Raw genomic sequence first — 226319 nt, 5'->3', positions numbered from 1 at the left:
TAGAGTCAGAAACGACTAGCACACATGTGCGGGGGAACTTTTACCTTTACCTTTATGTAGGTAGTCCTCAACTTATGACTGGTTACTTAGCGGCCATTCCAAGTTACAATGGACCCCACAAAAACTATCCCAAAGGTCCTTTTCCCCAAAGGCGACTGGGCTTTCTTGGTTTATTGTTTGAAAATGTTTCACTTTTTCGTTGACCAGTTCGGAGACCCCTACAATAAAACATGGACCGTCAATGGAAGGTTCAGGCATTTGATCAGCTTCTGTTCACCGCAGGAGAGAAGTTTTCATGTTACCAGCTAAAGTTGGTCCATGTAGTGATTGATAACTGTTGAGCTGTCAGTAGGGAAAACATTTCTCACGTAGTTGAGGAGAACAAATGGAGATGAATAACTTGTTGAAGGGCCAGCCTCCCAACATAACGTTCTGATGAAACAAGAGTAAGAAACTAATAGCTGCAGAAAAAAAAATTCAACCATCATGATTTCTGTACATGATTTTGAGTTTAAAACTAACTCATTGGCTTGAAACAGTGGACTCAGCTGAAACTCTGACCAATCCTAATGCATGTTTAATTGGACTGCAGTTTTTATTATCTTGGATTCCCAGTGCCTTTTAAACACACTTTGCCTGACCCTGTGTTTGTTTTGTTCTGGAAACCGCATGAGAAACCTGAGAACCTTTGCAACCTCTGAACAGCCCCACAAGCTAGCGAAATGAAATGTCTGTGGTATCCAGTTCCCTCTTTCTATAGACAGGAAGGTTATCTTAGGACAACTACTTATAAAAGAACAACTAAGTTGCCACAAGCACACACCTGTCAAAGTTGGAGGGACTGGAAATCTACTTCAGATGCAGTTTCTTCTTTGAAAAATTGCCGTGTATCATCATAACCAGTTACATCAGAAACTCTCTTTTCAGCTATTTTAGATACAGGTAATCCTCGACTTAGGATCACAAGTGAGCCCAAGATTTTTGCTGCTAGACAAGGCAGTTGTTAAGAGAGTTTAGCCCCATTTTGCAATCCTTTTTTTTTTGCCACATTTTGCAATCCTTTTTTTGCCACAGTTGTGAAGGTTTAACTACTTAACAACTCCAATTGTTAAGTAAATCATGCGGTCATTAAACAAATCTGGCTTCCCCCATTGACTTTGCTTGTTGGAAGGTTACAAATTGGGAGGTTACAAATGGTGATCACATGACCATGTGCAACTGGCATAAGTACATGCCAGTTGTCAAGTACCCAAATTTTGATCACATGACCAGGGGAATGTTACAACGATTGTAAATGTGAAAACCTGTCATAATTCACTTTTTCCAGTGCTGTTGTAACTTTGAACAGTCACTAAACAAATGAATGTTAGCTTGAGGACTAATGTGTTTCCCTGAAAATAAGACCCAATCTTATATATATTTTTGCCTCCAAAAGAGGCACCAGATCTTATTTTGGGAGGATCTCTTACCTGTTTACCTGCCGCCACCAGGCCTCCCACGCCCCGACACCTGTTGCACCGCTGCCCGAGTTCTTCTGTGGGCACTTGCGGATGCTCATGGCTGGATGCCACGTGGCGCATTGCACCGGTGCTGCCGCTCGTGGCAGGAGGCTGCAAGGCAGGTTGCGCCGGTGCCGTCACTCGCTCATGCTCTGACACAACACGCCACGCGGCCTTCTGTTTCTTGTCTGAACTTGTAGTTTGGTAAACATTTTCCAAATCTTTTTAAAAGTAGAAAAGTCCGAGGAGTTCAGTTATTAAGAATTCTAAGTTAAAGTGCCTTGACATAGACTTCTCAATTTCACTTTGTAAACTATCAATGCCTGAACGTTATGATGCTGTGGAGCAAAACCTTAATGAGACGCTTATTTTGTGGGGACGTGTCTAGAAACGCAAGGTTTAAGAGAGAATGTGTTAGAAAGAAGATTTGGTAAGATTTGTAAATGGGGAACAAGAAAACACAGGTTTGTGGATGAGCAGATGCAAGAATGGACAAGTTCTGTCTTTTTAACTTGGCTGTTTGAGAGGGAGAAGGTTGAGCCAGATCTTCCATGCCTCCTTAAAGTTAAAGCCAGCTTAGTCTAATGGTTAAGGTGCCACATTAGGAGCAGGGAAATTTGAGTTCTGGGCTTGTGTTGTTGTTGTTGTTCGTTGCGAAGTTGTGTCCGACCCATCGCGACCCTATGGACAACGTTCCTTCAGGCCTTCCTGTCCTCTACCATCTTCTGGACTCCCTTTAAGCTCACGCCTACTCCATCCAGCCATCTCATTCTCTGTCTTCCCCTTCTTCTCTTGCCCTCAATCTTTCCCAGCATTAGGCTCTTCTCCAGTGAGTCCTTCCTTCTCATTAGGTGGCCAAAGTGAGTTTTAGCTCCAGGATCTGGCCTTCTAAAGACGAGTCAGGGTTGATCTCCTCTAGGACTGACCGGTTTGATCGCCTTGCAGTCCAAGGGACTCGCAGGAGTCTTCTCCAGCACCAGAGTTCAAAAGCCTCAATTCTTTGGTGCTCAGCCTTTCTTATGGTCCAACTTTCACAGCCATACATTGCAACTGGGAAGACCATAGCCTTGACTATACGCACTTTTGTTGACAGCGTGATGTCTCTGCTTTTTAGTGTGCTGTCTAGATTTGCCATGGCTTTCTTCCCCAGGAGCAAGCGTCTTTTAATTTCTTGGCTACTGTCCCCATCTGCAGTGATCTTGGAGCCCAGGAAAATAAAATCTGTCACTACCTCCATTTCTTCCCCATCTATTTGCCAGGAATTGAGAGGGCCGGATGCCATGATCTTGGTTTTCTTAATGTTTAGTTTCAACCCAACTTTTGCACTCTCCTTCTTCACTCGCAACAAGAGACTCTTCAGTTCCTCTTCACTTTCTGCCATTAGAGTGTTAGAATATTAAATTTAGTAGCTGGTCTTGTGTTAGAATATTAAATTTAGTAGCTGGAACAGCAAAGTGTACAATAGGCCATTACACACAGTTGTAGTTGATGAGTTAGAAACTGCTGACACATAGAGGAGGCAATCTATGCTGTGATTGGTGGCTGTGGGTGTAAAGGGGGAGTTTCCCTTTTTCCCGCTTTTTTCTTCTGTACGCTTTGCATACCTCAGAATGTTCATGTATTCCTGACTATCTTGTCTGCTGTAAATATAAATGTTATATTTACAGCAAAAAATAAATACATTTATTTTTGTAAAACTACATGTTCGTGTCAGTAGTCTCTGACTTTTTGTGGACAGCTGCTGTGCAATTCCATGACATCTTGCTTTAGGCATGAAACTAGCTTTGGGACAGTCACTTTCTCTCAGTCATAGGAAGAAAGCAATGGCAAACCATTTCCAAAATGTGGTCAAGAAAACTGCAGGGACTTGTCTAGGCCAGGGGTAGGCAACCTCGGCTCTTTTATGACTCATGGACTTTAACTCCCAGAATTCCTGAGTCAGCTATGCTGACTCAGGAATTCTGGGAGTTGAAGTCCATGAGTCATAAAAGTGCCGAGGTTGCCTACCCCTGGTCTAGGCAGTTGCCAGGAATCAAGACTGATGTGAATCCAGATGATGATAATGTTCTTTAGCTTGGTTCCTGGTACGTTTGTAGAAATATTCTATTTTTTTTACCACCAATACAGAAAAGGTTTTCCATTGCCTCTTTCAAAGATATTTTTCCACCATTCCAATCCAGCCTATGGTTTTGTTCCCCCCCCCCACACACACACTATCTATGACAGAAGACTTTTTCTTGGAAAGTGGTAGGGGAAGAAATGTGTGGCATGTATTTGCCCAGTATGACTAGTAGACCAACCTGTACTCTTCTTGAGTTGGCCACCCTCAGCAGTGATTTATCCATGGTTTAATGATAGTCTATCGTGACAATCGTGCAAGTCCGATTGGGCTGTCCCTGGGGGAAACAAAATCTGGAAATTATTGTTGGGGCCAAAGATAAGAGTTGGGCTACATTTCAAGTACAGGTTTAGCATAATGCCTGTTTTGAAAGATCTATACTGATTGGTTGTTGGTTACTGGCAAAAATTAAGGTGCTGGCGTTATGCTTTAAAGTCTCAAAGGGGCTGCTTGTCCTGTTAACAAAGTTGACCAGTAGTTTTGGTCAATCATTCTGAAGATGCCCCACAGTCACAGATCCATCTTTCTGGCACATGGATGGGGGTTCTCATGCATTACTCCTAGACAATGGAATATATTTATTCAACTTTGTGTTTAGGAAATCTGCAAAGATACCTCATTCTCAACAAATGTTGTTTATATCCTTGTTAGCGTGGATTTTTTTAAACTTTTTGATTCACATATTGTCGGGTGCTTTGCATATTTGCCAAGCAGAAAGGCAGGTGTAAATCAAATGCACTTAATAAATACTATGTACCAACAACCAGGTTTGACCCTGTATGACTCCCAAGCAGGAAAAGATGGCCAGATACTGCCACCTACTGTGTGACCTGCTAGAGCATGCTGGCTCTTAAATGCACACCGCAGTCCATTAAAAGGCTCCTTTGACCTGGCAAATCTTCTCCAGCTGGGTTAACTTTGTGGGCGAAAGCTCTCATCAGCTCCCTCACCAAATTTTCTCTGTACTCTACATCCTTTGTTCAGTTACCTTGAAATGGCCTCTGATACCTTATCGCTGTAGGTTAATAAATGCTTTTTTCTGATGCTGTTAAACCTATGTGCAGCAAATATTTTGGATCCCTGAATACATAAAAAAATATATGAACTGCATTGACTACCAAGCTTCTACAGATATGTCTTCCCAGTTGCCTCTTTGACATGGTCCTCTGAAAAAACCTTAGTAAACAAGATAATAAATTGTAAAATGGGATGGGGTCTTTTTTCCCTGTTAGCTTCTTGTTTCCAGATAGGACAATAATACCCATCAGACATGAAGTTTTATTGAAAGTTTATATATTATAAAAACAATAAAGACAGAAGGGAGGAAGGAAGGAAGGAAGGAAGGAAGGAAGGAAGGAAGGAAGGAAATATTTCTTTTTATTAAAATTCTAGGAAAAGGATTTTGATTAGTCACAAGGAAAAGTTTCCTATAAATCCAAGAGAATAAATGTCAGACACATATGGGATCTCCAGTGAAACTGTCTTTCTCCCACTAAGATTGCTTCCCTAACAATGTGTGTTGGTTCTTAAATTTGTTTTCAGGTTGGTACATTCAGGACCCGGGAAGGGGTCTCCACAGTCTGGGGTAGATTTGTCCTTTGCCACTCGAACGGGCACACAACAAGGGATTGAGAGCCATCTTTTCAAAACCGAGACTAGCAGAGACCTTTCACTGTGGACCCGGAGCCTAGTTCAAGGTTGCCACAACGCAACTGAACTCTCTGTGGAAGTCACAACAGGTAAATCAACTGCACAGAAGCTTCTTGGCAATCAATTTCTCCCAGAGCAGGATGAATCTTGGTAGACGGACCTCCCTGGCTTCTGCCAGTGGCAAGAAAGAGACCTCGTCAATAAACTAGATGGTGTTGAAAGGACTCTTTTGCAGTTTGGAAAGACTGGTTAAAGAGCAAAATCAACGCCATCCAACATCTATTGCTCACATTAGATGGCAGATCTTTTAAGAATGCTAGTCTGGACTGTTGTTTTGTTTAAATCCTTTGATCAATGGTCTGGGCTCAGAATTGCACTTTAAAAGATATAAAGAAGAAGAGGGAGGGAGGGAGGAGAAAAGACTAAAGTCAACAACAGTTGTTTCTTTTTTCCTGGAGATTAAAACAATTCAGGCAGCCTGATAAGAGAGACATTGAGGAGAAATTGAGAGCAGAGCAATTGGCCTAGTCCAGGGGTAGGCAAGCTCGGCTCTTTTATGACTCATGGACTTCAACTCCCAGAATTCCTGTGGGGATCGTGTTTTCTAATAAACAGCTGGCTCAGGAATTCTGGGAGTTGAAGTCCATGAGTCATAAAAGAGCCGAGCTTGCCTACCCCTGGCCTAGTCCTAGTCCCTTTCTCTCTACCTCTGTAGTGGCCTAGTCAGAGAACCGAGGTGAGTTTTATTGGTTCAAGGCCACAAAAAGAGTCAGAGGGAGTTCTGTAGGGTGGATTGAATGTCCATCTGTGACATGACACTTCATTACAGAGCTTACAAGTTGGCTTGAGGCAGTCAGTACCTCAGCCTCCTCACAAGTTGGTCCTTTTGAGATGACATAGGATCAAATGAGGACAAGAACACTCACTCCTGTGTCAAGGAAAGGCAGGATGTAAATGTAGTGTTAAGGGACGCGGTGGCTCAGTGGGTTAGGACGCTGAGCTTGTCGATCGGATGGTCGGCAGTTTGGCGGGTCGAATTCCGAGTGCCGCGTAACAGAGTGAGCGCCTGTTACTCGTCCCAGCTTCTGCCAACCTAGCAGTTTGAAAGCACGTAAAAATGCAAGTAGAAAAATAGGAACCACTGCGGTGGGAAGGTAACAGCGTTCCGTGCGCCTTTGGCGTCTAGTCATGCCGCTACATGACCACGGAGACGTCCTCGGATGTCCTTCGGCTTTGAAACGGAGATGAGCACCGGCCCCTAGAGTTGGAAATGACTAGCATGCATGTGCGGGGGAACCTTTACCTTTTACCTAAATGTAATGTTTATCAATAAATCCTTGGCTATCACAAGAGCTGTCTTGGCATCTAGAAATTTTGAAAAGCAAGATCAATTGCTAAACTTCTCTTATTCGCTGAAAGTTTACACTTTACTCCATGTCCTTGACTGTAGTAGTTTCCCAAAGGTTGAGAAACCTGATTCAGGGATCTTACAAGATACACAACTCCCTTTTTAATTAAACACAGACAGCAATTGTTATTACACTGTGGATCCTACCACTTTTTAATGCTGCACGGTCAGCTGTGCTGAAACCTTTGTGCTATATTAACCTCATTGTTACAATCATTGGAACTTCTTTCCAATTAGCAGGGAACTCATTAGCATTCCTATTAATCCCCAAGCTACTACCAACATCAGAGTGGCCTCATAATCTTTTATTAGCACTATCATTCTTCTAAAGTGCCATAAATCCTGTTTGTTCCTGTTTCCTTCTTCAGCTTGCATGTATAAAAACCAGGAGTGCCGTTTGACCATCCATTATGACCATGGATTTTCCCTCACAACTGAACCCCAAGTTGGTGCCTTTCCCAAAACCATCTTCCAGCATCCCTACGAGAAGCTAAAATCATCTTCAGATGATGGGATTCGGATGCTCTATTTGGACTTTGGAGGAAAGGAAGGTGAAATTGTAAGTGTGCTGGGATTATTTGTTTTGCAACATAGCTGGGGATGAAGATTGTTATTATTTGTAGCATCTGATCCCAAAGGTGTTTTTTCAAGACTTTCTTGTTTTTCTCTGAAGATGTTTGGGACAACTGTGACCTGGATGACTGAGAATCTCCATAGACATGTGGCATCTGATTATTAGAAAACACGATCCCCACAGATTAGCTGTTCTGTGAAGCAGCAGGAAAAGCACATTTCATGGCAGCATTCCTAGTCATTAATGAATGATCCCTTGAATGGTTAAAATTATTATCCATGGATATTCTCTGCAGTATAAAACAAAAGAATTCTCTCCATCACATAGACAACTCCATAATTACAAAAAAAAAGTCTGACCCTACTGATCTGGAGGCACTCTATAGAGCTTGGAAAAGGCTGATGAGCATCATCTACTCCTTGAATCATATTTTGCAGTCCTACCTCTTTCCAAGGGAACATTTCTTTCGGTGAAAGGCATTTCACATATGGAAACCCTACATACAGACAGGAATACGCTTTCCTGTTCCTTAAATTCACAACTAGAATTGAGTGTAAAATTATCTTTCTTTTCATGGTCTCTGAATTCAGTTGGATTTTGGATAGACAGCCTGCTCCCCATTGTCCCCATCAGCAAACAGAATAAAATGCTAGATTGGTTCTCCCTCACATCTCGTCTCTTGATTTCCTAATATAGTCCCATGAATATAGTCACAGTAGAATTACAATTGTAATCATATATCAGCCCTACACATAGACCAGATTAGGTCAGGAGTACTTTTACTGAAACAGATATAGTAATTGAATTTTGTAAGTTTGAATGTGCTCTCCTTTATCTAGGGAGGGGCTTGTTTGAGTCTTTTTTTTTAATTCCATTTATATCCCGCCCTTCTCTGAAGACTCAGGTTAGACAAGTTATTTTCTTGGGCTAGGACTCAAGGCTTACTTATCTGGCAACTGCCTTGATAGTGACTCTTCTTTCTGTCTTTTAAGATCATTCCTGATGTAACATGCCTGAATTATGCTATTAAATAATCTATTGTGGCCTCAAAATGCTGTTACAGTGGTACCTTGGTACTTGGCTTTAATTTGTTCTGGGCGGTGCGACAGGTACTAAAAAGGATGAGTCCCAAACAAACCATGTGACGTATCACGTCAGCCTTTGTTTCTGCTGAGAAGAACTTTCTATCTGTCCCTTTTCCTATGACAACGACCTTTTGAGCATGGCCAACTTCCTGTCCGCTCTTTGTGGCCACCCACCTCCTTTTGCAGCATCCTTCCCAGCATGGCTGACTTCCTGTCTGTTCCCCACACCTGTTCCCCTCTTCCTATAACAGTGCGTTGAGTAGTAAACAAAGACAGAGTACTGGGACAACATTTTCACATCAAAATGCATCGAGAACCAAATTTGATGAGTTTTGAAGCAGTCAAGTACCAAGGTGTCACTGTATTTGCCAAAGCTTCAGGCATAATGCTGAGAAATTCATAGTGCTATATTTCAACTAAAATATTTGGTGGCTTGGGCAACAAATTCTGGACCCAGTCCAGAATTAAGCACACACAATAACTCCTTGTCTCTGTTTTCCGATTTCAGCAACTGGACCTTCATTCCTGTCCAAAGCCGATCGTATTCATCATTCATTCATTCCTTTTTGCCAAGATTACAAGACTTGGATTGGTAGCATAAATTGTCTTGTCATTGGCAAGAACAAAAAATGATTTTTTTTAAAAAAAGGAACTATTCAAGTCCAAATCTCCCAACACGTTGTCAACACTGGGAGCTACTAGGAGAACATATAAACTCTTCCGCAGATGACCTGAAGTTCAAATGGGGAGAGGGCAAAGTCGATGTTTTGATCAAATATAATAATCAGGGCTCTGAAGAATAAAAGTCATAATATTTGCTTCAACTAAAACATGTTACAAGGGAAACGACGGTGATTGCTCTGAATAAAGCCAAAATTGAGTGATTAAGAAGTCAGAGATGAATGCTGTATGATAGCATTTTGGATTCATAAGTGTGCCTCTATGTATGTTTTTAGAGCAGTATGTTCCATCTTGGGTTTTGAGAATGTCTGGGCTTCCCTAGAAGATTCAGCAATTTTTCAATGAAAAGACTTGGTGAGGGTAGAGTAGCTTCTGTGAATGCTAAGTTTTTCCCTTCTCCCCTTCATCATTTTCCCCCTAACCCTTTAAAATGCACTCTCTATTTACCTCTAAGTAGATCAGGCTGTTTTTGTAAACAGGTAACATATTCTAAATCCTTTGCAAGGTGCAGAGAAACAGCACCTTGGATAGAAGGTGGATAGAAATCCTACAGAGCAGGAAATCTGAAAACCACTGGAAAGTAAAGCTAAGTAGATAGTTACCATCAAAATCAGGATTTTTAAAACGAACCCTATGTGCTACATAGTTTCTCGCCAAACTATCAGTTCTCAAAAAGCACAAAAAACTTATCCGTGTACAGACTAGTAGTTTGCTTGTCAAGAGAAGGGGTGAATTTGCAGTCCACTCTATCCTTTTTCTAATAAGGAGCACAATCAATTTGTGTAACTCACACGGTCAGGGCTCAAGTTGCTGTACACCACGGCTTCCCAGCCTTGGCAACTTGAAGACGCATGGACTTCAACTTCCCGAATTTCCTTGGGCTGGGGAATTCTGAAGTCCACATATCTTAAAGATACCAAGTTTGGGAAACTCTGCTGTAGGCAGACTGAGTTTGCTGACTTTTATCAAACTAGCCATAAAAAGGAACTCTTGAGTGGACAAACTTGGAGCAACATCTTAGAAATATCTTTAGATAACATACTTCATAGACACAGGATACTTTTGAGAATTTGTTGAAAAAACAAGGCAAATTCAAGTGATAAAATCCAAATGATGTAAGCTTTATAAGATTGCAGTTGTTCAGTTAACAGTTATAAACTTGTGAAGGTGGGGAGGGAGGTGGAATCTGGTATGCATCATACATTTTAAAACATTACAGTGGAAGTACAGTAAAAGCAATGGAAACGATAAACACCTTGAAAAGAGGAAATGCATTTCAGAGTGGTCCAGAGTGGCTGAACTGTAGTTCATATGTGATGTTGTCAGTGGAATTTTGGTTCGTGCATTTTGTGGCTTGTAATTCTCTTGCCCTGTCCACAAACCCTTTTGTAACATTTGGCTGTAGACCCGTCTAAAGCAAAGGAGACGTTTTTGTGATGAAGAAGAAGGCAGAAGCAGCCTCCAGGAGACAGAGGAAGATGCTGAAGAAATATGGATAGAAGGGATACAGAGGCACTGCCCATGAAGCCTGAGTAATTTAGGACAGAAGCCATAGCAATCAGCTGTGTGGAAAAAACCAGGAACAAGGCGAAGAAGAGGAACATCAACCTCATCTAGGAGATCCATACAAAACACCTAATGCAGAGAGGAAGCAAGGAGTGGCTATTAAAGCTCAGAAAACAGGTTCAAGTTGGCGAGTGCGCTGTCCTTTATTAATCACTCAGATCCAACTTGCAAAAATCAGAGCAACATCATGGGGTATCTTTTCCACCGATGTTCTGGAGACCTCACCTAAGTAGGGAAGAGAACCTTCTGCACCTTCCAAGGTCTTTCCCCTTTTCTCGTGGCTCTACATCAAGGAGGAGAGAAATAAATTATGTGTCATCTAGACTTTCCCCTACCACCCATACTCAGCATATTCTACCAAGGAAAGGAGATAACGGTCATTTTCCAAGATTTTCATCAACTGCTCTTAACAATGTTTAGCTAGAAGAACCCAAAGCTGATCAAGTCTAACTAGTTGAGATCTTTAAAATTTTGTGTTGTGGCAGTTAACGGGCATCTGAATGTTGTGGTCTGTAGTTTGGGAGCTCTGAAACTTGGCGTAGGCTGAATCTTAGCAGCAGGGCCTCATCCTGGTGACTGGCATTCACTGAATTAAATCCAAGGCATTAGGGAGCTTTTATTTTTTCTGTCTTGTTTTAGAGAACAAGGGCAATCAATCGCAGCAGCAACAGCCTGAACTGCTGTTCAAGTGTCATTTTAACCTTGTTTTCATCTTTTTAAAGTTGCACTCAACTTGATAGATGCATCCATGTACTCTTTTTGGCTGCAATATGGACATGCCGTACAGATAGTCCTCAGCTTATGATCAGGGCTACACATGGCCCTGTTCTGAAGTTCTAATGGCCTTTTCCCCCAGTCACGTGACTGCATTTCAGGCACTTGGCAGTTAAGCCATAATTAAGGCTATTTGCAGCATCCCATGGTTCATGAGAATGTTTTTGCTGAAAACTGGCATTTACTTCATTTTTAGCAAAACTGGCCCTTAGCAAACTTCACGACATCTGCGGTCATTTAACAACTGCCAGAAAAGTTATAAAATTGAGTCGGTCCAGTGCGTGACCCGCTTTCCCATCATCATAACTTACAATTATGATGGCCAGGCTCCATTACGGTCATAAGTCAAGGAGTATCTGTACGGTTGTCTTTATGAAATGCTTTCACCCAATCTGATCTCCAGCTATAGAGCTTTATTTGTGGTTTTTCCACCCAGGTACAAGCCAAGTCCTCTTCTGCTTAGCTTCTTAATAACCTGCTAAATGATTGTCAGATATATTAAACTTTAAAAAAATAATTTCTATATCAAAAGGCCAAAAAAAATAAAAAAAAATACTTGCAATATGGATGCCCAGAGACACAAATTAACTTCAGTTGTGGTTTTTTTTATTCATGGGCCATAGTAAATGAGGAAGTTTTTAGGGTTGCTTAGATATATGTGGTCAATTGGGGAAATGCCCCTGAATTCTCAACCTGAATCCATATTTCCACGCTACCTACAGATTACAAATGAAATTTTGTATGAGGATTAAAAAAAATGGAAGCTAAGTGTAAATATATAAATTATGCTTGCTTTCAACTGCATTTGGAAAAAATTCTCTGCAGCATTACATCCTCCTTGAAGTAATTAATCTAAGGTTTCATATAATTTGATTAGAATAAATAGGATTCATAAAGGCTGATGTGTTAATTCTTAAATGCGATTAAGGTAATCTTGGGGAATATTTGAAACAAGGTTGGAAATTAAAAAAAACCCCAAGATTGGGCTAACCATAACTAAGATTTTACACCTGCAGAAGCCTACATTATCTCTATATGCCCATTTTGTGCCTAAGCTTCCCTATATATATATATATACACACACACAGAGGTCTCTCTAAAATAAATATATTTTTACTGATATGAAATTTCCATTGGTTTGTGTCTGTCAGTGAAAGAATGACGTACAAAATTTGTGATTTAAACGGCATTTTGTGGGGGGGGGAAATCAACCCTTTCCAATGTAGCAGGATTTTCAAGTTCCTTCCATGGCAGTATTTATTATTGTGAATGAGCAAAAGCCAGAGTATCAAGTAGAATATTGTGTATTTTAGGAAAAGTTCATGCATATGTAAATTCTATTGTACTGCTACTTTCAATATCTAACAACCCCATTAGAATAATATATCTGCTTTGTATATAATCAGGATTAATTCATTAGTTATGTATTGTACGGTGCTCAAATCACATGAAGAAGCGAACAACTAATTTGCAAAAAGAAATATATATTTATAGTCAAATACAGATTTTGAACGACTCTAGATGCGGTTACTTTAGATGGGGTTGACAGAATGAATTCAATGGAACTACCCCAGATTTATAAGAATTTAATCTACAATATTTATATTTTCAAGAGGGAGAAAAAAAGACTATATTTAATAAAGTGTCACTTATTGGATTTTTTTTGTGAGGTGATAATTTATTTGACAAGAAGAAAGTCAGATTTTTGCTCAGGTTTTTTTTTTACAATTTTTACAACTAAAAATTGTAAAAAAAAACAGTGAAGTACTGATTTCACAGAATGGGAATAATTATTCGAGGTAAGTTCTCTTACTAAACCACTATTGTTCGGTAGTTAAGTTCACTGAAAGGAGTATCAACTTCATGGCATTTCACACAAATATATTACGGCAATGGTTCTCAACCTGTGGTCCATGGACCACTGGGGGGCGTCTCAATATCTTTGCGGGGTCTACTAAGGCTTGAAGAAATGTTATGATTTAAATCAGGGGTGTCAAACTGTCGGCTCATGGGCCAGACGCATCATCCGGAAGCTGCGCCCACCCCATTGCCAGCAATGGCAAAACCGTCCCGATACATTGCGCGACGTCACGAGTTTGACATGTCTGATTTAAATCTTGAGTCTTGGGGGTCCATGGCCACGAAAGGTATTTAAAGGGGGTCTGTGGTGAAGAAAAGGTTGAGAACCACTGTATTACAGTATTAAGTTTGAGAACAACGGGCTGCAATCAACTTAGCAAGTGGATTTCTCTCCAACCTTCTGGGATCTTTATTCATACCCATAAAAATGAAATCTGCTATGAACATCCAGCATTTAAAGAAGGGCCTTCAGATTGTAGAATTAAAAATGGTCAAAGAATGCAAAGATCTGAATCTACAAATTCAAGGATGGCAAAACATCCTGATCCATTTGAACAGAAGACAAGTCAGATGGAATGAGAGGTAGATTACAATTCAGGGCAAGAACTGAATTTAAATACTTAGTGTTTTGAGTTATTCTACCTTTTTCCCCTAAAATCTTGACAAAGTTGCTCATCTTTTAATCTGGATAATTTTATTGTCTTGCAAAGTGAGTGAGTTGGAACTTGCAACAACTCAAAGTAGTTTTTCCTGACAGTCATGGTATTTTCCTAGAATTTCATGTGTCCCCCACCTTTAAAACAAATGAAATGCCTGATTTTAAAAAGTACTTGTTAAGCAATACTTAAGTTTATTTAAACAGACTGTTGTCTAATTTAATCAAGCATTCTGCATATTTGAATATAATAAAGAATTTATGTTTACAGAGCTAAGCGACTTTAAAATCATGCAGACAGGAAAGATGGCTTAAGGAATGCTTTTTATTCCAGTAAAAACTTTTTACAACACAAATAACTTCAAGTTTAATTTTATTATCTCAGAGGCATCGTATGGCAGATACTACCAATCTTTAGGCACATCTACCAACAAGGCATTTTAAGTTGTTCTCTGTGCTGCACTTGCATATGTCACTTCTCCTTGTTTTTTTTCTAAAACCCAATCAATGACCTGTAAATAAGCACCAGAAAATGTAATTAAAAATAGAAATACCTGTATACTGTAAAACAAACACTTAAGGCTTATTGCATCCTAAAGTTCAAGAACATATATTAGATGTTGAAATAGTTCTTCCTAATTGGTGGCCTTTCTAAAGGAAAAAAAAACCTTGTAACCCCTAAAATAAGCAATTCTTCTGCTAGGCAATGAACAAGGACTGTGTAGTGCTACTCAGATGCCTCCCACAAATCATCATTAAAGGGATGAGTCAGCCCTCTTTCAGATTCAACCAGCTTGCGGCAGTTTGAGATTAGCTAACCTAATTCATAAAGCCAAACTTTGATAAATGATCGAAGCCAATTCTAAGGAGCAATTACTTGTAACACAGACCAGACAACCGTTACGTACCTGTTGAACATTGCTGTTAGCAGCTTTTTTCATTTCATCCAGAAGACCTCGAGATGTTTTCAAATCCTAAATATGAAATATATTACTTTCAAAATGTACTGGTTTATTAATCAAAACCTTTAAGATTGCAAGGAAGAATAATGTTCTTATCAATAACACTACCTTCTCACATTTTCAATAGTAAATAGCTGTATAGGTGTCTTAATTTAGAAATTCTGCAGACCAACAAGAAAACCCATTTATCATTGTAGTTTAGTCTTGTCAACTAAGTTTCCTTACCTTTTTTTGTTTGCATCAGAATCTTTAGTCTCCTACATTGTTATGTAGTTCAATTCCCAAATGTTTACATCCAACCATAAAGTCATATCAGAAGGGATGTTGTTACATACTTGTGTAAAATCAGGAGTTGCAAACTTAAATATGCAGCAACAGGATATGCACCACATCCAGAGAAAAACTGCCACATTGTGGAATGGTTGCACCCATAGGCAGAAGACTGGTACAAGTAATCCTCGACATACAACCGTAATTATATTTTTATTCTCCCTTTAAGCCATCCATCAAAAACCTATTATTCCACAACTTGATCATCTGGTATTTTGTGCATGGAAAGAGAACATTTGAGTACCTTTAAGTAACACTTGGATATTTCAAATAAACGTTGACTGCATGTTGTGAAGCACTTGTGGTCTCTAGCAATGCCATGCTTCTCAAGAATACTCATCACTACGTCCTTCAGCATCTTGGGAAGAAAAAATAGGTCTATTTTAATTTCAAGAGCCAGTCTCAACAGATCAAAGGCACCAATTACTGTAACCGTTAATATATTCTAGGTTGAAAACTGCAGATCAACCTCTTGAGTTGCCAGCATGCCAGAGAAGGCCTTTTGGTGGTATCGTGATGTCACCAGAAAAATTCCGCTTGGAGAAAGGGGTGACTAGGATTGCTTTGCCTTATGGAGGCTTGCTTCCATTCCCAGCCTTAAAATTAGCCCAATTTCCAACAGGGGGGGGGAGGAATCGCAAATGAAAATTAGCCAGTATAATTTCAGGATACAGGTAATCCATGACTTTACAATCATCCCCTTAGCACTCATTCCAAGTTAAAGTGGCACTGAAAAAAGTGACTTATAAGCGGTCCTTGTACTTAACAACAATCACAACATCCCAAGTCACATGATCAAAATTTGTGCATTGGCAACTGACATGTATTTACAACAGTTGCAGTGTCCCAGAATCACAAGATCACTATTTCTGCAACCTTCCCAGCTGGACTCCAACAAGTAAAGTTAATGGAGGTGGCCAAATTTATTTAATCACACAATTTGTTTAACAACTGTGGTGATTCGCTTACCAACTGTGCAAAAGGTTGTAAAACTGGGCATGATTCATTTAACAATCTCCTTTCTTAGCAATGGAAATTCTGACCCCAATTGAGGTTGAAAGTCAATGACCCATGGATTAGGTTGTTCACCATTATAGTGAACCCTGAATCAGGACTTACAATCAAACACCAATTGATAAAGTATCACTGACAAACATATTTGGGATTTTTGTAAGTTTGCAAACATGCATTTGTTCAATTATATTCACATTCTAAGTGTCATCCTAAAATTGTTTTCAATGCCAAGAAGAAAAACTCTTCTATAAAGTGAGCCTAAGGTAAATTAATTAACAATGTATTGATTCCTTTTCTTGAAGATGAAAACAGATTCACAGGAATATGAATAAAAGATTCATTTTGATCATTCAAGAACATAATTGAGTGGACTTTGTTCACCATCTTTTTGACTTAATTATTTAAAGCTACATCATAGATTAATTTGGCAACTTTTAAGACATGACTGGGGACTTCTGGGAGTTGAAGTCCACATGTGTTAAAGTTGCTAAGTTTGGGAAACACTATGTGACAGTCTTCTGTACATAAATTATTCCTAATTTAGGGAGAAAACATTTTCTCAAGAAGCATTTGAGATTCAAATTTATGAAGTGGTCCTAAATGTTTGCATTCTGTCATGGGGCAGTATCTGCTCTCCATATAGCTCAAGGATTTCCAGGTGAAATTTGCTGGATTTATGATTCAAAAAACCCCATCAAGCTATCACATTGCTTAGGCAAAGCAAAAACAGCTGGAAATGAAAGTATATACATTATCTTGAAACATTCTTTACCCGTGTATGCTTCTGAGATCTTGATTCCTTCCTGGGCTTTGGTGTCTCTGACTCATTACAGTTCTGGCTTGCTGAACTGCTCCTGGAAGTTACTTTGTCCACCCAATTCTGAGAAGATTTGACAACCACGAAGGGCAGAGAGGCTGAAGCCTTCAAGCACTGCTTTGGGACAACTGCTTGGCGACCCCTGCTGATCCTGCTCGCCTGGGACAAGACAGAATCTGTACTTTCAGACTGCAGTAATCTGAAACAAGAGTAATGTACCTTTTAAAAGAAAATGTATTTATGCTGGCTTGGATTTATTTTGAAAATATCACAGTATTGACATCTATCAAAATTATCAGCCTGAAAGCAAAATTAAAATATTATGAGCCATCAAATCACTGTCAACTCTTAGTGGCCACATTAAATAAGATTTTCTCCATGACCAGTTGTCCCCAACCTGGTCTCCAGATGAAGATATACCTATTTTGACATATGACACAAATAACTAAATGGAACCACCCTTGAGCAGGCTACCCTCGGCTAGCATTGTGCAAGATTTTTCGATTTCCTAATAGGGATTAGGAAAATGCCACTTACTTCAATATAAGACATGTTACACTAGGTTATAGCTGAAAAAAAATGATAGGAAAGAAGAAAAACATTGCATAACAGCTACGTTAAGCAGTGGTTAAGAAAGGAAAGAAATGAAATTCAGTCCTAGAATAGAATAGAGCTGGAAGGGACCTTGGAGGTCTTCTAGTCCAGCCCCCTGCTCAAGCAGGAGAACCTATACCGTCTCAGACGGGTGAATGTCCAGTCTCTAATACCTCAGTTCTATTTATTTTTATATAGTGTATTACCTTTTGTTGGAACAAAAGCTCTCTAGATCTTTCGATCTCCGTTTTAGCTTAGATGTCTCCATTTGGAGTTCCCTTTGTGAATGTTCCCCATCAGGGACACTTCCAGGCTCGGACAAAACTGCCGGAGATGGCAGGGGACTCAAGACACAGGGCACAGGGCAAGACTCCTTCGTGCAGGTGGTCTGAGTTTCAAAACGGATAAGCCGAGATTGAAGTTCAGCAAACTCCCCGTCTCTTTCCAAAGATCTTCTGTTGTCAAGGCAGTATCTAATAGTCAACATTAAAAACAGTTTTGGAATCACCAGTATAGCAGAAAGTCTGGGCTTCTGAAATGAAGAAAAACTTTATCCCCTTGTTGCCATATAGGAATATCTTTCTTGTTTCTCTTACTCAAATCCCTGTGGAACATCCTGCCACTGGAGGTGAAATCCACCCCCATTCTTCTAGCCTTCCGGAAGGATCTTAAAACATGGTCCTGCCAGTTGGCCTTAGGCTACAGGTAATTGGTGGAGTGATAGAGAAGATACCATTCTCAATCCATGCAAGCCCTTGTGTGTTTTTTTAGCCTGGATTTAATTTTGGGAATTTTAAATTGTTTTCATATTTTTCATTGTTTTATAGTTATATTTTTACTGCATTGTAAGCCACCCGGAGCCGCTTTGGATAGCAAGATGGGCAGCATATAAATTTAATAATAAACAAATAAATAAAGACAGTAAGTAATTACTATGAACTTTTCTTTTTTTAGAAGGAAGCTAATTGTTTGCTGTGAAACAGAATAAATAAACTCACGGATCATCTATGCATTTCATAACATGTCAAATCTCAGTTCACATTTTAGACAACTGTAAAAAAATCATTTTTACTTTGAAATAGTAATTTTCTGCTAGCCATAAAGAGTAGGTAGAATAGGATCTGGATCTCAAGCTGAAATCTATGAAGCTAAGCAGATAAACTTTGGACTAGCCATGGTCTTACAGGACTCTCAATCATGAAGTGATTCCAATTCAATAACCTTCATTCTTTAATGTTTAAAAGAGCTGTGTTGGCACAGTGGTTAGTGCAGTATTGCAGACTAACTCTGCTCATTGCCAGGAGTTCGATCCTGACCAACATAAGTTTGACTCAGCCTTCCATCCTTCGGTAAAATGATGACCCAGATTGTTGGGGGCAAGATGCTGACTCTGTAACACTCGTAAAGAAGTGATATATGAAGTCTATATGAAGTGATATACAGTATAAGTCTAAGTGCTATTGCTAAAAGAAGGCAAATATACAAAGCTTCCAATGAGTCAATGCACTTCCTACTGTGGATGGCACCATTTATTTGCTTAAAACAGTTTCATATTGCCCTTCCATTCTCACCTGCATTTCTGAGCAGTTGAACCACCATAAATAATACAAACAAAAAGATCAATACAATCAAATATATTGGCAATCTGTATGAGTCGATCCCTCTGCTACCTGACCAGAGATTCAAGCCCTTGAATTTGGATAAAATCATATGTGTACCTAAAAAAGACTGAGTCATAAAAATAAACTGTCATTTCCCATACTGGCTGAGCATGCTGGGGGTGGTTGTCTCCAAAGGCCAACATACCTGAAGGCAAAATGATGAGGCTAAAGGGAAAGAAACCTATTCAAGGAACTAAATACAAAATGGAGATAGAATCCCAGTTCCAAAAATAAAAGCATGCTTTTGAATTCTTCATGTTCTGTTTCACTATCTATTTGTCAGAAAAGGGTTGGAAACTTGACAACAAAGCTGAAACTATAATATATAATTAAGTTTTGTTGTCAAGTTTTAAGGATGGTACAGTGGTTAGAATGCAATGTTGCAGGCAAACTCTGCCCACAGCAGAGTTCGATACACACACACACACACACACACAGAGAGAGAGAGAGAGAGAGAGAGAGAGACGCCTGTATGAAATACAGATATCTCTATGACGCTGTGACACCGGAGCGTAAATAAACCAAAATCAATATGAAAAGGCACCCTATTTTTAAAGTCCACAATAAATGCCTATGTTTTCCTTTTTCCTCCTCTTTTAACTCCCTTTCCTTGACTCTCCTGAGAAAGGAGAGCAACTTTAAAACATCCAGCTACCAAAGCAGTTGCTCTAAAACATTCCAAAGTGTTTGGAGGGGGGAAGAAAACATTTGATTTGAGGGCGAGCCTCTTTATGCCTCTTGATGTTTGGTTTAGAAGTTTAAGAAGAGTAAGGGACCTGCCAGGTTGCTTTTTCCCACTTCTCTTTTGACATTAAAAAGCATTAAATTCAAATAAACAAGGTTAATTGCTCTACTTTCAACTGAAAACATTGTCAGAACATATTTGGTATTTGCCTTTATAAAAGCGTGCATTCAAATCAAGACATTACTTTTTGATTTCAAGCATTAAATATCCAAATGTGAAAAGAACTGGTAGATATTGTTATATTAAGGTTTAAATATTTTCTAAAACTTGATTTGTGCTGAGTGAGAAGGCTGAGAAAACAATTCACAGTATTCTGAGGGAACTTACTCAAGACCATGATAATGGCAGCCAGCAGCTTTTTCAAACGGTAAAGCTCTCAATTTTCGAGGTGTCAGTTCAGGTGTCAAAAAAGCACTGTCACTACAAAAAGTAATAATAATAGAGAATTCACCTGAAATTAAAGTTATTGCTTCTTTATAGGCAAAAAAATACATTTTAACAATAGGAATGGGAACAGTTTCATTAGCAGCATACTTTGAAAACTCATCTGATTTGCTGTCTGCTTATATTAATGTGTATTTCTCTCATTTATATACCATCAGAATCCAATGACTCCTGGAAGGTTTACAACCATAAAAATATATAGAAGCCAGGAGGCTGTGAGTTCTAGTCCTGCCTCAGTTATGAAAGCCAGCTGGGTGATCTTGGGACAAGTATTCTCTCTCAGCCCAACTCACCTCACAGGGTTGTAGTGGGGAAAATAGGAGGAAGGAATATTATGCTTTCATTTCCTTGAGCCATTTATAAAAATAATAAAGGCAGGATATAAACATATAAAGATGAAAAATACAATAAAAATAAAATGGCCGTGGTAATTACAAGAATCAAACACAATGCTCCAATATAAGCAAACACAGCCTTGAAAGACCCTTTGCAAGAACTCCATTTTGACCACATAGAGCCTCGAGGGGAAGCTTAGGGCATGACATCTCACGCCAAGTTGACATCCTATGATGGAGGCCTCCAAAGCACCCTCACCTGACAAATTGGTTGGGTTCGATCTCTGAGCTTTGCGATTTGGCTGCAAATGCTTCATCTCCATTTGGGGGGACATGTTCAGTGTGCTTTGAATTGTGCTCGTCTGTCAGAGCACTGGCCTTTAAATTGGTGTGGGTGTTGTTTGACTAGATGTTTCTTAGTCATGGTTGGTTTCGGGTTGTTTGATTGGCTGGTTGTTGTTGCTGGGCCATGGCCCTTGGTGTTTAAATATTGTCTGTGGTGTTTGTTCATTGTTTCGGCTTGTTTGTTTGGATGACTGTTGTTGTTGAGATGTGGTCTGCTTTCTTGTGGGGGGTTGTGATTTTTGCTGTGGTGGGGTGCCTGTTTGTTCGTTTTAAATGCTGCCTTCGGGATTGTGGTTGAAGTAGTTCCTTCACTCTCAGCAGTTGGTAGAACAAACAAGCACCCCACCACAGCAAAAATCACAATCCCCGCACAAGAAAGCAGACCATGTCCTGACAACAGCCAGCAAAAACAACCCAAAATCAGACCCGAAACCAGACCATGACTCAGAGGCAACCAAATGAACAAACACCATTTGCATTACACAGACAATACTTAAACATCAAGGACCATGGCCCAGCAACAACAACCAGCCAATCAAACAGCCCGAAACCAGACCATGACTCAGAAACATCCAGACAACACCCACACCAATTTACATCACACAAAAAGGTAAAGGCCAGTGCTCTGACAGTGGAGCACAATTCAAAGCGCACTGAACGTGTCCCGCCCCCAATGAAGAGGAAACGTTTGCAGCCAAATCGCCAAACTCGGAGATCAAACTTACAGCCCAACTACCAACCGGAGCTACTAATATTCAAACAAATTGGTCCTACTTTGGGGAGAAGGTCCTGTAAGTACTCAGCAGGCAAATGTTTAGGCTTTGAAGCAAAACAACACTGAATTGTACCCAGAAGCTTACTGGGAACCAAAGCAACATCTGCACCTTAACTGTGATATGGCTATATCCAGACAACGTCCAAATTTGTTTTTAAAAACCTAATTTGACCAACAACCGTGGATGACAGTCCCAAATACTAAACAAGGGCTAACATTGTTTAGGGTTGGTGGCAATCTGTTCGCCGGGCTTGCTGTTTAGCTTCCAAACATTTTGTCACAAGGCTAGGTAACATCTTCAGCGGGACTTCGGTTGAAGCGTCTTGGTTCAGTTCTTCTTCGCTTTTATTGATTTCATGTGGTGATGTGGCCGGTGGGTCATGTGACTGGCTGCTCATGCCATGAGACTGATTGGTGATGCTGTGTGAAGGTTACCAAGTGAAGAGGTGGTCAGTGCCATGGTTGGTTGGTTGGTCGCTCAATTAATATGGCTCCTTATGAGTTCGTAGGCTGGCTCCAAATCAATACATTTGTTGATGGATCCGTTGGTAGAATACCAGATTTTGATGAATTTGTGTGCCTGAAGTGTGCTGACATGGCCAATGATTTTTGTTCAAGATGCTTCAACCAAAGTCCCGCTGAGGATGTCACCTAGCCTGGTGACAAAATGTTCTAAACAGCAAGCCCGGAGAACAGACCACCCCCCAACGTCTACCACCCTAGCTACAAATATTTTCTATTATTTCTAACATTGTTTACTTTCCAAAATTGGTCAAAGTTGATTAACTGCTGTCACTTTTTGAACTAATCTGGTTCTAATCTCCCGCCCCGTGATGATTTCAGTAATAATGACAAGGGCTCCACAATCACACAGTGCTAGCTGTGAAATAAGGTAAGTGACATACTGTAGATGTAATTATTAGATTTTTATCCCTTAATTGCTTTATGTCTTTACTACTGTATAAATACTCATATGGATAACTCAAGGCAGCAAATATGCCTTCCTCCTTCCTATTTAATCATCATCATAATCATAATAGTAAAGTTGGAAGGGACCTTGGAGGTCATCCAGTCCAACCCCCTGCTCAGGCAGGAAACCCTATACCATTTCGGACAAATGGCTATCTGGTCTCTTCTTAAAAACTTCCAGTGTTGGAGCACCCACAATTTCTGGAGGCAAATTGTTCCCCTGATTAATTGTTCTGACTGTCAGGAAATTTCTCCTCAGTTCTAGGTTGCTTCTCTCCTTGATTAGTTTCCATCCGTTGCTTCTTGTGATGCCTGTGGACGCTTTGGAGAATAGCTCGACTCCCTCTATTTTGATGTTGTACTTCACTATTACGCTGTTGTACTCCTGAACCCAATTCCTTGTGAAATTTCTAAGTCATCTAGAAATTCTAGATTTCATACATTACTAATTCTATATAGCTCTCCATTAGAATAGTAACATAAAATGCCCAATCATCAAATATACATTCTATCTGTAGAATCAAGTAGCAGAATTCTGTTTGTCTTGGTATTTTGATGCTTTCTAAAAGTACAGTTTATACATATGCTATCACTGGTTAATCAAAACAGGATAACTTGGCTGACATTCCAAAAACGGCATTCATTACCCATTCACAAAAAAGATCTGGCTTCAATTAGACAGTATGAATGACATCCTCCCCCTCAATTTTCTAGATTAGTTCCTAAAAGTAATTATACTTTATCATAATGTAAATTTTCAAACTATGATTAGCTTTAATCCTGTGAGCAGATGGCCTGAAATTCTGTTGTCAATGTGAGAGGAAACACTATTAGTTGTGAACAATAACATGACAAGGAACCTGTGGGAAGGAGGGAGGGAGGAAAGGAGGAAGGAAGGAAGGAAGGAAGGAAGGAAGGAAGGAAGGAAGGAAGGAAGGAAGGAAGGAAGGAAGGAAGGAAGGAAAGAAGGAAGGAAGGAAGGAAGGAAGGGCCCTCATTTCCAGTGCTCCAAATCAGGTTTAAGAATTCTCTGAAGGAATCCCGTTAACAGTTTTCATTATAATCTCATCAAGCTTATACCCATATTTTAGTGTGGGTTCAAAGGTTTCTGTTATAATGCAGGATAAAACAAAGCTCATTTTAATACTTCATTCTGAAAATCTCAGCAAGGGTACTGCTGCTATGTCCTTCTGAGCACACAGAAAATTGGAGTTTGCAGGTGACTCTCGGACTTCAAATATGGGTATTATAACCAGTGTCTATTAAATTATTAGAGGTGCTTCACGAGACCACACTGTTGGAAAATTGTGAATTTGCAACATCAGTATCGACGTGTGAACGCTCCCAGCAGAATTTACGTTCCAACAGAATAACTAGAATTTGTAGCTACTTAAGATTCTCAACTGAGTCAACTGCATGTGCGGTTGCATCTTCAAGAGGAGGGTTTTACTCCACCTTTTTGGAATGTGTAAGGGCTGCAGATCTCCAACTGGCAATCCTTCTGCAGTGAAGTATTTAAGCATCTCTCTAGCATCAAGTAACGCTGAGTCCTTCTGGCCATTTTTATGGCCCAACAGCTGTTCAGAAACTCTACGAGGAAAATAAAATCCATGAGCGGAAAGCTACATTCACATGACAGCTACACGCTCATAGGCGTAAATGTTTAATGTTACCTTGTTCTTTGCTTAATCTTTTCAGAATTTTCCAAGTTCTGTAGAACATTTCTTTCAGGCCACTTCAAAGGATTCGAGTCTTTTAGCTTTGGTTCTGAGAAGGGTTGGGACAGTGGGTGAGAGGAAGGGCAAGAAGACAAGGCAAGCATTATATCCACTGCAAAATCTATGGACTTTTGTCTTCCATTTTAATTCCAACACAGCTAACAATGTGCTAGCTTCCCAGTTGGTGTATTTAGACGTTTTGTGGACCAAAATTGGAAAATTTCTATCCAGCTTCAATAAAATAATGTACAACTCTCTTACTTTTGGCAACAATTTAAGTTCCTATTGTCAACATACTATAACAGCAAGTATTATTAGCTTCAATTATACTTTGTGATGGCAACAAAAATGAACAGTGAAACATATAAGACAATTCTAAAGAGACCAAAGTCTTGCCCTGTGCCCGTCATTTTTCTTACAATCTTCCTTCTCACAATCGTGGTCAGGAATACAGTCCTCGACATACAACCACAACTGAGCCCCAAAGTTCTGTTGTTAAGTGAGTTTTGCCCCATTTTATGACCTTTCTTGCCATAGTTGTTAAGTGAATCATTGCAGTCAATTAGTTAGTAACCAGGTTTTTAAGTGAATCTAGCTTCCCCATTGATTTTGCTTGGCAGAGGATGCAAAAGGGGATCCCACATGACTCTGGAACACAGCAACCGTCCTAAGTATGAACCAGTTGCCAAGCATCCGAATTTTGGCACACATGGGTCATGGGGATGCTGCAAAGGTCATAACTGTGAAAACCGTCACTTTTTTCAGTGCCATTATAACCTCAAATGGTCATTAAATGAACTATTCTAAGTCGAGGACCACCGGTACCAGTGATCTTATCCACTAATACCTTAACCATATTACCTGCTACCAAAAAGGTGCCCTCCCAAGTCCTCCATTAATCAATCTCGAAGTTCAAACACCTCCCATTTCTCTACAACATTCTGCATTATGAATACTCATTTACTAAAACAATGTAACATAGGCAAAGTATTGATCCTAATCATTCTAATTAAGTGACAAAATGACACCTACCATAAATTGCTGCTTCATCTCTAGTTTTAATATTTGCTCCTGGACAAATAGTACTTGGATGGCTAACCTTCCATAATTCAAAAAAACGTTCCCTGGTATAGGCAAATAGATTTTTCAGTTCATTCTTTAAAGCTACAGGTAGGTGCCCAGCAAATGTTTGTCTCTCTGCAAAACAGAAAACAAACAAAACAAAAAAAAATTAGGGATCACTGATATGCTGTTATTAACCCAGGATGTATAATCATGCTAATTCACTAAACTAAATTACTGCATCCTGCTGTTATCAAAAAAATAGGGCAATGAATATAATCCCTTTATAAGCTCATGGAGAAATGCTTCTGCAATTTGCTACACATACACACAAACACGTCATTTAAGCAGGCATTCATAAAACGTTTTTTCAAGGTATACTCTCTTTTTCCAGTTTTCCTGATTTACTGAATGAGTTTAGAAGAGCCAAGCAAACATTACAGATTGGAAAATGGAAGGCATCACTCAAGAATTCTCAAAGTGAATTGACTGGGACTGCCATAGCCCCTAAAATAAGAAAGCCCATTCTTATTTTCAAAAGGGTATCCTCTACATTAGGATACCCTGACTGGTATGTTTTTGTTGTTTTCTATCCATTATTCTGTGGCAAGTGTACCATTACTTACTCAGGCAGTGATTCAAAATCAGTGTTTGGAACTGAGCCAGTTTCTTCTCTCTTTGTAAAATCTCTTCTCCATAAAAATGCGGGAAAACTTTGAGAAACTCTTCAAAGAAAACTGTGTTGATAGAGAAGGGGTGATTTTTTTTAAAAAAACGATCAAATTGCATCAAATGCTAAAATTGAGCCAAATAAATGACTCGAGAGAGAGCAAATACTGGACTATAAATCAAGGAAATCAAATTCAAGGTAATCTCTAGTCATAGAACGTCATTGGGTGTCTTTGTACATGGCAGAATGTACCATGTACATTTTCTTGAGAAGCAGGATATAAATAGTCCTCAGCTTACAACTAGTCAATTAGCAGCAGTTATGACAGACCCAAATGCTACTTATTTGTAGCATTTGTTTCCATGTTCTGACATCAGGCTGTACCCTCCCCTCAGCAACTGACCTGCAATTACAGCTGTTTGCAGCATCCCACGGTCACATGACCATGATTTAAGTCGGTTTTGCTGGAAACCAACATTTACTTCTGGTTTCTCATAAAACCCAGTCTGATGGCTTTACTTAATGTCTTACAACCATAACAGCCAGGTTCAATTAAGGCCAAGGACTATCTGTATTATGCTTTGTGTGGAAACTGGATTCGTTAACTCAAAAGTATCTGTGGCTTTAAAAAGGCAATTTTGGCAATTGTAATAGCTATAATTCAGTGGTATAGCACATATTTTGCATGTACACGGGGCTGGAAAAAGTCCTTGAGATCTTGGACAGCCAATGCTAATTGGTATCAATAGTATCAAGCTAGATGGACCTACAGTCTTATGTTTTCAAAGCAAGCAGGCAAGTGTGTTTTCTTTATACAAATTGTAAACAAACTAAAAAGGGGAGGTGGTCTGGAATAAAACTCTGACAATGTCTAGTAAACCCTTGGTGAAGACCCAGGGTGAAGACTAACATTCTTGGAGAACAAAGTGAAGGAACAAATCTAACCAATGACCAGACAGTCCAGTCAATAGTGCATCAAGATCTTTCTTAATGTCAAATAAGACTCTGGTAACAGAGTTGTACTCGCATTTTGATATTTGGTTAAAGAAGATAATAGATATGGCTATTCATGACCAATGCATTTAATTCATAGATCTGATTAGTTTTCTGAAGACTAATTTCAAATAATTACCATTTTACAAAAAAGGATGTATTCCACTTATAACTTTTCCCTCCTGGAATGAAAATTACATATTTGTGCCTCTTAGTTCAACCACAAAAGGTATACCTGCTTCTATTTCTTCTTTTGCTGTCATCAGCTTTCCTATAGTTTCTGCAAGAGTGACAGAACCATTGATCTGATTGGCCGAATAGATTATTGTTGCTTTACATCCTCCATGGCCATTGCCTTGTACCAAGAAATAATAATTGCAAGTTTCTCCTTTAAGTTCAACTTCTGGAACTAAAGAGAAATACATCTTAACATTTACAACAATTAAAAGTGTTCTGTTTGTAAAAAAGGTAAAGGTAAAGGTTCCCCCGCACATGCGTGCTAGTCGTTTCCGACTCTAGGGGCCGGTGCTCATCTCCGTTTCAAAGCCGAAGAGCCAGCGCTTGTCCGAGGACGTCTCCGTGGTCATGTGGCCGGCATGACTAGACGCCAAAGGCGCACGGAACGCTGTTACCTTCCCACCGGAGTGGTCCCTATTTTTCTACTTGCATTTTTACGTGCTTTCGAACTGCTAGGTTGGCAGAAGCTGGGACGAGTAACAGGCGCTCACTCTGTTACGCGGCACTCGGGATTCGACCCGCCAAACTGCCGACCTTCTGATCGACAAGCTCAGCGTCCTAACCCACTGAGCCACCGCGTCCCTCTTCTGTTTGTAAACACATACCAAAAACCTAGATGAAATCAGCATGAATGCTAGACTTCAAGTAGCTAGGATTCCTGATTTCAGTAGTAAGTTATCTAAAGCTCAAGCTACATATTGTTTTTTTTTAAAAAAAAACATTTCTTTACAGTTAGCATCACTCTTTTCCAACCTTAGAGAAAGCAGAGACCCAAGCTTTACAACTTTTCTGCTGACCATACTAGAAGTCAAAGTAGAGGAGGTCAGTCAATGTCTTTCTTAATCACAGTTTTCTGTACCACCCAAGCATTCTTTATCTTTTATCAATTTGGTGAAATGGGGGAAACAGCATATTGTGGAAACAATACAACTTTACTTACCGCTGAGACCTTTGTGCTTTTCAGCTATGCATTCCTTCCATTTTTTTGTACTTAGCTGGCTGGGCACAGGATTCAACATACGGCTTATACTGCAAGGCAAGGCAAATAAAGCTCCCACCTGCAGATTAAGCACATATAAACTGGATTACAAATAAATCTTCTCGGATACTGATATATATAAAATGTCTCGTGCATAAGCAGAGGGAGACAGATGACTGATTAAGAAATACAGTAAAGAGACAGACAGGCAGATTAGATACAGACAGACAGACAGACAGACATGTCTATGGAGTTTCTCAGTCATCCATATCCGCTTGCGCTATTCAGGTGACCCTCTCAGGGCACAGATAAACCTCCAAATGGCCTCAACCACTCTCAGAAAGAGTGCTAACTGTTGTGACTCAGGGCCAGCCGGTGGGTCCGGCAGCCGGCTCAGATGTATCGGATGACTCAGATGAGGGGGAGGAGGAGGGTGTGGAAGACGAACCGGCTGATGATGGCTTGGAGGCTTCGCAGAGCCCTCAGCCGGGGCCCTCTTCTCAGCTGCGTGAGCCCGATAGTGCGGAGGATGATGACCCACAGCTGGCCCTGTTCAAGGACGCCCGACGCAGGAGGCAGTCGAGCAGGAACAAACAAAGAAAGGCTGTGGGACTCCTCGGGAGGAGGCACAGGGAGACCACGCCCTGAACTCTAAATAAAAGGAGTGTTTGGGGAGGGGCTGGTTGCTGAAAGCAACCCTTCCGCTTGAGGATTCAAGTTCCTGTGTTTCTTGTTCTGTTGTTTTGCTTGTGAATTAAACTTGGCAGACGCTTTGCAGCCTCAGACGCTCTCCAGTCTCTACTGCTTGAACAGGGGTTTGCCTTATTACAAGGCCGGTAGTTGGCTGGTTCAGAACACTAACGATCAGATGACTGCAAGGAATATACTGTATTTTCTGGCGTATAAGACTACTTTTTAACCCATGAAAATCTTCTCAAAAGTCAGGGGTCGTCTTATACGCCGGGTGCTGAAAATTTAGGGACAGGGCTGGCTGGAAAACCTGGAGCAGATCTCCCATTTAGTCTGCGCAGGGAAAGCAGGACCAATTGGAGAAGAAGCTGCAGTCTGTGATTTTTTACAGGGTTTATAGGGTTTCCTGCCTTAGCAGGGAGTTGGACTAGATGACCTCCAAGGTCCCCTCCAACTCATTATTATTATTATTATTATTATTATTATTATTATTATTATTATTATTATTATTATTATATTATTAAATCCACTTGCACTGTTTTATGTTTACATGTTTGATGACAAACAGCCTTATGTTTATAAGTGACAGTTTTCCTACTAAGCACCTGCATGTCATAAGCATTTGAATTAAAATTACCATATTAAAATCAAATCTGATGTTTTTTAATTTTTATTTAGTGTGCGTTGGAAGAGGGGTAGTCTTATACGGCGAGTATAGCCCAAACCCTATAATTTAACAGGAAATGTAGGGGGTCGTCTTATACGCCCAGTCGTCTTATACGCCGGAAAATACGGTAAATCTTCCCCTTCTCCACCCTTCGGTCAGGATGGAAGAAGCTTCTCGGATGAGAAGCGAAACGTCTTCAAGGAAAAAACAAAGTCCAGTTGCCTTTTGAAAAGCACCTTTGTGACAGAGACCAACCAGGCTCCTCTAGAGCTAACACTGCATCAGATGATGTCAGCCCCACTAGACAGACCACATCAGGCAACCAATGCCATACAAAGACTAGAACTCTACTTTATTGAGGTAGGCTCAATAACAAGATCTTCCAAGGCTAATTTTTATTTACCGGTATTATTTATTTTATTTTATTAATGGGACTTATATCCCGCCCTATCTCCCGAAGGACTCAGGGCGGCTAACAACAACAAAAATTAAAGGTCTCTGTACAGTAAATTAAAATTAAAAATTGAAATAATTTTGCTATATATCTTCCCCCAGTAAATCAGGGAGTTCTTTTCCCAAGCTGTTTCCAAATATACTGCTCAAAAAAATAAAGGGAACACAAGATAAGACATCCTACTATTAAATACAGTACATTGTGTTGTTTAAGTGTTCCCTTTATTTTTTTGAGCAGTATATTATCTTGTTTCTCTGGAGGGTTTCAGCCTCTTTTGCTTAGTACGTGGTTCTTGCATGTGTTCAGAAAGATCATCTTCCTTACTCTCCACAGCTACCTTTAGTCAGGACACGAAAATGATGTCCTCAGGAACTGTAACCAAGAAAGATGCGTACTCTAACTCTACATTCCTTCACATCCTAATTTGTTAAGGTAGGAAGGGTGTTAACTTGAAGCCTATAGCTGAACACTATCAATATCTCAGTTGATAGTATTGATCCGACCAAATCAGAAGGCAGTTGCTGGGATTCAAGATCAAAATCCTTGTGGGAAAGAAGTGATTATCCTTCTAAGAGACTCCAAAACAACTATTGTTAAACTGATTGTTTTAATTTAAGTCAATATAGTCAGCCGTCAGATTCACGCTAGAAGCAAGAGTTCTTTCAGGGAATACATGTAAATTACTTTTAACTAACTTTCATTCTGCCAAAAGTGAATTTTAATAAAAAGCCATCATCTACCTTTCCATGTAGAGAAGAAAGCTGATCCCACAATAGTAGAGACTTCTTCTCGGCATCGGTTCTAGCCAAAGTCCTAGACGAAGTTTAAGAATCATGCCCTCACAGCTACAAAGTGCAAAAGTCAATACAGGTAGTCCTCAACTTATGATCACAATTAAGCCCAAAATTTCTGTCGCTAAGTGAGGCATATTTTAAGTGAGTTTTGCCCCATCTTGCTGTTAAGTGAATTACTGCAGTCGTTAAGTTAGTAACAAGGTTGTTAAGTGAATCTGGCTTCCCCATTGACTTTGCTTGTCAGAAAGTCGCAAAAAGGGATGACACGACACCGGACACTACAATTGTCATAAATGAGAGTCAATTGTCAAGCACGTGACCATGGGGATGCTGCAACGCTCATGAAGTGTGAAAAATGCTTGTAAGTTACTTTTTTCAGTGCCGTTGTAACTTCGATTACTTATATACAAATATAGAACAATAACCCTCAATACTGGTGAGATGATTACATAGTCTAAGAGTATTCCTGGGTGTTGCAGAATGTAACAAACAGGACCAATAAGAAACATTTTTTCCAATCCAAGGCTATATGGAAACTAATCAAGAAGAAAACCAACCTAGTACTAAGGAGAAATTTCCTGATAATTAGAAAATTAATTAGTGGAACAATTTGCCTGCAAAAGTTGTGGGTGCTCCATCACTGGAGGTTTATAAGAAGAGATTGGACAGCCATTTGGATTGAAATGGTATAGGGCAGGGGTAGGCAACCTCGGCTCTTTTATGACTCATGGACTTCAACTCCCAGAATTCCTGAGTCAGCTATGCTGAGTCAGGAATTCTGGGAGTTGAAGTCCATGAGTCATAAAAGAGCCGAGGTTGCCTACCCCTGGTATAGCGTCTCCTGCTTGAGCAAGGGCTTGGACTAGAAGACCTCCAAGGTCCCTCCCAACTTTGATATTCTGTTATTCTATATTACTATTCGACTTTGACAAGGTCCAGGACTGTACAGTGCTATGTACTTTGAGAATGAACCCACTGCATTCAGTGGAAGTGTCTTCCACATTGATAGAATGAATGATTGCCTCTGTAAAACCTAAAGCAATGCTAGCAATAGTTGTACCATTCATTAAAACTGTCATTCCTGACAGTGCATATTTACGAGAGTAGTTTACTTGCTCTAAAGATTTCCTGTTTCTGACATTCCCAGTCTCCAGGGACATAAAAACTCCTAAATCAAACCAAATGACATCTGCTATAAAAGGATACAGCTCAAACTGGAGATTTGACACTAAGCATGCAGGCAGGTGAGTCAACAGCACCATCTGTACAAATTTTAAAGCAGGACCGTAATAATGGAACACCTGAAAGAAAATTAAAAGGTGATTTGGATGGTGTATTCCAGCACACACTATCAAAACTTGTTTTGGGGGAAAAATAAGAAATTCTGCAGATAGGACCTTTCTATTTTTCCATTCCTTGTACACCTCCAAAAATTTCAAAGTTGAGAGATTCAGCAAAGGTGATGTCTGCCACAACGAAGCAAAATTGATAATGATCAAAAAAATAAACAATGTAAATTGGGTTTAATTGGAAAAACAGAGTCCATTCCTTATTTGTCCTAGCAAGCAAACTCTATGAGAAAGTAGCAATATTGACCTGAATCACAAAAGAATGCAAATGACCAGCTGTCTGCAAGGAGTATAAATCCTTCCATTACCCACCATCCAGTCAGAACTGAAGAAGCTTCTTGGATGAGAAGCAAAACTTCTTCAAAGAAAAACAAGAAAGTCCAGTTGCCTCGTGAAAAAGTACACCCTTGAGACTGACCTGAATTATTTCAACAGTTGATCCTTTTTTAAACTTTTCTTTTTGTTAGGTTACCTTATTCTTAGATTCTATATTTTTAGGGCAGCCAACCTAGCTATTTTCCTTGCATGTCCCAGTGTGCATTTATGGTGACATGGAGCGTATAGGGTCTCCTGTTTGAGAAAGGAGTTGGACTAGCCCTAAATGGCATGGGTCCGGGTTATTTACGGGAGCACCTTTTGCCGGCGTTAACTTCCCATCGCCCTGTGCGCTCCCACAGAGAGGGCCTCCTCAGGGTGCCGTCGGTCAGGGAATGTCGACTGACGGCCCCCAGGGGGAGAGCATTCTCTGTGGGCGCGCCTGCCCTCTGGAATCAGCTTCCGGTTGAGCTCCGGATGGCTCCCGACCTTCGCTCTTTCCGCCGCGACCTGAAGACTTGGCTATTTGAACTTGCCGGCCTGGACTGGGATTTTAGATTTTAAATTTTAAAAACTTTAAATTTTAGTATGTGTTTATTGTTTAGGGCTATTTGATTTAATCTCATTTTAATTTTTATACATTATGTGTTGTTTATAGTGTTTTAATTGCCCTGTACACCGCCCCGAGTCCTTCGGAGAGGGGCGGTGTATAAATCCAAATAAATTAATAAATAAAATAAATAGAAGGCAATAAATGCACAATGAAAAACAAGCATTAAGGGATAAACTAACTTGCTTTCTCTTTCTCTTTCTCTTTCTCTCTCTCTTTCCTTCCTTCCTTCCTTCCTTCCTTCCTTCCTTCCTTCCTTCCTTCCTTCCTTCCTTCCTTCCTTCCTTTCACTGGATATCAAAGATGAGGCTTCAGGAGAGAAATGGTCTCACCACCAGGTCTCAGAAATAGGCTAGGATGTCCCAAAGGTGCATTTTCAAAAGGCAACTGGACTTGTTAATGAAGACGTTAACCATCAGATCACTGCAAAGAATATAAATCCTTCCATCCTCCACCATTCAGTCAGAACTGGAGAAGCTTCTTGAATGAGAAGTGAAACTTCTTCAAGGAAAAAAAAAGTCCAGATGCCTTTTGAAAAAGCACCTTTGGGACAAGCATGACCTGGAAGATTGAGAATCTCCATAGATATTAGGCTAAGATGCAATTGCAGAGAAGGGGACCAATTGCTCCCAGCTACGTTCTGCACAAGGCAAAAGAAAAATGCTTTAATTTCCCTGGCAGACAGAAACATCTGTCATCTGAAGCCGACAAGCCAGAAATTCCACATTCCTGATAATAAAATTTTGAGCACCTTCCTTTCATTTAAAACCTCATGTGGTCATATCAAACAGTCTATCGGTTACTATGTGTTCAAACTCAGTTTTCTTAAAATGAAATCTGATATGTGTTTTGCCCTGATTATCCTAGTAAAAAACCAAAGAGAATTACAGATTATTCCATCTATATTGAGTCTATACTAAGACAGTTTTCCACAAGTTTTAAGTGTGCATATATATATCCTTAAAAACCTCAGGAAATGCAAAATTTGTTACTTAAATTTGAGTTGAGATTCTCTTCTTTTTTTCTTGAATTGTAGTTACTCCTGGAGAACAACGGAACTAGATTTCCAAAACAGGGTAATGACACTGGGAAATACATTTTTGATTTCCAAAATCACTATGCCTCTACATATATGCATTTTATTTACTTAACCATAAAAAGCTAGATTTTAAAATGTTTTCTTTTTTCTGGATGAATATGGTTTTTCAAGTTTTTTTTAAAAAAGTAATATTCTATTTTATGGCACAGTTGGGCCTAGATTTATCCATTTTCTAAAATGCTAAGAACTGCAAATCAGACAGACCAAATGCATTAATTACCTCTGGAGAACGAATACTGCTATACTTTGACTTTTTATTTTCATCAGCAGCAGAGAAAGTATTTGAGCAGAAGTGGCTGAATGGCCTTCCAGATGCAGTGCCTTTTATACAGAAGTCTGGAAATGTAATTTCAGGTCCAAACTGGAAAAAAAAGGAAAGTATAACTATAAAGCTCTTAAGTATTACCTACCTCCACCCCCACCCCCTATTTTTAAGATTTCTTGGCTATTATATAACATGAGACATTAAAATGCAGCCAGTGGAATTTATTTATTTATTTATTTATTTATTTATTAGTTTTTATAAACCGCCCTTCTCCCGAGGGACTCGGGGCGGTGTACAGAGGAAGGAAGGTATACAGACCGAACAATAAAATAATAAGAAACACTAATAACACAAACTGGGACCCCAATTAACGTTATCATGCCAGGCCAGCCTGCTGGAATAGGAAAGTTTTTAAGTCGCGACGGAAGGTACGGAGGTCAGGGGCCATCCGGATTTCGGTTGGTAAGGTGTTCCAGAGGGCTGGCGCACCCACTGAGAATGCTCTCCCCCTGGGGGCCATTAGCCGACATTCCTTGAGCGGTGGCACCCTGAGGAGGCCCTCTCTGTGGGAGCGCACAGGACGGTGGGGTGCTGACATCGGCAGAAGGTGCTCCCGTAGGTAGTCCGGACCCATGCCATGTAGGGCTTTGAATGTCATTGTTAGCACCTTGAACTTCACACGGAAGGCAACCGGAAGCCAGTGCAGCGCACGGAGGAGAGGTGTGATATGGGAGTATCGGGAGGCTCCCAAGAGTGTCCGTGCCGCCGCACTTTGCACCAGTTGAAGCTTCCGAGTGGATCTCAAGGGCAGCCCCATGTAGAGAGCGTTACAATAGTCTAGGCGAGATGTCACAAGGGCATGGGTGACTGTACGTAAGGAATCCAGGTCCAGATAAGGCCGTAGTTGGCGAACTAGCCGAACCCGGGAGAAGGCCCCCTTGGTCACAGCTCCAATGTGGTCTTCCAGGGAGAGCTGCGAGTCTAGGACACCCAGGTTGCGGGCCCTATCAACAGGGGGAAGTAACTTGTCCCCAATGTTAAGCAGTGGGACGTTCTGAATCTCCTGGCTTGCCGGTACGTACAGCCATTCAGTCTTGTCCGGGTTCAGTTGAAGCCTGTTTCTCCCCATCCATTCCCGGACCGCTTTCAGGCAGCGGGACATCACGTCTAGGGCATCACTGATATTGTTAGGAGTTGAGATAAAAAGCTGGGTGTCATCAGCATACTGATGGTACCCTACTCCAAAACTGCGAATGATCTCACCCAGCGGTTTCATGTAGATGTTGAACAGGAGAGGCGAGATGACCGACCCCTGGGTCCAAAAATGCGTATTTAAAATATAAGCTACATTTTTAAAGTTAGCCCAATCATTTTGTTCTGTAGGTTCTCAAGTACATTGACCCCCAATAATGTCTCATATCCCCCCAGATGATAGAACACGGCCTTCTAATACTATTTCCTTTTTCTTTTGTGCACAATATTCTGAGCTCACCATATATTTTTTTTAACTCTTCCTTTCACTCTTTCCAGCCTTTCATCCATGTTGAAATAGACAGAATAGCTCGATAGCGCAATGGATGGCATATAAATTTAATAAATAACTTTCTCAGATCTGCAAACTGTGCTGGATAGAACAAGTAATTCATATTATAGAATTATTCCATTCATGAAAGGGGTTCTTATCCAGTGCAGTTATTTATTGAGCCTCTTCAATCTTAATGAGCCTTTTGCTGACAGAAAGTGATCTTTATTTCAACCTCTGGAGTTTTTAAGTTGTCCCAAGCAGGAGTGAGAAGATAAAAAAAAAGGCTTCTCTCAAAGGTGTAGTCCCATGACTGAAGCTCATGCTCCTGGCAAAGGTTTCTTCAGCTAGAACCCAAGCCTAAGCTTAGAGCAACATGGAGTTCTCTAATACCCCGCATTCAATAAAAATAACAGGTAGATAAAATATGTCCACATATAAATCCAGTGTGCATTTTTCAGCCACTTAATATGCCCTTATTCTTCCAAGAAAATTTCATACCAATACCTTTTGTTCCCATATTTGAATCTTTCCTCTCCACAATTCCCTTGAATCAATGCTGTCTTTTAAGTTTTCAGGAGCTAATATATCAGCAGAAAGATATTCTGCAAATTTTTGCCAAGTACTGTAAGAAGAAAGCAGGTATAAGTTGTGCACATTTCGCTTTGCCACTTTCAAGGTTAATGTGTCATACAACTTTTAGGACACCAAATATGATATCTACAGTATTACAAAAATCAGCTATGGAATGTCATTTGTCATTTTGTAAAGTATTTGGATCTTACTCATATCATTATCTATTTTACCCTGTTAGATTTGTATCTCACTTTCCTTTAAGACAGCATGCCCCTTCTCAATGTAAGGTAAATTGGGCTGGGTGATTGGCAAAGAGATGGATAACTAGCCCAAAGTTGTCCTGTGAATTTCAACAGCTTAGGACACCAAAATGTGGCTATGTGATTGTGTGGTGCTGAGTGGTGGGAGCTATCATAACTTTGAATCTGAAATGTAAGTATTTTTCTTGAGGTCCACCATAACTTCAAACAGTCCCTAGGCGACTGGTCATTAAGGATTACATGTGCTATCCTAAAATGACACCAGTAACCCTCCTTTTCTCAATTATCTTATCTGAAGAATTTAAATGCCACTACTCACGTGTTGCTTTTGTTTGCTACAATAGTGATCTTTGCTGCATGCCATTCCCTTAGGTGTTTTAGAGCACCAATGACAGGTAAACAGTCTTTTAACTGAGGGGCCTCTGCTTCTGAAGACTGGAGAATAACATCAACCATTGCTTTTCCTGCAGAAGCAAATGTCATAGGAATAAAAGAAGTCATGACATTTCAGTCTTTGCTTTTTTATAGGAGCAGGAAACTGAACACTGAACATTGGACTCTGTTTTTCAACCCCGTCAGATTGAATTGGCCAGGCAGATGCGATGGAAAATGCAATAGGTGCTCCCTCAACCAGGCCTTATACATGTAAGGCTTTATAACTAATAAGAAGCACTTGAATCATATCCAGAAGCCAACTTGCAATCAGGACAGTTCCCAAGTAGAGGTGTTTACCAAAGCATACTTTTCAATGCCCAGGCTGCTTGTTCTGGATCAGAAGCTTCCAGGTCAAGGGCAGCTCCATAATTCAACAACCGATACACATAGAGCCAATCTGGCATAGTGACTAAGGTGCCGGACTAGAAACTGGAAGGCTGAGTTCTAGTCCTCCCTTAGGCTCAGAAGCTGGCTGGGTGACTTTGGACCAGTCCCTCACTTTCAGCGCAACCCACCTCGCAGAGTTGTGGCTGTGAAGAGCATAGAAGTAGAGCATGAGGTGTATATATACTGCATGAGGTATACAAAATCACATAAGCAAAATCAATAGAAGAGAATATTTGTACCTCAGGGCTGAATGGCAGGATCATTGGTACGCTCTGAGCTTGGTTGTTTTCTTGCAGGCGTTTCGTTACCAAACTAGGTAACATCATCAGTGCTTAGGACGTAGCTAAGGTAATATAGTCTGGTAATGAAACGTCTGCAAGAAAACCACCAAGTTCAGAGAACACCAAGAATCCCAGAGACAAAATCCTTTCCTTTACTGCTAATTACATTGTCGCCTTTGGTATGGGGTGTGTTTTATTCCTTCATTTTGTTTTAAGCAAAACTGCATGCTATTAAATAATTTTTCCTAGCAAGGGGATCCTCCCAGATTTTTGCTTTATAATTTATAATTGTCTGTAAGGTGTCCCTGTGTGCTAAGCTATGTACCAGAGCATTATTATAAGCAGAAGACAGACTAACTGCCTCAAAGGTGCTTTGAGAAGCAAAATGATTTTGTCACAAAGATACTTTGTTTCTATGGCATTACCAGGAGCAGGAAGTTTATCTGCTAAAAGATGTATGCTCTCCGCAGATTCTTCATATAGACTGAAATATAAGAATGAAAAATATTAAAAAAATATTCTCATTCAAGAATAATGAGAATAATTATCCAATACAAGTATCAAAATTATGAAGCGCTGTATTTAAATATGGAAAAAGAGAAAAAATGATTTACTTCAGAAGAATTGCATGCCATCAAAGTTTTGGTTAATGAATTTATCAGCGTCAACAATTTCTTGCTAAATCAGCTATTCTACTGCCACTCCAAGTAAGAATTCTTACTTTCCCCTATATATTCAAAGACCATTCCAAAGTTCACAAACTGCACTCGCAGATATATTTCTAACATGTTACTATACAAAATAGATGAACTTACTCAGTGAGTGATCCTGATTCCCAACTATTATCTTCTTCCTCAACATTTTGATCAGCAAGATATTCTTTAATATTTCTTCGAATAGAGCTCTTACTTTGTTCTATCTCTTCATCAAAACTGATGTCCTCCCAGTCGATACTGCAAAACTATTCAATTTAAAGAAAATTCTATAAGGGTTGAAAAAACTGGAACTAATGTTTGGGGTAATTATACATGTCCAGTGTCTCACCTGGGAAAACCCACATATTGACTGAACTGCAAAATACCATTCTTTCACATATGGAATCCCAGTAAGAGAACATGCTAAAAGGAGAAGTAATATACACATTAGAATGAATTTTAGAAAGTTTAAAATGCAGGCCTCATTTTCTTCAGGAAAACATTCTGCATGACATGCCATGATTCCAATAGCTCTTAAGAATTAAAATAGCATACAAGGAAATAAAGCAATCCTTTCTCTAGAAAGGTAAAACCAATACAGTGGTAGCAAAGCCAATGTGCTATTTTGAATAAATGCAGTAATTAACTGTGCTTTCTTTCCTCCCCATCACTCACAAAAAAGTTAGCTGGTTGTTTTTCTGTCAGTGTTTGATTTTTTTTAAAAAAAACACATTGTATATGACAAATACATTTGCCTGCATTGTAGGGAGAAAGCTAGTGGTTTTATTTATTAAGCTATTTATGATGGAAGGTACTCCAGATTTCCATGAGGGAGGGGGGTAAATTCCAGAGGAGCTAGTGATAGTTTGGGTGGGAGAAAAGGGGTGAAGACAGCTCCTCCCTAATAGTTCTCAGAGTATATGCTTTAGGCAAGTTTGCTTTAGTTTGGCAAGATGGATGTCAGGCTCCAAAAACCAAGAAAGACACTTTGTGATTCTTCCGAGCATATTTCTTTATTGTTCCTCTCCTTTGCCCTCTATAGCAAACGATGAGATATTTCAGCAAGTTCAAAAGCAGCAAAGTTTGCAGGCACTGACTCCTTCTATGTCCTCAGCAGTTTGAGTTCACCCACTGTGCTAGGCAAAATGTAGCTTGCTGTAGAAGAGCTTTGCTTACCTGGGAAAGTTTCAAATGTGGCCTTTTGAGAGGGATTGCAATTTATTTCTAGCAAGTTATAAATATTTTCAGCTGTCAAACCTGGAAAACATAATTGAGTTTATTGGAAAAAAATCACGAAAACAAAGCTGCACAGTCTATTTATCCAAGTACAAAATCTCAGTTTACAAACTCCACTGGCAACTCTAGCAAATAGGTAAAAATAAATTAGTTTAAAGCTTGGTGTTTTTTTGCATCTGGGTTTGTGTAGAATCTGGGTTTGAGTCCAAGATCTTGGGTGTTTCTGAGAAACCCTGCTGGCAATCCTGCTCAACGGTGTACGCATCCCACTGTCGAGACTACTGTCTTGGAGAACAAAGTACATAAAATAAGTTTGTCAGGACTTAGCTCTCCCTACAAGATAGATGGGGCTACATTACTTTAACCTGAGTCTGCTTTGGGTTAAAAGAAACATTAGCTGACTAAGTCAATAAACTTTTTAAATAGACTTCCTTAAAACAACCCTCTCCTCCTCCCCCCTCCCCCCCATCACACACCCCATGACCTAGTTCACTATGAAGTAGGAACAGGACTAGTGGTTTAAACAGGAGAAAAAGCCAAGTAGGGAAAAAAGAACCAGATCTCTTTAACTATCAAATAATTAATCCTGCCAACATTTTTTTTTGGGGGGGGGATTTCAAGTTCCATAGGCAGCACAAATCTTTATTCCAAACATCCCTTCATAGTTACCCACTGGTACTTGCAATACAGAAGTACCCAAGGGTACATTAAAAAAAAAATATCTCTCCGCTCAGTGAAAGATTATACACTTATTTTTCCAGTTTTCTGGTTGGAGGGGGGATAACCTGCCTTTCTAGGTTATCCTGCAATAACCCAAGACATCTAGGAAGGCAGCCTAGTGCAGGGGTAGGCAACCTCGGCTCTTTTATGACTCATGGACGTCAACTCCCAGAATTCCTGAGTCAGCATAGCCTGGCCTAGTGGAAAGGCTCTCATAAACAGACAGCAGATTCCTAGGAATTGAAGAGGGAAAGGACAGAGGCTGCCCTACCAATCCCACAGGCCCGGCTAGGTAGCAGCACTAATCCATCCTCTCCAAAAAAAAACACAAAAAAAAACCCAAGCTATCGGATGGGAGACCACCAGGAGATGCCAGTATAGGCAGAGAAAGCAAATCTCCCAAGAGGTCAAAGTTATCGTGTCTTTGATAAGAGTGAAGGAGGGAGCCATCCGGCCTCAGCGCAAGACCTTTCCCTCGAAACGGCACCTGAAAGGCTTCCAGGACCGGTCTGGCCGCGCCGGAGTCGCCAGCTGAGGAAGAGCAGATAGCGGTCCATGGCTGTCGCCGCCGACGCCGGTTAAACCTCCCGCGCCGCCCCTGCGAGACTTCCCGCCTCGGCTGACCCGCCCCTTCCGCTTCTGAGGAAGGGGACCGCTCTCGCCTCTCGTCTCCGTGGCCCAGGCGATTCGCCGTTTCCGGTCGCGCCGTGGAAACCATGGCGAGCTTCACCAAGGCTGCGCAGGTACGAGTGACTTGGCCCGGCTCCCTCGGGCGGGGGAGATCTTTCTCGGGCAGGGTGGAAGTCCGCCTCGGAAGGGGTGGAAGAAGGCGCCATAGGGATTGGGAAAGGTTGAGAGGACGGGCCAGCCAGCCTTGGAGGCTTCCTCCGCGGCGAGATATCTCTCCGCTCTCGCTTAAGGGTCTAGGAGTAAAGAGTAATGGGTGGCCGGATGGTTTCCAGACACGTGAGGCTCCGGAGGGAGTTTTTAGGTGGCTTAAAGTGATGTTTTCTCAACCTTAGCCGCTCTAAAAGGAGTGGACTCCAACTCCCAGAATTCCCCAACTAACATGGCAGGCTGGGGAATTCTGGGAGTTGAAGTCCGCATCTCTTAAAAGCTGAGGTTGAGCAACACTGGCTTAAAGCAATGAAATGGACTCTTTGTAGCTGGAATAAGTGGCTCACGACTTTGGAAGCAACAAATATAAATTAATGATGCAACCAATAAATATTTATCATCATTATCATTATCATTATTGCTAGCCAATGGCTGAGCTTTCACATATACCGAATCTTGGAAAGGTGGATGATGTGAGTATTTTGTTAGTCCTTTAGAGGTTTCCAGATCATTGCTGTTCTTGCTGCAGACTCCAGAGTCATAGGTTATAAATTTAATAAATTATTATTATTATTACTATTATTGCTGCAGTACTACTTAAGGGCCACTGATATCAGGCACACCTATTATCTACTAAGGAAAGATATAGGATTGATCTTTCACAAAGTTAAGTCCATTTGTCTTCAGTTATACAGGTAGAATTAGCATTGGATCTGGTATTGGATTGGCAAATATCTTTTTTTTTTGCATCCAAGGTAGTATGTTGCCATTTATTTTACACATCTACTATTTCTTTAAGCAATGGGCTACATTTGCTCGAACCTGGTACCTTTTAGATGGATGGATGCAACCGCCAGGAAAACTTGCAGCCATTGCAAGTGTCCGACTGGAGGGAAAGCATAAGCCGATATACCATGCGCTGAGTAAGTTTTGTTTGGGATTGAAACAAATGTACTACGTCAGTACTGATTTATTTTCCTGTTCTAAATTAGGGAGAGAGAGGGAATAAACACAGCTGAAACTTGATCTACTAGTATCTGGAGATTTGCAGTAATTCATTTTACTCCACTGTAATAACAAAGTGAGTTATTGAGATATTGCTTACACTGTGGTTTAATTCTTGACAACAGTGAGTAGGTGGTTTGTTGAATATATAGTAATAATTACAAGTAATGGAATCTGAAAGCATTCCTGATGCCAAAATTATTGTGTTTATTTTCAAAATAATATTTTCAGGATTATAATATTCTTTTGAGATTTCGGGCAAGATCACACATAATATCTGGGCTGAAATAATATATGCCTGATCCCATTAAGGTGGGCTCCAGATTTAATTGGATTTTAGCATCAACTAATGATCTATTTTTTATTATTAAATTTATTTGCTGACCATCATGGTTCAAAGTAACTCAGAGCAATATGATAAAATATACAAATATAGAAACAATATGCAAATATTACAATTTACCTGGTCACTTAAGACTTTTGAGATGTTCCCAAGGACATCTAGCAAGCTTTTTCTGAGGTATTTCATGACTGTCTTGTTTAATTTTGTATTTGAATGGTTTTAATTTTGTATGGCTCATTTTACTATATTCAGGTTCTTGATTATTTTTAATGGAAAGCCTACTAAACTTTAGCATACACATATATAGAGGGCCAAGCATGATTTGCAGGTAATGGTGTTGGTAAACTGAAACACTTTTTTTAATCTTCAGATATTTTTAGATCAAAATTCAACCCCATATAGGTGCCTCTAAGACTGAGTAATTTCTGATGATACATTGCACATCACATTGCAGTGGCTTTATTTGCTAACCATTTGATTTATTTTCAGATGCATTAATGGACTCCATTAAAATGAATGTTTCAAAGGGTTTGGATTTATATCATTCTCTGTTGGAGCCACTTAATGTTACGAATGAAGGCGAATATACAGTACATGTCCCAGGATAATGCTGCAGGATTCACTCTGTGCCAGTCAACGGGACAAGAGATTTTTGTCTTTGAGCTTTTGGACTAGAGAGAAGTTCCCTGAAGATGGGCTGGACAAAACCTCTGGTCTCGATGACTGACACAGATGTTGTTATATATAATCCAACCTTTTGATCAGAGGCAATCTTATTAACTGAGAAATATTTTTTAAAAATGATTAGGTGACCTTGGGGATCATGTCGTCATTATTAACACAAGGCATATTGCTTTTTCTGGAAACAAATGGGAGCAGAAGGTATATTCATCGCATACTGGGTAAGTTTCCATAATCCTACATCTATAAAATGAATGTTTCCAAAAGATAACATAATTGTAAATTACTTTGACATTGCTTTTATAATTTCCAAGTACATGAGTTTCTACTTCTAACAACCACTCATTCAGCGATCGTTTGAAAGTACACTGAACAAGTTGCGCTGAACAAGTTGTTGTTATGACTAGTCCTCATACTTGTGTCTACTGCAGCATCCCTGTGCCCATGTGATTGTGATCTGGGTGCCTAGCACCCAACTTGCAGCTACAATATTGCAGTGTCCCGTGACCACAATTTGCAACTTTCCCACTGGCTTCTGAAAGCAAAGTCAGTGGGGAAGCTAGCAGGAAATCACAAGTTGTGAGGTTCTTGTTTAACGACGGCAACTGAGGCTGTTGGAACTGCCATAGGTAAGCAGCATATTTACATGTTTTTTTACTATGTTACTAATGATAGAGTTTCTGGTCATAGTAAGCATTGTTAAGCAAGGACTATATGAATTCAATGCTAGATTGTGAACTTAACAGTTATTGTTGTGTCAATCTCAAGGCAGCCTGCCAGCACTAAATAAATACATAAGATGGTACTGGATAAGGAATGGAAGAAGAGGCTTAAACAGTCCACAAAATCTGGAAGAATATAGCTCAAAGTAGATAGGCTGAGGACATTGTTTTCCAAGCTCTCTTTTTATTGACCACATTCCTATGCACGTTCACTTTTGCCTATTGCTAAATGAACTTTGGTGCCATTTTGCATTGCAGATACCCTGGTGGCTTCCGGCAACTTACAGCTGCTCAGCTACATAAAAAAGATCCAACAGCAGTAAGTGCTAATGTTTTCTCCATCTGTGTCTCTAAATCATTTGCTGACCTTCTCTGCATATGTTTCTGTCAGTTTTCCTAGAAGGACATTCTGTAAACAATTCACCTGTCTTATAGTTCCATTTCTATCCCCATATATTTGTCTATTTATTCCTTCCTGCCACTGACAGTTTTTCGATCCACTCACTAAGCCATATCTCTGTTGATGCATAGTACTGCTGCTGAATATTTGAACGGCCATGTTGTTTATGTTGTTAAAATTAGTCTAGTTAAATAATACAGGATTGTGAAAGTTTGGTAGCGGTGATGCTGGGATATCTATTCATGGTAATGTCTGGAACATAAGTTCCATTTCTCCCTGTTAACTTCTTTCTATAATTTTATTTTCCCTTTCCCAGGTCTGGCTACGTAGCATGCTTGAGGTTAACTTCATTTGTAACTTTTTATAGTGGTTGTTTGTTTCTTCAGGAAACTTTCTGTCTGATCTCCCCACAAGACCTTCTCACCTTTTTGAATTCTGATCTCTGTGCATTCCTTCATTTTGCCTGATACTCAACAGCTCTTCTTCATTGCTATTGAGCTGTATTCTATTTTGCCCTGATCATCTTTTTTAATTTCAAGTATCCTGGTTTTAGCCAAAAAAAAAAAATTTCTGATGTTTTTCTACTCTGTGATGATGCATATTTGGCTTTGATCTTAATACTGGTCCTTGATGCTCAACCCAAGTACGCTTGGGAAAGAGCAGCAAAATCACCAAAAGAATTGCATACATATTTCGCATTTATGGCAGGAGCAAAAAAACAGGCATAAAAGTATGACATTGTGATGAATAAAAAAAATTCAACTCCAAGGATGCTGGAAAACAAAATGAGTTTTATTAAAGCTTTTGCAAAAGAGGTGGAACTCTTGGTAATGGCAAATCTCAGAGTCCACACCTGAAGCAATTTTTGCATAGGTTTTTATACCCTGTCCCATACATCACGCCACATCCTTCCAAAGTGAGTCCAGTTGATAGGGCCACCTGGACACATGCTTTCCAACCGCCTAGCAACCATTACAGTTACCAAACCCTCCAATTATTAGAGCAAATGCCCTTTTGTTTCTAAGTCCCAAAAATAAATAAATAAATAAATAAATCTTATCTTCATTCCCTTTTCTGTAACATCCTGCTAACTCGGGGTATAGCCTTATCTACAAGGTGAACTGTTACCCAAGATGGATAATTGCAATTATAAAAGATTTATGTTGTCCCTTGTTTTTCTATAAGAATGCCTGCTTTGTATCTAGAAGCTATGTGTGTAACAGAGTTCATGCTTCGGTTAAACATGGCTGCACTTTGGTTCTTAGTTATACTAACTCTAAGCAGTTTTTATAAAGAATAAGCCTTATATAAAATGAATTCATAAGCTATATGTTATTCTACAATAGTGTGCACTATTCTAAAAGTATCCTTTAAGTCAGTATATGTATTTCCTCTCTATTCCTTCATCTTATATGTCCTTTTCTAAATGTATCTTAGGTAAGTGCCTCTATATGCCTATTCCTTGAACAGAATTGGAAAATTACAGCATGTACATTTCTCACAACATGACTAGCTGATGTGAGATACATTCCCTAAAGTTTCACTGACTAATATTTTATAATATATTTTATAGTATATAGCCACCCAGAGTCGTTGGATGCGTGACAGGCAACAAATAAATTTTCTAAATAAATACATAAATATTTACTTTGTGGCTTATTTGAAATGAATTAATGTAGATAATGAGCTTTATTAATCATGTTTGTTTCTTGATTGTATTCCTTTTTACCTAATGGACATTTCATGTAGTTTCTTTGACATGAGTTTAGAAATTACTTATCCTACCCTCTAGGATTTGTTCAGGCCGAATCTCTCCTGCAGCCCTGCTATGTTCAGGTTGCCACCATTAACCAGGTTTGACCCTCCGAAGTTTAAAGCTCACCAAGATCAATCAGATACTACAAACCTATCGGGTTGGACCAAAGTATATTGATCTAAATAAGTTAACTTTGATGCTAGTACACATGGCTCTTGTGCTATAATTCAGATCTCATTATTTTGTATAGTTAATTTACAATTAAGTAGGTTATTACTGCCATCGTAGGCAAAATTCAAAAAAGGCTACTTGATTTCTATTAACTTTAGAAGATGTATTATAAAGGAGCATATCTTCTTTTCTAGCCAGCTACTCTCTTGATATTTTGGTGTTATTATTTTATTTTATTATTTTAATTCCATTTATATCCCGCCCTTCTCCGAAGACTCAGGGCGGCTTACAAGCTTTAGCAGTAGCCTTCATTCTATGTATATGCCTGCTTATTAGGGCTTTCACACACACCCCAAGCAGCATTATTACAAAGTCAGCTTAATTGCCCCCAACAATCTGGGTCCTCATTTTACCTACTTCGGAAGGATGGAAGGCTGAGTCAACCTTGAGCCTGGTGGGATGCGAACCTGCACTAATTGCAGGCAGCTGGTGTTACTTAAGGAGGCATTAGCCCACTGCTCCACCAAGGTTATTAGTTGAGTTGCTACCATCATGCAGTGTGTTGAAAATTTCATAATGATGGCTTGTAGAAAGAAGTTAAAACATTACTTTTTTGGTTAACATCGTCCTATATTTAACTTTCAGTTTTACAGGTAGTCCTCACTGAGTGACCACAACTGGGACTGTCAAATCCTTTGCTATGGGACATAGTAACTAAATGAAGCATCACATGACCTCAACAGACCTGTCACTTCCCATTCAGTCATTAAAGCAGCCACTGTAGGTCATTAAGCAAGGCATCCTATGACTACAACTTGCAATTTTATTGCCAGCTTCTCCGTTGATTCTGCTTGTCAGAAGCCATTTATGGAGCATACACATCACATGACATTGGGACCATTGTACATGCCTGCCAGTTGCAAAATGCTCAGGAGTCGATCATAGTGACCACAGGAATGCTGAGATGGTCATAAATGCAAAGACTGGTCCTAAAGTTACTTTTTCAGCATAGTTATAACTTCGAACAGTCACTTAACAGGGTAGTCGTTAAGCAAGATGAATAGAATAGATGAATAGAGCTAGAAGGGACCTTGGAGGTCTTCTAGTCCAGCCTCCTGCTTGAGCAGGAGAACCTACACCAGGGGTCTTCAAACTTGGCCCTTTTATGACTTGTGGACTTCAACTCCCAGAATTCCTCAGCCAGGCATGCTGGCTGAGGAATTCTGGGAGTTGAAGTCCACAAGTCATAAAAGGGCCAAGTTTGAAGACCCCTGACCTACACCTTTTCAGACTAGTGACTGTCTGATCTAACTATTTTTCCTGAATGTTATGGTTGTTGAACATCAGAGGGCAGCATAAACCAGTAAGACATTAATTTTGCGGACATTCGCTTAATTGGCAAGTTCCTATAAACCAAATTTTATTGTGAACAAAGTTCTATGAAACCTTATAGGCAGTGAGTTCAGAGTGAATCCTTCCAGATTAATTGAGTAAGATGAAAGAATTTTAACTGGAACCTGATGGTTATGGAGCAGCATTTCACTCATTTCAGATGTACAGTTTCTCACGTCAGTAGCTGAACTAGAATGTGTAGTGTCTGCTCTTTTTATAATTTTGTAACATGGCTCTTCAATCAAGAAAATACACATTCACCTAGTCCTAGAGTGAGGATTGCAAAACAAAACCTTAATATTATGGTGGAAGAGGAAAGCATATAAAGAATCTGCTAGCAAAATATGTATATTAGTCAAAACATAAAAATGAAAAAAAAACATGCACTAATATTGTCTTTCCCTGTTTTATATGCATAAGCATAATTTGCGATCAAAATAGACCTGTTTTAGAGTTTAAATGTGCTGCCCGCATCTCGCAGGTGGGACTTTGCTCGTTTGTGCGGAACGGTTGCTGGCACGCCGTGGCCCAGTACTGGTCCACAGACCGGGGGTTGGGGACCCCTGCCTTACAGAATTGGTCTTGGGAGTTTTAATTTACAGGGGCAGTCCTTGATGTACAATCACGACTGAGCCCAAAACGTGCCCCACTATACCACCTTCCTTGCCACAGTTGTTAAGTGAATCACTGCAGTTTTAAGTTAGTAACACAATTGCTAAGTGAATCTGGTTTCCCCATTGACTTGGCTTGTCACAAGGTCCAGAAAAGGTGGTCACACGGCCCCTGCTCACTGCAGCCGTCATAAATATGAGTCAGTGGCCAAGGTCTGATTTTTTTTTATCGTGATCATGGGGATGGTAGAACGGTCGTAAATGTGAAAAGCAGTCATACACTTTTTCCAGTGCTGTTATAGCTTCAAACGGTCACTGGATGAACTGTTGTAAGTTGAGGACTACCTGTATTTAAAGCCCACCTTTATTATTTCCATAAACAACTCCAGGTGTCAAACATACCTAATACTTGGTAGTATGGATTAGAAGGATTATACTTTGGAGGTGGGTGGGTGGGGGTGTCCATAGCCCTCTTGTGTAATGCTGGTTTACACACTTGAGGAAAGAGAAAGCATCTCAATTTCTTTGAAGCAGCTAAAGCATCTGGTCCAAACTGAGCTGTCCAAAGATGCTTGAGTTGATTAATTTAATTTAATTTAATTTTATTGAATTTATATACCGCCCTTTCCCGAAGGACTCAGGGCGGTTTACAGGGTATAATTTTTAAAACATTAATACAAAAATTAAGACCAATTTAAAAAAGATTAAACTAAGTCTTGGTGGAGCAGTGGGCTAATGCCTCCTTAAGTAACACCAGCTGCCTGCAAATTAGTGCAGGTTCGAGTCCCACCAGGCTCAAGGTTGACTCAGCCTTCCATCCTTCCCAGGTAGGTAAAATGAGGACCCAGATTGTTGGGGGCAATTAAGCTGACTTTGTAATAATGCCGCTTGGGGTGTGTGTGAAAGCCCTAATAAGCAGGCATATACATAGAATGAAGGCTACTGCTAAGCTTGTAAGCCGCCCTGAGTCTTCGGAGAAGGGCGGGATATAAATGGAATTAAAATAAATAAATAAAATAAATAAGTCCCTGCAACATGTAAAACCCCAGTTAAAACCCCAATTAAAACTCAGCCTGAGCCGGAAAGCTCGAAGAGCCAGGTCTTCAGGTCTCGGCGGAATGATCAAAGGTCGGGGGCAGTCCTAAGCTCCGCAGGCAGCTGGTTCCAGAGGGCAGGCGCCCCCACAGAGAAGGCCCTACCCCTGGGTGTCATCCGCCGGCATTCTTTGACCGGCGGCACCCTGAGAAGACCCTCCCTGTGGGAGCGCACAGGACGAAGGGAGCTTGATGCCGGCAGCAGGTGTTCCCTCAGATATCCCGGACCCAAGCCATTTAGGGCTTTATAGGTCATCACCAGCACCTTGAATATGATTACATTGCCACTCTTCTGAATCAGGCAAGCAAACTTTTATCTTAAGTCCAGGTACACCCTTAAAATAATCATTACCGAGTAGTTCATTCACCTGCTTTTTTTTTGGAAGCAAAGGAGATTTGACGCTAGGCTATCAGGCACTTTGGATTCAGTTCCAAAAGAGGTGCTTCTGACCTTACGAAAAGCATGTTTGCACCTCTTAAAAATCACCGTATCTTTTCCTAAAATTGTGCAGCTATGTTCCTCAGCTTCACTGCTATTTATTACATTTCTTTACTGCCCATTTCATTGATAGGACAGCTCTGGGAGGATTACAGTACAATAAGTTTAAAAATCTTAAAAATGCAAAAGTTAAAAACCGAGCTGCCATCCCAGGAAAAGACAATAACGATATTTTAAAGAAGAGCAAACATATGCTAAGTTGGTCCTCCCCCCCCACGCATTTCAAAACAACTTTTCAAAACCTAAAACAAATTGCTCCATTTATTTATTTCATTTCCCCTCAGTTCCTTTGTTTTCAGTTTCCCCTTTTTTATAAGGCAGAATGTATGCGTGTCACTAATCTCTTTTCAGGATCTTCAGCTAATTTAAATTTACCTTGTGATACTCAAGGGCAGCTGCCACCAAATTTCCTTTCGGCTGATTAAAAAGAAAATCACCAATAGTGTTATTTAGTATCATGGTACATGAAAATGTACCATGATACTATATTTGCTTGTTTCAGCATCACAAATATTGGACCTTATAACTTATGAAATTAGGTCACAGGTTTACCATGAAGAGATTTGGTGACAATTCAGTATGAAGCCTTATATTTATAACTTAATATCTCCCAGAGGCAGATATTAAGAATCAGGACCATATGTTTATTCTCAGTGAACATTTATTGTTCAAGCACTGAATTGGTACTAGAACAGAATTCAAGGGGGGGGGTGGATCTGGAGCTCTTGGCATGTAATGCTTCTAAATAGGGACGTGGTGGCTCAGTGGGTTAGGACGCCGAGCTTGTCGATCAGATGGTCGGCAGTTTGGCGGGTCGAATCCCGAGTGCCGCATAACAGAGTGAGCGCCTGTTACTCGTCCCAGCTTCTGCCCACCTAGCAGTTCGAAAGCACGTAAAAATGCAAGTAGAAAAATAGGGACCACTACGGTGGGAAGGTAACAGCGTTCCGTGCGCCTTTGGCATTTAGTCATGCTGGCCACATGACCGCGGAGACGTCCTCGGACAAGCACTTTGAAACGGAGATGAGCACCGGCCCCTAGAGTTGGAAATGACTAGCACGCATGTGCGGGGGAACCTTTACCTTAATGATTCTAAGCTGAGTCCTCTCTTGACTCCATCCCGAGGTTCTGCCTCTTTGTATATTATCTCACTCTTTTATACCCAGGTGTTTTGTGTTTGTTTTTTTTTTGAGGGATGGGGGTGGACATCCCTGTGTGAGTGACAGAGTAGTCAAGCACATGTGAAAATGTTCTCTGAAATAAGGGCTATTTCACCATTATTTGCCAAAATCCAGGTGATGGTGGTGGTGTTTATTATATTAACAGTTGTTTAGGACTTCAAGCATTCAACCTTATTGATGTCTCTAGTCTACCTGTAATCTTTAGAACACCCACTGAGTTAGTGTTACCTGGTTCTAATCCATTTGGGAGAAAGTGATTAAGGCAGCCAAAGAGTATTTTAAACATCATCTAGTAGTGAATTCATAGCACTGTACAATTGGAATTTGAATTTGAGATTTGCGGATACTTAGCTATTCTGTTATACTGCCTCTCAGTTACCAGACTTTTTACCGTTAAAGTTTTCATTGTTTTTTTAAAGTATTATCTCAGGTCATGATATAATAATAATAATAAATAATAATAATAATAATAATAATAATAATAATAATAATAATAATAATAATAATAATAATAATAATAATAATATAAAGTTGGAAGGGACCTTGGAGGTCATCTAGTCCAACCCCCTGCTCAGGCAGGAAACCCTATACCATTTCAGGCAAATGGCTGTCCAGTCTCTTCTTAAAAACCTCCAGTGTTGGAGCATTCAGCACCTCTGGAGGCAGGTTGTTCCACTGGTTAATTGTTCTAACTGTCAGGAAGTTTCTCCTTAGTTCTAGGTTGCTTCTCTCCTTGACTAGTTTCCATCCGTTGCTTCTTGTCCTGCTTTCAGGTGCTTTGGAGAATATTTTTGGCAATGATTCCTGATCTTACATCCATGCAATGTATTCATTGAATGATATACAGTAGACTTATTTATGTCTTGTAATAAGTAGAATTTTCATTAAATTAGATCCCATTTTGCCATTAATTTTTAACTCCTTATAATTTAATAATAATAATGCATCTTCAGATCCATCCAAATTATTGTGGAAAAGGAGAGAAGTTGGTTCTTCCGTATCCTTGCCATTCCAACTATGATTAATGTTACATGATATATTCATATATTAGCACTGTAAGACTTGATTTAAATGTGATCAGTGGTGTTTTTTCCCCCCTACATGATTAACAGTTCTACAACTTTCTTTTTTGTTAAGCTTGTCCAAACTGCATATGTTAATATACTGTACTTTTGGCTGTTCAACGTCTACATTATTTCAAGTTTTCCAAGAGGCCTGGCAGCCCAAGTAGTTCTCATGCTCTCCAGAGCTTTTGGATCTGATCCATTCCCTCCCCAGAACAGCCTCTGCTTTCAGTGATTTGGACAACTTCATCCCCATGATATTCCTCAATTTCAAATCTTAAATACAAGCCAAGATAAAGGCAAATAAAAACGAGAGATGGGAGATTTTTTTGCAGCAAGAAGAACCACAGAACTACTTTTCTGAAAAGTCAGGAATCTCTTGTGTTGAGACAGGCCTCCCTCCGGAAGACTCATATCATTCTGAATATGAAGGTGAAGTTGTGAACCACATCAGAAAACTACCATAACTGTGACATCTGAATCAGTAAACTAGTAGTCTCCTTTGCAGAGATCATGTCTACCACGCTGGTCTTGAGTTTGCTTTTTTTTTTCCCTGGCTGAAATAAGAGCATATATTTCTTTTGCTGGACTTAATTATGGCTATGCTTATTTATTTAGAAAAGATACATGGCCACCCATCTTATATATGATAATCTTAGGCAGCTCACAACAGCATTCTGTAAAAACAATTATAAACCCACAAACACATCATAATTTCCACACAGTGTGACATTATGCCACCTTTGCCAGCTTTGCTTTCATCCTAGGATAAACAGATCTTCCCAGACTCCCTGTGGCTAATAGGAAGAAGCTCAAATATAACTCTTGTCCTCATTAGTTATTTTTCCTATTTTATGTAGGTTTCTAAATATTGCTGTAAGCAACAAAGCCAATGTTTACAGAAAGAAAATTGCAGTGTGTTGCAAAAGCTTGGCCTGCCTACATAAAAGCCATAAAAAGAGGTATTTACATATAAAATTCTAGCTTTTTCACTTCTTAACCAGATTAAAGAGAACTATTTCATAAGGATCAATATAACTAGTCTTAAGCCATTCATACCTGAACTTCTACTCTCTTACCTGTATCAAGCAATTCTTAAACATCTGATAAACCTATAAATGTTTAGCCCTCCATTCAGACTTACTGTCAAACCCGTCCACGCTGGTAGCAACAAGAACAACGGTGACGTGGCACGGTTGATGGCAGGAGTTTTCTTTACTTCAGAAAGACCATGCGAATACAAAGTCAGCGTTGGGAGTTACTCACCCCCAACGCGCCTTTTACACTTTGTGAGTGATTAGGTAATTAGGCCCCACCCTTCCCTGAGCAGACCAGCATCTGGCTGAGTCTGCGTAAAACCCCACCCCCTTCCCGTCTCCCCACGCCGTGTCTCACCCCCTGGCCCCATGGACCACACAGCGCGCAGGTAGGTACACGCCCCAAACCCCCCTGCCACATGCCCTGGGCCCCCAGACGTGCTCCCCTCCACCGCCCTATCACCCCGCGCCGCAACCCCCCGGCAGCCCCCGTTGCCCGGGCGTGGGTGTAGTCCGCCCGGCGCTGCCGCCGATGAGGAGGCGGCTGTCTTCCTGCACGCCCGTAGGTCCTTCCGGCGGCTCCGTTGGCGCGGCCGCCCCTCGAGACCGTGGCCGTGAGCCCTGTGCGGCTACCCGTGGCGGCTCCCGGCTGCTCTGCTGCCGGTGATGTGGGCGTGGAATGGCCTCCGCCCGTCTTGCGCGGACGGTACACGTGGTGCTCCCCCGGCTTCCCTCAAGTTGTCGAGCCCATGGGGCTTGACACTTACACAATATCAGAAAAGCTTAACAGAATTTTTAAATAGATTTAGATTTATTTAGATTTATTTGATTTTTATACCACCCTTTTCCCGAAGGACTCAGGGCGGTATAGAACATTTGTAAGTCAGGGCTGAACTGTGGGGCCCTTGGTGCTGTCTGAGCTTGGTTTGCTTGTAGACATTTCATTACCCAGTTAGGTAACATCATCAGTGATGAAGCAGCTGTGAGCAAACAACCAAGCTCAGAGGGCACCAAGGATTCCACAGAACTTTCAAAGCAATGTACTTGAAGTCTGTGGCGTTAAAAATATAAGAAAAACTGAAGAATGTCAGACTGGAAAAAGACTGACATTCTAGAACACTTTACAGATTTCATGCTTTGCAAAGCATCAGTAGTGAAGACTGAAAATAATTGAAAAATCAAATTATTTAGTTTGAAATTAATTGAAACTCTGTGATGTTCCTTTGTTGCCTGCTTTCACCTGACCGCATTTTGCTCACGGCTTAGGTTTGCTCTGACGTGCTTCATGCTGCTTGGTATTCTTACAATTTTTCTATTAGCTTTGTGGTTTGGAGTTAGGTCCTAAGGTTTTGTGTCTGCAGATCATTATGGTGATGATGACAGTGAGAACCATGATAAAAGCTTTTAATTTTAGTAACCTCTCTTATCTGTTTTGGTCGTTGACTACTTATTTCGTTTTTCTACATGATATCTTCATCCAGTTAACAAAGGTTAAGCACTGAAGCATTCCCATTAATTCCATAAGAGTTCCAGTGCATTGGAATGGAATGGTTGAGCTCTTTCCAAGCCAGTGAAAGAGAAAGGCATTTTGTAAAGGAGCTTGGGATTTAGATTTAGATGTAGATTTTATTAGATTTATATACCGCCCTTTTCCCGTAGGACTCAGGGCGGTTTACAGGGTGTTTAAAACATCAATACAAAAATTAAAAACAATTAAAAATGATTAAATTCAGTCCCTAAAGTAAAAATATAAAACCCCAATTAAAACTCTCAGCCTGGGCCGGAAAGCTCAAAGAGCCAGGTCTTCAGGTCCTGGCGAAATGAGCGAAGGTCGGGGGCAGTCCTAAGCTCCACGGGCAGCTGGTTCCAGAGGGCAGGCGCACCCACAGAGAAGGCCCTCTATGCTGTCTATCCATCAGAATATCTCTGTGGATTGAACAGAACTGGAATAAACTTTATTTGTTGGGGGGGGGGGGAAGGGAGAGAAGCTAGCAAAATAAGGATCAAGAGCCTTGGTGGAGCAGTGGGCTAATGCCTCCTTAAGTAACACCAGCTGCCTGCAATTATTGCAGGTTCGCATCCCACCAGGCTCAAGGTTGACTCAGCCTTCCATCCTTCCGAGGTAGGTAAAATGAGGACCCAGATTGTTGGGGGCAATAAGCTGACTTTGTAATAATGCCGCTTGAGGGGTGTGTGAAAGCCCTAATAAGCAGGCATATACATAGAATGAAGGCTATTGCTAAGCACATTGATTTGTGCTTTAGATTGTAAGCCGCCCTGAGTCTTCGGAGAAGGGCGGGATATAAATGGGATAAAAAAAAAGTTGAAAAGTTGCAAAGAAATCCAGATATAATGCTCAGCATGTTTTCCCTAGTTTGGATAAATAAACTGGATGTGTGAGACCTTTTTTTTTTAGAAAGTATAAAAATAATTTTTGTTTTTAACTTGACAATTTTATGGATGTTATAAGGGGCAGTTCAGAGCACTATTTTGATGTTTGCAGTTTATTTTCAGCAGCCCTCCTTTGAGAAGCTAATAGCTTCATTTATAATAAAGAAGACTGGAAAGAATTAGCGGTATCTATTTTGTGGCATCTTTATGTCTCTGCTCTGCATGTTAATACGCTTAAAATCAGGAAATATACATTTAAACTGAGTGTAATTTTTTAAAGGATCTACTTCATTTTTTAAAATTGCCATTTAGTTTTATCTCCCTTTTGCCTCAACGTTTAAAACTTTTGCCTCTGACAGTTTTTCATTATTTTAGTTGAATGCTGGTGTTTCAGGATTCCGTCTAAAGTTTTTCCGCAAAGAAGGTTCTTCATAGGCGTTCTTATGTTAAATAGTTAACATGAAATTAAATTCTGTATTGATACACACTTGCATGGGCTAACAGATCTGTCCAATATAGAACCTTTCATATGTTTTGGACTGTGATGAACTTACTTTGAAATGCGAATGATTTATTTATTTATTTGATTTGTATACCGCCCTTCACCGCCCTGAGTCCTTAGGGAGAAGGGCGGTATACAAATCAAATCAAATAAATAAATAAATAAATAAATAAATAAATAAAATGATTGATCCATACAATATACAATTCACTTTGCTTCAGATACCTCCTCCTCTTCTTCCCTTTCTTCTTCTTCTCCTCCTCCTCCTCCCTTTTCCTACCTTCTTCTCTCTTACGTATTCAATTCCAGTAGAAATGGTATGTGTCCCATTGAGCAGGGCTTTTCAACCACTGGTACGGGTACCACCTGTGGTACATTGGCACCTGGCAGGTGGTACGTGGCCATCCTAGAAAAGTAGCAGGGGAGGGGAATGAGCTGAACCGGTGGCAGCACCGCACAAGCCTGAGCGAGAGACGGCTGGAGCTGCAGGGCTGTCAGGGCTCAGCGGAAGCCCCAGGATCAGCACCAGGCTCCAGCTGGAGCTCAGCGCTGATCCCCGTCTTTTTACTGAGCCCAGAAGAAGCGCCGATCAGCTGGAATGTTGCAGCATCTTGTGATTTACATTCAAATGCTTCACAACTGATTCATATTTATGACGGTCACAGTGTCCCAGGGTCATGTAAAGTGACCAAAACCTGCTGCAACCACCCAGCAGATGGGGGGGGAAATAAAAACCAAACACCCCCCACCCCACCCCCGCTGCCAATCCTCAACAGAAATGCTCACAACATTGAAAACCTCGGACAGGAGGAAGAGCGCCGCCGGGCGGGCAAGCAAGTGTCTTGCTCGGCTGTGGCTTAGGGGGCACTTTTTTCAGTGCCATTGTAACTTCAAACAGTCACTAAGCAAACTGTTGTATGTCGAGGACTACCTGTACTTCATCACTTTTTTCCTTTTTTTTTTCTTTTGGTCATCAAGTTTTTGACACCTTGCTAGGCGACTGGTGGTATTTGGAAGTTGCCATATCCTAAAAGTGGTACAATGGGTGAAAAAGTTGAAAAGTCCTGCTATTGAGCATCCGAAGAACTGGTTTTTTTTTTCAGTTACTGTTGCCTGTCTTTTTTTATTAGCCCAGTAGTTTTTATTCTAGTTTTCTCCATCCGTAGTCTTCCAGATATGTGGATTTCAATCCCCTAAATTCTTTGCATAGTTCATGATGGCTGGAGAATTCTGGAAGTCGAACTCTGTCCTTCTGGAGTTTACCACTATCGGGGAAAGTTGATGTGTACACAATACTGAGCTAAAGGGGGGTGGGTCATTAATCTGATTGAGTATAAAGCAACTTTTATGTAAGAAAAACCCTTCATGCTTGCCCTTGCAAGCAACATAAGGAGAGTTCTCCCCTTTTTTAATGCTTGCGTTCATTGCATAATTTTTAGTAATGTTCTTACTTTGTGACAAACTGCATTGCATTATACATAAAATCCTATGTACAATGTATAATACTTATTTTCCAGATTGTAAAACTGGCTATTTATGGAATGCTCCCAAAGAATCTTCACAGAAGAACTATGATGCAAAGGCTACATCTCTTTCCTGATAATGTATGTCAGTTGCTAATATTCTTCTTACGTATGAATAACAGCTTATTCTACTTCGCTTTCTCAGCCTTATAATCGAAAGAAATTACATTTGAAAGATTCCTACTAGAAAAATATAATTTTGTACAGAAGCTCATGTTGTAACAGTTTTGGAATTACTGTGGTCTTTTTCTTTTGATCCTGATACAAATTGATATGGATAATTCTGCAGAAGAATTATATACTTTTTTTTCATCATATTTTTATTTATTTATCATTAGCCAAGCACTCGGGTTTTTTTATACACAAAATGCAAAAGTTAGCTTTTTTAAAATAAGCTTTTAAGGTCACATATATAGACCTTAAAAATTAAGCTAAGAATGCAAAAATTTTACTGTCATATGAAAACATAGCAGCATATAGATCAGTCTTAAAATTAAATGAAAATTTATTTGACAAACTCCTGATAGAAAATGCAGGGCTTTAAGCTGGCACTCCTGGTCTTTAAAGAAAGCAAAACGGAAGGCAAAACAGGGTCCACACCAATCAGTTTGAGTATAAAGAGACAAAAATGCAGTAATTAGTAGAATTCAGCATGTATTTGTCAGTAGGATATCTTTCTGAATTTTTTTTTTCATGTTATATCTTTAATTAAATATAGTCAACTTGCACTGCCCATCTCCAAACAGTATGATCTGGCTGCAAAAAAAAGGTAAATAGATATTTAGAGTATATCAGTAGAAGTATAATTTCTCTTTATTCTGCATAAACTATATTCTGCCGCCAGGCACTGCAGTTTAGGGAGGCAGAATGAAACAGATTAAGAGGGTCAAGTGAGATGAGAGAGGCCTAGAAACAAAGCCTGTGAAGAAAGATTGAAGGAACCAGGAATGTTTACACCGTGTGCCCCAATTATTAGGCAAGTTATATTTTGGAGGATTAATTTCCTTCATGAACAACTACCGTGTTCTCAAGTCAATCCAAAATGTTAATAAACTTCAGACCTGAATATTTAAGAAAATAAAAGTGATGCTTGGGCTTTCTTAGGAGAATATCTATCTGTGTACAATTATTGGGCAACTATGCCCCAATATTTTAGCAGTTTCAAGAGCGCTGCGTCCCTTTGAAAGGCTTTTTACAATGTTTGACTTTTCAGAGTCAGTTAAATCTCTTTTTGAGCCCATTTTGCCTGAGGAAAAGAAGCTGCCTAATAATTATGCAAAAGGGACGCAGTGGCTCGGTGGGTTAGGACGCTGAGCTTGTCGATCAGAAGGTCGGCAGTTTGGCGGGTCGAATCCCGAGTGCCGCGTAACAGAGTGAGCGCCTGTTACTCGTCCCAGCTTCTGCCAACCTAGCAGTTCGAAAGCACATAAAAATGCAAGTAGAAAAATAGGGACCACTACGGTGGGAAGGTAACAGCGTTCCATGAGCCTTTGGCGTCTAGTCATGCCAGCCACATAACCATGGAGATGTCCTCGGACAAGCGCTGGCTCTTCGGCTTTGAAACGGAGATGAGCACCGGCCCCTAGAGTTGGAAACGACTAGCACGCATGTGCAGGGGAACCTTTACCTTTAATAATTATGCACACCTTTATATAGGGTGTTGTTCTCCTTAGGCCACACCCATTACACAAATACATATCACCTGATATGCTTATATCCACTAAGCATTCAAATTTATACAGCTTGGAGGTGGAAAATATGCATGACGATGATATAGTCAGAATACTCACTTGCCTAATGTGCACACAGTGTAGGTCTCAGAAGATGGATATATATTTTTGTCTATAAGATAAGAAAATAATTGATTGAAGTTACAGGAAGGTAGAAATTGAACTTTGGAAAAAACCTAATAATGAAATGATCTGGTTTGACGGTGGATCTAATTAGCAGGAGTACTGGGTAGATCCTAGAGAAAGCAAAACAGCCCTTTGTCTGGAACTTTTTAATTTGGATAGTTGCACTTAGGAAGTTGGGCTCAATTGTCCAATCTTGATGATTCTATGAAAAGTTTGTGTTTTGTCTTTTTTGCGGAAATGATGGCGGTATTGGATGTAGAGGTACAAAAAAGAGAATATAGACTTCCTTTCAGCTATCTCTAAATAGCTGTAATTGAACCGAACCCTCAAAGGTCCAGCCTTTTCAGGAACTGAATGAAGACTGATGGTTATCATTGTGTCTCTCGTTTCCTTAGGTTATTCCTGAAGACATTCGTAAGAATCTAGTGGAGGAGCTTCCGCAACCCCGCAATGTCCCCAAGAAGCTAAATGAATATACACAAGAGGAAATAGATGCTTTTCCAAGGATCTGGACTCCGTAAGTCTGTCATAAAGGAATATTTATGATACCTTCCACAATGGATCCTCTTAACAAACGCGTTTACTTCAGTGAACCATTGTAAATTGAGGACAACCCGTATTTATAATCTCATACATATCTACATAGCCACATGGCTGCTTTAATTCTTCTCTGGTATGCCGCAATGAAATGTCTGTCTGCCTCCAATACCAAGGGGCCCAGGACAAGCAGTGGTGATTTAAAAGAATTAAGATATTTTTGCAGGTATGTTTCCAGTCACGCTTCTTAAGAGCACGAGCCAGAAAGCAAAATATTTCTAATAGAGGAGCACAAGGAGATGCCAAGCATGTGGTTTCAATTGATGAAAGAGCACACCTGCAAACGCTATCACTTCATAAATAGCAGTTTTTGGCCATGAAATATGGTTAGGTATATTGGAGAAAACTACTATTGGCTTTCAACAGTATCAAACTTAACCATTAGATAATTTGCTTAAAGATGAATGTAAGTATAAGGACTAATGCGGAAAATGGCTTGGGTGGATGGTGTGGGGGGGTGTCTGCTCTGGTTTAGCAGTTCTTAAATTCAACGTTTCTAAATGTTGGTTTGTGATAAGATAAATTTACTAAATTGAGTAAAAGTTTCAGAACAATTTATAAATCGCAGGATTCGGTTAATGTAACCTTACAATAAAAGTAGAATTAGTTTATCTGGGTGTGCTTTCTATCTGGACTACCTTGGAAGGCTGATATCCACATTTGCAAGTCTGAAAGTACATGCGTCCTTCATTGCAGTAGTAGTAGTAGTAGTAGTAGTAAAGTTGGAAGGGACCTTGGAGGTCATCTAGTCCAACCCCCTGCTCAGGCAGGAAACCCTATACCAGGGGTCGGCAACCTTAAACACTCAAAGACCCACTTGGACACATTTCCTAAAGGAAAAAAAACACTGGGAGCCACAAAACCCGCACGCACACACACAAGAGAGGGAACTTGATTGAAGAGTTTAATTAAAAAGAAATATATGCTGCTGTGCATGAGTTCTCTCTCTCTCTCCCTCTCTTTCTCTCCCTCCCTCTCTCCCCGCCCTGTCTCCCTCTCTCCGATCTTCTGCTCACCTGGCAAGCTGGCTTCATGCTGTTCTGGCTGGCTGTTCTGGCTGGCTCGCCTGCCCTGCTTTCTGCTGCTTCCTGTGGAGACACAGCAAAGGCAGGAGCCCCGCCCAATAAGCTTGTCAGCTTCTCAGAGAACATGAGTTAGAGAGAGAGAGAGAGAGAGAGAGAGAGAGAGAGAGAAGGGAAGCGCAAGTGCCTCTCTCTGTCTCTGTCTTTCTGCAAATGGCGGAGGATGACTGGGAGCCGCAGGAGAAGGCTGAAAGCCGCATGCGGCTCCAGAGCCACGGGTTGCCGACCCGTGCCCTATACCATTTCAGACAGATGGCTGTCCAGTCTCTTCTTAAAAACCTCCAGTGTTGGGACACCTACAACTTCTGGAGGAGAATCATTCCATAATTAATTGTTCTAACTGTCAAGAAATTTCTCCTTAGTTCTAGGTTGCTTCTCTCTTTGTTTAGTTTCCATCCGTTGCTTCTTTTCTTGCCTTCAGCTGCTCTGGAGAATAGCTTGACTCCCTCTTCTTTGTGGCAGCCCCTGAGATATTGGAAGACTGCTATCATGTCACCCCTCACTCTTCTCTTTGTTAAACTACACATACCCAATTCCAGCAACCGTTCCCTATATGTTTTAGCCTCCAGTCCCCTAATCATCTCTGTTGCTCTTATGTGTACTCTTTCCAGAGTCTCAACATCTTTTTTACATCGCGGTGACCAAAACTGGATGTTGTATTCCAAGTGTGGCCTTAAGTATGGCCTTAAAGTGGTATTAATACTTCAGTGATCTTGATTCTGTCCCTCTGTTAATGCAGCCTAGCACTGTTTGCTTTGCAGCCTAAGAAATCGAGGAAGGTCCCTTCTGAGACATTTCCCACATCAATATGCCTTTGGCAGGCTAAGCAACCATTCCCACATATCATTACAGTAGGTAGCCCATCAATTGTGCTATTTGTTCTTCTCATTTTAAGGCAGAAACCCATAAATGCTAAACTGTAAATCTTTAAAATAAGTTTAACACACTTTTTTAAAAAACACACACACACAATTGGCTCAGTATGTAGGCAATGCCATGTGTGACAGGCCCCCCTACTGCAGCTCAAGGGTTCCTTGCCCATTGTACAATTAGAGTAAATTGGTAGACCATTTTGGTAAGCTAAAATTAATGCGTTTTTCTAAAACATCGACTTGACTTTTTCTGCACATTAGTTTAATGAGAATATTAAGATGAATATAAAGTATGTTCGCCTTGTTAAATATTGCCTGTATTTGGTAATTATGATTCATCGAGCAAAACACTGCATTCAAGACTCTATTCAAACAGGCTGTTTCTTAATTAAGAAAGCCTGAAAGATGCAGGGTCATCTTATCGCCAAACCGAACATATGTCATCAGCTAATCACCACATTCCAATCTCCTGGGCCTTTTTCATAGTTGATTTTAATTGCTTGGTGGTAACTAAAATAGTGAATAATTAAAACAATGGCCTTGATCTCTAGTTTCTGAATAAGATATTTTATGGTAGTATGAATTGTCAAAAGTTGAGAGTTGATTCTCAGGCTTCTATTGTAATCAAAATTAAGGGATAGATGGGGCTAATGAAAGTTGTGTTTCAAGCTAATCAGATTATCTGCATCCCCAGTGTTTAAAACTTGCTTGATCCTGGAGAAGGAGCACGTAATAATGATTTGCTCTATCTCATTAGATTTTGGTATGAAAATCTAAATTCCCTCTAAGTCAGGGGTGTCAAACTCATCGCGTCACGTGATGTGTCACGACGTATTGTGACTTTTTCCCCCCTTGTCGGAGCTGGATGGGCGCGGTTTCTGTGTGAGGCATCTGGCCCGCAGGCCAGCAGTTTGACACCCCTGCTATATATCCTTTGGACATCTGTTTGGGATTATTTTTTTGGCAGATTACATTAATGGTACTTTCCAGTTTCTTTGATTTATTCTGTCAACTTGGGAAATAACATAAATATCTCTCATAAAAATAGGACTCCCATCCTCTGCACTATTCTACTCTATTGTAAAAAAACAAAAAATAGGAAGCTAATTCTGAACAAAAATGTGTTCACAGCAACAGCCCAGGTCATAAAAACAACATATTGAAAATAAGTAATTTAGTGAGGAAATAGAGCATTAAATCAGAAGATTAGAAAGAGACATCCATAATTATTACCTTGTTCTAGGTAGAATCAAATTATTCCTCATATAGATTTTTCACTAAGATACTTGCTATTAGGGAGTCTATATATTTCTTCTGTCTTGCAGAAAAATCGATCCCTTTTTGTAGACATCACATATTTTAGGTAGCTATATTGCGAACAGTCTATTTCCCAAAAAAGTGCAGGTTATTTAAAACCCAATGACTTTCTCATTGTTCCTTTTCCCATTAAGAAAAATTTCATACCCACCATCCAACGCTAATGAATATTCTGTCATTGAGATGTTAAAAGAGAAGGTGGGTTGTGACCATGTGAGCTGTACATCTTCATAATACCCATAACTATTTTATAAAATCTTTGAATTCTTTTTCAGTGTTCTTTTACATATTGGCTGTGCACATAGATTTATTAATGTCCACCTGTTAAAGCACTAGGCAGAAACCAGGAGACTGTGAGTTCTAGCTGCACCAGCTAGGTGATGTTTTGGGTGAAAGTCATGGAGGATTGCCGCTGTAGATCCCAGTGTAAAGCTGATGCATTAGTTGTCCTGTAATAAACATAGAGTAGACGTAAGAGTAACAAAATAAAGGGTTTTTTTAACATAGTACATAATTAACTCAAAAGAATTAGGTACCAATATTTGCAGTGATAGCTGTGCCTACCATTTGTCCCTCTTGGTTGTGGGAGTCTACTTTGTGGTACCTTGCATTTGCAACATGCCACACAGCAAAGCAATCAGTGCATGAAATGACAGAGGTTTTGCTTTTCCAGCTGGCTTGGCATAGAGTCTGACTGATTTGGGCTGAGAGAGAGTGGGAAGTCCAAGGGCACCTGGCTGGCTTTTCTGCCTAAGGGTGGACTAGGATCTGGGTGTCTCCACTCTTAGTCCATAACAACTACACCGCACCGGATCTTTGCCCAGATATGTTTATGGGCATTGCGTTTCAACTGCCCTTCATGGAGAGTATTATTAGTGGCTGCCAGTCCTGATGCCTTGCTTACCTTCAGGTTCTGTAGCAGAAATCCTCTGAATTGCATTAGCACAGAATAGTAAAATAAGACTTATTTGTCAGGCACAAAGTATTGCATCCACACATTAAGTTCCGGTTAAGATAATTTATTAATCATGCCTATTCACAAGAATCTAGTAAAGGTCAGCACTAAACTGGCACTAGATAGAATTCAAGAGGATTTAGACTTGGACTGTTTGTGGGAACATAACTCTAGGCTGATTACTCACTTGACTCCATCTCCTACATTATTGTTCTATATTATTATTATTATTATCATCATCATCAATCATTATTGTTCTCCTGCTTGAGCAGGGGGCTGGACTAGAAGACTTCCAAGGTCCCTTCCAGCTTCTATTCTATTCTATTCTATTCTATTCTATTCTATTCTATTCTATTCTATTCTATTCTATTCTATTCTATTCTATTCTATTCTATTCTATTCTATTCTATTCTATTCTATTCTATTCTATTCTATTCTATTCATATATTCTACTTTTGGCTTTATTATTAATTTTGGCACGTAAAAGAATATTCACTCATAGAGAATAGGGGGTTGGGGTGGGTTGGCACAAAAAGAACATGACCATTAGATAATACCATATACTAGATTTAGCTTTTTCCCCACATCTTATGCTTCTAGTTATTTTTCTTACAATTTCTTAGTCCTCTGCACATCGCACATAGCATTGTGTTGCTTGTCCCATAAGGGTGTATGCTTGATGGGTATGTGTATTTATGTAATAAGGAGCATCCCCACTGTTCTGAAAATTCATTATTGCTTTATGTCACTAATACTTACTCAATTTGTACCTGGCATTTTTTTTTACTTTGCAATGCTGCTCTCTCTTTGCAGAGGCATTGGCTAAAAAGTAGAAGTGTTTGACTAAGGGAACCCAAATAACAGAGATGGTTGTAAAAAAAAATGCCTGTCAACTTTTGTCTTTTGTGGTTAGAATGTGACCTAGTCCCAGGTTGGGAAGATAGCAACAGTTTATAGGTGGATTTGAGCCCATATTTGAAAGAGCTTGACTAAATAAATAGAGACAGAAGTTAGCAATTGGTGAATATCACACTGTTTGTTGTGTTTGTGGGACTGCTATAATAAAAACATAACCATATCCATATGGTTATTCTTTAGAGATAAGTGACAAACTATTGGCTGCAGATCTTTGAAAATCTGTGGGGTTTAATGATGAGTTAATCTATACAGTCTTCCTTCATTGGCTTGCATCAGTTATATGATGTTGTTGCCAAGTTCTGAAATTACCATCTGCTAACCAAAATTCCAAGGTTGGTGGGGTCATGGGAATTGCAGACTTATTAAAACTGTTTTGTTTTGTTTTTTTTGTTTTTTTGCTTTGCAGGGTGTCTGCAATTAATCTTTTTTGTGCCTAGTTCTGACTTTGAATGGAAGAAATACAAATTTCATGCCTGCTTTTTATTTTTGTTTCTTGAAGCTGTTGGACATTAATTACATATTTCTGTTAATAGCTGCCAACTTCTAATACCAAATGATTGTTCACAAAGTTATCAGATAAATTTTCCCCTCTTTGGTCCTTACAATGATAGAAATTGAGCTATGAAATTAGGTAGAGTTTGATACTGTAATAGCCTAGAATTAGCTTATTTCTGATTCTGGCATTTATTTCACAAAGTGTCCCAATTAATGTGTTTTCATTCTTTTATTTACAGGCCTGAAGACTTTCGAGTAATGTAATAGGAAGAAATGTTAAAAAGTCGAAGAGAAGCTTATTACTTTGCAATGTCAGGAACCTCCCAGAATTTTACAGTATGGCTGTTTGCATAAGCACTGGATTACCTACTTTAAATTATTTTTATGTGTTACTGATTTTAAAAAAAAAACTTTAATAAGATGCAAAGCTAAGACTACAGTTGGTACATTTTTCTTTTTGTTACATCCTCCTTTTTGATGGGCAAAAGAGAGAGCAATAAACAGCTGAAATAAATAAGTAATAAATAGTGTTTTCCTGAAAATAATGTATATATATCCATATATCTTTCTGTCCTTTGGTTGAACTTTTATGTCGTGCTTACTTCAAATATTTGAGCAAGCTGTTAGGTTTCATATTCCAGCTGAAGGCTGGAGCTAACCAGTGAAAGCACATTTAATTTCAGGCCCCATGTTAACAGCTCTTCCCTTTCAGAAAAAACTGTACCTTAAGTGCTATAATAGATAATTACCGCCCTCAATTTCACCACCTTCAGTCATCCGTTTAGACCACAGGGTTACGAGACTCAGTGGCTTACTGACGCTGGAGATGGCCTTTGCTAGTGGTTCGAATCCTAGAACTGCATGGTGGGGTGAGCTCCCGTCACTGGCCTCAGCTCCTGCCCTAACAGTTCAAAAGCTTGTCATATGCGAGTAGATAAATAGGTACCACTTAGGTGGGGAGATGAGCTGGCACTTCATGTGGATAGTTAGAATCCTGCTGGCACCAGACCTTCCCAGTTGCAACGTCTATTTGTGAGGTAGATTTGCTGGAGGGAGAGGGTCCCAGATGTCCCGCCGAAAAGCCACTCATTTTTCTTTCTGGTGCAGAGCTTGCAAAGCACCTTGTGGCACACCTTGGAAAGCACGCAAGCATGAATCAAACAGGGCTAGCAGTCTTAGGCAGCCAAACTACTACTCTGCGTTAGCATTGTAGTCTCCTGGCTAATGTAACATCCCCATATGCTAAATAATGCATTGCACCAACATAAAATAATTCTGCTGATAACTGGAATTGATACTAATAATGATTCTCTGAAAGATTGCAAATGAACAGCTGTCTGCAAGGGGTATAAATCCTTCCATTCCCCACCATCCAGCCAGAGCTAAAGAAGCTTCTTGGATGAGAAGCGAAAGGTCTTCAAAGAAAAACAAGGAAGTCCAGTTGCCTCGTGAAAAAGCATCTTTGGGTCTACCGATAACTGTTCTGTTGAGCTAGTTTTATGTTACCAGCACTCAGTCTCCATATCCTAAACAGATGATCCCACAATAATTTCTCTGTCCCAAACAATTCATGATTCCTCTTTCCACCTCATCCAAGTTTGTGGTCATCACTACATCTTATGGTAATGAATTTTCATTGATTAATTACGTATGTACAGATTAACAATGTTCTGTTATCTCCTTCTGACAGAAGGAAAATGAGGAGTACTAGGATTTAGTATTCTCTTCTGGCTATACTTTTCAGGGGTCTTCAAACTTGGCCCTTTTACGACTTGTGGACTTCAGCTCCCAGAATTCCTGAGCCAGTGTGCCTGGCTGAGGAATTCTGGGAGTTGAAGTCCACAAGTCGTAAAAGGGCCAAGTTTGAAGACCCCTGCTTTAGATGATAGTGTGTAACATTGCTGACCACTTAATATTATAAGCAAGTTTGTCAACCATGGGTCCCCCAAATGGCATACCTTCAGTTAAAATATTAAAAGCACAACATTCAGAAAGCCACCAAAAGTAACCAGGCACATAGCACTTATACTTTTGCACAAACCTTTGCCCATACTTTTGCAAAAAGGCAAAAGTATTCAAATGGCCAAAGAGTCATTGTAGACCTTCTAGAACAGGGGTGTCAAACTGCCGGCCTGTGGGCCAGATGTGTCATGATGAAACCGCACCCACCCCATTGCAGGCAATGGGGAAAAAGCTCCAATATGTCGTGCGACATCACATGACGTTGCGAGTTTGACATGTCTGTTCTAGAAGATGTTTGCACATCTGGTTAGAAATCTACAGATAATAGGGCAAAACCTCTGCCTCAATTGAGAATGTAGATACTTTCACTGTTCCTCTTCTAAATGCTTCACAGTGATTGTAATTTATAGGAACATCTGGCAACATCTGTTAATTTTCCAGAATGTAACCATTACTAGAGTTTGGGGGAGAAAATTGAAACAACCCATATGTTCATTACTATTTCTGGCATGCCTACATACAACAAAACATTTAAAGATAATTAAATTAGCATTAGTAGCAAATTGTCATCAGAAGGAATTAAAGGATTTTTTTCTTTTCTTGAAATAGCACAGTTGTTTCATAACATGAGTATAGTTAATTATGACTACAAATTGATTATTCAGTTGCAAAACTAAAAGTGAGCTTCAATGGGTACAGAAGTACCATATCCCAATCCTTGCTTGTAGCATGTATTATAAATGCTAACTGATGTTTTTTAAAATTCAGAGTTTCAGTGATTAATCCAGATTTAATGCCTTCGCCACTGACTTTTCTCTATAATTCTCTAAAACTTAATTGTCATACAGTGTAATCAGCGTCCCCCAATAATTTGTGAAGTTCACATGAATTGCTGATAAAATTACTAATCCTCCTTAGTCTTTATAAAATTACTAGTCCTCCTTAGTCTTTAGTTTTCGGATATATTATATATTACTGGGTGAATATATTACTGAAAAGAGTTTAAGAAGCCACTAAGGTAAAATCAAAATTTAAATTACAAGTTTGCATTAGTTCTTATCTAAGCAGTATGTTTTTGGTATCTCGAAATAAAAAGTTACTCAATCCATGATTAGTGTAATATCAGGCTGGAGCCTGTTAAAACAAATCTTGCAAGCAAAATAAAAACAATTTTCAGTTCACTTCAATGCTACTTCAAAATATTTAAGGAAAAATTTATTATATTGAATTAAGTAAAAAGTTATTAAATCCATTTGTGTCGTATCTAGAGCCTCTTAAGACAGACCTTAAGAGCAAAATTAAAATGATTGTCTAAAGTCCAATGAGAGTTAACATCTTTCAAGATGTTTGCATTTGAAACATTTAAGGAAAACTTGTTTTTAATATTGAGTTAGGTAGTGAGTTGTAATCAACGTGCTTCAATGGCTTCATGTTGAAACAATTTCTGACTCATAAGGAACAACATTGTGGGATGACAATCGGAAATATCCTGAGGAAAGACCATCTTTAAATTACTGCCTGTAGCGTGCTGTGAATTCAACATTTCCTAGCAAACAATACTAAGAGATTGCATATAGTGTAATCAAAAAGGGGCATCTTCCAACAACTTTTAAAAAAGAATATTCAGGAAAAATTGTATCATGCTAATCTCACATGCGCAACATTTTTTCAACCTTATTCTAGAGAAGTGTGAGGAATTAGATGCCGATATGTGGAATGAATTAATGAATAAATGCTGGAATAAAGAGATAGACCAAATGTGGTTCTTAAGCAGTGATCTTCAGTATTGATAGAATAGATTTTTGACTTGCAGGAAAAATGAGGATATCCAAGTCAGTTGAACTAAGCAGGACTTTGCTAACTGGACTGATAATACAAATTTGAAATTGAAGGTTAATAAGATCAGACATACAATTCAATTTTGAATTGAAACCAGGGCCTCTTAAAATCAGTACAGTAGAAAAAAATAGTTATAAAAGATTGCCACTTTATTTGTATAGAAAACAGAGTAATATTAAACCCACAATAAATTATTGGTGCATTTGCAACAGGTATTTATTTCATGGGAATATTGTGGGATGAGAAAAAAACACCCACTTCATATACATCTTTATATTGAGAATTAAAAAACTTCATAGTAGCTTTAGTAGGTTTACTCTGAGGGAAGCACATATTTAAAATTTAGACAAAAAATCAGAAAGCAAGGGATAAAAGAAGAACTCTCCCTGATTTAATTCAAATTTGCCATCTGGCATTGCAATATTTTGAAATGTGCGTTGAACCATATTCATAGCCTAACTACAAACATCTACAAATACATCTTTTGGAATTTTCACTTAACCATAAACCACTATACTGTTAATAATTTCTGCATGCAATGTAATTAGCTCTTTCCTGTTTCATCAAAATGGTTTTGTACAATATAGTTTTTCCTTTAAGGTATATGCTTGCAAACAGTTTCCATGACAATATTTAGGTCAACCAGACACAGGCCTAAACATTAGCTTATGTAACGTACACAAAGAATATAAAGGCAGTTCAGTGTGAGGGTTTTTTAATTGACCGACTGCGTTTTGGAGAGCTGATGCTTCTTTTGGAGATTCTCCTCGGAAAGCGGCTTATTCCAGCAGCCTCCATTTCTTCATCCACTGGTGTGAATTCTGGTTGTGCAATGTGAGGATAAGCGTAGGATCCTAGATAGGGCTCTGGTTCATCTTCATAAGGATCCTCAGAATCATACAGTTGATAGGAGTTATGGGTTAATGGCACAACTGGATTGTCTTGATCTGTTGGATCCCCATAGCCACCTTAACCCACAAAGAAACGACACAGTTAATGCAAGAGGGAATTAAAGCTAAAGCATCTCTAGAAACTGAGCCCATTTGAAACATCAAAAAATATATCATCAGCAAATAATCTTGTAAAATTAAATAATCAACATTAACCCAACCAGAGAATTTGTTGTTAAATGTAAGAGCTATATAAATAAACTTATATATTAAAAAAGGAGTCCCTGCAGATTTTACTCCACTAGTCATTGTTGACTTTAGGGGACGGTGCTCATGTCCATTTCAAGGCCACTGAGTCAGCTCTGTCCAAAGAAAGACATTTCCGTGGTCAGGTAGCCAGCATGACATTGTGGAGCACTGTTACCTTCCCACTGAAGTGGTACCTATTTATCTGCTCACATTTGCATGCTTTCGAACCGCTAGGTTGGCAGGAGCTGCGGCGAGGACGGGAACTCACCCTGTCACATGGTGCTCGGTTCTCAAACCTGGGCTACAGTTTTCCAGCCAAGAAGCCCAGCATCTTAACCAATGAGCCACTACCTCCCCCAATCTTATATAGTAACCTTCTAAAAATGGGAACATTTATGACTAATGTTGCATTAATAATATTGGGAACATTGCAGTCAGTGTGAAGTGATTGTCATGCAATACTTACTAAAGGCTTTAATTTTTAAAAAAAAACAGAACAAGATTTGGTCTACATCTAAGTAAAGTCTATGTTGTATTTAAATTATGTCTTGTCCATTTTAGAGACCCTTGCCTTAAACCAGGGGTAGGCAACCTTGGCTCTTTTATGACTCATGGACTTCAACTCCCAGAATTCCTGAGCCAGCATGGCTCAGCTTGAAAACTCTCCCTTTCCCCTCAGCATGGCTGGCTCAGGAATTCTGGGAGTTGAAGTCCATGAGTCATAAAAGAGCCAACGTTGCCTACCCCTGCCCTAAACCATCAGTGCTGTTGGTTGAAAAAGCTTGAGGCAGTTCAATAATCATTTCTGATGTTTGTGCAAATGAAAGAAAAAACAAACTCTACCCGAAATCAGTTTCTTTCACCTTCCATATTGGTAGCCATTGTAAGGGAATGAGCCTTTAAAATTGAAAATGAACAATGGTAAGGGATGGGGGAAAGAGGGGGAAAGGATAGGAGTAAATGGACAACAAAGAAAAACATACAGGTCAGTAAAAGACATTTCAGAAGCCAAGTTGAAGTATATACATTCATCTTGCATTTTACACCTACATGCAAAGTTTTGAGGCACCCAGGCCAAATTGTATCTTTCCGTGAATTGGTAAGTGAGTGAAAGCTGGCAAACCTCTACTTGACACAAAGTTAAGGACATCTTTCTGGAAATTTGAATACACAATTATTTGTTATATGTAATTGTTTCTTCCCACCCCGCTGGGCCACCAAGCTGGAAAGGTTGGGGATCACTGGTCTATAATATTCAAGTCTGGAGATTGAAATCCATTCCAAAATCTTTATCTTTCTTTTCTACAAGAGTTTATGGCTGATTGGGAAGTTAGTTTCAGACTGTGATCTTGCTGATATATACAGCCTCTTTTCGGCTTCACTTGATTCTGATAGAAGAAAACATTTGTACTACCGTGTTGAACTGTGGAATCCTTGATGCTCTCTGAGCTTAGTCATTTTCTTGCAGACGTTTCACTACCCAACTAGCAATAACAAGAGTAACAGAATTGGAAGGGACCTTGGAGGTCTTCTAGTCCAACCCCCTGCTCACACAGGAGACCCTATACCTTTTCTGTCAAGTGATTGTCCAGTCTCTTCTTAAAAGCCTCCAGGGATGGAGCACCCACAATTTCAACAGTGCTAGTGAATGTGGGGTTTTCTCCCTCTGAATGTACAGTAGCTTGTATTGCTACTGTTGGTGGGGGTGTCCTTTCCTCCTTGTAGTTTCGTGATAAGGATATTGTTTTCTACTTGTTTGTTTGTCTGGAGTTACTCCCTGCTTATCTGGTTATAAGCTGCTGAAGAGGATATGGTCTGGTCATTTTGTTTCATTATCTTTAATTATCTCTCTTAAATGTGTATAAATATGGTTTATCTCTCTGTGTCTCCCTTAATGGCTATAGCAGGGGAGAAAACTCCACACTCATTAGCACTGATGATGTTACCTGTTGGGTAATGAAATGTCTGCAAGTAAGCCACTAAGCTCAGACAGCACCAAAGTCTCCATAGTAGGGCATGAGTAGGAATATATTGGTATTTGGTTGAATCCATGTTTCCTTCTAGCTACACAATACTTCACCAATGGCTGCCCCACAACTTTAAAGGCTAACAGAGTCAACTTGCTTAGTATCTGGCAAGATGTTCTTCAAATATCTTACCCTTCCCCCTCCCCTCTAAAATAGCTTGCATGATTGTGCGTGAACAGTTTGATTTTTATTTCCTTAGCCCAAAAGACTTTGTCCCAAAATATTTCAGGCCTTTCAACTTTTTCTTCTGCATACTTTAGACACTGACTTTGGTGATAAAGTTAAAGACAAGGTATTTTTCCAACTGCTCTTCACTACAAAGTAGATAAGCAACCTGTGGACAACCAGTCTAGTGTCGGCTAAGCTTTTCAACAGGTTATATTTTTAGGGATTGGTGGGTTCTATTTTTGATCCAGATCCAGCCTTGACTTCAATAGCTCCACAAAACTTCTATTTGTTAATGTTTTTCACCACTGAAATGGTTAGCTGGAAACTTTACAGATCTTATATCTCTATGGCCTTCTTCTACTTTGTTAGAGTGGATTATTTTCATTTTCAAACGCTGCATCCATAGTTGTGAAAATAGGCAGGACACAATCACAACCTTAGCTTAAATGGGTCAGAATGCTTGTTTACTGGTAAAATTCTATTTTTCCACCTAAGTGTAGGTCTACCGAGCCAATTAACTTACAGGACCTTAATACTAACTTTACAGTAAAAAAAAAGAATAGCACAGATTCATTTAAATTCATCTAAATTTGTTCCCCTGACATACTCACTGTTTTGTTTTTCTTCCACTCTGAATCTGCAAAGAGCTGCACACGAATAGTTAGCATGCATTCAAGTTTGCAAAAAAAGATGTCAAATTTAACTGGATACCACGTAGAGGTTGTGTCAACTTCTGCTCCCTTAAGGAATCCCTGAACATTACAGTTTGATCGGGGATGTCTAAACTTAGACATGCCACTATGTTGGATGTAAATAAACCTTAATTATAAAGATTCTTCACTTGCAAGATCCAAGGGATTGCTTCATGCTGCACAACCCAACACATGGAAGGATCCCATGCAATCTACCTATTGATGCCAAATCTCCCTCAGTTCCTTTTGTGGCCTCTCTATTTCCAAAACAGGGGTTTTCAAGAATTGCATTTACAACCACATTTCCTTATCAATTCCTCATCAACAATTTGTGTTGTTGACGCCTTGAGAGTAGAACATTCCTTTCTGGCAGCAGGTTGGAAGGGAAGATTGATGGAGTAGTCAAATAACTTTTTGATACATTTTGTTTGTTGTGAGGGAGAATACAAGTAGTTCTCGACTTACAACCATTCTTTAGTGACCATTCAAAGTTACAACTGCACTGAAAAAAGTGATTTATGACTGTTTTTCGCACTTAACGATCGTTGCGGTATCCTCACGGGCAGGTGATCAAAATTTGGACGCTTCGCAACTGACTCATAATTATGGCAGTTGTAGTGCCCCAGGGTCATGTGATCCGCTTTTGTGACCTTCTGACAAGCAAAGTCAACGGGGAGGCCAGATTCACTTAGTAACTGTGTTACTAACTTAACAACTGAAATGATTCACAACTGTGGCAAGAAAGGTCATGTAATGGGACAAAAGTCACTTAACAACTGTCTCACAATACAAATTTTGGGCTCAGTTGCGGTCATAAGTCAAGGACTACCTGTAGCTAGGTTGAAGCTTATGGCCAAATAACATCAAAGTCATGGCTGTCCTTTAGAGGAACCTCTTAATATTTTTGAGGAGTCTTAGTAGTTTGAAAACCACTGCTTTAGTCAGAAAAAAATTAAGATATACTCATGCAGTAGAAATAGTCAGGCTGTTCTTGGAAGATGTATGTACCATCCATTTGTTACGACATTATGCATTTTTACTTAGTTAGTAAAATTCATTCTTCCATGCTGTTTGAAAGCTCATGAATAAGAAAGTTGGATAACTATCTTTCCTCCTCAGGGGAAATATATAAAATATCAGCTGAAGAAATGAAGAAGGGGATTACATGAATAAAGCATTCAGATGAGATGGAACAGATTAGTTGGATAGCATAGCAATATCATAATAAGTGCAACAGACAAAAACAAAATACTTCTAATTTTATGTAATTTTTATAAGGTTTTTTTCCTTTTCTTAGTAGAAGGTCACATGGCCTCCTTTTAAAACAGTTAAGGCAACTACCATTCCTGCCTTAGTAACCTTTAGATTTACTTTTGGCTCAGAAAGTTCATCCACCATTTTTGAATCCGCTTCAAGATTCATCCTGATGTCAATCCAGATTTATATTACAGGGCTACTAGAAAGAGAGGTGAATGAAGTTTTCTCCTCGCAGTTGTGACCAAGTAGCCAACATGGTTAGAATCAATACATATATTTATAATGAAATTCATAATGAGTGGAATCATGTTACAAACAGGTCTTTTGGTTTTTAATAAAAAAAAGAAGACATAAAAATGGTAGTTCCAAAATCGTAATGATTGCAACAATGGCTGCAAATATGCATGAAGAATACACCGAACGCTAAAAGAGAGGCATTGTTTTGTTGTGTAAACACCAATTCTCCTTCTGCAACAAACACTGAACACCAAAACCTTTTGCTACAGCACTTAGCTTTGAAGGCAGGAACAGAAAAATACAAGCAAAACTAAATTCCAAGCTGGAAAAGAATACTTACCACCTGTTCCATAACCCGCACAAGAGGAAGGATCACAGTACCCTGGCTGTCCAGGTGTTCCCTGTGACCCAGGAGGACCTGTGCGGCCGGCTGTTCCTCTAGGACCAGGTGACCCTGGAGGCCCAGGAGTGCCAGTTCGACTCTCACCTGGAGGTCCTGTGGGGTACAGGAAGCGTCAGTAAGAATTTCACCTCTGCCCTATTGCAAAAAGTCAATCCCTCATTAATATTTAAGACAGGAGTATCCAACCTTGGCAACTTTAAGACTGGTGGACTTCAATTTCCAGAATCAGTTTTAAAGTTGCCAAGGTTGGAATCCCCTGATTTAGGTTTGAACTGATGACAGAATTTCAAAATTGACCAAGTTTTTACAAGTTTCCTAGAGCCACTGCGATTGAGTGACATATGCAATTAGTTGAAAAGTGAGCAATTAAGAATTGATTTGAGGACAGGCACCTGCACTTTGGCCTGTTTTTCAAACCATTGTTAATTATGCATGTTCTCAGTGTGTGGGCAAACTAACAGTCACCACATAAAAACTTGCTTAGCCCATTTAGGGCAAGAATAGAATAGAATAGAATAGAATAGAATAGAATAGAATAGAATAGAATAGAATAGAATAGAATAGAATAGAATAGAATAGAATAGAATAGAATAGAATAGAATAGAATAGAATAGAACCTTGGAGGTCATCTAGTCCAGCCCCCTGCTCAAGCAGGAGAACCTATAACATTTCAGACAAAAGGCTGCCCAGTCTCTTCTTAAAAACCTCCAGTGATGGAGCACCCACGATTTCTGAAGGCAAAGCTATTCCACTGGTTAATTGTCCTCACTGTTAGGAAGTTTCTCTGTAATTCGAGGATGCTTCTCTTTTTGGTCAGTTTCCAGCCATTGTTTCTTGTCCTGCCCTCTGGTGCTCTGGAGAATAGTTTTACCCTCTCTTCTTTGTGGCAGCCCCTCATATACTGGAATACTGCTATCATGTCGCCCCTATTTCTTCTTAGACTAGCCAAACCCAAGTCCTGCAGCCGTTCTGCGTATGTTTTAGTCTCCAGGCCCCTGATCATCTTAGTTGCTCTTCTCTGTACTTTTTCTAAAGTCTCAACATCTTTTTTGCAGTATTCCAGGTGTGGTCTCCCTAGGGTTTTATAAAGTGGTACTAATACTTTGCGTGATCTTGATTCTATGCCCGTTTATACAACCCAGGATTGTATTAGCTTTTTTGGCTGCTGCTGCACACTTGCTGGCTCATAGTCAAGTGATCGTCCACTAGGGCTCCCAGGTCCCTCTCACGGTTACTGTTTTTGAGCCAGGTCTCGCCAAATCTGTACTTAAACCTTTGATTTATATTTTGATATATTCGTAAAGAAACAAAGGAGGACAGAATACTGTGCCAAATTGCACCTAGAGCCATTCCAACGTTTTCAGGAAATTAAAAGAATGCAGAAATGATTGTTCAGACTTGAAGGCCAGGTAGAAAGAAATATCCAAATCGGTGCATATTTTCGGAAGAGAAGACTTAGCATATTTGTCAGGAAATGCCCTTCCTGTAAACATGAATGGTAGAACCACCTGATCTACCTTATTGAAAAAAAATTGGAGGTCTACAGTACATATAATTTACCTGCTGGCCCTGGAGGACCTCGTGGGCCTTGGTTTCCGATACCTGGGTTACCTCGTTCTCCCTTTTCCCCCGGTGAGCCTGTTTAACGAAAAAGAGAGAAATCAGAACAGATAGAGGAAAAAAGAATGATACGTATTTCTCTCTGGGCATCTTTTACTAATTAAAAGGAAGGTAGGAGGCCAAGAAAAATGATTCTGGAACCCTTGTAGCTATAAGCATCATGGAAAGTTGCTACACTAGATTTTTGCTGAAGTTCCTCTCAGATGGCATAGCACTGCTAATTTTTTTTTAAATTACATTTATATCCCGCCCTTCTCCGAAGACTCAGGACGGCTTACAATCTAAGAAGCACAAATCAATGTGCTTAGCAATAGCCTTCATTCTATGTATATGCCTGCTTATTAGGGCTTTCGCCCGCCCCCAAGCGGCATTTTTACAAAGTCAGCTTATTGCCCCCAACCATCTGGGTCCTCATTTTACCTACCTCGGAAGGATGGAAGGCTGAGTCAACCTTGAGCCTGGTGGGACTCGAACCTGCACTAATTGCAGGACATCACTGACTCTTTTTGCCTTGGTCAATAGGCAGGGAATATCAAAGAAACAGTTAAAGGCATTGGGTATGGTTAGTCTACAGAAAAGGGCTCTCGGGAAGATAAGACAGGACTTTTCCAATATTTGAAGGGTTCCAACACAAGGGAATATCTGTAGCTCAGGATTGAACTGTGGGAGTGTGTGATGCTCTCTGAACTTGGTAGTTTGCTCACAGTCATTTCATTACCAAACTAAGTAACATGCACAACATGGTTGGCTGGCGAATTTAGGGAGTTGAAATCCACTACTTATCTTAAATTGGCAAATTAGCTCCTGCCTTTCCACCTTGAAGCGAAAGGCTTGTCTTCTCAGGTAGACTTTAAGACAGTACATTTAAAAAGTTCGTTGTTGTTTGGTTGCTAAGTTATATCTGACTCTTCACTGAGGCAGGACATAAAGTGAGACAGGACATAAAGTGAAGGCAGGACATAAAAGTGAGGCATAAAGACAAACGCATGTATTAGTTAGAAAAGAACAAGGAAATGGAAAATGCCAAACCACGAGTTCATCTGTCTCTCACACCTATTTAGTCAAGCATAGAGCTGTGATACATCTAACCACATATGTCTCGTTTGTAGCTAACCACAAACATGGTGCCGGAAACTTAAGTGCTCCTACAAGGAACCTGTGACCTCGATCAGTAAAAGGTTGCAAGATATTTAGCTAAATTCAGCATAGCAACAAGGGGGGGCTGGGGGCTGTACGACAAGGGGGCTGTAATTCAAGTAACCGATCAATGCTCATAAGTTACATTTCCATGTTTTGCTGCTTTTGAAGACTATATATGTACTTGCTTTTCCATGAAAAGGTGTTCAGACATTGATATTGCTTTTTTGCTCGGAACCTTTTGCGCAAAATAAAACAAACTTCTTTTGATTCCGGGGTCTGAGTCTCTTGATTCTGCAACATCACAACTCCATGGAGCATAGCACACCAGGCCCCCTGTCCTCCACTGTCTCCCAGAGTTTGCCTAAATCCTGCGTCAATGACACTAACCATCTCATCTCTGCCCTCCCCTTCTCCTTTTGCCTTCCATCTTTCCCAGCATCAGGGTCTTTTCTAGTGGGTCCCCTCTCCTCATTTGAGCTTTAGCTTCAGTCGCTGTCCTTCCAAAGGACAGTCAGGCCTGATTTCCTTTAGGACTGACTGATTCGATCACCTTGCAGTCCAAGGGACTCACTCTCAAGGGCAGGGGTCTTCAAACTTGGCCCTTTTATGACTCATGGACTTCAACTCCCAGAATTCCTCAGCCAGCATGCCTGGCTGAGGAATTCTGGGAGTTGAAGTCCATGAGTCATAAAAGGGCTGAGTTTGAAGACCCCTGCTCAAGGGCCTTCTCCAACACCACAATTCAAAAACATTAATTCCATATACTTTATCTGAGGTGCTTAGCTGTCTGTAGTTTACCCCTCAACCTGATTTACAATTCCAAGGTCAGCACTTTAGCCATATGTGTCAGGACCCACCCCAATCCACGTCTTAGGAAAACAAAACTCTTGCGAGTCAGTTCTAGTCCAAAGGGAATCTTTACTAGGACATGCTTGGTTGTGGGAATACAAGACAGGACTTAGTATTGTTTTACAAATTGAGATTTTATAAAGGGTACCCGGTTCAACCCCCCTTCCCTCAACTCCATTTGGTCAGCCCCCATCATTCTACTTCGTGTCATCCCTTTCGTGGGGGAAAAAAAAGGAACTTCGAATCTTTATGGTTATTGCCTTCTTCCTCTCCAGAATTTAAAGAAGACACAAGCCAGATGCCTTCTTCTCTAACCCTCCCTTTTGTTCCCCCCTGTTCAAAAGGTTCCCTTGGTCTTTGAAATAACCTAAGGCAGGTTGAATCCACATGCGCTCCTCCTTCCTCGGGAGATGGCAGAATCCATAGGGGGGGGGAATAATGTTTTAAACATACATTTATGAATGTGATATAAATGGATTCTGACAATATGCTTATTATGTACACCCAGAGCTGAGTAGCCAACTTCTGTTAAGCACTGCATTTTCAAAAGATTGCTGCTGGACGGGCTGCCAGGAGCAAGATTTTCAGAGAAACGTTGAGCTGCAAAAGGAAAAAAAAAACCAAAAAACACAACAACTAACCTGTCACAATTTCCCTGCCAGAAGCTCTACCTGAATAGAAGTTTGACTGCCTGAAATGTCTTGTTGGCAGAAAGGAAGGGTCGACATACGGTATAGCAAAAGCAAATCTATATACAGTAAACCTATTGAACCACCAGGCAGTATTCAGGAATGCAAAGGAGCTGAATTTTCCACATGTGAAGTTGGCAATCGTAAGAACTCTGCTTTACTTCAAAGCTTTATAAACCTGAGCTTACTGATGCCCCCCCCCCTTCCGCCCTTCTTTCATTTTTTTCCAGGTTTTCTGTTGCAGTCATTTCGCTTCCTTTCATTTTGTACTGTATATGCATGCTCGGAATTAAAGCTGGCATTTCAGGATCGGCGGCTTATAAAACTAACATTGTCAGAGAATCACTAGCTATTCTCTCCGAATGTTCAGTGTGTACGCTTTGCTAACTGCAATGGCTGCTTGACTTTCTAATGGCTGTAAAGAAACTGTATTAATATTGCTTTTACAGAGGCAGAATTAGAAAGAAACGTCCTCAACAGGGGAATTCTGAAATATAGTTGGACACATGATACAATTTGCCCTCCCCCCTCCTCTTGCAAAACCTGGATTTGAAAACCAGACAGAAGATGTTATTTATTTATTTTTCAAATGGGCTATCCATTTGAGCATACCTCAGGGGCTGCCACAAAGAAGATGGAGTCAAGCTATTCTCCAAAACACCTGAAGGCAGGACAAGAAGCAACGGATGGAAACTAGTCAAGGAGAGAAGCAACCTAGAACTAAGGAGAAACTTCCTGACAGTTAGAACAATTAACCAGTGGAACAACCTGCCTCCAGAGGTGGTGAATGCTCCAACACTGGAAGTTTTTAAGAGGAGACTGGACAGCCATTTGCCTGAAATGGTATAAGGTTTCCTGCCTGAGCAGGGGGTTGGACTAGATGACCTCCAAGGTCCCTTCCAACAACTTCTTCTTCTTCTTCTTCTTCTTCTTCTTCTTCTTCTTCTTCTTCTTCTTCTTCTTCTTCTTCTTCTTCTTCTTCTTCTTCTTCTTCTTCTTCTTCTTCTTATTATTATTATTATTATTATTATTATTATTATTATTATTATTATTATTATTATTATTATTATTATTATTATTATTATTATTATTATTATTATTATTATTATTATTATTATTATTAGTGGCAGAAGCATTTCCTGACCTGTATTACAATGCCATTATGGGGTGGGCCTTGCGCAGTCAGATCACCTCACAGAACACACACAAATAAACACAAAAATTGGTCCTTGTTGCTTGATAGCAAAAAAACCAGGCCTGGCTTGTTTTCTGCCAGTCATTGATAATTACTTTCAAAGAACTTGCTGCAGCAGGCCTGCTTTTCTAGTAAGGAATTATTAAAAAGCCCCCCTTTGTTTGGATTGTTATTTTTTTCTCCCCCTGGGAATCAAGTTATACTAACTGACAATGAGCCGGAAGGACCTTTGGGCAGATTGTTACTTTCAGGGTCTATGGGGTCTGCTTTCCCAGATCTCCTGTTCTCACTTCATGTGTTATTTCCACTTTATTTTTATTATTATTATTTTTATAAATAACTCAAGGTGATGAACACACACAATACTCCTTCCTCCTCCCATTTCCCCCACAACAGCACCCCTGTGAGGTGAACTGGGCTGAGAGAGTGTGACTGGTCCAAAGTCAGCCAGATGGTTTTTCGTGCCTAAGGCGGGACTAGAACTCTCGGATTCCCTGGTGATTGGCTCAAAGTCACCCAGCCAGTTTTCATGCCTAAGGCAGGACTTGTTCTGTTCCAGCCTACGACCGGCCCTGTTTGTGTATCAGGGTCAACCCCTTTTTCCTTTTAACAATCAATAGGCTGGAAAAAACCCAACCCATATTTATTTACAGTTCCAAATAATAAAGTCTTTCAAACAAAAAAGCAGCAGAATATTTTCTTCAACCAAAAATACATGATTCAAAACATCCAACAAGAGTCAAACAAGAGTCAAACAGATTCGCAAGAACAGACCAGGATTCTCTTTGAATGTCTCCGAACAGTTGCCTTCAGCAACCAGCACGGCCCATACCTTCCCCTTTTATTATCAGTCCCAAGGTGTGGCTTCTCAATGCCTTCTCATCTTTTCACTTAGTTGCCTCATTGATTTTCTCTGGACTGCTCTGCTGGATTGCCTTCTGCTTCTAGCGTCTCTGAACAGATTCAGCTGTGACTCCTCTGAGTCTGACACCTCCTCCTCACACAGCTGAGCCTCATGAGGAACACAACTAGAGGGGCCAGGCTGAGAGTCCTGCAGTGCATCAGAGCCTCCCACTGACACCGAAGGCTCTCCAAACCCCTCCTCCTCCTCCTCAGATTCCTCAGACTCAGCTGCTGGGAGCACAGGCTGACACTGAATCACAACAGGACTAGAACTCACAGTCTCCTGGCTTCTAGTCTGGTGCATTAACCACTAGATCAACGCCGCCGCCCCCACCACCACCACAGTAGCAAATTGCTTTCTTCCCCAGGTAAATGTCTACGTCTATGGAGATTCTCAGTCATCCAGGTCATAGTTATCCCAAAGTTGCTTTTTTTCATGAGGCAACTGGACTTCCTTGGTTATTTTTTTTTTCTTCGTCAGGGCTGACGAAGCTTCCTGGATGAGAAGCGAAACGTCTTCCGAGAAAAAAACAAGAAAGTCCAGTTGCCTCGTGGAAAAAAAAAGCATCTTTGGGGTTCCCCCCAGGTAAAAAAAAGAAAAGTAGGAAGAACATTGCAAGAGAAGCAATGGGAGGAAGAAAGTTAGAAGAGACATAAATGTGATAACCACCTTCTGGATAGCAACTTCCTGATCCTGGGCTCAGTATTTAGTGTTATGATGGCCAATCCCACTCCTCAAACCTCTCACCACAAGGGATTTTAAATATCCAGGGACAGATGCTTGAAATTAAAAGTGGATCCCTGATAAATGGGAAGTTACAATTTAGCTTTTTCCTCCATGTTTTGTCATATCCACGTGTATAACCCAAGAGAGATGAACGAGAAAAAAAAACAATCAAATGTAGGCACTGGTGGAATAAACTCTGTAAAGACAGCAGGAGTCAATTCCAATTCAAGGTTTAGCCAAACTGTACTTAAATTGAAATCATGTTTCCATGAATTGTTGGCTTAAAATCTAATCTAACTGGCTTGTAGGTTGCAACCTCCAGAGTTCTTGTCTGGCCAGAAGCTAAGGCTGACGCTGAATATTTAGCATTGTTTCAGAGAGAAGACATAGTCAGGTGGTTTGGCATAAGATTAATAAAGCAATTAGTAGAAAATCAATCACCATGCCAAGATCCTAGGCTAGTTTCCCAAGCTTTTTTTTTTGGAAAGACATAATTGTATTCAGGCTTAAAGGAAACCTGAAGTCATGGTTTTCCATTGCAATTTAATATTAAAAGTACACACTGAAATTCTGAAGAATAAGGGTCGGAGCAGCTGGACTAAATTAACCTCCTTCCAAAATTTGAAAAAGAGTATTTAATACATGTGGAAAAGAAATAATTATCTTGGCCTTCTGCTTTTGGCCCAGTGCTGTTGAAAATACTATGAGGGATACTAGCAATATTCGCACTATGTGGCTATGTCAGTTACTCTCCTGGGTGAACCACTGAAATCCACATCCTGGTAGTAGAAATGCCCAAGTCAAACAGGGAGTGTCCATCTGATTTATTTATTTGGTTACTTATTTATTTCCTTATTTGTTAGCCAATTCTTCTCCAACTCTGGGGAAAGTCAACACAGGAGGCCAGTGAAGTGGGAAAAAGGGAGGAGGGAGGGGGGAGGGGGAGGGGGAGGAGGAGAAGGAGAAGGAGAAGGAGAAGGAGGAGGAGGAGGAGGAGGAGGAAGAAGAAGAAGAAGAAGAAGAAGAAGAAGAAGAAGAAGAAGAAGAAGAAGAAGAAGAAGAAGAAGAAGAAGAAGAAGAAGAAGAAGAAGAAGAAGAAGAAGAAGAAGAAGAAGAAGAAGACAACCACCTGGCAATGGCTAAGAGCAGGAAAGTTGAAGAAAGAGACCGAGGATCTAATTCTGGCTGCACAAGACCAAGAAGAAGACTGTAGTTAGTAGGGGAAAACAACAAATACTATAAATGTTCAGAATCAAATGTTCAGAACCAATCTCACAGTGGACACATACTCTGCTTTAACCCAAATTTCCAATCATATTTTATTTCCTATTAATCTTGTAACTCTGATTATCTGGCAGAAGCTTGATCTGAGCCTTTTAACAGGAAACTAGCATTTTCCCAATAAAAACAGTACAAGTCATCCTGAATGCAAACATCCCAATCTGCCTATGAGAGAAACCTGCAGATGGGTAACAGCTGTCCTCTTCATGACCCCTTCCTCACATCTGGCCATTGAGTTCTGTGCCTCTGTGACCATTTCTCTCTTTTTTGGGGGTGTGGGGGGGGCTGATAGGAACACTGACCTCAGGGAAGTTGTACTACACAATCACTACATCTGTTGGATGTAAGGGCGAAGAAGCTGGACCAGAAATTAGGAGACTTTCAGTTCTAGGTCAGTCTTGAGCCATGAAAATCAGCTAGGTAACTTTGGGCCAGTCTCCTGGTTTCTAGGCCAGCACCTTCACCGCTACACCCACCTGGTTCTTTCCTCTGGTCTCAAGGACAAGAGGGAATTGCATCACTGAAAATGTGGAGAAGAGCCTTTAGTTGACTCTTCTGGTTTTAGTATTTATGATTAACGTGTGAACTATTCAGTCATAAGCTCTCTGGTGGAATAACTGGAAAGCAAATTCCAGCACACAGAAACCACAGCGTAATTAATGCTGTTTCTGCTCTGTGTTCAAGGTGCCAACAAATAACTCCAAAGTTGTTTGAACTCATACCTTTGGCATGCAAACAGAGTGTGCCACACCGCATTTCTAGCTTTTATGTTTACTGTGGGTTTCTTCCCTAAAACAAACAATGGGATTTTTTTTTTGTCCTGAAATAATTTCAACGAGAAGAGATGTTACGTGTATAAAGCAAGGCAAAAGTAGAGTGGATATTTAATTCGCAGAAAGAAATAGGTCTTGGGGGTGGCATGTCTTTTTCTCTCCCTCTTTACTAATTTTATACAGTCTTGTTATCTCATTGACACCGAAGACTGATGGTGCTTTTCAATTTGGGGCAAAGTCTAATTAAGAGTGAAATTAAAAACAAATGAAATGATGGCAGTTTCAAGGAAGCTCTTATTACAATTGCTTTCATTGTTGTGGAGCCGATTTTTTTTTAAGTTATAGTGATTTTACTTTGACTTAAGGGTGCAGGTAGCAGCAAAGCAAAATCTGGAAGATTAAAGGATAAACGGCTAAATCAAATTCCCATGGATTTGATTTATCTGGATAAAACACCATTCCTAGAACAATTTAACCAACGGCCAGATCTTCAACTCTTAACCAGCTGCACTGTTTGCTATCTTCTCACCAGTACTTTTGGGTTGTCTTCTCAATTGACTGCTTCAGAGGCCAAGAAATTTCCCTAAAGCATGCATATTGAGTGAAGAGAAAAATCTCTCATTCGTTTTGAATTTATGGCCTATGCACTCATTCCATTCCAATTCTTAAATCGCTTAGAGAGAATTTTTAGATTCATTGATATACAAGTAGTCCTGAATTTACAACCATTTATTTAACAACCATTTGAAAATTTTTAATGAAAAAAAGTGATTTACAACTAGTCCTCACAATTAGAACCATTGCAGCATCCCTACATCATGTGATCAAAATTTGTCATCAAAACCAGCCTTTACAATGGTTACAACAAGGGTCTTCAAACTTGGCCCTTTTATGACTTGTGGACTTCAACTCCCAGAATTCCTCAGCCAGCATGCCTGGCTGAGGAATTCTGGGAGTTGAAGTCCACAAGTCATAAAAGGGCCAAGCTTGAAGACCCCTGGGTTATAGCATTTATAGATCACCATTTGCAAACTTCCAAGCCAGCTTCCGGCAAGGGAGGAACCAGATTCGCTTAACAACCACGTCATTAACACCTGCAGAGATTCACTTAACGACCATGGCAAAAAGGTTGCAAAATTGGGCATGAACTCACTGAACAATTGCCTTGCTAAGCAACAGAAATGTGATCATACTTTGAGGACAATCTGTAAGCTATTGTTTACAACACATTGAGAAATTTAACAAGGAAGCTTAGAAGGAATGAAAGTTTTTTTTGCTATTTACCATCAGAATGAAAAGATAAAAAGTCTTTGGAGAATAACTTTATGCTTGGGAAATTGAAAGCTGTGTGAGGGAAAAAAAAATAGAGGTCTGACTAGATACTGATGTCACAAATATAACCTTGGAACATCTCAGAGAAGCAGTCACTGAAAAACAATCCTGGTGACTGAACAACAATATTAAGGACGTTGATTCTTAACTAATGCATGTATATGGACACATAAAATAAATAGTCTTGAGAGTAACTTTTCTGTGCCTATTTCCTATGGGGTATTAATGTCAAATCTTTATTTATATATTACTGATTCTATAGGGACCCTATAGTCCCTATTCGGGGTAAAGTCAGAGAGACTGGATGGAGCTGAGTGTTTACTGGCTGGATGCCCTTCCTAATGCCTACATGGAGCTCACAGCAGATATTTTTTCTTTGCACCCTAGGAGAGAAAAATCTGCCGCTACCTAGGATTGAACTCTCAGCCTTCCAAGTGGGAGGACAGCATCTTCACCAATAGGCTACCACACCAGTCACAAAAATGTTGCATGTTTATTCAACAAGACTCCACCTTCTGAAATCTCAAACAGATAGGGGGCTTTGCAAAAGTTTCAAATAAATTTGCAATTATTAATGTGACAGAAAATGGTTGAATGCATAGGTACTTAAGCAGGAATTCAATGTAATTTTTCTTTTTTTATGAATCCATCTTCTTTGCATAACGTTTTTTTAAAAAACAGCCCTTAGTACACTCATCAAAACCAAATAGTGTCCTTGGCTTGAAATTAGAGTTAATCATGAAGGAGATATCTGTTTGCAATCCTTTCTGATACTCATTTCCTTATTAATAAATTAATAGGACATAAATTAATGTCCTATTGGAAAAGATGGAAGTAGTTGATTGTACATGTGTGGAAAGATAGAAACCTTATGGTAAAAGATGTTGGTCTTCCAGATACATTGCCAGAAAATCTCTTTGAAAACTCAGATGAAATTACAAAATATAGCTTGTCATGTATCCGCACTAGAAGGTTCTCTTCTTGTTTACTGGAAATTTGGACCTCGAATTGATGAGCTGCATGTGGCCAGCAAATCCTCCCTACTTACTAAAACAGTCAGGAATACTATCAGCACAGTATTCAGAGACAGTTTATAATTCATTTTCACTGTCAAAGCTAAATCTTGCTATTTGCTAATCTGCCGAAATGTGAATAAATTGAGAATATGGAAGCCATGGATATTTTGTCAAGGACATTCTTAAAGTGAATGTTGAAATTTCCACTCAGTCAGTTTGATGGAACTTCTGTATCCATTAAGGCAAAGACATTGGTAGGTGATGAAGTGTTGGTGAAGTGGATGAAATATTCAGAGAACCTCACTCATCTTAATGTTTCATTATCAGGGGTATGTCCAATCACATTTTGAAACAGCTAATGTAAGCTTGCTTCAGTTGTAGCCAACTTTCAAACCTTCACTGTAGTATTGGAAATTGGCAACATTTTCAAAAGTGGTTTTCCATTGCCTTCCTCCTAGGGTGAGAGAGAAGAACTGGCCCTGTCACTCAGCTGGCTTCCATGTCTAAAGTAGGACTGAAACTCAGATTTCTTTACTCCTAATCCAGCATCTAGTTACTAGATCAAACTGGCTGTCTTGGCCCAGAGTAGACCTCTATTAAATATCCTCATAATCACATGTGGATTTGAAAAAATATGCATGTGCTTGATCTTCTAAGTGTTGCCATCCCTAAGTCTTGTTAATAATTTCATCTTCTCCAAATATCTCCACTTAAAGCTTTGTGAAACTTCAAAGTATCTATTGTTCCACTGCAAAAAAACAGATGTTGCAAACAGTCCCATCCTCTTGCTCCAAATCATTGTTTACCTGGAGTTTTGGAAACAATCTCAATATAGTAACAAAGAGATAGATCAAACTCTAATACTGCTGCCATGGTGGCAGAGGAATCCTGGTGGCACTGTGGTTAGAAGATAGTATTGCAGGTTTTATTTTTATTTTTTATTTTAATTCCATTTATATCCCGCTCTTCTCCGAAGACTCAGGGCGGCTTACAAGCTTAGCCCATCGTCTGTAGTTTGACCCTGACAAGGTGCAAGGTTCATTCAGCCATCCACCCTTCCAAGTGTCAACCTTCAAACAAATTTGGCTGCAGCCATCTTCACTTCGTTTTTGGTTGCCACAGTAATGGGAGGGGGGAGATGTATTCTCTCAGTTTAGACATAACAATAATTGTTCTGTGGGAACCAAGGTCAAGTTACCTAAGTTTTGGCCAGCTGAAGCTTCCGTTAGAAAGCCCGCCAAAGTAATTAATTGGGGATTGTGATTTATGACATACTGCAGGGGTGGGGAGTTCAACTTGTTACTTTATAACCTTGGGGGGGAACTTTCAGTCTTGGTTTCACCTTTGTACATGCCAATACTATGTACCCATTAAATGTGTTCTTTGAGGAAAGCAATTGCCTCAGAGTTCTTATTTCTACTGGTTTCATCTATCAGAACCATGACACCAAAGTCAGTAAATGAGGAGTCAGATCATTGAGAGAAATATGCTGATATTGTAAACTTCTGAGAGAGAGCTATAAAGCATTATGGGATGGTATATAAGTCCAAGTGCTATTGCTATGGTGGTAGCAGAGTGGTAGCCCAGATTTCTGCAGCCCAAGTCTGGTAGCCTGAGTCTTCCAATCCATTGTTATAAAAACAAAGAACCAACAAATTGTACTGCTAACTAGACCGTCTTCTTTGTCAACACAGCTGGCTATAAAATTCTCAGCCTGAACTAGCCCAGTGTTGGCAGTCCCAAATAAGCAATTTAATTCTGCCAAAATGCCCTTTTAAAAAAAAAATTGAAAACAATTTTGCTGACCAATTCTGAACAGAACTTCAATGCCATGTTGTTTTATCTTATTTATTGCAAACTTAACTTTCCAGCATGTTCTGTGTAAACATACATACTTGGCATTGGTTATTTGGGAAACTTTAACACCGTTAAAATTGCTATTTTTCTTCTTTGTAATTCATCTCTTTTGCTCTGATGTTAGACCTTTCAGGCTTAAATATATGTATATAAATTAGGCATAGAATGCTACTTTAGATCCTTTTCCTGCTGCATCCCACTTTGCTTTAGTCTCCTCATTTTAACTTTCAGCCTCTTTCTGGTTTCCAATTTCCCATGTCCCTTCCGTAGCTCAACCCCTTTCTTCCCCATGCCGACAAACAAAGACGCTCTTTGAACCTCTTTCCCATAGAAACCTAAATCTTGCCTCTTCTTAATTTGGGGGGGGGGGGTCTTGGAGGGTGCTGAAAGATTTGGACCAACTCTGTGACATCAAATCCCATGGATACCAGATGAGAGGTTTAATGCATTAAGTGAAGGAGAAAAAATAACCAAACAATGCAATTCCCAGACGTTCTACATTTGCATGTTAATTGGCTTGGGTTGCTGAATTATACATACACTTACATATGGGGTAAGGGTGTGTGTTTCTCTCTCTCTCTCTCTCTCTCTCTCTCTCTCTCTCTCTCTCTCTCTCTCTCTCTCTCTCTCTCTCTCTCTCTCTCTCTCTCTCTCTCTCTCTCTCTGTGTGTGTGTGTAAGACTCACTTCAGAGTAGATTTATTGATAATGTGCTATCAACTTCATGTCTATGGAGATTCAAGGCCATCCAGGTCATGGTTGTCCCAAAGATGCTTTTTCAAAAGGCAACTGGATTTTCTTTGTTTTTCCTTGAAGACATTTCGTTTCTAATCCAGTTGAAGAAGCTTCTTGGATGAGAAGCAAAATGTCTTCAAGGAAAAACAAAGAAAGTCCAGTTGTCTTTTGAAAAACAACCTTTGGAACAGCTATCAACTTCATTTATTTCTAAAATAGCAGACTATTCGTACACACATGTAAACCAGATTTATTCATTGCATCCCATTTCCAAATTAAAGCCATAGCAGCATTCAGCCCCTCGCTGTTCTTTCCTCAACTCTTATTTTTATGGCTTCTTCACCACTTTCTTTATGGTGGCTTCCTCTCTTTTTTACCTTTGATCACATGATTGAGACTGTGCTCTTGACCTTTTTGATCACCCTGCGGACATCTCAGTGTCCCTTCAGCTTATTTGTGGTAATTTGTGGAAGCAGTCTTGAAAAGCTTTTATGAAATGATGGAGCACATTTTTTTCTAGGGCTCCAGAGAGTAGGAACAATGAATTAAAATGACAGTAGAGAAGATTTTGAGCAGCAGTATGAAGAATTGGTAGAAAGGTTAGTAATGGGAAAGTCTAGTAGAGTAGATTTTTTTATATCACTAAAATTTGTATTCTTCTAACTCAAGGAACAAATATTACTACACATGCTCAGAACAAATTTCCATTCAGGATAGAGATCCATGGAAAGAGAAGGCATTTGGTGGAAAATATTTGTGCCTGAAATAAAGGTCCATTTATTTCACAGTGAATTATTTATTTATTCTGGTTCCTGGACTTCAAGTATTTCAGGGAAAAAAGGGTGTAATTTGTATAGATGTGGCATGGCTGTGCCAAAAAAACACACACCCCCCAGGATCTCTGTGTTAAAAATAATTCTAGCAGTCCCCCATTCAGCCAGCAGGTTACCAATATATCAACGACACTGATAACTAATTGTTCCCACAGGTCATCAGGTCGTCTGTCATTTCCTAAAGAGAAGATAACTGATAGGCTCCAGCTGGGCAAAAGATTATCAGTCACTTAGTGAGTGGCAGGACTGAAGACAGATGAAAGTGAACAGAGTCATCCTAGTTCAAGTTATGCACAATACTTACCCAGGCACAATTTTCACATTTGAGAGGGAAATTCAACTTCACAGAAGAGGGAGCTTCAAATGGAAGCTCTTCATAATAGGGGTACCCTAATATTAAACTAAAGTATGTATAGTCAAGGCTATGGTCTTCCCAGTTGCAATGTATGGCAGTGAAAGTTGGACCATAAGAAAGGCTGAGCGCCAAAGAATTGAAGCCTTTGAACTATGGTGCTGGAGAAGACTCCTGCGAGTCCCTTGGACTGCAAGGCGATCAAAATGGTCAGTCCTAGAGGAGATCAACCCTGACTGCTCTTTAGAAGGCCAGATTCTGAAGTCGAAACTCAAATACTTTGGCCACCTAATGAGAAGGAAGGACTCACTGGAGAAGAGCCTAACGCTGGGAAAGATTGAGGTCAAGAGAAGAAGGGGACGACAGAGAATGAGGTGGCTGGATGGAGTCACTGAAGCAGTAGGCGTGAGCCTAAATGGACTCCAGAAGATGGTAGAGGACAGGAAGGCCTGGAGGAATGTTGTCCATGGGGTCGCGATGGGTCGGACACGACTTCTCAGCTAACAACAACAACAATATTAAACTCCTGCAATAGTAGGCTGTCTTTGGTAGCTTTTGGACAAGCTCCAGCCTTATATATATCTTAGTAGTCCACTTACCTCTTTCTCCTGGTGTTCCAGGTTGCCCAGGATTGCCAGGAAATCCTGGGCTTCCTGGAGATCCTTGCTCTCCCTGTGGTCCAGGTAAGCCTTGCCGTCCTGGTTCACCAGGGGGCCCTGGGATAGTCCGTGTTGAGATGGAGTTGCTTGGAATCTGATTTAAGATTGAGTTGTATCTAGCCAGATGAGCTGCCAAGCAGACGAATACAGAAAACATAAGCTTCATCTAACAACTCTGTCCTGATTGAGCTTCATATTAATAAGAAGAATAAGGGGGCATTGATTTGAGAGCTATGTTGGGCCTGGCCCAATAAATTACACAGAGATGTAATTCTTTTTTAAAATGCACAAATACATCTAGCAGCTAAAACCTACAAATCATTAGAACAATGATAATACAGCAGTTCTTGGACTTACTTTGGATAAGCTGTTCGCACACCTGACGAGCTACTGCCCGTACCATTGCATGGGTCTGAAGATCTCCCTGTACATGGAGAATACAGTGATACATCAGCTCCCTTAAGCTGCATAAAATACAGATGTTCCCCGCATACAATCCATCTTCACTAACTTGACATCTCCCATTATATTGAGAATACAATTCTTTGAACGTTCAATCCCCATGTGGCTTCCTGGGAATCCCAACTCATCTGGAGGGTACTAAACTGGGAAAAAGTTGGGATGTCTTGGCAGGACAACCTATGGTGCCTACTCACAAGGACCTTCTCCCACATAAAAACACATAGGAATTGCCACCTACAGATCCTGAAAAAGAACAACCCACTTCTCACAGTAGTACTTTATTCTAAAAATAAAGAAGCTGTCCACAAAATCTGTAATTAAGGCACTTACACGTTCACCTTTCTCGCCTTTTACTCCAGGAAGTCCCTGGGTTGGAGGGAAGCACAAAATATAATGTAAATAAGCACAAAATGTAATGTAAATAAGTTCCCCACTCCTTCTTTGTAATTCACTGGCCTTTTTAAATGTGGCAATGTATAAGTCATAGGCTCTCAATCACGCTGCAGCAACAGTTATTTAAGAAAGATCAGATTGTACTTCCCAATGCACTTCAAAGATGATTGAAAAGTTTAGCAAAATGAGTTATGGTGTTGTATCTTTGTGATGAGGTGTGATACACTCATGAAGACCTTTTGGCTATCTAGATATTTGCTGATATTTGGGTTGGAATGAAGATATCTGTGTATATAATAAATATAAGAGCTGTAGTGGTGCAGTGGTTAGAATGCAGTATTGCAAGCTAACTCTGCTGACTGCCAGCAGTTCGATTCTCACTGGCTCAGGTTTGACTCAGCCTTCCATCCTTCTGAGGTCGGTAAAATGAGGACCCAGATTGTTGTGTGCAATATGCTTACTCTGTAAACCGCTTAGAGAGGGCGGTAAAGCGCTGTGAAGTGGTATATAAGTCTAAGTGCTATTGCTATTGCTATAATAGCTTCAAAGAACTGTCACATTCCAGGCAGACATTTATAACAGATTCCACACTTAGCATTAGACTCTCTCAAACTCTGCTCTATTGGGGAACATGCATAAAAAGACTTCTTGGAAGAAAGCCATTGTTTTCATTCTAAGTCAAAGAAAAGAATTCAAATAGAGCTGTTTTAAATGTCTACAGTGACAAAGTTAATGCTACATTGGTAGTGCAGTTACAAAACATGTCAGTGTTTCCAAAAACATTTATTTCTAAGCACATGGAGATAAACCAATGTGGAGGTTTTCTCAGCTATCCTGGTGAAAATCTTCCACCCAAACCAACATTACAGTTAGCATGGGAGTGGGGAGATTTACAGGGATGACAACAGGACCTTTCATTTAAAAGCTACTTGCTTTATGGGGGAAGGATATGATGTTGTGAAGATCATGGCTAAGAGAAGTGAAATATTTGCTCTTTTCACATAGGAGTGATCATTTTCCTTTAAAAAGATGGTTTCCAATTTGGCTCGGAGGATGTTAAAAGAATGTCCAGGTCTCCAGGAGAGATCACGTTACATATCAAAATTGTTGGAACACAACAGAACCAGTTTTGATCATGGTCATGGCTCAGAGAAGCGACTGAATTTCTACCATATTGTCCTACCATACTGTCATTTGTGTCTGCTTGAGAAAACATTTGCTTGATCATTTGAGGAACTATCCGAGCCACCGTCACGTGGAAGGCAAATAGCATATTCATCTTAAGGTTTACATTTATAAGGTATAGTTGAGGAGGTCCATCAAATAAAGATGAACCTACAAAATATTTATTGAACTATTCTGTTATATATCGCAATATACAAGTAAACTAGCCATTATTATTTCTTTTAATAATGGTCTTGATCATTCCTTTAATGACCATTCAAAGTTATGAGGCCACTGGAAAAAATGACTGATCATTGATCTTATGACCATCTCAGTATTCTCTGGGTCAGGTGGTCAAAATTTGGCTCTTGGCACGTATTTATAACAGTTATAGCACCCTGCCATCATGTAATCACCATTTGTGATCTTCCTAGAGGGCTTCTGACAAGCAAAGTCAATGAGGGGAAGCTGGATTCCATGGCAAAATAGGTCATAAAAATCAGCCACGACTCTCTTAACAAGCACATTGCTTTCTGATGTAAGTTTCGGTCCCAGTTAGGGTCATAAGTAAAGGACTATCTGTACACACACAAACACACATACAGAGAGAGTATAGTGGACATTTACTTACAGGTGGTCCAGCATCTCCTTGTGGGCCAACATTACCCATAATTCCTGGGGCACCTGGGGCACCAGGTATTCCCTGCAAAAAGAAAAATAGAAATTCAGACGTCCTGATTCCCTGTTTATATATAATTGTGTTTTGAAACTTTGCTGACATTCTCCAACATCTTGGCCCAAGAATCAGAAAGACAACAGATGAGTCCTGGTGAGGTTAACTTTGCACTTCCTCCACTGGAAAATCAAATGCAAATCATTGCTGTAGAAGCACAGATAAAGTCTCATCCAACAACCAAGTTATTGCTCGGCCAATTTTTCCACAAAAGCATCAATAAATTGGTTGGCCCACAGACTTATTTGTCCCAGTGTGGAAGATTTTCCATCTATCATCCATAATGAAACCTCTCCTTTTGCATATCCATGACTATTTGCTTCTCAGATGACAACTTCTGTATTGTCCATTCAATGAGATTCATTCAGGAATTTCCCAGATTTTCTTTCATTTTTCACCACCACATCCCTTTGTTCTGCCCCCTCCTGATTACAAAAAGAAAGAGCCACTGGCTGTGTTTACATTTCACAGTAATTCATAGTTTGTCTAAGGGCACCTAGGCAATTAGCCTTGTCATCTCCCAAGTAAAATATGTAGAATCATATGCTGTAAGTGTAAGGGACCTTGGAGGTCTTCCAGTCCAACTCCTTGCCCAAGGTAGGACACCCTATACCTATTTTTGAAGACCTGTAGTGACAGAGCACCCACAACTCCAGGAAGCACGCTGTTCCACTGATTATCTGCTCTTACTGTCAGGAAATTCCTTCTTATTTCCAGGTTGAATCTCTCTTTAAGTAGCTTCTACCCATTACTTCTTCATTGATTGATTTGATTTATTATATTTATATGCCACCCTTCTCCCTAAGGACTCAGGGCGGCTCACAACAATAAAAACTAAAAAAGAACATGAAAATACAAAATTTTAAAAAAGAATTAAACAGTAGATATGTTCAATATATAGTAATTTAACCCCATAAAACCAAATTTAAAACCATAGTCAGTCCAGTCCTGGTTGTTGAAACATCCATGTCTTCAGGTCACAGCGAAAGGACCGAAGGTTGGGGGCCATCCACAGCTCCGGAGGCAACTCATTCCAGAGGGTCGGCATGCCCACAGAGAAGGCTCTCCCCCTAGGGGTCGCCAGCCAGCATTGCTTAACCGACGGAACTCTGAGGAGGCCAGCTCTGTGGGAGCGAACCGGGAGATGGGAGGTTGACAATGGCAGCAGGTGGTCTCGCAAATACCCCGGGCCTAAGCCATGTATGGCTTTAAAGGTAATTACTAGCACCTTGTCCTGCTCTCAGGTGCTTTGGAGAATAATACTTAAGACTGATCTGGACTGTTTTGACTTTTTGCAAATATATTCCCTGATTTTCCTTTCTTACAGTTTGAACTATGACTACAGTAATCCAGGCAAAGGAAAATGGGTGAAATTGGCTATGTTAACTAGATAAAAACAAGGCATCTAGCTTGTCGAACTATTCCAGGTTTTTGGCCCTGAGGTTTCTTTCCCAAGTTGGATCGATGGTCTTGAAATGGAAGTTCCATGGAAAGAAACAGAAATGAAACCCTGAGTCATGACATCACTGATCATTAGGTGGATCATTTTATGCCAAAACTGAGACTAATCCTTGGAATAATTCCCTAAGCTTTGGAACTGACCCGGGGTTTTAGCTATTGCATGTTATGATTGAAATTAGTTCAGGGATTCACGATCTTCTAAAGACATAAAGATTCTGATGAATCCATCATTTCAATTTTCTAAAAAAAGACCTCAACTCTCATTTGAGATCCAGAAGCATTTTTTGGAAATAAAAATAATGCCAAAGGCATACACTTTATTTCACAGATAATTTTCTATATTTTTAATTAGATGTTTTTTAAAAGTATAATCTATTTAAGAGGCATATTATTTGTGGGCACATGAGCATTCTCAGCCGTTTTGTTGGGAAATCCAGAGTTAATGAATTAACTTTGTTATTTAGCAATGAAAGTGAAGTTAACACATACTCCTTATTCCCCTTCTGCGATTCAAGGTTTTAAAACCATTTTTTAACAATGGAATAATATGATTTGTGTTTACCACTGGTCCTGGGGAACCTGGAGGTCCAGTTGGTCCATCTTTGCCTGTCAGCCCCTAAAAGACATGAAAGAACCTATATTACTATTTTCCTCATTATAACAGTTTAAAAGAACTAGCCAGTTAAACTAGGCAGTTTAAAAAAGAGGAACAAACAGCCACTACCACATGCTTCTCCCAGAAGAAGGAAGCAGAAGCCACCAGCCTGATGATGACAGATGGGATTCCGTCGAAACGTTGCGCCTACACCTTCATTTCTACACGGGGAAAAACCCGAATGACCAAAGGTCCACATACAGACACCCGCGAAAACCTCAGAAAACATATATATATATATATATATATATATATATATATATATATATATATATATATATATATATATATATATATATATATATATATATATATATATATATATATATATATATATATATATATATATATATATATATATATATATATATATATATATATATATATATATATATATATATATATATATATATATATATATATATATAACACACACATACACACATGAAGATTGTATTAATTCTCATATACATATGTATAATATAAAGCTAAACAACTAAACTCATTTTCATCTGTTTCCTTTTGCTTAAAAATAATAAAAATAAGTAATGGTGGAGAATTCCAATAACTGATTTGGACTAATAAAATGGATGATTGTTGTAGAATTTTTGGAAACCTTTTAATCTAAGTTCCTATGGCTAAAGAATAATTAGCCATATTTATATGGCTGTTTGTAGGAGGAGGAGTGGCAGAAACTAGAGGCAGGGTCAAAAGAGGAATCAGCCTAGTATCCTTATATAGCCACAAGCAAATTAAGTTCAACCTTCCTTTGAATTCTGTTGACCCTTATTTAACACCAAGATAGTGCTGTTAGTTGAGTAGATTCTTGTGCATATCCAATAAATTATTACTACTGATTAGTAATGAATCAGTTTAATTGGAACTCCATGTGTGGTCCTGATCTTTTGCACCTGACACTTTCTATGTAAGATTTCTGTAGTTGCAAGAAGGTTCACATTTATGCTTTAAATCAAATGTTGTACTTTTGGAGCAACTTGTAGATGTTCTTGATTGAATAAAGCTAGTGTGGAATTGTTGCAGCTGAGTCATTCGTGGATTGCTTCTGCTATGCCCAACACATAGGAACACACACACTTCATTCCCACCTTTGTGTACACTATGTAGTCTTGCTTCTCAGGGTTCATTGTATGAGCATGTGTGCAAAAAAAGGAGATTAATTGGAAAGAGGTTTAGGCCAAGGAATGAATCCTTATTGCCATCTTTCTGGTGAATAACAGATGTGGAATTCCCTTTGCTTATTCTTCAAACTTCAAAAGTTAATCCCAGAAAAGTTACAGTAGGGCACTTTGTAACAGTGTTAGTGATATGACAGTGATATGACAGTGAAGACAACTTTTAGCAACACCTTTGCTAAAAGTATTCAAGTGGAGGCCAGATAGTGGTTAATTTGGATTCCTACCCTGAACAAGAGGGTGAAATCCACACCTAAGTGATCCTTTCCACATCTAGTTTCCACAGTATGCAAGTCGACTGTAAAACTGTTGTTTTTAAGATCATGAAGTTGCACGTGCACACACACACACACACACACAAATTTAAAATATGTCTATGGAAATTCTCAATCATTCAGGTCATAGTTGTCCCAAGAGTGCTTTTTCAAAAGGCAATTCACACTTTCTTGGGTTTGGGTTGGTTTTTCCTCCTTGAAAATGTTTCACTTCTCATCCAAGAAACGTCTTCAGTTCTGCAGCTTCAGAATGTTTTCAAAGAGAAGCAAATGTTTTCAAGGAGGAAAAAAACCACCCAAGAAAGTCCAGTTTGCCTTTTGAAAAAGCACCTTTGGGACAAATTTAAAATATATATGTTGTCTGTAATGGCAGGAGAGTGGGTAAGATCAATCAGTTGAAAATGGTGGGGGTGGCCAGGCAGTTGAAACCCTAGCCTTTTATCATATGCCACAATAACACAGATTTAAAAGGGACGGGCTTTTGCCCTTGATTAACAGAGCTGAAAGCAAGATCAGCTTTATAACTCAAGTGATTTTACCAATGTGGTAAAACTGTTACCACACCCGATGGTATATATATTATGCACTATATATTTCCTACTATTCCTAGTAGGAAAATGTTATTTGATAAGATGGCCAACAAAACTACCTTAATTCTCCAAATGCCTCTGAAACCAAGGAGCTTAGGGATTCTAACTTTTACGATGTAAACGTTAAAGTTAAAAACTTTTACAATGTAATTTTAGATTTTTGGAAGAAAGTCATGAGATAAAACATATGAGCTGATAGTTTATGATACATGCCCATTGTAATGTGTTATTTATTGTAATGACTGAGCTGAGAATAAATTTATGGCAAAGAATTATTTCTCCGCCTCACCCCTACAATTCCAGAGACAGGAAAATTGATATTTTGCTTAGAATCATAGCTGACAGGCCAGTTTTTTTAAAAAAAAATAAACTCTTGTATAATAGTTCCCTGTCATCTGAACAAACTTACATCTGTGTAATATATTTAGAATAAAAACTGTTTGGAATGAGGAGGGTTTTAAACCCTGTTACTACATGCAGTTAAATGCAGACTTAGAATATTAAGGGCCAAACTCCTTGAGTTTTTATAATATATGGATTATAACATTTCAAACAATATTTGGAATCAGTCTTAACTTCAGTTTAATATGATATTGAGTATATTGTATCCCCTTCATGGATTACTGCCTTGTCGTGGCAAAGGGGCTTGCATAATTCAATGAAGCTATGAGCTATGTCGTGAAGGGCCACCCAAGACGGACAGGTCACAGCAGAGAGTTCTGACAAAACGTGATCCACTGGAGAAGGAAATGGCAACCCACTCCAGTATCTTTGCCATGAAAACCCCATGGACAGTACCAAAAGGCAAAACGATATGATGCTGGAAGATGAGCCCCTCAGGTTGGAAGGCGTCCAATATGCTACTGGGGAAGAGCAGAGGGCTAGTACTAGTAGCGCCAGAAAGAATGAAGCAACTGGGCCAAAACTGAAAGGACGCTCAGCTGTGGATGTATCTGGTGGCGAAAGGAAAGTCCGATGCTGTAAAGATTTTTTCTCCATAGGAACCTGGAATGTAAGATCCATGAATCAAGGAAAGGTGGATGTGGTCAAACAAGAGATGACAAGACTGAACATCGACATCTTAGGAATCAGCGAACTAAAATGGACAGGAATGGGTGAATTTAATTCAGATGACCATCAGGTATACTACTGTGGGCAAGAATCCCTCAGAAGAAATGGAGTAGCCTTCATAGTCAATAAAAGAATAGGAAAAGCAATACTGGGATACAATCCTCAAAATGACAGAATGATCTCAGTTCGAATCCAAGGCAAACTATTCAATATCACAGTAGTCCAAGTCTATGCCCCAACCACCAGTGCTGAAGAGGATGAAATTGACCGGTTCTATGAAGCCCTACAGCACCTTATAGAAGTAACACCAAAAAATGATGTCCTTATTATCATGGGGGATTGGAATGCTAAAGTAGGAAGCCAAAAGATAACCGGAATAACAGGCAAGTTTGGCCTTGGAGTACAAAATGAAGCAGGGCACAGGCTGATAGAATTTTGTCAAGAGAACACGATGGTCATAGCAAACACTCTTTTCCAACAACCCAAGAGACGGCTCTACACATGGACATCACCAGACGGTCAACACAGAAATCAGATTGACTATATGCTCTGCAGCCAAAGATGGAGAAGCTCTATACAGTCAGTAAAAACAAGACCAGGAGCTGACTGTGGCTCAGACCAGGAGCTTCTCGTTGCAAAATTTAGGCTTAAACTGAAGAAAGTAGGGAAAAGCACTAGGCCGCTCAGGTATGAACTAAGTCATATCCCTGATGAATATACAGTAGAGGTGACAAATAGATTTAAGGAATTAGATCTGATAGACAGAGTGCCTGAAGAACTATGGATGGAGGTTCGCAACATTGTACAAGAAGTAGCAACTAAAACCATCCCAAAGAAAAAGAAATGCAGGAAAGCAAAATGGCTGTCTGAGGAAGCTTTGCAAATAGCTGAGGACAGGAGGGAAGCGAAAGGCAAGGGAGAAAAAGAAAGATATGCCCAATTGAATGCAGAATTCCAGAGAATAGCTAGAAGAGATAAGAATGCCTTCTTAAATGAACAGTGCAAAGAAATAGAAGAAAACAATAGAATAGGGTGGACCAGGGCTTTTTTTGTCATAGAACGCTCAGAACGGAGTTCTGGCACCTTTTTTGGATGGAACCTTGTAGGGTAGTCAAGGCGGGTTGTATGACATGTGTGAGTTCCGGCACCTTTTTCTTTTACAAAAAAAGCACTGGGGAGGACTAGAGATCTCTTCAAGAAAATTGGAGAGATGAAGGGAACGTTTCATGCAAAAATGGGCATGATAAAGGACCAAAATGGCACGGACCTAACAGAGGCAGAAGAGATTAAGAAGAGGTGGCAAAATTACACAGAAGAACTATACAAGAATGAGCTTAATGTCCCTGATAACCATGATGAGGTGGTCACTGACCTCGAGCCAGACATCCTAGAATGTGAAGTGAAATGGGCCTTAGGAAAACTGAGAACAACAAAACTAGTGGAGGAGACAGTATTCCAGTTGAGCTATTCAAAATCTTAAAAGAGGATGCAGTAAAAGTGCTACACTCAATTTGCCAGCAAATTTGGAAAACTCAACAATGGCCACAGGATTTGAAAAGATCAGTTTACTCCAGCAGTATGTGGATCGAGAACTACCAGAAGTACAGGCAGGATTTCGAATAGGCAGAGGAACTAGAGATCAAATTGCCAACATACGCTGGATCATGGAGAAAGCTAGGGAGTTCCAGAAAAACATCTACTTCTGCTTCATTGACTAGGCTAAAGCATTTGATTGTGTGGATCACAACAAACTGTGGCAAGTTCTTAAAGAGATGGGAGTACCAGACCATCTTATTTGTCTCTTGGGAAACCTATATGTGGGTCAAGAAGCAACAGTGAGAACTGGACACGGAACCACTGATTGGTTCAAAATTGGGAAAGGAGTCCGGCAAGGCTGTACACTGTCACCCTGCCTGTTTAACTTATATGCAGAGCACATCATAAGAAAGGCAGGGCTAGATGAATCAAAAGTTGAAATTAAGATTGCTGGGAGAAATATCAACAACCTAAGATATGCAGATGATACCACTCTAATGGCAGAAAGTGAAGAGGAACTAAAGAGCCTCTTGTTGCGAGTGAAGAAGGAGAGTGCAAAAGTTGGGTTGAAACTAAACATTAAGATCATGCCATCCAGCCTTCTCAATTCCTGGCAAATAGATGGGGAAGAAATGGAGGTAGTGACAGATTTTATTTTCCTGGGCTCCAAGATCACCGGAGATGGGGAATGCAGCCAAGAAATTAAAAGACGCTTGCTCCTGGGGAGGAAAGCCATGGCAAATCTAGACAGCACACTAAAAAGCAGAGACATCACCTTGCCAACAAAAGTGTGTATAGTCAAGGCTATGGTCTTCGCAGCTGCAATGTATGGCTGTGAAAGTTGGACCATAAGAAAGGCTGAGCGCCAAAGAATTGAAGCCTTTGAACTATGGTGCTGGAGAAGACTCCTGCGAATCCCTTGGACTGCAAGGCGATCAAACCGGTCCTAGTCCTAGAGGAGTCCTAGAGGAGATCAACCCTGACTGCTCTTTAGAAGGCCAGATCCTGAAGCTGAAACTCAAATACTTTGGCCACCTAATAAGAAGGAAGGACTCACTGGAGAAGAGCCTAATGCTGGGAAAGATTGAGGGCAAGAAAAGAAGGGGACGACAGAGAATGAGGTGGCTGGATGGAGTCACTGAAGCAGTAGGCGTGAGCCTAAATGGACTCCAGAAGATGGTAGAGGACAGGAAGGCCTGGAGGAATGTTGTCCATGGGGTCGCGATGGATCGGACATGACTTCACAACTAACAACAACAATATTGTATAGTCTGCACAAACTATCAAGAAATGGATCTCACTGACCCATAATATTTTAACTAAATTATAAAATTGATGGTGCTTGTAGAAATGGCAAAAATGATTGGTTTGGTTGGAGAGGGAGGAAGGGAGGAAACAAAGAAGAGAAGGAAGGAAGGAAGGAAGGAAGGAAGGAAGGAAGGAAGGAAGGAAGGAAGGAAGGAAGGAAGGAAAGAAAGAAAGAAAGAAAGAAAGAAAGAAAGAAAGAAAGAAAGAAAGAAAGAAAGAAAGAAGAAAAGGAGGAGGACGAGAAGGAGGAAGGAAGGAAGGAAGGAAGGAAGGAAGGAAGGAAGGAAGGAAGGAAGGAAGGAAGGAAGGAAAGAGAATTTCTAGAACGCCAGTACAAAGAAAGATTACAATTAGAATACAGAAAGTTAGCAGAACACAACCCTGTTTTTCTGTTGTTTACCATTCTTGACTTTACACACAGTGGCTCAGTGATAGACTAAAGCCAAGGAGATGGGAAATTGCAGGCAGTTAATTGTCATGGACAGTAAGCAAATAAACAATCCCAGTTATGAATAGCTTTATTCCCCCACCTCTCCTGTCCATGAAAAGAAGCGACAAGCACAAATATGTTTGAGAAAAATTGTGCAAGGCAGGAGAAAGGTATATTTGCTTTATTGTTTTGAAGAAAAGCACTTTCTGCTTGGGAAGCATGTCTTCATAGGTTTTGCACTGCCCTGTGCTTCTATAGATTTTCCCATTGCCACCTCTATTATTCAAACAATGCTGTCATTATTGCAAACTGACATGCTCTGCCCAGGTATTGGGAGGCTGGGGCCCTCCAGATGTTGCTGTAACTACAATCCTACCATTCCTCACCACAGCTAGGAACATCTGGAAAGCTACCGGTTCTCCACTCTTGTTTTATGCCTCACCCGATTGATAAAGCCAAGATGTAGAAACTAAGAAATGTTTATTTTTAAGTTAAAGTTAATTTTTTTTTAACATTAAAATGTTGAAATATTTGCTTCATCTATCTTTTATTTCCTTTTATCAATATGCATATATACTAAGTAATAATATATTTGAGATCTTAATATTAATTAATTCATTTCAGACCATAGCTATTGTCACATAAGTACTTTGATATGATGTGTAGCGCTCCTTTTTTTACGTTGTACTCGTTTGGATGAGAAGTTATTTTATGCTTGCAATATTAACATCCTAAAATGCTATCAATATTGATAAAATGGTTGCTCTTTTTTTCTTCTTGTTTTCGGTACTTTCAGATTTCTAAATAATCAAATATTCATAATTTATCATCATAATACATAAATATTTTTGCATTGAAATCTGCATCAAAATAATGCAATGTATCGAGATTTATAACATTTTAATAAAAGGGGAAAAAGAATGGGGTGTGATAGAAAAGTCTGCAGAAGTGAACTTCCTCTTATTTTCAACATTCTGCTTCCAGTCTCTCTCATTTGTCACCCATTTCTTCATAGCAAACACTCCAGCCACAGTTTGTTTCTCAGAGCAAGAATGATTAAACTCTGCCAGTAACTATCAGATCTAGCACCAGACTTTTAATAACAGCAATTCCCAAAGATGGTAACAAGGTTGAAGTATCAGCCAGACATTTTTAGACCTTCCGACAACCCTCAATGACCCATCTTTGGTCCTTAGCTTCTGATTCATCTAAACCAGGAGTAGGCAACCTTGGTTCTCTTTTATGACTCATGGACTTCAGTTCCCAGAATTCCTGAGCCAGCATGGCTCAGCTTGGAAACCTCTCCCTTTTCCCTCAGCATGGCTGGCTCAGGAATTCTGGGAGTTGAAGTCCATGAGTCATAAAGCGGCCTAGGCCTAGGCCACAGGTAGGCAGGCAACCTTGGCTCTTTTATGAGTCGTGGACTTCAACTCCCAGAATTCCTGAGCCAGCATGGCTCAGCTTGGAAACCTCTCCCTTTCCCCTCAGCATGGCTGGCTCAGGAATTCTGGGAGTTGAAGTCCACGAGTCATAAAAGAGCCAAGGTTGCCTACCCCTTACAAACAGTTCATTTAGTGACTGTTCAAAGGCACTGGAAAAAAAAGCGACCATTTTTCACAGTTACAACCTTTTGCAGCATATCCCCATGATCATGTGATCAACATTCATATGCTTGGCAACTGACTCATATTTATGACCGTTGCTGGGTCCCAAGGTCATGTGATCCCCTTTGGCAACCTTCTGACAAGCAAAGTCAATGGGGAAGATGTGTTGGTGAATTTTAAGATTCACTTAAGAACCAAGGTACTAATTTATTGACTGCAGTGATTCACTTAACAACTGAGGTAAGAAAGGTCATAAAATAGGGCAAAACTCACTAAACAAACGTCTCACAACAACAGAAATTTTGGCCTTGTGATCGTAAGTTGAGGACTGCCTGTAGTCTTTCACAAATTCCTTCTCAAGAATAGTTGAAGAAAATAAGAAATTAAATTAGAACAAAATCCTAGGAGTAAAACATAAAGCTCATGGAGAGAATATGATGTGCACCACATGTGTGTACACACTGAGTGACAGTTCTAAAATTGTACTCCCAGACATCTGGATAACATAAAGTTGAAGAAGACTGTTATATATTTAGACCAAAGCAAATCTTCTTTCTGAGTAAATATTTATAGTGCAATTCTATTCATGTCTATGCAGATAAAAGCTGCATTCAGTTTGATAATAGTGTTTGCTCCCTGTTAAGGATGAACAAGACCCCAACAACTGACATAAACAGGCCCTCCATGGAGTGGATTGATTCGCTTCAGGCAGCACCAGATGGTGTAGGAAGAGAAAGGAAGGCAGGAATTCATTTCAAAATATTTGCCGGAGTGGGAGGAAAAACATTGGGACTCTGCTTCAGCAGGAGGAAGAGATGATAATCCCTTTTTCCAGCCTCTCTGTTCCAAGCATCTGGAAAGTACAGTACATCCATCTCAGACATAGAAGAATAAGAAGCCTTCTATGAAAGAATAACTGCACTCCAATTTAGTAATCTCAACCAAAATTAGCCTTTCGCAGCCAATCTCTTAAATAAATTTGGAAAATCAAGTTTATATTTGTAGCAGTTCTTTGCATGTCCTAAGAAACATTCTTATTCTTAACCTTTGCCTACAAAACCAACATTTGTCAGCCATCCTGTGTGAATCCCTCACTAGGATTCACTGAGAAGCAACTAGGACCACAGAACTAAATTAGAATTTTCTGCTGGTAGGGAAGAATAAAGCATCTCTAGGACTAGTTATGTACAACATGCTAGATTAAGGTAAAATGGACTTTGGTGTTTTGGAATTCAGCTGGTTGTGAGAATCCAACCACTAGGAAGTTGTCTGAACCAGACTGATGTCATGCTAAATGATAAACATGATTTCTTTGTTTGGATCTAGTATGGACTTAACACAAAACTGTGTTTTGATCATCTGGGTATAGCACTGAAACATATAATGTGAACTCATACTAGTAAGAGCAGTTTACAGTATGTAAAATTAAAGCATGGAGGAACAGAACAAACTGAAGTAGTTGGATGGTTACTATTAATTCTTTCATATTACCCTTGGACCTTGGCTTCCATCACGTCCTGGTGACCCTGTTGGTCCTGGAATACCCTGAGGAACATACAAAAAAGAGCCAAATTATACAGTACACTTCAACACACATTTCTGCTAATACCAACAACAGTAATAGTGTAAATTTTACTTATCAATATTTCTAAAAGAACCCATAAATTTAAATACAGATTGACAAATGTCATTACATTGCCCATTTGTAACTTTTATTGATCCATGAAGCTTCAGATAAACGTTCTGAGCAAGAGTCAAACCAATTACCTTGGAATCAAATGTCTGAACTGAATGTTTCATTCTGTCAATGTGTCAATGACACATTCAGCCTACAACTTGTAGAGACAACAGAAGTGTGAATAAGGAGGCATTATCAACATCTTCGCCAAAGAATTGTGCAGGTAACATTGCATGCAATTGCTTTCAGCAGACAAGAATACGGTGAGCCTTTGTTGTGAGCCTCCAGCAGCATAGAACTAGCTGAGTCCTCGGTACAAAACTTTGGAACATATTCTCCATACTTTTATAACTGTGAAGATTCAGCCCTTGCCTGACATTAGCTAGGACGCCAACTTAGATATACCTTCCACCTCTAGCTCCAAAGCTCTCTTCTTGCAACACTGAGGATCTGTCACAAGCAAATGGTGGAAGATCCCCAGGACAAGCAAGGTGACCTGGAGGACCAAGGAGATGCTGGCATTAGAGGACCAAGTGTTTAGTCCACTTGAGTCTGAGAGGATTTGCTGTCTAATTGTTGGAGAGTGACTGGTCAAGCCAGGGGTAGGAGTCAAACAGGGAATTAGTCCTTGAATGCCGTTGAATCTTATCTAGTCTTACCAAGGTACAAACCTTAGTCTGTGTATAGGCTTGAGCAATAAAATAGCTAATTGAACTCTTCACGTGTGGATCTGGTTGTTCATGCCTGACATTAATGTAAGACATCATGCTCTCAAATAGTACCTTGAGACAAATGATAGTGCACTTCTTGCACATGGAAAGTACAGAGCACTAGAGTGGAGTCTTTTTAGTAACAGTTCTACCCATGAACAAAAGCGTATTCAGAAACCTTGCAAAGAAACATGGACAGGATGGTAACAAGCCCCAGAGTCTCCTGCCGTTCCTCATTTGGAATTTAAGTTATACAGCTGTAATAATAATGCCATCAAGACTAAGAATGTAGAGTTCAATCCTCCCTGATGTTTTCCAACTCCCATTTGGTAGCCACCAACACATCTGAGAGGAGCAAAATTCACAATAAAACTATAATTATTTTCTCTTGGTTGTGAAGGATTACAGTAATATTAGTAATAGTAGTCAGTCACTCATACCTGGTCATCTCTCATCTGGGTTACTGCAATGGGCTCTACATGGAGCTACCTTTGAAGAGCATTTGGAAGCTACAATTGGTTCAGAACACCCCGGCACAGACAGTTCTAGAGTCCCTTCAAAGGTAAAGGTAAAGGTTCCCCCGCACATGCGTGCTAGTCGTTTCCAACTCTAGGGGCCGGTGCTCATCTCCGTTTCTAAGCCGAAGAGCCAGCGCTTGTCCGAGGACGTCTCCGTGGTCATGTGGCCGGCATGACTAGACGCCAAAGGTGCACGGAATTCTGGGAGTTGAAGTCCACGAGTCATAAAAGAGCCAAGGTTGCCTACCCCTCATCTAGATAGTTAGATGGGCAGCATAGAAATTTAATAAACAAATAAAGCAATACAGCTTTGAAATAGGAGTAGTTGCAGTAACGCCATTCTAGACCAGCATAGCCCAATGGTTACCTGAAGACCTGGGCGCCCCGTTTCTCCCCTTTCTCCTTTTTCTCCGGTTGGTCCCTGAAAATGAATAAATACTCCTTATTGTTCATTTCACTGCCCTCCTTTTTTTCTCATCCAAACAAAATGATTAATTGCCAATTTCTTTCTGGAGGAGGAGGGAAAAAAGGAATTCTAACATTGCTTTTCTGAGACTATGGCAAGAAAGTTTTCAACTGTGGAAGAAAAGGTGGGATTGCCCCTAATTCAATCTATACGCCAGGGCATCTGATTCTTCTTTAATTTTAGCTTGTTTTAGATCTCCAATTGTTGGGCAGACTACACATCCAACATTATGCAAGCAGACTTTTAACCACAGAGCTGGTTTTCGTTAGCTCCCCTCTGCCTCCACCTTCCCATATTTGTGTCTTCATGTCAAGTCTAGAGGGAAGGAGAGAAGAAAGCAATCTGCAGATATAGCCCTAAAATTATACAGAAAAATAGCAAGAGGAGAATCACTAAGCTTAAAGTATTTTTCTTACCCTTATGTAAGTGGAAAATTTTTCTAGCTCAAGCATTTTGTAAAATCTCACAGGCTGTCATTGCAGTCGCTGAAACTACATGAATACAAAGACCACTACTGGATCAGATTAAAGCTCTGTCTAACTCAGATTCCTAGTTATGATAGCAATATTTATCAAACCAATGCTGCCAGAAGCACAGCACAGAAGTGTTAGCACTTTTCTGCTTGTATTCCTCAGCAACTGGACAAGAAGTATCCGCATAGTAGTAAACCTACCGGAGGTCCTTCAATTGAAAGTCCACTTGGCCCTTGTGGTCCAGGAGGGCCTTGAGGACCTGGAGAACCAATTTCACCTCGAGGTCCATCCGGTCCCTAAGACCAAAAAGATCATTATAAATTCCATGCTCAAAATGTAGCAGTATACATTTTATTTATTTACTTAACATATTTCATCCTGCTTTTTATGCTAACACATCTCAGAAATGTTTACAAAACACAGTATAAAAATAATGAAAAAAAACCCATATAGTAATTGCCAGGTTTCTGGCGGGACTTCATCTGATGTGCTCAAAGATCAACCAGGTCTATAACAGTCAAGACATGTTTCATCAAGTACGTTAAGATGTGGCTCGCCTTAATGTATTGTTCTAGATGTTGAGCTAATCTGAGCAATTTCTAAAAGAACTTTCCAATTTGTAATTTTGGAAAGTAGAAGATTTTTTATATATATATAAATACAACTATCAGCAGGCATTTGTTGAGAAAATCACTGTTAAAGAGTTGACAATGGAGCAGGTGAATAATTATAGCAGTATTCAATAATCATGGGAAGACATTAATATTTTATCTTACTGAGAGTTTGAATTATAGAACATATAACCTAAAGGGACTTCATAGGTCAGCAAGACTAAGACAATAGCGAGTAGAGAAACCCAACAAAAGTACCCAACAGGTGGTAATCTAATCCTCATTTGAAAATCTCCAACAAGTCTATCGTTTTTCTAAGACTGGTTCTGATTTAATGGATCTTCCCATTAGGGATTTCTCCTACTAATCAGGTAGAATCTCCTTTCATTTAGTTTAAACTTACTGGTTCTTGTCCTGTTCTCAGTTTCAACATGCCCTCTTTTGCATGCAACAAAGCTACTTGACTGGAAGATAACTAGCAAAAAAGGGGGTTTATATACTACAGTATTTTAGTTTCCCTGAAAGCCTAAGGAGAGCAAACTGTGGGTGTTTAAATGCTGTAAATAAGATGTGGAGACTTTTCTGGGTCAGCAGACACAATTCAGAATTCTGATTATTTGTTAATTTTTTAAAAAAAACCCTTGTTGACCAGTGATGCCGAGACTTTTGAGGTGATATTAGAGAGGGAATCAAAGCATTTCCTCTATCATAAATGGTACGATCCCATTCCCAGACTTATTATATGGTGTGTGTGTGTGTGTGCCAAAATTACATTGTTTAATTTCAAGTTATTTTTGATGGTGCAATCTACTGCAGACTCCAAGTCTTGTGTGTGGGCACTCTTGTGTTTATGAGCGGATATGTAAGTGGGCTGTAGGAATTGTATGAAAACAATACATCACAAAAACATTGGCAATCCTGAAACCTTTCACCATTTTGGTGCCAAGTACATGTACCGGTATGTAACACTCTGAATTAACATGCTTCTTTACAAAGCTCTAAACTGAATGTAGAAATAATAGAGTTGAATAAGAGTAACAGAAGGTGCCATGATTTCTACCCATTATATAAAAATCCTTGCACTTTTTAGCAATTTTCCTTGGGTTTTTCCCCCCAAAATTGGTTTTCTACCAATAATATTTATTTTAAAAATATATCAAAACAAATAGCACATAGGTCACATTCTAAGTAGACAATGAACTCATTAGGTGGGCTGGGGCTGGGATATCATGCAGAAGGAAGAAGCACTGGCAAGATACCTTTGGACCATCATCACCACGGCTACCTTTTGGACCTCGGAGACCTGGACCACCCTGTCAAAGACATTTAAGATTAAAGAAATCAAATAGGTCCTGTTGTTCAATGTCGCACTGTGTTTTTATCTCCTACTCAAGAAAGATCCTATTCAGAGTTGAAGCCAAAAGCCCATCCTTTAACATATCTCAGTTTCTTTTCCAACAGACACAGTTCAGTACTACTGAACATAATTTATTCTCTCAAGGATGCTCATCTCATAGCAGTTCTGTTTTGGGTCCAAACCTGGTTGTAGAATTCACAAATACAGAGGGCAACATCACCCTCATCAACCATTATCATCTCCTCCTCCTCCTCCTCCTCCATATAGCAATTCATATTTCACTATTCTATCCATAACCCTTCCCCATCCCTAAATATGCTTATTTTTCTTAAGGAAATCACAATTGATATTTGGCCTTCACAAATCAGAAATTTTCTATACAGATGCCATTTCTGACTCACATTTTGCATTTTTCTTGACCTTGGAAACCAGTGAACTACCCAGATGAGTGACACTTGAGTAAGTGTCTTACTACTGGGACACTTAGGAAGGCTATGTTTCCTTTAAAAGCAATGCAGAAGAAATACAAATCCAACATATTTTGAAGGTTTTATACAGGGAAGAGAGAAATGCCAAGGAAGTTTCTAGGCATGGCCATTATTGTACAAAGATCCTACCCCATGCCCAATTCACTAGTTCAATTGGTGGTCCAATAATGTACCACATTTATTCCACCACTTCCTTTTTTTCTTCCAACAAGTATCAACTGAGGAAAAAAAAGGATGGAATAGCTTAAAGTTTTGATTATCATCAGTAGGAAACAAACATCTGGAAAGTTTCTAGTACTCTAAGTAATGGAACAAGAGCCTTGGTGGAGCAGTGGGCTAATGCCTCCTTAAGTAACACCAGCTGCCTGCAATTAGTGCAGGTTCGCATCCCACCAGGCTCAAGGTTGACTCAGCCTTCCATCCTTCCCAGGTAGGTAAAATGAGGACCCAGATTGTTGGGGGCAATTAAGCTGACTTTGTAATAATGCCACTTGGGGGTGTGTGTGAAAGCCCTAATAAGCAGGCATATACATAGAATGAAGGCTACTGCTAAGCTTGTAAGCCGCCCTGAGTCTTCGGAGAAGGGCGGGATATAAATGGAATTAAAAATAAAAAAATAAAAAAAAGAGCAAAGAAGCCTACCGGTACTGTTATTTCAAAGCAACATCTAGAAACCAGAAACCTTTTATGTGAGACACACAAATGTCACATCCTTTGTGTCTCAGTGCCTTTCAGATTTGTAAAGCCTACCACTCAAGCTAGTGGGGAACTATAGCTGTTTTTCAATACAGAGCAGTAGTAGTCCTTATTTGAATTCTCTGTGTTAAACTCTCAGCCCATGAAGAAGATAGATCATGGCAGTTTGAATCACCAAGCTATGTTCTCAATTTATCCAATAAAATTTGATACACCTGGGAGTATTTTTAAGTGGGACATTAGTGAAAGACCAATAAAGTAAAATCTTACAGGTGGTCCTGCTGGACCAGGAGATCCCTTGCTGACTTCAGAGCAGGAGCAAGAATGTGGAAGGGCAGGGCAGCCTTCTTCATCTCTCTAACAACAACAACAACAACAACAAAGTTTGTGTTATATTCAGTATATTCCAAATTAGGATATTAGGGATGCTGGTTACATGTTCTTCTTTTGCAGACCTTTCCAGACATAGTTATAATTGAATTGCAAATGACTGAATTAGTATCCTTAATGGGTAACATCTTACCAAAGCTGGAAGTTCACAGCACTTATCTCTATTGGCCCATGAAGTGGAACAAACGATATCAAACATCTGCAGCTGGAACTGGTTAAGAAGGAAAAAAATAATTTCAGAATGATTAGTCACCAACTAATAAAAACATAACAAAAACTGAAGACAATAATCACTCATGAATTCTTTTTTTATTATTATTCACCAAACCATGAACTGAACGCTTACCTATGAGATATGATTGTATAGATTTAAAAATCGACCCCAATTTACTCAGAATTTCAATTGAAGGTGACTTCCAAATGGAAACTTAAAGAAACTTATTTGTCTCCAGAATTATATTTACAGCAGCCCCATAACTCTTCTATTTTAAAGAGTAATTTATTTCCAGGGGAAATATTTCTGGTACATACAATGATGCTGATGAAAGCATACAAATCTTTGTTTTCCAAAATTATTCCTCTTTCACCTCCAGTACCTAAACCTTCAAATATCATATATTTTTTATATTGAGAACAATGCAAAAACTATTACCCATATTGCATAAATCAAGTCTAAAATCAGAGTTAAAATGAATATAAAACTGTATATATCTGTTGAGAATCCTTAGCTGAAGCCACAGAGTTTAAATTTAGTTTCCTGAACTCTCCATTCTGAAATAAACAATTGCACATAAACCTCCAAGTGCCAATTCACCTCTCATGCGACATTTCCAACAGAACAAACAGTTTCTTTAAAGATGCCCGAAGGAACAGAATTCAAAATAAGAATATATACTAGCCTAATTCATTTTGCCATTATCTGCAGACGTGACTCTTCTACAAGGGGGGATGTTCAGTTAAATTCAACAGAGGACCTGGTCAGGGAACACAGGACACCACAGGGAGAATATTCTTTGAAATTTACAGATTGGCCCATTACAAATAAAGCATATACGCCAATTGTGTTCAATTCTTGAAGACTGCCTGCAGTGCTCTCGGCAAGATTTGAGAAGTTCTTCACCATTGCCTCCTTCCTAGGGCTGAGAGAGAATGTTTGATCCATATTGCCCAAATGGCTTTGTGCTAAGGCAACCTTTTCTTCACTGTGGACCCCGTTTAAATACCATTTGTGGCCACAGACTATGGCCACAGACTCCCAAGACTTAACTCAAGATTTAAATCATTACATTTTTTCAAATCTTCACGGATCACAGGTGGAGAACCACTGTGCTAAGGCAAGACTAGAATCTAGCTTGATGGCTTAACCGTTACACCAGAATCATTAACAATTTTATTATATTGCATTCTATCATACTGGCTGAAGAATTCTGGGATTTGAAGCCGACAGATTTTACAGTTGTCAAGTCTCAGAAACACTGCATTATATGGAGTAGGACACCAAGGTTCAAAGTATGCACTCTGGCAATCATATTTTTTTTTGTGCTTTGCCACCTAAAAGGAACTTCCAAATTTGCTATCAGGGTGCCAGATATGGTTTAGAAGAAAATGTATGAGGTGTTTTTTTTTTTGCTCAAATTAAATAAATATTTTTAGAGCAAACTGAAGCATTCCTCATGTTTTAGCCTCATGGATCATAAGATAGCATCAAAACATAATTTCCTGAAAAATACACTGTACCCAATCAAGAGCACAGACTTCGTTAAAGCTGATTTTGTGAAAAGAATGTTTCTTTATTGAGAAATATGTTTTAAAATGCATTTTTGTGAACATACATAATCATCAACCAATTTAATTGCAGGCAAACATTTTTTGCCTCCTGTGGGTGTATTTGACCACTTGACCACTTATCATTCATACAGCCATGATTTTCCAAACAAAAGCCATCATTTCTTTCCTTTTATTTTCTTACAAAGCACCCTTCAATTGCAATTTTTTTACAAGTTGGCCTTTGTCATTCCCTGCTGGAACATGGCCACAGAGGTTGCTTGGTTCAATTGTCTTGTAGGAGTTGATCTATTAATTGCCAGGCTTAAGTCAGGAGTCTAAAAACACTTCTTTGTGCAAAGCACATAATTTTATATGGAGGGACGGCAAATATGTACTTCACAGGCCAAACACACTGACGTTTATGGGTCTCTTTTGGTCAAAGGAAATAACCAGATTGTCCAGCTTTGAAATTAAATCCACCTCTTCTCTCCTATTAAATTCTCTTCTTGCTTGATCAGATAATCAAGTCTCCCCAGAATAGAACAATGTTCTAGAAGAGCTTCTCTTAACTTGTTGGGAACTATCATCTTGAAAAGAAGAAAGTACAAACCAAGTCTCAAGAATTCAGTATGGTCAAGTACCTCCCAGAGAGTGACCCAAATGACTTTTTCCCACTTGCATTTAAGCACAACACAAAGATGCCTTGACATAGTGTTGGAACATTCATTCTATTAAACATGAATGAAGTTGATGGTGGTATAGCTGAATTAATGCTTTTCTGTCTAGTTACAGAAGAGGTTATATCAATCCCTGAACGAATAAACTGAAGAACTGTCTTACCCAATGGGACTGGCCTGCCCCACTTATCCCAGCAGAAGGGGGCTACTGCAAACCCCATCAGCCAAGGAATTTTGGCTGGCACGGATTAGGAGAAGACCCTTTTCTGCCCTTTGGAACATCATGCTACAGGAGGTGAATTCACCCCAACTCTTCTGGCCTTCAGGAAGGACCTGAAAACCTGACTCTAGGTGATTGATGCAATGACAGAGAAGGCATCATGAGCCTTGGTGGAGCAGTGGGCTAATGCCTCCTTAAGTAACACCAGCTGCCTGCAATTAGTGCAGGTTCGCATCCCACCAGGCTCAAGGTTGACTCAGCCTTCCATCCTTCCGAGGTAGGTAAAATGAGGACCCAGATTGTTGGGGGCAATTAAGCTGACTTTGTAATAATGCCGCTTGGGGTGTGTGTGAAAGCCCTAATAAGCAGGCATATACATAGAATGAAGGCTACTGCTAAGCTTGTAAGCCGCCCTGAGTCTTCGGAGAAGGGCGGGATATAAATGGAATTAAAAAAAAATCATCTCCTCTCCACCCGGAGCCTATGTTTTTTTAGTCTTCCATTTAACCTTTTGCAGTTTTAATCTCTTTGTACATTTAGAATTATTTTTATATCTCTGTTTTTACTCTATTGTAAGCCTCTCAAGGTCATTTTGGGCAGCAAGATGGATCAGCGTATCAATTTAATTGCTGAATAATCATCCAGTTCTATCTCAGCTCCTTTACTTACTGGTGCAGAACTGTCTCTTGGTCCTCTTGATCGAACCATCCTTCCCAGTACTTCAATCCCATTAGAAGTGATATTTCCTGCTGCACTGATAATCTTCTCATCCACTTCCTTGCAATCAATCACTACTTTAGCGGTGGTTTTGCTGATAACAATATGCAGCTGGAAGAGGAGAGAGAGGTTTTAACACACAACAAGGAAGCCCAAAAGACGTACATAAACCAGAGCTCTTTGTACTGATATTTTTAATGCAATTCACAGACACACTATTGCTTTCTCAAGTTTCGATATGCACAGAGGGCTGCTTTCTTCTACGTTCCTCACTGTTATGTATCTTAAGTAACCTGTTAGCCCCTAATTACATCTTGCAGCAAGGCAGGAACTTGCCTATCACTAATGGCAAAAGAAAGACTTGGCTGAAGATGATTGAAGGATAAATGGGGCCTATGCAGAGACAAAATGGGCAGGATCAGCCTGTTCAATTCATTCCTCTGTAGCAAAAAAAAAAGCATAACTTATGTGCATTTGTGTGGCTTGTCAATGGCCACATTCCAAAAATATGGAGATCAGGGTATATATTGAAAGAATGTCTCAAGAGCTTTGGGGAAAAAAATAGGTGGCACCTTAAAATTTAAGACATTTATTTTGACTTTTGAAATGTTCCCAAACCATTCTAAAAGTAAGAACCACATAAACTTTATTAGCCACTCTAGAAACAAAGTTCTCCAATAGAATTTTGTTTAGATTTTTTTAAAATCTCTCCTTTATTATTTTTATAAATCACTCAAGGCAGCAAACATATCTAATACACCTTTCCTCGTCTTCCTCCCCCCCCCAAACAACAATCCTGTAAGAAGTTAGGCTAACGGAGAATGACTGGTCTAAAGGTAATCATCTGGCTTTCATGGCTAAAGCAGGACTAGAACTCATGGTCTTCTGGTTTGTAGTCTGGTGGTTTCACCACTAGACCACACTGGTTCTCATTTGTAGGGTTGGGTTTTGGGGTTTTTTTTTGCACATTGGCAATTTTCAGAGTTATGATAATTTAAAATTAAAGAAAATAAAACAAAACAAAATATAAATACAAGAGGTATTAAAATATTTAATACTGAAGACTAATCCCAGTAGTAAACTATTCTGCTGGGAGTGTAAAAGAGAGTGGCATAAAATCGTGTAAACATTTAGACAGCTGCCAAACTGCTCCCCTTCTTTCTAGACAAGTTAAAAAAAACAATTGTCTTACTTCACTCTTTTGCAATGATATAAGCTCTGAAACAGAATTTGGCAGCTTTAAAAGTGACATCATTTTTTTTTACAGTCTGAGAAGAAATGAAATTAAAAATCTGTTTGTCTATCAGAGAACTCAGCCCACAAAACATATTATTAGTTAGGTCTACTTACTCGGACATTTCTTGAGGCCACGAAAGGAACATTAGTAAACCACACGAAGCCCCCAAACCACTGTTTTTTTGTATATTTGCTCTACAAGTTTAAAACCTCATAAATCTGGGAGAATACAGCAATAAGAGAAAGACAAGTTCTTTCATATTTTAAAGATTTTAAAAGGTTTTTCTAAAAGTGCTTTCTTACTTTTGCTTCTTGGATAAGAAATGAAACGTTTTCAAAGGGGGGAAAAAAAAACAAAGTCCAGTTGCCTTTTAGAAAAAGCACCTTTGCGGCAACAGTGACGTGGATGACTGAGAATCTCCATATATATATTTTTAAAGATGTTTTTGAAGTGTATTTCAGCAAGTAACTCACCTTATGGAAACTTCCATAAAATATTTTCTTTATGTCGGAGCCTTCAAAAGTTACCGTCTGGAATTCCCCTTTGTAGTCATAATTGAAGAAAGTCAAAGTTTTGCCATCATCTGCACAGTGTAGGAGAGAATAAGGCTCAGAGAACTGTCTATTTTTTTTTACTTTTTAAGGTTATATATTGGCTCATCATATTTCCAAGCAAAAATCACGATCAGCCAGCTGGCCAAGGAAGAGCACAAAATTCTACATTTCATCGAAACTCATTTCCAAAATTAGGCAAGGGAGTTTTGACAGGTGGATAAATTGCTCTCCTAGACAAAATGGTAGGATTTAATCGGTTAAATCTGAGCATCCCACAGGGAAAAGAGAAGCTATTTAAATCAAGACCATTGAGTTTAATGAAATTCCTGGTCCTGTAATTCCTGTAAACCAATGAGATATGAAGGACACGCAGATATAAACGACAAACGTGGACAATCCTGGTCAAAAAATGACATATAGTGAACCCGTAAGTATCTCACCTATACCTTCCATGAGAAAAGGTGATTTATAAACATTGGGTGTTTTTTTAATCAGATTTTAATCCCACTTTTATTACTTTATAGATAACTCAAGGCAGTAAACATACATAATACTCCTTCCTCCTCTTATTTTCTTCAACACAACAACCCTGTAAATGGGTTGGGCTGAGAGAAAGTGAGTGGCCAAAGTCACCCAGCCTAAAGGGGGACTAGAACTCACAGTCTCCTGATTTCTAGGCCAGCACCTTAATCACCAAACCACTAGCTCTCTCATGCACCATATTATAAATAAGATATAGCACATAAATTAGTAGGAAACCCTATGGAAAACTGGGGAGAAAAAAACATTTAGGATTCCTTGTAAAAGAAAAAAACAACTATGACTTCTTAAGTCCCTCATTGATAACGTGCCAAAAAAAAAACAACAGATATCACAGCACACCTCAAAACCACAAACACTTACTATCCAAAATAACTCCAACCAACGGCTCATAGCTTTCATTTAAAATCTCCCACAGAGCAAATGGTTCCAGAGGTGTTTCGGGAAGTATGCGGAAGAGAAATGTTATGGTGTAATCTGATGGGAGACCCTCTGGATGTACATACCTGTGAAAGGAAAATAAGTTTGCAGGAAGTGATGTTAGCACAGAGAAACTGTACATTCAAGAATACCCCGTTTTCATTCACCCAAGGCTACGGAAGACGGTGCACAATATATCAAGTGCCAACATTTATAAGTAGATTAAAAATTATAAGCCATATGGGGGCAGAATTGAGGAAATAGTTGCTTTAAGGGGACAGTCTAATTTTGCCCCTCAAGCACTTGCATAATTTTAACTGGGTGGCTGTTCCAACACTGGAGGTTTTTAAGAAAAGGTTGGACAACTCTTTGTCTGAAGTGGTATAGAGTTTCCTGTTTGGGCAGAGGGGTTGGACTAGAAGACCTCCAAGGAGACCTTGGAGACCTTCCAAGTCTGTTAGTTTCTTATTCTGTAAACTTAATTTAAAGTGCTCATTTTGGGCTCATCAATCACAAAAGAAAGGCTGAACTGTTACAAACAGTTGTTGTATCTGTGCCCTTCAATCTATCCATTCTATCAATCATGATAAAGTTGCAGCTTCCCTCAGACACCTTAATCAATCCTTGCCCTTTAGTCCTATCACAATTATAGTTTTGAGCCAATCTTATTGGAAATGTGCTAGAGATGGATCCCCATATCCCTCAAAATCAATATGTTCCATCAAACTGCTTACAAGATTCCTGAGCAATGAGGATCACACTCTCCATACACAGCTGATAAATGCATTCCTATGACTAAATGTTTTAATTTTAATGTTTTTCCTAACTTTGACTCTTGTCCATGAGATTGGTTGTTGGCACTGTTCCATATTTTAATGTTCTTTTTTGGGAGTGGAGAATGCTATACACCTGTTTATAGCTTTTTTCCCCAGCCTGCTGCCCTCCAGATGTGTTGTTGATACCTTGGGAATTCTGGGAATTGTAGTTGCCTCACACCTGGAAAGCACCAGGTTCAGAGAGGCCATAAGACATTATGTTTTTAATTTGCTGGGCTTTTATTGTGGAAAAAAGCTTGATCAAATTCTTAATACATATAAAATGAACAAACATATATAACTCACCTTATCCCTCAGCCCATTTTTATGACTGCTAATTTTTCTGATGGCCGATAACATTGCAATGTGATAGATAAAATGACTTTGCATAAAAAAATCATATGGGATATACAAAACATGCAATAAAACTGCAGGTTTTATTCCAGAAAACTAATAATATTGATTTTAATGACTGGTATTTCTATTCCCTGCTTGTTATTTTAAATAACTGGGAGGTTTGAAAACACAGACCAAATTTTCCTATTTAAAACATCCTTAAACTCTTGGAAGATATATTGCTGATTGCTAATGCAATTAAGTAAGACATGTCTTTCATCTTTTATAATTCTCATGACCAAAGCTCACAGGTATGCAAATAAGACTAACCACACTGAAACAAGCAAGCATCTCCTATTGAGGCAATTTTCAGTTCTTCGTTGGACATCTAGAAGAAGTGGTTTGAAGAAAGCAAAGTCTATGATATTCAGCTAGAGCAGGGGTCTTCAAACTTGGCCCTTTTATGACTTGTGGACTTCAACTCCCAGAATTCCTCAGACAGGGTGCCTGGCTGAGGAATTCTGGGAGTTGAAGTCCACAAGTCATAAAAGGGCCAAGTTTGAAGACCCCTGAGCTAGAGTGATCCTTTTGGTAGTATATACTCATGGCTTAAACTCTCAGTACCCTTTTGCTCATCCCTTCTGGGAACACCCCCTACAACCACAATGAGAACAGGATTTGTGGTATTTGTATTGTGTCCATATTGATGGACAACATGAACACCATACCAGAATTACAGATAGCCCTCAACTTACAACTACAACTGAGCCCCAAATTTCCATTGCTAAGCAAGACGGTTGATAATTTTTGCCCCATTTTATGACTTTTCCTGCCACAGTTTTTAAGTGAATCACTGCAGTTGTTAAGTTAGTAATATGGCTGTTAAGTGAATCTGGCTTCCCCACTGACTTTGTGTGTCAGAAGACTGCAAAAGGTGATCATGTATGAGCCGTGGTGGTGCAATATTTAGAATGCAGCATTGCAGGCTAACTCTGCTCACTGCCAAGAGTTCAATCCTGATCGACTCAAGGTCAACTCAGCCTTCCATCCTTCCAAGGTCGGTAAAAATGGGGACCCAGATTGTTGGGAGCAATATGTTGACTCTGTAAACCTCTTAGAGAGGACCGTAAAAGTATTATGAAGTGGTATATAAGTCTAAGTGCTATGGCAAGTGCTATCACATGACCCTGGGACACTGCAACCATCATAAATACAAGCTAGTTGCCAAATGTGCAAATTTTGATCACCTGGCCATGGGGATGCTGTAGTGGTTGCAAGTGTGAAAAATGTCATCCAGTAAATTTTTCAGTGCTGTTGTAACTTTGAATGGTCACTAAACAAATGTTGTAAGCCGAGGACTAGCTGTAATCATTACAGAAGAACCATCATAACAGCTAATACTATATCTAGTAGAGTAGGAGTTGCAAATCTGAACACCCATTTGAAACACATGTTGACTTGACATCAACATATCATCAATATTCCCGAAATAAAGGGATATTGGGATGGGTGGGGGGTGAATAATGAGGAAACATCTTCAGGCAAACAAATGAAAGAGAAATTCCAATGGATTGTGTCAAGTGATCATGTACAATTTAAATTTGGTGGACTTTTACTGAAGGGGGTATGTCCTCACTTGCAAGCTTACAATTTTGAAAGAAATCAAAGGAATGTCCATAAGCTTAGGAAAAATTCAGATATCCCTAAATCTGAAGGGATAGAAGGATTATAATAGCTCTTAACTATAGGAACTTGCTGTAAGACATCCAGCTAATGAGCAAATCAAATGCTTGCTCCTAAGTGTTAATCACTCCCATTTTCACATCTCTGGTTTCCAGGAGACAGCCTGTGTACCTCCAGAGACAACTTTATTTAACTGGGAAACATAACCAAGCGCTTATTACTTATGCATTATTGACTTGATTTGATCCAGTTGTACATAAGGGTTTGGTTTGGAAAATAACATGCAGTATTCTTATGGTTTACTCTTCCCTCCTCCACCCATGTTCCTCTAGTTGCCACGTTACAAATTTGGCTTCCTTTCCCCACTGGCTTTGCTTTTCTAATCCTTAAAATCTGCAAGAATCCACATATGAGCTGAATTAGCTTTATCTCTCCTCTTAACAAAATGCTCTTTTTTTTCTCCAGTCAATACGTTTCTCCCTCTGTTTTCAACATTCAGACCTCACGCCAGACGATCAAGCATTTTAACAAATAAGGAGGGATTTTTGAGCATAAGTCTGGCCTCGGGGAAAGATTAATTCTGGGAACACACCAGTGAATGTGTAGGCAGCTTCTCATTAAGAGCAGAGATGGTTACTGTAAATGTTTGGGAGAAAAAGGATCTGTTCCTATTTTTTCTTGGAAAGCAAATTAAAATTTCAATCCAAAAATAATACGACAGTGAGATGTCTACCCAGGCATCTCTCCAAAACCAGCACAACTTGTAGACCTTTTTTCGTCTTCTTAGCCAATGAATAGTTGATTGAAGGCAGAATGATGGATCGTCAAAGATTAAACAAGTCCCAATATGGAAGGATGTCCTACTGTGAGCAACTCAGGATGCTGGTGTTGCGGTGTTTTCCATCCCTACAAAACCTTTTGCACGTGCAGAATGAATTTAATGCCTGGAGAAACGTATAGCCATAACCCAAAGTGGATTTAATTCAGAGCTGCAGAACTAGGTGCAGTTAGTCTCTGACTTATGGCTGGTCACTAAGTGACCCATCAAAGTTACAATGAACGCTCCACCCCCCAAAAAAGCCACTTAAGACCTGGATTTGAGGTTCTGATGGCTGCCCTCCTGTAACAACATTTTGGACACTCAACAACCAGCCTGCATTTATGGCTGTTTGTGGCTCCCGATGGTTGCCTCATTGTGATTTATGATGTGTTCCACAGAAAGAAGGCATTTACTTCTGGTTTCCAGCAAAAACCACCCTGTAGCAAACAATGGGTTCACTTAATGGCTGCAGCATTCACTTAACGACTGTGATGTTCACTTAGCAACTGCCACAGAAAAAGGAAGTAAAACGATCTGCTCACATTTGTTCACGGTTGTTAAGCAAACGTCGTGGTTGTTAAGTTTACCACCTTTACAACGAGTCACAAGTTACAACCAAAATTGTGGCCTCAATTATGAATATAAGCCAAGGATTACCTGGGCCACTGAAAGTAATATATATGCTTTGGTGATTCGCCCACATGTCCCTTGACTGCCTGCAGTGGTTTTATCCTTTGCCCACGGTACTCGGCAATTTCACTGGAGAAAGCAATTGTGTTGGGAAAAGTCAGCAGTAAAAGGAAAACAGGCTGCCAAAGAACACAATGGCTTTGTAATGTATTGGGCCTGTTTTACTTGTACTGTACCATGTGTCTTGACTGCTGCTTGAGATTGCTTAATCAGGGAGTTGAGTAACGGTCGCTGGCTCCTCAGACAAGCAGTCTCCAGGACCACCATTGGTTGGCTCTAGGGCAGCAACAGGCTCATTCAACCCTATTGGCCGCCGCCTAGTGGCCAGCAGTGTAAATAGCTGCATAGAAGCCTTGGTTAATAGTTCAGTTCCTGCATTCAGTAAAGCATGTTCCTGCCTGAACTCTCTCGCCTCGTCTCCTGCTTGCAACAAAGAACCCAGTACACAACAGGCTTGACACCATCAAAGCTTATACCAGCCAGAGCACTGAAAAACTCAAAGAAATAACGCAAGATCGGAAGATGTGGAGAGATCTGGCCCACAGAATTGCCAAATCTCAGACTCAGCTAACTGGATCACATCATCATTATCATCATCATCACCAACAAAAAAACCCCTCTGCAATTACCAGGAAAGAACAAGGCTACAGCATTATCCATAAATGAAGTGCAAATCTCTCCTATTCCCATACAAACTAAAGGTTCAAAATATGAATAATAGCAGAAGTTCTTCTGTGTCCCGCTGCATATGCCAAGAGTAGTGATTTGCAATGGTGAAAGATCTCAACACCCACCCTCCTTTCCATATAACATGGCTTTATTGGAAAGTAACAAAATCGAATAATGAGGTATAGTTTCTGATCTTTACACAGGGAAGGCTTTTGTGCCACTGTCAGATATGTGTTAGCCACACCAATCGTCAGTGCTTTTGAAATAACCCATGTAGTTTAACCTGTACCGGACTGACATTCAGCTGATCTAGGTAGTTACTCAACTGCAGTCAATCATTTATGACATGGCTTCGAGGTTTAAATGAGAGATTTCCTGGCGAAGACAAGCGTATCAAGTTCCAATTTCAGTCTGGGTCTTTGCCAGTGTTCTATCTACTACTACAACTGAAACTTTAGCCTTAGTTCTCTCTGGAGCCTCTCTAGAGATGAGATAGGGGCTATCCCTTTAGGTTTCCAATGTCTTAAGTAGCCATATTAAATATTGCCCTTCCCTGAAATTTTAGGCTGCCTGCGGCTTAGTGATTGTTCCAGTTTCAGCCTCCAGCAACAGCAGACAATCTAGTCCATTTATGTTGGAACTACACACCACAGTTCTGGATGCAGAAATGTCAATTCATTGCCTTACATGGCATGAACACAGCAAAGATAGCTAACAACAAGTATTGGACACCAGATATGTCACTAGAAGGCAAAAACAAGAAACCGCATCTCACTTACATTAGCCATGTCATGCAGGGGAATTCACTGGAGAAAACAATTATGTTGGGACGAGTTAGCAATAAAAGGGAACCAGGCTGCCAAAGAATGGGACACGGTGGCTCAGTGGGTTAGGACGCTGAGCTTGTTGATCTGAAGGTTGGCAGTTTGGCGGGTCGAATCCTGAGTGCCGCGTAACAAAGTGAGCACCTGTTACTCATCCCAGCTTCTGCCAACCTAGCAGTTTGAAAGCACGTAAAAATGCAAGTAGAAAAACAGGGACCACTATGGTGGGAAGGTAACAGCATTCCGTGTGCCTTTGGCGTCTAGTCATGACCATGACCATGGAGACATCCTTGGACAAACGCTGGCTCTTCGGCTTTGAAACGGAGATGAGCATCGGCCCCTAGAGTTGGAAATGACTAGCACGCATGTGCGGGGGAACCTTTACCTTTACCTTTAGGCTGCCAAAGAACATGGTGGCTGGACACCATCAAAGCTGACACCAGCCAGAGCATAGAAAAACTCAAAGAAGTAGTGCAAGATCAGGAGATGTGGAGAGAGACCTGGCCCGTAGAATCGCCAAGAGTTGGACTCGACTGAACAACATCATCATAATCAACAGCTTACGAGCTTAAGATTTTGCATGGTGGTATTTACATTTGATCATTTCTGATTCCTTTGCTGAAAAAATATACAGGCAGTCCTCAACTTACAACAGTTTACTTAGTGACCATTCAAAGTTCCAACAGCACTGAAAAAAGTGACTTATGACCATTTTTCCCACTTTATGACCATTCCAGCATTCCCATGGTCGTGTGATTTACATTCAGATGCTTGACAACTGACTCACATTTATGACGGTTGCAGTGTCCCGGGGTCACGTGATTCCCTTTTGCAACCTTCTGACCTTCTGAAGTCAATGGGGAAACCAGGTTCACTTAACAACTGGGTTGCTAATTTAACAACTGCAATGATTCACTTAACAAATATGGCAAGAAAAGTCGTAAAATGGGGCAAAAACAAATTTCTCACTTAGCAACATAAATGTTAGGCTCAGTTGTGGTCATAAGCTGAGGTCTACCTGTATATCATTTTCCCTTTAAATTACCCCACAGCTACAGAACTAAACAGGTAGTCCTCAACCTATCATTTGTTGCTTAGCAACCATTTGAAAATATGACAGGTGCCTCCCAAAAGGTGCTTATGACCCAGTTCTGATGGCTGCCCCTCTCCCACGGTCATGTAACTTATTTTCGATGCTTGACAACCAGCCTGCATTTATAGCTGTGTATAGCATCCCAGGGACATGTGACCGCAATTTACATTTTTTTGCCTGTAAACCAGCATTTACTTCTGGATTTCAGCAAAAAAACACCCCATAACACACAACTATGGTGTTCATTTCACAACCTGGCACACAAGAAAAGGTCATAAAATTAGTTGTCAGACACACGACTGTCACAATTTAAAATTCTAATAGGCAAGCCCCATTATGGTCATGTGTGTTGTTGTTGTTGTTGTTAGTTGCGAAGTCGTGTCCGACCCATCGCGACCCTATGGACAATGTTCCTCCAGGCTTTCCTGTCCTCTACCATCTTCTGGAGTCCATTTAAGCTCACGCCTACTGCTTCAGTGACTCCATCCAGCCACCTCATTCTCTGTCGTCCCCTTCTTCTATTGCCCTCAATCTTTCCCAGCATTAGGCTCTTCTCCAGTGAGTCCTTCCTCCTCATTAGGAGGCCAAAGTATTTGAGTTTTAGCTTCAGGATCTGGCCTTCTAAAGAGCAGTCAGGGTTGATCTCCTCTAGGACTGACTGGTTTGATCGCCTTGCAGTCCAAGGGACTCGCAGGAGTCTTCTCCAGCACCAGAGTTCAAAGGCCTCAATTCTTTTGCGCTCAGCCTTTCTTATGGTCCAACTTTCACTGCCATACATTGCAACTGGGAAGACCATAGCCTTGACTATACGCACTTTTGTTGACAGGGTGATGTCTCTGCTTTTTACTGTGCTGTCTAGATTTGCCATGGCTTTCCTCCCGAGGAGCAAGCGTCTTTTAATTTCTTGACTACAGTCCCCATCTGCAGTGATCTTGGAGCCCAGGAAAATAAAATCTGTCACTACCTCCATTTCTTCCCCATCTATTTGCCAGCAATTGAGAGGGCCGGATGCCATGATCTTGGTTTTCTTAATGTTTAGTTTCAACCCAACTTTTGCACTCTCCTTCTTCACTCGGTCATGTGTAGAGTATTGCATCCATATATAATGAAATCAAACCATTGATTGATGTTATTAGCTAACTGTTTTTTTCTGGTTTAATCTGAACAGGAAAAACTCTGGAGAGTTTAAAGTGGGTTATGTCCTGAACATGCCAACTTCCAACTATGGGTTGGGTTTTTTGTTGTTTTTTTGTCCAGGCTAATTTGTGCTCATTCAGATGAAATGACATACAGTGGTACCTCGGTGCTTGTCAGTAATTGGTTCTGGAAGATGCGCTGAATGCTAAAACCTATGGGTACTGAGAAAACCACATGACTTACCACATGACCGATGGGTACCGAGAAAACCACATAACTTACCACATGACCTGTTATTTTGGCCTGAAGAAATAGCAAGTCATGAGGCCACCGACATCAACAAGTTCTTCCTTGCACATCAACTACCAGGAGAAAGATGAGCGCTGGAGCAAGATTCCTGCTTCAAAACACGTTGAATACCGAATTCAACAAGTTTTGAAGCAGTCAAGTGCCGAGGTATGACTGTACTGGGGTTATATTGAAGGCTGAAGCAAATGTTTTTGATTGTCTTCTAGAAGTCAACAGTGGAGGAGAAGGAAGAGAAATCTGGGCTGCAGATGTAACACTAAACTTTTTTTTATTGAAAAGTTTTAAAATACATTTTATCTTTAACAATCCCCCCCTCCCCCTCCCCTACCTATCCCTCCCTACCCCTCCCCCCCTTTCCCCCCTCCCCCCCCAACTTCCCAGAGCTAAGTACAGGGTATAAAAACAAAGAACAATCATAAACATCCATATGCTACCAACAATAAATTCTTAAATCTATCACTCTCTAGCTCATATAAGATAACTACAAACAATACTAATATTTCATATAGAGAGAAAAAAAAAGAAAATAGAAAGGAAGACTTATTCAAATGCTAAATGAAACTTTTTAGTCCCGTATTTCTTCTGGATATATTCAATCCATGTAACACTAAACTTTGACTTAGTCCTGCATCTCAATGCAACCATTGACCCAGCCTTGCAAATTAAGCTCAGAGGCATCCATCAGATTTCTGCTTGGAATTCTTTCAAGACGTTTACAAATTAGTAAGAAATCTTTCCAGAAAGGAGGAAATGTCTGAGGGAGAATTTCCAGATGCTGTTTCTTTTTCCCACAATCTCTTTCCCTAGGCAGTATCCCCTTTATCAGGGAAACTTGTAAGCCAAAAGGCTTTTTTTTGCTTGTTTGTTTTCGTTTTTTAATGCAAAACAATTGTCATCATGTACAAAAATTGCAGGATATTTTTGTTACTTTATACAGTTTTAGTGATATGTGCATGCACATGCAATGTATATGTCTGTGCAAGGGTGTGTGCAAACACACATGCATATATCCATATACCAATATTCTGTATTTGCACATATGTATTTGCACAGAGTCCCTCTGAGCAAGATGAATGGTTTCTTAAATAAATAAATACATACATACATACATACATACATACATACATACATACATACTGTAAATAAATAAATACATAAGGCACAGTAATTCCAAATAATTGAGCTCCCATTCTCAGGTGCAAAAAATTACATTGATCTTACATTGTTAGGTTACATAAGTTCTTTTTTAATAGTTGTCTACAACTATAATATTATAGATTGTCCCTAACTTCTGACTATATCAAGGTAAGTAGGTCATCATGTGACTACACCTGATTTAACAACCTTCTTGGTGACGGTTGTTAAGTGAACGTGGCAATCGTTAAGCAAATCCATTGTTTGCATTGGGGTTTTGTTTTGTTTTGTTGCCAGAAACTGGAAATAAACACCGTAAATTGCAGTGATGATGTGACCACAGGACGCTGAAAATACCCGTTAATATAGGTTGTTTGCTAAGCATCCAAAATGCAATCACATGACTAGATCTGGGGAGGTCTGTTGTAACTTTGAATGTTGCTAAATGACCAGTTGTAGATTTAGGGCAACTTGTATAGCTGTAGGAGAAGAGCAGGCAGAGCTGGGGCGCAGACTTAATGCATCATCGGTTTAGAGTCCTTGCATTGCCACAAGAGAGCCAAATCCAGCCCCTTTTAAATTCTGTTGACCCTTATCTAGCACCAATTTAGTGCTGACCATTAATTGACTAAATTCTTGTGCAAGGGTCTCCAAACTTGGCACCGCTTTAAGACTTGTGTACTTCAACTCCCAGAATTTCTCAGCCAGCCATGCTGAAGGAATTCTGGGAGCTGAAGTCCACAAATCTTAAAGTTGCCACATTTGGAGATCCCTGTTCTGGTATATAGGCTGTAATAATAGACCTTCTATGTCTGAACTTAATGAATGATCCTGATTCTTTGCGCATTATCTTCAGTACATACTTGGTTGGCTGAGAGACCAAAGCATCCTTATGCAGTCCGTAACAGTGATAGGCGTTAAACGTTCCGGGTTCCATAGATACTCCTTCCACAGCTGCAAACTCTTTCTCAACCAGGCCAAACATCTCCATCATTTTAAATCCTGGAAACCAAAACAGAGAAATGTGTGGGGTAATTTCTACTTCTTAATCTGAATGGGAAGTTAAATGTGAGTTATGTAATGAAGAGTTTAGCAACTCAGGCACTGCAGATTTTTACCATCTGGCAATTACTTGATGATTGCACAACTAACAAGACATAACCTTATGCTTTCAATTTCCATTGTACAGGAAGTAGAAGAAGCTAATTAAGGAAACACAGTACAGTGTAGGTATTCCTAGACTTAGAACCATTTGTTTAGTGACTATTCAAACATTGTAGCACCCCCGTGGTTACATGATCAAAATTCAAACATTTGGCAACTGGCATGTATTTATGATGGTTGCAGGGTCCTGGAGTCATGTGATCCCCTTTTGCAACCTTCTGACAAGCAAAGTCAACAGCGAAACCAGTTTCACTTAACAACAGTGTTACTAACTTAACTGCTGTGATTCACTTTAACAACTGTGGCAAGAAAGATCGGAAAATGGGACGCAACTCACTTAACAATTAGTAAGTTATTATTAATTATTTACATTTGGTATAGCCACTCCAATGGGTGGCTTACAAAATCTAAAGGCAGTAAAACAGTTAAAAACATACGACACATTGCGGGGCAAAACAACTAACACAATAACAAAAAACACACCAAGATCTCATAATATGTGACATGATTGCAGTGTTCCAATATCTCAGGGGCTGCCACAAAGAAGAGGGAGTCAAGCTATTGCAGGACAAGAAGCAATGGATGGAAACTAATCAAGGAGAGAAGCAACCTAGAACTAAGGAGAAACTTCCTGACAGTTAGAACAATTAACCAGTGGAACAACCTGCCTCCAGAGGTGGTGAATGCTCCAACACTGGAGGTTTTTAAGAAGAGACTGGACAGCCATTTGCCTGAAATGGTATAGGATTTCCTGCCTGAGCTGGGGGTTGGACTAGATGACCTCCAAGGTCCCTTCCAACATTATTATTATTATTGTTATTATAATATTAGAGATGAATATTAGATGAATCCCTCTCCATCTTTAAGTTGTAGCTATTACTAGGAGATACACTATTTACATATTTACAAGGTTGATTCAGCCTTCCATCCTTCCGAGGTAGGTAAAATGAGGACCCAGATTGTTTTGGGCAATTAAGCTGACTTTGTAATAATGCCGCTTGGGGGGGGGGGGCGAAAGCCCTAATAAGCAGGCATATACATAGAATGAAGGCTACTGCTAAGCTTGTAAGCCGCCCTGAGTCTTCGGAGAAAGGCGGGATATAAATGGAATTAAAATAAATAAATAAAATAAATTATGCACTCATTGCTTATTACATAAAAAATGTACTTGCTTAATAAGAACATACCTGCTAAACTATTGCCATCTTTATTCACCAATGGACAAGCTGTAAAAAGGAAGAAAAGAAATTATCTCTGGCTGAGAAGAAATAGTCACAATGCCAAGTATATTGTATTTTTATGAAAAATACATCAACAGGAAGAAATCAAAACATGCCAATGCTTTAGAATGTGGCCTGTAAACAGCATTTTTTTAAGTGTCAAAAATTTATCAAGCATTCCTTTTCCACTGCAATATTTCCTATCAAGAAGTGTACTTTAGATAAATCTTGAGGCCATTGATTCTACATGTTGTTGAATAAACACAGCAATGTTGTCTTAGTTGTGATCAATGGGATTTCTCCATCTATTTTAAAAATTCAGTCCATGTTTTAAAAGTTCCAAAACTGCTCTGTGGCTACAATTTGAGACAAAGCAGATGTTTGAAAACTAGCAAACATGTCTTTATTTTATACAGCTGAGACATACAAGCAATAACGTTGGGACTGCACTGTTATTCAAAATAATATAGCTAATATTATATATACACATGCTGTACACTACACTAAAATGAAGTAGGATGCCTTTTTACATTTTTTTCTAACAATTACTCTGTTTTTTTAAAAATTATTCTCTTTGTTATTGGCAAATTCACTGTGATCACTGTCAAACAGACATATTCTAGCCAGTTCTGACCTCCTAAATTTTTTTTGAAGACGTTCCCTTTGGGTTTCTTCTTATTGTAGAAACATCCTATCTACTACCTTGGCAAAGTAGTTTTTAAATGATGGGACCAATTTCTTTCTTTCTACGCATTATATGTTCTTAATTGAGTTAATTATAGAAGTACATTCAAAATTGTTATTAGCCATCTTGAAGCATCCTCCCAATTGTCTATAAATGCAACACACACTTCTACAATGTCCCCATCAAGTGTGCACTTATCTGGAGAAAAAACCTTAAGCTTAATGGAACTGACTTCTAAGTAAACACAAAGAGAAATGGGATGTTGTACACCAGGGATTTTCAACCTTTTCACCCATTGTACCACTTTTAGGATATGGCAACATCTGAGTACCACCAGTCGCCTAGCAAGGTGTCAAAAACCTGATGACGAAAAAAAAGAAAAAAAGAAAAAAGTGATGAAGCACAGGTAGTCCTCGACTTACAACAGTTCTCTTAGTGACTGTTCAAAGTTACAATGGCACTGAAAAAAGTGCCCCCCAAGACACAGCCGAGCAAGACACCTGCCTGCCCGCCCAGCTGTGCTCTTCCTCCTGTTCAAGGTTTTTATTTTTGTGAGCATTTCTGTTGAGGATTGGCAATGGGGCTGGGGGCAGTGTTTGGTTTTTATTCCCCCTGTATGCTGGATGGTTGCAGCAGGTTTTGGTCACTTCACATGACCCTGGGACACTGTGACCGTCATAAATATGAATCAGTTGCCAAGCATCTGAATGTAAATCACAAGACCCTGGAGATGCTGCAACATTCCAGCTGATCGGTGCTTCTTCTGGGCTCAGAAGCGCCAGGATCAGAACCGAGCTCCAGCTGGAGCCTGGTGCTGATCCTGGGGCTTCTGCTGAGCCCTGACAGCCCTGCAGCTCCAGCCATCTCTTGCTCAGGCTTGTGCGGTGCTGCCACAGGTTCAGCTCATTCCCCTCCCCTGCTACCACTTTTCTAGGATGGTCGCGTACCACCTGCCAGGTGCCAATGTACCACAGGTGGTACCCGTACCACTGGTTGAAAAGCCCTGTTGTGCACCATCACTCTGCAGACCAAGTTAGTAAAATGCGCTTTTTTTTGTAATTTGGGCAGCGGGCAGGAAGAAGTAAAGAAACAACTGCTAACTTGCAGAGGCTGTTTCACAGACAAAAGTGATCAGTTCGTCTTCAATCTTCTTGAAGGCATCAAAGTCATCCACAAAGAACACATGTCTCTCGCTTGGCTTGCTGCCAATGTTGACCAGTTCTGCGTAATCAGCATCTGCTACTCCAATGGCAAATATACTGAATCCTGAGGAAGGAAGAAAGGAAGGAAGGAAACATTTCTGGGATGAGTAAATTGCTAAACATGTAAACAAAAGCCGAGGATACTTTTATTAATCTAGTCCAGGCTTTCCCAACCCACATCTTCCAAATGTGTAAAGACTAGATAACTCCCCTGTCTAAGGCCTGGAGGAACGTTGTCCATGGGGTCGCGATGGGTCAGACACGACTTTGCAACTAACAACAACAATTCCCCTGTCTAAGACAGGGGTGTCCAACCTTGGCAACTTTAAGACGTGTGGATTTCAACTCTCAGAATACTCCAGCCAGGCTGGGAATTCTGGGAATTGAAGTCCACAAGTCTTAAAGTTGCCAAGTTTGGACACTCTTGGTCTAAGTAAGACAATGGTGGGTATTTATAGTTCAATACATACAGAGGGCAGATCGGAGAAGATTGTTCTAGCTACTTCTGGGGCCAAACCTATTTTTCTCCATGGGTCAGAACAGGTCATAAATCACCTCCTTGCTCTTATCAACGCCATCTGTTTATTCTTTCTGCATATTCAGAAAAGGATTGGTTTTGGCATCCCATTTCCTTTGGGCGGCCAAGTTTATTTTAGGAACAGAAATGACCTATGTCTGAATCAAATGGATAAAGAAACATATTTCCCTTATTTCTCTCAATAACTCACGATCTAACACTAACATTTGCTCTGCCAGCATACCACTATTGCAAGCTGGAGTATTTTAGGAGTGAAATTACAGAAGTTACAGCCCCAGCTAAACTTGAGAACACCAGGTCGAAAAAGGCAATTGTAAACACTAATTTGGAAGCTAATTCTGTGGAAGGCTTGCTTCTGAGTAAACTGTTATAGAGTGCCATATATGTGTTTGTGGCATTTAAGTGTCCAATTAGCTAACAGCTATGCAAAGAATTTGGGATCACATATACTACACCAGGGGTGTCAAACTGCGCCACCAAGGCACATATATCGACTGTATCACCAGGAAACTGCGCCCACCCCATTACCGGGAATGGAGAAAAAACTCTGATACGTTGTGCGATGTCATATGACGTCACAAGTTTGACATGTCTGTACTACACCATTATTTGCTCAATCATGGTTTATTGAATAAACTATAATTGGCTAAGTTCACAAAATATATTAACATTTATTTAGCGTATGGCTGGTCACACACAGAATTAAAAGCACTTCATATTTACAAGTTAGAACAGTTAAAACAATTTTTTTTTAAAAAAAGAAGCAATTATAAAACCTAAGAGGAAAACAGAAATAACATTTCAGAGTTTAATGTCGAGTTTGGAGATCCAGTCAGTAGCTGCCGTTGTTATGCAGAGGAAGTCCTTAAAATCTCCTGGGTATCTTCCATTAGTGCATTCCCTCACTATATGTTGGATAGTCTGTCGGGGAGCCCCACAATCACATTGTGCTGAAGGTGTTAAGAAGCTCTCATTCGGGAGTATAGTAAGATCCTGCTAAACTCCTCTCTACCCATTCATGCCTATACTTCTGATCTCTTAAGATGTCGATTAAAGTCAAGAAATCCACCACTCCTCACAGCGCTTAAGCTGCTGGCCGAACATCAGAGCACTATACAAAAGTGGATGGAAGCATGGAGTAGCTATACCTCCCAAGATATTTCTGAGCATATTAATCCTAATAGTATACCTCCAGGATTTAATCTACCCCGACAGATATGTGTGACATACAATATATTAACAGAGTCATCTATTTATTTACCATGGAAGGCCAGGCACATTTGTATCAAACTGATGACATGGTACTTGTTTCCTTACCATCTAGTTGCATCTCTCTGGAAACTTGGTTCACATCATCTTGAGATCGCCCATCTGTGATTACTACTAAAACTTTTGGGATTCCCTTCCTGGTCCCAGACTCCAAAGTAAATAAAATCTGTTGTGCATGTTTAATTGCTCTGCCTGGGAAGGAAGGAAGGAAGGAAGGAAGGAAGGAAGGAAGGAAGGAAGGAAAAATTATCATGTAGTGTTAAACTATTATTGGTTGTCTAAGGAAAGTTTCAATGAACCCTTTTCCTACAGCTCTTCCAGCAATTCAACCCACCTGTTTTGGTGTTTCCCCCTTTGTAGGCTATGTGCTGAATGGCATCCAGTAGAGTTTCTTTGCTTCTGTAGGCATTCAATTTAAATTCTGTCCTTGGATCATCACTGAACTGGGCAATTGCCACCTGAATATCAAAGATACCTTAATAATGATTAATGTACACAATTTAGCAAGGTTTTTTTTTACTTTTTTGTAATCCCACCCTATGAGTCAGATATGGGAAGGAGTGTGAAGCAAGAAGGTCATTTCAGAAAAAGATGGCTGGTCATCAAACTAAAGAAAGTGGGGAATATTTCTCCCTCTCTCAAAATATTAGAGTCATGCAAAGAAGCTAATTCGGTGGAAATTTAGAACAGACAAAAGGGTACTGTTTCAACTAGAAAAACTTGGCAACTTTAACATTTGTGGACTTCAACTCCCAGAATTATCATGGCTATCTGAGGAATTCTGGGAGTTGAAGTTCACAAGTATAAAAGTTGATCTAGTTAAGGGGTCTTCAAACTTGGCCCTTTTATCACTTGTGGACACAGGCATGCTGGCTGAGGAATTTTGGGAGTTGAAGTCTACAAGTCATTAAAGGGCCAAGTTTGAAGACCCCTGATCTAGATCATAATTAACTCTGATGAAAAAATACAACTTAAAACTATGGAGAAAGAGTCTTTGGATTGTGTTGCAGTAGAAATGTGAAATATAAAGAAACATTTTTATTCAGATTAATTATTTTAGTACCAGAACCACAGTTCATTTGGTGTGACTATATTTTGATACAACTAAAGACTTTCATACTCAACTTTAAAATGTTCATATCCTCAATAAATTTTCTCTCTTGCTCACCTGAGTTCCATCAGGACCAATCTTGTCAAGAGCACCAACAGTGCTATACAGAAAGCCAATTATTTTGTTGAAATTTGCATCTCCAATACTCCAAGATCCGTCCACCAAAAATACCAAGTCGGCCCTTGCAGCTTTGCAAACTGCAAAAATACACAAAGTACTTTGAGATTAAAAAAAGAAATGCTGATTCGGCATTAAGTGACAGAAGCATATTCACATACATAAGTAGTTTCCCTTATTTTGACAAATGTTTATTTCTCATAATAGACCACAAACTATTCTTTACCTTTTTGTTCATTTCTATGGCAATTTCCAGTTTTAGTAAGCATTCTATCAAGGTACAGAAATTCACCTATGTGCTTTAATTTCATATCTTATTTGCAAGTTTTGATTTAATTTTCCTAATCAAATACAACTACTTTGGTCTTTAATAGTCACTCAGTGGTGAGTTAGATAACATGTACAATAAACAAACAAACAAACAAAATAAAATAAATAATAAATAAATAAAATAATGCACAAATTCATAAAGTTATCTTTTCATCATACAGTCTAACACTACAAATCATTCAGCTTCTCAGCCAACAACATGGCAATGTTTCCAAAGGAAAGTAATGCATATTCATGTTCAAACAAATACTAATATCTAATATTCTAATATCATACAAACATGGGTATCTGATTGTTTGTATCTGGTGGGTTTGGGGTTTTAATTATTGTTTTTAAGTAATTTATTTATTGTATTTGGGCACTATGGTTTAATCTGTTTTTAATTTTTGTATTTTTGTATTTTGGTATTTATTGCCCTGTTCACCACCCTGAGTCCTTCGGGAGAAGGGCGGTATACAAATTAAATTAAATAAATAAATCCATTCTACATTTGTCCATAACGATTTTGAATAACCAAGGGAGCAATGCCAAATCATTTATTGAGCTTTTAATCTATTCTCAAAGATGCTTTAGTTCCCTGATAGCACTCTATGTAACCAATCGGGCTTTTAGCTCCAAACTTGCTAAGAATTTTTCATAATTCACTCCAATTCACTTCATCCTAGATTATCTCAAAATCCACAAACACGAAATACAACTTCTTTCTCATATTCATGTTTTTAATGACCTGCTAGATAGCAAAAATTTAGCCTGCACTACCAATTAATGGTGTGTGCCATATTTAGAGCCTTTTGTCACTCTTGTGTCCCTCACTCGTTTTCTTACTCTTTCATCATGAACAACCAAAAGAATTGTGCTTTTTGATCCACTTCTTTCTCACATTTACTCTTAAATGCTCCTATGTTTAAAATACAAAATTTAAAACAAAAACCATATTCAAGCAAATACCAAACAGATACCATTCTAATTCATTCTTGGGCCCCAGATGATATAACCACTTTTTCTGTACTTCCTTGCCTTGTTCCCACCCATATATTCATGTCAAGAAGAGGTTGTCTTGCAAGCCAACATAATGTTGTCTGCATCCCAATAACCAGAATTACATGTAGCACACTAACATACAGCTAGTCCTCAGCTTACAACCATTCATAACCATTTGAAGTTATGACAGGGCTAAAAAAATGCTCTCCTAGGATCATTGCAGGTATCCCCACAGTCACATTATCTCCATTAGGCTTGTTTGGCAACCAGCTTCCATTTACAACTTTTGCAGCATCCCGGGGCCACAGTGATCACCAGCTGTGACATTCCCAGCTGGCTTGTGACAAAGTCACTAGGGGAAGCCATACTTGTTAAATGACCAGGGTGATTTGCTTAGCAGCGAAACTGGGCATGATTCATTAACCGCATTGCTTAGCAATCAAGTTACGGTCCCAATTGTGGTCAAAATTCAAGGACTACCATACTATTGTTAAATAATCCTTTTTTTAAAAAAATCTCTTAGCAGATTCTTTTTGCAGAAAGACTACCTTCCTTTGCCGGAGGAATCGTAGGCTGCGGAGTAGTAGTTGGAGGAGTCGGTGGTGGTTCGGTTGGGTATGGCACTGAGAATGGAGAAAAGAAAAGATAGAAAAAAAATATGTAGAAATGGCAGTCGATATATGTGCCTTGGTGGCGCAGTGGTTAAAATACAGGCTAATTCTGCTGACTGCCGGCTGCCAGGTGTTCGGCAGTTCGATCCTGACCGGCTCAAGGTTGATTCAGCTTTCTATCCTTCTGAGGTCAGTAAAATAAGGACCCAGATTATTGGGGGCAATATGCTGACTCTGTAAACTGCTTAGAGAGGGTTGTAAAAGCACTGTGAAGTGGTATATAAGTCTAAGTGCTATTGCAAGTGCTATTGCTTATTGAGATGTCAGGAGAGTAAGAATGAAAAACATTGTCCTACTCATAGCTACTGAGATCTGAAGTAGTTCCTCAATTTCAAAATCTGGAGATTCCCAGATACTCCAATCAGAGGCAGGGGAAAAAAAGTTCCTACTAATAATACGAGACTTGTCCAAACGTCTCTGGTGCTATTTATATCAAAAGAAACTACAGGGGGGAAAAATCAGAAAATTAGACAGGAAAATGGAATCTATGTTTACTTCTGACAACTAACACATAAACTATACTCAGAATCAACATTATATAAGAAATAATCCACTTACGTGTTATCCCTATTATGCTGACAGCAGGCCCTTCTAATTCCTGAACTTGTGCATAAACACTGATATTATATTTTGTGCCAGGAAAGAGTTGATAGAAGCAGTGCCTAGACGCCCCCCAACCTAACGGTTCTTCTTCTATTGCCCCATCTGAAAGTAGAGAGAAAACATTAAATAATCAGGACTTTATTGTTATTTTCTAGAATACACAGCACAATAAAGAACAACACCCTAAACACAAGTATATTTTGAACTGTGGTTTCCTAAAGGGAGGACTATGTATATCAACATGAATTGTTCTTGTTTCTGATATTTCTTCATGATAACATAACTCTAATCAACTAATGTCACTATGGTGCTGGAGAAGACTCCTGCGAGTCCCTTGGACTGCAAGGCGATCAAACCGGTCAGTCCTAGAGGAGATCAACCCTGATTGCTCTTGAGAAGGCCAGATCCTGAAGCTAAAACTCAAATACTTTGGCCACCTAATGAGAAGGAAGGACTCACTGGAGAAGAGCCTAATGCTGGGAAAGGTTGAGGGCAAGAGAAGAAGGGGATGACAGAGATGAGGTGGCTGGATGGAGTCACTGAAGCAGTAGACGTGAGCTTAAATGGACTCCAGAAGATGGTAGAGGACAAGAAGGCCTGGAGGAACATTGTCCATGGGGTCGCGATGGGTTGGACACAACTTCGCAACTAACAACAACAACACTAATGTCAACCTTTCAGTAGACCAAGTGCTTTTTTTGTAAAAGAAAAAGGTGCCGGAACTCACACATGTCATACAACCCGCCTTGCCTATCTTATAAGGTTCCATCCAAAAAAGGTGCCGGAACTCCATTCTGAGCATTCTATGACAAAAAAAGCCCTGAGTAGACCAGATCAAGAAACAAAATCTTGCAAGCCTGAGTATGCTTTTCTCTCTTTCTTCTCCAATCCTAGTTAATTAGGGAGAAGTTAACCTGAATCTCTTCCAAACACTATCTTGTTTTTCCAGGACTTAAGGAATGTTTCAGCCCTCTTTGCTTGTACAATGGCTCTTGCCTATTTCCTTCAAGGTCATCTCCCTGATGATCTACAACTAAAGTACCGGTAGGTTACCTCAGACTGTTGTGATAGGTGAGCACGTTTGGAATTTTGAGAGTAATCAGTGGGCATGTAAAATGGTGGTCATGGTGGCTTGCTCGTTTTACAAAATAGGTGCTATGATAGGCATGGAAATTGAATAGCCTTATAAACCACCTAGCATTGGTCATCACCATTTTTATGTCAATTTCTCACATATTCACTTTTAATTAAAAGAACTAGGGCTCTTTTTTAGCAAGAGTGCTAAGCTCCAAAGAAGATGTCTTCTGGTACATTTGTGTCTCAACACCCTGATAGATTTCAGACTTCTGCACTAATGAAGACCTCAGATTGCTACCAGAATAGATTATTTAGTCTTTTAAGAGGGCAACCTCAATAGTTCAGAGCTATTGACCACGTAACTCTTGTCTTTCAGATAAGAGGGAGACATAACTCTTACTTGAATGTCTTCTTGTGACAAGTAGGGAGCTCCTTAATAATTGAGCAACATAAGCATGAGATATTGACTTACCAGTAAGAGATTCTATTACAATTCTGTAAGCAGTAGCGTGTCTATGGGGTTGCCATTGGGCACACAAGCTTGTCATTTGGGTTTGATAAGCTCCCAAGTTTGTCACACTCAAACGCACTGCAAAGAAATATACAAATACAATGTTATTTATGGGTTTTTTATCAATTCCATCAGACAGGAAAAAGGCAAATTTTGTCATGATTTGGATGTCAGGGGAACCACAGTTCATGCTTAATGGAATTCCTTTTATAAGCCAGAGGTGAACTTTTTAATATTATGCCCAAATCTGCCTTGCAGTTTCTGAAAAGTCTTCCACCTCTGGAGTGAAAGAAGATTTTGTTTTTCTATTACATTGCATCAATGATGCATTGACCATAGCTGATGGTTGGAGATAGCGGTGGGGTTTCATATTACACATCTTTCCATCATTCCAAAGACTGCCTTTTTGTCCACATCTGAAAGAATCTGCAGGAGAAATGCCCTCCTTTCTGAATTGTGGGAAACCTGGAATGTTTTGGATTGCTAGAGGCTGTAAAGAATAACTCCACACACCTCTTGGTCACCTAGTCACCCAAACATCAGACTCAAGCTATGAGAATTTCATGAACATTTTGTGTTCCTCTGAAATACACTACAAAAACATACTTTCTCTTTCATCAGACTGCAGAAGAAATTTTCATCCAAGCACCAAGAATGGGAAACAGAAGGAGACACGAGAAGGGGGTGTTGAGGCATAACATCTGAAGCCCTTCAAGGATTTTGGAGAAAGAAATCCCAGAATCATACTTTAGTCTCGTTACTCTTCTCTTGATAGATTGTGGACTCTTCGCTGATCACAATTTAGAGATTTGTGTTTGCACAACATGCTTAACTAGGAAAGTTAGGAAAAGGGGGTTAACATTTGCCAGGTTTCAAATGCCCATAATGCTACAGGTTTTCAAAACTATTCCAAAGAATGGAACTGACCACATCTTAGTAAACAGAAAGAAGTGTATTAAAATGGATCTGATTTTTAAAAGGTGATCTTCCACTTTCTGTTCCAAATGAAAAATATCCAGCAGACTCTCATTCTTTGTGCCATACGCATATTATGACTCCTTACTAAGGCAAATGCTAAAGTAATCAGTGAAAGATGATCCAATGGAAAAAAAGGATTAAAAAAAAACCAACCCAAGGTTCTTACATGTTTTGGCAACAGCTGTTAAGGCTTCACTAAATCCAGTTGGGTAAGAAGCAAATACTTTAACGTTATACTCTGTTCCACTAAGTAAATTCAAGATAAGGATAGTGTTGACATCATCGCCCACAAAGGTTTCAAGTGCTGGTCCAGAAACTGAAAGAAACAAGAGAGGGATTTGATGAACATAGTCCCCCCCCCATCATAAAACTGCGTTTAGGTTAAAGATGCTGGGAAGCTTCATTATTACTTTTTGATCCACAAAAGTGATCCTTAATTTGAAAGCAAGAATACCTAGCAAGAGGCCTATAATGACACAATAAAGAAATCTGATATATAAATGTAATTAATTATGTATGTATGTATGTATGTATGTATGTATGTATGTATGTATATATGTATTTATGTATGTATGTATGTAATATTTTTCCACAAAATATTGGGCTAAGAAAAAATGACTGGCCCAAGATCACCTAGCTGGCTTCCCTGCCTAAGGCAGAACTAGAACTCACAATCTCCTGGCGTTTATCCCAAAATAATCCAGCCAGCTTTCACGTATAAGGCAGAACTAGAACTCACAGGCTCCTGGTGATTGACCCACTCAGCCAGCTTTCATGCATAAGGCAGTACTAGAACTCACAGTCTCCTTGTTTCTAGGTTAGCACTTTAACCATTACAACGAACTGGCTCTTTCATATTTATTCACAGATCATTTGTTTGTTTTACAGGCTCTAACCTCTGAAGTTCAGGGGGGGAAAGAGAAACATTTCTTAAGTATTTCTTCGTTTAGGCGAGCTGTGAAAAGCTGACTCCTTCCCCTTAGCCTTTGTTGAGGGAGAGGCAGATGCTTGCTTCATTACACTTGCCATTTTTTATTTTTTATTTATTTTACTGTAATTTCTGGGGTTGTTGTGAGTTGCCAGAATCACTGAGAATAGCAAGTTTAATACATTATTATTTTTCCCTTTCAATTGTCTTCCTACACCCTCAAAAATCCCTTATTCCGGCAGCTTATTCCCCCATTACAAGAAGAAAATGTATACTGTATCTTATCTGTGTAGAGAAGAATAATTGGGTGAGAATTAGGAAGGAACATGATTTACACAAAGTATAAATGAAGCAGACAGGCAAATATTTTAAAAACTCACTATTCACAGGTTTATATACAATCCTATACCCCATTGTGGGGGATCCAGGCGCATCCCAGCTAATCCTTAATCGATTATACCATTCATCAGAGACTTTCAGATTTTGTGGAGGAGAAAGAGGCACTAAGGGGAAGAAAAAAGCATATCGTAATTTATTTATTTTTTTCTCAAAACATCTCAAAGAAATAGCTTAATTAAATACAAGCAGTTGCTTTTATTTGAGCCTTTACAACTTTGTACTCACGAGTTTTTCCTGGAGCTGACAAACTGACTCCTTCTCCGTCAGCATAGATTGGGGTGACCATAATTTTATATTCCGTGTCTGAGAGCAAAGGCTGAAGAAGCACATTGTTTTGCCTTGCGGGGACTGTAACCTGGATGGAAGGAAACATTAAAAACAAATATTACAACTGCATCGTAGGATGACTTGCAGGCTTGACTGTAATAGGAAAAAAAAGTGCAGAGATAAAATAACTTTTGTGTTCCTGCACACACCTCTGTGTTTTGTCATATGTGAGTTTTTCTGAACCTGATATGCCATAACTTATAAATTTTATTTATGTATTTATTAGATTTATCTGTCGCCCATCTCATCTGGATAATGAGATAATTAAGATTTTACCTAGAAAAATTTACCTAGGTAAAGATTTAGGAGATTTTCAGATACAAGGATGCATATATTTTCCCCCATTTGTGGTGTTAGCATTCTTAAGAAAACTTCATATATGAAACAATGCATTACTGAAAAAGTTAACTAGAAGTTTGCTGGCTGAAGAATTTTGGGAGTTGATGTCTTTAAAGTTGCCAAGGTTGAGAAACATTGAATTAGGGCCTCCACCAACACAGATTATCTTCTTGCTAGGTCAGCTGAAACGTGTCAGTTTTCTATGTAAAGAGCAGAACTGGATAATCTGTGGATGAATACAGATTCAACTTTTTGAAACACTGAGCTTTGCCAAACTCTGCTAAAATGTTAAGAGGCTGAGCAGTTTTGGCTTTTACTGGGTCTGGATGGGGAGGAACAGACTTCAACTCAACCCCAACAAGACTGAGTGGCTGTGCATACCGGCATCCCGGGATATTCAGAACATCCCATCTCTTTCCATGGGGGGTGAACTATTACCCCCCGTAGATAGGGCTTGCAACTTGGGAGTCCTTCTAGATTCACGGCTCACTCTGGAAGACCATATAGTAGCTGTGACTAGGGGGGCCTTTGCCCAGGTTCGCCTGGTGCGCCAGTTGCGGCCCTATCTAGACCGGGATGCTTTATGTACGGTCACTCACGCGCTCGTGACCTCTCGTCTGGACTACTGCAATGCTCTCTACATGGGGCTGCCCTTGAGGACCACTCGGAGGCTCCAACTGGTACAGAATGCAGCCGCGAGAGTTGTGTTGGGAGTCTCCCGATACTCCCATGTTACACCTCTGCTCCGTGAGCTGCATTGGTTACCAGTTGTCTTCCAGGTGAGATTCAAGGTACTGGTAATGGTGTTTAAGGCCCTACATGGCATGGGTCCGGAGTACCTTAGGGAGCACCTGCTGCCGGCATCAACTTCCCTCCGCCCTGTGCGCTCCCACAGAGAGGGCCTCCTCAGGGTGCCACCGATCAGAGAATGTCGATTGGTGGCCCCCAGGGGGAGGTCCTTCTCTGTGGGCGCCCCGGAGCTATGGAATCGGTTGCCGGTTGAGCTCCGGATGGCGCCCGACCTTCGCTCCTTCCGTCGCGATCTGAAGACATTCTTATTTGAACAAGCCGGCCTGGCCTGAAGGGGGATGGGTTGGGTTTTTATCTCATTTTTAATATCTGTATTTATTGTTTTTAGCTGGGCATATGTTTAATTTTCTTTTAACTTTTGTATTTTTGTATTTTTTATATATCTGCCCTGTTCACCGCCCTGAGTCCTTCGGGAGAAGGGCGGTATATAAATAAAATAATAATAATAATAATAATAATAATAATAATAATAATAATAATAATAATAATAATAATAATAATTATTATTATTATTATTATTATTATTATTATTATTATTATTATTATTATTATTATTATTATTATTATTATTATTATTACTGTGATCACATTCCACGCTACCAATCATTTGCACAAATGGTCTCAGTTAACCCACATAATAAAATTCTGACTCGCACTTTACTTTATGTTTCTTTCTTTCACAGTCACATGTGATATTCCTTAACCCCCCTCCTCCTGTCAAAGGGTGGCTTAAAAATCAACAACGAGACAAAATTCAGCCAGCACTTTCCATGTGTCTTAGGCGCTGATGTACTTCTTGCTTTGGACCTGAATCTAGAAAGCGGTTGGCAATTTTTTGTGCCCAGTTGTAAATGTGGCATTTAACACTTTGGACAAGATCAAGGTTCACAACATGACAGCAAAATTATGCCAATAGTGGATGATGGGCTTCATATTTCCCCTATGTTTGGATGGCAGACCAAGAGGGGGAGTTCTTCTCATTTTAAAATCTGTTAAGCTTGGATTTCTGCTATTATTTTTCATATGCTTCTTGCCTCAGGAAAATGAAAAATCGGACCATCAGTTTTCAGTACTATTAGTCAAAGGAACAGAGGCTAGAGAGAGAGTGAGTCAAGCATTGCCTGTATGTGATCCAGGTCACATACTCAGTCCATGTGTATATTTGCGAGACAATTGTTTGAATGCCCATTTGGGAGAGTGGATTCAGATTTAAAACCAGGAGATTTGCTTTAAAAACGCCAAAAAAAAGTTACAAAAAGTTGGACCTGGTCATGTGGTGCCTCAACTTATGACTACAATGACTTAGAACCAGTGGTGAGATTCATATGTGTAAACAACTGGTTCTCTATGTGGATGCCGCTTCCAGAAGTCCATTCTGAGCCTGGGCAACAAAAAATTAGCTACCGGTTCTGCCGAACTGGAGCGAACCGGCTGAATCCCAACACTGCTTAGGACTTATTGGGGTCATAAGTCAAGTACTATCTTTATAGCAATTTTTAAAACCAATTGATTCTCCACTGCACATATAACAATAGCACTTAGCCATAGCACTTAATTGATATACCACTTCATGGTGTGGGTTTACAGAGTCGTATATTGCACCCAACAATCTGGGTCCTTATTTTACTGATTCAAAAGGATAGAAGGCTGAGTCAACTTTGAGCCCGTGAGGATTGAACCCTTCCTATTTCTTCTTCCATTTTGTGTTTTTGTTGGTTAAAGGAACATTTTGTGGGTCAGCAGAATTACCGTAGCCTGCAATACTGCACTCTAACCACTCTAACCACTGCACCACCACAGCAATTAATATAAAATCATTCATATAAAATCATTCTCTCTCATAGCATACCCAAACCGCTCTTATACAAAGAAACTCATAAGCATGCACCCACAAAATGTTCCTCTTCCTTTAACCAACAAAAACACAAAATGGAAGAAGAAAATAGGAAGGATGTAGAAAGGAAAATAGAAGTAGTAGCTGTGCATGAAGAGAAGGAAAGAGAAAGTCAGAAAGCTGGTTGGTGAGAGGGCAAGCAAAAAGGGAAGGGAAGAGAAACTAAAGAAATCCTCTTTAGCCGTTGCAAAATGGGTGAAAAGTCACCAAGAAAAGTAGCTATTCCAAAGAAATGTCTAACTTTCAAAGGCTTTCACGATTTTCAACAGAGATGTTAACAACTATTTGCACATCCAGCCTCTCCACTTATTTCCACAAGTTTCTTATCTTCTGGCCAATGAATATAACACATCCCTCCCCCATTCACAAGTAATTATGCTGAGGAGAAAGGAGACTGTAATGAAAATGGGTCTATGAAATTATCCTGATATTCAGAGGGAGGAGAGAAAAAATCACTTTGTGCAATGACTCCTGTTATGTATTGGGCTTGTGGTGTTACACCATGTGCATTGCTGGAGGAGCTAACGCCTCTCCAGCAACCCAGACAGGCCGTCTCTGGTCCTGCAATTGGTCAGCCCCAGGTGGCAAGCGTGGGTTCAAACCTATTGGCTGCCACCTAAAGGCTAGACTATATATTGTGGCTGGTTGCGGCCCAAGCTCCAGTACAGTTCCAGCAAGAGCGCCAGCCCTGTGGAACCAGCTCCCCCCTGAGCTTCAGATGGCCCCAGATCTCCAGTCCTTTCGCCGCGGCCTCAAAACACTCCTTTTTCAACTGGCTGACCTGGACTGACAGGGATTTAATTATGTTTAATTTTTATTTTAATTATGTTTACAATTTTTAACTCTAATTTTTAATTTATTAAATTTTTAATTTTAATTTATTGTACAGAGGCCTTTAATTTTAATTTTATCTTAATTTCTGTATTTATTGTATATTATTGCTGTTAGCCGCCCTGAGTCCTTCGGGAGATAGGGCGGGATATAAGCCCCATTAATAAATAAATAAAATAAATAAGAATAAAAGAATGAGTTTTCCTGTACTCAGCCTCGTGTCATCATTCCTGCTCTCCAGAGCCCACGACTTAACAACTCCTTTTGTCATTTATTTATTGAACACACTTCCTACCTTTAATTCTTAGAATTAAGCTGCAAGAGGTTACTAATAATACAGATAACACAGTTTTCATTCAAGCATACATGTCCACTAAAAATAGACTCAACCAGTTAAAACCACATCAGAAGACAAGTTATTTCTGATGGGAGGTTAATATTAAAGGATCTGGTTTGTTTAACTTCTCAGCAGTTAGTGGCTGGGTTGGCCGATAAAATAAGCTGGCTAGGGCGGGTTACCACTTGGATGGGAAACCTCCAGGACAAATGATAAAGTTATGGACTAGAATGAATAGTTAATAACAACAACAACAATATCCTACAAAAAGGCACTGGTAAAATCATTTTCATACTGTTGCCATGAAAATGAAATTGTTACTTCCAGATTACCAGGGAGCAACCTTGATCCTAAAGGAGATTTGACTTGACTTTAACCTGTCTCCTATGCCCCCAAAATCCAAAGATTTGAAACAGCCACTAACAAAATTCAAATCTTCTTGTTGGCATCGGATAATGGAGGTGGAGAAATAGACCTCTCTCCCAGATGGTAAAACTGGGCAGGTTCTGATGAGACAATGCTTCTTTCAAATAGTTATAAGAGGGCTTCATCTATGTAACCTTTTTGAACTGTGTCCAGAAAATAAGCGAGGGACCAGTAAAGCTGCTGCAAGACAGAAACGACATGCTGAGAAGATTGAATCAACAGCTTGGCCAGAATTCAAATCATTTTATGGTCCATAGTATCTGTAAATCTTTGAGTCCTTGTTTCTCATTGTAATTTCCTTCCAGCATTCTCGTGCCCAGCTGCCTGAAATGCTTTCATCTATTTATTTCATGTCTCCATCAGAGAGATTCTCAAGGTGGATAGCAACCATTTACAAAGTATTAAATCAACAGATGAAAGCAGTCCAGACTCTTCCTTCATAATGATTTCTCCTCTAAGCCACTCACATTTTTTCTATTCTCGCTGTCCCTGTTTCAAAACAAGTCCCTCTTTTTTTTTTCAGATCTCTTCTTAAGATTAATGGGTTTAGCCCCTTAATCCTCACCCCTAAACAACCCAGAATTAGTAGGCATAATGTTATGCAATCACATTTATTACTGGCAACCTTGGTCACGATGGGGCTGCAAATTGGGAATTCTGGGAGTTGAAGCCCACTCATCTTCAAGTGGGCCACAAGTGCAAGATTTTTCTTTTGAAGAGCCGTGATGGAGATGCAAATTGGGTGAGGTCTACGATGGGCGGCGCAGTAAGTGTTCACCCACCGTGCTCTCTATTTGAATGGAGAATCCCACCCCTCCTGCTTGCAAGAAGAAAAAGGGGGTTGTTGAACTTTACGTCCCATAAATGGCACAATACCCCATCCATTGTCCAATTAGGAATCTAGCAGAAGAAAAGTCCTCAACTTTTCTTGCCAGCCTTTTGGTATTTGTCAAAGCAACATTTCTGCACTGAAAAATAAATCGAAACCTCTTTCAGCTTAATTGTAAGCATTAAAAGTAGGAAGTATGTTCAATAAATAAATGTCATAAGGAGTCATGGCACAAAATGAAATCTTTCAGCTTGGTCCTTGGTCTCCACTTTCTTTATTTCAAAAGGTCCCCTTTTTCAAATAGTACAACCATTTGTTTAGCAGCTGTTTGAAGGCACTGAAAAAAGTGACTTATGAATGGTCTTCCCACCTATGACCATTGTAGCATCCCTACAGCCACGGGATCAAAATTTGAGCACTTGGCAACTAGCATGCATTTACGATGGTTGCAGCATCCTAGGGTCACATGATTCTCCTTTGTGACTTTCCCAGCTAGCTTCCAACAAGCAAAGTCAATGGAGGAATCCAGATTCACTTAATGATTGCTGAGTTCATTTAGAAAGCTGCAGTCATTTGCTCAATTACCCATAGCAAAAAAGATTGTAAAAGCAGGTGTAATTCAATTAACAACCACCTCACTTAGCAATGAAAATTCTGATCCCAATTATGGTTGTAAATTGAGGACTAACTATATATTCCTTCCTGTTGATTTGACATTGTAAGCCCAGGGCCCTAGTTAGTTTTTGGCTTATGAAATTGCAAAATGCATTGGATATTGACTGGATATATCATTTTATATAGATAGGTAAATAATACTAGCAGAAGGAGGCTTACAATATGTAGGCAACTGATACTTATCAAGTGGAGAATGTTCCCTTTGATTCCAAGTTATGAAAAATTCTTTAAAGTCCAAGCTGAGCTTTCAAACCAATTCTCCCTCAGACCATCATCCTTACCGTTTCCTCCCCATGACCACTGTCAGCCTTCAGATAGGTCACCCTGAACTGTGAAACACTGAGGTCTGTAATGTCCCATTTGACTTTTAAACTTGAGGTAGTTTCATCTTCAACCATGAGATTTTTTATTCCTGTCCGAATGACTGCAAGAACAACAAACATGTCAAACAGCTTTAAATCGTTTGAAGCATCCAGTCTAGATATAAAAGAGTACTAACATTTCTTCCCCGTGCCAGTTAGCTGTTTTACAACAAATTGCAAAACACAATCGTTCTAAAGAATACAAAAACATGCATCTTTGCTCTGAGTAAAGGTAAAGAGAAAGGTTTCCCCTGTCCACTCATGTCTGACTCTAAGGCAGGGGTCTTCAAACTTGGCCCTTTTATGACTTGTGGACCTCAGCTCCCAGAATTCCTCAGCCAGGCATGCTGGCTGAGGAATTCTGGGAGCTGAAGTCCACAAGTCATAAAAGGGCCAAGTTTGAAGACCCCTGCTCATCTCCATTTCTTAGCCGAGGGAACCAGCATTATCCAAAGACATATTCCATGATCATGTGGCCAGCATGACTATATGCCAAGGGACATAGAATGCTGTTATATTCCCACTAAAGTGGTACCTATTCATCTATTAGCATTTGCATGCTTTCGAACTGCTAGTGGGGCAGGAACTGGGGCAGGTAATGGGAGCTCACCCCATCACACGGCACTCAGGACTCAAACCTGGGCTGTCAGCTTCCCAGCCAACAAATTCAGCATCTTTAACCACTGAGTTATCATAACCCCTTGCTCTGAGTAATGTTAACTAATTACCTCTTGAATTACCTATGTGTTCATTTTAAAATATATATTTTGTACCTGCTGTTGTAGGCTGAGGAGTAGTAGTAGTACTTGCTATAGTTATGGTAGTTACTTCAGTAGTCAGTATTTCAACTGGGGAAAAAGCAACAGACAAGCATGTTTTCAGACAGAATTTCATGCTAACCACAGCTACTATATGTTTCCTGTATAGGTTTATCTGTATGGCACTCTGATGCAGAACATTGTGACTGGAGAAGATAAAGCAAGGTTGAACGGAAATTAAAGCAAAATCTGGATTAACCGGCAGAGTTTTAAAAGAAAGAACTCTAGATGGACCTATATCAATATTACTCTATATTAGGAGGGGAGGGTTGAGTTGTTTCCAAGATGAATGTCACTCTAGACTAGTGTTTCTCAACCTTGGCCCCTTGAAGATACGTAGGTGGACTTCAACACCCAGAATTCCCCAGTCAGCCATGAACCATCCCTTCAGACAAAGTAGACTACATTTCAATAACCAAATGAGCATAAGACAGTGTTCTGTACATCAGGAGATATGAACGTCAGTGGACATAATATAGAACTAGAAAACTGGCAAAGTTTATGGGAAAGAAATGCTAAATTAATGAAAGCAGTGGCGTATAAAGAAAACTTATACAAAAAGTTTTACAGATGGCATTTGACACCGGTGAGATTAGCGAAAATGTTTAAAAATATGTCAAACAAGTGTTGGAAATGCAAACAAAAACAAGGTACATTATCATATCTGGTGAACATGCCCTAAAGCTAAAAGATTTTGGTCAAAAATACATATATGGTTGGAGAAAATGACTAAAAAACATATAGATTTTAAGCCAGAATAGTTTCTGTTAGGAATAATAGGAGCAAACTATGAGAAAGATTGTATATACTTAATTTTACATGTATTAACTGCAATAAGAATCGTATTTGCCCAATATTGGAAAAATGAAAACCTACCAACGGAAGAAGAACTAATTAAGAAAATTCTAGATTGTGCAGAAATGGACAGATTGACATTAAAGATAAAAGAGAAAGAAGACTCAGCGTACTTTAGAACATGGGATAATTTTTATCAATGGCTAGAGGAACGAGTTAGAAAGGAACGTGATATGTACTATGTAACATTGAATATATACTAGTAAGAAGAAGACTATTGAGCGATTAACTAACATATTGTTTATGATAATACAGAAATTAATTATTATTCGTTGTTTTTAAATACATGAACCCAGACAACATGCTGTTTGCTAAATATTAAGAATGTTTTAACCCTAACCCAGGGGTAGGCAACCTTGGCTCTTTTATGACTTGTGGACTTCAACTCCCAGAATTCCTGAGCCAGTGTGGTTGGCTCAGGAATTCTGGGAGTTGAAGTCCACGAGTCATAAAAGAGCCAAGGTTGCCTACCCCTGCCCTACCCCCAAACCTAACCCTAACCCTAACCCTATCCCTAATCCTATAAAAATTATATATATTAGATACTTCTCAACTTTTTAAAGTAAAGTATATACTGAGACATATATAGGAATGATAACTATAGTATTTCCCATCTTACGTGTGGTCCCAAGTACAGCAACAACATCACTTTCACTTTCATCATCAAAGAGGGCCATCAAAGACACCTCATATTCCATATTGGGTAACAAGCCTTCGATCTCATAGGTGTCCACATCTCCACTTAAGATGATCTGAAACAGATAGAATGCGAGATTTAGAAAGCAGAGGTGAATCAGACTTCTTTTGGAACCTGCCGAGATACCTAACTCATTCTCCACATTAAAAGAAACATTGATAAATGTTCTTCATCACATCTCTTAATGAACTAATTGATCTGCATTGAATATCCATTAAGCATGCTCATTCTTCATTTAGTTCCTTTAGTCACTGACCCCCTAAATGGGTTCTTATTTATTAAACACATTTATACAGCCGCCCAACTCACACATCGGCGACTCCAGGGACTTATGACATTTTTTTAAAAATTGCCATATAATAAAAATCCATTTTAAAAAACCCTATCCACACACCATAACCCCATAGCAGCAACAGCAGAATCAAATCAGTCACTTGATCAGCTCCATTTCCGGTCATAGTCCCGAGGCCCACTGACAGTCATATTTTTAGGGCCTTTTGAAAAAAGCAACAAAGTAGGGGGCAACTATACCTAGGGAGAAGGTGCAAATACTTGTGCAAATATTCCTTGAGGCATTTTCTTAAAAGAATTTCTCTTGGCACTGCTTTGGCTTCATCAGGATCCAGGCAGATGAGTTTTTGAATAGAACAGAGCAAAAGAGAGCTAGTTTGGTCTAGTTGTTGAGACACCAAACTACAAAGCAGGAGACTGTGAATTCTAGTCCCACCTTAGTCATGAAAACCAGCTGGGTAACTTTGGTCCAATCACAAGGAGATGCTGAGTTCTAGTCCTGCCTTAGGCATGAAAGCCAGCTACGTACCTTTCGGCCTGTCATTCTCTCTCAGCCCAACTGACCTCACAGGGCTGTTGTTATGGGAAAAATAGGAAAGTGTGTTGAATACAGTATATTTGCCACCTTGAGTTATTTGTAAAAATAATAAAGAGAGGATACAAATAAATAAATATGTGGACAATCCATATCTTGCATGCTTTTCACAAATGTACTCATCTATTTCATCACCCCATCTACTGAGACTCTGCTCCTCAAAATGCACACAACATAGTCCGTCATCAGCAGCTCAGCTTGCTATATAACAAAGAGCAGGTGAGAAGGGCCAAGACCATCATTACCTCATCAGCCTCTTCACCAGCCAATGGGATCCATGCTAGACGGTAAAGAGCCACATCAGAGGATGGCGGCTTCCAGCTTACTGTTAAACTTTCAGTAGATACTTCATTAATTTCCAAAAATTCAGGTGATGGAACTTTCTCTGCAAGATAAAGAGAAGACAGAAGGATTCCAAAGGTGTCTCATATTTCCTAAATATGATCTCTGAGGGTGCTTCCAACTCTATGGAATATTAACTGAAGCATTAAACTTTCTACAGAATTTTTAAAAGTAGAAATGGATTTTAACTGATAGGTCAGTTACAACTGCATAGACTACTTTACTGAAAACAAAGTTCACGAAATAATGACCTTTTAAAGGTAGTCCTCAACTTACGAGCACAACTGAGTCAAAATTTCTGTTGCTCAGCAAGACACTTGTGAGCTTTGCCCTATTTTGCCCCAGTTGTTAAATGAATCACTGTAACTGTTAACTGAATCGCACTGTTGTTAAGCAAAGCTGGCTTCCCCGGTTGACTTTGCTTGTCAAAAGACAGCTGGGAAGGTTACAAAAGGTGATCACATGACCCTGGGCCAGTCGTTTTATTTTTTTTAGAATAAATTAATTTTCAGTGATCTCACTGATTTTGAAGTAATCAGTGACCCAGTACAATAATGTAGTTTGTGTATTAATAAAAATTGCTAATTTATATTAAAGGATTATGCAGTGGCTGAAGTACTATGAGTCTTTTGTAGCAATATATATATATGTGTGTGTGTGTTCTGCATTATTAATATTTAAGGTATCTGTGGAGTTCTAGTAGGGGGATGAAATGTCTACAAGCAAACACTGAGGCAGAGAAAGCACTAACAACACCACAGTTCAACTCTGAACTATATATATTCTCTTTTGTTGGAATATTTGCAGTTTTCCCCTTTTTTCTGAAAGAAATGCAGCAGAGGATGGGAAAATCCCATTGATTGACTTTTTTATTTCTTCCTTGGAATGCTTGAAAGTTCTAATGAGTAATCAAATTACGTTTTTTCTTTAAAAAAAAAGCCTCTGCAATCAGAAAGTAGTATCTACTTAAAGAACATGTGAGTTGTTGGTTGCATCTACACAGTTTGTTCAGAGAACTGGCAAAACATTACTTGATTTCAAGCATCCTGTATTCAAATTTCTCCTTCTTCTCGTAGCAACCCAACTTTAACCAAAATATTAGATCATGCTTTCATTTGCATTTGTTTTCGATAATGTAACATTTCCCAGCTGTTTGAGTGTATAAAATGGGAGCTATAAACTCCTTTTCTTAAGAAGATATGAATAAAATTGTTCCTTCCAAAAGAGTAGAAGGATATTGGGACTATGGCTAGGATTGTTTCCAAAAATGCAGCGAGAATTAGCAGTCCCAAGAAGGCACTCTAATTCAGGTGACTCAGAGGACACAGATAAATTCCCAAGTGGTCTCAACGATTCTCAGTGAACTAATGACCAACTTTCGGAGTGCTAATGACCAGATGACTGCAAAGCAGTGCTTTTTTTGTAAAACAAAAAGGTGCCGGAACTCACACATGTTATACAACCTGCCTTGCCTACCCTACAAGGTTCCATCCAAAAAAGGTGCCGGAACTCTGTTCTGAGTGTTCTATGAGAAAAAAAGCCCTGCTGCAAAGAATACAAATCCTTCCATTCTCCACTAGTCAGTCAGAACTGAAGAAGCTTCTTGGATGAGAAGTAAAATGTTTTCAAGGAGAATAAAAACAAAACAAAAAGTCCAGCTTGCCTTTGGAAAACCACCTGTAGGAGAACCATGAGCTGTACGATTGAGAATCTCTGTAGACATGCAGCAAGACTTACTTGTGGTAAAGCTGCCCGTGAGTGGCTCAGACTGACCCTCACTATAGAGGGAGAAAACGGCGACAGTATATTCTGTAAGAGATGTCAAGCTCTTCAAAGTGTGGGCTGATACTTGATCAACTTCTTCCTGCATTACGGAAGCAAGAGGAATGGGAAAAGTGGTTACAAATCCGTATCTGCACTAGGATAGAAAATCCATATCTACCTCAAGATAGGGAACACCTGCTGGCGGCATCAAGCTCCCTTCGTCCTGTGCGCTCCCACAGGGAGGGTCTCCTCAGGGTACCACCGGTAAGAGATTGCCGGCGGACAATACCCAGGGGGAGGGCCTTCTCTGTGGGTGCGCCGGCTCTTTGGAATCAGCTGCCTGCAGAGCTTAGGACTGCCCCTGACCTTCGCTCATTCCGCCGGGACCTGAAGACCTGGCTCTTTGAGCTTTCTGGCCTAGACTGAGAGTATTAATTGGGGTTTTAAATTGTATTTTTAATTGTAATTGTGTTATATTTCAAGGTTAGTATAATTATTTTAATTGTTTTTAATTTTTGTAACTTGTTGCATTGTTTTAAAAAACCTTGTGAACCGCCCTGAGTCCTACGGGAGAAGGGCGGTATATAAGTTTAATAACATAAATAAATAAATAAGATAGAAAAGAGACTTGGTCTAATTCGTGAGCCAGCGACATCTTCACAATTGAAAAAGGAATCCCAGATTAGACCCCAGGCTGCCTCAATCAGTGTCTTGGCAAATTCCCCATCTTTCAGAAAGGAAACAATCTGTTCCCCTTTAGCTAGATGGAAAGGAGGGGCAGAGAAAAGCGGGCACATCCCAACAGACTCCTCATCCAGGGATAGTTGGAAGTAGAGTATTATCTAAATCACTCTGGGTAGTCCTCAATTTATGACCACAACCTCTTGCTCAGCATGACAGTTGTTAAGTGAGTTTTGCCCCCTTTAGTGGCTTTTCTTGCCACAGTTATTAAAGGAATCACTGCAGCTGTTAAGTTAGTAACATGGTCATTAAGTGAATCTGGCTTCCCCATGGACTTTGCTCATCAAAAGGCTGCTAAAGGTGATCACACAACCCTGGGGTGCACTGCAACCATCATAATTACATTACGGCTTGGATTGTGACAATCTGCCCACCATGTTGCATGTGTTGGCATTCCAGTGGACCCCACTGCTAGAAGGACAAACTGGGCTGAACTTGTCAATTCCATCCAAAAAAAGAAAAGAGAGAAAGAAATGACTCTGCTGAACACGCAAGCATTTACAGGCTGGATGCCCTTCCTGATCCCTACTCAGAGTTCACAGCAGATGTTTGTTTTCTTTTTTTTTCTGTGCACCCTGGGAAAGAAACGTCTGCCCGCTACTCAGGATCGAACTTTCAACCTTCCAAGTGGGAGGCAAGTGTCTTTTCTAGGCCACGAAGCCACTCATTATTTCACATTAAGCCTATCCCCCTCCCCAAATGTCCTCTTTCATAGCAGGCAGTCCAGCAGCTCAGTATAAGATAGGCATGAGAAGGCAGAGATCCAGATGGTGGGCATCCCTACCCCCAGCATACAAACCAGCTAATTGGAATTGGGGATGTTTTTTAAAGAAAGCATGAAATGCCACAGGTGAACTGGATTGCCCTGTTTATGCCAGCCAAGAGGAAACACACTATTTCTGATGAAACTCAGATGGAGGTTGCCTTCCCAACAGCCATGGGATGGGCGAAGATATGACATCATCCACTACTCCCAAACTGATTGGTGGCTCATCCTCTTCATCAGGGCAACCTGAAAGTGTGGATTAGCTCTGAAGTTACCGGTAATTGAGTGGGCAATGTTATCAGTGTGATACAATCACTCTTGGCCCAGTTGTACAAACAGGACCATGATGTCAGACACCGTCAGTCAGCCCAATGAACTGGGTGGGGGGGGGGGTGCAAGTGAATAAACAGAACAATCTCAGGACATATGTTTGTTATTTTTGTTTTGTTTTAAAAGCGCCCCAAAGGAATATATCTGTTTATGAGCCAAACAGCTGTTCCTCAATTTTCTTTTAAAAAAAAAAGGTTATCCTACCTATCAGGTTTAGCTGATGGGAGGAAAAAAGTGGCTGCAAAAAGAGGGGATTCTGGAAAAAATATATACATTGGTTATTTCTCTAGGGTAAAATCTTTGGAATATTTATAATATTCTGGACAGGCCAGATGGAGATCTTAATTCTCCTGGTTCAATGGCCCCAAGCTTACAACTCAAGATTCTCTAGTTAAATTTCCTGTTTCGTGTAGACTGGGACAATCAGCTGTTTCAGTTACTGGAGGTGAAGATAGGTTGAGAGCTAGAAATATATATATATATATATATACATGTATATATATATATATATATATATATATATATATATATATATATATATATATATATATATATATATATATATATATATATATATATATATATATATATATATATATATATATATATATATATATATATATATATATATATATATATATATATATATACATATACATATATACATATATATGGATCTTTGGTCATTCGGGGTTTTTCCCGCGTAGAATTGAAGGTGTAGGAGCAACGTTTCGACGGAATCCCATCCGTCATCCTCAGGCTGGTGGCTTTAGCTTCCTTCTTCTGGGAGAAGCATGGTACCCGAATATATATATATATATATATATATATATATATATATATATATATATATATATATATGTTTTCTGAGGTTTTCGCGGGTGTCTGTATGTGGACCTTTGGTCATTCGGGTTTTTTCCCCGCGTAGAAATGAAGGTGTAGGCGCGACGTTTCGACGGAATCCCACCAGAAGCCACCAGCCTGATGATGACGGATGGGATTCCATCGAAACGTCGCGCCTACACCTTCATTTCTACGCGGGGAAAAACCCGAATGACCAAAGGTCCATATATATATATATATATATATATATATATATATATATATATATATATATATATATATATATATATATATATATATATATATATATATATATATATATATATATATATATATATATATATATATATATATATATATATATATATATATATATATATATATATATATATATATATATATATATATATATATATATATATATATATATATATATATATATATATATATATATATATATATATATATTAAAAAGCTAGAATTTCCCAAGACAGAAATGCTGAAACTGTCAATAAACAACTCATACCTAATACAAAGCACCAGCAGCATAAAGTGGGCCTCTTGTTACACTGTGGAAAGGGCCAGAGGAAAAGGCATCGAGTTTAAAGCCACAAGGGTCTAAAACAGGGGCTGCAAACTTCTTCCATCCTGTTGCAGCAACAAAGATTCTTTACAAGCTGTGTCATGTTGAAATTCTGGAAAGCCTCAACCAATTTCTTGCCAGGGGAAGGAGAGCCAGATAAGCAGGGAATGGAGGGATGTGTGCCAAGGATTATAAAGAAATGCTTATTGAAAAAGATGTAGATCTATATCAATTTGGAATGGGGAGCTTGCCTGGATGGAGTGCAAAGGATGGAGCGCAAGGCTGGCTGGGGAATTCTGGGATTTGAAGCCCACACATCCTTAGGTTGCCAAGGTTAAACAACACTGCCCAAGACAGTCTTCACTGCTATCAATTCTGAGAACACTCCATCTGTGCAAACTACTTAAAGACAAGCAGCTCACATCCTACAAGGTGGATGATTCCAGAGCAGAAAATTGCTTAATTGTACCACTACTTGATAAGGGAATATGAAAGATAAGAGGTAGGAAAGGAACAGCTTTAATAGTTAAAGAATGAAAGGATTTTTTTTTTCCAAAATGACCTATACAAAATATAACAAAAATAATGCATTTACAAAGGGACTTTGTCAAGGGAGCTACAAATGATTTTTTACATTTTTGAGATGGACCACATTTTGAAAACTGTTTTCAATCAAAGAGGTTAATCTAATGGCCGTTTTATGAGTTATTGGCAGACTGAGAAAAATATATTAGTTTCTCATCATAGTTATGTTTTTCAGTTCTTCCTGTTTATTCTTTTAAAAATCTGCTTACCTCACTGGTTTCGGTCCCATCTGTCTTAACGTACATAATGCGATATCCTTTGACTTTTGGGGAAGCTGGATCCCACGTTATTTTGGCTGAGCTGTGATCCACATTTGAAAACTTCAAATTTCGTGGTGGACTTAAAGGCACTTCAAAATGGAAATGAATCCATATTATAAATAATATCTTTGTTTTTCGGTCAGTTGACCTATTGTGATATAAGGCTTCCAGGTGACATTAATATTCATGCAACACTATGTGTTTGATACAAAATCTGGTCACGTTCCCTGCAGAACCCTCACCCAACAAAGTTCACACACTGTATGGATACTGGTGGGATTTTGCCATATGTGTGGCTTGAGTTATATGGTTTGTCACTTGTGTAAATATGCTAGCTAGACTTTACAGCAACCTGAAGCCCCTTTACAGCTAACCTGTTGAAATTAGAATGAATTAGGCTCAGCAGAATCCATTGGGGGAAAAATAATAATTCCAGTCTTAGAATTCCAGTCTCCTACAATATTCTAGTAGTGGAAGCTGAACGTTTTTGCTTTTTGTGCAAATAGAATTTATGAAATACAGCGTCTGTTGTGATACTCTTTTTTTTAACCCTGTGTTATACTCTTGCTTACCCTGCAGTGTATCTGCTTTTGGCATCCAAAAGTACCTTCCAGATGCACTGATCTCTAAGATTCAGAATTTTAAATTCTGCTACTGGTGGGGAATTCTAAGAACTACATAGTAACACATCTAGAAAGACAGCCTGAGGAGAGGCTGACATAGATATACAGACTTAGAAACATCGAGAACGTCTTAGATATTTCAAGAACTTTGCTTGGAACAACTCTATATCCCAACATCATCTTCTCCATCCCTAATTTGCCTCTATACTGAATTATCTCAAATCCTTCCAGATTCCCCCATCTCCTGCTTTCCATGAAATAGCAATGAGGTGGAGGTGGGGGGGGCCTCATTTCCTACCCATGCTTTTATTTTATTTTTTCAGGAGGCTGAAATCCATTCAAAATCTATTCTCCTTCCCCATACTAATAATATCTCTGTTTCCATGAAGATCAATTATGTATCCAGTTCAATATCCCAATTTGCATTAATAAACATTGAAAGGTAAACTCTCCTATCCCAGATGTCACAAAACATATTAGGGTTGGAGGTAAAAACATCTAAGAATGAAAAATTTGTCTGCAGACATCATGCATTAACTACATTAACTCAGTTTTTGGCTTCTGGACTAAAACTTGGTTTCTATTAGATTTATTCATTCAGTTCTTTACAAGACAAATATGCAGCTCAGTTCTCCCAATATGCATCTACGTGTGGGGAAACAGTGAGTGCATGACAACTTGAAGCAAAAGAAAACCTAGCCAATATGGAAAAACTCAAATAACTCTCAAACATAGTTTCCCAAAGCTCTTATAAATTATTTTTTTAAAGTGGCACTGACATTTGAACACATGTTGTGTGCTTAAAATATGAACTGTTTTAATGTGGAAAGGTTGAATCCCTTCGTAGCATTATAGCCAAATAATAATAATAGCCACTGAAAAGATAATGCAGCTGGGTTTTTCCCCCCAGCAAAGCATGAGTTCTACGAGTATCCATATTTTAGAGAAGATTGTACCCACCTTGTGTTAGACTTCACCTCCAGAATTCCCACTCAGTCATCTGAGAATTCTAGAATCTGGAATCTAACAACTCTTGGATATGGAAACTAACATTAAACTTTAAAATATTAAAGACTGGGATGAAAAAACAAGGTGCAGTTAAAATTCACTGGAATTAAACTAGATGTTATATCACATCTATTTTAGGTGGGAAGCAAAAAAGATATTTTAAAGGAAAATAAACTTCAAGAAACTTTAAAAAAACCTACTGTTGGCACTTAGAAACTCCAAGCAAGAATAGTCCATTGAAGTCACTTTCTATACATGATAATAATCAGATATTAACAAGTTGCCAAAGGAAATCACAAGCACCATACTAAAAGGATACGGTTACTCTTTATGTTCTTTCCAAAACAATCTCTCTATGGATTGCTATTCTAAAAGATAGTCCCTGTCCAGTCATGCATGACTCTAAGGCACGATATTAATCTCTGTTTCTCGGCCAAGGGAGCCAGTGTTGTCTAAAGACAATTTCTGTGGTCCTGTGGCCAGCATGGCTATATTTCAAAGGCGCACAGAATCCCTTTACTTTCCCACTAAAGTGGTACCTATTTATCTGCTCACATTTGCATGCTTTTGAACTGTATGGCAGTGAAAGTTGGACCATAAAAAAGGCTGAGCGCCAAAGAATTGAGGCCTTTGAACTCTGGTGCTGGAGAAGACTCCTGCGAGTCCCTTGGACTGCAAGGTGATCAAACCGGTCAGTCCTAGAGGAGATCAACCCTGACTGCTCTTTAGAAGGCCAGATCCTGAAGCTAAAACTCAAATACTTTGGCCACCTAATGAGAAGGAAGGACTCAATGGAGAAGAGCCTAATGCTGGGAAAGATTGAGGGCAAGAGAAGAAGGGGATGACAGAGAATGAGGTGGCTGGATGGAGTCACTGAAGCAGTAGGCGTGAGCTTAAATGGACTCCAGAAGATGGTAGAGGACAGGAAGGCCTGGAGGAACGTTGTCCATAGGGTCGCGATGGGTCAGACACGACTTCGCAGCTAACAACAACGAACTGCTAGGTGGGCAGTTGCTCTGACAAGTAATGGGAGCTCATCCCCCTGTGTGGTGCTCATGTCTCAAACCAGAGCTGTCAGCTCTTCAGCTGACAAGCTCAGTGTCTTTAACCACTGAGCCATTGTGCCCTTACAAAGTGAAGCTGCTCTTCACAAACATCACCTGTTTGCTGTTCATGTTCTTTCTTAAATGATGCCTCTAGGGTTTAGTATTCTACTAAAGTTTAAAGTCATTATTTTTCAGACTCAGAAAGCGTCTCCAGACTTTACTCCTGGGGCAAGTAGAAACACATAAAAACCACTTACATGTTGTTTCTTGTCCTGTAAGAGGATCACTGGCTTCTTCCCCAAACATTGCATAAACAGTGACTGTGTATTCTGTGTTGGGTAGCAGACCCTCAAGTTCAACATGTGTGGAGCTCACTCCAATTTTCATCTATAAAAAATAGCAATAACAACAACACTTAGACTTATATATCACTCCATAGTGCTTTACAACACTCTCTGGGTGGTTTACAATCTCAGCACATTGCCCTCAACAGTTTGGGTCCTCATTGTAACCACCTCAGAAGGTTGGAAGACTGAGTCAATCCTTGAGCTGGTCAGGATCGAACGCCTGGCTGTGGGCAGAGCCTGCTGCAATACTGCATTCTAACCACTGTGCCACCACAGTGATTAGAGACTGTAGTGCTTTAATATGAGTTCATTAATAAAAAAGATGAAATAGTAGCATATATGAGTAGGAGGTGAAGAACGTTTTCAGGAGAGAGAATAATTTGTGTCAAAGTAAGAAAATTGGGATTTGTGATATTAACAAGGGATTGATTCATACACCCTGCCTGAGGATCATTTGCATGAATTAGTCCTATAATGGATTGATGGGCAGCTGTCCAATTTGTGAGAAATCCTAGAATATCAAAAACAGCCAACTGAAACGTAGCCCCAAAGGCAGAAATGTAGAACTGTGATTGCCACAATCACACAAGGCTCTTTGTACTTTCTTATAATCTTCTCAATAACATTTGCTCAGCTACCCTTAAATGATAAAATACTGTACATGCCACTTTTACTATTATTATTAACTACTGCTAATATTTTTGATTCAAAAAAGTTCCAGATCTATAAATAAAAAAGACAGGATTGGATTTATCACCCTTACTATACTCTGTAGAGCATCTATTATAGAAAATCCAGTATAACGCAGTAGTTGCAAGCCAGTAGATTCTTATGAAGTTGAACATCTAACTCTTCAAAGACATTTATAAATATATTGAACAGTACATTTTTTTTATTGAAAAGTTTTAACATACAGTTTATCTTTAACAATCCCCCCCTCCCCCTCCCCTCTCCCTCCCTCCCTACAATCCCTCCCTACCCCTCCCCCCCTCCCCCCCCGACTTCCCAGAGCTAAATACAAGGTATAGAAAAGAAAAACAATCATAAACAAGCATATGCTAATAACCATAAACTCTAAAATCTATCACTCTCTAGCTTATACAGGATAATACAAATCTTAATAATATTAAATATATATAGAAAAGGAAAAAGAAAGGAAAAAAAAGGAAATAAAGAAAGAGAAAGCGAAGGAAGACTTATTCAAATGCTACATGAAACTTCTTAACCCTATATTTGTTCTGGATGTACTCAACCCATTTTCGCCATTCCATAATATAACGTTCTTGCGAGTGATCTTTCAGATAAGCCGAGATCTTTGCCATCTCTGCCAGGTCGGAAACCTTTAAAGTCCATTCTTCTATAGTCGGCAGTTCCTCTTTCTTCCAATACTGACCTATTAAAAGTCTTGCTGCCGTGATTAAATTCAACATCAACTTAGTGTCCACAACCGTAGCATCCGTAATTATTCCCAGCAAGAAGAGTTGCGGACAGAACTTTATCCTTTGCTTGAAAATCATCTGCATATTCCACCAAATTTTTATCCAAAAGGCCTTAACCTTTTTACAAGTCCACCATACATGAAAATATGTTGCATCTTCATCACCACACCTCCAACATTTTGGTTGATAGTTCGGATATTGAACAGTACATTGACTAGGTTTGTTTGAAATCTGTCTCTTGACCGAGGATCTGAATTTTTTTTTGATTTGGGTTAATTTTCCATAAGGGATATATGCTATATAACTTGCAAAACAACAAACATGTTTATATATTCAGTAGTTTCTTGATGTCCCTTCTAGAATCCTACATGCCTTCGAATTTCTATTAACAAATCTCCCACTTGAACAAGTAAGAACATAATTTCACACTGGAAATCAAGAGGTAAGCAAGGTCCATTGTTTACGCTGGCAAAGTTTTTAGCCAGTTCACACCAAATACAATGTCTGACCACTCCTTAGGAAAAACTGAATTTAATATTACTTAGGAATGCAGGACGAATTTTCTGCACGCAATTGTATTATATTCCACACTTGAAGCAACATGCACTTGTCATTCCAAATTGTACTTCTCAGAATGATGCACTGCAGTCTGACAACATCTTAAAAATCTCTATTAGTTAATACTCTGTATAAAAATTCATGCACATATTGCACAAAAATGGATTAAATTAAAAAAAATAATTTGCAAAAATGGTAAACTAGGCCAAAACACAGGCAAAAGTGTCCAGGTATGAAGAGATATGCAGCAAAATGCATTTTAGAATATAAATATTAGTACAGTTCTTATCTTTTCTTTTTTTAAACCACATTTAATGTTGTGGACTTGAATGTATATATTCATAGAAATGAGCCAGCTAGAAAAACTTAAAACCTTTAGGGGGAAAACCCACTGAAGTTGGCTGTTATGTCCATTCTGAATTCTGTATCAGCCTTTATAAAATATATCCTGCCAAGAAAGTCATAAGTAAATAATAGCTTCCTGACTTTGAGTCAATTAAACTTCCTGAGGTTTTTTTGTCTACTTGGTTTGGGAAGCAAGTATTTAGTAGGGAAGTGAAATTGCATTTTCCTCAATGGAATACTATTGATATGATAAACCATTTTTTATAGAGCACCTTCCATTTTGTAAGTTATTAGCAGCTATCAAAAAGGCATAGCCTCATGTAGAACAATGGGGACACATGGATTCAGAGTAGAAAACACTGCAATGGTGCTCATAGGCTGATCTTTGATCCATCACTAATCTCTAAGCCTCACCTAATTCAGTGTTAAACCAACCACAAGGGTTCTCAGCTTCTACCAATCCCCAACTGATTACGATTCCTGCTTCCCTCCAATTAATTTCTTCACTGTTACTTCCCAAGTGTCACTATTCGTTAACCCAAATTCTGGACAAGCTCCTCCATCAGATGGTGATACTCTGATATGAGAGAGGAGACACTGTCTGGGGAAACTACTGGAGCAACTACTCATTATGTTACATGAGATTGTTGGGTTGGGTTGGGTTGGGTTGGGTTCTTTACTCCATTGAAACCAAGAATATTGAGTTGGACTGTGGAACCTCTAGGCCAGGGTAGGCAACCTTGGCTCTTTTATGACTCGTGGACTTCAACTCCCAGAATTCCTGAGCCAGAATGTAATTATTCAACTGAAAATAGAGAGTTCCTACACATTATTTTTTCAAGAACCTCAGCCCTCTCCTTGAAGCAGGATCACAAGACCTAGTTGATGCTATGTTCCCTCACCTCCTTTTCCTCTGCTGCTAAGCCATCAATGAGGGGCGCGTACAGAATCATATAGCCAGTTGCACTGGCTACCGCATTCCACTTTACTTTCATACTGTTGTGTGAGACATCATACAACTCCAAATCGGACGCCATTGGCAATGCAACTGCAGAGGAAAAAATACAAAAGAGAGTTACTGCCTATTTTTTCAAAGTTGCTGGGAAGGCTTCCAATAAGAGCAACAACCAAACCATTTTAAACCCAAGATGATGATGATGATGATGATGATGATGATGATGATGATGATGATGATGGATAACTTTTATTCATTAAACATGAAACTCAGTCAACTGAATACTCAAATTGACTGGCACTAATGGTTGACACAGGTTGCTGCCAGCATCCTAGGTATCAACCAGGTATCTCCTTAAAATGTAAGATTTTCGAAGTAGCACAGTTTTTTGTAGCTTTGCTGGAGTTATTGCAGGAAGCTGCAATTTCTTGATGTGTTTTGCAAAGTTTTTGGACATAGTTCCCAGTGCCCCGATGACAATGGGTATCACTGTAACACGTTTCATCCATAATTGCTCAGTTTCGATGGCCAGGTCGCGGTATTTCATAATTTTTTCCCGTTCTTTTTTGACTCTGGCATCTCCTGGTACAGCAATATCAATCAGCTGTACGCTTCGGTTCTCTACAACTGCAGTATCTGGCGTGTTGTGTTCCAAATTGTGATATGTCTGTATTTGGAAGTCCCACAAGATCTTCACCCTTTCATTGTCGACAACTTTTTCCACCCTATGTTGCCACGACTTTTCGGACACAGGCAAGTCATATTTTTTACACAATGCCCAGTGGATGATGGATTATTATTATTATTATTATTATTATTATTACTATTATTATTATTATTATTATTATTATTATTATTATTATTATTATTATTATTATTATTATTATTATTATTATTATTATTATTATTATTATTATTATTAGTGTGGACTGAGCAAAACATTTTTGAATCCTTTTTCTAGCTGAAGTTCTTGCAAATAATTAAAAATAATTATTTTCAAAATATGGAAGCAAATTGATTCTACAATCCCATTTGGTCATTTTGGATAGCTAGATAATTGCTATTCCACTGCAATAAATAAAATTAAAAAGGCTTGTTAATCTGCACAACAACTCTCAGAGATTGGAGATGACTGTTTCCAAAACACAAAAGAGCGAATTAAACAAGTCCTCCTCCTCCTCCTCTGCCTGAGATGTGACTGAAATCAACATAGATAGCAAATCTGTGATGTGTTAGATACTTGGATATCAACGTTATCAAGTCAAAGCCAAGCCTTGTATAGCTTTATAAAGTAATAGCAGCACTTTGAACTTAGTGACCTTTATTCTCCCCTGGTGTGATAGAATGTATGGATGAGCTTGGGGGACGAGAGACAGAGACACTGCCTAGGAAACAATCAGACAAAAGAAGGCGAAGACCTCAAGGATTTAGCTATCAAAGGAAGAAACTTAGGAAGGGCCTGCCCTAATTGATCAGATGGTTAAAAATGATGCTAGGAAGTTTGTACCTTCAGACTTGCAAGATTCTATCAACACAGACTTACAATAAAGTAGATTTAGCTAGTCTAGTTGTGTTTCCTGTCTGATTTACTTGGGAGGGCTGACACCCAAAAGCCCGGGAGAACAGCCAGGTTTTTAATAGCTTCCTGAACGTCATGAGGATGGAAGTGAACTTACACAGAGATATTCTGCTAATCAGTGGACAATGACAGTATGGGTGTACCTCTGTTGAAATGGATTCACCCCGCAGAACTCAGGCACACCATAAACAAAAGGAAGGGGCTGTTTTGAAGATATTATTGACCCCCATTGTCTGAATTCTGACCAAAAATGCATTTACCTTTATCCTTTTCCCTGTTTCTCACATCCAAGGCTTCAATGTATTTACTGTAGCTGCTAACTGATGCATTCCCTCAAAACTACACTTTATGCCAGAATCCATGGTCTTTTCATTTTCAAGTCATTTTAATTTGTTAGCATCTGTCAGCATAGTCAAATATAGTATATTTTTGCATCCTCTCTCTGTGACAGCAACATTTTCCCCCCTTGAAATGTTACCTGGAGTGATTAATATTTACTTATTCCAGAGCATTGCTTTATGACACCTGAGCAAAGATTAAATAAAAACTCTGCTTAGAGGTGTGCTGCCTCAGGCCGTAGTGGAATCAGGAACATGTACAGCTGGACTGAGTCAGAACTTGACTTCAAAAGAGCACCAGGTGCTGTGGGAAATGATGTTACTGGGACAGTATGTGCTTTGGACCACGGAGTTCGTCATTAACCAGTTCCTAACTGCATCTGATCAATCAAATGGTAGGCTAGGCTTTTAATTCTTCTACAATGCAAGCCCACCCAAGTTTGCTCAGAAAATGGGGCCATAATGGGCCAGTCCCACTAGGTAGAGCAGACCTGGAAACTAACTCCAAAAATAGCTAAACCTTTGACTGAGATTGGTTAATAATAACAGGATCCTGCAAGTCTGATTGTGCCAGTCCTCATTCTCCTCCTCCTTATACTTCTATGAATTAAGGAGGCCTCTGTCTGAGACACTTCCAAATGTTATCACATTGTTTTGGACTTAAAAAAAAATGTTTTGGCCTATTTTCCTTAGGTAACATGTTTTTTTTCATATTTCAGTCAAGGTCATCCTTATGATAGTATTTTACAATGTCAGATTCTGTGATTGTAATCCAAATAGGCAGTAGGCTGCTAGAAAAATACTGGGATTGTAGAGAGTCATGTAAACAGCCTAACATCATTTTGATCCTGAGAATTGTATTTCCTTGTAAGAATAATTCAGGACTCCCATTCAGTTGTCCCTGGGAAAAAAGGGAAATATTTCCCCGTGGCAGGGGATGCACTGGCAGAGCAGAGGAAGAATAGGATGTTTATTTTTAGCTCTCTCATAACTCAGAAATGTGAATGAAAACAGGGTGACATCATCTGCACCATCCCTAAAAAAATGCAATGCTCAGAAAGTAGGTAAAGGGTCCTGCATGTCACCAGGTTCAAATATAGGTAAAGGTTCCCCTGCACATGCGTGCTAGTCATTTCCAACTCTAGGGGCCGGTGCTCATCTCCGTTTCAAAGCCGAAGAGCCAGCGCTTGTCCGAGGACGTCTCCGTGGTCATGTGGCTGGCATGACTAGATGCCAAAGGCTCACGGAACGCTGTTACCTTCCCACCGTAGTGGTCCCTATTTTTCAACTTGCATTTTTTTATGTGCTTTCGAACTGCTAGGTTGGCAGAAGCTGGGACGAGTAACAAGCACTCACTCTGTTACGCGGCACTCAGGATTCGACCCGCCAAACTGCCGACCTTCTGATCGACAAGCTCAGCGTCCTAACCCACTGAGCCACTGCGTCCCTCAGGTTCAAATATAGAACAACCGAAACCCATATGCACTTCAAGAAACCTTATCCACATCATTGGCACCATTTAGTTCAGGGGTGTCAAACTCACGTCACGTGATGTGTCGCAATGTATCGTGACTTTTTTTCCATTGCCGGCAATGGGGGTGGGCACGTTTTCACTATGAGGCATCCGGCCCGTGGGCTGGCAGTTTGACACCCCTGATTTAATTGATTCAGCTCAAGGGATATGTAGGAGATGACCAGGCTGAGCCTGAGGGAAGGGTCAAGCACATCATCAGTTTGGAATCCCTTCATGTCCACAAAAGATTTAAGTCCAGCTCTCCTTGAATTCCATTGACTCTTATCTACTGCCAAGTTGCCTTGATCAGTTCAGATTCTTGTTTAGAAGATGCATAGAATAAACTTGTACTCATTTCAACAACCCTGGTTCCTGATTTCTTGTGCCTGATAGGATAGCTGACCCCAAGTAGAAAAACACAGCTAAGTTGTTATCAAGCTTATTCAGACACAACCCAGATTCAAGCAATACAGAGTGAGGAGTGAAGACTCTTACAAAAGGCCTGCTGTTCGGCCTAGGGTAGGGGTAGGCAACCTCAGCTCTTTTATGACTCATGGACTTCAACTCCCAGAATTCCTGAGCCAGCTATGCTGGCTCAGGAATTCTGGGAGTTGAAGTCCATGAATCATAAAAGAGCCGAGGCTGCCTACCCCTGCCCTAGGGGATTCATCACTACAACTTACAACAAGAACTGCTGGCAAGTTCTACCATAATGGAGGCAGGAAAAAGCTAACCTTAAAGGAAAGAGATCATTTTGAGGTATGGACGTCAAGAGGATCTCTTGATGCATGGGAGTTAATGGCAGAACCTACCTTGAAATCAGAACTGTATTTTTATGAGCATTGACTTGATGGCAAACCCTACCAACTCGCCACATCTGGACAGAACTTGAATGTTCAAGTGAATTGAATTTTTCCCACTACATCAGTGATCCTTGGAAAATCCTATTACTTTTCTTACTGACCATAGGAGAAAAAGGTTGTCATTGATGCTAATAGCAGCTAAGGCAGAAGTAAGAATTATTTTTTTAAATAGATCATGGCTGAGAAAGGAAGAATTAAGTCCCCCACCATTTTCTGGGTGTTCTGATTCCAGCCAAAAATCAACAGAGGGTATAGTTAAATGGACTTTTCTTCCCACATCCAACAGGTTTTCATCAGGAGTAGGTTTATATCTAGAACCACCAGATGTACAACTACAACACAAAATTAGGTAGTTCTGAAACAGAGGTCCCCAACCTTTTGGGCACCAGGGAACAGTTCAGTGGAGAGGGGTTTTTCCATGGACTGGAGGAGGCATGGTTTTGTGTGCTGCCTGCATCCCACGGATGTGGCTTTGCTTGTTTGTGAGGAGTGGTTGTTGGCATGCCGCGGCCTGGTACTCATCCATGAACCAGAGGTTGGGGACCGCTGATCTAGGGTTTCCTGCTTGATCAGGGGGTTGGACTAGAAGACCTCTAAGGTCCCTTCCAACTCTGTTATTCTGTATTCTGACAGGGGGATGGACTAGAAGACCTCTAAGGCAACTTCCAACTCTTGTTACTTTCTTCTGTAATCCCATACCTTAGCAGAGTCCCAAAGACAAGCTGAGATACTTCTGTGATTTAGGACAGAGGTCCCCAACCTTTTGTGCAGGGACTGGTTCCATGGAGAGAGGTTTTTCCATGGACCAGAAGGGGCATGGTTTTGTATGCTGCCTACATCTCACAGATGGGTCTTTTCTTGTTTGTGAGGACCGGTTGCTGGCATGCCCGGCTCATTACCGGTCCACGGACCAGGGGTTGGGGACCCCTGTTCTAAAATACTGTTACGTTTCTTTTTTTTGTCACTTACGTGTTGTCTCAGTACCCCGGAGACCTTCACTGGCAGAACTAACATAGATGGCAAACACAGCAATCTGATACTCAGTTAAAGACATCAAATTTTTCAGTACTGCTGTTGAAACTGTCCCATCTACCACCACCTGTACGAAAGACAAGACACATTTAAACAGAGTTTTAAAATGACCACAAAGCAGGCTTTCTCCTTTATCTGAAAAAAAGATTGTCGTTCAATTCCCAAAGAACATTTTTGAACGTGGATTAGAGAAGTGCAGGAGAAGTGCAGGTCACTACTTCTAATAATGATTATTAATGTATTTTGCTTAACACAATTATGGGATCCTATAGTTTCATAGAATCATAGACTCATAGGGCAGGAAAGAATCTCAGAGGTCTTCCAGTCCAGCCCCTTGCTCAAGGTAGGACTCTTACACCATCCCAGTTAAATGGATGTCCAATCTTTCCTTGAATGGAGGAAAGGAATGAAGCACCCACAACTCCAAGATGCAAGCTGCTCCACTGGTTAAATGCTCTCACTGTAAAAAAATGTTTCCTTACTTCTAGGTTGCATCTTTCTTTTGACAAGCTTCCACCCATTATTTTTGTCTTGCCCTCAGGACAAACAGTGATTGTTACTCCATTACCTCTTCTGGTTGCCCTCCTTTGGTGGGATAATAGACAACTCGGTACTTTTCCACTTTGCCTGGTGCATGAGTCCAACTCACACGGAATCCTCTGGCGGTCACTTCAGATGTGACCAAATCTGTAGGTGCTCCAAGGGTGGCAACCAATGATCCTAAAGTTTTAGACATAGAATATAGAATCATTGGGCTGGAAGGGACCTTTGAGATCTGTTAGTCCAACCTCTTGCCCAAAGCAGGAGTCCTTATACCCATGGTGGCGAACCTATGGCACGTGTGCCACAGGTGGCATGCAGAGCCCTCTCTGTGGGCACGCGCACCATCGCCCCAGTCCTAGGCCTTCAGCTGGGTTTTATAAAACCTTTTCGCTTTAGGCCTCCACCACCATGTGCAAAAAAAAAGTTCAATCAATCAATCAATTTCAACTTCTCGCGGGGAAAAATAGATCTCGCAAAGTTGGAATTGATTGATTGAACTTTTTAGTCCCATCCAGTCTGCCGTTACCATCACAGCCATGCCCACCCAACAAGCCACGCTCACCCAATTTGCCACACCCACCCAATGGGCCATGCCCACCCAGCACCCGATGGTACATAAGTGGGTTTTGGGTTGTGGTTTCGGCACTCAGTCTCTAAAAGGTTCGCCATCACTGCCTTATACCATCCTGGATAAATGAATGTCCAATCTTTCAACAAAAACCTCCAGTGATACAGCATCCACATCTCCAGGAGGCAAGCTGCTCTCACTGTCAGGAAATTTCTCCTTAGTTCTAGGTAGGACCTCTCTTTAGCGAGTTCCACCCATTTCTTCTTACCCTGTCCTCAGGTGCTTTGGAGAATAAGTCAACCCCCTCATCTCTGTGAGTCCATCAAATATTGGAAGATAGCTATCATGTCACCCTTAATCCTTTTCTTTGTTAGGTGAGACCTACCTAGTTATGTCTAGTAGTTAGTTAGGCCAGACCTACCTAGACATCAGAGAAACAACTATTTCAGCCACCTCAAAATGATCATCTTGTTCAAGGCTTAATGTTTTTAGATCTTGTAGCCAATTTGTTGGCAGACAACTCAGTAAAAACTCAGCTCACCCAAAGAAATAAATTTTGGAGAAATTAAATGGGAGAAGCTTTTTACCCAGCACATAAAATTTGTTTGAATAAGATGTACTGATGGCTACTATGTTCACATTCAAAAATTATTCATGAAGAAAATAATGGCTGCCAGTCACTATGGCCATAATGTGTTGGCCATGTAGCAAGAGAAAGCTGGATGACATTAGCCTGACCTAACACCATTCATTGTACATCCTTTGAAAAGAGAAGATCTGGCTATTCTTACCTTTGATTTCTTTTTCTTGTTCTTCAACTCTCAGGCACACAGTCTTTGTAAGTTCTTCCACAATGGAGTTCATTAAACTGAAGTCAGCAACATTGTAGACATGAGTGCTGTGTGGCTGGGAAGCAATCTCCTTCAGTTCATTTTCATCGGCATTCTTTACACCTGGTATCAGAGGAAGAAACACCAAAGTGAAATTTTACATAATAAAATATCTTAGCTTGGAGATCATTTTGTAAACAAATCTTTGATTTTGGTTAGCAGAGTGTATGAGCACAACAACCTTTGTGATTATAAGCCAGCATTTATGACCTAGCGTGGTATGTGAATTAATCTACTATGGCTTATTTTATTTTATTTTTTTAAAAAATGGATTTGTAAACCAATCTGAGGACCATGCTGTCAATATGTACCCAGTATTTGTTCGTGGTGGCTATCACTTCATCAATGATCAATATGGTCAAGAGAACAACTTGCCTGCAAACTGTGCCTGCAAACTCTGGAGGTATATCAGCAAAAGGTACATGCTCATCAACTACTGTTAGCAAAGTTGTGGCTCTTATGGTTAGGGCCGCAACCTTCAGCTTTCTGAACACAAGGAGCCAAACCCAAGGCAAGCGATGTCACTGAAGAGGTCTTAGTTACCTTAATGGTCCCCTCTCTGAGATTTGGTGAGATTAAAGATGTGATTGGGAATGGAGCTAATGTTTCAATGTTGAAACACGCCATTTCAAGTTAAAACAGATGCTCTGTTTGGCACAACTCCATTCCAAACGCAAAACAATCCCGTTTCACAATCAAAACACATGTTCTAAACTTGAACCGATCATTTTGAAACAATTCAATTTTGAAACAATTCAATTTTGAGACAATTTCCACACCTCTATTTAAATCACCTCCTAAACCCCTAAAACAGACTGAATTCACACACCCCAAATACAACTACTTTACTGCTGAGTTTAGACAGCTGGAAATCACACATTGCCTGCTATAATTGCATCTTACACTGTAGATGCTGTATTGAACTAGGCACATTCTAGAACCTCAAGTGTCAGACTGGCCCCAACTTGCTCCCTAAGAAAGAATGACCTTTGACTCTATAGGCAGTAGAGGTGTTGAGTGTAGCATGAGCAAGGCAAGCTCTAAAGAAAAACCACACAAAAATCATATATTGAAAGCAATTCCCAATGTTCAAAACTCTTCCCCTTGGGAGAGCAGTCCAATCATGTCTTGTTCCAATGTTTTGGGAACGTGGTGCCTCTGGTGCCACAGCAAATGCCTTTCCCAGGGCCGGTGTCCTTGAGGACAGGAAGATGACTCGGTTTAGTATCTCCGATTCCTGCCATTGTCCATATGCCCCAATATTCCACAAGATTTTTTCACATCTCCAGCGCTTTTTCCCTCCTAAGTGCCTCTGTCCCCTGGTTACTAGCAAGCTTCAAAAAAACAGTGAAGATAGGCAGCTGACAGTGAAGTCTATGATTATTTCAGCAATCCATACCTATGGCAAATAGTTCGACGCCAGCATCTCTCAGATTTTTTGCAGGTGGAATTACATCATCTTGGGATTTCCCATCAGTGATCAATATGCCAATTTTGGGAACTCCAGGTCTTGAACCTGCCTCTGGCTTAAAGTTGTTTTCCAGAATAAAAGTTAAGGCAAGGCCTGCACATAGAGAAGAAGGGAGAGAGAAGGGGAAGGTTGACCAAATATATTTATATTGCTATGGCTGCAAGACTATCTAATCCAGGGGTCTTCGAACTTGGCCCTTTTATGATTTGTGGACTTCAACTCCTAGAATTCCTCAGCCAGGCATGCTGGCTGACAAATTTTGGGAGTTGAAGTCCACAAGTCATAAAAGGGTTAAGTTTGAAAACCCCTGATCTAATCTTTTAGTGGTTATTTTGACAGTTCTCATCATGGTTGGTTGACTGCTTCCTCATGGCTAATAGATAAGAAGCTCCTTTTAATTCTTTTAAGAATAAATATAAAATTATATTCAACAAAGACTGAGAAAATGATACCCAGAGATCTCAGAAGGCATGGCATGTCATGGATGCATGAAGCAGCAGTTTTCCATGGGGAAAAGACTAAAAGTGCTCTAGAAACCTAAATCTTAGAAGGACCCAATATAAGTCTAGAGACAGAAATAGATGATAAAGAGAGTAGCAAACAAGCTTAAGGCACTTCTACCAAAAGTTCTGCATCAGATCAACATCAGCTCTGGGACTCTATAAGGCCAACACCGTTGATTATGTTCAAAAGTTGAGTAAGCTTATTTCTGGGACAGCTGCAGTGAAGCAACAGTAAAGCTACTCTTGTCTTTCAAAGCTGGGTGTGTGAGCAACTTATGAGCATCCTATTATACTATTTGCATGACCTTCTATTTCATTGTATCTCCTGGTCTGGTGCTTCAGGACCTTTAAGAGGAATGGTGGCTTCATGTTGTTGTAGATACCCTTTCCCTAATTGGAACTATTCAAGTATTTAGGGAGATTTAGGGTTGTTGTTTGTTTGTTTTTCAAACAACCAGACAAACATACATGATATAAAGATGCTGATGGAGTGGGAATCCAAATATTTTATTTAAATATTAATTTTGAAGTGAGAGGTGGTAATGTCTATTTCTGCAGGACCCAACCAGTGAGTCCTGGTTCAAGGCAGCCATTTTGGCTCCTGTTCTCAGTGTCCTTAAATTATAGGAAGAGGGGAAAATGCAGAGTGTTTTGGGGAACTGGGGTCTGGGGACAAAGGCAGGACAGAAATATTTCTAATATTCCCAAGCAGACTTTCTCAGTTTTAAAAACAGACTACATGTAAGTGTAAGAACCAGTTTGATGTTGTTGCTAAAGGGGCTGGACTATAAACTAGAGACCATGATTTGTAGTCCAGCAACTCCTTCCTTAGGCATAAAGCCAGCTAGGAGATATTGAGTCAATCCCTCTATCTCAGCCCTAAGAAGCAGGCAAGGACAAACCACTTCCCAAGATGTTGCCAAGAAAATTACAAGGACTTGTCCAGGCAGTCACCAGGAGTCACAATTAACTCAAAGGCAGGGTGGGTGAGCAGTTAAGGGTAGCTAAGGAAGCATGAAGATGCTTGTTTTTACTTGAACACACATTATTATTTTTCTGCAATAAATAACCTGGTTCCTGGAGAGAGGGCATTCAAAGATGGCCTCGACAATCAGAGTAGGGAAACTAATTTTAAAATAGCAAGCAAGACAGAGTGCTTTAATTACAGCTTCCAGGGACTAACTTATTTATCTATTGATCACATTTTTACACCACCCATCTTACCTAAGTGAGTCTTATTTACAACAAGGAACAAAAGCATAAATTAAAAACAGAGTAAAAATAGACAGAAAAACAAAGTGAAAAACTGAGCTATTAAAAAGTTACAGAGGCAGAGGGAACACCCCGATGCCACAAACCACCCCTAGGGTAGCATATCATTCTTTGACCCGGATACCAATTGGCAGTACCAGGTCTTAACATTTTTTCTGAAGGCCATGAAGTTGGGAGGGGGGGGACATCTCACCTCTGAGGGTATGGTGTTCAAAGGATGGGAGCAATGACAGAGAAGCTTCTCTTCCTGAATCCTATCGATTGAAATTCATTAACCAATGGGGTAGCGACAGCAATAGCACTTAAATTTATATACCACCCCATAGTTCTTTCCAGCACTCTCTGGGTAGTTTGCAATGTCAGCATATTGCTCCCAAAAGTCTTGGTCCTCACTTTATTGATCTCGGAAGGATTGAAGGCTGAGTCAACCTTGAGCCCCTTCAGAATCGAACTCCACGCTGTGGGCAGAGTTAGCCTGTAATACTGCATTTTAACCACTACACCACCAGGATCCAGAACATACCTTCCCTACCTGACCAGGTGGGATGGGATGATGTAATTGAGATGAGATGTCCATCAGGAAACCTGGTCCCATGCCATGAAGGGCTTTATAGGTGATAATCAACATCTTGAGTTGAACCGGACACGAACCGGTATCCGATGCAGTTCATGTAGCAGAGGTGCTATATGTGCAACTCTGGAGATGCCCAAGATTGTTCTCACTGTCACATTCTCTACTAGTTGCAGTCCCCAGATACTCTTCAAGGGTAGCCCCATAGTAGAGAACAGCTGGTGTGTGTATGCCCTTGCAGGTTGCCTGTGGTTTTCGGAGGTTGTTATCAGGGTATCAGCAGTTGAGAGAGGGGGTGTCCCAAAAGCCAAAGTGGCACTTATGATTGAGTGATCCAAGCTCCGTTCCTTCATCTATAGGGTGTCAAGTTTCAATCGCTAAGATGCCTGTTAGATTCTATCGCTATTCAACTTGCCATAGAAACAGGGGGAAGGGGTAGAAAGCGTAGGGAGGAAACAGGGTTCTAAGAAGCCGTCCATGGACCCTGAGAGCATATAGGAATGCCAAGGTTAGTTCCCATAACCAACCAAAGGTCTATGACTGGATAATGTGAACACTGGGGGAGTGGGGATTAAGGGAAGCTATTGTTTAACTAGGCAGATTTTCACACGGGAAAACCAGAGCTGGTTTTGCTTCTTCAGTTCTGAGATGTGTATTCAATAAAGATCATCTTTTATGGCCTTCAAAGCCTTGAAGATTACTTTTTTGGAGTTCACTATTTGGACAGTTGACATGGGGTCTAGGACAACTCACTGCAGCCCACTCACTACAAGACAAGAGTTATATTAATATTGAAGAAATGGTGGGAAAGAATAATTAAAGAAACGATGAAAAAGGAGGGACAAAATGAAATGTGAATGACAAAAATTAAAATAATTTTTCAATGATTTTAAATAATTAAACTGAATTGTTGAATTGTTCTGCAGCAAGATGGCCGCTGTGGTGGCAGCAACAAGTTACCCCATTCCATCATCAATGTGCACATACCTAGAGCAGGAATGGATTCTATGATCATGACCACTACTCCCCCTCTTATTTTCTATAGAACAACAACCCTGTGAGGTGGCTTGGGCCGAGAAAGAGAGATACTGGCCCAACGTCACCTAGCTGGCTTTTATGGCTAAGGCAGGACTTGAACTCAAGGTCTCCCACTTTCCAGCCTGATGCCTTAACCAGTAAACCAGGGTGAGCAACAAAGCCCCTTTATGACCTGTGGACTTCAACTCCCAGAATTCCTGAGCCAACATAGCTGGCTCAGGAATTCTGGGAGTTGAAGTCCACAGGTCATAAAGGAGCCACAGTTGCCCAACCCTGCACTAGACCGAACTTACTTCCCACTCCCTACAGCAGCTAGATACTCCTACTTGTTATCTCTGCTTCTTCTGACTTTCTTTTTTAAGAATAGATGTGTTGACTGAAACTGAACTCAAGACTTCAAGTCCTGGACGGAAAGGACCATCAATCAGAGCATCCTGCTCCTGCACATATTATCTGTTCTCTCAGATAAATAATATAACACTGCAATAAATCACCTGGGAGTGCATTTCTCTCACAAAGCATAATTCAAACACATCCATTTGCAATAGAATAGAATAGAATAGAATAGAATAGAATAGAATAGAATAGAATAGAATAGAATAGAATAGAATAGAATAGAATAGAATAGAATAGAATAGAATAGAATAGAATAGAATAGAATAGAATATCTTTATTGTCATTGTGTAATTCACAACAAAATTAAGTGCTGTCTACAGTGCACACTACACACAAGTGAAAACCACAAATAAGAACATACATTATTTACACACATCCTTCACATTCTATTCACCATTGTGCTGCCCCTAATATTGCACTTCAATGTTGCACTATACTGTGATATTTATAAAAACTATTTTTCAGCCTATTTGTCTTTGTTTTTATTATCCGGTACCGTCTGCTGGATGGTAATAGTTCAAATAGAGAAATATCATTCTTTTAATGATATTCCCTAAACTCTGCTAGAGGTTAGCCTTTAAATACTGCACCCTGAAGGCCAGAGGGGAAAAAAGAATCAGAAATATAACAAGGAAGGAAGCAAAATGCATCTGCGTTATTTACAGACTATGAACCAGGTAAATGACAACACTTTTTTTAAAATATCCATTTCAAAGCAGTCATGTACAAATCTGTACCTGTTAAGGTATTTCCACCCTTGTAGGGGAGGTTTCGCACTGCATCTAAGACAGCCTCTTTTGTGTTGTAGGAATTCAGGTGCCATTCTATCCTGGGATCACCACTGTATTGTGCCAGACCTTGGGGAGAAAGTAAAGTATATTTATAATACAAAATACAATGACTTGTGAAAGATGACAGTGACATGGAGAGAGATTGGTGGCATGCACTAATACAACAATGGCTTTGCTACTACAGGCAATCCTCACTTATTTAGTGTGTGGCATATCATACATGGACTACCAATATATATTAGCATTTCACCTAGATTAGTAAAACACAATAAAAGATAAATATTTAAAAGATCTATGTTCAAATGTCAATGTCTATGCCAGGGGTAGGCAACCTTGACTCTTTTATGACTCGTGGATTTCAACTCCCAGAAGTCTACGAGTCATAAAAAAGCCAAGGTTGCCTACCCCTGGTCTATGCCATCTAACCATTGAAGCACAGCATCGTTTATATTATAAAAAAAAATCAGATACTGGACCAGTATATGCCCTCAGCTTACAGCTTCTCACGATGTGATCTACAGTTTGACGTGGGACCCACACAGTCACACTGAGGGGAGGACACTGACAGTCGCCGGGTGAGGTGCAAATCCTACTCAGAGTTGCCCATTGCTGGAGTGGTGATTCAAAGCCTGGCACCTCTTTTGTGTGGTCATTTAGATGTCTTCCTTTGTCTGGGTGTTCAGTGACCCATTTGGCTTTCCATTGGGAATCGATCTTAAAGTTATTGGACAGATGTTGTAGAAGTTCCTGTGGGGGCTTTCTTGCTTAACAAATGGCCACTAACATCTGTTTGAAGTTATGATGCCCCCCTCCCCCCATAAGCTACTTACAACCTGGATCCAGAGTTCTGATGGCAGCACCCACACCCTGTGATCACATGACCACATTTTGGGCATTTGGCAAGTGGCTTGTCTTTAGAGCCAATTGCAGTGTTCTGCAGTCACATGATGTGACTTATGATGTTTCTTGCCGGAAACTGGCCTTTTTGGCATTTTTTTAGGAATGCACTGACTTGCTTAACAAACATGGCATTCCCTTAACAACTGCCGTAAAAAGGCGGTAAAATTGAGTTGGTCACATGGGTATCTTGATTTATGACCATCATAACTTAGGAAGGAAATTCCAGGCTGCATGTATATGTGTTTGTAAGCATCTTCTGGATGCAGTGATCCTCCATTATTTGAAGTTAGACTACTGGCTTGGAACTCTGGGAACAGACATTCAATTCCTTTCAGAACAGTTGTGGTTGAGAAGGCTGACATAAGGAAGATGGAAATTGACAAGCTAGGATCCAGTCCACAAAACCTAATGGGTTACATTCACAAAACATAAAGCAGGTTGGCTAAGGACTAAAAGGTTGCATCCACAAAGCTTGCTAAGCCAGGATGATTCTAACCATTATCATATATTTTGTGCCTTACCACAGTCTGCAGACTCAGTCAGTTTGATTAATTTAGGAACCATTGGTTTGAAGAGAAAAAACAGACCAATTTAATACCCAATGTTAAATGTGATATAATGATTAAGATATCACACTAGAACTTGGTTCAAGTCCATCAACACATCTGGGACGACATGTATATGAAAGAAAATATTTTATTAGGTCCATTAGGGCTTTCCGGAATTCCTTCTTATAGAAACACTCAGATCAATCTTTTCAGAAAGAATTTGCCACTATAGCATTGTGGTTGTTTAAATATTCTCCAAAAATAAGGAATCATAAAGAGTCATAAAGAATGAGGAAACCAAATCAGACTAAACTGGATTGTTCAAAGATTTACCTATTCTTGTTTTTTCAGAATCCACATTGAAGGCAATAACCAGATTTTCCAAGAAAAGACGCACAAGTCTGAAGTTGAATCTGCCAATACTCCAGGACCCATCAATCAAGATAACAATGTCTGCGAAAGCTGGAGTTTTGCATTTAAATTGGTTTTCTGTGTAGAATAAAATAACAAGCAAAATGGTTTACTCAATGAACTTTTTCCAGTGTAGGTTGGGCTTTCCTTTAAATGGGTTATAGAAATAGAGACGTAGCCCAGATACAGAAGATAACAAGCTTAGACTCAAAAGAAAAGAAAATGCACAGTTGTCTTCGACTTACAACAGTTCATTTAGTGACCTTTCAAAGTTACAACGGCAGTAAAAAAGTGACTTATGACTGTTTTTTATGACCTTTGCAGCATCCCCATGATCATGTAATCAAAATTCAGATACTTTGCAACTGGTTCCTACTTAATGACGGTTGCAGTGTCCCGGGATCAATGGGGAAGCCAGATTCACATAACAACCAGGTTACTGACTTATCAACCGCAGTGATTCAGTTAACAACTGTGGCAAGGAAGGTCGTAAAATGGGCAAAACTCACTTAACAAATGTCTCACTTAGCAACAGAAATTTTGGGCTCCATTGTGGTTGTAAGTCTAGGACTACCTGTCCTGTGCTCTTTTATTGATGTTTTCAATTGTTGTGAGTCACTAATGTGAGATAGATGGCTACACAAATCGAATAAATAAAATAAACATAAAACAGAGGACAGTTGCCCATCCAACTTAAGACTCACGGGACACGTCAATATTTGTTTCAGAATTTTATTTCAGAATTTATTTGATCAAACAAGAGCTGGATTAAATCAGCTTCCCCAAGATCTAGGAATGCTTATTATCCTGTACCAAGCAGTCAGGAGTCTTAATGTCATTAGCTCTGGTTACACCACAGAGTAAACAGCCCTGAGCAATTTAGATATTCCCCCAAGCCCCATATATTTTCCTGTTTTAGTCTTCTCTTCCATGCACATTCATTCTTTAAAAGGGATTAAAAGAACCCACACATATTCATTCTGGCTTTAATTAAAGCACAGTTTGTTGATTAATTAATTTATGAACACAGTACTACAGGTTGGGAATTCTGAGATCAGAAACAGCCAGGTTAGAGAAATCTCTTTTAGCAAACTTTGCTAAAATTGAGGGTAGATCTGGTCTTTTGTGGATTTTGCTAAATCTAGTACAATGCTGGAGCGAGCCAATGCCAGAAACGGGGAATCAAAACTATATAAAAGACACCTGTGGCTCAAACACGCAGCATTGAACAACTTACCAAACACACGGACTGATCTAGTAAACTGACTACTTCCTAGGTTGACTGGGATGTATTCCACATTTGGTTTAAATAAATAAACCTGCACATTTAAGCAGCCATCTGATTTAATTTTATGTGATTCCTGTAGCATCCTGACAACTTGCATGCAGAATAAGAACAACCTAATCAAGACCTGCATTGTTTTAATTCTGAAATCATAAGATTCAGATCATATCTGATTGGACAGTGTAGAACAGTTCTAGGTCAGCCTTCCCCAGCCAACCCCCACAATTCCCAAACACTGTGACCTCCCATGCTAGGTGGGAGCCATGGGACTTCAAAACAATGAATCTGGAAGACCCCAGATTAGGAAAGACTTCTGTAAATTCTAAAGCTGACTTGTTTCTTGCACTTTTAACCGTATTTTCTTATCATGTTCCTGCCAATAGAAATCCTGCTAAATGATCTGAAGTCTCTCTTTTTGGTCATAATTAAAAGCAAAGCTTTTCTTAGAACATAAGCCAGGCCTGCATTTTGCAAATGGTGCTTTCTGTATGCTGTTGTTTTGATTAACGATTCCTTTCCCCAGATTTCTGTTAAACGTTGACAGTGAATGTTCTATATCTGTACTATAGCATATTTGGAAAAAGAGGAGTGCTTAGCATTAAGTAGAACAGCTGGAAGAAATGAGGAGACACCAAGCCTTTGAGTTCTTAGAGTCAAGATCCAGTGTGTGTGTACACACGCGCACGCATGCGTGCATGCCTGTCTGTCTGTCTATGCATGAGTGTATGTGTATGTGTGTGTATTTAAGAAAAATGTTCTTTCTGTACAAATGCCTCTCTGTGTTTTTAAAATGCAATAGCTTTGGGGGGCGATCTGTCTTTATAATTATTAAAATCCCGAGTGATGTCTTGCATTGCTTTTGTCCTGACCAGTGGGTGGAGGAGTCAGTTAAAATCAATTTGGCACTTTGCTACCTTACACCATGGTACATCAGTTCCTGGAGGGGGAAAATGAAGACAGGATTTGCAAACCGGTAGAGAAAATTAAGAGAAAGGGGGGAAAGCATGAAGTCACTGGACCTTACCTAATACAAGAGTTGCCCTTTGGGAAAGATGAAACTTCTGGAGTTTTTGATTTCATTACTGGTAGGGGGGGACTATGACCTTTAATTTGCACAACTTAAGTCTAGATTAAAGTGTCTTCAGGGTGGATTTCTTACTATCTGAGGGGGGGAAAACTATTTTTTTCCAGATAACAAGAAATCCACACCAAAGACACATTAATCTGGATGCAAGGTGTGCAAATTAAAGATTACTGAAGCATTCCAGAGCTACTATCACCCACCTACATAGAAAGGCTCTTTATTAAAATAATAATAATAAAGACTGAATTAGGGAAGAGTTATCTTACATCCATCCCAGTTACAGACATTTATGGGGATGGGTCCAAAAGTCAAAATGAAATTAAAAAAAAATTCAACAATGCCCCCTTCCCGTTATTTTTATTTTTATAGGAGTCACAAATGTACTGGCACTGATAATGTTATCTAATTGGGTAATGAAATGTCTGCAAGCAAACAACCAAGCTCAGAAAGCATCAAGGACTCCAGATGGATGGATGGATGGATGGATGATGGACAGATGGTGGTTGTAGTGTGTTTGTGTGAAAATTGCATTGAGGATGGAACAAGTTTAGTGAAATCTTGGATTTTTTCCCACTGGTATTAACCTTGAATGTTCTTATTTTTCTCTTTCCTTAATTTTACCTATCATTCCCCTAAATTCAAGAATAATCTTTGTGACAGAATAGTACATTTCTATTTGACAATCTTTCTTTCTGCTTCCAAGGGAAGAGAAATCCTGCCCAATGCAAGAACTAATTAGTTAGTTTTGTTTTTTTAATCCCATTTATATCCCGCCCTTCTCCGAAGACTCAGGGTGGCTTACAATCTAAGCACAAATCAATGTGCTTAGCAATAGCCTTCATTGCCTGCTTATTAGTTGATCTTATACCCTTCTCTTCCTCTGCCCCAATTCAAATTCCTGGCAGGGGATTGTAAGCGGGTAGTGTCACAACAATGACAGATTATTTTGGCTTTAAGAGTTTCAGAACTGATCGTATCACTGACCTTCCAAGAAAAAGCTAAACTGTACTTCGTGGTGCTTATAAAAGAGACATACTCTATTATACTTTTTACATTAACTTTTTTCACTCATGCTGATCAGGTTTCTTTTTAAGAACAAAGGTGATGAACAATTTATACTTAGTCTCACTCCCTGTAGCCTGACAGTTCAAGGGACTTTGTGATGTGCAGAGAAATTAATTAAGCCTGACAACATTCTTGTGAGACAAGTATTACCATGCACTTAAACACAATAGTGAACTGACCTCAGGGATTTAGCTGTTCATTCTAAGTTGGCGACCAAAATTAAGTACTCAGTTTAGACAAGTGTTTGAAAAGACAGATGCATTTTTTCCCCTTTCCCTTCATTTATGTCATCAAGGAAAAAAATAATTTATGTCTCTATCAGGCTAAATTGTTTTTTTTGTAATTGGGATATTATATTGGAGTTATTTTATGATTATGTAAATATCCTACATTATAAGTGACTGCATTACAACATCCATCTGTTTCTGCCTCAAAATGATTGGAAATTATCATTGCCAGTTGCAAAAATAGGAAATTTGGGTTACCTGGAATTTTAGGAAGCAGATTACCCCCTTTTACTGAAGTGAAGGAGGCTTTCAGACAGAAAAGGGTGACAGAATGAAACTTGTTTGTGCTTGTTCTGCATGTCATAAAAGTTTACTGATGAGAGTCTAATTGCTTTGGAACGGTAGGTTATTAAATGGGGAGGGGGGAAGATCAATTCTAAAATAGCACAGAGAGATTTCTTGTGAGCTATTTAAGTACAAAGCACAGTTCAATATAAACAGATTTTATTCTGGCATTCCATCATCCTTGACAAGTCTAGCTTGTTCCTCTAACAGTGACATCATTCCCATCCTCAGATTGCAGGTGCCTGCTTGCACGAGATTCATGGATAAAGAATTCAGGAAGCATTTCCTCGAGTACACTTATGTGCATGTCCAAGTATGAAGGGCAATCACAATCCTAACCCAACTATCTCCAACTTGGTGCCCTTCACTTTCCACAAGGTTTGACGATGCTAGCTGGAAATTCTGTAAGTCCAGGTTTTATATGAGAAGAGCAGGCAGAGACTGAAGGTGGAGTCAAGAGAGGATTCAGCCTAGAATTGTTATGTGTCCAAAAACACTCCAGGTCCAGCCCCACTTGAATTCCATTAACTTTTATTTAGTGCCAATTTAGAGTTGATTTTTACCTAGTTGACTAGATTCTTGTGTGTAGGCTTCGAAAATAAATTTTCTGAACTGGAATTTTCTGTTTCTTTGCACCTGACAGATTCAACCCATCTGTAAAGCATCAAGATGGGAATGTCATAACATCATCAGATTCCTATAATCTTTGTAAACAGGATCCTATTACCAAAGAAGGGAAAACAAGCTTTCAGGAAAGCTTAATTTAGTTTTGCATGGCTCAGCAGAGGGAAGCCCCTAAGACACCTTGGCTAATCTCGAAAGCTAGGTAGAAGCAGCCCTGATTTGTACTTAGACAATAGAGACATGTGGGGAATTTCAGAGGTGTTTGTTAAACTAGAAAGTGAGAAGAAGAAGGTTGCAGTAGCAAGTGAGAGCCAAGAAAACTTTATGGATGCACTCAGCAGAGGCTAAGTCTGATTTCAGCATTAGTTTCCTTTACCTTTCAGTTGCTGAAGTCATATGTTTTATAGACTAAAGAGAATTGATGTGTGATTAAAAGTATTCCAGCTAAGATATGCAATGTTCTGCTTCTGGGCAAGAAAAATGCAAAGTACAAGTATAGAAGGGTTGGCAATAGTACTTGTGAAAGGGATTTGGGTGTATATATAAAATAGAGATGGAAGGGTCCTTGGAGGTCTTCTAGTCCAACCCCCCTGCTTAAGCAGGATTGTCCTCACTGTCAGGAAGTTTCTCCTTAAATCCAGGTTGCTTCTCTCCTTGATCAGTTTCCAACCATTGTTTTTCATCCTTCCCTCTGGTGCTCTGGTGAACAACCTGGCCCCCTCTGCCTTGTGGCAGCCCCTCAGATACTGGAACACTGCTATCATGTTTCTGCTATTTCTTCTTTTCTTTAGACTGGCCACACCCAAGTCCTGCAGCCATTCTTCACATGTTTTAGCCTCCAGGCCTTTGATCATCTTAGTTGCCCTTCTCTGAATTTTTTCTAAACTCCCAACATCTTTTTTGTGATACGGTGACCAAAATTGGCTGCAGTATTCCAGGTGTGGTCTTACTAGGGCTTTGTAAAGTGGTACTACAACCCAGCATTGTAATGTAACTGTTTAAAAGGCAAATGCTGCCTTGAGATGAATTAAGAAGAACACAGAATCCAGACCATAGGAAATCATTGTTCCACTGTGTTCTGCCCAGGTTTAAACAAAGTCAGAGGCCTATTAAGAGGGTGAACTGTCTAAATGCAGCTAAATAAAGAACAATTAAAGTGCCTTAGGTTTAGTCTTCAGAGGAGATGGTTGATAGCAATTTTCAAATACTTGGACAGAAAAGAGAATGGAATTCTTCTCCATTGTCCCAAAAGGCAGGATCAGAACCACTGGGGGAAAAGTACAAGGATGAATGTTTGGGATGAGCATCAGGAAGAGCTGACTGGCTCTATGAGCTGACAGCCAGCAGAATAATCTGCCACATGAAACAGGGAGCTGTCTTCCTTGCTACAGGTTTTCAAACAGAGATTGGATGGTCCAGTGTTAGAGATGGTCCAGGATAGTGTTTCTCAACCTTAGCAACTTATGATCTGTGGATTTCAACTTCCAGAATTCCACAGACAGCAGAAGTTGTTGAGGTTGAAAAACTTTTGATTTAGGGCAGCGTTTCCCAACCTTGTCAACTTTAAGATATCCGGACATCAACTTCCAGAATTTCGCAGCTGGCATTATCTTAAAGTTGTTAAGGTTGGGGAACACTGACCTAGGGGATCCTGCAGTAAGGAATAGAAACAGAAAAGAACAGAACAGAAGAATAACTTTATTGTCACTTTAAATGTACACTAATCAGCATACATTAAAATGAGATTTCGTTGCATACAGCTCTCAAAGGGTAACCACCTCCAATATACACTGCATAAACATAACAAAAGAAAAATAAATTATGCATACACCCACATACACACACATATGTGGCCCAGAAAAACAACACCATATAGTTTGGATGTATACATGTACATGGTATGAAAAATGAATCTTATTAGTTTACCAGACGGATGGCATAGTTCCCTAAGCTGTTACAGAATCTGGTAGTCCTACTAGAAATAGATTTTAGATTATCCATTATCTATAATTTTGTCATTTTAAATTTGTAGACCATCACATGTACGGGCCAAAAAATTCTAAGGACAATTTCTTCAAATTTTCTCCCGAGGAATGAGAAATTCTTCAACAATTTCTTCAAGAGCAGGAGGCACACACACACCCTTACCTTATTCTTGAAAAAGTGGCATGGAGAAATTTACTCATAAATTCTCTAGTTGAGCTTTAATGGAAAATAGGAAGCTGCAAGGGGGATCCAAGTAACTGGGCAGACCACTGAATAATGAGAGACAGCAGGTTTGCACAGCTTTAGTAATCCTATAACTAAATTAGGACAAAAACACCCAAGATGTTGTTATGAAATCCCCATGTCTGAAAGGCTTTCTAAAGCAAATTCACTTTCATGAAATGGTATAGGAACAGAAAGACAAAGCCAAGATAATCCCAACAAAGAAGCGATTAAAGACAAAAACTTCACAATTAAGTTACCCCTACACCTCTTTTAATAAATTGTCACCTTCTGGTTTTGGAAGGGGTATCAATTCTGTATCCTCTGTTGGCATAGGAGGCTTCAATTTGCCCACCTCTTTCGGTTTTGGTTTGCCCGAAGTGTCCTTCTTTTTCTCTAGATCTTTAACTGCAAAACAAGAAGTCCAATTAGTTAAAAAAACAACAACAGGATAATGACTCTTCATCTTTAAAAATCCAATTGGCTTCCCAAGATGGCAATGCTTCTGCAGCTAGTCCCCAACTTTTGTTTCCAACCATGTGACTGTCTGTCTGTCTCTCTATGTATATTAACATAATTGTTGGCTTTCAGAACATCAAAGCCCAGCTATAACATAAAACATATAGTTAACTATTATGATTAATAAATCAAATAATAAAAACATTAGGTTACTAGAAAAATTTAAAAAAAGAGATATTCCCCAGAAAATTATTTGGAAAATGGCTTTTCCAATGCTGAAACCTATTTTTAAACTTTATATGCTGTCTGTTCCATTTATAATTCTTGGAAAGTTACATGTATTTTTTTTTAAAAAAAGGCTTTACTAGCCCATTCACTTATTTAAAGTCTGATGTCATGACTTTTCATTTATTTTAAGAAATCCTTGAGGCGACTTCAAATAGAGTTCATATTTTAATACACAGCAATTGCCATGTTCTAAATGGAACTTCATGTTTAGATTTTTTTATCCTTCCTTTATTATTTTTATAAATAATTCAAGGTGATAAACATATGTAATACTCCTTCCTCCTCCTATTTTTTTTTCCCCCAACAACCCTATGAAATGGGTTGGGCTACACCAAATTGGCTCTTCCGTCTATGGTGGAAGAAGTGGTGATAAAAGTAGAAATAGTTAAGATACTGGTCAGAAACCAGGTGATTGTAAGTTCTAGTCCTCCTTAGGAATGGAAGTCAGCTGGATGACTGTTCACTCAGTCCAACCCTCCTCACAAGATTGTTGTTGAGGGAAACATAGGAAGTGGGAGCAATTACCGTGTTCCACCCAAAACAAGACTGGATCTTATATTAATTTTTACTCCAATAGGGCTTATTTTCCGGTTAGGGTTTATATTTGGGGATTGTTGTTGTTGTTGTTAGTTGCAAAGTCACGTCCAACCCATCGCGACCCCATGGACAACGTTCCTCCAGGCCTTTCTCTCCTCTACCATCTTCTGGAGTCCATTTGAGCTCACGCCTACTGCTTCAGTGACTCAATCCAGCCACCTCATTCTCTGTTGTCCCCTTCTTCTCTTGCCCTCAATCTTTCCCAGCATTAGGCTCTTCTCCAGTGAGTCCTTCCTTCTCATTAGGTGGCCAAAGTATTTGAGTTTCAGCTTCAGGATCTGGCCTTCTAAAGAGCAGTCAGGGTTGATCTCCTCTAGGACTGACCAGTTTGATCGCCTTGCAGTCCAAGGGACTCGCAGGAGTCTTCTCCAGCACCATAGTTCAAAGGCCTCGATTCTTTGGCGCTCAGCCTTTCTTATGGTCCAACTTTCACAGCCATACATTGCAACTGGGAAGACCATAGCCTTGACTATACGCACTTTTGTTGGCAGGGTGATGTGTATGCTTTTTAGTGTGCTGTCTAGATTTGCCATAGCTTTCCTCCCCAGGAGCAAGTGTCTTTTAATTTCTTGGCTCCAGTCCCCATCTGTGGTAATCTTGGAGCCCAGAAAAATAAAATCTGTCACTACCTCCACTTCTTCCCCATCTTTTTGCCAGGAATTGAGAGGGCCGGATGCCATGATCTTGGTTTTCTTAATGTTGGTACTAAATGCTGACAATCTTAACTGGGGCTTATTTTGGGGATGGAGCTTATATTACGAGCATCCTAAAAAATCATGCTAGAGTTTATTTTCCAGTTGGGTCTTATTTTCAGGGAAACACAGTATGTACATTGCCTTGAGTAGTAAAATCTAAAAATGGAATGTCTAATAAACAAACAATCTTCCATATATTCATTTCATGGTAATAGACAGCATATCAGCCCAATGTCTATACACTCCAGTTCAGGGGTCACCAACCTTTCTGGGTTGGCGGCCGGTGAGAAAGGGAGGGGCAGACACCTTTACGCGGGCATGCGCACAAATGTAGCTGCACGTGCATAAGCGTGAACTAGGCCACAAGCAAGCGCACTCTGTAAATGGAGCTGCTAGCGCCAGCGTGAGGGTCACACTGAGGCTAGCACCAGCACAAGAAGGGTTGAGCGCCTGTGCACACGCACATGCATTGCCCAGCCACTTACGCAGCCCAATGGCCAAGAAGCCACGACCCAGTAGTGGGCTAAGGCCCATAGGTTGGAGAACCTCTGCTCTAGTTGTTTTAAAATTAGCTTCTAAAATCCTTTGTGTAACACCAATCAAAACCAGATCACCCTCCTATGAACACCCTGGAAATGCCCAGCTTCCTCATATAAAGGGACCATATAATTTATTGTTCATACAGAATCTCTTGTAGGAAACAATCTGGGTGGGTCAAGCTCTCGGACTCATGCTGAAGCCCATCCTCAGGGACCTTCTCTCTAGCAGAATGTGTTGGAGAGAAGTTTCCTGGGGATGGGCTCCAGCACAAGCCCTAAAGCTTGGAAGACTAAACCTCTGGTCCCAGTGACTGATCCTGGGACACATGTATTTGCCATCACTCGTGAGAATCTCTTGTGTTGAAAGAGCTTGAACCAACTGGGGCTGACGGCTCAGGGAAAACTGAAGGTCAAGACGTGCAAACTGACGATCACAGGGAAGAAGATGGACATTGCCCGAAGCCTTACAAGGAAGTCCTAGCAAGCCATGGGTTACATGAGGAACACGTTGTATGCATGGAGAGAGATTAGAAAAGGATGACGACTATCTGTAAGATTACCAACCTTAACATTGCTCCACAAGTAAATTATTATTAAGAATAATAATGAAAAATCCAGGGGGGAAAAATGTTAAAATGGGTGGGATGGTAGGAGGAGAGGGATAAAGTGGAACTTGCCCCAGGCCAACTGGGAGATATGGTCCCCCTACCCGTATAGCCCAGTCTTGTGAAGCAGACAGACAGAAAGTGAGGACATACTTCGGAACTGGCCTTGCGCTGCTTTGCTCTCCTGATCTTGAGCAAAGGCCACTATCTGAACGATGTAGCTCTGATCGGGGATAAGACCTTGAATAATTGCCTTGTTTGCATTGTTCTGAAGCATCAACTCATTTGTCTTCCCTCCTGCAAAAGAGAAACACAATCAGCCCTACGCTTTCCATTTAATTATAATAGTATGAAGTAGAGTGTATTTGTTTATATACATGGGCAAGATAAAGCAATGAAGTTGCCAAATTCTAATTGTTCCCTCATATAGTCCAGTTCTGCAGCCCACCCTAAGCAAGATTTCTTGGACTTCTTTCTGATCCTTCCTCCTTTAATTTCTAAGGGAAGTCTTGAAAGGAGCTGGCTAGGAGTTTTAAGTGGGCGTCTAATGAAATACAATCATTGCAAGAAGTCACTACTTTGGCATACCCTGACATGATCTAGCTTTCAGTCATGTTTCTACATGGGGAATTACCTCCCCTTAATCATTCATCCTTGCAGGCAACTATGCAAACATGCCTGAGCATTGGGATTTCTGCCTACGAGGCCACTAAAATAAGGCGTCTTCAAGCCAAGTTCAATTTCTGGTGACTTTACTGACACATCCATGCAGCTTCCTTTGTAAGAACACAGGAAAAAAAGGTTGAGATTTCTTTTTCCCAGCCTAATTTGTTTGTATTTCCCAATGTAGTCTGTACTCTGGGGTCCCAAGTGGTCTCCCATACAAATATTAACCAGGCTTAATCCTGCTTAGCTTCCAAGTGCAGGCAGACTCATCAAGAGCTATTAGAGCCATCTATTAAGGTGTCCGCCACCCAGAATCACTTGACAGTGAAATGAGAGGCAAATAAAATAATAATATAAAGAAAAAAAGAAAAGAAAAGAAAAAGAAGAGAAAAGAGAAAAGAGAAAAGAGAAGGAAAGGAAAGGAAAGGAAAGGAAAGGAAAGGAAAGGAAAGGAAAGGAAAGGAAAGGAAAGGAAAGGAAAGGAGAGGAGAGGAAAGGAGAGGAAAGGAAAGGAAAGGAAAGGAAAGGAAAGGAAAGGAAAGGAAAGGAAAGGAAAGGAAAGGAAAGGAAAGGAAAGGAAAGGAAGTAAAATAAAATAGCTATTCTGCAAAGGGTAAAGTAGTATATCTGATTTTGGGACTACTCCCCAACTAATTAGTAACTTCATATACAAAGATAACATACTAAGAACAAAATCTCTTAGGGGTGAGTTCAAATATGATACTTTCATTTGCATTTGGAAGGATTTGTTTATTTTTTAAACAGCACTTCATCCTGCAATCCCAAAGCAACGTACGTTTTTATTTATTATATCAATTTATCTAACCTCCCATCTCAAATCCATGATTCTAGGCAGTTTGCATGCAATTAAAAACAATATAAAAATATCAAAGCAATCTAAGAATAATAAAAAAATGTTTTAATACCATACAACAATTTAAGGCACCACAATAAAAAAAAATGTGAGCGTACCGTACTCAAAGGGTTTAGTACATGTTGTATTTTTTTCAAACCATTTATAGTAATTGAGTTTAGCCACTGTTTTTTGAACTACGATTTGCTGAATAAGCCACAACTAGAAGGCATCTGCTACAAAATCCATGCAGGTTTTTTTTTTTAGAAACTTACAGAAGTTTCTAAAATGTGCAGGCAACCATTCTGTATCTGGAGAAAGAAGCTTTCAAAAATATTTTCTTAGTTTGGGAAAAAGATCCTCAACGGATTTCAGTTGGGATGCACCAGACCCTATTAAAAGGTGAATGTAATGTTACATTGGGTAATGATAGCCCGTGCAGACTTTTATTGTACAGTATATTTTCAAAACTGTTTCTTTTGGTTGTTATCTTATAATCGGTTCCATCTTTTCCTTTATAACTATTTTATTACTTCCATCTGCTTTACTCGTCCCTTGAGTTCACAGAAACCAAAATCTCATTAATAACCAAACATCTTTTAATCATTACATTCAGAAGGAAGCACTTTTGGTCACTGAAGAAAAACAGGCACCATAGAACAGAGCTGAATTAAAAAATGGATTAGGTAGAGCATCTTCATGGGTGAGATGAGGATTACCTGGGAGGTAGGTTTTGGACTGCCAATTTTTTTTTAAAAGGCTTTTCAGTTAAGAAAAGCACCCCTCACAGACACCATCTGTTTCCTATAAACAGGATTTATTCATTGATACACCTGATGGGGAAATATTCTTCTTGTTCCGTGAAAGTTTTGTGCATTTCCTTCCCTGTGCACTGATAATATTACCTAGTCAGGTAATGAAAAGTTTGCAAGAAAGTTCAGAGAGCACCAAGGACCTCATAGTTCAACCCTGAGTTCATGGAAAACTAAATTCTTCATTGTCAATAAGAGGACAGGGAGAGGATAAAACCAAATGTTTCTTTCTGCACTACGTTGTCTCTCACTGATCTTTTGGGTGCCATTCTTCAGAAATTGGTCAAGGCTCTGATCAACTAGCTAGGACAGACATGTCAAACACAAGGCCCGGGGGCCGGATGTGGCCCGCTAAGTGGTTTTATGTCACCCGCGAAGCCATCCTGGAAACAGTGAGGGAACGGCCCCCACTACCTTGGCCCGGGCCCAGAGACCCTCCTTCTGCCAGAGACCCTCAGATCTGTCCCACTCCTGCCCAGGCCCCCATAGGCACCCTTGATGCGAACGATGTAGAGCTGGCCACGCCCACCCAGTAGGCCATACGCACTCTAGCCACGCCCACCCAGTAGGCCACGCCCACCCTGCCCCCTGAGGGCAACCGCAATGCTGATGCGGCCCTCAATGAAATTGAGTTTGACACCCCTGAGCTAGGAGAATAATTTAAGGCACTTATTACGATGATAATTCATTGCCCATGGTTTTCATAATTTTCTCCTGTCGCCTTCAGAAGAACAACTCAGCAATATAGGTAGTCCTCAACTTACAACAGTTCATTTAGTGACAGTTCAAAGTTACAATGGCACCGGAAAGGTGACTTATGACCGTTGCAGCATCCTCATGGTCAGGTGATCAAAATTCAGACACTTGGCAACTGGTTCCTATTTATGACAACTGCAGTGCCCCAGGGTCATGCAATCACCTTTTGCAACCTTCTAACAAGCAAACTCACTGGGGAAGCCAGTGGAGCAGTGGGCTAATGCCTCCTTATATCCAGCTTCTGTGAGTATAGCACAATGGGGTGTGCTGTTTTGTTTGAGTTATGCACTTAGGCCAGGTGTGAACTTTGGTATTCAGGTGGAAAAATTCCTTCCCCAATTCTGCTTACCTGAACTAGGAGTGATGAGAAGCTTATATCCATCAAACCTCCCTTTAGGGGCTTTCCATGAAATTTGAATACTGTCAGGACCAATAACAGTATATCTTAATCTTGATGGTGGAGCCACTGAAAGGGAATTTTTTAAAAAAAACATTGTTAATATTATTATGGCTTATCATATTTTATTAAAAATACAGAACCTACAGGCATTCAAATTCATCATACATTTTTCAGAAAAAGCAAAGGATAATGAATATCAAAAGTGTCATATGATACGAACTTCTAAAACGATATTATATTGTGATAAATGACATGATATACAGTACACCTGTGCAAAATGCATTATTTGTTCCCCCAAACAAACTCTATATAACAAATTAAAAAGGAACAGAGAAATTAGAGATAAAAAGCAAGCTGAGCTATATGCTTTGTTTCTATAACTTTTTTGTTAGATATGTGGGTAGGAATAATATAAAGTTCTATCTAATGTTTTAGGTTTCTTGTAAGGAGGAAAGTAGAAATGATTTATAATCATACTTTCAGTCATTCCTAGGGCATGAAATACTCTTAAGTATATTCTATGTTTCACAAGGCTTCAGGAAAAATCATGATTTTCAGAAGAAAGTAAAGATGCTGGGTATGCATTAAATTAATAGTATGAAAGGAGCTATTTGGCTGGAATGCCTGAAATTTCAAGCAATTAAAGTTGTTAGATATTCCCTAGCCTAAAAGCAGAATGTCACTTAGGACAGAGCAAAGTTAATCTTTCTTGCCCTCCAGATAAGTTGCATTATAGTTTGATCATTTTCAGCAACTATAGCTATTCTATGCTGGCTGGGATAAGTGGACATTTTTATCCTACGCATCTGAAGATCTGGGATGGTTGATTTCTTGCTCTGAGAAGCAGAAGACAACTACAATCAATAAAATAATCATAAAACTGTCTATCTATCATGGTTTCCTGGTAATGAATCCTCAAAAGTACAGACACATAGACCTCCATTGTCCAGCATTCCCTGCCCATGTGTATCCCTGCACCTATAATCCATCTAGTCCTCGTCTTACGACTAGTCACTTAGCAACTGTTTGAAGTTGCAATGGCTCCTAAAAATGGAATTTACAACTTGGTTTCAAAGTTCCAATGTTCAGGACACACACACACACACACACACACACACACACACACACACACACAGAGTGATCATTTGCAGTACCCCACAGTCACATGAGCACAATTCAAAACCTTATTGCCATAAACCAGCATTTATTTCCAGGTTCCAGCAAAACCTGAGCCATAGCAAGCAATGGGTTCCCTTGATGCTTAACAACCACAGTGTTCACTTTAAGCTATCATGCTCACTTTAACAACCACCACAAAAGGTTATAAAATCGGGTTTGGTTATATGGTTCATTTTACAGCCATTAGGAGTTACAACCATAATTGCAGGCTCAATTATGGCCATAACACAAGGATTGCAGATGAAGTACAGTGTTTTCAGAATTACATGATATACCCAATGCACCTTTTCACAATTTGCCAAAGATCAGCACATCTGCAAAAGACCTTTATCCAAACCTGCAGAATTGATGATTCGTCACATCAAAGGCAGCATTGCATATTCTTTTGTACAAACCTACTCCTGCTACCTGTCCTGCACCAAAACAAACAGGGATCTGAACTTCGTTTGAGGCAATGGCATGTAACAAATTGTATTGGTTTGCCTTAGGTTCAAAAAAGAAGCAAAATGAAGTTTACTGCTTGGGATGGATTGCATATGAGTTGTCTTTCTCCTCCATCCATCTCTGTTCCCTCATTAAACGAACAAAGCCTCTGAGTGTTTTTCAGCTGAAGCAAAAACACTTTGGCCAACAAATGAGAAAAGAGGACTCATTGGAAAGGGCCCTGGAATTGGGAAAGATTGAAGGCAAAAGACTTAGATTTAACATCTAAATGACTTTAAATAAACTTTCAAGGTTTCTAAAAAAAAAGTGGAAATCCTTTTTTTTGTATCCCAGAGAGTCACTAATTTCTGTATTTACCTTGACTTAAGACAGGATCACTCAGTTGAAGAGACACAGCTATGAAGCCAAAGAGGAACCAGCTCAGGACCTTTGATTGACGGGTGTCCATTCTTCCCATGGCTTACATATAGCATCAATGAACCTGGAAATGTGTAAGCAAAGGATCAGAATTTCAGGGACCAGGCCTAGGAAGCAAGATTCTTACCAAAGTTAAAAGGATGGTCCTGGAATCCTAGGGACTATGTTGCGAAATAATAATATTTTTTTAACAAACCAGGAATAGTTGTTTTAAAAATTTATTTTTGCAGTGTACCTTTGTGATCACATGGCCTGAGGACACCTGCAACTGTTATAACACATGCCAGTTGCCAAGCATCCGTATTTTGTTTACAGGATCACGGGGATGCTGCAACAGTTGTAAAAATGGTCATGCAATGCAATCTCCAGGGTGGAAATGCAGAATAACAGAGTAACAGAGTTGAAGGTCATCTAGTCCAGTGGTACGAGTACCACCTGTGGTACATTGGCACCTGGCAGGTGGTACACGACCATCCTAGCAAAGTGGTAGCGGGGAAGGGGAATGAGCTGAACCAGTGGCAGCACCGCACAAGCCTGAGCGAGAGATGGCTGGAGCTGCAGGGCTGTCAGGGCTCAGAGGAAGCGCCAGGATCAGTGCTTCTTTGGGGCTGTCAGGGCTCAGTGGAAGCGTCAGGATCAGCGCCAGGCTCCAGCTGGAGCTTGGCGCTGATCTTCATGCTTTTGCTGAGCCTAGAAGAAGTGCCGATCAGCTGGAATGTTGCAGCAGCTCTAGGGTCTTGAGATTTACATTCAAATGCTTGGCAACTGATTCATATTTATGACGGTCACAGTGTCCCAGGGTCATGTGAAGTGACCAAACCCTGCTGCAACCACCCAGCAGACAGGGGGAATAAAAACCAAACACCCCCCACCCCACCCCCGCTGCCAATCCTCAGCGGAAATGCTCACAAAAATGAAAACCTCGGACAGGAGGAAGAGCGCCGCCGAGAGGCAGGCAGGTGTCTTGCTCAGCTGTGGCTTGGGGGGCACTTTTTTCAGTGCCACTGGAACTTCAAACAGTCACTAAGCGAACTGTTGTAAGTCAAGGACCACCTGTACTTCACTTTTTTCCTTTTTTTGTCATCAGGTTTTTGACACCTTGCTAGGTGACTGGTGGTACTCGGATGTTGCCACATCCTAAAAGTGGTACAATGGGTGAAAAGGTTGAAAAGCCCTGGTCTATACCAGTGATGGGGAACCTTTTAGAGACTGACTGCCCAAAAACCGCCTCTGCCCCAGCCCCTGCCCCACCCCTGCCCTGCACACACCCCACTTTGCCCCAGCCCTGCCCACTGGGGCACCCCCCCCATGGTGGCCACGCCCTTCACTGCATCCTGCAGCATCAACTGCATGCGATGGGCTGCGAGGGCTGAGTCTTGTCCCCGCTGCCCGGCTGCCATGTCCTTGGCTGCACTGCTCCGCATGGGCCCACAACATTTGGAGGCAAGCCACTCCACTGATTTAACTGTTCTAACTGTCAGGAAGTTTCTCCTTAGTTCTAGTTTGCTTCTCTCCTTGATTAGTTTCCATCCGCTGCTTCTTGTCCTGCCTTCAGGCACTTTGGAGAACAACTTGACTCTCTCTTCTTTGTAGCAACGCCTGAGATATTGGAATTATGTCACCCCCTAGTCCAGACATGTCAAAGACAAGGCCTGGGGGCCGCATCCGGCCCGCAAAGTGGTTTCATGTGGCCCGCGAAGCCATCCTGGAAACAGTGAGGGAACGGCCCCCACTGCCTTGGCCCTGGCCCAGAGACCCTCCTTCTGCCAGAGACCCTAAGATCTGTCCCACTCCTGCCCAGGCCCCCATAGGCACCCTTGATGCGAACGATGTAGAGCTGGCCATGCCCACCCAGTAGGCCATATGCACTCTAGCCACGCCCACCCAGTAGGCCACGCCCACCTTGGCCATACCCACCCGGCCTCTTGAGGGCAACCACAATGCTGATGTGGCCCTCAATGAAATTGAGTTTGACACCCCTGCCCTAGTCCTTCTTTTCTTGAACTAGGCATATCCAATTCCTTGCAACCGTTCTTCATGTTTTAGCCTCCAGCCTCCTAATCATCTTTGTTGCTCTTCTCTGCACTTTTTCTAGAGTCTCAACATCTTTTTTATATCATGGTGACTAAAACTGGACGTCATATTCCAAGTGTGGTCTTATCCAGGCATTGTAAAACTTGAGCATAAGAATTTCAGGTTAAATGAACTGATTGTCAGAATGGAGACAATATGAGAGTTAGAATATCTGGACAAAGAAGTTACAAAGTCATTTATCTGCCCAGAAATCAAGTAAAACGAGTAAAGGTCAAAAACGTTAAGAATGACACCTTTAGTCTATCACCTCCTTGTCAGAACATGAGTTTTTCCAGTGACCCATTCGCTAATATGATTTTGAAGCTAATTTAGAATTCAGCTCAAAAACTTTAAGAATTACATCCTTAGTCTATCAGCTTCCTGTCAGAACATGAGGAATTTTACCACTGAAGCATTCACTAATGCGATTTTGAAGCTAATTTGGAATTCAAACATTTTGTCTTTGCAGCTGGGCAGGAGAACTGACCCAAAGAGAGACTTACGTGACATCAGGGTCATTTCAAGTCAAGTGAATTCCATAAGCTGCAATGTAGCTACAAAGCTTGGCATGGCCAGTTTAAAAATAGGCAGTCAATTCTGAGAGAGCAGCAATTGTGAATTTACATAAAAAGTTGTAAAAGCCAGCCATGGTGGAGCAGTGGTGAGAATACACAATTGCAGGCTAATTCTGCCAACTGCCAGCAGTTCGATTCTCACCGGCTCAAGGTTGACTCAGCCTTCTGTCTTTCTGAGGTCGGTAAAATGAGAACCTAGATTGTCGAAGGCAATATGCTGACTCTGTAAACCGCTTAGAGGGGGCTGTAAAGAACTGTGAAGTGGTATAGAAGTCTAAGTGCTATTGCTATGTATTTTTTTAGTTATTCCTCCTAAACCAGGGGTCCCCAAACACTGGGCTGCGGAGCATTACAGGGCCACAGCCTGTTGGGAAGCAAGCTGCTGAAGCTGCTGGCGAGCACACGAAGCTTTATATAATAGCTATTGTTATTACACCACCTGGTTCTTATTAATAGTGAACTGCAATTACTGGATTTATATCCCTCATTTCACTCAGAAGCTCAAAGCCGAATAGGGCTCCACTTCTTATTTTATTCCACAGAGAACAGGTCCCACTGGTATTTATATTCTTTGCTTTCTGTTTTTTAGCCTTCCATAAAAGGACGTATAGTCAAGTCTATGGTCTTCCCAGTTGCAATGTATGGGAGTGAAAGTTGGACCATAAAAAAGGCTGAGCGCCAAAGAATTGAGGCCTTTGAACGCTGGTGCTGGAGAAGACTCCTGCGAGTCCCTTGGACTGCAAGGCGATCAAACCGGTCAGTCCTAGAGGAGATCAACCCTGACTGCTCTTTAGAAGGCCAGATCCTGAAGCTGAAACTCAAATACTTTGGCCACCTAATGAGAAGGAAGGACTCACTGGAGAAGAGCCTCATGCTGGGAAAGATTGAGGGCAAGAGAAGAAGGGGACGACAGAGAATGAGGTGGCTGGATGGGGTCACTGAAGCAGTAGGCATGAGCTTAAATGGACTTCAGAAGATGGTAGAGGATAGGAAGGCCTGGAGGAACGTTGTCCATAGGGTCGCGATGGGTCGGACACGACTTCACAGCTAACAACAACAAGGACAGCTCCTCTTATCCCACAATGGCAATTTTATTTTGACCTCGGATGAGGAATTTTTTCTGAGACTCTTTGAAAATCCAAGTGTGTCACACCAACAGGTCAAAAAGTACAGTATGACCAGCCCCAAGGTGAATGGACTTAGTTACAATGGTGATGGGTGCACCATTGGAAGAGCTGAAGGCCCAGATTGGAGACAGTTCCTTCTGAAGAAAGTCTATCAGGGTATTCCTTAAAAATAGACACTGACATGATAACACATGATTGATGATTCGCATCATTTCTCTACATCAGACATGTCAAACTCGTGACGTCACATGATGTCGTGCAATGTATCAGGGTGAGGGGTGACATGATAGCAGTGTTCCAATATCTCAGGGGCTGCCACAAAGAAGAGGGAGCCAGGCTGTTCTCCAGAGCACCTGAGAGCAGGACAAGAAGCAATGGATGGAAACTAGTCAAGGAGAGAAGCAACCTAGAACTAAGGAGAAATTTCCTGACAGTTAGAACAATTAACCAGTGGAACAACCTGCCTCCAGAAGTGGTGAATGCTCCAACACTGGAAGTTTTTAAGAAGAGACTGGACAGCCATTTGTCTGAAGTGGTATAGGGTTTCCTGCCTCAGCAGGGGGTTGGACTAGATGACCTCCAAGGTCCCTTCCAACTTATTATTATTATTAGTTTTGCCATTGCCGGCAATGGGGTGGGCGTGGCTTCTGGATGACCCGTCCGGCCCACAGGCCGGCAGTTTGACACCCCTGCTCTACATCTTCTCCCCTCCCTTGTTAAGACTCTATTCATCCTTTGAAGGAAGTTTAGTGAGCCATATAGTTCCTTTGATGCTCAGGAGCTAAGCCACAATTTCCATAATCTTCACTGAAGCAAATGCTTGACCAATAGCAGTTTAATAGTGGAACCAATTTCCAAGACAGATAATGGACTTCCTTCCCCGGAATATTCCAGCAGAGTGTGAATCTATGTTGAATTCTTTAATACGGATTTCTACATTGAGAGGAAGCTGTTTTAAGCGGCTCTTTTCCATTATTTCTACAAACACGCTAAGTCCTAAATCATGAGCAGCAGTTCTGCATGGGAGGTTCAGGGAAGGCAAGATGGATGCTGCTACGTATGATTCTCAAGGGACGAGTTCACAAACTATTGAGCAAAAACCACACAAAAAACATTATGACTTAGCATAAAGTCCTTCCATGTGTAGTGTCAAAGTAGCTTGCGCACCGGTCACATGTGGTAGTATTTCAGTGTAATTCTGCACCAGCATTCTCCCCCTGGGACTAACCAGATGTGCTGGAGTTGAGCTTGTAGAATTACTAGTCCACCTTGGAAAAAGCAGAACTACACTCAGGCCCTGTTCACAGGACACTTTCAAATCTGGCCTATTCAATGAGTTTCCTTTGACAGATTAGTACTCCTCGACTTTCAGTCATTCATTTAGCAACCATTTGAAGTTACAACAGCACTGGAAAAAAAGTGACTTATAAATAACCGTTTTTCACATCCCCATGGTCACCTGATCTAAATTCAGATGCCAGACACCTGGCATGGATTACTGATGGTCTGCAGTGTCCCGTGGTCCGATGATTCCCCTTTTGCAACCTTCTGAAAGCAAAGCCAATGCGGAAGCCAGATTTCACTTAACGACCATGTTACTAAATGGGGCAAAGTTCACTTAACAATCTTCTTGCTTAGCAACGGAAATTTTGGGCTTAACTGTGGTGGTAAGTCCAGGGCCACCTGTAGGACAAACCAAGTCAAAATAATTTCACCACCACAGAGGCGGCTGAGACATGATTGACTAATGGGTGCTTCCCGGTGTCACATGGACACAGCTGGATTGTGGGACCTGATATGAGAGCTGTTGGCCCTTTAAGAAAGCCACCCATTTCTCTAGGCCATGGATAGGCAACCTTGGCTCTTTTATGACTCGTGGACTTCAACTCCCAGAATTCCTGAGCCAGCCATGCTGAGGGGAAAGGGAGAAGTCTCCAAGCTGAGCCATGCTGGCTCAGGAATTCTGGGAATTGAAGTCTCTACCCCTGCTCTAGAGAAAAAGACTGGGTAAAGGCCCAAATTTTAGCCCGATTTCTAGGGGAGAGGAAGCTGGCAAGAAGTCTTGACTTCATTGTTCCTGCCCATCTATATCCGGGATGAATCCTGAAGGTCAAAAGAGATGTGCGGAGACAGCTCTAGCTCAACCTGAAGCCCTGAGAATTGCAGTGACAGACAACTAGCTCTCTGGACATGCTCAGAGACACTCTCCTTTGTGATTCCAGGCAGTCCTCGACTTACGTCCACAACTGAGCCCCAAATTTCCGTTGCTAACTGAGACATTTGTTAAGGTGAGTTTTGCCCCATTTTACGACCTTTCTTGCCACAATAGTTAAGAGGATCCCTGCAGGTGTCAAGTTAGTCACACGGTTGTTAAGTGAATCTGGCTTCCCCATTGACTCTGCTGGTCAGAAGGTCGTAAAAGGGGATCACATGACTCCAGCACACGGCAACCGTCATAGATGTGAGTCAGTTTCCAAGCGTCCGAATTTTGATCATGTGACCATTGGGGACGCTGCAATGGTTGCAAGCCTGAAAACCCATCCCACGTTTTTTCAGCCCCACTGTAACTTTGAATGGTCACTAAATGAGCTGTTGTAAGTCGAGAACTGACTGTACTTCGTTGACGGGGATATAGGGGGAGAAGACCGAACAGGATCCACGCCCGCAGCCAAGCCGCCAACCTCTCCAAGGCGGAAAACTAAAGGCAACTCCTGCCGCCTCCCGGGGGAAGAAGCGAAGACCAGCGCTCACACGACACGTACCTTGCGTGTCTCCCGAACGAACGCAAGGAAAGATAAACGCGCTAACAATAATAATAATAATAATAATAATAATAATAATAATAATAATAATAATAATAATAATAATAATAATAATAAAAAAGCAAAATAATCCGTCCCACAGGCAAGCAAGGCACCCCTCGCTCTTATTAAACTCTCCATCTCGCTCCGATCCTTATTTCTGCCCCATCAATAAACCTGCCTTTGTTCGGGGGAGAAAGTCGCCAGTCCTTAAATGTTACACAAATCGGCCAAAATATTGAACGCTTCGCAAAGCGCTGCGCCCTGCCAGCCTTCCTGGGATTTAAATGCACGGTTGCAAAAAAAAAAAACCCACCCCCAAACAAAAGCACCATCTCATTCTTCGCTATTTTAACACACACACACACACACACACACACACACACACACACACACACACACACACACACACAAAGACAGACACACAAAGACAGACACACAAAACACGTGTGCCATGCCCCCAAAAGAAGAAAATGAGTTTGGGGGTTTTTGGGGGGTGGGGGTGGGGGGAGGGAGGGGGTTTAAGAGTAAGAAAGAGAGACAGAGTTAAAGAAACTTTCGGAACCGGGCTTAATTGTTCTTAAAAAGCTTCATTGGGAAATAGGAGGACTTGCCTGCAAAGAAGGAAAAGGGACCTTCGCGGAAAGCCCGCGGGGAGCGCGCGTTGCGCTGGGCAAGCACGAGCAGCGGCGGCGGCCCAAGAAGCGGCGTTTTCAAGCGAAACTTTTTTTCCCCGAGTTTCTTTCTTTCTTTCTTTCTTTCTTTCTTTCTTTCTTTCTTTCTTTCTTTCTTTCTTTCTTTCTTTCTTTCTTTCTTTCTTTCTTTCTTTCTTCTTCTTCTTCTTCTTCTTCTTCTTCTTCTTCTTCTTCTTCTTCTTCTTCTTCTTCTTCTTCTTCTTCTTCTTCTTCTTCTTCTTCTTCTTCTCCTTCTTCTTCTTCTTCTTCTTCTTCCCTCTGCAGCGGCTTGTCCCTCCCTGGCGCTGAAACAGCAGCAGGGGAAGAGAAAGGAGACACCCAATTGAGGCTTAGAAGGTGGGAAGCGGAAAAAAGAGAGAGAGAGAGAGGAAGGGGGAAAGCGGGTGGGGACAGAAATCCAGACACATCAGCAAAGAGGAACATTCATTCTCTTCTTTCTCCCCCCCCCGCCCGCCCGCCCCCCATCTTGCTCGACCCACCCTCTTCTACTCCCTTACTCATTTCGGAAAGGGGAGCCTCGGAGTTGCCAGGTGGCCCCCAAGGTACAAAAAAAAAAAAGAAGAGGATTCCGCGGAATGTAAAATGCTTTCTCCAAGTCAAGAGCCAAACCCATCTTGGGAACAGAGGGGAGTGAAGATGGGAGGGGTCTTTATTTGGTACTGCAACAGCTTCCAAAGGGGCGGGGGGGGGGAGAGAAGGGGAGAGAGAATTTATAAGATTCGGTTTTTAGCTCTTCGATTTGGAAATGTCCCCCTTGGCCCTGTGAAAGCAGACAGAGAAGAGAGATGTCCCTGATTGTCCATGAAAAATCTTTATTTTCCAGCTTTGGGGAAAGCACAAGAGTTAGATGGTAGGTAGGCAGGTAGGTATTTGAAATATTTGTATTCATATAAGGTAAAGGTAAAGGTTCCCCCGCACATGTGTGCTAGTCGTTTCCGACTCTAGGGGCCGGTGCTCATCTCCGTTTCATAGCCGAAGAGCCAGCGCTTGTCCGAGGACGTCTCCGTGGTCATGTGGCCGGCATGACTAGACGCCAAAGGCACACGGAACGCTGTTACCTTCCCACCGTAGTGGTCCCTATTTATCTACTTGCATTTTTACGTGCTTTCGAACTGCTAGGTGGGCAGAAGCTGGGACGAGTAACAGGCGCTCACTCTGTTACGCGGCACTCGGGATTCGACCCGCCAAACTGCCGACCTTCCGATCGACAAGTTCAGCGTCCTAACCCACTGAGCCACCGCGTCCCTTACCATTACATATACATATGTAAAGGGTTTATTTTGGGGTTCTATAAACATGCCAGAGCACTGGCTTGAGTAAACCATGGTTATGTTAACATGGGTTTGTGTGAGCCATGTGAGCTGTCTGTGCTGTGTGAGACCAGTTGTTAATAAGTGTATCAGACATGTCAAACTTGTGACATCACGTGACATTGCGTGATGTACCAGAGCTTTTACCCCATTGGCAGCAATGGGGTGGGCGCGGTTTCCTCGTGATGGGTCCGGCCCGCGGGCCAGCAGTTTGACACCCCTGGCATAGATGATGGATGATGCAAACAAGAGTGGCTTTTATCCACCCAAGTCATACTGTTGATACAGGAAGACACCAGCCTTCCAGCTTCAGCAGGGAAAATACTGGTAGTCCTCAACTTACAACAGCTCTTTAGTGACCGTTCAAAGTCACAAGGGCACTGAAAAAAGTGACTTCTTCTCACCAGTTTTCACCCTTAACGACAGTTGCGGCAGGCCCATGGTCACATGATTAAAATTCAGATGCTTGACAACTGACTCACATTTATGACGGTTGCAGTGTCTCTGGAGTCATGTGATCCCCTTTTGCGACCTTCTGACAAGCAAAGTCAATGGGGAAGCCAGATTCAATTAACAACCATGTGACTAACTTAAGAAGGGCAGTCAATCACTTAACAACTGTGACAAGGAAGCTCGTACAATGGGGCAAAATTCACTTAACGAATGTTTCACTTAGCAACAGAAATTTGGGGCTGTACTTCATGGATTGGTTTTTGAAGTGTGGGGCTATAGCAGTGTTTTTGTGATCTTGGACTTCAACTCTCCTGCTGACTGTGGAATTCTGGGAGTTGAAGTACACACATCTTAACCGCCCTGAGTCCTTCGGGAAAGGGCGGTATATAAATCTAAATAAATAAATAAATAAATAAATAAATAAAGTTGCCAAGGTTTTAAAAACACTGGCCTAGAGTTTAAAACTATGGAAGTTCAACGAAAGGAGAGGGCTGTGAACAAAATTTAAGTCTGGCTCACCTTTTGGCATTTCCCCCCCAGTTTAGAACTTCACATACTTTCTGTTCCTCTCAGATCCTTCGGCTGGTGTATGTTTTAGGTTCAGAAGATTTGCTACTGGGTCATTTCCTCCTAAGAAAGCAAAAGACCTATACACACCTCTTGTGCCTGTTTATTTGTAACGTCTAACTGGGCGACAATTTTTGAATCGACATACCTCAAGTGGGCTAAATTGCAGAAGGCATCCAAAATCTGGGACCTTTGACTCCCGTGGGAATGAAATTTGGAAAAGTTGTGGCTGCTTCAGTGCTGCCGAGCAGCCACAGTCATGTGATCACCATTTTCAATCTCACCTTCCAGCTTCCTACAATCCCCATTTAAAAGATGGGAAACAGGGGACTGATTTTAATTAAAGCTACGCTTAGGACAAATAAGAGAAACCCAGGCTTTCGTTTAACAATATATATTTATGGCTCACCTGGTTTGGCCCAACATTTGTACGGAAAATGCTGCATCATCCATGGCTTTTGTGGGGAAAGCCCTAGAGAGCTTCATCACGTATTAAAATATGGCAATAATACCGAGATATTTCTTTTACTGTACTCTACGTTTCCAAGAAGTTGCAAAAGAACTTAACAGTGGTGTTTTGGGTTTTTTCCTGATGCACAGCTGTTTTCCAGTTATGGAGGGAACCAGTACGGACAGATGACAAGAATGGGAGCTTTAAGTTTCCTCATCACCTTAAGCAACAGAGCACCAAAAATACCTGAGCAGTAACATACGGCGTGCCTACCCTATGGAATACCCTTAGCGAAAATGTTCCCGTTTTTGCCATAAGCAACTCCCATTTTCTCTTTTCCTCTGGGGAGCAAGAGTTTAAGGCATTGAGGGCCAGTTCAGCATTCAATTGATCTAAAACAGGGGTCTTCAAACTTGGCCCTTTTATGACTTGTGGACTTCAACTCCCAGAATTCCTCAGCCAGCATGCCTGGCTGAAGAATTCTGGGAGTTGAAGTCCACAAGTCATAAAAGGGCCACGTTTGAAAACCCCTGATCTAAAATAAAACCAAATCCTATACTTGTGGGGAAAAATGCTGGGAAGAAAAGAAAAAAAAAGAAAAACTTTTAAGGAAGGGATGAAGCCTTCTCCTGCCAGTAAGAAATCCCAGCTGAGTACATCTTGAGTAAAGATTAAAAAAAGAGGAATACAGATAGTCCTCAACTTACAACCATTCATGTAGAGCAGGAGTCCCCAACCATGGACTGGTATCGGGCCGTAACATGCCAGCAACCGGTCCGCACAAACAAGCAAAGCCCCATCCGTGGGATGCAGGCAGCACACAAAACCATGCACACTCTCCGGTCCGTGGAAAAACCTTTCTCCACGGAACCGGTCCCTGGTGCCCAAAAAGTTGGGGACCTCTGCTTTAGTGACCATTCAAAGTTACAGCAGCACTGAAACGAGTGACTTAAGTCCATTTTTCACACTTAACAACCATTGCAGCATCCCCATGGTCACATGATCAAAATTCAGACACTTGGCAACTGGTTCATATTTATGACGGTTGCAGCATCCTGGGGTCATGTGATCCCCTATTATGAACTTTTGACCAGCAAAGTCAATGGGGAAGCCAGATTCACTTAACAACTGTGTGACTAACTTAACAACTGCAGGGATCCACTTAAGAGTTGTGGCAAGAAAGGTTGCAAAATGTCTCAGTTAGCAACAGAAATTTTGGGCTCAGTTGTGGACGTAAGTCAAGGACTAGCTGTAATCACAAAGGAGAGTGTCACTGAGCATGTTCAAAGAGCCAGTTGTCTGTCATTGTGATTCTCAGGGCTTCAGGTTGAGCTAGAGCTGTCTCTGCACATCTTTTTTGACCTTCAGGATTCATCCCCAGTATAGATGGGCAGGAACAATGAAGAGAATTCCTTTGGGTCTTTACCAAGTCTTTTTTTCTAGAGAAATGGGTGGCTTTCTTGAAGGGCCAACAGGTGTCATATCAAGTCTCACAGTCTAACTTAAGATAGTCTTTATTGTCATTTTTTACTGTGGGCACAACAGCACACATCAAAAATGAAATTTAGTTGCCCGCTCTCAAAGTGAAACACATACATGACACACCCCTAAAACATACTACATACAACCTATGTATAGACCCACACCCCTACATATACATAGCAATAAAATATTAAATACTGTCCATCTTGAATATATAATGGAAGCTTGAGAGAGTTCACGAGGTTAATGCTGTATGGAATGAAACTATGGCTGAATCTGGATGTTCTGCTATGGGTACCACGAAGCCCCCCTCCTCCCAGAAGGTAACAAGGAAAACAGGTCGTGAAGAGGATGAGTCGTGTCCCAGATAATCTTACGGACCAGATAATCTTACGGACCCTGCTCAAGCAACGCTTCTGTGCTATGTCCTGGATGGGAGGGAGGGAACTGCCAATGATCTTTTCGGCCATCCTCACCACTCTCTGCAACGCCTTCCTGTCTGGAGCAGTGATGCTTCCAAACCAGACTGTGATGCTGTGTGACAGGATGCTCTCAATCGTCCCTCTGTAGAAAGTGGTCAGGACAGGGGAAGGAAGATGAGCTTTTCTCATGCGATGCAGATGCTGTGCCCGCTTCACCAGTGTCTCGCTGTTGAGCGACCAAGCCAGCTTACTTGTTATCTGCGCACCCAGGAATTTGATGCTGGTATAACCATCTCCACCGGTGAATCATTTATGCACAGAGAAGGGTGGCTGTGCCTGCCTTTTCTGAAACCAACAAATGGGTGGCTTTGTTGAAGGGCCAACAGCTGTCATATCAAGTCTCACAGTCTAACTTAACTGCAGTGGCAGGAAATGAGGCAAAACTCACATAGCAATTATCTCACTTAGCAACAGAAATTTGGGGCCCAGGTGTCATAGGTCAAGAACTGCCTGTAGACTAAAGAAGCTGGTTTTTTGGAAGAAAGGAGAAAACACTATTTAGACACGGATGAAGAATTTGCGCTGGATTCAGTTTGAAATGGTAGCTGTCGCAAATGGGAGAAATTGTGTGTTGCATTCCCACAAGCGTCTCCAGTGACTGTAATTTACCTTAACTGTGATTAGAAAGTACAGTACTTTGGTTTTTGCCTCTTCTGTAATATGTTGCTCTAATATAGAAGTAAATTCTTAAATGCCGGCAAGTATTAACAAGTTTGTTTAATACAGATCAATTTGTCATCCTTACAGTCTTGCCTTTGCTTATTCATTGGTAGAATTTCCACCCAAGCTGTTCTCTAATTTTCACTCTGCAAACCTGTACAAAGTAGGTCCCTCAGGGATCAGCAAATTGTAATGCTTTTAATAATCCCAGATTCAGGGTGGTTAAATTTACTGCTGGTATCAAACTATTTAGGATAATTTTTTTTTAAGAAAAAGATGCAAAAGCTGTTTCAAAATGGCAAATACAGATCAGGGCAATCGATTACAAATGTAATAATTTACATTTCATTTTTATATTTATTATCACTACCCGTATAATCTTGGAATCCCAGCAGTTTGTGTTTATAAAAATGTATAAAAAATACACATCATAAGAAGAAATATGAAACATAATATAAAATGCAAGGATAATAAAAAGCACAAATTGTAAGTGCAAATGGAAATCACTGTTCAGTCTCCAAATACTCTCTGGAACGTTTTTAGCAATTTTTGGAAGGCCAATAAAGAGAGTACTAGCTGAATGGGGGTAAAAGGGGGGGATTGTCCCAAAGAGTAGAATCCAAAATTGCAGATTTTGCAGATCATCTGCAGATTTCATAAAAAGAAGGGACAACTAAAAGATTTTTTAAAAAATGTATGCACTACATCAATGTTTCTCATCCATTTTAAGATGTGTGGACTTCAACTCCCAGAATTCCTTATTCACACTTCTGGGAGTTGAAATCCATACATCTTAAAACACTGGACTAGATACCTCAGGTGGGTTGTTTCTATGTAGAAAAGATATTACGGTATTTATAAGTTGAGTCTCTAGGTATCAAATTATGTAAGAGCTTGAAAACACATCACTGGAAACCTGTTGCCAAGCAACCACTGTGGGAATTAGAACATAGCAATTGCATTTGCTAACATGCAGACCCCTTTATTTTGAATCAATTGAAATTTCCAAGTAGTCTTCAAAGGCAGCCCCATGTTGAGTGTAATGCAGTACTCTAAACAAATTCACGATTCACTTTTGCTGGAGCTTTCTTCTTTAGCCTGGCTGTCCAGAATTATCACTGAAGCTGGGAAGAGTACTCATTTGCATAAATAATTGCTCTGTCTTGGTGAGATTCATCTTCAATCTATTTTGTCTCATCCGTACTTGACAACTTCTAAGCATTGAGCCAATAGTTCCACAGTATATCTGGTTCAGCCTGGGATAGACATGGTATATGTGCATCATTAGCACTTCATATCTCACACCAGACAACAAATTACTTCCCCAGCTATTTAGAACAGAATAGAATAACAGAGTTGGAAGGGACCTTGGAGGTCTTCTAGTCCAACCCCCTGCTCAGGCAGGAAACCCCATACCATTTTGGACAAATGACTGTGCAGTCTCTTCTTAAAAACTTCCAGTGTTGGAGCATTCACTGCTTCTGGAGGCAGGTTGTTCCACTGGTTAATTGTTCTAACTGTCAGGAAATTTCTCCTTAATTCTAGGTTGCTTCTCTCCTTGATTTCATGTAGATGTTGATCAATAGCAGAGTTAAGACTGAACCTTAAAAATTTGAGCAATGAGTTCTTCCTCTTCAGTGCTACTGATGTTCACTCAAAAAGGAGTTAACCTCCCCACACACACCAACCCAATCCCTAGTAGGCAGACCAAAGGGATGCCATAGTCAATGGTATCAAAGGGCTGCTGAGAGATCTCAGGACCAAGAGGTGCATATTTCTTTCATCCAGGGCCCAGTGAAGATAATCAACCAGTGTAACGCCTGTGCAATACCCAGCCCTGAATCTAGACTGAAAGTGGTCCAGATAATTTACTTGTTCCATGGTTTTGTACGCCTGGGTCCCCATCAAACTCTGAACAAAGAATCCCTAAAGAATGAATGCTGATAGTTTCTATCATTCCCAGATTAAAGAGGGCTTCTTGAGAAAGGGCCACTATTGCCTGCTGCAAGGTATGCAGCCACATCCTCAGAGAAACATTGACCATCTCCCAGACTCAACACATGACACTCCCCCAGCAGCCCAAAGAAGCTTGGAGGGGGGCATGGGATAAAGTCCAAAAGCAGCCTGGGAGCTCACAAAGTCATCCCACCAAACAAAAGGGCAGCTGGTATGCCAGCAGGATCTCCGGCTTGTTGTTTTGCCCATTCCTAAGCCACAGACACCATCCATCTCACAATAATTGCTAACCCCCCCTGCCCAGTGTCCACTCTTGGGGTCAAGGGTGCTGAAGAAACTGAAATTCATAAGGACAGATCTCCAAGGAGGTCATATCGCTTCTCTCACATGATGCACGCCATGTCCTATCGCTTATCCACCATTAAATTATGAATGAACATCTTCTAGATGCACATGGACCTGGTATTCACCATCAGGTCAAGGCCAAGATTATCCCCTCTGCCCAGATGTGCTGGTAGTCTTCTAGAAGGCAAATGGAGAATTTTCATGAGGTTTTCGTTTCATGCTCTACTACACTACCCAGAATACTTTGAGCCCAGGATGGGTTATGAGTACTGTAAAATAAATATGAATTGATGCATTGGGTATAGTAATCAACTATTTTGATTTGTTGTCTACCTCCCAAATCACAAGAAGCACACCTTAAGTATCAACTACTGAGGAATTATAATACAAGAGGGAGAACATTCATCTGTTCCTGTTGGTGAGCTTCCTGAATGAACCTGGTTGACGGAATGCTGGACTAGATGACTTTCGCTTGATCCAGCAGAACATTCATCCATTCAATAAATTTAGTAGGCTTACCTGCTGCTTCAATTACGTCTGAATGGCTTCCAGGCCTCCAAAACGGAAACAGATTAAAAACTGCAAGGCAGCAGTATAACAGAGCACGCAAAAATAACCAAAACTACAATCACACACACACACACACACACACACACACACACACACACACACACACACACACAAAGAGCCCAGAAAAAACAAAAAACAACCATCAACTCCCACAGGTTTGACAGAAGCCAGCTAGGAAGATTACAAATGGTGATCACATGATCCCAGGACAAGGCAACGGTGATAAATACAAGGCGCTTGCCAGGTGCCCAAATTTTGATCATGTGACCATAGGGATACTTCAATAGCTGTAAGTATGAAAATCGGTCATAAGTCAGTGCCATCAAACGGTCACTAAACGAATAGTTGTAAGTCAAGGACTACCTGCATATTACTATAGATCAGGGGTGTCAAACTCAATTTCATTGAGGGCCGCATCAGCATTGCAGTTGCCCTCAGGGGGCTGGGGGGGTATGGCCTGGGTGGGCGTGGCCTACTGGGTGGGCGTGGCTAGAGTGCGTGTGGCCTACTGGGTGGGCGTGGCCAGCTCTACATCGTTCGCATCAAGGGTGCCTATGGGGGCCTGGGCAGGAGTGGGACAGATCTGAGGGTCTGTGGCAGAAGGAGGGTCTCTGGGCCAGGGCCAAGGCAGTGGGGGCCATTCCCTCACTGTTTCCAGGATGGCTTCGCGGGCCACATGAAACCACTTTGCGGGCTGGATCCAGCCCCCGGGCCTTGTGTTTGACATGTCTGCTATAGATGGTGCATTTTGGGGGAAATGTGACACGAGTGCCACCCTGTGGTGAATTCCAACCTTTGTCTGAAGCTGGAATTGTCAAGCCAAGACCTGAGTCACAGACACAGCAACCCCGAGTGTACAAATTAGCCCAACATTTCTCAATCTTGTCAACTTTACATCTGCTGGCTGGAGAATTCTGGGAGTTGAAGTCCACACATGTTAGAGTTTCCAAGGCTGAGAACCAACTGAATTATCCCATTTCTTCTGCGTTTTTCCCATCAGTTCTTTTGATGAAAGACAAATTGCTTTTGAAATTTCTTTCAAAGAACACTTAAAATGTGGTGGCATTTTCTCTGGTGGAACGTGGGGTCATTCTCATTCTTTACAGAATAGCTGTATGTGGGAAGGTCTTGGATTCTCCTCTTTCATCCCAGTGATTTGCAGACCTTCCTGCCACCCCGCGTTTCAGTTAAATTTCAAAGACATCACAGGACTGCTCGTTTTGTGGAGATTGTCAATTCAGGTCCCACCTTAGAGATGAAATCCAGCTGGGTGACTTTGAGCCAGTCACTCTCTCTTAACCCAACCCACCTCACAGGGTTGTTGTGATGGAGAAAAGAGGAGAAGGAAGGTTTGTTGGATAGGTTCACCACCTTGAGCTATTTGTAAACATAATAAAGGCAGGATAGCTAGCTAGATGATAACTAGCTAGCTAGGTAGATGATAAGAGTAGATAGATAGATAGATAGATAGATAGATAGATAGATAGATAGATAGATAGATAGATAGATAGATAGATAGATAGATAGATAGATAGATAGATAGATAGATAGATAGATAGATAGATAGATAGATAGATAGATAGATAGATAGATCGATCCAGTGTTGTGGTCTAAAATACGTCCTTTCATTCACAGTTATTTTAAAAAGACATCAGAGATGCTATAAAACAACAGAGGGCAGCATTGTATAAAATGTGACAGCAACATTGTATAAAATGTGACAGCAACATTGTATAAAATGAGATTAACAACTTCCCAATGTTGTAACTACTTTGTTGAAGATACATATAACGAAAATGCAACAATTTTTTCAATTAAGGAATATATATATATACTGTATTCTTTTCCTTTAAAAGTTACTTGTTTTTACTGAAATGGCAGGGAAATCAGAGGTAAAATATTAAAATGTTGCCCTGGAAATATAAAATTGTTAACAAACTTTAGCAGAAATCTAATCTGAACAGTTGCCAGGACTAAATAATACAGTTTTATGTTTCAATGATATATATATAGTATATGAGAAGCAGCATCTACTGCTCATTTAAGCAGAGTCCCAAATTCAGAGAATGGGGTAACACTTTTCAGTCTAGCAAATATTATTTAAAATGCTGAATTTTCCTGAGCTACATGGCTGTTTAATTTTACTGCAAGCCTTAAAGGCAGATTGCAGTTACAAAAAGAAAAGTTGAAAAGATTTTTTCCAGATTCTGCTCTGCTCACATATGTGCTGTAGCTTTTGACTTCCCCAAATGTAAATTTGGCCCCAGAGTTTGCTTCTGTCTATAATTAAGATTTAGTTCATAGTTTCTAAAGGTCATTGTCTAGATTCATCTAAGATAACTCCTCCATTACCACCTCCTCCTCCTTCAGGTGTCAGGGAGATACAAAGTCTGGTGGCCTCAACCATTGTTATTTGATGTTGCTGTAAGGTGTCTTTGACATTGTCTCTCCATCTTCTTTGGTCCTGCCTCATGTTCTTTGAATAAGATAACATCGGAGAGCGAAATCCATGAAAATAATGAAAAGCAACTGGCCACATAGTTATGCCCATTTCTGTCAATCTTCTTCATTTCCAAGGTACACGTAGTATGATTGGGAGCTTAGTAACCACTTGAAGTTATAAACTACTTAAATAAAGGGATTTATAATCCAGATCTGAAGTTCCAATGGTTGGCCCCCCCACGGTCATGTGACCACATTTCAAACACTTGGCAGCACGTTCCCATTTATGACCATTTGCAGTGTCCCCAGCCACATGACTGTATTTTATAATGGTTTTCCAGAAAACTGGCACTTCTAGTTTTTCTGCCATAGTGACCAATGGGTTTGCTTAATGACTGTGGTATTCACTTAATGAGCACAGCATCATTTTACAACCACCAGATTTACTTGATTACCACCACAAACAACATTGCCAAATTGTGTCAGGCATTACTGTCATAACTTGAGGACTTGTGTAGCCATTCTTTCTCCTCAGATGTAAAGCAAATGAAAAAACTTCCTGCACCATTTGAACTAGTTATGGTTCCTTGCATTTTGTATATCACCTTAGAGACATTCATAGATGATGCCTTTCAGAGGGGAAGATATTTTTAGCCCTAGAAAAATATTTAATATTGAATCAAGCAATCTCTGGACATAATCTATAATCTGTCATGAGGAGCAATTATTTTTTAGCTCAGGCTAAGCCAGCATCTTAGTCTTAATAACTTGGCTTCAACTAGCTACCCTGGATATAGGAAACCAGAATAAATATATTGCTAAGAAAGCAATAACATTTAAACCATAATACTATTACCGGTTTTCTAGAAAAACAAAACAAAATCTACCTTATTTTGCTAGCTTATACTAATTTATTCCTTTCATGTTTGGGTATATAGGTGGTCCTCAAATTACAACCGTAATGGAGCCCAAAATTTCTGTTGCTAAGTGAGACAGTTGTCAATTGAGTTTTGCCCCATGTTACGACCTTTCTTGCCATGGTTGTTAAGTGAATCACCACAGTTGTTACGTTGGTGACTTTGCTTGTCAGAAAGTCGCAAAATGTGATCACATGACCTCGGGACACTCCAACTGTCATCAATATGAGCCAGTTGCCAAGCGTCCAAATTTTGATCGCGTGACCAAGTCATAAGTATGAAAAATGGGGACAAGTCACTTTTTTTCACTGCTGTCATAACTTCGAAGGGCCACTTAACAAAAAGTTGTAAGTCGAGAACTACCTGTCCAGCATATCAAGATTCAGAGACATCTTTCAACGCAAATAGTGATGAGGAAAATTAGAGAGCTGAGAAATACTGGGATATCCTATTTTTTAAAAAAAAACCTGGAGAATATGTCATCCATTGATTTAGGAGAACATAGAATGAAGGATAAGCCTAATTCTGTTGGATATGCAGACAAAGATGTGTGAACAGTCGAACTCCAGAGACTTTGGTTTCCAAATCGGTTGACAACCCACGCAGAAGCCCTGAGGAAGCAATTTGACTAAGATGAAAGCAGCTGAGGTTATCAAGTTTCAGAACTGATCTTCTGCCAGAAATAGATGGAGCCACCAAGGCCTCTTCTGCTTTGTTTATTTTAGATAATGTCTCTCTTAAGTAGGGAAGAAGGACTCCCCTGTAGATGGCATTCAGGTCAAGAGGCACTGGAGTGCACACTCCATGGCCTGAAATTAGAATCTGGCATAGCTGATCTAAGATAAAAGGCTGGATAAGATGCCAACCAGCTTGAGAAATGTGTAAGACATGTGTTCAGATCAGTTCTACCTTCTCAGGGAGGAATTGAAGCTGAGGGGTCATGCAGGTATTTTGCATGCAAGAAACATTTCTAGAAGGATCTGGGGATAAAATATTTAACATACTGGCAAACACCAGTGCTAATAGAAGGGTCTTCCCCCACTGCCGAGTTGAAGTGCTGAACATCCAACCGTGAGTTGGCAAAAATTTATGCTAGCATGGATTTCCAATTGCCAACCCCTTATTCTGTCTCTATGGCCTTTGTTTCAAAAACCTGCCAACACCTGGTTTCCGTCTCAAGGAAGCCTAACGGATTTATACTCCTTGAAGTTGCTCCCAGAATGGTGTTAAGAAGAAGTATAAAGGTAAAGGTAAAGGTTCCCCCGCACATGCGTGCTAGTCGTTTCCGACTCTAGGGGCCGGTGCTCATCTCCGTTTCAAAGCCGAAGAGCCAGCGCTTGTCCGAGGACGTCTCCGTGGTCATGTGGCCGGCATGACTAGACGCCAAAGGCGCACGGAACGCTGTTACCTTCCCACCGTAGTGGTCCCTATTTTTCTACTTGCATTTTAACGTGCTTTCAAACTGCTAGGTTGGCAGAAGCTGGGACGAGTAACAGGCGCTCACTCTGTTACGCGGCACTTGGGATTCGACCCGCCAAACTGCCGACCTTCTGATCGACAAGCTCAGAGTCCTAACCCACTGAGCCACCGTGTCCCTCTAGAAGAAGTATTGTTGTTGTTAGTTGCGAAGTCGTGTCCGACCCATCGCAACCCTATGGACAATGTTCCTCCAGGCCTTCCTGTCCTCTACCATCTTCTCCTCTAATTGCACTACAGCCTAAGGATGCTTTAAGCCTGTCTCCTTCATGAGTGAGGTTGCTCAGGCCTTTCTGAGGAAGCCACCAGGGAACAAGATAAGTTGAACATTCAGTAGCTAGCAGCTTTGTGCGGATAAGGAGATCTTCTTCAAAAATGGGCTGACGGGCCTCCTGCCGAGTTTATATGTATTTGTTTGTTTAAAACATTTCTGTGACACCACAATCCAAAAAGATTCTTGGCCTTTTACATAGAAAAGGAACAAGCTAAAACATTCATGGTGGAAAAAAAACAATGAAAGTATGTAACAATACAAAAGTAACACTGTGCAAATTAAGACACGTAAGAGTAAGAGATGACAACATAACACCAGGAGGGAAGGTCAGTCTTTAGGAGTTTCCACGACCCCTCAGCTTCAATTCCTCCCTGAGAAGGTAGAACTGATCTGAACATGTCTTACACATTTCTCAAGCTGGTTGGCATCTTATTCAGCCTTCTATCTTAGATCAGCTATGCCAGATTCTAATTTCAGGCCATGGAGTGTGCACTCCAGTGCCTCTTGACCTGAATGCCATCTACAAAGAGGGAACCGGTGTTCTTTGTTTTCCATAGTAAAACTCAATTGCAGTGACAATGAGTTCACCTTTGGAAGATATGAAGGACCACGTTAGCAACAGATCATCATGGAGAAAAGTCTATTTGTGTGGTTGCTAGGAGTTGACAATGACTTGATGGCACATCTTCATCATCATCATCATCAGTCTTATGATAAGATTTTTTTTTGTAAATTATTGATGGTTGCTCATGGTACTGTATGTGGGAATGACCTCGAGATGAAGAATAGAATAGGATAGGATAGGATAGGATAGGATAGGATAGGATAGGATAGGATAGGATAGGATAGGATAGGATAGGATAGGATAGGATAGGATAGGATAGGATAGGATAGGGTAGGGTAGGGTAGGGTAGGGTAGGGTAGGGTAGGGTAGGGTAGAGTAGAGTAGAGTAGAACAGAGTAGAGTAGAGTAGAGTAGAACAGAACAGAACAGAACAGAATAGAATAGTTGGAAGGGACCTTGGAGGTCTTCTAGTCCAACCCCCTGCTCAGGCAGGAAACTATATACCAGGAGTGTCAAACTGCCGGCCCACAGGCCAGATGTGTCATCCAAAAGCCGCGCTCATCCCATTACCGGCAATGGCAAAACCGTCCTGATACGTGACGTCACAAGTTTGACATGTCTACTATATACAGTACTTTAGATACTGAGCTGAATAAACATATTGGTAAAGTGGCCACCACATTTTCCAGACTTACAAAGAGAGTATGGCTTAATAAGAAACTGACAGAAGATACAAAGATCCAGGTCTATAGAGCCTGCGTCTTGAGCACACTCTTGTACTGTAGTGAGTCTTCACGTATGGCAGGAGAGAAAGCTGAACACCTTTCATATGCGCTGTCTCCGACGTATTCTCGTCATCACCTTCCAAATAGCGCAGTCCTGGAATGTGCTGGAATTTCTAGCATGCATACACTATTGAAACAGCGACGTCTATGCTGGCTTGGGCATGTCGTGAGAATGGCTGATGGTTGGATTCCGAAAGATCTTCTGGATGGAGAACTAGTGCAGGGAAAGCGCCCCAGAGGGAGACCAGAGCTGCGATATAAGGATATCTGCAAGAGGGATCTAAAGGCCTTGGGAATGGACATTAACAGCTGGGAAACCTTGACCTCTGATCGCTCAGCTTGGAGGCTAAAGACGCAGCATGGCCCTTCTCTAATTCGAAGAGACACTTGTGGGGCAGGCTGAGGCAAAGAGGCAGTCCCAGAACTAGTGAAATCTGGGGGCTGGGCAGGGGACAGATTGTATCTGCCCTCAGTGTGGAAGGGACTGCCACTCTCAAATTGGCCTTTTTAGCCACACCAGATGCTGCTTTAGGACCTCTTTCCAGAGCACGATACCATAGTCTCTCGAGACTGAAGGATGCCAAGAGTCCAGTAAGAACAGTCCTACAGAGTGCCTGTAATACAGGTAAGTCCTTGACTTTACAACAGCTCATTTAGTGACCGGTCAAAGTTACTACGGCATTGAGAAAAGTGACTTATGACTATTTTTCACACTGATGACCATTGCAGCATCCCCAGGGTCATGTGATTTACATTCGGATGCTCGACCAACTGACTCACATTTATGATGGTGGTGGTGTCTCAGGGTCACGTGATCACCTTTTGCAACCATTTAACAAGCAAAGTCACTGGGGAAACCAGATTCACTTAACCACCGTGTTACTAACTTAACACCTGCAGTGATTCCCTTAACAAATGTGGCAAGAAAGTTCGTAATGTGGGGAAAAACTCAACAAAGCTCCCTCACCTAGCAATGTAAATTTTGGGTTCAATTGTGGTCGTAAGTCGAGGACTACCTGTGTTACATACATATGCTAGTATGCAGTGAGCTCGTGCCCTAATAATGTTAATTAATTCTAAAGGTGCTACCACATTTCCTGCCTCTTTTGATGAAAACACATATTTTATGAGGGTGAACCTTGCAATTAATCTTTAAAACTCACCCACACAAACTCCAGACACACCCCTAAGGCTAAGGCATTTCACTGACTAGCATGCCAGAGTTGGATAAATGACTGCAAACAAAATCATCTTTCACACAAGCGAAATATTGCGAGACAGAAGGAGGCTCCTGACCTATTGACGCTCACCATCCAACCTCTGCCTCCTCGGTTGCCTTGCTATAGCCTTCAGGTGTGGTGGAGGAAGGTTGGAAATGAAATTGCCTGGTTTCCGAAACTAGAACAGCAGAAGCAATGCAGTCAGTTCCATTTGCGACCTTCTCAGCCAATTTTCATCAAGCAAAGTCAATGGGGAAAGCTGGATTCAGTTAATGATCACATGATTCACTTAACAATGGCAGGGATTCGGTTAACAACCATGGCAAAAAAAAAAGGTCATAGCACTGGGTGTGACTCAACCTCCTTGCTTTGCAGCAGAAATTCTGCTCCTAGTTGCGATCATAAGTCGAGAGCTACCTGTAGTTGGGTCCCTCTTATCTGAAGGTATGAATGTTGAGGGCTATGTGCATGGATGGGATAAAGCAAGCCATTTTCCCAAGACTGGTGGCTTGCGTATATGTTTTGTTGAAAGTCTGCAGAATGGAAACAACGGTGGTTAACCAGAACAGAAGATCACTTCCCCCACCCACGCAAGCCTGCCAGGTTTGGCTCCAAGCCCACATTCTGGAGAGTTAATGAGAATATCTGTTTTCTCTTTATCTTTTAATAAAATGGCAAGCTAAAGAAGAAGAAGACAAAAAAAAAGAAATTGTCTCGCTGCAATAGTTTTGTGGAATCTCGGGTTCATCCTGGGGGCTATTTTTTCCCCCCAATCAAACTAAACAAACATCCCACTGTTGATCGGAGGGTGTGTAAAACGAGCAAACAATCTGTGGTGGCTTTGCAAACATTTAATACTTGAGTGTATATGGAAGCTCTTGCTAAAATGTGTATTTTGCCCAGATCCTGAATCCCAAAGGAGGCTTAACAGTTTGACCGGAACATTTTAGAAAGCTCCTATTGAATCACAAGTCCTATTTACTTGTGTGAAGGGGCAAATCAAAAGCTACAGCATCATCCTTTTGCTCACGCTGATGACACCACTAGAGACAACCACTTTGGGCTGCAAAACTTCAGGTGACCCCTAGAGAGCAACAAAGAGCAGGAATTTTCTGTACCATGTGGTGGTGGTGGTAATTTTTGCAGTCCAGAACTGGAAGCCGAAATTGTTATATATTTATTCCCTCACAATCACATAATTGTCCTGTCTTTGTTTTACCATACACACATCAGTGTAGTTTGTTTGGATTGTTGGTTTATGCCACCTGAAACACAAAGGCTGTCTGGTTCTTTGAGTTTTTCAATTTCTCAGGAAATCCTAGCTAATCAATGTCAGAATCTTAGTCAATTTCACAACACTCATTAAAAACCATGCGGCTTAATTTGCCCAGCTTCCTTCAATAATATTTTGCAAGTCAAATCCCACACAACTGCAGTTTTGAAATATGTTATACTTGGCAAAACATAGAAACCACAAGTTCCCCAAAGATCAGTCAACAGAAAAAGTGGATCTGAGGGAAAACCACATGAGGAAAATGTGCTGAAACACTTATCCTACTGTATGTTCTGTGAGTGTGGTACTTACCGCATTGATGTGGCATAAGTCAGGGGTAGGCAACCTTGGCTCTTTTGACTCATGGACTTCAACTCCCAGAATTCCTGAGCCAGCCAAGCTGAGGGAAAAGGGAGAGGTTTCCAAGCTGAGCCATGCTGGCTCAGGAATTCTGGGAGTTGAAGTCCACGAGTCATAAAAGAGCCAAGGTGGCCTACCCCTGGGGTAATTGAAACTCAATCTTTACACATAGGAAAACTGTATGTCCTGCAGTTGTCTCTGTAGCTATGCAGCTATTACTATAATACAGATAGTCCTCAACTTATGATCACAAATTTTTGCTGCTAAACAAGATGTTTGTTAAGTGAGCTTTGCCCCCATTTTACAAGCCTTCTTGCCACAGTTCTTAAGTGACTCATTGCAGTTGTTAAGTTAGTTAACATGGCTGTTCCCCCATGGACCTGGCTTGTCAGAAGTCAGGTTGCAAAACTTGATCACATGACCCTGGGACACTGCAACCGTCATATATACGAGTCAGTTGCCAAGTATCCAAATTTTGATCACGTGATCATGAGGATGCTGCCATGGTCTTAAGTGTGGAAAAATGTCACTTTTTTCAATGCTGTTGTCACTTCAAACGGTCATAAAAGACCTGTTGTAAGTCGAGGACCACGTATAATGAAGCTGCATAACTGTTTCATAATGCAACGGAAGAAACAAATTATGATGGTGAGGATGCGGCAACAGCTGCATGTGTGAGGATAAGTCATAAATCACTTTTTTCAGTGACATTGCAACTCTGAATGGGCGCTAAATGAATGGCGGTGAGTCGAGAACCACCTGCGCTTCCTACACAACCAAAAGTGAGACAGGTTGTTACCAACTTTAATGGTTAAAAAAAGAAGTTTCCCTTTTTTGTAGCCGCTAGTCAATAGAAGTACAGTTAGGGTTGATTTTTATAAGCATCAAATGTTGCTTGTTCATATTCTTACAAATCTCGGTGACTTCACCACAGATAAGATAAGTTAGTATTCTTGATAAAGGTAAAGGTAAAGGTTCCCCCACACATGCGTGCTAGTCATTTCCGACTCTAGGGGCCGGTGCTCATCTCCGTTTCAAAGCCAAAGAGCCAGTGCTTGTCCGAGGACGTCTCTGTGGTCATGTGGCCGGCATGACTAGACGCCAAAGGCGCATGGAACGCTGTTACCTTCCCACCGTAGTGGTCCCTATTTTTCTACTTGCATTTTTACGTGCTTTCGAACTGCTAGGTTGGCAGAAGCTGGGACGAGTAACAGGCGCTCACTCTGTTATGCGGCACTCGGGATTTGACCCGCCAAACTGCCGACCATCTGATCAACAAGCTCAGCGTCCTAACCCACTGAGCCACCGCGTCCCTAGTATTCTTGATACGTGGGGATATAATCTTTGAATATCCGCACTGTGGATGCATAACTCGATCACACAATAAATCTTTGATGGTTCATAACAGTTGAGGCTGTCCTATTGTAATGTCCATTTGCATGGGTCTTCAAACCCTTTGCAATTTTTAAAAAAGTTTATTTTAAAAAATGTGACTAGTTTATATATAGTACCAGCACCAGTATCAGAATACTTGTTGGGTACAGATTCCACACTTTTGTGGGAAGTATATAAACAGATATACATTCAAATAACATTAATGGCAGATTTGTCAAAGTTGAACTGAGACGTAATTGCACAAATGCAAATAGCTGCTCACATTCAGAACTAACCACGATCCTCCTGCAATTTGCAAACATCTTACTCCAATTTTATATATTTGTTTTAAAAAATCGCTCCCTCCGTTCTTCATAGGATTCATTTTGAAACCGTGAGCCCCATAAGTCTGATAATTTCAGTTTCCTTCCAAGGCCTTGAGTGAAGTTCAATTTGTCAATTTGATACAAGTAGTCCTTGACTTACAACCATTCGTTTAGTGACCATTTGAAATTACAAGCACACCGAAAAAAAGTGGCTTATGACCGTTTTTCACACTTACGACAGTCGCAACATCACCATGGTCATGTGATCAAAGTTTGGAGGCTTGGCAACTGGCATGTATTTAATGCAGTGTCCCAGGGTCACATGATCACCTTCTGGAAACTTCTGACAAGCAAAGTCAATGGGGAAGCCAGATTCCCTTAAAAAACATGTTGTTAGCTTAATAACTGCAATAATTCACTTAAGAACTATGGCAAGAAATGGGACAAAACTCACTTAACCACTGTCTTGCTTAGAAATGGACACTTTGGGACTTCCGGTGGCTCCATGGCGACGGAGACAGCCTTCCCGGGCTGCCCGCGGCTCAGCTGTTGTTTTTTCGCCCGAAACAGCGCCGATCAGCTGTTCGGGCGAATTTGAAGCCCCCTCCTCGGGAGAAGAGGAGGGGGCGAGCTCCCAGGTAGGGGTAGAGTTCTCCAGGGCCGCCTGAGCTTATGGCTTGGGCGGCTGAAGGATTGAACTCCCCCGTAGCCTGGGCTGCTCCCAGCTGGCCGGCGCCTCTGCTCCTGATTCTTGGAGCAGAGCCAGGCGTCTGCGACCACCCCTGCCTGAAGGAATGACTATGGATTAAAGGAGCAGGCAGAGCGATACAAGAGGAAAAGGTGATATTTTACTCTCCAGCTTGATGGACTTTTTTGGATTATAAATCTGAAGTGAAAGTGCGTCGCATTTGGTAAAAGATGGCGGCTAAACCACCCCCTAAAACTCTTCGGAGTGCTGGAACTTCTCCTGTGCAACAATCATTACTGCAGGCGCTGCATCCTCCTGATGTATTGACATCAAAGGACTTACAAGATGCTCTTGAAAAACACGCCCAGGTAATTTTGGAATCAATTAATGATAGATTTGTACAGATGGAGGAGAAATTGGAGAAATTGGAGGAGAGAATGGAGGAGAGGATGGAACAGAAGTTCAGAGTGATGAAGGCAGACATCTTGTCTTCAGTGTGCAAAGTGGCTCGCTGTGTGGAAGAATTGGAGGAAAAGCTAGAAGATTTGACTCAAAAGAATGCTATATTAGAAGCAAAAGTATTGGAGAATGAAGATAAAGTGGAAAAGGAACTGAGTCTTGCTCAATATTACCAGATGCAGTTTGCCATTAGAGTTAGAGGCTTAAAGGAGAATACCAAGGAAGATCTAAAGCAGCTGGTTTCGGAGGCTTTTGAAGTAGTGTTGAAACAGCCAGCATCTGAAATAAAAGGAGGCATGGATAAAGTGTTTCGTGTGAATTCATGGATTGCTAGACAGAGAAAGTTGCCTAGAGATGTGGTGGTATATTTTGCAAAAAGGGAAACTAGAGATGAAGTTATACGAGCTGCTTATGATACTAAAGTTGTGATTGCTAATCAAGAAGTTTTGGTCTTAAAAGAAATTCCTCCAAAGATTTTAAGGAGAAGGAAGGATTTTACATTCCTTGTGCAAGAGCTTAAGCAACGAGATATAAGGTTTAGATGGGAGATCCCAGCTGGGTTGATGGTGACGCACGAAGGTAAAAGGTACCGTCTGGTTACTGTGATGCAAGCGCGTGATTTCTATAATAATGTTTTAAATGCAACGCCATTAACACTTCTGGAAGCTGAAAAGGGATCTGGAGAAGGAGTGCATCAAGAGGTCGAAGGTGGTCAGATAGAAGACAACGGTGTTGGAAGAGATCAAGATACAACTTCGTCGGATGATTCTATAGAACAGAGGGTGACGCGTGCTGCTGCAAAACGATCTAAGAAGAGAAAATAGCAGGATTTGCAGAAGTCTATGGAATTTTTACGACGTATTCATAGTCAAGTATGGGAGGTGGGAAAAGATTTGGGTGTAGACGCAATATATTTTTTATATGTGGTGGTTTTGTGGAAAGGGTGAGGTTTTTTTGGATTAAAGTTTGGTGGAATATATAGAAGACTTCCAAATGGAGGTTAAAGTTTTGTTTGCAATTTTTTTTATTGTTTGGAATAATTATAGATGTGCTGGAAGAGGAACGGCCGATTACAGAAGAGTGGACTTTAAAGTTTTCTGATTTGGTTGAGGTGGCGAAGATCTTGGTTAATTTGAAAGATTATTTGTAAGAACGTTATATCATGTAATGGACAAAAAGGGATGGAGTCTATTTAGGACAAGTATAGGTTGAGAAGTATTATATAGTATTTGAATAATTCTTTTTTCCTTTTTCTTTCTGTTCTTTTTTTCTCTTTCTATTTTGGGGTTCTTTTTCCTGTTTTTAATGTATATTTAATATTATTAAGGTTTGTTTTATTCTATATAAGCTAGAAAGTGTTTCTTTTTTATTTTAGTTTTTTATATATATTTAATATTGCCAAGGTTTGGTTTATCCTATATAAGCTAGAGAGTGATGGATTTTAGAATTTATAGTTGTTAGTACATGGTTGCTTATGTTTGCCTTTCTTTTTTTTTTCTTCTCTTTTTATATATATACCTTGTATTCAGCTCTGGGAAGTCGGGGGGGGGGAGGGGGGGAGGCAGGGGGGGGAGGAGGGAGGGAGGGAGGGGGGGAGGTAGGGGGGGAGGAGGGAGGGGGAAGGGGGGTTTTTTAAAGGAAAATTGTATTTTAAAACTTTTCAATAAAAAAAAAAAAAGAAATGGACACTTTGGGCTCAGTTGCGTTTGTAAGTCAAGGACTGCCTGTATTTCCAAAAAGCTAATAGCAAGATGTGGGTGCATTTATGTACACGTTTCTTCAAAAGCGTGTTATTTTTCTCTGAGATTTTGCTAATGTCTCCAGTTTCTGCAAATAGTTTTCCCTCACATGGTGTATCTTTGAGCTTTACTGTCTTCTATGCACTTTGTATAAGGTAAAGGTAAAGGTTCCCCCGCACATGCGTGCTAGTCATTTCCAACTCTAGGTGCCGGTGCTCATCTCCGTTTCAAAGCCGAAGAGCCAGCGCTTGTCCGAGGACGTCTCCGTGGTCATGTGGCCGGCATGACTAGACGCCAAAGGCGCACGGAACGCTGTTACCTTCCCACCGGACTGGTCCCTATTTTTCTACTTGCATTTTTACGTGCTTTCGAACTGCTAGGTTGGCAGAAGCTGGGACGAGTAACAGGCGCTCACTCTGCTACGCGGCACTCGGGATTCGACCCGCCAAACTGCCGACCATCATTTTTTTTTAAAAAAAAAATCATTTTTATTTTTTAAAAAAAAAGGTTGCATTGCACTGCAAACGTTGGAAAGGTGCCCGTTTAGAATGTTAGCCAAGTTTCAGTTCTTTACTAATTTCCAACTAGAGACTTAGGAAAGTTCATATTCAAATGCAAACTAAATGAATTTCTCCTTTCTCCTTGCCAGAAACAAGGCTGAAAACCTGAGATTTTAATTGTTCCATCTAACAGCTACATAGCTCATGAATTTAAATGTCGTCTTTAAAAAAAGACAATAGATTATTCAAGCTAAAAGGGATTTAAGAAAAGCTTCGTGTTTCTTTTTCTAGCTGGTTCAGCTGATCAAATACAGGCAGGCAGTGCTTTTTTTTTGTCACAGAACGCACAGAACGGTGTTCCGGCACCTTTTTTTTTTTGAACCGAAGAACCGGTTCCTTCTAAGCTGCCAGAGCTAGTACAGGTAATCCCCGAGTGTTCACTTAACACTCTCATGCTTCCTCCTCCCTTCCTGCCACATGGGACTCACCTGGAAAAGGCCTGTCTCCTCTCTGCTGCGGTTCCTGCTGCCACTCTGATCTGAGGCAAGGGGACGCGTCCACAGCAGCCCGTGGCCTGATCTGAGCTCTGGTGGCCTGGAAAAGACCTCTGCTGGCCTGATCTATGGCCACGGAGCGATTTTGCAGATCCCCCACCCCACCCCGTGGCCTGATCCGGGCTCCAGAGGCCTTTTCCAAGCCTCCGGAGCCCAGATCCATGGCCATAGAGTGATTTTGCGCCCCCCTCCGGCAGCCGTATCCGGGCTCTGGAGGCCTGGAAAAGAACTCCAGAGCCCAGACTATGCCCGTGGAATGATTTGCGGTCCCCCAGAGGGCCAATCTGGGCTCTGGAGGCCTTTTCCAAGGCTCCAGAGCCTGGATCCATGGCCAAGGAGTGATTTTGCAGCCCCCAGCAGCCCGATCCAGGCTCTGGAGGCATGGAAAAGACCTCCGGATCCTGGATCCATGGCTGCAGAGCGATTTTGCAGCCTCCCAGCAACCGTATCCAGGCTCCAGAGGCCTGGAAAAGACCTTCAGAGACCAGATCTATGGCCGGGAAATGATTTTGCAGGCCCCCAGCAGCCCGATCCGGGCTCCGGAGGTCTTTTTTAAGCCTCCAGAAACTGGATCCATGGCCGTGGAGTGATTTTGCGGGGCCCCAGTAGCCTGATCTGGGCTCCAGAGGTCTTTTCCAGGCCTCCGGAGCCTGGATCAGGCCGCAGGCCCCCCCGCAAAATTGCTCCAAGGCCATGGATCCAGGCTACAGAGGTCTTTTCCAGGTCTCCGGAGCCCGGATTGGGCCACCAGGGGCTGCGGACACATCTCCTGACCTCAGATTGGAGCGGCAGCAGGAACCGCGGCAAAGGAGACAGACCTTTTCCAGGTGATTCCCACACGGCAGGAAGGAAGGGGGAAGCATGAGGTATCTTAG

General features: G+C 40.3%; 4 protein-coding genes across 5 annotated transcripts in view; 2 read left to right on the top strand and 2 right to left on the bottom strand.

Moving 5' to 3' along the window:
* Nucleotides 1-13013, top strand: part of SNTB1 (syntrophin beta 1) — a 107557-nt gene extending 94544 nt beyond the window's left edge. The window contains exons 5-7 of the mRNA XM_081325183.1: nt 5161-5357; nt 7045-7235; nt 8844-13013. Of these exons, the coding sequence (XP_081181309.1) occupies nt 5161-5357; nt 7045-7235; nt 8844-8936 (481 nt within the window). The 3' untranslated portion in view covers nt 8937-13013. The remainder of the gene's footprint in view (nt 1-5160; nt 5358-7044; nt 7236-8843) is intronic.
* Nucleotides 13014-14184: 1171 nt separating this feature from the next.
* MTBP (MDM2 binding protein) lies at nt 14185-41438 on the bottom strand. Of its 2 annotated transcripts, none has more exons than XM_081324888.1 (22): nt 41364-41438; nt 40097-40177; nt 39270-39343; nt 39041-39186; nt 38651-38709; nt 37442-37586; nt 36794-36911; nt 34720-34860; nt 32333-32427; nt 31073-31145; nt 28483-28600; nt 27541-27714; nt 26269-26379; nt 25613-25777; nt 24536-24629; nt 24318-24452; nt 20322-20414; nt 17795-18061; nt 16950-17193; nt 15408-15521; nt 14780-14845; nt 14185-14383 (listed from the first exon to the last, which is right to left on the bottom strand). In XM_081324888.1, exons 1-22 carry the CDS (start codon nt 41431-41433, stop codon nt 14312-14314), a joined length of 2655 nt encoding a protein of 884 aa, XP_081181014.1. In that variant the 5' UTR covers nt 41434-41438; the 3' UTR covers nt 14185-14311. The 2 variants fall into 2 exon arrangements, with proteins under 2 accessions (XP_081181014.1, XP_081181015.1); XM_081324889.1 differs by having other exon boundaries at nt 27541-27585.
* A 62-nt stretch (nt 41439-41500) lies between these two features.
* On the top strand, nt 41501-66722 carry MRPL13 (mitochondrial ribosomal protein L13). The gene is made up of 7 exons (XM_081324901.1): nt 41501-41619; nt 42513-42636; nt 43870-43963; nt 44723-44783; nt 58080-58166; nt 60337-60458; nt 66417-66722. Exons 1-7 carry the CDS (start codon nt 41593-41595, stop codon nt 66439-66441), a joined length of 540 nt encoding a protein of 179 aa, XP_081181027.1. The 5' UTR covers nt 41501-41592; the 3' UTR covers nt 66442-66722.
* A 3384-nt stretch (nt 66723-70106) lies between these two features.
* COL14A1 (collagen type XIV alpha 1 chain) lies at nt 70107-202891 on the bottom strand. Its single transcript, XM_081324276.1, has 48 exons — nt 202136-202891; nt 194886-195009; nt 192855-192971; nt 189572-189715; nt 186524-186643; nt 179320-179475; nt 177485-177604; nt 172896-173060; nt 171398-171559; nt 170064-170215; nt 169433-169562; nt 164118-164263; nt 160784-160913; nt 157799-157938; nt 153715-153841; nt 151881-152020; nt 150672-150804; nt 149153-149227; nt 148299-148441; nt 141775-141904; nt 141531-141653; nt 140389-140538; nt 139206-139322; nt 137612-137758; nt 136931-137005; nt 135012-135151; nt 134178-134301; nt 133892-134035; nt 131936-132100; nt 130117-130155; nt 128629-128767; nt 118199-118341; nt 117215-117324; nt 115457-115615; nt 112257-112334; nt 112004-112090; nt 110452-110505; nt 108782-108877; nt 108010-108063; nt 106228-106281; nt 96637-96690; nt 94512-94583; nt 92654-92689; nt 92219-92285; nt 91802-91990; nt 77462-77539; nt 75839-75994; nt 70107-70946 (listed from the first exon to the last, which is right to left on the bottom strand). The coding sequence occupies exons 2-48, from the start codon at nt 194983-194985 to the stop codon at nt 70678-70680; spliced, it is 5649 nt and encodes a 1882-aa protein (XP_081180402.1). The 5' UTR covers nt 194986-195009; nt 202136-202891; the 3' UTR covers nt 70107-70677.
* Between the last annotated feature and the right edge of the window lie 23428 nt (nt 202892-226319).

The sequence above is a fragment of the Vipera berus genome, assembly GCF_964194415.1.
Source record: "Vipera berus genome assembly, chromosome: 3".
Taxonomy (NCBI): Eukaryota; Metazoa; Chordata; class Lepidosauria; order Squamata; family Viperidae; genus Vipera; species Vipera berus.
The sequence above is the reverse complement of the archived record's forward strand: the minus strand, read 5'-3'. Positions and strand labels throughout refer to the sequence as shown.

Coding starts and splice junctions, on each gene's coding strand:
- MRPL13 (XM_081324901.1), top strand. CDS start 41,593: ATGGCGAGCTTCACCAAGGCTGCGCAG. Junction 43,964..44,722: donor GTATATTCATCGCATACTGG/GTAAGTTTCCAT, acceptor TTTGCATTGCAG/ATACCCTGGTGGCTTCCGGC. Junction 44,784..58,079: donor ATAAAAAAGATCCAACAGCA/GTAAGTGCTAAT, acceptor CTTATTTTCCAG/ATTGTAAAACTGGCTATTTA.
- MTBP (XM_081324888.1), bottom strand. CDS start 41,433: ATGGACCGCTATCTGCTCTTCCTCAGCTGGCGACTCCGGCGCGGCCAG. Junction 39,344..40,096: donor CACATTTGAAACTTTCCCAG/GTAAGCAAAGCT, acceptor TTCTCCTTTTAG/CATGTTCTCTTACTGGGATT. Junction 39,187..39,269: donor CAATATGTGGGTTTTCCCAG/GTGAGACACTGG, acceptor TAAATTGAATAG/TTTTGCAGTATCGACTGGGA.
- COL14A1 (XM_081324276.1), bottom strand. CDS start 194,985: ATGGGAAGAATGGACACCCGTCAATCAAAGGTCCTGAGCTGGTTCCTC. Junction 170,216..171,397: donor ACAAGAAAAAGAAATCAAAG/GTAAGAATAGCC, acceptor CTAAAACTTTAG/GATCATTGGTTGCCACCCTT. Junction 106,282..108,009: donor CGGGGCGCCCAGGTCTTCAG/GTAACCATTGGG, acceptor TATGTTCCTCAG/GGTATTCCAGGACCAACAGG.